The 266,969-nt window shown below is 51.4% G+C and overlaps 101 protein-coding genes across 101 annotated transcripts; 47 read left to right on the forward strand and 54 right to left on the reverse strand.

The window, feature by feature from the left end:
- Positions 1–1,162: 1,162 nt before the first annotated feature.
- COCMIDRAFT_2174 (uncharacterized protein) lies at positions 1,163–5,580 on the reverse strand (the record flags this gene model as incomplete). Its single annotated transcript, XM_007686286.1, has 2 exons — positions 1,163–1,345; positions 1,396–5,580. 2 exons carry the CDS (start codon positions 5,578–5,580, stop codon positions 1,163–1,165), a joined length of 4,368 nt encoding a protein of 1,455 aa, XP_007684476.1.
- Positions 5,581–6,794: 1,214 nt separating this feature from the next.
- COCMIDRAFT_85895 (carbohydrate esterase family 4 protein) lies at positions 6,795–8,589 on the reverse strand (the record flags this gene model as incomplete). The annotated part of the gene is made up of 6 exons (XM_007686341.1): positions 6,795–7,084; positions 7,136–7,525; positions 7,582–7,589; positions 7,641–7,771; positions 7,825–8,249; positions 8,310–8,589. 6 exons carry the CDS (start codon positions 8,587–8,589, stop codon positions 6,795–6,797), a joined length of 1,524 nt encoding a protein of 507 aa, XP_007684531.1.
- A 5,120-nt stretch (positions 8,590–13,709) lies between these two features.
- Positions 13,710–16,789, forward strand: COCMIDRAFT_33589 (uncharacterized protein; the record flags this gene model as incomplete). The annotated part of the gene is made up of 5 exons (XM_007686321.1): positions 13,710–13,774; positions 13,825–13,970; positions 14,045–15,526; positions 15,587–15,838; positions 16,698–16,789. 5 exons carry the CDS (start codon positions 13,710–13,712, stop codon positions 16,787–16,789), a joined length of 2,037 nt encoding a protein of 678 aa, XP_007684511.1.
- Positions 16,790–20,416: 3,627 nt separating this feature from the next.
- COCMIDRAFT_23286 (uncharacterized protein) lies at positions 20,417–21,319 on the forward strand (the record flags this gene model as incomplete). The annotated part of the gene is made up of 2 exons (XM_007686306.1): positions 20,417–20,978; positions 21,018–21,319. 2 exons carry the CDS (start codon positions 20,417–20,419, stop codon positions 21,317–21,319), a joined length of 864 nt encoding a protein of 287 aa, XP_007684496.1.
- Positions 21,320–25,158: 3,839 nt separating this feature from the next.
- Positions 25,159–26,684, reverse strand: COCMIDRAFT_85952 (uncharacterized protein; the record flags this gene model as incomplete). Its single annotated transcript, XM_007686342.1, has 2 exons — positions 25,159–26,023; positions 26,227–26,684. 2 exons carry the CDS (start codon positions 26,682–26,684, stop codon positions 25,159–25,161), a joined length of 1,323 nt encoding a protein of 440 aa, XP_007684532.1.
- Positions 26,685–28,755: 2,071 nt separating this feature from the next.
- COCMIDRAFT_23288 (uncharacterized protein) lies at positions 28,756–29,452 on the reverse strand (the record flags this gene model as incomplete). Its single annotated transcript, XM_007686307.1, has 2 exons — positions 28,756–29,265; positions 29,342–29,452. The coding sequence occupies 2 exons, from the start codon at positions 29,450–29,452 to the stop codon at positions 28,756–28,758; spliced, it is 621 nt and encodes a 206-aa protein (XP_007684497.1).
- Positions 29,453–30,931: 1,479 nt separating this feature from the next.
- Positions 30,932–33,433, forward strand: COCMIDRAFT_85824 (uncharacterized protein; the record flags this gene model as incomplete). The annotated part of the gene is made up of 3 exons (XM_007686343.1): positions 30,932–31,183; positions 31,748–31,958; positions 33,159–33,433. 3 exons carry the CDS (start codon positions 30,932–30,934, stop codon positions 33,431–33,433), a joined length of 738 nt encoding a protein of 245 aa, XP_007684533.1.
- Positions 33,434–33,675: 242 nt separating this feature from the next.
- COCMIDRAFT_85814 (uncharacterized protein) lies at positions 33,676–35,157 on the reverse strand (the record flags this gene model as incomplete). The annotated part of the gene is made up of 1 exon (XM_007686344.1): positions 33,676–35,157. One exon carries the CDS (start codon positions 35,155–35,157, stop codon positions 33,676–33,678), a length of 1,482 nt encoding a protein of 493 aa, XP_007684534.1.
- Positions 35,158–35,535: 378 nt separating this feature from the next.
- Positions 35,536–36,880, forward strand: COCMIDRAFT_23292 (uncharacterized protein; the record flags this gene model as incomplete). Its single annotated transcript, XM_007686308.1, has 2 exons — positions 35,536–35,825; positions 35,884–36,880. 2 exons carry the CDS (start codon positions 35,536–35,538, stop codon positions 36,878–36,880), a joined length of 1,287 nt encoding a protein of 428 aa, XP_007684498.1.
- A 234-nt stretch (positions 36,881–37,114) lies between these two features.
- Positions 37,115–37,910, reverse strand: COCMIDRAFT_85853 (lytic polysaccharide monooxygenase; the record flags this gene model as incomplete). The annotated part of the gene is made up of 2 exons (XM_007686345.1): positions 37,115–37,599; positions 37,706–37,910. The coding sequence occupies 2 exons, from the start codon at positions 37,908–37,910 to the stop codon at positions 37,115–37,117; spliced, it is 690 nt and encodes a 229-aa protein (XP_007684535.1).
- Positions 37,911–38,089: 179 nt separating this feature from the next.
- COCMIDRAFT_85858 (uncharacterized protein) lies at positions 38,090–38,392 on the reverse strand (the record flags this gene model as incomplete). The annotated part of the gene is made up of 1 exon (XM_007686346.1): positions 38,090–38,392. The coding sequence occupies one exon, from the start codon at positions 38,390–38,392 to the stop codon at positions 38,090–38,092; it is 303 nt and encodes a 100-aa protein (XP_007684536.1).
- Positions 38,393–38,921: 529 nt separating this feature from the next.
- On the reverse strand, positions 38,922–42,766 carry COCMIDRAFT_33597 (glycoside hydrolase family 85 protein; the record flags this gene model as incomplete). Its single annotated transcript, XM_007686322.1, has 5 exons — positions 38,922–40,077; positions 40,129–40,415; positions 40,664–41,762; positions 41,813–42,004; positions 42,060–42,766. The coding sequence occupies 5 exons, from the start codon at positions 42,764–42,766 to the stop codon at positions 38,922–38,924; spliced, it is 3,441 nt and encodes a 1,146-aa protein (XP_007684512.1).
- Positions 42,767–43,244: 478 nt separating this feature from the next.
- COCMIDRAFT_23295 (uncharacterized protein) lies at positions 43,245–44,138 on the forward strand (the record flags this gene model as incomplete). Its single annotated transcript, XM_007686309.1, has 5 exons — positions 43,245–43,266; positions 43,347–43,405; positions 43,461–43,739; positions 43,790–44,046; positions 44,102–44,138. 5 exons carry the CDS (start codon positions 43,245–43,247, stop codon positions 44,136–44,138), a joined length of 654 nt encoding a protein of 217 aa, XP_007684499.1.
- Positions 44,139–44,999: 861 nt separating this feature from the next.
- On the forward strand, positions 45,000–45,489 carry COCMIDRAFT_23296 (uncharacterized protein; the record flags this gene model as incomplete). Its single annotated transcript, XM_007686310.1, has 2 exons — positions 45,000–45,040; positions 45,108–45,489. The coding sequence occupies 2 exons, from the start codon at positions 45,000–45,002 to the stop codon at positions 45,487–45,489; spliced, it is 423 nt and encodes a 140-aa protein (XP_007684500.1).
- Positions 45,490–46,339: 850 nt separating this feature from the next.
- On the forward strand, positions 46,340–49,320 carry COCMIDRAFT_33600 (uncharacterized protein; the record flags this gene model as incomplete). Its single annotated transcript, XM_007686323.1, has 6 exons — positions 46,340–46,371; positions 46,437–47,256; positions 47,360–47,400; positions 47,452–47,645; positions 47,695–47,720; positions 47,776–49,320. The coding sequence occupies 6 exons, from the start codon at positions 46,340–46,342 to the stop codon at positions 49,318–49,320; spliced, it is 2,658 nt and encodes an 885-aa protein (XP_007684513.1).
- A 485-nt stretch (positions 49,321–49,805) lies between these two features.
- On the forward strand, positions 49,806–51,650 carry COCMIDRAFT_23298 (uncharacterized protein; the record flags this gene model as incomplete). Its single annotated transcript, XM_007686311.1, has 2 exons — positions 49,806–49,869; positions 49,924–51,650. 2 exons carry the CDS (start codon positions 49,806–49,808, stop codon positions 51,648–51,650), a joined length of 1,791 nt encoding a protein of 596 aa, XP_007684501.1.
- Positions 51,651–52,102: 452 nt separating this feature from the next.
- Positions 52,103–54,262, forward strand: COCMIDRAFT_33602 (uncharacterized protein; the record flags this gene model as incomplete). The annotated part of the gene is made up of 2 exons (XM_007686324.1): positions 52,103–52,686; positions 52,732–54,262. The coding sequence occupies 2 exons, from the start codon at positions 52,103–52,105 to the stop codon at positions 54,260–54,262; spliced, it is 2,115 nt and encodes a 704-aa protein (XP_007684514.1).
- A 649-nt stretch (positions 54,263–54,911) lies between these two features.
- COCMIDRAFT_85802 (uncharacterized protein) lies at positions 54,912–56,816 on the reverse strand (the record flags this gene model as incomplete). The annotated part of the gene is made up of 1 exon (XM_007686347.1): positions 54,912–56,816. One exon carries the CDS (start codon positions 56,814–56,816, stop codon positions 54,912–54,914), a length of 1,905 nt encoding a protein of 634 aa, XP_007684537.1.
- A 1,568-nt stretch (positions 56,817–58,384) lies between these two features.
- Positions 58,385–60,418, reverse strand: COCMIDRAFT_23301 (uncharacterized protein; the record flags this gene model as incomplete). Its single annotated transcript, XM_007686312.1, has 4 exons — positions 58,385–59,228; positions 59,278–59,653; positions 59,712–60,329; positions 60,364–60,418. The coding sequence occupies 4 exons, from the start codon at positions 60,416–60,418 to the stop codon at positions 58,385–58,387; spliced, it is 1,893 nt and encodes a 630-aa protein (XP_007684502.1).
- A 1,299-nt stretch (positions 60,419–61,717) lies between these two features.
- COCMIDRAFT_85884 (uncharacterized protein) lies at positions 61,718–62,533 on the reverse strand (the record flags this gene model as incomplete). The annotated part of the gene is made up of 1 exon (XM_007686348.1): positions 61,718–62,533. The coding sequence occupies one exon, from the start codon at positions 62,531–62,533 to the stop codon at positions 61,718–61,720; it is 816 nt and encodes a 271-aa protein (XP_007684538.1).
- Positions 62,534–63,497: 964 nt separating this feature from the next.
- On the forward strand, positions 63,498–63,884 carry COCMIDRAFT_85912 (uncharacterized protein; the record flags this gene model as incomplete). Its single annotated transcript, XM_007686349.1, has 1 exon — positions 63,498–63,884. One exon carries the CDS (start codon positions 63,498–63,500, stop codon positions 63,882–63,884), a length of 387 nt encoding a protein of 128 aa, XP_007684539.1.
- A 99-nt stretch (positions 63,885–63,983) lies between these two features.
- Positions 63,984–65,359, reverse strand: COCMIDRAFT_85907 (uncharacterized protein; the record flags this gene model as incomplete). Its single annotated transcript, XM_007686350.1, has 2 exons — positions 63,984–64,590; positions 64,644–65,359. 2 exons carry the CDS (start codon positions 65,357–65,359, stop codon positions 63,984–63,986), a joined length of 1,323 nt encoding a protein of 440 aa, XP_007684540.1.
- A 500-nt stretch (positions 65,360–65,859) lies between these two features.
- COCMIDRAFT_85990 (uncharacterized protein) lies at positions 65,860–66,441 on the reverse strand (the record flags this gene model as incomplete). The annotated part of the gene is made up of 1 exon (XM_007686351.1): positions 65,860–66,441. The coding sequence occupies one exon, from the start codon at positions 66,439–66,441 to the stop codon at positions 65,860–65,862; it is 582 nt and encodes a 193-aa protein (XP_007684541.1).
- A 692-nt stretch (positions 66,442–67,133) lies between these two features.
- On the reverse strand, positions 67,134–68,474 carry COCMIDRAFT_85908 (uncharacterized protein; the record flags this gene model as incomplete). Its single annotated transcript, XM_007686352.1, has 1 exon — positions 67,134–68,474. One exon carries the CDS (start codon positions 68,472–68,474, stop codon positions 67,134–67,136), a length of 1,341 nt encoding a protein of 446 aa, XP_007684542.1.
- A 2,572-nt stretch (positions 68,475–71,046) lies between these two features.
- COCMIDRAFT_23305 (uncharacterized protein) lies at positions 71,047–72,372 on the forward strand (the record flags this gene model as incomplete). Its single annotated transcript, XM_007686313.1, has 5 exons — positions 71,047–71,357; positions 71,433–71,582; positions 71,639–71,912; positions 72,016–72,075; positions 72,241–72,372. 5 exons carry the CDS (start codon positions 71,047–71,049, stop codon positions 72,370–72,372), a joined length of 927 nt encoding a protein of 308 aa, XP_007684503.1.
- A 1,387-nt stretch (positions 72,373–73,759) lies between these two features.
- COCMIDRAFT_33609 (glycoside hydrolase family 10 protein) lies at positions 73,760–74,876 on the forward strand (the record flags this gene model as incomplete). The annotated part of the gene is made up of 2 exons (XM_007686325.1): positions 73,760–73,818; positions 73,874–74,876. 2 exons carry the CDS (start codon positions 73,760–73,762, stop codon positions 74,874–74,876), a joined length of 1,062 nt encoding a protein of 353 aa, XP_007684515.1.
- Positions 74,877–75,255: 379 nt separating this feature from the next.
- COCMIDRAFT_85881 (uncharacterized protein) lies at positions 75,256–76,366 on the reverse strand (the record flags this gene model as incomplete). Its single annotated transcript, XM_007686353.1, has 2 exons — positions 75,256–75,878; positions 75,928–76,366. 2 exons carry the CDS (start codon positions 76,364–76,366, stop codon positions 75,256–75,258), a joined length of 1,062 nt encoding a protein of 353 aa, XP_007684543.1.
- Positions 76,367–76,880: 514 nt separating this feature from the next.
- Positions 76,881–77,811, forward strand: COCMIDRAFT_2197 (uncharacterized protein; the record flags this gene model as incomplete). The annotated part of the gene is made up of 2 exons (XM_007686287.1): positions 76,881–77,148; positions 77,210–77,811. The coding sequence occupies 2 exons, from the start codon at positions 76,881–76,883 to the stop codon at positions 77,809–77,811; spliced, it is 870 nt and encodes a 289-aa protein (XP_007684477.1).
- A 771-nt stretch (positions 77,812–78,582) lies between these two features.
- Positions 78,583–79,201, forward strand: COCMIDRAFT_2198 (uncharacterized protein; the record flags this gene model as incomplete). Its single annotated transcript, XM_007686288.1, has 2 exons — positions 78,583–79,050; positions 79,103–79,201. The coding sequence occupies 2 exons, from the start codon at positions 78,583–78,585 to the stop codon at positions 79,199–79,201; spliced, it is 567 nt and encodes a 188-aa protein (XP_007684478.1).
- A 3,177-nt stretch (positions 79,202–82,378) lies between these two features.
- Positions 82,379–84,419, forward strand: COCMIDRAFT_85810 (GMC oxidoreductase; the record flags this gene model as incomplete). The annotated part of the gene is made up of 2 exons (XM_007686354.1): positions 82,379–82,580; positions 82,702–84,419. The coding sequence occupies 2 exons, from the start codon at positions 82,379–82,381 to the stop codon at positions 84,417–84,419; spliced, it is 1,920 nt and encodes a 639-aa protein (XP_007684544.1).
- Positions 84,420–84,614: 195 nt separating this feature from the next.
- COCMIDRAFT_2200 (uncharacterized protein) lies at positions 84,615–86,021 on the reverse strand (the record flags this gene model as incomplete). Its single annotated transcript, XM_007686289.1, has 4 exons — positions 84,615–85,163; positions 85,290–85,536; positions 85,679–85,897; positions 85,945–86,021. The coding sequence occupies 4 exons, from the start codon at positions 86,019–86,021 to the stop codon at positions 84,615–84,617; spliced, it is 1,092 nt and encodes a 363-aa protein (XP_007684479.1).
- A 360-nt stretch (positions 86,022–86,381) lies between these two features.
- Positions 86,382–87,715, reverse strand: COCMIDRAFT_85905 (uncharacterized protein; the record flags this gene model as incomplete). Its single annotated transcript, XM_007686355.1, has 2 exons — positions 86,382–87,602; positions 87,662–87,715. The coding sequence occupies 2 exons, from the start codon at positions 87,713–87,715 to the stop codon at positions 86,382–86,384; spliced, it is 1,275 nt and encodes a 424-aa protein (XP_007684545.1).
- Positions 87,716–88,271: 556 nt separating this feature from the next.
- Positions 88,272–89,246, forward strand: COCMIDRAFT_2202 (uncharacterized protein; the record flags this gene model as incomplete). The annotated part of the gene is made up of 1 exon (XM_007686290.1): positions 88,272–89,246. The coding sequence occupies one exon, from the start codon at positions 88,272–88,274 to the stop codon at positions 89,244–89,246; it is 975 nt and encodes a 324-aa protein (XP_007684480.1).
- Positions 89,247–90,146: 900 nt separating this feature from the next.
- COCMIDRAFT_85931 (uncharacterized protein) lies at positions 90,147–90,371 on the reverse strand (the record flags this gene model as incomplete). The annotated part of the gene is made up of 1 exon (XM_007686356.1): positions 90,147–90,371. One exon carries the CDS (start codon positions 90,369–90,371, stop codon positions 90,147–90,149), a length of 225 nt encoding a protein of 74 aa, XP_007684546.1.
- Positions 90,372–90,780: 409 nt separating this feature from the next.
- On the forward strand, positions 90,781–91,029 carry COCMIDRAFT_85852 (uncharacterized protein; the record flags this gene model as incomplete). The annotated part of the gene is made up of 1 exon (XM_007686357.1): positions 90,781–91,029. The coding sequence occupies one exon, from the start codon at positions 90,781–90,783 to the stop codon at positions 91,027–91,029; it is 249 nt and encodes an 82-aa protein (XP_007684547.1).
- Positions 91,030–94,270: 3,241 nt separating this feature from the next.
- Positions 94,271–95,544, reverse strand: COCMIDRAFT_33615 (uncharacterized protein; the record flags this gene model as incomplete). The annotated part of the gene is made up of 3 exons (XM_007686326.1): positions 94,271–95,200; positions 95,284–95,449; positions 95,504–95,544. 3 exons carry the CDS (start codon positions 95,542–95,544, stop codon positions 94,271–94,273), a joined length of 1,137 nt encoding a protein of 378 aa, XP_007684516.1.
- A 544-nt stretch (positions 95,545–96,088) lies between these two features.
- Positions 96,089–98,767, reverse strand: COCMIDRAFT_33616 (uncharacterized protein; the record flags this gene model as incomplete). The annotated part of the gene is made up of 1 exon (XM_007686327.1): positions 96,089–98,767. One exon carries the CDS (start codon positions 98,765–98,767, stop codon positions 96,089–96,091), a length of 2,679 nt encoding a protein of 892 aa, XP_007684517.1.
- A 929-nt stretch (positions 98,768–99,696) lies between these two features.
- On the forward strand, positions 99,697–101,000 carry COCMIDRAFT_85870 (uncharacterized protein; the record flags this gene model as incomplete). The annotated part of the gene is made up of 4 exons (XM_007686358.1): positions 99,697–99,841; positions 99,896–100,095; positions 100,145–100,451; positions 100,507–101,000. 4 exons carry the CDS (start codon positions 99,697–99,699, stop codon positions 100,998–101,000), a joined length of 1,146 nt encoding a protein of 381 aa, XP_007684548.1.
- Positions 101,001–102,135: 1,135 nt separating this feature from the next.
- On the forward strand, positions 102,136–104,589 carry COCMIDRAFT_86011 (uncharacterized protein; the record flags this gene model as incomplete). Its single annotated transcript, XM_007686359.1, has 3 exons — positions 102,136–102,689; positions 102,736–103,947; positions 104,001–104,589. 3 exons carry the CDS (start codon positions 102,136–102,138, stop codon positions 104,587–104,589), a joined length of 2,355 nt encoding a protein of 784 aa, XP_007684549.1.
- Positions 104,590–106,442: 1,853 nt separating this feature from the next.
- On the reverse strand, positions 106,443–107,158 carry COCMIDRAFT_85945 (uncharacterized protein; the record flags this gene model as incomplete). The annotated part of the gene is made up of 2 exons (XM_007686360.1): positions 106,443–106,718; positions 106,784–107,158. The coding sequence occupies 2 exons, from the start codon at positions 107,156–107,158 to the stop codon at positions 106,443–106,445; spliced, it is 651 nt and encodes a 216-aa protein (XP_007684550.1).
- Positions 107,159–108,465: 1,307 nt separating this feature from the next.
- On the forward strand, positions 108,466–109,897 carry COCMIDRAFT_23319 (uncharacterized protein; the record flags this gene model as incomplete). Its single annotated transcript, XM_007686314.1, has 4 exons — positions 108,466–108,478; positions 108,508–108,611; positions 108,645–109,144; positions 109,222–109,897. The coding sequence occupies 4 exons, from the start codon at positions 108,466–108,468 to the stop codon at positions 109,895–109,897; spliced, it is 1,293 nt and encodes a 430-aa protein (XP_007684504.1).
- A 305-nt stretch (positions 109,898–110,202) lies between these two features.
- Positions 110,203–111,489, reverse strand: COCMIDRAFT_23320 (uncharacterized protein; the record flags this gene model as incomplete). Its single annotated transcript, XM_007686315.1, has 4 exons — positions 110,203–110,336; positions 110,367–110,781; positions 110,860–111,320; positions 111,456–111,489. 4 exons carry the CDS (start codon positions 111,487–111,489, stop codon positions 110,203–110,205), a joined length of 1,044 nt encoding a protein of 347 aa, XP_007684505.1.
- A 384-nt stretch (positions 111,490–111,873) lies between these two features.
- COCMIDRAFT_33622 (uncharacterized protein) lies at positions 111,874–113,094 on the reverse strand (the record flags this gene model as incomplete). The annotated part of the gene is made up of 4 exons (XM_007686328.1): positions 111,874–112,024; positions 112,063–112,215; positions 112,288–112,583; positions 112,912–113,094. The coding sequence occupies 4 exons, from the start codon at positions 113,092–113,094 to the stop codon at positions 111,874–111,876; spliced, it is 783 nt and encodes a 260-aa protein (XP_007684518.1).
- A 502-nt stretch (positions 113,095–113,596) lies between these two features.
- Positions 113,597–115,069, forward strand: COCMIDRAFT_2209 (uncharacterized protein; the record flags this gene model as incomplete). Its single annotated transcript, XM_007686291.1, has 4 exons — positions 113,597–113,761; positions 113,817–113,992; positions 114,128–114,887; positions 114,944–115,069. The coding sequence occupies 4 exons, from the start codon at positions 113,597–113,599 to the stop codon at positions 115,067–115,069; spliced, it is 1,227 nt and encodes a 408-aa protein (XP_007684481.1).
- Positions 115,070–115,420: 351 nt separating this feature from the next.
- Positions 115,421–115,987, reverse strand: COCMIDRAFT_2210 (uncharacterized protein; the record flags this gene model as incomplete). Its single annotated transcript, XM_007686292.1, has 2 exons — positions 115,421–115,861; positions 115,961–115,987. The coding sequence occupies 2 exons, from the start codon at positions 115,985–115,987 to the stop codon at positions 115,421–115,423; spliced, it is 468 nt and encodes a 155-aa protein (XP_007684482.1).
- A 1,089-nt stretch (positions 115,988–117,076) lies between these two features.
- Positions 117,077–122,465, forward strand: COCMIDRAFT_86004 (uncharacterized protein; the record flags this gene model as incomplete). Its single annotated transcript, XM_007686361.1, has 2 exons — positions 117,077–121,594; positions 121,665–122,465. 2 exons carry the CDS (start codon positions 117,077–117,079, stop codon positions 122,463–122,465), a joined length of 5,319 nt encoding a protein of 1,772 aa, XP_007684551.1.
- Positions 122,466–123,798: 1,333 nt separating this feature from the next.
- On the reverse strand, positions 123,799–124,872 carry COCMIDRAFT_2212 (class II peroxidase; the record flags this gene model as incomplete). The annotated part of the gene is made up of 2 exons (XM_007686293.1): positions 123,799–124,199; positions 124,266–124,872. The coding sequence occupies 2 exons, from the start codon at positions 124,870–124,872 to the stop codon at positions 123,799–123,801; spliced, it is 1,008 nt and encodes a 335-aa protein (XP_007684483.1).
- Positions 124,873–128,822: 3,950 nt separating this feature from the next.
- Positions 128,823–129,023, reverse strand: COCMIDRAFT_85925 (uncharacterized protein; the record flags this gene model as incomplete). Its single annotated transcript, XM_007686362.1, has 1 exon — positions 128,823–129,023. A coding segment is annotated over one exon (201 nt), but the record flags the coding sequence as incomplete, so codon positions are not given.
- Positions 129,024–130,263: 1,240 nt separating this feature from the next.
- On the forward strand, positions 130,264–131,229 carry COCMIDRAFT_85980 (uncharacterized protein; the record flags this gene model as incomplete). The annotated part of the gene is made up of 1 exon (XM_007686363.1): positions 130,264–131,229. One exon carries the CDS (start codon positions 130,264–130,266, stop codon positions 131,227–131,229), a length of 966 nt encoding a protein of 321 aa, XP_007684553.1.
- Positions 131,230–131,500: 271 nt separating this feature from the next.
- On the reverse strand, positions 131,501–135,166 carry COCMIDRAFT_2214 (uncharacterized protein; the record flags this gene model as incomplete). Its single annotated transcript, XM_007686294.1, has 3 exons — positions 131,501–132,191; positions 132,242–135,067; positions 135,123–135,166. The coding sequence occupies 3 exons, from the start codon at positions 135,164–135,166 to the stop codon at positions 131,501–131,503; spliced, it is 3,561 nt and encodes a 1,186-aa protein (XP_007684484.1).
- A 436-nt stretch (positions 135,167–135,602) lies between these two features.
- On the forward strand, positions 135,603–136,460 carry COCMIDRAFT_85804 (uncharacterized protein; the record flags this gene model as incomplete). Its single annotated transcript, XM_007686364.1, has 2 exons — positions 135,603–135,628; positions 135,686–136,460. The coding sequence occupies 2 exons, from the start codon at positions 135,603–135,605 to the stop codon at positions 136,458–136,460; spliced, it is 801 nt and encodes a 266-aa protein (XP_007684554.1).
- A 945-nt stretch (positions 136,461–137,405) lies between these two features.
- COCMIDRAFT_33630 (uncharacterized protein) lies at positions 137,406–138,221 on the forward strand (the record flags this gene model as incomplete). The annotated part of the gene is made up of 2 exons (XM_007686329.1): positions 137,406–137,910; positions 138,004–138,221. 2 exons carry the CDS (start codon positions 137,406–137,408, stop codon positions 138,219–138,221), a joined length of 723 nt encoding a protein of 240 aa, XP_007684519.1.
- Positions 138,222–139,051: 830 nt separating this feature from the next.
- Positions 139,052–139,333, forward strand: COCMIDRAFT_86020 (uncharacterized protein; the record flags this gene model as incomplete). Its single annotated transcript, XM_007686365.1, has 1 exon — positions 139,052–139,333. The coding sequence occupies one exon, from the start codon at positions 139,052–139,054 to the stop codon at positions 139,331–139,333; it is 282 nt and encodes a 93-aa protein (XP_007684555.1).
- A 778-nt stretch (positions 139,334–140,111) lies between these two features.
- Positions 140,112–140,990, forward strand: COCMIDRAFT_85984 (uncharacterized protein; the record flags this gene model as incomplete). Its single annotated transcript, XM_007686366.1, has 1 exon — positions 140,112–140,990. One exon carries the CDS (start codon positions 140,112–140,114, stop codon positions 140,988–140,990), a length of 879 nt encoding a protein of 292 aa, XP_007684556.1.
- Positions 140,991–141,470: 480 nt separating this feature from the next.
- Positions 141,471–144,145, forward strand: COCMIDRAFT_85923 (uncharacterized protein; the record flags this gene model as incomplete). Its single annotated transcript, XM_007686367.1, has 5 exons — positions 141,471–141,608; positions 141,664–143,023; positions 143,099–143,361; positions 143,417–143,735; positions 143,799–144,145. The coding sequence occupies 5 exons, from the start codon at positions 141,471–141,473 to the stop codon at positions 144,143–144,145; spliced, it is 2,427 nt and encodes an 808-aa protein (XP_007684557.1).
- A 622-nt stretch (positions 144,146–144,767) lies between these two features.
- On the forward strand, positions 144,768–146,516 carry COCMIDRAFT_2218 (uncharacterized protein; the record flags this gene model as incomplete). Its single annotated transcript, XM_007686295.1, has 1 exon — positions 144,768–146,516. The coding sequence occupies one exon, from the start codon at positions 144,768–144,770 to the stop codon at positions 146,514–146,516; it is 1,749 nt and encodes a 582-aa protein (XP_007684485.1).
- A 618-nt stretch (positions 146,517–147,134) lies between these two features.
- On the reverse strand, positions 147,135–149,511 carry COCMIDRAFT_85847 (uncharacterized protein; the record flags this gene model as incomplete). Its single annotated transcript, XM_007686368.1, has 2 exons — positions 147,135–149,245; positions 149,310–149,511. The coding sequence occupies 2 exons, from the start codon at positions 149,509–149,511 to the stop codon at positions 147,135–147,137; spliced, it is 2,313 nt and encodes a 770-aa protein (XP_007684558.1).
- Positions 149,512–149,801: 290 nt separating this feature from the next.
- On the forward strand, positions 149,802–150,728 carry COCMIDRAFT_2220 (uncharacterized protein; the record flags this gene model as incomplete). The annotated part of the gene is made up of 1 exon (XM_007686296.1): positions 149,802–150,728. One exon carries the CDS (start codon positions 149,802–149,804, stop codon positions 150,726–150,728), a length of 927 nt encoding a protein of 308 aa, XP_007684486.1.
- A 141-nt stretch (positions 150,729–150,869) lies between these two features.
- Positions 150,870–151,538, reverse strand: COCMIDRAFT_23333 (uncharacterized protein; the record flags this gene model as incomplete). The annotated part of the gene is made up of 1 exon (XM_007686316.1): positions 150,870–151,538. The coding sequence occupies one exon, from the start codon at positions 151,536–151,538 to the stop codon at positions 150,870–150,872; it is 669 nt and encodes a 222-aa protein (XP_007684506.1).
- Positions 151,539–152,646: 1,108 nt separating this feature from the next.
- On the forward strand, positions 152,647–153,993 carry COCMIDRAFT_2222 (uncharacterized protein; the record flags this gene model as incomplete). Its single annotated transcript, XM_007686297.1, has 3 exons — positions 152,647–153,371; positions 153,445–153,883; positions 153,940–153,993. The coding sequence occupies 3 exons, from the start codon at positions 152,647–152,649 to the stop codon at positions 153,991–153,993; spliced, it is 1,218 nt and encodes a 405-aa protein (XP_007684487.1).
- Positions 153,994–154,600: 607 nt separating this feature from the next.
- Positions 154,601–154,915, reverse strand: COCMIDRAFT_33634 (uncharacterized protein; the record flags this gene model as incomplete). The annotated part of the gene is made up of 2 exons (XM_007686330.1): positions 154,601–154,754; positions 154,890–154,915. 2 exons carry the CDS (start codon positions 154,913–154,915, stop codon positions 154,601–154,603), a joined length of 180 nt encoding a protein of 59 aa, XP_007684520.1.
- A 1,017-nt stretch (positions 154,916–155,932) lies between these two features.
- Positions 155,933–156,399, reverse strand: COCMIDRAFT_85944 (uncharacterized protein; the record flags this gene model as incomplete). Its single annotated transcript, XM_007686369.1, has 3 exons — positions 155,933–155,969; positions 156,023–156,255; positions 156,310–156,399. 3 exons carry the CDS (start codon positions 156,397–156,399, stop codon positions 155,933–155,935), a joined length of 360 nt encoding a protein of 119 aa, XP_007684559.1.
- A 1,192-nt stretch (positions 156,400–157,591) lies between these two features.
- On the forward strand, positions 157,592–158,935 carry COCMIDRAFT_85995 (uncharacterized protein; the record flags this gene model as incomplete). Its single annotated transcript, XM_007686370.1, has 2 exons — positions 157,592–157,855; positions 157,916–158,935. The coding sequence occupies 2 exons, from the start codon at positions 157,592–157,594 to the stop codon at positions 158,933–158,935; spliced, it is 1,284 nt and encodes a 427-aa protein (XP_007684560.1).
- A 345-nt stretch (positions 158,936–159,280) lies between these two features.
- On the reverse strand, positions 159,281–162,631 carry COCMIDRAFT_85947 (uncharacterized protein; the record flags this gene model as incomplete). The annotated part of the gene is made up of 3 exons (XM_007686371.1): positions 159,281–160,510; positions 160,557–162,247; positions 162,310–162,631. 3 exons carry the CDS (start codon positions 162,629–162,631, stop codon positions 159,281–159,283), a joined length of 3,243 nt encoding a protein of 1,080 aa, XP_007684561.1.
- An 836-nt stretch (positions 162,632–163,467) lies between these two features.
- COCMIDRAFT_33638 (uncharacterized protein) lies at positions 163,468–165,981 on the reverse strand (the record flags this gene model as incomplete). The annotated part of the gene is made up of 3 exons (XM_007686331.1): positions 163,468–163,871; positions 163,924–165,091; positions 165,172–165,981. The coding sequence occupies 3 exons, from the start codon at positions 165,979–165,981 to the stop codon at positions 163,468–163,470; spliced, it is 2,382 nt and encodes a 793-aa protein (XP_007684521.1).
- Positions 165,982–166,889: 908 nt separating this feature from the next.
- Positions 166,890–167,124, reverse strand: COCMIDRAFT_33639 (uncharacterized protein; the record flags this gene model as incomplete). Its single annotated transcript, XM_007686332.1, has 2 exons — positions 166,890–166,979; positions 167,032–167,124. The coding sequence occupies 2 exons, from the start codon at positions 167,122–167,124 to the stop codon at positions 166,890–166,892; spliced, it is 183 nt and encodes a 60-aa protein (XP_007684522.1).
- Positions 167,125–167,367: 243 nt separating this feature from the next.
- On the reverse strand, positions 167,368–168,755 carry COCMIDRAFT_85798 (uncharacterized protein; the record flags this gene model as incomplete). The annotated part of the gene is made up of 2 exons (XM_007686372.1): positions 167,368–167,839; positions 167,908–168,755. The coding sequence occupies 2 exons, from the start codon at positions 168,753–168,755 to the stop codon at positions 167,368–167,370; spliced, it is 1,320 nt and encodes a 439-aa protein (XP_007684562.1).
- A 1,702-nt stretch (positions 168,756–170,457) lies between these two features.
- On the reverse strand, positions 170,458–171,762 carry COCMIDRAFT_33641 (uncharacterized protein; the record flags this gene model as incomplete). The annotated part of the gene is made up of 3 exons (XM_007686333.1): positions 170,458–170,584; positions 170,660–171,303; positions 171,358–171,762. The coding sequence occupies 3 exons, from the start codon at positions 171,760–171,762 to the stop codon at positions 170,458–170,460; spliced, it is 1,176 nt and encodes a 391-aa protein (XP_007684523.1).
- A 1,456-nt stretch (positions 171,763–173,218) lies between these two features.
- On the reverse strand, positions 173,219–176,110 carry COCMIDRAFT_85978 (uncharacterized protein; the record flags this gene model as incomplete). The annotated part of the gene is made up of 8 exons (XM_007686373.1): positions 173,219–173,629; positions 173,683–173,798; positions 173,846–173,925; positions 173,974–174,065; positions 174,115–174,207; positions 174,259–174,370; positions 174,418–175,447; positions 175,501–176,110. The coding sequence occupies 8 exons, from the start codon at positions 176,108–176,110 to the stop codon at positions 173,219–173,221; spliced, it is 2,544 nt and encodes an 847-aa protein (XP_007684563.1).
- Positions 176,111–177,462: 1,352 nt separating this feature from the next.
- COCMIDRAFT_86013 (uncharacterized protein) lies at positions 177,463–177,654 on the reverse strand (the record flags this gene model as incomplete). Its single annotated transcript, XM_007686374.1, has 1 exon — positions 177,463–177,654. One exon carries the CDS (start codon positions 177,652–177,654, stop codon positions 177,463–177,465), a length of 192 nt encoding a protein of 63 aa, XP_007684564.1.
- Positions 177,655–177,988: 334 nt separating this feature from the next.
- COCMIDRAFT_2230 (uncharacterized protein) lies at positions 177,989–179,277 on the reverse strand (the record flags this gene model as incomplete). Its single annotated transcript, XM_007686298.1, has 5 exons — positions 177,989–178,191; positions 178,242–178,926; positions 179,035–179,098; positions 179,157–179,206; positions 179,266–179,277. The coding sequence occupies 5 exons, from the start codon at positions 179,275–179,277 to the stop codon at positions 177,989–177,991; spliced, it is 1,014 nt and encodes a 337-aa protein (XP_007684488.1).
- A 2,068-nt stretch (positions 179,278–181,345) lies between these two features.
- Positions 181,346–182,153, forward strand: COCMIDRAFT_33645 (uncharacterized protein; the record flags this gene model as incomplete). The annotated part of the gene is made up of 3 exons (XM_007686334.1): positions 181,346–181,616; positions 181,796–181,992; positions 182,055–182,153. The coding sequence occupies 3 exons, from the start codon at positions 181,346–181,348 to the stop codon at positions 182,151–182,153; spliced, it is 567 nt and encodes a 188-aa protein (XP_007684524.1).
- Positions 182,154–183,667: 1,514 nt separating this feature from the next.
- COCMIDRAFT_85966 (uncharacterized protein) lies at positions 183,668–184,585 on the reverse strand (the record flags this gene model as incomplete). Its single annotated transcript, XM_007686375.1, has 1 exon — positions 183,668–184,585. The coding sequence occupies one exon, from the start codon at positions 184,583–184,585 to the stop codon at positions 183,668–183,670; it is 918 nt and encodes a 305-aa protein (XP_007684565.1).
- A 508-nt stretch (positions 184,586–185,093) lies between these two features.
- On the forward strand, positions 185,094–186,023 carry COCMIDRAFT_85878 (uncharacterized protein; the record flags this gene model as incomplete). The annotated part of the gene is made up of 2 exons (XM_007686376.1): positions 185,094–185,349; positions 185,404–186,023. 2 exons carry the CDS (start codon positions 185,094–185,096, stop codon positions 186,021–186,023), a joined length of 876 nt encoding a protein of 291 aa, XP_007684566.1.
- Positions 186,024–186,843: 820 nt separating this feature from the next.
- Positions 186,844–191,350, forward strand: COCMIDRAFT_85932 (uncharacterized protein; the record flags this gene model as incomplete). The annotated part of the gene is made up of 5 exons (XM_007686377.1): positions 186,844–186,874; positions 186,939–187,214; positions 187,274–187,477; positions 187,528–191,261; positions 191,318–191,350. 5 exons carry the CDS (start codon positions 186,844–186,846, stop codon positions 191,348–191,350), a joined length of 4,278 nt encoding a protein of 1,425 aa, XP_007684567.1.
- An 812-nt stretch (positions 191,351–192,162) lies between these two features.
- On the reverse strand, positions 192,163–193,977 carry COCMIDRAFT_85983 (uncharacterized protein; the record flags this gene model as incomplete). The annotated part of the gene is made up of 3 exons (XM_007686378.1): positions 192,163–192,418; positions 192,487–193,342; positions 193,398–193,977. The coding sequence occupies 3 exons, from the start codon at positions 193,975–193,977 to the stop codon at positions 192,163–192,165; spliced, it is 1,692 nt and encodes a 563-aa protein (XP_007684568.1).
- Positions 193,978–194,929: 952 nt separating this feature from the next.
- On the reverse strand, positions 194,930–196,480 carry COCMIDRAFT_85807 (uncharacterized protein; the record flags this gene model as incomplete). Its single annotated transcript, XM_007686379.1, has 2 exons — positions 194,930–195,440; positions 195,492–196,480. 2 exons carry the CDS (start codon positions 196,478–196,480, stop codon positions 194,930–194,932), a joined length of 1,500 nt encoding a protein of 499 aa, XP_007684569.1.
- Positions 196,481–197,607: 1,127 nt separating this feature from the next.
- Positions 197,608–198,576, reverse strand: COCMIDRAFT_33651 (uncharacterized protein; the record flags this gene model as incomplete). The annotated part of the gene is made up of 5 exons (XM_007686335.1): positions 197,608–197,802; positions 197,856–198,083; positions 198,142–198,189; positions 198,245–198,368; positions 198,521–198,576. 5 exons carry the CDS (start codon positions 198,574–198,576, stop codon positions 197,608–197,610), a joined length of 651 nt encoding a protein of 216 aa, XP_007684525.1.
- Positions 198,577–199,196: 620 nt separating this feature from the next.
- COCMIDRAFT_33652 (uncharacterized protein) lies at positions 199,197–200,357 on the reverse strand (the record flags this gene model as incomplete). The annotated part of the gene is made up of 5 exons (XM_007686336.1): positions 199,197–199,532; positions 199,584–199,895; positions 199,945–200,058; positions 200,114–200,193; positions 200,243–200,357. The coding sequence occupies 5 exons, from the start codon at positions 200,355–200,357 to the stop codon at positions 199,197–199,199; spliced, it is 957 nt and encodes a 318-aa protein (XP_007684526.1).
- Positions 200,358–201,006: 649 nt separating this feature from the next.
- COCMIDRAFT_23349 (uncharacterized protein) lies at positions 201,007–201,852 on the forward strand (the record flags this gene model as incomplete). Its single annotated transcript, XM_007686317.1, has 1 exon — positions 201,007–201,852. The coding sequence occupies one exon, from the start codon at positions 201,007–201,009 to the stop codon at positions 201,850–201,852; it is 846 nt and encodes a 281-aa protein (XP_007684507.1).
- Positions 201,853–203,614: 1,762 nt separating this feature from the next.
- COCMIDRAFT_86014 (uncharacterized protein) lies at positions 203,615–206,187 on the reverse strand (the record flags this gene model as incomplete). Its single annotated transcript, XM_007686380.1, has 2 exons — positions 203,615–206,080; positions 206,134–206,187. The coding sequence occupies 2 exons, from the start codon at positions 206,185–206,187 to the stop codon at positions 203,615–203,617; spliced, it is 2,520 nt and encodes an 839-aa protein (XP_007684570.1).
- Positions 206,188–206,637: 450 nt separating this feature from the next.
- Positions 206,638–208,098, forward strand: COCMIDRAFT_85840 (uncharacterized protein; the record flags this gene model as incomplete). Its single annotated transcript, XM_007686381.1, has 2 exons — positions 206,638–207,844; positions 208,028–208,098. 2 exons carry the CDS (start codon positions 206,638–206,640, stop codon positions 208,096–208,098), a joined length of 1,278 nt encoding a protein of 425 aa, XP_007684571.1.
- Positions 208,099–208,697: 599 nt separating this feature from the next.
- On the reverse strand, positions 208,698–209,308 carry COCMIDRAFT_23352 (uncharacterized protein; the record flags this gene model as incomplete). The annotated part of the gene is made up of 3 exons (XM_007686318.1): positions 208,698–208,887; positions 209,046–209,149; positions 209,198–209,308. The coding sequence occupies 3 exons, from the start codon at positions 209,306–209,308 to the stop codon at positions 208,698–208,700; spliced, it is 405 nt and encodes a 134-aa protein (XP_007684508.1).
- A 730-nt stretch (positions 209,309–210,038) lies between these two features.
- COCMIDRAFT_33656 (uncharacterized protein) lies at positions 210,039–212,261 on the forward strand (the record flags this gene model as incomplete). Its single annotated transcript, XM_007686337.1, has 4 exons — positions 210,039–210,310; positions 210,359–210,522; positions 210,572–210,948; positions 210,996–212,261. The coding sequence occupies 4 exons, from the start codon at positions 210,039–210,041 to the stop codon at positions 212,259–212,261; spliced, it is 2,079 nt and encodes a 692-aa protein (XP_007684527.1).
- Positions 212,262–213,997: 1,736 nt separating this feature from the next.
- COCMIDRAFT_2242 (uncharacterized protein) lies at positions 213,998–215,924 on the reverse strand (the record flags this gene model as incomplete). The annotated part of the gene is made up of 2 exons (XM_007686299.1): positions 213,998–214,852; positions 214,905–215,924. The coding sequence occupies 2 exons, from the start codon at positions 215,922–215,924 to the stop codon at positions 213,998–214,000; spliced, it is 1,875 nt and encodes a 624-aa protein (XP_007684489.1).
- A 352-nt stretch (positions 215,925–216,276) lies between these two features.
- On the forward strand, positions 216,277–224,784 carry COCMIDRAFT_85869 (uncharacterized protein; the record flags this gene model as incomplete). Its single annotated transcript, XM_007686382.1, has 5 exons — positions 216,277–216,765; positions 216,819–219,346; positions 221,713–221,720; positions 223,669–224,000; positions 224,098–224,784. The coding sequence occupies 5 exons, from the start codon at positions 216,277–216,279 to the stop codon at positions 224,782–224,784; spliced, it is 4,044 nt and encodes a 1,347-aa protein (XP_007684572.1).
- Positions 224,785–224,941: 157 nt separating this feature from the next.
- Positions 224,942–225,217, reverse strand: COCMIDRAFT_85953 (uncharacterized protein; the record flags this gene model as incomplete). Its single annotated transcript, XM_007686383.1, has 1 exon — positions 224,942–225,217. The coding sequence occupies one exon, from the start codon at positions 225,215–225,217 to the stop codon at positions 224,942–224,944; it is 276 nt and encodes a 91-aa protein (XP_007684573.1).
- A 336-nt stretch (positions 225,218–225,553) lies between these two features.
- On the reverse strand, positions 225,554–227,960 carry COCMIDRAFT_33659 (glycoside hydrolase family 13 protein; the record flags this gene model as incomplete). Its single annotated transcript, XM_007686338.1, has 7 exons — positions 225,554–225,580; positions 225,631–226,261; positions 226,309–226,644; positions 226,694–227,382; positions 227,441–227,653; positions 227,705–227,829; positions 227,888–227,960. 7 exons carry the CDS (start codon positions 227,958–227,960, stop codon positions 225,554–225,556), a joined length of 2,094 nt encoding a protein of 697 aa, XP_007684528.1.
- Positions 227,961–228,638: 678 nt separating this feature from the next.
- Positions 228,639–230,591, forward strand: COCMIDRAFT_33660 (uncharacterized protein; the record flags this gene model as incomplete). Its single annotated transcript, XM_007686339.1, has 3 exons — positions 228,639–229,101; positions 229,168–230,322; positions 230,377–230,591. 3 exons carry the CDS (start codon positions 228,639–228,641, stop codon positions 230,589–230,591), a joined length of 1,833 nt encoding a protein of 610 aa, XP_007684529.1.
- Positions 230,592–233,211: 2,620 nt separating this feature from the next.
- COCMIDRAFT_23361 (uncharacterized protein) lies at positions 233,212–234,960 on the reverse strand (the record flags this gene model as incomplete). The annotated part of the gene is made up of 1 exon (XM_007686319.1): positions 233,212–234,960. One exon carries the CDS (start codon positions 234,958–234,960, stop codon positions 233,212–233,214), a length of 1,749 nt encoding a protein of 582 aa, XP_007684509.1.
- A 1,326-nt stretch (positions 234,961–236,286) lies between these two features.
- Positions 236,287–236,908, forward strand: COCMIDRAFT_33662 (uncharacterized protein; the record flags this gene model as incomplete). The annotated part of the gene is made up of 2 exons (XM_007686340.1): positions 236,287–236,673; positions 236,768–236,908. The coding sequence occupies 2 exons, from the start codon at positions 236,287–236,289 to the stop codon at positions 236,906–236,908; spliced, it is 528 nt and encodes a 175-aa protein (XP_007684530.1).
- A 4,275-nt stretch (positions 236,909–241,183) lies between these two features.
- Positions 241,184–241,429, forward strand: COCMIDRAFT_85849 (uncharacterized protein; the record flags this gene model as incomplete). The annotated part of the gene is made up of 1 exon (XM_007686384.1): positions 241,184–241,429. One exon carries the CDS (start codon positions 241,184–241,186, stop codon positions 241,427–241,429), a length of 246 nt encoding a protein of 81 aa, XP_007684574.1.
- A 1,631-nt stretch (positions 241,430–243,060) lies between these two features.
- COCMIDRAFT_23362 (uncharacterized protein) lies at positions 243,061–244,299 on the forward strand (the record flags this gene model as incomplete). The annotated part of the gene is made up of 2 exons (XM_007686320.1): positions 243,061–243,093; positions 243,202–244,299. The coding sequence occupies 2 exons, from the start codon at positions 243,061–243,063 to the stop codon at positions 244,297–244,299; spliced, it is 1,131 nt and encodes a 376-aa protein (XP_007684510.1).
- A 1,134-nt stretch (positions 244,300–245,433) lies between these two features.
- On the reverse strand, positions 245,434–246,057 carry COCMIDRAFT_2251 (uncharacterized protein; the record flags this gene model as incomplete). The annotated part of the gene is made up of 4 exons (XM_007686300.1): positions 245,434–245,517; positions 245,567–245,699; positions 245,754–245,981; positions 246,038–246,057. The coding sequence occupies 4 exons, from the start codon at positions 246,055–246,057 to the stop codon at positions 245,434–245,436; spliced, it is 465 nt and encodes a 154-aa protein (XP_007684490.1).
- Positions 246,058–246,480: 423 nt separating this feature from the next.
- COCMIDRAFT_2252 (uncharacterized protein) lies at positions 246,481–247,791 on the forward strand (the record flags this gene model as incomplete). The annotated part of the gene is made up of 2 exons (XM_007686301.1): positions 246,481–247,623; positions 247,678–247,791. 2 exons carry the CDS (start codon positions 246,481–246,483, stop codon positions 247,789–247,791), a joined length of 1,257 nt encoding a protein of 418 aa, XP_007684491.1.
- Positions 247,792–248,197: 406 nt separating this feature from the next.
- Positions 248,198–248,437, reverse strand: COCMIDRAFT_85827 (uncharacterized protein; the record flags this gene model as incomplete). Its single annotated transcript, XM_007686385.1, has 2 exons — positions 248,198–248,235; positions 248,290–248,437. Coding segments are annotated over 2 exons (186 nt in total), but the record flags the coding sequence as incomplete, so codon positions are not given.
- A 1,271-nt stretch (positions 248,438–249,708) lies between these two features.
- Positions 249,709–252,355, forward strand: COCMIDRAFT_2254 (glycoside hydrolase family 55 protein; the record flags this gene model as incomplete). The annotated part of the gene is made up of 3 exons (XM_007686302.1): positions 249,709–250,143; positions 250,195–251,702; positions 251,770–252,355. 3 exons carry the CDS (start codon positions 249,709–249,711, stop codon positions 252,353–252,355), a joined length of 2,529 nt encoding a protein of 842 aa, XP_007684492.1.
- Positions 252,356–252,782: 427 nt separating this feature from the next.
- Positions 252,783–254,242, reverse strand: COCMIDRAFT_85889 (uncharacterized protein; the record flags this gene model as incomplete). Its single annotated transcript, XM_007686386.1, has 3 exons — positions 252,783–253,020; positions 253,071–253,629; positions 253,684–254,242. The coding sequence occupies 3 exons, from the start codon at positions 254,240–254,242 to the stop codon at positions 252,783–252,785; spliced, it is 1,356 nt and encodes a 451-aa protein (XP_007684576.1).
- Positions 254,243–255,089: 847 nt separating this feature from the next.
- On the forward strand, positions 255,090–257,312 carry COCMIDRAFT_2256 (uncharacterized protein; the record flags this gene model as incomplete). The annotated part of the gene is made up of 3 exons (XM_007686303.1): positions 255,090–255,251; positions 255,343–255,744; positions 255,798–257,312. 3 exons carry the CDS (start codon positions 255,090–255,092, stop codon positions 257,310–257,312), a joined length of 2,079 nt encoding a protein of 692 aa, XP_007684493.1.
- A 4,118-nt stretch (positions 257,313–261,430) lies between these two features.
- Positions 261,431–262,847, reverse strand: COCMIDRAFT_2257 (uncharacterized protein; the record flags this gene model as incomplete). Its single annotated transcript, XM_007686304.1, has 2 exons — positions 261,431–262,277; positions 262,333–262,847. The coding sequence occupies 2 exons, from the start codon at positions 262,845–262,847 to the stop codon at positions 261,431–261,433; spliced, it is 1,362 nt and encodes a 453-aa protein (XP_007684494.1).
- Positions 262,848–263,524: 677 nt separating this feature from the next.
- On the forward strand, positions 263,525–265,700 carry COCMIDRAFT_2258 (uncharacterized protein; the record flags this gene model as incomplete). Its single annotated transcript, XM_007686305.1, has 8 exons — positions 263,525–263,535; positions 263,596–263,756; positions 263,862–263,947; positions 264,000–264,359; positions 264,410–264,602; positions 264,794–264,873; positions 264,993–265,566; positions 265,621–265,700. 8 exons carry the CDS (start codon positions 263,525–263,527, stop codon positions 265,698–265,700), a joined length of 1,545 nt encoding a protein of 514 aa, XP_007684495.1.
- Positions 265,701–266,969: the final 1,269 nt, after the last annotated feature.

Genomic DNA, 266,969 nt, shown 5'->3' on the forward strand with positions numbered 1-266,969 from the left:
CGTCCACGTAAGTAAACTCCCGGCATACCACAAAACCATCTCACACGCACACATAGCCTGCGACCAACGCTGCCTCAACGCTCGTTTTCGCCCCCACCCCCACTCCATCCTCGTCCCTGATCTAATGCGTGACAATGGGAATCCCAGACTAATATCATTTAAACTAGAATTCATGCGGGGGGGAAGGGCATTGCGAGTGAAGTGGCCACACCAGTCGTTGGGGTCGCGGCGGACGGGACTCGGGTTGGTTGGTGTTTCAGCGTGACTGGAAACGACGGGGGGTTGCGTGGGCGGGCAAGGGTTCATGGTGGAATCTGTAACGGTTGTGCGACGAAATGGGTGAGGGGTATGATTGGTAGGATGGGCGCTTGGTTCATCGCAGGTTGCAAAGAGGGCCGCGATTTTTTGTGGTCTGTGGAAGGACGGAGGAGAGAGAGGTACTTGCGCATCGTCCGAATTGCACATCCATGTTGGCTTGGTATTGCGCAATACCGTTGCGCAATACGGTCGCTCTTGTCTACACACATAAAACATCTTGAGTTCACGAGGTCACGGGTGGGACTAAAACGGGACTTGGAAAATATGCTGAGAATCATTGCCTTTAACCCATTTATCGTACACACATACATCCCCCCTCCCAATTACCTGTTCATGGATAACGTCTCGTAAAAGGCATCAGTCCAATGAACATCCCCTAGCTAGACCTAGCAAAAGCAGAGCCATATCCACCTCAGCATCCTTGCACTCAGCGTATCGTCGCCCGCATTATTCGACAATCAAATGAGCATTCCAGCATCATTGAACAGTCAGATTACGCCATTGAGTACACGCTGAAAACGAAAGAAGTGGGTATCCGGGAAAAACTCAAATACACATCGAATGAAAAACCAGATAAAAAAAAGTTGAAACAGAAGTGAAAACGTGTTTTGGAACGACGGTACACGAGTGTTGCACCCATGTTCATCAGGTGACAAGTGATCATGACATTCATGACGGATCGACAAATGTCGAACGTAAGAATTCAATAAACACCAGCACGATAGAATCCAGAGCAATGTCCAGAAACAAGCCCATCCATCTTGAAACATGGGAAGTCAAGGCATTTTCAGCGCAAGATCATCTCATTGTTGGGGTTTAGTGCTGAAGGATAACCTCTCACACTTCATCCGCGTGGGCTGAAGAGTGTAGCCGCGCGAGTCATTTCATGACATTTGTTGACCAGCTGAGAGATGGCGCGAAGAAGCGGGCTACCAGGAGTGCTCTCATTAAGCTGGATGTACGCAGTCGTCAAGCGTTGGACAACGACATCCATGATCTTTGGGATGATATCACGAATCTCTGCATCCTAAAAACTTGTTAGCTTGAGAAAGCTGGTTAGGGAAGTAGTGCACTTACGGCGGGATTAACGCTTCTGATGACAGCACTGAGCCAGACAAGACGTTCGTGCAGGTTGCGACCCAACGATTCAGAGACCACTGCTCCGGTCGAGAGTGCAAGCAGTGGGCTGACCTGGTTGAGATAGGCAGGGTCGTAACGCACAAAGACCTCGTCGAAGAGTGCAGCACTACGTGCAGATTGCAGCCACTGCATGGTACCTTGCTCAAAATTGCCCTCCGACATGAGTTTATGGATGGCGTCAATCTCTAGTTCCTCTGGAGTCTTCTGTTTTTGAGGAGAGCGCGCGGCCTGCATAGTACCCTCTCCACGAGAAGGAGCCTGAGTATGGCGCTCTTCAATGGCCTGTTGCAATTTGGCCACCTGTGACTGAAGTTCAGCTTGAGTCGCAGCCATGGTTCGAATCGTGTCCAGACAGGTGTGCACAGTCTCGGTCAGCGTGGTGATCTTGGCAGTGTCATCGCGACGCTGAGTACGAGCTTGACGAAGCTCGGTTGCGATTTGACGCTCGATGAGGTTACTTAAGTTTGAGATGGCAGGGTTGACAACTGACCCCGCAGCAGCAACCACCATGGCCTCAAGGTTGCCGATCTTCTTGACGATCTGATCAACCAGTGGCTGAACTGTCTGGGGTTGTTTCAAAGCTCGAGACACTGAATCGGCCACTTCCTTCGAGAGCTGGGGTCCCAGGGCGGACTTGAGGTTGTTCTGAAGACCTTGCTCGACAGTAGCCGAAGTCTTCGCCAGAACTTCGGGAAGCAAAACGTTACGGATGTTGTCATCAACCATCTTCCTGATGACACCTTCCACGTTCTCGTTTAGTGTGCTGGAGACCATGCGTAGTATCGCTTCTTGCTTGGCACCATTCGCGGCGTTGAGAACGCGCTTGTCTTCGTCGAATCGCTTGTACATGACATCCAACTCGCGAGAGAAGCCCTTGCTGATCTCAGCTTGAAGAATTTCCTCAAGCTTTGAAGAGTCTATTGGACCAGCAGAAGCGTTGCCAGCAACAGCAGGAGTAGCAGGGGCTTGTTGCTGGATGTGCTTGTTGATAAGCTGCTTAGCCCAATCAGGCGTTTCTGTTGTTGACTCTGTGACCTTGGCATTGGAAGGTTGCGCCTCAGGAGCAGCTTCTATGAGTGCAGGAGACTTGGACACAGGAAGCGCCTGTGCAGCTTGCGCATATGATGTAGGTATGGCCGTGGGTGCGCGGGCAACTGATGGAGCCACCGATACTTGAGAGGCTGCTTCCGCAGCGGCGGCCGTGCGCTTCTTCTTTTTCTTCTCAGCCTTCTCACTGCCACCGTTCATGATGGCTGCACGAGCCGCATCTTGCTTGCTCTCGACCTTGGCTAAGGTAGATGCGCGTACAGCAGCCTCTGGGTTCATTGAGTGCTTAGAGATGTTGCTGCTCTCTCTCTTCAGAGTCTCGCGAACAGATCGGTCCGAAACAGACTTGGGTGCAGGAGTGTCCCCAGTAGTAGACGACTCATCTGTAACAGGCTGTGGCGCTTTGAGTGTCGAGATGGAAATAATACCCTCTTCCTCGGCTTCCTTGGGATGAATTGGTTCACCTTCCTTCTTCCAACCAAGGTCACTTCGACGAATGCGCAAGACGCATACTCCCTTGGAGTGCATAACATACAGCTCAAAGAGGGCAGCATTGTCTGGGTCATCAACGTCTGCAGGACCGGCAGGCTCGTTGAGCATGTGCAAACTTCTGATCTGGCCCTTTGGAGCGAACGAATACTCTGTGATGCTTGTCATGATGGCCGTAGCATTGACTGGAGGCAGAGGATTCTGGCCCTTGTCACCCTTGTTAGCCAAGCGAGAGATGTAGGCTGCTTGACTCAGGACTGGCAGGTTGTAACGCGGGCATGACACATGGACGAAGAAGATTGAGTTCCTCGTGGGGTGGGCAACTGCCATGATGCCAGTTCGGGGGTGGAACGAAACGCTGCAGATAGCATCTGATTCGTTCTCATGAGGCAAATGGATCTCCTGAACGGCCTTGTTGAGACCAAGATCCCACAGCTGGAAGGCGTGATTCTGCTTCATACCGACCATGACATAACGCAGCGCAATACCCTTAGTGTAAGGCTTGTCCTTGTCAAAGAAGAAGACCGAAGTGGGCCATGACTTGGCGTTCGGTGTCGTAGTGTGGAACTCGAGCAAGGTCTCAGAGACTTCTACCTGTCGGGGTGGGCTGCGAGGGTTGCCCAGGTCAGGCTCAGTAAGGCTACGGATGTCCCAGAAGCGCATGCGGCCAGCCTTGTCCAATGAGACGATGATGGTGTCGTCCTCACTGAAAGTAAAGTCCTTTCCGGCCTTGCCGGTAAGAATCTTGAGAGAACGCTCCTTGAGATATTTCTCGGTGTGACAGATACGGCTCTTGGTGCGAGCGTACTCTGCAGCAACTCGAGGGAAAATGATGTGGATCGACTTGCCCCGGCCAACAGCGAAGAACTCGGGGTGTCGTGAGGATGGCTTGGCGCGTGTCTTGAGCTGACCTCCAGATGTGTTATCATCTTGGGATGGCGACGGGGGAAGCATTAGGCCCTGAGAGTCGAGATTCTCGCCAAACTGGTCCTCACGAGCAGGATCGAGGGATGTCCAGAAGACAGTACCGTTGACTCCTATGCCAAGGATGCTCTCAAGTGGCTGTTGTGCATCATCTGCAGAGGTGCAGAGAGCGATGTTGAAGATGCGCTCTTGGTGGTTCTCAAACACCTGGCGATAATGTCCGTTCTCCTGACGAATGATACGGAAACCACCCTTTTTGACGAGGGCATAGACAATAAAGTTCTTGCTTGCAGCAACGAGAGATCGGTCAATCTGGTCAAAGTCCTTCTTCAAACGAGCAATGTCCATAAAGAGCTCGTTGTTGAAGTAGAGATTGCGGGGCGGCATTTGGTTGACCTGGATGGAGGCGAAGGCACGCATAGGGAATCTGTAGACTATTACCGTCTGGTCATCACCCTTAGCAAGGCTTTCTTCGGCTTCGGCAGTTTCCCAGTTCTCAGCAACATTGTCTTCAGCAATCTCGGTAGCAACGTCCTTCAAAGCAGCCGCGAGTGGCTTTGAGAGACTCGCTTCCATCTCCTTGGCCTTGTTGGGGTCTTCGAAATCCTCCTTGATCTCAGTAGCAATCTCTGTCATGACCTCTTGTACTTCTTGAACCTCTAGGTTCTCTACCTTTGCCTCCTCAGGCAACGGTGTAGCTGACTTGCTCTCAGCTTCGGCAAGTGCATCCTCAACTTGCTGCCCTACTTGCTCGGCCAAGTCATTCACGGCTTCAGCCACAGACTCATGTACATGAGCTGGAGCGTCCTCGTCGGCCGGCGGGAGAGGAGCTTCCGGGGCGTTCTTCTTGAGGATCTCGACCTTTGGGGCGGGTGGCTTAGAGCCTTGCTGGACAGGAGTGCGGTTGCGCGGGCTTGCAGCTTCAAGTTGGTCAAACGGATTGACGTATGTGAACTTTGGAGCGAGTGATGAAGCTTCGTTGCTGTTGGAGCCAAAAGCCTTTGTGGATGAGGCAGATGTTCCTGGTGCGGGGGCGACGGGAGAAGCAGATACTTGCTCAAGCTCAGCGTCGGCGAAATCTTGCACAACGTCGTCCACAACCGTTTCAGGCTTGTTAGACGCGACAGGCGGCGAGAACGCGGCTGAGACAGGCCGAGAAGAGCGACCGCTTGACTGGGCTGGCTTAGGATGGTTGAGCAGGCGGAGGAGCAGGTCCTGTGGGTTCTGCTGCTGCGAAGGCACGGGCGCCGGCATAGCCTGAGCTTGAGAGGGAGCGCTCTGGGATGACGTCCTACCGCCACCCATCATGCTTGCCATCAAATCAGACGTCTGAGCCAGCGACTGCTGCGAAACGCGTCTGGAGTGCGCAGAACCAGACTGTGAGTTGAAGCGCAGTAGGTTGAGAAGGTTGGTTGACTGCTGCTGCGGCGTCTGGTGCGGCACATGGCTTTGTTCGGGTACAGGCGTGCTCGCCATGGACGTGTTGGGTGACATGACGGCAGAGTGATGATGGGGCTGTGGGCCACTCGGTGAGGGAGAGAAGATGGGCGACGAGACAGAAGGCGGCTGATAGCCGTGCTGCTGCGATTGCTGTTGCTGTTGCTGCTGATTGCTCGAGCCGCCACCTTGGAGCCGGGCAAACAGCTCTTGCAGGTCGGCCATGGTGAGGGATGGAAGGGCAGATCTAGTCTGTTATTAGTAAAGGCGGCAAACGCACGCATCTCACTGCTGACGATGAGCAGCTGACGCTGTGGGCGACGTACGTTACTCAATACCCAAAATTCGCGTGCGCGGCCGAAGCCTGGGTCCCGTAAAAGCTGAACTAAGAGAAAAGTACCGTGTAAGAAGAAAACGACTTGGGGATAGAGAGAAAATGCAAGTGACGAGCTGCGATGAAGCGCAGTTGTCAATTGAGGGTGCAAGAAGGAAGCTCGACAAGTTTGAGGTGACTTGGTTGGCGCCGACTGCTCGAAGCTACTAGTACGCTAGCGCAATTGGGACGACCGCGGCGGAGCTCCGGGACCGGGTGGCACGTCACCACGTCACGACAACAGACGGCCTAGTCGCGCCTCTGACTTTCACTCTGCAGTGCCAAGCCTGGCCACATCATATCTCTCATGTAGCCGCCTCTCCATCCGGCCTTTCCATCTTGCAATTATAGGCTACCGATTGCCCATTCCTCATGCACCACCATCAGTCGCCTCTCATCACCCCACAAAGCTAAAGTGAAGGCAGTGAAGGTGGCCCTTGTTCAGCTATGTAGTAGGTTTCCTAGGGACTTGGGAAGCCATCTGACTCTTACTTGTATCTTTACTATACAGATTTCCAGCTTTACCCCCACTGCCTGGATTATACACTATTCAAGGATTTACAGAAAGAACTGGCACCCTGTATAAATTATAAACACAAAGAAAAAAACTGCTTCATCTGAGGCAGGTACCAAAAGGCCTCTGGCAGCCCATGATGCTCATGCACGAGATAATGCCGAAGGTGCACTGTCCACTACGGCTGCAGCATCCACCAAAGCGCGAGCCCTTGCACGTATAGCCAGTATTTCCTCCACAGCGTCCGTTCGGCGACGGCTTGAGGGGGGTAGGTGTGGCGACAGGGGCTGGCGATGTGCGAGTGCTGGTTGCTGAGGATGTTCGGGTACTGGTCGCTGGACTGGTCGCTGGGCGAGTAGACGTAGTCATACTGCCTGGTGAGCTAGTTGCAGGGACACTGGGAATCGGGATAGATGCGGAAGACGCGCATCGACCAAGAAGAGGGTTGCAGCCGGTTCCACAGTAGTCAGCGCTCGAGCCGCACCGGCCATATCTACGCAAGCTTCGTCAGCTACATGGTCTCGTGAAGAAAAAAGAAAAAAAGAGATAGACTTACTGCGAGCAACATTCGCCCTCAAAGTAGCCAGCACATGTGTAGCCTTTCGCACCACCACACGAACCATCTTGGGACACCCCGTTGGAGGGGGTGGCAGTTGGAAGAGCGGAGCCAGTGCTGGATGCTGGCGGAGTAGACCCACCGGCGGTTGAAGACGCGGGGCTGGCAGGCGCCGAAGATCCAGCGATTGAGCATTTGCCAAATTTGGGGTCACAGCCTGTTCCACAGTGATCCGCAGTGTTTCCACAGAAGCCATACTGCGAACAGCACTCTCCTTGGGCAAATCCTGTTAGGTTGATTAGCGAGCGTCGGACCCATTCATGTTTACCAATCTTACCGAGACATGTGTAGCCCACCTTGGAGCCGCAGGAACTGTCAGGAGTCACAGCCGTAGGAGTGACGACAGCGCCGCTGGATGTGGCGCTGCCGGCTGCCGAGGCAGTGGAAGAAGCAGGCGGTGTGAACACAGACGACGAGGCTGGTCGATTGGTGGGAGTGCGGTACCAGTTTGCCTCTGGGTCGCCCAAGCATTCACCCAATGTGACCAGCTTGTATCCCTTTTGTGTCATCAAATCAAGCATGTAGCCTGTGAGATTCTGTGCCGTCTGCTGGTGGATATCGTGTGCAATAGCCTGGAAGTTGTCTTCGGCTGGCTTGCTCGGGTTGATCGCAGCACTGACTCTGTTCTTGGAATTCTGAATCAGATCAGGTGTTACGTTGTTATAGTCTGTTGGCTGTTAGCAAGGCTGGTGCTGATAAGAGAAGTTGTGGAATATTTCTAACCATCAGTGCTAATTCACAAGTCAGCGCGTGATTTCAATATTATGTTTGAGAATGCTTACTCAAGATCAAAGTAGGAAACAACGTATCCCAAGTCTGCAAGATCCTTCTGGCACCCTGATGCAGCAGTGCAAGATGAGTACGGCGGACGCATATACGTCGGGAATTTGCCAATGATATTTGTGAGAGCCATCTAGAAGTACAAAGTCAGTTGAGTAATTGATTTCGTCCTGTGTCACCACTTACTTCATTCCTGACCATCTGGTCGTATCGCTGCTCCTTTGTAATGGTACTAAGATCCTGATGAGACCAAGTATGGCTGGCAACTTGATGTCCCTCAGCGATCATACGAGATATGATAGATGGCCACTGCGTGCTCTTGTCGTCAATTGCACCTTTGTTAATGTTGATGCCAGTGACGAAGAACGTCGCTTTGGCACCGTAGGCTGCGAACTGGTCGAGTACACCGCTGGTGTAGATATATGGACCGTCATCGTAAGTAATGGCAATAGTGTTTGGGACGACGCAATCATAGATGCCTTCGCCACCATATGGCTGGTTGCCGAGCTTCGTACGAGGAGTGTCACGGGTGCTACCTCCAGTAGGAACTTGGTTGGCATCACAGGCAGGACCATACTGGAAGCGGCAGTCTGGTGCTTCGCAGTAGTCCGCTGATTAGACATCTAACATTAGCTTGTTGTTCATATCAACCAGACACTCGAATTCCTTACATCCTTTTCCGCAGTAACCTGCTGTGGAGCAGCAGTATCCTTCAGCGCAGCTTGCGTTACCATGGTCAGCTCCACATCGACCATCAGCGCCGCCTTGACGCTTGCTGAGAGCCTTCTCAGGACCAGCGACCCGAGGAGCCCGACTGTCGAGGATGTTCCTGCTCCTTAGTCTGCCAATGTCCTTTGATCCAGATCCAACTATCTTTGGAGTATGACCACTACTGTGAGCAGCCACAAAAGGCGCCAGCAGCAGCGCTGCGGACAACTCTGTGAAACGCATGATCCGAATTGATTTGAAGCGATCGACTGTCTCAAACTGAAGCGCAGCAATGAGAAAACAAGCGAGTGTGGGTGGGTGGGTGAATGATCGACCAATATTATGTATGATGCAAAAAAGGCGATACTTAAACGAGTGACAGACCCCTTTGATGGAACAAAGAGAGGGGAAGGGTAACCAAGAAGCAAAGATTACCGCATGAGTGAGTACTTATGATATATGTCCATTTGCGCACAGCCAAGAATGGACAGGCTTTGCCCCGGGTTCGGGGGATAAAAACCAATATGGATGCCGATTCAGCATGTAGCGTGCTTGGCTGTGGACGGCTCAGCCCCCAGCGTGTGTCAGATGTTGCAATGGCTGACCTGAGGCACGGATAACGTTGATTAAAGTCATGAAATCACTACATGTGGCTGCGTCTAGTTATATGGTGAATTGACGTGTGCCACATGTCTTTTGTTACCATGAAGTTTGCGACTACTTCTTTCTGTAGACCGTTGAATTCAGAGATACAGTAAGCTCTTGATCGCCCAAACCATAGGTATTGCGAGGATACCTCGCTATCAATATTATTTGCCGTGCTATTACAAAGTACGATTGTCCTTGAAAGGTTTAGGGGCACTATGGCTTTCCCTCAGCCAAGAAGATGCCCCTGGCCTATTTCCTGATGGAGGCGCGGATCTTGCTAGCGTCCGCGCTTCGCGTAAACAAGAAACATCAATAACCCCAATTTTGGAGTTCCTGGTTCGGTCCAGACTGTTTGTAGGATACCTGCTCACTCTCTCACGCCGTGCTGCATGGATGCACATGCGGAATCCAGGGCCCTTTTGCTGCCGGATGGTCTTTTTCTTGGTGGTGACGAATCGGCGCTTTATTTTCAAAATGACCGGACTATTTCTCGTGTGTGGAACTTTTCTTGCCATGCTGCCTATTGGTACGTTCGTTCCAATGGCTGGGCAAAATCTTATTCAGAGTTCCAACATTGCCGATAAAAGCGTCGACCGCCGTCGTTTCAAATGGCGATACGGACGCCTAACGGACGTGTCTTGCCTCAATACCGAGGAACCACAGTGAGCGTTGTGACAGATCACTAGAGCGCACAATTGTTGTTACAAAGTATTTTCTACTGGTCGTTCGTGTATTCACTGGGATTTGGCTGATGTGGGCAGTGTTGGTGGAGATAAGGGTACTTTCTTCTACGTACTACGGACCCGATACCGATACAAGCTGCCGGAGGCCCTAGCGCTAACTCTTGTTGCTAAGATCGGCAAGGTGGAAGAAACAAACAAAAATAGGACCACAAGGAACTTTGGCACGCGAGCGAACCTTTGCCCAGATTGTTGGGATATCAGGGACCGTTGTAAGTACATAGGGCCACGGCAGTTGTGTATTCACCATACGGTGCGCAAACGAAGGCATCTGGCCACGCACTCGATACAGATCATTCTGATGTGTTTCCTCTTTCGGAATACCATCCATCTAACCAAGCCTTCGACCACGTCCAACTCGACAGTCGCTTTGCTTTGGGGGATGATGTCGTAAAGCGAACGTGTGTGCGTGTGTGGAAAAAGAGATACTCTATACTGATTCAAGAAAAACCTCTAGGGCTCTTTTCGCGACTCGGGATCGCATTGATGAAGTCCCCTTAACCTTAACGGAATAAGGCGCGGCGCACAGACCAGCTGCTTACCGTGGTGCAAAAAAGGAGCCCCTCCACCAACCCACCACACAGGCGACTAGCAGTACGGGAAGTCCGTCACAGATGCAAAAAAACAAAAAGATGGACTCGCGGGGAATCGAACCCCGGACCACTCCCAGGCCTGTTTTTGCGCTTTTTGAAGGCGGAAGAACTGATGCTAAGGGAGTATTATACCACTAAACCACAAGCCCGATCTCAAGTTGTTGCTTGAATTGATGGAAGGACAAAAGATTTGACGATATATATAATAAGTGTCAGAGCTGGAGCAACGGCGAAGGGCAAAAAGGGGCTCAGGACTGCAGTGGGTCGGTAGCGGTGGGGTTCTTTGGGGGTGGAGAGGGCAGGCTAGACATGCTTCTAGACCCTTGGTGTAGGTATCGGGCCTACAAACTTTTCTGGTATGGCCCTCTGCGTTCTACGAGAACTTCACGCGCAGAACTTCAGGACTGGTGTTCCGTGGTATGCAACTTGGCCGTCGTTTCTTATTGCGGCAATGCGATGTTCTTCACAGATCAACCCGGAAATCCACAACAGCATACAACTCGCGGTATCAAATCGCCGTGTTGTGACTTGCTTGTGCCTACTAGGAGAACACTCTTAGTGCATTCATAGAAATTCAACGCCCTGCCAGTATCACCCGCTATGCAACAAACGCCACTGAACCGCCCGAGTCATTGTCATGGTATTGTAGGCTGTGTGAGAATCGCTTGTGATCCCAATGCCTATACCCACGCATGTACTTGACCCTTTGAGGTTACTGAGTCTACGGTAGTGGCATACTGGGGCAGTCGATGACTCTGGTAGATCAAGACATAGTTTGTGCCACCAGGCCTCGGAATGCGAGCCTTTGGCACAGGCAGATGCAGCCTCTGGCTTGAGCAGCCTCATCAAAGGCACCCACGATTGCGTCTGAGGGACGGGCGCATCGACGCGCTCGGCGCTCGTCGGCGGCAATAATATTATTCGCATATCATAGCACCACGTGTGCGATGGGTTGCACGATCTATCTCTGCCCGGTTAGCTGCATGAACAGCCGGCGATCTGCACGAGGCCTGTCAAGCGATGGCAGCCTCTCCAATGACGTCGAGCTGGAGTTAGAGAGGATGCCCCAATCACGCGGGGACCTAGCCTTCAGCACGCCGGGGCGCGGACCGAAGACAGTCGCTCCGGGCCCTTTCCGCACGCAAACCATAGTAAAAACGGTCCCTCATTCCAACAAGCATCCCGACCCACACACTGGGAAGGAGCAAACGACGAGCTAGACCGCATTTCGCTTAGACTAGCGCAAACACAACCGCGGGCACATATTTTCTCTGCCCTGGTGGTGCCCCTCGGTTCCTCCTACAACGATCCAAACTCATCAATTGGTGCCAGTACGATTCAAACGACCCTTTGAATTTAAATCACTTACCAGAAGACATCGCCTTTCAACGTCACTCCCTCCATTACTCGTACGACACTTCCAGTAAGAGCAATGCCCGCACCATGTGCCATGCGACTACGAAGTAATATCTGACAAGCATAGGTCTCTTCCACAAACTCAATCATGGAATACCAAGCTCCTGCTCCTGCTGCTGGCGCTGGCGGCCGTGGCTGCTACAACTGTAAGTTGAATATTACCAGCGTTACGAAACGGCACCCTCGCCACTGTGACCCCGCAATGGTCGACTTAGCGAGCCCTGGATTTTCTTGTACACTGAATGGGCAAGATGCCAGTCGCTTTCTTGAACAGCAAGCTCAGTCACCATTTCTGTCCTTTGAGCGGTTCTTTGCAGATTCACACGCTGTACGCGCCTTTTGCTAACAATGTGCAGGCGGCGATGCGTCTCACCGCGCTGCCGAGTGCCCTACCAAGGGAACCCCAACCTGCTACAACTGTGGCGAGAAGGGCCACGTTAGCCGTGAGTGCAGCTCTCCTCAAGCTGAGAAGACTTGCTACCGCTGCGGCGGCACTGGACACATCTCTCGTGAGTGCACCAAGGACGGCGGTGCCCCGATGGGAGGCCGTGGTGGCGGCAGCCAGGAGTGCTACAAGTGCGGCCAGGTCGGTCACATTGCCCGCAACTGCTCCCAGGGAGGCGGCTACGGCAACGGTGGCTTTGGAGGAGGTCGTGGTGGCTACGGCGGCGGTGCCGGTGGTTACGGTGGTGCTCGCCAGACCACCTGCTACTCGTGCGGTGGTTTCGGTCACATGAGCCGTGACTGCACCCAGGGCCAGAAGTGCTACAACTGTAAGTGGATACGATAGGGCTGACAAAAGATGACTGTCACTGACTTTGTTTAGGCGGCGAGGTTGGTCACCTGTCTCGTGACTGCCCCCAGGAGACATCTTCTGAGCGTGTGTGCTACCGCTGCAAGCAGCCTGGCCACGTCCAGAGCGCCTGCCCCAACTAGAGTGGTACGAGGTGCCGTCGATGTTTTGATCTAGAATGAGTTTCGATGCACCAGCCTGCCTTCATGCAATTGTGACAGCAGGTCGGGATTAGGGTAGCAGAGATTGCGCCCAGGCTTTGACGAATCATCGACATGATTACGATTTCCTTTCTTGTATATTTTCATTCTGCGGCTCGCTGCCGTTTTTCGACGCTTCACGAAAAGCATATCGTCGCCCGGGCATGATTGGACGGCCTTTTCCTGAGTTGGCAGTTCTGTCAAGAGAGTTGGTTATCGGAAAAGTCTTGATCCAGGAAGAGCGTTTGGTGGGAGATACAAAAGTGGGTGGATAGGAGAGCGGATCCTTACGCGAGCAATGAATGGAGCAGTGCGTGGTCTGCACGTGGACTGTGACTGTAGGAGAGCGACGTCTCTTTTGGCGGATGGCTAGTCTTTGGGTTGTGGCCGAGCAGCCAAAGACTCTGACTGAGGTTGAATAAAGACACGAGAAAAGTCCCCACGATTGGGTGGGCTCCTCAACTTATACCCGCGCCAATTTCTTGCACCGTGATGGACGTGCGCTAAGCCAGGTTAATCTGTGTACAGGATAGTTGACATGCAGTACTCAAGGAATGTGTGTGGGGGGGCACGGAGCTACAACGGGCAAACTGGGTAGCCTATGCGAGGGGGGAGAGTGGTGGGAATGGGAAATGGGAAATGGCGTGATGTGGTGCATGGTTAGGGGATTGACGGTAAGCTGTGTATTGGAGAGGTTGTGATTGAGATGCGGGCAATATGCATTCATGTCATATTTCATCTCTTAGTAGTAATGGCCTAATGGTATTCTTACGCCCGTGCTTGTGGTGGTGGTGCACTTTCTTCTGCGTTGACGTTCGCCAAGCCCAGGTACGCCCGCGTATGTTCGTTTACATCCCACCCAAGCCCAAACAACATATGTTCAACCAACGGTGCCCACAACTCGACATACCAACAACGACGCGTCAATCGCAACAACACGCGTTCTCGGTACCACCACTCGCTCCCCAGCAAAATGGCGCCCCCAAAGAAGCGCGAAAATCGCGAAAATAATTACTACAACGTCGGCGTGCAGGGAAGGCACGTAAATGCACTTTGCGACTTTGCGCGCGCATACTAACATTGCGCAGAAAGACGGGTATCACTTTGGCAGACAAGGGTGTTTACGACGAACATGGCCTCGAGCCAATTTCTGGCATTTTCTCGTCTCCAGAGAAGTCCCCACCCAAGCGCAGCGGAAACGCGACAGGATCAGAGTCGATGGAACTGCAGGAAAGTGCGTTTGTTCCACAGCGCTTGTCCAGCGCAATGTTGCGCGTGCAAAAGAGTGTATTCTAACACTGTAACCAGGCTCCATTCCAGACTTTACCACATCAAACCAACTTCTGCGCAGCAACCGAACAAATCTCCCTCCGCCTCGATCGCGCTCGCCCAAAAAAACTCACCTTGGTTCTTCGCCGCGACGACAATCTTCCATGGTGCCAAGAGGAAGCTCAGCCGCCCCTTCTAGTCCCATTCGCGCTTCATCACACCCGATTGCAAGGCGACTTGATTTCGAGCAAGACGAGTCTAGCCTGCAAGAAACCCCAGCGCTGAGTGGATCAGGTGCGCGGCGCGGAAGACGTTCAGATGTGTACGATATCCCCGAGGATGGTGAAGAATCCCCACTTCCGGAACCGAGTGCGATGATGGAAGAGAGCATGGTCCAGCAAGAACTCATGGCGAATGAGGAATCCGCCATTTTTGCAGAAGAGAGTTTTGTCGCACAGATTGGAGAAGAATCAATGGCTGGTGAGGAGGCTGTCGAGGAATTGGTTGAGGAGGAAGAGGAGGAAGTTGTCACAGAACCTGTTAAGCAGCCAGCCAAGAGGGGCAGAAAGCGCAAAAGCGACGCTGTGGATAATCCAGAGGAGCAATCAGAGGTCACAGAGAAGCCACGGAAGCGCGGACCTGGGGCACAGGCGTCAGAATCCCTCAAGGGCAAGAAGAGTGGACTTGCGCCTACTGTTCAGCGACGGAGATCTCAGCGTGTTTCTGATATCAGTGACCTGGAAGCCAGTGCTAGCGAACTACCTGCCGAAACTACCGTGGACGAATCTGAGCAGATCGACGAAGCACCAGTAGCACCAAAACGTCGAGGACGCCCGCCACGCACACAGCCTGCGGCAGAGAAGGAGAACACAGTGGCATCAAAATCAACAAAGAATGCGGCCACGAAAGAGAAGAACGAGGAAACCTTCAAAAAGCCTGGCAAGCCTCCTGGAAGACCCAAAGCCAACACGGAGCCCAAGAACAAGCCGCCAGCCGCCGAACCCAAGACCAAACCAGCACCCAAGACAAAGGAGAGCTCAAAAGCGAAACCAAAAGAGAAGGCACCTTTGGTTGACGATGCTGCTGCTGGCAAACTTGTAGATGTATACGGAAACCCTCTGAGCAAGCAAGACATTGATCAAATGTCAACTACGTCAGCCGGCTCAAGGTTTGGACGTGGACGTCATCTCTCCGTCTTCCGAGAGATAGATCCAGAAAATGTTGCTCGTGTTGGACGAACAGGCAGGCATCGGGTTGCGCCCATTGATTTCTGGAAGAATGACCACATTTCTTACGACGTTGACGGAAGCATGACATCGATTGTGAAGAGCGCGGCAGTAGAAGAGACACGGAGGCAAAACAGGAAGTACGGACCCAAAGGCAAGAAGAAGAGGCTCACAATGGTTGAAGAGGAAGAGATTGAGCTGGATCCTTGGGAGGAGAAAGAGGGCAGGCTCGTGGGCAACTACAAAGGCTACGACCCGGTCATTAACAGTGCCTCTGATGAGATTATTGAAGACGGCAAGTTCACTTTTATGCAGGCACAATGAGTCTTTTTTTTTGCTAACTTTTTGATCACAGATATTGCATGGGCGGAGAAGGGCATCCAACCGCGAGAAGTCGGCGACGGCGGATTCAAATTCGCAAAGATTGGCTCGAGCGGCTCCTTTTTCAACTGGGGACTCATTGAGCTGGGTCCTGACCAGATGAAGCGCACAAAGAACTCGCGATTTATGCACATGGTCTTCAATGTGCAATCGGGCACTGTCGAGGTCCGTGTTCACGAGAATGAATTCACGATCCACAAACATGGCATCTGGCAAGTGCCTCGAGGTACGTTTAACTTTTATCTCCTTCCTTTCTCAGTCGTTTCCCCACACATTGTTCCTTTGAGTAGTTCTGTTTCGTTCTTTTTTTAATATTTATTTTCCCGCCCTTTGCGCGTTCTGCACAACTCGCCGTCACTTTACGCTCGACGCTAGAGCAACTGTGATGCACATTGGCACACAACGCACGCCCACTTTTTTCCCCTTCACACTTACGCGCTCTCTTTCTTTCCTGCCCTGCAACGTCACACGGTCCCCAGGAACACATAGCAGCAGCAGCGAGCGGGTCCCATCATGTGGGGGCCAAGCGAGAGGGCGCCTATTCTCATCACGTGCGGAGCTACTGCCGTTGTGTGCGTGGTGCATGGGGCCTGCGTGGGTACCTCACTTGCATACTGCGTTTTACCCTCCCTCGAATTTGGAGACGGCGAGTAGCGTTGCTGTGCCCTCGGCTTGGCTGGACCTTTTCCTCCGATTCGACTGCTCGCTGCTGCGCGAAACGCAAGTACCTGTCGTTTGAGGCGGCTACCGCGCGCGTTGTGTGGGACCTCTCTACCTCTTCTTCAACAACGCAACGGAACAGAGGAACGTCTTTGGCTGTTGTTTCTTTGGCTTTGCAGCCACCACCCCAGTTTTTTTCCTCTCGCAGCCCCGTTTTCATTTCAGCCCCCTTCGCCTATGTCACCCCTTTTTTTATCCATCACTTCGCGTTGTTCGTTGTTGTGACTGTTTTTGCGCTCTTGACGCGCTTGCCGGTCACATTATACCGCGTTTCGCGCGCTGATTGGCTCCCGCTGGTTTTCCCACTTTATACATCACATGAGGTATTTTTTTAAGGAAAACTGTTCGCTGATTCGTTGCATTAGGGAATACGTATAGTATCAGGAACATTGGGTCCGGAACAGCCCGAGTGTTCTTTGCACAGGCAAAGGAGAAGTTTGTGGATGTTGAGGAGTAGTAGTAGATTGGGTGGGGGGGTTTTCTTTCTGGTGCTTAAGGTTTGGTTGGCATGGTATGGTATCGTATGGGTATGACATGGGATAGCATAGCATAACATGGTATGGGCTGGAGTTTCAATTCACCTTCACAGTCAGTAGCGTGGCTTGTTTTCTAAACCACTTTGTCTTGCCCATGCGATGCATCAGCAGTATATCGGATAACGAGACTCGCAGCATTCAAACATCATGCATGCATATTCACTTCATAACAACAATAACAACAACACACCTCGTCTCCTTCATGCTCCATTGAAACGCCTACATCTCTTCTTCACCCTCCCTGCCACACAACAACACACAGCGCTCCACGCGAGTCCACGCACCTCCCACAGTAGCTTCCAAAAACAATCATGCATTACATATGCATACACCATTCCCCCCCCCCTTCTCCCCCTTCTCCCATGCTTTTTCCACATGTACATATCGAAGCATACATGCATATCCTCCTCCTTCCCCCCAATGTTCCAGACACTTCCCTTTCCCTCCGCATAACGCAGCCAAGTGGATCGACGAACCACTTTTCAACCCACATCCCTACATCCCTACATCCACTCGGCGAGTATCTCTTACACCTTACTTATATAGCATAACCCACTATCCATCACTCGGACCTCTTGGTATATGTACGCACGTGTGGGGAGAGGGGGGGGTCCTGAATGCGATGTATACATGTGCGGGTTTTGGGCTTCACTTGTATGTGTCTATCTATCTATCTTAGCTCTCCTGCTCTCCTGCAGGGTTTAGTGATTGATGATTGAATAATTCACACGTTAGCTAGAAATGTGCATATGGTGGGAAAGGTTTGCGGTGTGTGGATCTTCTAGTACTTTGTGGTGCAAGGCTACATGCGTGTGTACATGCGTGTGTTTGTATATATGTGTGTGTGTGTGTGTGGTTACCAGTGGTAGAGGTTGCGTAGTAGTAGAGTATAGTGGTAAAAACACTCTGGATTCCTAACGCGTCTAGGAGAGAGAGAGAGAGGGAGATGTACAACTTTAGAACCCTCCTAACCCCCCCTTAAAAAAAGAGGAAAGATAGGAGGTGAAGGGGTTTAGATTATAGAGTAAATCTCATCATACCGGTATCCTTGTTGACATGAGGCGCTTGTTTTTTTTTTGGGGGGGGGGGGGGAAGGGAGTAAAAAAAATGGTAGACTGGTATGATTCAAATGATGATGTTGGGTTGTTTGCTCATTGCGCTCCTCTATGGGCTGTTGATTCAAGATCGTGAGTTTATGGTGCAGACTATGAGTTGTGTGTTTGGCTGGGGTACTGGTTGGATAGCTACTTACTCCACTACCTCGCGATGACTGTATCTTTTGCCGATTCTAGATATAAGGGTTAGAGTAATTGGTGATCGAGGTAGGGATCGAAGCAAGTGTAATCGAGCTAGAGTGGAAGCAAGTGTAACCGAGTTAGAGTAGCAAGCAAGGGTGGTTGAGATGTGGAGAATATGTAGGAGATACGTGGCTGTGGGTGTAAAGGCCAATTTCGACTTTTGGTCGTGTAATGAGAATTTGGCTTGCAGGGGGGCTGAGATGAATGTGGTGAGGTGGCTGTTTGTTGGGAATGTAGATGAGAGTTTAGAGTGAATAGGGGAGTGGTGGATACGGTGGGAGTGACGTGTGGTCTAACGTGTAGTTTGACATTTTCTATATGCTACTTTACTCGTCAAGGATATCAATATGGAGGTCGTTTCTCCATCACCCAAGTTCTCAATGGAGAGAAAACACAACAACGAAGACGGTCAGGAGCCAAGAATCACACCAGATACTCAATCGTTTCACAAAAGACGAAGACTACAAAACATTCCGCATACTACTCTTCTCACTCACCTCAATATCCAAGCGGTGTACACCTCCAAGGCGGTGTAACTCAGCCTCAACGCCTCTCTATCAAAATACCAAGTTTATACTACAGTACATGCAGCCACAACATATGTACGTCCCCAACTTTCCAGCAAAGACCTTGCATGACATGCACAAGCGGCAACTAGCAGCAGAGTGACATCGACGTGACACAAAAACGGGCAATTCCGGTAGCGAGGGTATCGTTTCCAGCTTTAGTGGAGAGAGCATGCAAGAGAAACGCATGGAAAGTGCAAGTAAAGTAAAAAAAAAGGTGAGGTCCTTCTAGCTCCAAGGCGGTGAGAAGCGGTGTAGACAGATGGGCCGGGGGCGGGCGGGGGCCCTGCATCACGCAGACCTACTACTACATGAACGTTCCTGGCGTAGTTTTTGTCTTTCCGGTGAAGATGGAGATTGACAGACGTGACGGCGCCGAGAAAGGGAAGTAGTAGGACGCTTGTTGGGCTTAGCAGAGTAGAGAGATTTTGCAAGTGTGCCCTCCAAAAGATAGATTACGAAGCGAGAGCCAGGTGACCGGGGCGCGTCTTGAGGCGGAACCTTGGGGGGAATTGTCATACTAACTTGACCTTGTTGTGGCTTGAAGGTAGTGCGGGTTTGGTGGCGCTGCGTGACACCGCCTCTATGGAACAACTGGACACTACGACAAACATAGAGGATAAATGGTGGATCGATGAAACTACAATCATGTTAAAAAATGGATAGGTTTTGTGTTATGTTAGTGGAGCTGAAGTCCCGTGGGTTCCCTTGTTCATCAGATTGGAAGATTGTATTTGAATTGTTGTCGCTTGTTAGTTTCAACGAGCGAAATGGCTAGTTTCCGCCTGGATTCTGAGGCCGCACAGCCCTAAAAAAACCCACTCCCCAAACATACGTGCCGGCTGCTGTCTCATCATGTCGTTCGTCACAAGGGTAACCCCCTCTGACGACGGTCAGACAATTATGGCAGTCGTGGATTTCCTAGTCTGGGCCTATCGACGCCGTTGACGACATGTTTTGTTGTGTATAGGGAATGCTAGCTGTGGTATCCGGCATGAATCGCGGTGTTGGTGCGCGAATTTGGGGGCATGAACGAATTCGGCGAGTTAAGCGTTTAACTTCCTGATTAAGTTCCGATGAACTGGCAGCGAACTACTTGATCGGCGATATTTGGGCAAGCGCGGTCCTTTGAGTTATTGATAGTCTAGTGCAGAGGACGTGGGGCCAGTGTAGCATGTAAGGCACAAAGACTGTTTCGGCTGCAATACGCCGGGCAGGGCCTGAAAGAAATTCAGTGCGAACCTCCCCCCCCATTGCATTGTGCCGAACGAGTCGTGGTTTTTGATGCAAGTGGCACGCCGGGGGGCCTCGGGGAGTTGTGAGGCGGGCGCGACTCAATATGCCATTGTTGGATGGGTTTTATCGAGCAAAAAGCATGCACTGCGACGCTTCAGGTCATGTTCCAGGGTAGGCGGCAACGGCGATGCAACGGTGTGCTTTTGGGGGCACCCAGGCAGTGGGTGAACGGGCATGGCGTGGACAACAGGGCTGGGTGCAGGCCAAAATTTGCCCGTTGCAGTGCCGAAATTGAACGGATGACGGGTGCATGTTTCCTGAGACGAGCTTCCGCTTGAGCGCTAGCGTGAGCGCGAAGAAAGGGCTGACGATGGAAGGAGGAGAAGGGAGAGAGAGCAAACGTGTGGGTGGGGAGGGCATCTGGAGCCATGGTTCATGACTGGTGGGCATGGCAGTGGTTGCGACATGGAACGGCTTTGGGATGCCCCTTGGTGGGTTTGGGTCCGAGGCAGCGATCAGCGGTCCCGGGCGATCAGAAAGTCGCGTGCTGGATCCATCCATCCATCCATCCACCGGCGAGCGGGACCATGGCCGCGAAGCCAAAAGCAGGGCAGGGAGGAAAAAAAAGGGAGGATTGCAGGCACAGGGACGAGGATGGGTTGTGTGTGAGTGCAAGGGGCCAGGTGATGGTCATGTGATGGATGCGAGGGAGAAAAAAAAAGGTGCGGTAGGCTGGACGGGAACGCCCTGGCTAGCGAGGCAAGGGAAGCCATGGCGGGGCTGGAGGAGAAGAGGCGGTGGTGAGGCTGGGCGTGCAGTGAAAGGGTATCGTCATGTACAGCGGTGGCATGAGTCGCAGTTGGCGAACAGGTGGGAAATTCAAGGATGCCTAGATAGGAAGGCTTCTCGAAGGCCCAGGGAAGAAAAGCCGTGTCATGGTGGTGTCATGGTGGTGGATGGGTGGATGGGTGGTTGGTGGCCTGGCCAGCTTGCTTACTTAGTTGGAGAGAGTAAGTAGAGTAAGTACGTCTGTCTTGGACCATACGCAGGGTGCACGTCCACGCATAGATATAGCAGTAGCAGGTGTACATGCTCATGCTCATACCCATACCCATACCCAGGCGGCTGCTGCGACGATACGCTACCACTTCACCATGCACCCAAAGTCGGGGCGCCAAGCATCCAGATGGCGGCGGCGGCGGCAGCGGGCGTTTACACACAGGCTGGCAGCTGGTGGTTCGGATCATGCGAACAGTGCTGGGCGCATGCAGGGCTAAGCCGGGGGAAACAGTTTTGTCAGCAAGCAGCGTCGAGGGCGTCCAGAGGCCAGGACGGGCGACAGGAGAGCTGAGAGGAGCGAAGCAAAAGCCGTCGCAAGTTGTAGGTCGGCCGTCTTCTGGCGTCATGTTGCATGCATTGACGGTGGGATTGGTGTGGGTGTGTGCGTTTGGTTATGCCTGAGGTTGTGTGACGACGACGGCTGGGGGAGCGGGTGACGGGTATGCCGTGCAAGGGGGGTTGGGGACACACACACACACACACACTTGGGGACATCCACACTTGTCATGCTAGCGGCCTTCTAGAACAAAAGAACTCCCAAGCCGGCCACAAGAGTCCATGGCCTGACGCCCGGGGCACAAACTCTGCCCTGGGCCTGTCGGCTAGCCTGTTTCAAGCCCGTTCACAGCCGCCGACCGTGGGCGAGGGCGGGAACCGACGGTCCATGGCATCCATCAGCCTTGTGCCTTGTGCCTCGCTGGGCCCCAGCAGCGTTGGCCATGGCATACGAGGGGGTTGGGGGGAAGACGAGGAAGCGAGGAAGCGAGGAAGCGAGCAGGAACAGGGGATACGAGGAAGAAAGGGGGAACGAAGAAGAAACAAGGTGTCGCCGTCATCGCCGTCGCCGTCGTCGTTGTCGTCGTCGCCGAAGAACAAGAACAAGAACCAGAACAAGACTAAAAGGAAACAAAACAAGCGTGGTCTGATGGAACATGGGATGACGAGCGAGCAAGTCGTCGCCCAAGGCCAGTCAGCTAGTCAGTCAGTCAGTCAGTCAGTCAGTCCGTCCGTCAGCCAGTCCGTCCGTCAGCCAGTCCGTCCGTCAGCCAGTCGGGCGTGGGAGGGCGGACTGATTTCTGCTATCGATAAGCCAGCCCTACACGGGTCAAACATGGCAGGGCCGCGCAAGACCAGCCGTGCAATCTTTGCTTTTGCGGGGCTGAACACCCTCTGCAAGAACCATGACACACACATACACACACACATACACCCACTCCCACATCCACACATGCATCCACACATGCACCCACACATGCATCCTCCAACACACCACTTCTCCCATCCACTCCCCCCTCCCAAAATAGCCTAACCCTTAGCCACCATATGCAAGGACAGCGAACCGTTCATGCAACCCGCACTTGTTCTCATTCTGCTCACCACGCCTGCCCAATCACTAGCCCCTCACATGTCTCCAGTGCTAAGAGCCCTGTCTGCAGTCCACTGGCCAACGCACTCGACACCCTCCTCCCAATTTCCTAGCTGCAACACCCCTCCCCGACCTGACCACCCCAAACACGTCGGGAAAGCCTTCGACACATACTCTCACACACACACTTTCTGATGTTGGCGTCGGAAAAAAAATTTCGTCGTCGTCGTCGCCTCTAGAAGTAAACTGCCCTGGCTGCGCGCAAACCCACCACACCCCTGCTTCATTGGAAACGGTGACAGCGCAGCTACCCCCCCCCCCTCTACACTCACACACACACATTCTCACGCACACCAAACCCCTCCAGCGCTGGCCACGTAGACGCTGCTTGACCGACTTCTTGAGACTTGCATCGCGCCGCTGTTACGTCATCGGCACCGCTTAGTTTGGGGCCCAAGACCCAGCAAGGGCCATTCTGGGGTAGACGAGAAACGAACCTTACCGCGTCTTGTTCTCTTCAGTGTGCGTGTGGGTGTGACGGTTATGTGTCCATGTTCACCGCCACATTTCTGTTTGCCCCCCCCCCTCCCCCTCCCTGCTCTGCAAGCAAGGGAAATGCCTGACGACATACAGTTGGCCGGGGTGGACGTGTCAAGAAGGAAAAAAACTTGATCGCTTGAGCATGTCATTGAACTTTGTTGAGTGAACATGGTACTTTGCAATTGTTGTTGTTGGGGGGGGGAGTTGGTCCTGGAAGTGTGTTTCTACGACTGATTCTTTTCCATTCCATATCCTGTGTGCCATGCGAAGCCAACATGATTGTTTCTCAAAACAAGTTGTGTCGTTTTTTTTTCGCAAAGAAACATGATAAGTTATATACCATTTTTTGCAGCATGCGTATATATATCTGTAAGAACGTAAAAACAAAGAAAAAAGTCTAGTTACATAAAAGAAAATGCCCATGAAACAGAAACGCAAATTCCAAAACGTGAGACGTGTAAAACCTACCCGTTGATCCATAAAAAAACCACGCTATGGCAAAATGTTCTAAAACCCCACCCTTGATGCCTATGCCCGCAGAACGAACAACTTTCCCACAGTTGGGGGAAAAAAAGGGGGGGATGGGGAAAGGCGGGAGAACCAGACGCGCATTTTTCTCTCTGCATGAACAAAACCTCTTTCCATATGCATGCAAACAAGACAAAAGGAAAAAAACCCCTCCCCCAAGCAAACGCTAACAGGAGATGTTCCCCCCCGCAATGCCACCGAACGATAACGAAATGCAATCGTGTAAGTAAAGTCGCTTTGTAAGGGAAAAAGGAAAACAAGAAGCAAAACAAAGAACGGAGAAGGGGGGGGGAAACCATGACTAAACAGAGCAAGTAAACCATATAGATGATTGGAAGAGAGAGAGAGAGAGAGAGAGAGAGAAAGAAAGAAAAAGGAGATATGATAGTAAGCAAGAAGAAGAAACCCTCCCAAAAAAAAGAGACTTGCGTAATGTGTATCATCCACACAACTAGAAGTACGAGTTGTAAAAAAGAAAAAAAAGGACCAAAAAAACAGCAACAATCCCACGCTAAATGCCATAGAAGAATGAAAAGAAAGATTGAACATCATGATCTTCGCATAAAACGGGGGAGAGAGGGTTTGGCGTGCTCGGGTATGGGTAGTAGAGAGAAGAGTAAAGAAAGGAAAGCAAGGAAGCAAGCCCCCACACACAACCTACATCCCTCTCTCTCTCCCTTCCCCAGCCAAAACCCAGTTTCCCTCATCCCAATCCATCCCATCCATTCATCCATCTAGTAATTCAAAAAGCTCCCCCCGAAAAAAAGAAAGAAAGAATAACAAACAGACAAACAAGACAAACAAACAAGACAATCGTTCTTTCTCTCTCTCTCTCTCTCTTTCTTCAAAACAGACAGAAAGTGGGTATTCATGACGCCTTTCCCTCCCTCCCACCCCCGCCAAATGCTGCCTATACCTAAACACCTAACTTTGCCCCTCCTCCCCTCCCTCTCTCTGTTCCCTTCCCTTCCCTCCTCCCCCCAAAAAAACAAGAGACTTCCCAGGAAAAGACAAAAAAAAACACAATTCTCTAAACCAAAACTCCCCATGTTCCTATTTTCCACCCCCTTCCTCCCTCTCTCTCACACATACACACACCAGCTTTCCGACCAGCAAAAAAGAAACAAGAGACATGTACGCCTTTCCCTTCATTATTACGGTCCCGGCCCGAAAAAAATTTGGTTTGGTCTTTCGTATATCCCCTTTACCCCCCCCTCCCACCCTTCCTTCCTTTTTTTCCCTTTTCCTTCCCTTCCCCCATTGCGCAAAGAAGAAAGAAAGAAAAAAAAGGGGGGCGTGTGTATACATAATATAAACATCCATAAGTTCAAACCCTCCCTCCCCCCGCAAAGTAAGCAAGCAGAAAAAAAACAAAGTCTATAACAAAAAAATCCCCAAGCCTGAGGGCCATTTTTGGTAAGAGAAAAAAAAAGAGGGAGGGAGAAGTGAGGAGGGGTGAAGGAAAGAAGGGAAAGGGGGAGAGAGAGAGAGTGAATGACAAACAACAACAACAACAATAACAACAACAAAAAGGAGAGTTTCTTAAGATCTATAGGTTGAAAAAAAAGAAGATTCGTTCGAGAGGCGTCAATGTATATGTGTGTGTGAAAAAACAAAAACACCGCAGTGATGCTAGATAGAGAGAGAGAGACAGAGGGAAAAGAACGCTTCAAACTGGAACAAATGTGAGGGAGAGATCATGGCACGGTGGAGGTAGGACGCTCATAGGGCGAGGCGAGGGAGCGGCGATCCGATGCGGTGCTATCTTCCGGGTCGCGTTTGAGGCTGTGGATGCTGCCTGCGTTGCTGTGTTGGGACATTCGATCTGGGCTGCGCATCGAGTGGGGTTGGTGTTGCGATTGCTGCTGCTGCTGCTGCATCATGTCCGAAGGATCTGATCGTGGGGGTGGTGCAGAGGTAGCTGAAGCTGGGGCCGAGGAAGCCGTTTCTTCTTCTTGCTGGCGCCGCCGTTGGTAATGCTCCATGTAGCTGAGGCTCTCGCCCTCTCGTTTCAGTGACCCCGCCATGTCCGGGACGGGTGCGGTTCGCGCGCCGCTCACTAGGTCTTCTTCGGATCGCGGTTGGATCTGTGGGAGAGGTTGGCCGAGTTGAGGGGGTACGCTCGAGCGTGAACGAGCGTCTGCTCGTCGCCGGCTGAAGGAGCTGTTGCGCCTGCGTCCGACGCCGACGACACCGCCGCCACCACCACCACTGCCACCGGCGCTGGAGCCACTGTCTGTGCGATGGTGGTAGCCGTGTATTGGGCCTTGGGCCATGGGCGCCGGCGGTGCTTGGTGAAGCTGCGGTGGCATCGGCGGTGGGTTTGGCATCAACTGAGCTGCGTTTGCAGGAGTAAAGCCATGGGGTGCAGACGCGGGTATGACAGGCACCTGCGATGGCGAGCTCATGCCTGTTCCCGTTGCAGATGGGTGGAGCTGAAACACTGGCGCGTTGGCGCGCGCACTCATCTCCTGCTCCCCCAACTGCCAGTGCATGGATTCGGCTGAACGCCAGGGAATACCCATCTCGGTAGCAACCTTCTGCCACATCTGGTCCTTGAATCTATTTCCCAAAAAAAGTCAGTATTTGTTTTTTCCTCGCCCGAGCAGTGTCGCACGTGTGTGTGAGATGTCTTTTGCATGCAGCCAGCCTGACCGAACAAACCAAAAAAACATTCACCGCCAGCCTCTCGGGGCCGTCCAAAATAAGTCAAAACCTAGTCGTTTTTTTCTCTCTCTCTCTTTCTCTCTTTCTAATGTACGTACCGGGCGTAAAGTCGTGCTAGCTTGTTCTTCTTCTCCTCATCCCAGATGGCTCGCTTCTCCAGGTAGTTTTGGTATCGCAGCCGGCATGAGATGGAACTCCGGCCGGGAAGTCGTTTTGCAATGTCATCCCACTTCATGCCTTGGCCCCGCAGTTCTATTGTTAGATTGTCTTCTTCAGGAGTCCATTTGGATTGTTTCTTAGCGGGGCTCTCGTCAGGGAGTGGGGTTTGGGATGCCTGACGCTTCAGTGTTGATGGAGGAGAAACATTAGTAGCTGCTGGGCCGCTGTGTGCAGGTGTGGGTCCATGGGGTCCTGTGTAGAGTTGGCGGAATTGAGGAAGTGGCGCAGACTCATTCCGTCGGTGAAGCTCTGCAATGGCGGGTAGAACGGGTCCTCCTAGCATTGGTGCGGATCCTTTGGGAGCTGATGTTGGTGCCTGTTGGGGGTAGGCAGCCATGGGAGCATAGTGTTGTGGTGCAGTGGCGTAGCCCGGCGATCCAGTTGCATATGCGGGCGATGCTCTTTGCGCCGGCGACTGTGTGTAGGCTGAGGGTGCGGTTGTGTATCCCCGTGTAGCTCCGGTTGAGTGAGATGCATTAGATACTGAGCTCTTCTTGCTGGCCGGTGACTCGGAGCCCCGGGCGCGGGGCTCGAGAAGGAGATTGATATCCAGGATGAACGAAAAGGACCAGCGTTACGCCAGCCCATAAGCTAATGTTAGGTTTTTACGTTGTACGTCTCCGGGCCTCCACCAAATGATTCTAAAGATTGCCGACGATGACGACAACGAGTAGTAGGTTTTCCTGGTAGTGATTTGCGGTTGTGTGTGTGTGTGCGTGCGTGTGCGTGTGCGTGTGTATGCGTGTATATGTGTGTGTTGGTAGGTAGGAGCAAAGCAAAGTAGATGCAAAGAGCCAACCAAGGTAATGACGGAAGACTATGCACAAGATTGCGTAGTGTTGCTAAGGTGAGGTGACGTTGATGGGTAAACACAACAACAAGGAGGGGATGGGGAGGGGGGGTGTGGGTGGGCGGGAGATGAACAGGAGAGGACAGGCGTGAGGAGAGGAGTGAGGTTCGGATAGACTAAATGTGCCGAAGAGGGAACCAGTTAACCAGTTGTGAGGTACAGTGGATGATTGACGCTCTAAGTGGTCGATCGAGTCGCGAGCTATTTGGGAGATGGGTCGGGGCCGGGGAGCAGGGGGTGAAACAGGCCAACCACTTGGTCTGATGAGTGACGGTCGTGCTGAGCCACTGACTTTTGCAGGTCGAGCAGGTCGGGGAGGATAGCGTTGGAGGGATGGTGGATGCGGTCTGGTAGGAGCGAAGTAGGGTCTGAGGGTCTGAGGTACTTTGTCGAGCATGGATGTGCGAGTAGAGAGAGTTAGCGTGCAACTGTAATACTAATAACAGGCATCCCTGCGAGGCCCTGGCTGGCGCCGCATCATCGTCCGCGGTAGGGATAGGGATTCCGGGGGCTTGGGATCAGGATGTACCCTTTGCGTCTGTGACTTGACTGACTACCTGTGCGCTTGACGCCTTGTCGACTCGTGCTGGCGGCGCGCCACATTAACGACCCACAGACCACGACGAAACCAGAGCTGATCTGATCTAAGGAAGCATGTCTGCCGGAGATTTTAGCGAGCGCCCAAGAAGAAAAAGGACAGTCGCTCCCCCTCAGGCCCAAATTGCGGATTGGGGCTAGCAGCTAGAGCAGCTAGCTTGACACAAGAAGCACGACACCCGTTCTCGCTGGCAGAGGCGCTAGGATGACGTGTCTTGCGTGGTGGGAGGAGTAGTTTACTTAGTTGTCTGTTCTTTTTTGACGTCTTACCTTGTTGTTGTTACTGTTGTTACTACTGCTAGAAGAGCACTATGCCCTTCTCTCTCCTTCTTTTGCCCTGGCGCTGGCTATGGCGCTGGCTCCGGCTCTGACTCCGGCTCTGACTCCGGCCTTTTTGCCCATGTGTGTGTATGTGTGTGTGTGTGTGCTTGCACTTTGCTCGCCCTGTCTTGGGTCTCGGGCGTACGTCTTGGGAGGGGGTCCTTTGCATTCATTTGCATTTGCATCTGCTTGCCTTGCGTTTCCCTGCCTGCGTGGTGGGTGAGGCGCCGTTGACCAACGAACCAGCCCGTCCGTCGTCGTCCACTCTCTCCACCCGGCGGCAGTCATGGCCTTCGTATCTGGCACGCCTCGGACGGCCGGTGCTGGGTCTCATTTGCTGCCCTCTCGTTTCGTCAGGCCTCAATGCGCGTGCCCAAGACAGGGCTGGCGGGCGGGCGGCGAGGGCGGCGAGGGCGGCGTTTGCAGAAGAGGCAGCATGGAGCATAGAGCATGGAGCAGGGAGCATGGAGCAGGGGTGTTTGGTGTGCTGCTCCTCTTTTTTCCTGCTCGTCCTCACTGCTCACACAGTCACGGCCACGATCGTCGACCAAGATGGCAGCATCCGGGGCGTGTTTCCTGCAGCGCTGGCCTCGGAGGGCCAAGGCAGCGAATCAAGGCGACACACAAGCGGTGAACAGCCTCAGGGATTCGCGCAGACGGTTCGGGTTCGGACGAGGTCCAGCGCCATGACATGGAAGATCTGCAGCATGCTCGCCCTGCTCCGGCTATCTCTGACGCCAGACGCGTCGCTACCGAAGCCTTGCGAACGGCTGACTTCATTGTAGCGGTGCATACATGGTGATGTGTTCACGCCCGAGGGCTGCCAACGGCCACTGTGGCTCCACGCCCTGCAATATCTGCCTCGACGGCTCCGGTCAAGCCCCTCCCCACTGTGGGCTGTGAGCGCCCGGCGATGCACTAGAAGCATGCCATGGCCTGCACAGAGGAGCGGTGAACTGCGGTGAACTGCCGGCCATGCCATGGGCGTGACGTCTAGCTTGCACGCTCTCAGAGCCGTCGTTGCTTCGGCCTGACCCGTATTCCACCTGGCCCTGCCCGTTGGCTGGGTGCTGGGTGCTGTGTGCTGTGTGCTGTCGTCCTGCTCGGTCTCGTGCCCAGCAGAGAGAGAGCCACGTTGTGCTGTTCTATACTATACGACGACATCCATCCATCCACCCCATCCCATCTCATCCAGTGCAGTACAGTGCAGTCCAATGCAAACATACGACGACGACGACAACGACAACGACAGCAACAACAACGACGACGACGAGGCGCCGCACTGCCAGGTCATATCTGCGTGCGCCGCCCCCCCTCCAGAACACGTCCGTAGCCATGCTCCATTGCATCACTGCCTCGCTGCCTCGCTGCCAGGCCAAGGGTTCGGATGGTGCGCATTAAGCGGTGAGGCCTGCCTTTTTGAGCCGTGCATGCACAGTAGGCTGTTGGTTTGCTATTCACGGATGGCCACTTGTGAGGTTGGCGGAGACAGATAGAGCACGCCCCCTCTCTTTCTCGGCCACGGTCACGGCCACTTGGGGACGGGCTTAGACGTGCATTAGCCATGAACAGCGTCCCCGTGCGTCCGTGAACGCTCGAGTCAAAGGGGAAAAAAAGGGCTTTTCATCGGCGACATACTTGAAGCACCCGCTTCTGCCCTCTGCCGGATGCTGCATTACCTGCCTGCACCGGTCCGGCATGCCATAATCAGATTCCCACCATAAAGCCCATGACAGTCTGGGCCTGCCATGCTCTCTAATAACCCACCGTGTCCCTGTTGGTAGGCGTCGACGCTTGTACATAGTTGACAAAGTCACCATCTAACCAAGCATGTGTGAACATATACGCCTGGCTCCGCCGTGTCACAGCCGCCATGTCTTGTCTGGCTGGCCGCTTTCTTGGCTCGATGCGGATGCACACGTCAATCTGTCGGCGCAGCACAATCCTAACCTCGTCTGTCTATATATAATGTAAGTACCTACATACTACACCCAACTAAGTATACTTGGACCACTTGGGCATGGGCATACAGGGGAGCGGTGAGCCGAGTGCAAGCGCCGGCTGCTTTTCTTGACCACTCCATTTATCATATAGTATAGGTACCAATGTAAGTTACTACACACCAGACGCCGGCGCCTCTGCCCTCGACGCCCGTCCGTCCGTAAAGAAAGACAGTGCCGGCGTAATATGGCTCTGCCTTGGCTGAACAAGCCATGGTTTCGGCCAGGCAATCGGAGCCGACGAGCATTGGCGCGCGTTCCTCGACTGCACAGCAGAGCGCCTCTTGGACCGAGTGACCCGCGCAGAGACATTGCCAACGCATGGCGCGGGATCGTCGCTGCAGCTCCCACGGTGACGAGAGCAGTGATACGAGCGCGTGGGGTCGGCGTGGGCAACGGGCGTTCGTCATGTGTTCAGAGACATTCACTCAAGTTGGAGTCGCGGCGCTTGGCGCTCGCTTCACATTCCCGATCCGGCCATTCTGCACGCCCACAGCCCTATCCAATGTCTCTTTTCTGCACTACTCCAACTCACGCACCCCCAGCCCGCATTACCAGCGGGTCACCTGTCAGGACCAGACAAGTCATCCATCCCCCCCTCCCCCCACTGGGTTCGCTCGCTGCCAGCACGCCAGCACTGCGGTTGCTGCTTCCTGCTGCTTGCACTTGCTTTCGCATAACCGCTTTTAGCCTCGCCCGCCATACCATTGGCGCTCCCCTCGCTCCTCATCTCGCTCTACTAACTCCTGCACTCTCGCCAGCCTGCCTAGCTCGCCGCCGCTGCTGTTGCTGCTGCTGCTGCTGCTGCTGGCCATCATGTCTCTTCAAAGCGCGGCAGACGTGCCGCTTCTCATTAGCTCCCCCAACTCGTCCTCTGAGCGTCGAATCTCGCCGGCATGGTCAATTGCCCATCTCAAGACCCGCCTCGAGCCCATTACCGGCATTCCCGCAGGCTGTCAGCAGCTGTCTCTACGTGTGGCATCACAGGACCCCGTTGCTCTCGTTGCTGCAGACGAAGACAATACCCAGCTTGCTGCCTTCCCGCTGCAGCCGTATGCCGAGATCACCGTAAGTGCTTCTTCTTCGTCTCCTCCTTATTGCATAGCCACTGCCAGCCCTGTCCTTGACCCGTTTGATATGCTGTCCTCTCGCCGTCTGCCACATCTCCTTGCCCATCCTCCCCCCCCCCGGCTTGGCTCCCTACTCCCCTTGAAACTGCTCTACTTACTCGGTACGTGCATGTACTGTGTCTTCTCTCTTCCTATTCGCTGTTGCGTGTGGCCGCATATCCTGCCCTGCCCCGCAAATGCACAGTCTATCTTTGTCAGCCTGGCAGTCGCGGGAAAATCCATCCTTCGGCTCCTCCGCCGTCGTCTGCCCACTTTGTGAGCACGGAGCCGTTGGGATGTGCTGAGCAGTGCGTCTCCTGACTCCAATTGCGCAGCTCTCATTCTCTTGCCTATTTGCTCTCCTTTTTTCTTTTGGCTCGGCACCTCGGTCCTATTTGACACTTCATCTTGCCTCACGACACAACCCCTGCACCGACCGTTCAGCTCCATAGTTCTTCGGACAGGGCTCTGCGAACAAATCAGTGCGCGTACATGGCCTCTCGTGTTGACATGCAATCTCTAGGTTGTAGATACGCGTCCACCCGCTGCACGTACAGACTTCAATGACCTGTCCGCCGTTGAGAAGTATGAGATGCCGGCGGCAGAGTACGAGCATCGGACCGATAGTGTTCTTGCATGGAAGAAGGCTCAAAAGCTTGGGCGATTTGATCCAAACGCTCCCAGCATAGAACAACAAAAGATCCGCGCCTCTGAGCGAGAAGTAGAAGAGAGAGGTAAGCGTAAACGTCTCCTTGTGCATGTCTTGGGCCACATACTCGTACCGCAGTGGTGGCTGTGTTCTAAGAGAGAGAGAGACAAAAAAAGCAATTCTGGGGCCAATTGACAATTGCGGGTATTACTCTGGTTCAACCTACACCATTCCTTCACGCGTAATGTACATGCCTCAAACGGTTCTCAAAGCCGCGGCTACACATACCCGACCCCAAGGCCTCGCCACCGACATCATGTCAGCAGGTTTCATCCAGTCATGAAGCATCGACAAGGAAGTAAGCATGTCAGACAAGCACTTTCTAGACCTGATGCCGTCTCACCGAACCGGTCGTACAAAACATACTCTTTTCAGCAACCTGCATGACACCCTGGGCCCCCTTTGGCCAGGGGCCCAATACCACCTGCGACGGCGTCTGAACACGTCCAATCGACAATAGTAAACTGGCAATCGAGTATTGCAAGTTTCGGTTGCATCGGGGATCGTTTATATCTCTCGCAATATCACTCTCGCCTCGCCTCGCTTCCCGTCCCGCTGGGAGCTAAGGATCGGAACGAGGCCCCCCGAAACTCAAATGCAATGATAAATACGCCTGTCACCACCCTCACGCTCCAAACTTCCTTGACTTGACACTTGGTCGCCACAAGCCACGCCTGCAACGAGCAATTGAATGCCTGCAGCAACATGGTGATGGTGGTCTCCGGGTGGCGGGGCCTGTATCAATTGTCGTGCGCTATAGCCTCGAGGCTTGTATTGGAACGAGGATATCGCTTGTGCGTCTAGACAATCAACGCCGCAGCGCATCGCGGTTGGAACATGTCGCCAGTCCCGCCTGTGCATTGTCAGTTGGTGACCGTATCCCCCGTTTAGATCTCAGCGCTCCTCACAATGGGCGCTTCACATGCGGCAACTCTGTATATGTGTATGTGTGTGTGTGCATGTATGTCAGAGGCAGGCAGGTTGGCGGCTTGGGACCTGCGCAACACAAAAAATCAATCACTTCGGAACCATGTCGCTCGATTATCGTCACTAGCACTTGCTCTTTGGTAACAAAGGTTGAGGTTCAAACTGAGTTAGGCTTCGCTCCATAGCCAGGGGGTGGTGGCCACTTTCGTTTTCGCTACTTATAAGCAAATCGGGACATACACTTTACTGACTGACCCACACCAATACTCGAAGAGCGATCGCTGACAGGTTTCACTAGGTCTATCTGTATCGAGTCGTGTCCGCCTACTACCCGAGTCGGATGCACGCCGCGGCACCGTGTCGTACATTGGGTTGATCCCAGAGATCCCCGGCATAGGTGTATGGGTGGGGGTCACTCTCGACGAGCCGACGGGGAAGAATGATGGTTCCGTCAAGGGGAAGCGATACTTTGAGTGTAGCCCTAACTATGGAGTGTTTGTGCGGCCCGAGCGATGCGAAGCTGGCGATTTCCCGCCTCTTGACATGGGTGATGAAGATCTTGAGGAGCTGTGAGATCATACATTCTGCTCAATGCCTACCTCATACAATATACGCAAAACCTTCGATGCTTGTAGCAAATCAATATCGCACATGTATTCTCCTCGGACATTGCACATCCAAATCCACCGATCTACATCTACTTGAGATTTTGAAAAGGAAAAATATGACAAAACATCTGAACACAAAGAACCTTGGCATCACCCCCCCCCTTTGTGAACCACCATACTCCCCCAGCTCCATCTCAATACACTCCACTACAACGGCAAAACCCACTCCCCTTCATTCCTCGGTTTAGCAAGACTACTTGCCTCCCTCCTAACAAACCTCCCATACCCCTTCTCCCCCACCAATCCCCCACCCTCCCTATCCCACACCACCCTCCCCCTCAACACCGTCCACCTCGGCCACTGCGTCATCCTCATCCCTTCAAACGGCGTATAATCCACATCATGATGCAGCATCTCATTCTTTAGTTCAAACGGCTCCATTTCCCCCTCCGGATACCACACCACCACATCCGCATCCGAGACGCCCTCCCTCAACGCCCCCTTTGTTGGATACAATCCATAAAGCTTTGCCGGATTCGCCGCCGTCAGCTCGACGAATTTCGTGAGAGCAAGGCGATTCGCGCCGAGCGTAAGCGCGAGCCGCGTTTCTATGCCGGGGCAGCCATTCGGTATGTATTTAAAGTGGCCGTCGGGAAATTCGGGCGAGATGCTACTTTTCTTGCCCGAGACGGCGTCGTTGTAGCGGAAGGGACAGTGGTCGGATGAGAGGATGGTAAAGGTGCCGTTGGCGAGGCCGTCCCAGATGGCGTCGCAGTCCGAGGTGCTGGCGCGGGGGGGAGGCGAGCAGACGCATTTTGCGCCTTCGAAACCCGGGGCCGAGAGCGAGGACGAGGTGAGGAAGAGGTATTGTGGACAGGTTTCTGCGTAGATGGGGAGACCGCGGGTTTGTGCGGTTTGGATGTGCAGCGTGGCCGAGGGGGTGGAGACGTGGACGATTAGGATGGGCGTGTCCATGAATTCGGAGAGGGAGATTGCGCGGTAGGTGGCTTCTGTTTCTGCCATGGGCGGGTGGGAGGAGCCGTGGTATTTTGGGGCGAAGAGTTTGCGTTTCTCGAGCTGTGCGGTCATCCAGTCGATTACTTGGCCGTTTTCGGCGTGGATCATGGTGGTGATGGAGTGGGTGCGGGCGTGGAGGAGGATGTCGAGGATCTGGCCGTCGTGGAGTTGGAGGGCTTCGTAGGTCATGTAGATTTTCAGAGAAGAGATGCCTTCGTTGCGGAGAATGGGGAATTCTGAGAGGGCTTTTGGGGAGGGATTGCCAACGATGATGTGGAAGGAGTAGTCGATGTAGCAGTTGTCTTTTGCGCGTGAGTGAGTTGCAGATAGAGTGTCGAGGAGGGTGTCTTCGGTCTTTTTTTGAGGTGCAAATGTTATCATGGTTGTTGTACCGCCGCATACGGCTGATCGGCTGCCTGTCTCGTAGTTGTCTGCTGTTGATCCCTGGCCGAATAATGGGGGTTCTTGAAGATGGACATGTGCATCTACACCTCCTGGCATCACGTATCCACCTTCAGCATCTATTGTCTTTGTTGCTTTGGCATCTCCCAGACCCCCTCTTGGGACTACCTTTGCAATCTTCTCATCCTTGATGGCAATGTCCAACTCTTGGATATCTGTTTCCGAAACTACTACTCCATTGATGATGAGCAAATCATATTCAGCTGTCATTTTTTCTCCGCCTTTCTCAATCTTTTGAATCAGATAAAAAGAGATGCAGAGCGAACAAAAGCTCCTGAAGATACATGTCGTCGGCTATCATGGTAGTTGGAGGAAGGCTAGTCCAAGATAGTGAGGTGCATATCTCAACCCCCCACTCACATCTGCCCCACCTTTGCTCCTCCACACCTTATCAGCGGCTGAACACGTAGAGTTGGAGTAAGTAAGCATAATGTGTGGAACTCTGTACAGTCATATAATTCTGTCACAATTAGCAAATACACACGTTTCCGCTAGATGTGTGTTAGAGAGGGGTAGACCACCGTTTATATACCTCCTTTGAAACCATAACATCATTGAAGCATCAAAGCTGGCATTATAGTCGTCAAAATGACTTCAAGTTCTCTCAAGATCAATGGAGATAGACTGAACAGTACATTGCAAGATACTTGCACACAGTATGGCGCTCTTGCGGCCCCTTCAACGGGCATGTGTCGTCTCACTCTCACCCCAGAAGATCAAGCCGCGCGAGACTGGCTAGTATCAGAATGCAAGAGCCTGGGATGCGAAATAAAAGTTGATCAAATGGGAAATATCTTTGCAATTCGTGAAGGTACCTCCAAAGACAAAAAGCCAATTGGTATGGGCAGTCATATGGATACACAGCCTGCAGGTGGGAGGTACTGGCCACTACCATATCAACGACCAAGCCTAAGAAACTTACTAACTCAAACCCAGATACGACGGTATCCTAGGCGTCCAAGCCGCCCTCGAAGTTCTCCGCACCCTCCACGAAAACAACATCTCAACCCACTGTCCCCTGGCCCTGATAAACTGGACCAACGAAGAAGGGGCCCGCTTCCCCGGCGCAATGATGTCCTCTGGCGTCTGGAGCCAGCACTCCAGCACCCCCCTCTCCACCTGCTGGTCTACTCTCGATCCCGATGGTATAACCATGAAAGACGCACTCCAGCAAATAAACTATCTCGGCGAAACCCCCTGTTCCCACCTCGACAACCCCCTCCACTGCCACTTCGAACTCCACATCGAGCAAGGCCCCTTACTCGAGCGCGCCGGCAAAACCGTCGGCGTCGTCGAAACCGTCCAGGGAATGCAATGGTACGCCATCCGCGTGCTGGGGAAAGAAGGCCATTCCGGTACCACGCCCATGCCCGACCGGTCAGATGCGCTGGTAACGGCCTCGCGCCTCATCACCGCCGTCCGCGACACAGCACTACACACTGAACTCGGCGTTGCCACCGTCGGCGTCATAAAAAGCGATACCGCATCCCAAGCCACAATCCCTGCGGGCGTCGATTTCATAATCGATATAAGATGTTCCACCGACGCGCTGGTGACGCAACTTTCCACCGCCATCTTCGCCACTTTCGATAAAATCATCGCTGAAGAAACGAATGGCACAACTTACAAAATACAGCGGACATGGGGCCTCCCAGAGTCAAAGTTTCATCCGCATTGCATCGAGGCTGTGCGGGGCGCAGCGGTGGGACTGGTTGGTGAAGACCAGGTTATGAGTATGATGAGTAGAGCGGGCCACGATAGCGCGTGGACGAGTCGCGTGGTACCTACGAGTATGATTTTTGTGCCGAGTAGAGATGGCATTAGTCATAATCCTGAGGAGTATACGAGTCCTGAGCATTGCGCGCTGGGGGCGCAGGTGTTGCTTGAGGCGGTGTTGGCGTATGATGAGAAGGTTGCAAAGGGGGTTTACTAGAGGAGGGAAGAAAAAAAAGAGGGAAGAGAGAGATGTGAGAAGAAGAATGTTATTTCCCATTTCAAATGGTTATATATGTGGTATGTAAAAAAAATGGGTCCAAGCAATATGGAGTTCGGAGAAGGTTTATGTACAAAGAATCTCTCCGACCCGTCGTATAAGAATGTCAAATCACCAAGCCACCGTAATCTCCCCGTTCCTTTCGTTCAGAATCATTTCGGATGTTCAAGTCTCCTAACCAGAGTAGACAGCAGGGCCAGGGCTGACGTACTTGAAGCTCGAATCGTAGATGGCCTTCGTGAAAATCGGGTCGCTGAGCTTGTAGGCACCGGGGAAGCTGACGCCAGAGGGGGTAGCACTGCCTCCTCCAGTAACCTTGACCTGGAAGCAGCTGACGTAGGGCTGAGGGCTTCCAGCGCCAGCGTGTAGGGCAATAGCCTCGGCGCGGACAAGGTAGTCACCAGAAGCAATGTTCTTGGGAACAGTGAAGGAGCGCTTGCCGCAGTTTGCGTTGAGGATCTCAGTTCCCCATGAGGCGGTGGTACCAGTGTATCCATCCTCGGCGACCTTGAAGAAAGAGCCGGAGCTGGCGGTTTTGGCATCGCTGACCTTGGCCATGTAGATAAGGACCGGGCCGTAGTGGTTGCCGCCGATGGCAGGCTGCGAGCAGGCGCGCGCGCCGGGCTGAGCGTGCATCTCAACGGTGAGGGAAGTACCGGCTGGGTTTAATGTTAGCCTGTGTCTATTGTACAGTACCAAGAGTGGAATGGAGACGGAGTTGTTCTCCTGTTTCTGGAGTGGAGGTTTGGGGATATTGAGACTTACCAGCAACTTCGCAGACACCGGATGAGGCAGCAGGACCACGACCACAGAACATGTCGGATGAAGACAAGCTGTCAATAGGGCTGTTATCCTTGACAGTACGCGTGCAGCTGGTCGCCTTGTCTGTGCTTCCAACCCACAGCTGCTGCCATGTCGAGTGGGCAGAGGCGGTGGTCGCAGCAGCGAGGATGATAGTAGAGTACTTCATGATTGCGATGGAGAGTTGATGTGAGAGTGTTTGAAAGTGACTGTCTGTGTCGTGCTGTTCAACTTCAAGGCAGAAGATTGCTCTTATTTATTCTCAGGCTGCTGAACGCCCCATCTTGCTGGCTGACACCGAGCAATCTAACAGCAACGGTTTTGCCCCGGGCCGTCATACCAGTAGCACTACTCCACTGAGTGTCTTGCCAATCCCTGATTCTGCGTGACTTGTGGCTCGAATCCATTGTTTGTCACACATGTAGATTGCGTCGCTCCAACCAAGCTTTCTTGGCACCTGTCACGAAGCGCGTGCTCATCAGCACTCAATTTATACCCATGTTTACTATTCGCCGATGCGGCACTCCAAGCCCCGGAATTTGCCTGATTGGGCCCGGCATTCGTTTTTTGGTCGGGTGTTGCATCAACCGGCGTTGTTTCGGATGCAATGGTGCCCCGCAATATGAGGCTGGATTGATTAGGCATGGTCATTTGGACGATACCGTTGTAGCGATGGGAGACACCGAGTAAGCGATGTAATCTGATTTTTCATTGATGCCAGGACACCCAAGCCTTGGAGGCTCTATGCGCAGTCTTCTTCTGTCAACTCGCCGTAGTCGACAACACGGAGTGTGTCGATTGGGTAAAGTCAACATCCTAGACATGCGGCGCCCAGCAGACCCACCTCATCCATATTCGAAACATAACGAAGCCACTATAGCGCCATTGGTCGCCTCTGTGTTTTCAACGCCTAGACGAGATCTTCCGGCTTCGAGGCCGATACGCCGGTTCGCGAACAAGTCGAAGATGCAAAAGAACGTCACTAGCGGAGGCTTTCATTTCTGGTGCGACCGGATTAGATTGAATGTTGTCGCATTCCTACCTGCTGCTGCAACCCCTTAGTCGTGTCCCGGGTTTCATTGGCGCCTCTTCCGTACAACGGTGGCGAGGGCGGCGACGAGGGCGGAACCAATCTATCGTGCTGCATGATCAAGGCGAAACGTGACCTTGTCTATGCTTTCTATGCCTTTGCGGATTTGCCAAAGTAGTTGGCAAGTGTGTTTTTCTGTGTTGGCTTCTCCTTTCTAGTGGCAGGTTCCGTCTTCTTCGTACGCTCCCCCACGCCCATCAATTTCTTGAACTCTTCCCACTCTTGCTTTCCCACAATACCACCACTAGCCTCCTTGTGTCCTCTTGCAAAGCTCTCTCCCAGTCTTGCTCTCAGGTCGTTGTCACCAGCAACAATGCCCTCAAGCTTCTTGATGATGTCAATCTTCTCCTCCCCTTCCCGCGCCCGCGCACACCTAGCAACTCGACACGAGAAATTGACTTTTTCTGGAAGATAGCCCTCGTTCGCACACATTACAATCTCTAGCTTGTTTGACTTTAAAGTACCTGACCAGCGGGTCGCGATGACGGGATGAATCTGTGCAGCCGAGGATATCGACAGTAGGGCAATGGTAGCGTCCGCGGAGAACATGGGCGGTGTATGCGTGCAGCGCTCGGTTTCGCGTCGCACCTCCAAAGACGCGTTACGAAGTTTCTCGTCTTTGACAATTGAGCCAGGGCTTTTTGCAGAGAGCACCGCAGCCCACGCATCCTCGACATTATAAGCTGCCGACCGTCTCGGCGCGTTGACTAAGGCTACGGCATCGTTGATCGCCTTCTTCGTGTGTTGTTTGAAAGTAGCCGTCATATCTGGAAAGGGTGGCTCCCACTTGATGGTGCCGCCTAGGTCGCCGTGGGTTCCCAGTGCTGCAAGCCAGGAGATCTTGTCATTCAAGTCTACATGCAATGGCAGGCAGATGTTGTATGTCAAGAGGGCACTTGTTGCAACAGGAGGACATTCATGAGCCGTGACATACTCGGCACCTTCTGGGAAACCCCCTTCATCTGCAAAGTGATGATCTATAACAAGACATGTATGTGGAGAGTCAATCAGTGGCGGGCTCTTTCTGCTGCCTTGATCTAGAACAAAGATGTACACTGGCAACATAGCGGCAAGAGCTTCCTTTGTGCTTTCGTCATGGACGTTAGAGCCTTTCGGAGGAAAGTACACCGATATATGGTCAGATGATAAACCGAGAGTAGTGAGTGTATGGTACAGTATAGCACCCGAAGACAGGCCGTCTGCATCTTTGTCTGGTATTATGACAGTCGGTTTCTGAGCAATAGCACTGTTGATCATTAGTAAATAGTAGATGAGCCTTTCACAAATTGAAGCTTACCACTCTTTGATAATCGTCCGCGCACATTCAATTTGTTCGCGCCTGGCGGGCCAAACTATCTCGCCACTCTCATCTTGTCTCGACTGAGCAAGGTGATAAGCAGGTATCTCGACCTTTGGTCTCTTCGACTTAGGGGATAATGTTTCTTTTTCATGTTTACGCTTCGATGGGCTCATTGTGAATGCAGACGCATGAAGCCGTCGGGCTTGTGATGCCGTGAAGACAGATGCAGACGGATGTAGCTGATAACAAACCCTCGGCAATGTATGAGACAACCTCACTAATTGCTGAGCGAGCACTCTCATTGTCCAGTGGTGTAATACATTGCAAGCTGAGATGCGACGCGGGAAAGTACCTAGTAGTCGATGACGTCGATGACGTCGATGACGCACTAGTCCATTCTTAGCCCAACTGTCCAATGTTTGGATAAATACTTGAGCGCATTGTGCAAGATTGTTAAATTTGAAGCTCTGTCAGCTTAAGGTAGAAGCAGCTTGGCGCTGCTCTTCGCGAGTGTTTGTCCATCGAAGCCTACCCCAACAAGCTCGAATTCCAGAGTCGATCCCGCATTCTTCGCAGCGAATTGTTTTTTTAGAATATGCTCCAACGCGTATGCTTTACCGAGCATTCTTCCATCCGTGGAAATGACAAAATGCGAGAAAGGCCCTGTAATGTTGCTACGGGGAATTCCGTTGTCTTTATATTTAGTTCTTCCATGGTCTTTGTAGCCCCAAACCAGCTGCACGCGCTCACAATCTCCTTCACCTCGCTTTTGAAGTTGAATTTGGTTGATGTATAATGAAGAAGACATCTGAAAAGTGGAAATCGGCATAATCCGGACACTCGTGATATTCAGTAACTGCATAGTCTTACCTAGAGCAGTACTGATTGAGCCTTTCAAATGGACCCCAAGCTCCTGAATGCGTGCGTCAGGCACAAAAGACTCTGGTGAGCATACTGTTCGCTGAATTCCTTTCCCGGGTGTGATGGTGGCAAGGTGAACAGAATCTGTGGTTCGAGTGTAAAAGCTGAGAATACTATGGCCAGCTAATAATGACGCATTGTCACTGTATATTTCAGCTTGCAAAGACCCATCTGCGGGCATATCGAGTTTGAATAATGGAAGCCAGACTTCTGTCGTGTCATCAGTATTCGAATGATTTTGTGTGGCCTCAATTACCAAGCAGGAAGTACTTGAGCTATTGTCAAGACGGTGCCAGAGCTCAACAGCTTGATGTCTGTCTCCGAAAATGACTGGACGCGGAAGAATGGATTGACTACCTAGTTGAGCATGGATACTACAGCCGTCGAATAGATCGTTCGATGCGTCGTCATGCATAGCAAAAGCGCGCGTGAAGTCAGTGTAGAAGAAGTTTTCTGAGCCAGCCACACGCTCTTTCGCATTCTTGAGGATTGCAAAAGCATCATTGGGCTGATGACGCGACGAGCAATCTCCACAAGAGCAGTCCATGTCATGCGGAAGTGGGGTTCCTTGCCAGACTGTACGTTCAGCGTCACGCCCCTTTCCGGGAAAATGCTCAAAGGACCACGCTGGGGCAAATATGCCTGCTGACAGCCCTAGGTCGGCAAGTTTAGCCACAGCAACACCAGTGTTGGTGCCCCTCCCCCATATTCTGGATAAGTAATACGTGGGTGAGCGAAACTGGATTTGTTCTGCGCCCACACATCAATGCCAAAGAAGACATTTTCGGGCGAGATCTTGCTCGACAGAGCAAGCTGTAGCGAGTTTTCAGCCTCAGCATCTTTCCAGCAGTAATTTGTGAGTATACTTCCACAGGCCGATGCGAACTTGATGTTGGACGTGTTCAGCGCATTTTGGTACGATATCTTGTTCGAAACGGTGAGAGCATCATACCTAAAGCACCGTTACACTGTCCCAATGGCTAGGAAAAGACGGAGTTTGTGCCTACCATATAAGCCTCATTGTACCGCCCATTTCGGCTCTCAGCTGGCAAAGGAAGGCTTCGAGGACTGCGGGGTCCCAAACATCATTTGGGAATCGTTTTTCAATGTTCACGAGCCAGCCGTCGAAACCGTGATGCGCAGCAATTCTTGCTAGAGTTTTTGCCAACAGAAAATTCAGGGTTTGACCCTCACGCGTATGCTGTAGGAGACGCTCAGAGCCCTCAGTTTGTGGCTCAACTAGGAGTGTACCTAGAACCTCGACGCCGTTGCGATGAAGCGTATTCGTCCACGTTGGCGGAGGCACACAGACAAGCTTGTGTGAGAAGTAGATGAATACATCGACAAATTGAAGATATTCACAGGAATAGAGCTCCGCATCAACACCGGTCCCCTGTACGCTCTCATAATCATGGTAGTTTCCGGAGTAATCATGGATCAAGAGAACATCTGCTTTATCGAGGCTGTCGTTTGTACCCCTATCCTCTGTTCGTATGCGGGGGGTGTTGGCTCTTTGAAAAGAGTCGCAATCACCTTTTGTCCACGCCTCTAATTGATCAAAAGTGTCGAAGTAAGTGAAGCCTTTGAGCCGATCCAGATCGCGTTGTTTGCGTCTCTCCTCAGGCGTTGGCCCTGTGTCCGGTGCGGGGAACAGATGGCGATATCCATCACGAATTGGCCGGAGTATGTCTTTCCATCCCAGCAAGTAGGCCATGGCAACGCAGAGCTGGAAGTGGTTGTGCTATTTCTGGGCTCTTCAGATGTGTGAGAGCTAGCTTGGATCACTGGTGCAGGGATCTATGGACGTTTCGAATCATAGCAGCTGTGTCAGCCTCCAGCTGCGTCCAGGGCAAACAGCGCTGGTACTCTACGTATTGACTGACTTTCTGTGAGCAGAGGTCTCTTGGGCATATATAATTGACAAGACAAGAATGGCCGCAGATGTACCGTGGAAGGGTGCGCGTTGGGTATGCGAACCACTGCGGGAGCGGCGACGATCAGAGGTGACGTTCCTGGCAGGGGTCGGGCTTGGCAAGCAAGGGCTACGTAGCTCCATCCGTCCTTACGTACAGAGAGCTGTCGGAACGTGTCTTTTTATGTGAGAAAGTGCGAATCTCCACGCTCACACCACCTCTTGTCGCCAAACATTTGCTGCTTTCCTAGAAGCGCTCAGCGACACGCCCGCCGCCACGATGAATCTCTTCCGACTTTTGGGTACGCAGAATGGAGAGCGAGGGCCGTCGCGACCAAGACGGCGCCCGCTGGGGGATCATGGCATTGCTGACTTCGCGCAGGGGATTTATCCCACTTACTCTCCATCTTGATTCTTCTGCATAAGATGAAATCGTCGAGCGTACGCTGGAATTGTCTGCTGTCTCGTGCAATGGCTGGAGCTAACGTGTTCATAGAGCGCCTCTGGCATCTCATTCAAGTCGCAATTCCTCTACCTGATCGTCTATCTTACGCGCTACGTCGACCTGCTATGGACCTTTTACGAGCCAAAGTCCCTTTATCTGACCGTGTTCAAAATCATCTTCATCAGCACGTCTGCCTACACCGTCTACCTGATGCTCAATGATTACAAGCCGACCCACGACCCGAATTTAGACACGTTTAAAGTTCAGTATCTTCTGGGAGCTAGCGCTGTACTGGCTGTTTTATTTCCGTACAAGTACACGTTTTCCGAGGTACGGCACGTCCAAGTACCGCCAAGGAGTTGTGTTAACCAAGCACACAGATTCTTTGGGCTTTCTCCATCTGGCTAGAGTCGGTCGCAATCCTGCCACAGCTCTTTATGCTTCAGCGGACTGGCGAGGCAGAGACAATTACAACCCACTATCTTTTTGCGCTCGGCGCGTACAGGGCGCTGTACATTCCCAACTGGATCTACCGCTACTTCTTTGAAGTACCCAAGTTCTACGACCCAATTGCCGTGATTGCGGGTATTATCCAAACCATCCTGTACTCTGATTTCTTCTACATCTACTACACAAAGTAAGTTGTCTAGTTGTGGGAATGAGCGATCAGATGACTAACCAACGGTTACCAGGGTCATCCAAGGCAAGAAGTTCAACTTGCCCGTATAGAAGGACTCATGATGAGGACTGCTCTCTTTCTGCTGCCGGCGGCCGAATACGGCGTCACTTTGGCTTCCTGTACTGGTATATCTACTTAGGGAGGCGTTTTCTGGGCATTTTGGTGAATGGACGAGGATGCAAATGGGCTGGGAAAGGTGCACGGGAGTTGCCTAGATGGGTGTTGTGCACGTTGGGGTGACGTAAGAAAATGGGCTATACGGAGCTCGCATCAAGATACCAATGACTATGTATATTGAGACTTGGCAATGAAACATGTTGATCTACTATGGAGCTGGTCGAGGCACGTGATCTTCGAGACTGCCAAGTCCGACTCGCTGCACACTGCGCACGAACATGTAAGCAGATACATTGTTATGAGCATTCCTATACCGCGACATGCTCACTGTTGTTAGAAGCGGACGAAACGCGCATGTATCAGAGTAATGCCGCGTCACAAAGTATGATTGACAAGGCTGAAGCACGTGAGGCAGTGCATACCTGTATGCATGCAAGCGCCATTCAGCGAAGGCGGTGGGAGGGCTCGTCCATCAACCGACCCTAGCCCGCCGCCAGCAACTCAGCACCATTTCATCTCACTGGCACCCTGCCCGCCCTGTTTTGCCCTCATACCCCGTATTAATATTCTTACTCGCTGTTTCCCTTTACCACACGTCTTGCACCGGCTACATATTCGCCACTATCGTTGCCTAGTGATAAGAAAGCAGGGCGTCTAGTATCTCGACTGCCATCTTTCTGTAGACCGCTGCTCTGCATCTCAACCGACTCGCGAAGGTGACACGACGCCCTCAAATAGCGTAGCGCGCGTGCGCGCCTGGCAATCGACTCTGCCCTCATCTTGAAGACGCAACAATGTTTTGTCTGCGAAGCTGGATCCCAGTGCTTTTCTTCTTGTAAGTAAGGCGTCTTATCACCCCCTCTCGACGGCGGCGCTGTGCACATGCTGACTGTCGTGGCCAGACTGCGGACTCAAGCATCTCCCGTCTACCTTGTCCTCTTCATATCGGCTACATACTTCCTAAACCGACCGTGCGTGTATTGCTCGCTACTCCTTTTCATTCTTGTCGTTGCGCTCTTCGACTTCCACACGCCATGGTTTGATGCGCCGCTGTCGGACAGCGCGGAACTAGCGCTCAATGGCACCGCGTCAGAAACAGCCGGAGTACTGGCGCAGGCTGCGAACCACACAGCACAGGTTGTGGTCAAGGCTGCGGTGGAAGGAGTCAAGGGAAAGATTGGACTGGGCCAGGCGAGTGACGCGCAGAGTTACGAGTGGGTCAAGGGCTTGCTGGGGAAGAAGGAATGGCGGATTCAATGTCTCGATGTGCTCATCCGAGTCTGAGCAAAGAGAAGTACAGCACGTGGCAGCCTACGTGTGGAAATGCAAGTATTTGTGCGGCGTTTTGTGGACAGACAGCTTGGTTGGCGTGGAAAAGACATCACTGCATGACTAGGCGTGGAACTGAAGCATTTGCATGGCGTAACAGGGATTGCCACGATACAAAACTACCATTTACTACTATTTTCCTGGACCGCGCCTGTACATGATGTATGAATTCGTGCAGCATAGGAGAACAGAGGGCGACAATCGTGAGGGTTTGCCTGGCCAGGGGTGGTGGCGGAGGACATTATCTGGAACGCCTCCACCCACCCGTACCATCGCAGTCAATGACGCGCATGTCACATGTCGAAATAATGGCCGCTCTCGCACTCAGCTATATCGATGGATGCGTACTAGCAGACGCTTCCCAAGCACCCCGCGCTAAACACGCCGCCGCAGGGATCGTCTCGAGAGGTGGGGCATCCGACATGCCGCACGCCCACCTTCCCCTCTCAGTCCTCATGCGTCGTCTTATGCCATTGAAACCCGCTCTTGAGTAATCTTGCCCCTCGTTTTGCCCTCCAAGCTGGCTGCCCTCTCTACCTCTGCGAGACTCTGCTCTCGACATCTGGTTCGTGCCCGGCTCGACACCAAACACACTTCGCATCTGCTGCTTACGGGTCAACTTTCATCTCTTACTTTGCCCTATCTTTGCTCAGCCCACCTTGAGCGCTCCAGAAGCTTTTCGTCAGCAACCAGACAGCTTTGCTCTACCCCTCGCACCCAATTGAGGCCGCGTCCCCGGTCTGCAGTAGCACTCAGCATCCAAAAGAGGCTGTGTCAAAGCGAAGCTACCAGCAGCTTCGCAAACATGGCTTCAGATCGCGATGTCCTTCCAGCATGGTCAGTAAATTGCATTGCATTTCGCCCGTTATCAGGATCAGGAGAAGCTGATAATCATTTGATAGGGCTAAGCCCTCGCACTATGACCTCTCCCTCTACGACCTCGAATTCGGCGGCAAGTTTGGATACCACGGCACCGTTAAGATCAATACAAAGATTACCAAGGATGACGGCTTCAGCACGCTCGTTCTCAACGCTCACCAGCTCAAGCTCAAGAGCGCCGAGCTGAAGGCTGGCGATAAGACATACCCAGCCAAAGACTTCAGCTACGATGAGAAGAGGCAGCAGGTTACGCTGAACTTTGGCGACAGCATCACCTACACTGGCGAGACTGTGCTGGAGATCCAGTTCCAGGGCGCTGTCAACAACGTCATGGCTGGTTTCTACCGCTCCAAGTACAAGCCCAAGGGCGAAGTTCCTGCGTCTGTAGCCAAGGACGACGAGTTCCACTACATGTTCAGCACCCAGTTCGAAGCTTGCGACGCCCGTCGCGCCTTCCCTTGCTTCGACGAACCCAACCTCAAGGCTACGTTTGACGTTGAGCTCGAAGTACCCAAGGACCAGGTTGCACTTAGCAACATGCCTGAGAAGGAAATTAAGCCTAGCAAGCGGGACGGCTTCCATACTGTTGCGTTTGAGAGGTCACCCATCATGTCGACATACCTCTTGGCATGGGCTATTGGTGACTTTGAGTACGTCGAGGCTTTCACCGAGCGCAAGTACAACGGCAAGAACATCCCAGTCAGGGTCTATACGACTCGCGGTCTGAAGGAGCAGGGACGCTTTGCCTTGGACAATTGCCATAAGATTGTCGATCACTTTTCTGAAATCTTCCAAATTGATTATCCTCTTCCCAAGGTCGACCTGCTGGCCGTTCATGAATTTGTAAGTAAGACCGCGGAGTGCACCGAACGTTGCGTTGACTCTTCAGCCAATCATACGTGCAGTCCCTCCCCCATAGTTGCGTAACGCTGACCTTGTTTTCTAGTCACACGGAGCCATGGAGAACTGGGGTCTCATCACCTACAGGCATGTCTTAGGAATCCATACGATTTGAATGTAGCACTAATACAGCTTCAGAACGACCGCAGTACTTTTCGACCCTGCGACTTCCGCAGACAGCTACCGAAACCGGGTAGCCTATGTTGTAGCTCACGAGCTTGCCCACCAGTGGTTCGGTAACCTTGTCACCATGGACTGGTGGAGCGAGCTGTGGCTCAACGAGGGTTTTGCTACCTGGGTCGGATGGCTTGCTATTGACCATCTTTATCCAGGTATGACCTCTCTATGAAGTCTCAGAATTTACGCTAACAACAAGTTTAGAGTGGAATGTCTGGGGACAGTTTGTCGTACGTCATAAATCTCGAGGTATCTATTCTATTAGCTTACTGACAATTTTCCCAGACTGATTCCGTGCAACAAGCTTTCGCTCTTGACGCCCTGCGCACCTCTCACCCCATCGAAGTGCCTGTATACGACGGCCTGGAGGTTGACCAGATTTTTGATCACATTTCCTACTTGAAGGGATCTTCCGTCATTCGTATGCTGAGTGCTCATCTTGGCGAGAAGGTCTTCTTGCAAGGTGTTGCAGACTACCTCAAGGCCCACCAGTACTCCAACGCAACCACCAATGATCTATGGTCTGCTCTGAGCAAGGCTTCTGGCCAGGACGTCAACAGCTTCATGGACCACTGGGTCCGCAGGATAGGTTTCCCTGTCGTCACCGTCGCCGAAGAGCCTGGTCAAATCGGGCTTCGCCAGCAACGCTTCCTTCTCGCCGGCAACGTTAAGCCGGAAGAGGACCAAACTACTTGGTGGATCCCGCTGGGTCTTCACACTGGTGACTCACCCTCTACGGCGTCCGTTCACGGAACCACTGCCTTGACACAAAAGGAAGACACAGTCCGGGATGTCAGCCAGGGTTTCTACCAGCTCAACAAGAACCTTACTGGCTTCTACAGAACTAACTACCCTCCGGACCGTCTGAAGAAGCTCGGAGAAGCCCGCGACCAGCTTACTGTACAAGACAAGATCGGTCTTGTTGGCGATGCATATGCCAATGCTGTAGCTGGATACGGATCTACTGCTGGCCTGCTCGCACTAGCAGAACGCTTCCAGGACGAATCCGACTACCTTGTTTGGTCCCAAATTCTTACCAACATTGGTAATGTCCGGAGTGTGTTCTCCGGTAGCGAGGATATCAGTGAAGCTTTGAGAAAGTACCACCTCAAGCTCATTACACCGGCTGTCGAGAAGGTTGGATGGGAGTTCAAGGATGGTGAGAGCTACCTTGTCGGTCAGCTGCGTGCTAGCCTTCTCCTATCTGCAGGTATCGTTGGCCACCAGGCTACTGTTGATGAGGCGCTGAAGAGATTTGACGCGTACGTCTCTGGTGGAGACAAGAAGGCCATCCACCCTTCGCTCCGCCGGGCCGTCTTTTCCACAGCCATCAAGAACCGTGGCGAGCCAGCGCTCAAGGCTGTGCAGAATGAATACCTCAACACAACATCCATTGATGGAAAGGAAATTTGCCTAGGCTCGCTTGGCCGTGTGCAAACACCTGAGCTTGCGAAACAAGTCATGGATTTCGTCTTCTCGGATGCCGTAGCCATGCAAGACAAGCACTCGTCAACGATCGCTCTCGCAAACAACTCAAAGGTGCGAGTAGAAGTATGGCACTACATCCGCGACAACTGGGATTCCAAGGTTCACCCTGCACTCTCTGGAAACCCTGTCGTGCTAGAGCGCTTCCTGAGATTTGGTCTCAACAAGTTTACCGATGCTGCTGTCGCGGACGACATTCAGAAGTTCTTCTCCAACAAGGATACCAGAGGTTACAACAAGGGCCTTGAGGTTGTGGATGACACGATCCGCAGTTACGCTGCCTATGCTGCACGAGACGAGAAGGTCGTGCGGGAGTGGCTGAGTGCAAACGGCTACTTGGGTTGACTAGATGCGAAGTTGTAGATTGGTTGATTGGTGAAGTGATAACCTCGACCTGAAATTTGTACAAGAGATGTAGTATGTAGATGAATCTGAAAAGAAGATTTGATCGAGAACGAATTGAGCCTTGATACACAGCCCATACTACCTGCTTCCTGATTGACGGACTTAGTCGGTCACCGTCACCTCGGCTCATCCAGCCGGCTTATCTTATCAGACACTGATACGGCTTGCGTCGTACCCCGTTCTTGCTTCCTTCGCATGCAGGCACATGTCGTGCGACGTATCATTGCGTGGACGCGATGACTAAAAGAATGCAATCGCTTTTGAGGGTACCTACCTATCAAGTCTCTGATAGCCCGCATATCCTCCGGCCCAACTGTGATTTGTCTACGGCTAATAGAGCTTGTTTCCTTTAAATATGATCATGCTTAAACCCGAGGCAGCTCTTGGTAGTACTTGGAAGCTTAGGACTGCTACAACCAGGTATAATGACAAGCCCCGAGGTACCTGTAGAGCACGTTGACGTCCTGGTGGTGGGCGGGGGACCCGCCGGTATGTAGACAGCCCTTTAGTTTTGATGTCAGAGCCTCTAATATTTTCAACCAGGTCTCATTACCGCGTATCAACTTGCACGCAATCTTGACCGTTCAGAATACAGAATCAAAATCATTGAAAAGCATGTCAAGTCATCGCAAGACCAGTATGGCCGTGCCATTACCCTCTTCCCCCGCAGCTCAGAGATGCTCGATCAGCTCGGCCTTGCAGACTCTCTCGCCCAGCAATGCTTCGCCTGCCGTGAGACGGCCAATTATGACCAATACGGCAATGAAGTTGAGGGTAGAGGTTGGGCATTTATGCAAAACATGAAGGATACAAAGTGGGACTTTGCGTTGGTATTGCGGCAAAAATACCAAGAAGACATATTCCGGACCGCAATGAAGAAAGAAGGTGTCGAGCTACAAGCACCGTACGCACTGGTCGATATCCAGGTACTACAAGACGTCAAGCCCGGCGGATACAGAATCTTGGCCACGATTGAGCACAGCGAAACCAAAAACCAAAGTATAGTAAAATGCCGCTACCTAATCGGCGCCGATGGGGGCAAATCCTTTGTCCGCCGCACCCTCAACATCCCCTTCGACGGCACCTCGACCGAAGACAAATGGATCCGCATCGACGGCGTCCTCGAAACCAACCACCCCAAATCCCGTACCTACTGCGCCATCGAAAGCCCCACGCACGGTAACGTCCTATGGGCACCCCTCGATCGCGGCGCCACACGCATCGGCTTCGCCTTCACGAGCGCGCGCCAAAAAGCTTACGCTGAATTCACCCAGGACGCTGCTGTGCAAGAAGCCATCGAAGCCGTAAAACCGTTCTCCATCCACTTCAAACAGGTGGACTGGTGGACCATCTACGTCGTCGGCCAACGCATCGCCCGCTCCTTCTTCGTACACGACTGTATCTTTCTAGTCGGTGATGCGTGTCACACGCATAGCAGTGGGGCCGCTCAAGGCATGAACACTGGGATCCATGATGCCGTTAATCTAGCTTGGAAGCTATCGCTTGTACTAAAGGGCGTTGCGCATCCCGACCTCCTGCGCTCGTACGAGGCAGAGCGCCTCCCGAATGTACAGCGTTTGATTAATTATGACAAGGATATCTCGCGGCTTATGACGATGCAGTTGCCAGAGGGGTGGAAGGGGGATCCGCGTGCGGATCCAAATGAGGTTCTTGGGGCTGTTATGGCGGAGGCGGCGGGGTTTAGTAGTGGACTGGGGATTTTTTATGAGGAGGATGGGTATTTGAATGTGGGTACTGGGCAAGCGGAGGTTGTGTCGAAGATGGTGCGGGCTGGGCAGAGGGCACCGGATGTTAAGCTCAGTAAGCCGGGGACGGGGGAGGAGACGCGGTTGCTGGTCCAGACGCCGAATTTTGCGGGGTTTTATGTGCTGGTTTTTACGGGGGAGGTGGAAGTGGAAGGGACAAGGGAGCGGCTTGGGAAGTTTGTAGGGGCAGTAAGGAGAGTGAAGTGGCTGAGCGGTGGTGAAGGGCCGGTGGAGTGGATTACGGTTGTTTCTGGGCGGGGTGTATCGTCTGCGTATGAGGCGTTGGGTGGTATGATGCCGTTTGGGCGTGTCTTTTATGATGAGGATGACAGTGCGGTTGAAAGGTATGGGGTTGATAAGGAGAAAGGTGGGGTGTTTGTATTAAGGCCGGATGGATGGGTGGGTATGGTTTTCCCACTGGATGGATCTGCTGGGGAGAGGCTTGAGGAGTATTTTGGGAGGTTTTTGGTGGGAGTGGAGGACAAGAGGGAGGCGAAGTTGTAGGCTCAACAAGGAGGGGTGAAGGGGAAAGGAGATTGAGTCTACTCAAGACAATTTTCTCGCATGCTAGATTTTGATTTCTTTCTCTTATCTACAGATGCAGTGCTTATCAAAAGGCAGTAAGTATATGCTATCCTTGAGTTATGTGCTGGTTGTATATCCATACTGCTGTATAGTGAGCGGATGTAGAACTAGAGCCATATTTTCATGACTCATCAGTCCTACACAAAGAGATCGAATCCCAGTTTATCTCTCTTCGCGGTATTAATAGGTTTAAAGCTAATACGCGGGGTCCAAGATCTACGTAGCAGCGGTTCATGTCGCTAATCTGCCAAGCCTGCAGGCAAGATGACGTACCCCGCGTGTCGTCGGCGCATCCGCGTCCACCCTCGTCTTCGACCAGGCATGGATTTATTCTACGTTCCTGAGCCTGGTGTCATACACCTCCCGCAGCCATGTCGACAACCCAACCCCTCACTCCCGCTCAGACACACGCTCTCTTTGATATCCTGATCCACCACCAGGTCTACGCTGAGATTGAAGCCTTCAAATATCCCTCGACAATCGACCAGTATGGCTACCCATTTCGCAAGGCTGATGGCGTTCAGTCGACGAGCCCGTTGTTGCAGAACATGCTCAACAAGTTTGCGCTGTGCAACCCCGCCATCAGAAACTTTGGAGAGGCGTGGTGGTCCGAGAAGATCCAGACGCTAGTCGCAAAAATGGCCGAAGCCGAACTGAGCGAGAGTTACGACAAGGGCGCTATTGGTAGCAGGAAAGCGCTCGCAACGGCGGCAAGTAGTATTGCTGAGTACGTCGCGAGGGGCATGCTGGGAGGTTACTCGAGGAAGCAGAAGGAAAGCAAAAAAGAGTACGATACCAGCAAACCTGAGGACGTCATTCAGGGTTTCGAAGAGCTGGTACACGAGTCGATTTACGGCAATGCTCTCGATGAACTGTATGAGAAGGTCAAGGCGACCCCAAGACTCGAAGACCATTCGAGTAGTCTACAAGCAGCACATGAGTATATGCTGCTGAAGTGAGTACTCACACGGCATATTCGTACTACTTCTAACAGCACCAGTGCTGCCTCATTCCTCCACCATATCTTTATCATGTCGCCCGACGGCCAGTACCTTGTCCGTCTCCTCGAGAATCTGCACCGCCTCATTCCATACACCGTAGTCAAGCAAACATTGCGCGTTGGCAATGCTGCTACCATGATCAACGGCATGGTCAGGCTGGTCCTGGCAAAGTTGTCTGTGACAGCCATGACTAACTGGATAGGTCTCACTAATAATACAAACGACGGCATGAACCTATTACAACAAATCATTTCTACAGTACTAGCATGGGATACATCGGAATTTCAAAAGCGGGCAACTAAACTCGAAGCATCGCGCAATGCTCCGGACAAGAGGGTCTTCAAAGCAATCAAGACGTTTGTGTACGCACCGAGAGAGAAGCACGAAGCTGCACGAAGCCAGTCAATCTCTGAATCCAAGTCGATTGTGGCAGTCATTCTTGAGACTTCTGACCCACCGTACAAGGTTGATGCCGAATCGCTCAACGAACACCAACACAGTGTGACCATGGAGTACTTCGGCACATATCTCTCTATTCGCGACCGCGAGGAACTTACAAAGGTTCTTTGTAAATCCAACCCTGACGTCTTGACTTCTACAATTCGCGACGCCGTCGCAGGCATGGATCCCGTCATCAGAGCCATTCACAATGCCGTTGATCTGTCCGGCACTGTCACTGATGCGGAGGCATTTATTACGGATCTGATCAAGACTGCCAAACCCAAGAAGAAGGGTGGCTACCGAAGCCGCGAGGCTTCCAAATCGCGTCCAAGCTCACCAGACCCAGCTAGTATCTTGGATCAAGAAGCAAGTGACGCTCCTACAGTTGAGGAGTTTGTACAACTGCTCAAGAGGCACGCGCCTTCGATGCACAAGTTCCTACACCAGGTCACCAAGAACGCACCGGATCTTGGGCAGGACTTCCTAGTCTACGCTAAGCGCATATTCTCCGAGTTCAGGGTCGACCAACGTGCACTAGAAGCCGAAGAAAGAGGCGAGGGTGGCGCAGGAAACATGACGGCACCGCTACACTCTATATTCGAGACTCTAAGCAAAGAAAAGCAAGACGAGCTAAAGCAGCTCCTTGACAAACACGAAGAGCACCTTACAACCCTCAAATCAACATCGCAATCTCGTCTAGAATCAATCATGCGACCAACAACTTCGTCATCACAAAACAGCAGAGGCACAACCCATGGCCCGGGCATGTACCTCTCCCGCTGGAACGCCCTCCTCGATAGCACACTCATCACCCCCGCCACCATTCACGGTCCCGTACGCAGAGGCTGGGAAGTCAAAGGTGAACTTGATGGTAAAGGCTTGAAAACAAATACTACACTACTTAGTGATAGGCCTAGCAAGCGTGACCGTATTACCGCTATGATGGCGGATGGGACGGGAGATCGGATTGAGAGAAGGGAACGTAAGCGGGATGGGCTGGAGGAAGAGAGCATGGAGGTTGTGTGGGACAGTTTGAGAGATCCCTGGGTAGGGGTTTGCAAGGGGCTGGAGGTTATGGGGCCGGAATAGGGTGGCTTTTTTGTTGCACATAGACGGCAAGATGACTAGGGGTATATACAAATATAGACGTCTCGCGTAGTTTTTTCACGCTTCTGGATCGCTAATATATTGCCGTATGTAGCTAACACGTAATATTACTACCTATACGTTACATGAATCACGCATTCATCTCCCGACTTTTCTTTCTTGTCTTACAATCTTTGCCTCGTGTCCTTGTTCCCGAACAAGAGACCCGGAAACCTCAATCATCCCTTTTGACCGAGCCGTGTGATAAGCCCGGTCACCCGGAACTACTACGGGAAGTCTTGTCATCTTTTCTTGTCTTCGTATCAAGATCCCGCGTATGTGTCAGGACTGTGAAGAGACGGACTAATATGCGGACGAAAAGAATTAGAGTTTTGATTTGGATGCAAAGAAAAGGGGAGAGGTAAAGATCTGTAACAATTGATGATAGTGTAATATTTCTAGGTAAAGTAATGATGATGGCCTAGTAAGTCTAGGTTGTAGCGATGATAGTATTCCAGTACTAGTATGTTTGTAGCGATGATATTCCACCCCAAAGCAAGGAAAAATAGGGTATGACTGGTATCTTAGTAGTAGTAACACAAATGGAAAACCAAAGGAAAATAACAACAACAACAACAAAAGAAAGAGTCCTTTACGACATGACGATCCTATCCCAGCCAGTGAAATCAGGAATCTTGTAGCAGCCCTCTGCATCTTCTTCCCCTTCAAATGCAACACCATCGACACTCAAAGTCCATGCCACAATGACTATACGCGCCACAAACGCCACAGTGCGAACATCCAACGGCAACTCCGCCTTCAGCACCCTCTCAAGCTGCTTGCCCAGATCCCCCCCAACACCATCATCAGACCCAAAACTCACACTCGACCCCGTCGAAGCCCGCGAGATAAAACTCAAGCGATTCGACCTCCGTCGCAGCCTGCGGTCCGGACTCTCTGACTTCGCTGCTGGAACAGCAAGCTGCGCAGCAGTCGTGGCCGTAGCAGAAGCAGTGCGAGAAGCCGTAGATCCAGCCCTCGAAGTACCCGTACCTGTAGCCCTAGCATAGGCATCTGCAATCTCACTTCTCAGCCCTTCCTCGACTTTCTTCAGTACCTCGCTGGGCTTCGTGTCGGGTACCAGCGCCATCAGACGCTCCAGCAGCGCGACATAGCGCGACATCCGCGCCGCCTTGTCAGCGCGCGTGTCTGGAGTCGTTGGGTCGACGCCGAGACGGCGGAGTCGCTCGCGCTCGCGATGGAGGGCTTTTGCGTTTCGCTGGTCGTAGAGGGCGCCGAAGAGGGAGAGATGAGGGGAGTGGCGGTGCAGTTTTGCGACGAGGGCTTCGAGGCGGGGGAGGAGTTTGCCTGGGCTGACGCCGCCGGTGGTGATGAAGGAGATGGTTTTTATGAGGTGGGTTGAGGCGAGGGGGGCGAGACCACGCGAGAGGGGTAAGGCGGCGATGGCGTTGAGGAGGGTGGTGGGGGGTTGGAGGGAGGTTGAGGGGGTGAGGATGTGGAATTTGGGGGGGAGAGAGGAGGGGAGGGAGGAGAGGAAGGTGGTTTGCTTTGTCGGGGTTTGGTTGGCGGTGGTGGAGAGCGAAGAGCCTGACTGGATGGCTGAGAGGGTTGAGGGGGTGATGAGGATGCTGTGCGTGTTTTGGGCGTCTTGGGTGTAGGGGAGGGAACCGGCGGCGAGGTGCTTTGCGAAGAGCGGGGAGACGCCGGAGTCTGGGGCGTGCCACTGGCATTTGTTGCGCTTGGTTTGCTGGAGGGTGATGTGGTACTTTGATCCGCCTGTTTGCACGGAGACGATAGAGATATTGTAGGCGCCCGTCTCTGAGACTGGAACTGTTCTGTCGACATTGCGCTTCGGTTCGCTGCCGAGTATTATGGCAAGTGCAGTGAGTTCGGCGGGTGTGATCGTTACGGTTGTCCGGCCTTTTTCAACTTTTGCTTTCTGTCCGTCTTTGGCCCATGTTTTTTTCCCAGTTTGACGGCTTCCATCGTTGGGTAGTCCGTTACGCACCGATACCAGAGGCGACGACCACTTCTTTACAACAAGACTCCTAGCTCGTCCCAGTTCTGTCATTGACAGGTCCATACTTTTCCTATGCATCTTTAAGCTGGCGTCTGCCCGCGAAGTCCCCGATACCGATTTAGATCGGCCAAGGGCTCCTGAAGGTTTCCTCGCCAAGGCATGGCCTTTGGGTACATCCGTGGCGTATGGATATCTCTCGAGAGGATAACGAGCGCGGATTTCCTTTTCAAATGCTTGGTATAGAGCGCTGAGTGGTATCTGTCCGTCTTCTTCTTGAAGACTTGTGAATAGTGCGGAAGAAATCAGACCCTCATCTGCAGCTTTGATAACGGCCGAGATATTTGGAACATATGGAGCCTTTGAATCCAGCTTTGGTAGGAATAGTCGCTTGAGAGAAATCGATATTGGCGTGACTTGGGTTTGCTGTTCAGCCTTGTCGTCTTTACTGAGTTTGTCTTCTTGATTCACATCGTGCTTAGGGTGCTTAGGTAGCCAGAAGCGGGTAACGAGAACCATGGTGATGGAGAAAAGGTTAGTAAGCGAGTGTTTCCTAAGACAACATTCTTCCCTTGGACCCCTTTCACGCGGGCGCTGAAGTTTTATACAAAGGCTTTCCATTGTGAGTCGGTAGTGTACCATGCAGGTAGACCCTGGCCTAGCCGAGCAAAGTGTGTCTACATCGCCAATCGGAACTCAGGGAAGTCGTAAGCGACCCCCCGTGTCATAATCTCGGACGAGTTGGCAGCCGCCAGCGTCATCCAGATGGATCGGGGGTTTGACTATCAATGCACATTGCCCTTGTGTGGTCGCTTGATTTGTCCAGAGGGAAGGGGTTGCGAGGTCACCAGCTCCAAGACAGGGCGCTGGGCGCTTCAAGGCATCCAAAAGCCAGCCATCTGTTTCAAAGTTGCTTTTTGTATTAGAAATCTTACAAAGTCTTACAAAGGATACCTTTTGCACTGCATGCGTGCGTCTTGACCAAAGTACGCATCTGACCGAGTCTTTTTTTCAGAATGCCTCAAGGCTCTGCTCAGAATTAAGCTCTAGACAAGCATTCCAGCCACAGTGCATTCGCGCCACACGCGTTTCTGCAAAGAACTAGCTTTTCTGGGACTCTGCTGACTTGACCGGTTTGCGCGATGACTGTCGTGACGCGGAGCAGCGGACGAAACGGACCAACGAAGATCTGCGCATCGGCTCCCGAAGGAGGCGTTTTCCGACCAAACCCTTGTAAATCCCTGAAGGCGGTCAGTTGGAGCACACATAGTACCATACCATTGTTGAATTTTTCAAGTAGTATGTACACAGTACTATGTGGCGTCAGAGTCGATCATGCGAAAATTCCAGAACAAAATTACTAATATGATTCCCTCAATGCAGTACTCGTAGTATGCTCTGCACAGGGGAGTTTGCCAACACAAGGCAGCATTTGCAAAGCCAAAAATGCTAACTGATTGGTTCGTGGCTGGAAAAAACTCATTTTTTGTCACTATGGAGATCTACAGTGGCCAGCCCTGTTTCCCGTGTATCGGGCATAGAGGGTGTGGTGAGTCGGACGGAGCGGATGGTGTTAAATCCGAATCCCGCACAACTGCACATGGAGATGAAGCAGCGTGACGGTGCCATACATGATCCGAACATGTCCGCATAGTCCGCTGACCTGAAACAGGAAAAGACACGGGGAAGGAAGTAAACGCTCGTGATGAACGTCTCGATTCTACAATACGGGCAACACGGGCTGGCGACATGCTACCCCGTGGAAAATTCGCTCGGTACTATTGGAAGTCACTCTTTTACGAACGTATAAGATAACGTCATACTATTGCTCAACAATTGTAATTTGATGTGGCTTGTCGTACAGCCTTATTTTCTCTATCAGATTATCAATATTCGAGCATATAATTATGGGGACCCCATGCCTTGGCCAAAAAGAAAATAGAAAGTAAGCGCTATAATTGCCCCAGTACTGACGGTCATCCTTGCACTTATGCACGACTTATTCTGCCTCATGTTGAAAGGACATGAACGCCATTGGAAAGTCAAGTTTACCGGCCTCTCCTCAGCCCTGTGACTGGCGGTGAGATCTAAGTGACGTTTTCCACACCACGACCATCGTGTCTGCTGATGAGCTGCTGTATCTTGAGAAGCTTCTTCTGTGACACCACAATGGGTTTCGCATGATCAAAGACCAGCTTGACCATGGTGCGTGTCGAGTAAATCACAAGATATCGTCGGACCCATTTGGCATCTACATCATCTCCAACGGACGAACGAGTTGCTGCAGCGCCAACAGTACTTACCCAGTACAAAACACCAGACATCTTGTCCCATACATCTGCAACAGCAGTACGACGTAGTGCTTTGAACAATGCTTCGCTCAAGTGGGTATTGAGATAGCTCGCGCCGGATCCCGGACAGTTGAACGCTTCCGACTCTGACACTAGGGGGTTTCGGCATGGGTCAGCAGTAGTAGAGAAAGGTAGAAGTAACATAACGGAAGCGGTATAGATAAGCGCGGTAATACGGCAGGCCTCGAAAATCCAGTCATTGGAAGTGGGGAGGTCTGGAACATGTGCTGAGGGGAGCCTAGTCAAGCGCTTGCGTATCGCAATGATTCTGCTACTGTATTCGGCGTCTCGCTGTTCCCAGTAGGCGGCATCTATCTTGCAAGTGTTGTGAACAGTCTCAGGTGCGGCTTCTTGAGAAATGAAGAGATCTGTCAAGTCCCGCATGTCTCGAAGTAAATCACGCGTCGAAGTCGAGCAATGCGAGTCACTAGCGATTGTCGTAAACTGTGTTCTAGGGCAGAATATAGGCGACTCGGGTATTTCAACACCATCAATAGTCGGTGGGTTTACGACTGGTAGATCAGTGGCGAGATCAGGTAGAGGTTCGGCTTCGCAGATCAAGTCACCGTGATAGCAGACCCTAGCATGCAAGATTAGCACAATGTCACTCTGTGAGAAGGTTTGCTCACGCAGTGCATGTCTCTGCCAAGATTTCGTTGCCCAAACATTGTAGCCCACCACGATGCTGAAGTAACTCTGCAATACCCCGCTCGTGTACACGAAGCGCCTTCTCATTGGAGCCCGATATCTCACCCATGAGCAAGTGAAGTACGACCATGATTGTTGAATCTGACGAACGAGTGCTTTTCTTTCGCAGCCGCTTATTAACCATACCGATAATCTCGTCCTTTAGCAAGCGGGTTTGCTTGCTTTCGTCTGGAATCTCCGAGTGCATGTCTAGCCAAACGGAAGCTAAGATTGCAGAACTGAGCATGACTTCGCGATCAGAAAGCATGACGGGGAGCCATTTGACGTGAAACGAATCACTTGCAAATGTCCGGATGCCTGATTAGGTTAGTAAGTATGGATTTTGGGTGAATGAATCGTGAAAATGTATCCTTACAATGACGCTTGAGGAAGAGCGAGTTGACCTCCGGATTTCTGAAGCTTGGTAGCGCACGGAAAGGATCAACGCCATCTCCAATCTGGCACATTGTAGTTACTTGGGCCGTGAAAAGACGTAGTATGCGCTCTTCTTGACTCTCAACATAGTCACAGTCGTTTGAATTGGCCTTGGGGCTAGTCAACGTCAGCAGGGCGCGTGTGGCGGACAGCTGTCGGTTAGATCGTGGCATGTGTTCAAGTGTGATGCTGTCGTGAGCATGCCGACGTGTAATTGGGCTCGTTTCATTTCCGTGCTGCTGTTGCAGGCTATCTTCCAGTTCCACCGATGCATTTCCATGATTGCGGCCATTCTGTAGGACGTGTTCTCCTAAGGCAGCAGGCTCTTTTGTGGCTGGTACCTCGGAGCATTCCTCAGGTAGCCTAGCCTCTTTCCGTGGTTTGTTCCGGTGATATGACATTGCGTGCGAACGCACGCTGCGTCTCGTCTCGTCATTCCTGAAATACGACGGATCGGTCGCGGTGAGGAATCGCAGTTGGAGTCGGAGCGGTCCATCGCGTTGGCCTCGTCGACGCGTTGCCTGCTTCTTTACATGGTTTTCTCGAAATAGTCGTTGATCTAGTCAAATAGGTTAGCATTCAGGGCCTCGTACGAGGCTTGTGACTCATACTTGTAGCGGCGTTAAACTGTTTTGATGTCGGAGCCATGATGGACGATCAGCGGCTCAACGGCCAAGATCTGTGGGGTATATCTTTTCCAATGTTCGTGATTGTGGTGTAGGGGATGTGCCTTGCACCCCTATGGCGGGTGTTTACAAGAGACATCTTTTGGAGGCTGATGCGGCGCAGTACCATCCAAGGCTGACAGGCTGTTTTGGTACGACATCAGCATTTGGGGGCCAAATCGAGATCCAAGCCAACGGCTGCACGTGTATGCAGGAAGTGTCTTTGTGCTTCTCTGTAGTCCAATAACCCTCAAATCTCCAGTCAGAGGGCCAGTCAAATGAATTATCAGCCCTTCAGTCTGCCTCACAGAAGCGCGAAAGCAGCCTCGTGGCTTTCCAATAGCCTTGCCAGTATCCAACAGTAATTGGAAGGCAACGGTCCCTCTCCATTTACCGCTTCTTCCACATGGAGATAATTCTGTGCGGACGCTCCACCTAGCAAATGAATTACACCCAGCAGGTGTTGTGCTAGATATGTACGTATAGTTGTGTTTGGCAGCTGTAGGGTAAGAGTAGGGTCACGTGCGGTGTGTCGCTCGCGGGCGACGCCAACAACACAACTGTCAGCAGTGCTCAACGCCTTCGGGTGGTAATTGCCTGGTCGGGTTAGCGAATAAGAGCCTCAAGACCGGTGAGATCGTTGTTGCTGGTGAGCGACACCAGTCAGTGCTATTTAACAGTCCTATTCTATGGTGTTGAGCGGAGACTGTTCAGATGGGGTAGCAATTGAAGACCCCAATACTAAATATTCATCAGAAGCTTGGTGCCACCCCACCAGATAGGTGTTGGATGCGAGTGGTGCCAATTAGAGAAACGTTGACGTACTAGGTACTTGGGTAGGAGCTAGGCAATGCTCGACACTAATTCCATCGCTGTCTCTGACAGGCCATTATTCTGGGGAGAAGTCTGTACTGCTGAAAGATGTGCACTGCCACATATAGTAGGGTTTCCTATGGGTACTACATAAAAGATCACATTGGAAAATATAGCATAGCAATACATACATTGAAGTCGATTAGTCGAGTGGCTCTTCACCGACTGATTGAGCAACCAAACCTCTTAACGTTGGCTTCCATCTCCATAGAAGCGTTTATCCTCACTTCATTGCACCCCAGTTTTGGTAAAGGAAATTCGATTCAAAGTCATATAAAATGCCTATAGCAACCCCAGCAGCGAATACATGCCAAGGACGTGACATAGAGCCTCCTTGTCCGCACCGCCGTCAATGGATCATCTCGCACACATCATCGCCTCCTCCAGTCTCTCCAAAAGGCTCTTCCCACTATTCCTTCAGCCTTCCCAACGACTTCTTAATCTGTTTGCTATATAGATCCTCCTCAACCCAACATCCACACTCTCTCATAATCTCTCGTACCCTCTTGTATCTCGCCTGTATCTCCACTGGCTCGACACATCCGATATCGACATTCTCTCCTCCTCCTACGAATGCGAGAACCCGAACCACCTTCTTTGGTTCAACTTCAACTCTGATATTCATTTTATACTCGGTACCGACGTTCAGGTAACTGCTTATCAAAAGTCGAACCAAAGAGAAGGGAAAAGGAAGGCGGTGTGTCAGGTACTTAGATACGCAATATATGGAATGCGTAAAAGCCGAAAAGATATTGAGTAGAGAATTGGAAGTCGACTTGATCGCATTTGGTGAACGGGGGATCGATGAGATAGGTGCCAGGCTTGTCTCTGAAGGGTATTCGAAGCGTGCGACTATTCTCTGAATGGAGCAATCATACTTTGCTATGCTTCGCGTATGCTTCTTTCGTGCTCCCCTGCCCTTGACTCGATGCCGTTGATTGCTCAATCTTGCTCCCCCTTCTGGATCCGTATCTGAATCGTATCCCATGAGAACTTCCGTCTCGTTGATGAGAGGATTGCTCTCTTCTCGTGTGGACTGGTCTTTACATACGATATCTGCGAGGGCGTTCGGGATATCTGTTGCGGGTACTTCATGTTTTTGTTCATCCATGGCCACTGAGATACCAGAAAAGTTTGGATTTTGGAAAAGCGCCTCGATCTTCGACAGCACTTCCGGTGCAATGCCTGGAGGCGTAGGAGGTAGTGCGTTTCCGAAAGTGTTCATATCGGATAGTTGAGTTGAGTTCAATTGTGTAGTTGTTTAGTACTTTCGAAGGAGCTGATCTAGGAGCAGGAAGGCAGAAGCGTGAAAATCGAGCTGCAAACTAACCAGATCACATGCCGTATATATGACCTTTCACTCATTTCAAGGACGAGCGGTGGTAGATGAAAAGGGTTGCTAGGGACGTGAGTGGAGACCAGTGAATGTGAATGACGGTGGAGATCTTAACAGTACTGTGTTCGGGGCTGTATGTTCGAGTTTTCATATTTCCAAAGCCATTTTTTCGCTTATAGAAAGAAGATAGTACTACGCTGATGTTATACTGGCATGGTCAACATGAATATCTGATCTCGGTGTGCATATTCCAGCGGCCAACTTACCTTTCCCATTCATAGCGATCTGATTGAGGTTTATATCTGTGTGCTTACATATAATGATATCTGCGAGACCTAACGCAAAATGGATCCAGAGTCTAGCTTGAAAATAATGCAATCATTCTAGAGTTTAATAAGAAGTACAAAACATAAGACGAAACTCAACAACCGCACCGACTTGAAACATTCATTCTTCATATCTCTCAAGATGTAAGCTTTAGTTAAAACATACACAAATGAAATTGTTCATTCACTGCTGCAGCGGATATGCTACCGAGAAGACAGTAGAGCAAACCAGACCAAACGTCTCATTACGCCACCACAATTTTAATCATCCATTCATGACTCTCACACATTTGTTTGCTTCCCAAAACCAGCCCTGTTCATGACCCAACCATCTAATCCGAGACAGTTAACAACCCATATTCCTCGGAGCATACTACCCCCAACCGAGCCCAAAAAATCAACTAGTCCACAAGAAGAAAAGCGCAAAATCAATAACATAAACAACACCTGTGTATCTCAAACTTTAAGCTCACATCCCTTCCATACCCATTTTCTTCCAGCAACTTATTGATTCCCACACTCTAACAATGGAAATCCACCAGATACGCAACCGCAGGCCGTTCCTAGATCAAGAAGGACCACCCGTACCACCAAAACCATATGCTTCGAATGCACCTTCAACAACGCATGACCGTCTCACGCATGACCGTCTCGCAACTGTAACCTCCTCTCGGGATGCAACATCCAAGCCACTCCCACCAGTCCCCGGGTCAAGACTAAGTCGTGGGGCTAGAAGCAAAGTAGAATCAAAGCCGTTACCAAAACCTCCTAAAAGCTCGATTTTACAGTCGACGTTTCTATGGATCTTAGGATTTGCAGTCTGGTTCCTCCTAATCGTGATCTTGCTACCTGTGGTCACGGAGAAAGATGCGATGCCAGGGTTCAACCGATGGCTTCGGAACCGGTTCACATGAACAATGAAGAGACTGAGGGCATACGCTTTATTGAACAAGCATCAATCAACTTGGCTTGCATCCGATTAGACGGGAATTTCAATTGCATGATCAGCCAAACTACAATTTCGAATCGGGCTTCGTCGCATCCACCAGACTCTTCCTGCCACCAAACCCGAATAGATATGCCGCCACCTTGCGCATCTGGATCTCCTCGCTCCCTTCAGTAATCCTGTACCGTCGATGATGTCGCCAGATGTGTTCAAAGGGAAAGTGCCTCGAATACCCATTCCCGCCATGGACCTGGATCGCGCGGTCGGCTGCTTCGGTACACAGCCTGTTCGCATAGTAATTACACATCGACACTTTATCCCCAATCTTCTTTTCGATCTCGTGGTGTGGCATTGAGTCCATTTCCAACGCAGTTTTCCGTATAAGTTGACGCAGCATTTCACATTGGGTCGCGAGTTCAACGAGTGGAAACTGGATGCCCTGGTTGTGCGAGAGGGGCGTTCCAAAAGGCGCGCGTTCGTTGGCATATTCGACAGATTGCTGGACGCAGTATACAGCTGCACCTAGGGATGAAGCAGCTTGTCGGATGCGGTTTTCATGCACAAAGGCTTGAGCGACTCCTAATCCATTGTGTATAGGTCCCAAGGCGGCGGTTTCAGGGACCCATACATCCTTGATCGAGACGGTGGCATGATCGGTAGGCATATTCAACGTCCTGTAGTTGGTGGTTAGTCTGCTTTCTTAGCAAGGCGTAAATCATATACACACCACTCGTACGACTCTGCTTTGAGTCCAGGCGTATCAACAGGGACAATAAAGCAAGAAATACCCTTAACCTCCCCATTCTTCCCCGACGTCCTTGCAAATATCGAACAGTGGGTGGCATTATGCATACCGGTCTGCCACCTCTTGTACCCATTTAGCAACCATCCCTTGACCCCATCCCTCGTCTCCGGCCTCCCCTTCGTAGCCATATGTGTAGCATCCGACCCATGACCCGGTTCCGTCAACCCAAACGTCATCCGAAACTTGCCCTCAAGTCGCAACGGTATAAACTCATTCTTCTGCTGCTCGCTCCCGAAATTAATAAGCATAACTACATCCGGAAAATTCCCAACCACAGAATGCTCATTTTGGAGGTCATTGAAGAGTCCCAGCCCTTTTGCTGCAAGATGCTCTCGAATGACAGCCATCCAAAGATTGCTTCCTCGCCCGTCCGCGTTACTTCGCCCGCCATACTGCTTTGGCAGCGAAAGTCGGTAAAATCCAGCTTCATCCGCGAGTCTTCTGGATTCAGCTAACAGGTCTTCCCATTCTTTGCGCGGTAGACCACCGTTATCCCAATCGGTTCGAGCGTGTTCACGGCGGTGATCGAAGAAGCGGCTGTTATCGTCCTTATGTTGTAGTGGGATTATCTTTTCTTCGATAAATGTGTCGAGGTTGGCGAGGTACTGCTTTAGGTCGTCAGGGATGGAGAAGTTCATCGTGTGCGATTGCGATATGGTGGTTCTGGGCGGGAAGAGGAACGAATTCGAGCGGTGTTGGGATGGGGTTTCTTCAGCGATTGGGGTAGTCCCTGGCAAAGGGGAGTGACCTGGCGGTCTGTATCATACGGAAGGGCTTGAGAGTGCGCATCTTGATAATTGGTCTGGCCTTAGTTGTGGATGTGCTTTGCCAGGAAGACGCGTTGCGGGGAAGCACGCGCACGGACCGTGTGGGGATGTGGAGTTGAACCTCGGCCATTTCACAATGGACTACTATGATCTTTGCTAGACTCCGCAAAGCATCACTTAGGGTGTTGTGCTGTTCATTTTTCAAGTACTGACACACTCGTCAGCATATATGATTCATGGAGACTTTTGGTAACTAGAAATCCTCATTTATCTTCAATAGCTGTAGACTACACCAGACAGTGATGAAGCCTTTATTTGTACCATTACCCAGTTCCAGCATCCTGCTTGTACTTCAATAAACCGATGTATTGTTATTTGTTGGATGATGTTCTTTCAATAGATTCCCTGGTGTAAACCCCATCTTTCTTCAAACCTACAAGACATCCTTTGTTCTGCGTCTCTTCTGCATCGACATATGGCGCGAGACCCAAGGACTTCTCATTCTCACCATCCGGCATGTTTTCCTGTGAAGTACCCAAGTGACTTAGTACTGTATGGCTAGCTTTGTTCTCCCCATGTGGTCCGTCGCCTGCAATTTCAGCACAGGAGTTTTGCGGCTCAGTGTTTCGACGTCCACCTGCCTGCTGCGAATGTGCCTTCGACGGGGAGAGAAGCTTCCCATAAGGAATCTCGTAAATTATACCGTTGAAATCGTCCCAATATGGTATGCTTTGCCTGTAGGAGAGATGACTGCTATACAGCTGGCTATTCGTGGTCGGAGCAATACATGTAGCGTCAGTAGACTCTGTATGTGTATGCTGGAGCTGGTTTTGAGATTTGGAAACATCTAGTACGGGCTCAGTATCACTCGATAGTTGACACTGTGCTGAGCATTGTTGGTGGGAGTGCCTTTGTCCGCGCGGACACATGTCGTTTGGATTTCTTTGTGACATGCGAGAAAGCTTACTGGCTATAGAAAAGACTCATAAGAGGACTGGAGCCTCTGTTTGGGTAGTTGCAGTGCAATATCAAAAGAGAGTGACTTTCTCAGCGGGACTTTTGGTACTGATATAAGTCAGTGATATTTCGCCGTGAAGGGTACGAAAGTCCCCTGGTGACTCTTAGACTGAATCGCGCTTAAGATATTCAATATAGGTCGAGCTTATTATTGATGTATTGATGCTGTATGCTTCTTTTTCACAATGAGGTGGGTCTTCGCGAATTTATTGATAATATGTACGTCACCGACACATCGCATACTCAAAAAGTCGTATTTGAATGTAAGCTATTCATGCTTGAAACCATGCCTATACACCTCATTTGGAAATCATTCCTTCAATATCTATTTCGCATCTGCCAACACGTAGCCATCTCTACAAAATAAGAAATTCGGTTCATATACAGCTTGTACTTCATGTTCCCAAACTATCGCAAATTGATACAAAGAGACATTTGGATACAAGAAACCCCCCAGCGCCGTGCTATGCTCAACTCGCCAGTCCGGTGGATATCTGCCGTGAATAAAAACTCCCATGATGATGCATTGAGATAAACAAAACGCCTTCATATAACCACACCCAAAGGAAACACGTACAATCTTGATGAAGAGGAAAAAGACATGGCTAAAACCGTACTAGCCGCTGTTTTACCATTGGGTTGGGTTACTGCCGTCATGTGGCATGATATCACTCTCCACATTGGCTACCGAGAGCTTTGAGTCATCCGAGACGATACTCAAGTTCCTGAGATTGTGTGTCGCATTTTCAATATCCATTGTGTGGCTCTTTTCGACATCCTCCTGTGACCAGTGGTTGTGAACAGTATCACGCCCATCCTGAGTACTATTCATCATCTTGTTTCGCTCACTACCTCCCAGCCTCTTCGTCCAATCGGTGCTAAAGTGTGGATGGTACCGCTCATTCAGCTCGGGATCACGCACACGAGCTTCCAGTTGTGGATACTTTTTCAGCGTAGCGTACATGTCAGCGTCAATACCAGGAATGGCCTTTGAATCGTTGCTTTCACGCATCTGCAGTCTTTTACCGACAACCCGGATAGCGGCGTAGACGTATCGATTTTCTTCGCCAAGGCAGTTCCACAAGGCCTCTAACTCAACTGCGAAGATTGGGCGGACAAAATGCGTCTGTGCGATGAAATTGTCAACCCGAAAAGCATCCTTATGAAGGCCAAGAAGCTCCATAGTTTGAGCCAATGAGCACGCGACAAAGGTCTTCTTGGGAATGCGAATCTGTTCCATCGTGGCCATGGTGTGATATTGGCAGGCCCTTGCCATCCAGGCAATCAACACCCTCATTGCGGCCTTGCTACTTTTGCCACGAGGCAGGCTCATTTCTTGAGAGGTTGGTGGCTCGCTCGAGCTCTTGCCATCTTGGCGCTGTACGGTTCGTATATACTTGTTGACAACCCTCCGGCCAAGAAACAAAACCAGCAGCTTCTTGGGGACTTGGTAGGCAAGCACGACTCCAGTATCCTGCTCAACGATATCGACTGCCGGTCCGTGTAGTGCGTTCAACTTTCTCTCCGGTTGCAGATATGGCAATAGGCTGTGTAATGTGTGCATATGACGAATGTCTTCCGGATTTGGATAAGGATGAGCTATACCTGAGTGGGAAGCCCATCCAGCATAACCCAGAGTACTCATAGACTCAGCCTGTGAACTATTTGGATAGCTAGATGACTCATATTCGTCGCTGGACCAGTGGCTTGGCTCTATGGGCTCTGATATAGCGCTGTTATCGAGTGGCTGGCCCCATGGCTGATATGGGGTGCTCCCATACTGATGTATTTCTTCTGGATTTGGTGCGGGGTAAGTCGTTGCACGGTGTGCGAGATAGGCTCCAACAATGTCTCCATGTTGCTGGTCTGAGGTGGCTCCTTGGAGGCCACGTGTGAATGCTGGGGCATTTGGATTCAGATGGGTAGCAGTGACTGTGCCGTCTTTTCCATAACAGTAATACGTAGCCATATCTCTATTCAGGTCCGGATGATGTTGTCGTATGTGCTGATGGTGCTTGACGTGACTAAAGGTGCGTGTTGGGTCGAAAGAGCTTTTCCGGCTTGAATTTTCTCCGGGAGTAGAGGTCGCAGCTGATCCCGTGGGCTTGTCTTGATTACAATCGTAGTAAAGGCGAGGAGCCGGTATAAATCCAGGGCGTTGCGCTATCTGAATGGGTACAGAAGAGCTCATTGTGGCTTGACGATGTGAGCGCTGACATAGGTCGTTGTCGGTTGCGACTTGTCATTCATTCCAGGATTGCGCATTGTAGATTGACATTGTGGTTGAAGATGTTGGCAGTCCAGATGAAACGGTACGGACTGATCGTCTGGCGGGTGGCCGTGCGCACGACCTTGGCGCGCCCAATCCGGTTACATCTCTGGGATGCAGGTGAACGCCGTGCCAAGACAATGTCACGTGCATAAACATCGTCTCTCACCACTTGGAGAGATTAGGTGACGTTCATGACCAAAATCCTACTAACATAAACCACCCAACTTATCGTTGGATGTTTTCGAATATTTTGATATGTGATTCGATATGTATTGTCATTGATGTAACAAGTGTGATTACAAAGGCTATAGCGTTTGGGCAGAATATAATGTCATAAAGGGTAACGTCGCCCCATAGGTCACGCAAACACCCCCGTGCCACAAAGAATCTGCTATCTTGGTATCTTTGAACTCATTCCATCGTTAGTATTGCACCGCAAATACGGAATACTTGTTCTAAATGTTAGTCTCTACAACCTCAGAAGGGGAGTTAGTGACAATACTCACAACACTACGATCGTGGACATAGTCTGATGAAGCTATAAGTTGAAAAAAGCTATTCTAATTAATGGTCTACCAACTTAGACTTCCCTATTGCAGGATGATGCTATTTCGTATCATACTCGGTACTACGGCCGACGTGGACGACCCTCTATGCAAGAGGAGACCCAAGGCCAGTAACATCTCGCCCCAGATGAAGAGAAAACCCTTATCGCGTATCTTTTGCTGCTATATGTTTAGGACGCCCTAGATGCAGATCATAAATGCGGGCCGTCGTGTGGGTCCAAATAGGCAAGGAGAGGTGCGCATCTGAGCGCAACTTGAACGATGTATCAGCTGTTAGTAGCATGCACCGAGCATTTTGCATAGAAAACCGCACTCTGAATCCTCCGTATTTCTCATTTCGCTCCGCATCCGGCATGCCGACGTTGCCCGCACTGGCAACGCCCTTATGTGAGAGCCGTTGGACCTTCTAGAGAGTGGTAATGGAGTATACCTGTTGCGCAGTTGCCACCGAGAACTTCCAGGCGGTATCACACTTACCATGAGTTTCCCACCCTGCCATGCTATTCCGTGATAAGTTAGACCTTTGAAGTGATGGCGCCTGGGGCGGACCCTACCCCGGGAATTAAGTTCGGTTACCCTGTCCTACTGGAGCCCAAATCTAGCACCCGCTCTCTTCTAAGAGATTCTAGAGCTACAAGAGGGCTATAAGTGCGACTGTTGTTTGTGGGCACCCGGAGCAGAGACGATGGAAGCTTGAGCTAGCTAATTATGATTGATTTGATGCGTTTCGATAGACGCTGCTCTAGGTACCCACAAACCATAGTCGCACTTACAACTCTCCTGTAATCAAAATTTGCCTTCTTAAGTGAGGCTGTAGGGTTGAGTACTAGAAATTCGCTGGTCTGGAGGGGTTGGCACGTCTGCCATTCCGCGTCTGATGTTTTGATTCGTTTGGCTTATGTTATTGGCTAACTGCGTGATATTGATAGTGGCTGTAAAAGCGTAGATCCATTAGAATATATCAGATTATCCTAAAAGTGAGATGCTGTGTAAGATAGTAGTCTTGGTCATCTTTTGTGGGATGATGCGGGGCGGGTAGCCCCACCAAGGCGTATAGTAACTCGAGTTGGGCGCACCTCCTCAGGCGGGCAGTGGCGTTGCCTCATCACAGGAGCCTGGAACAACTTCATTGCTTTGACCCTCTAATACTAAAGCAGCCTTTTGAATCTACCTATTAGCTCACAAAGCTGGAAGTTATGTTGCAGCATGACGTATTAGCTGAACGGATCATGCCATCCAATCCTCTAATAGCGGACGTGCCGACCCCTCCATACCAGCGAATGTCTGCTCAGTCCTGCAGCTCGTTTGAGAAGATCAGCGTCAGGCGTCTCTCAGCGCATCGTATTAGCGTGAGAATGCCATATCCATTTTATGGTAGACTCAGCAACCACGTCATCAATATATGCATAGGTAGCCCTTGGTTGAGAGCGCCACCAATGAGTTCATCCGCCCACCCGACTTCTTCCTAAGAGATAAGGATAATTGTTCAGCCTGCCTAGTTACATGCATATCCCTCCGGTGAACGGCTACTGAGTGTGTTACGACCTAACCCTGATTCCGTGTTCTTGGACCACCCGACCATCTCGGCTATTTATACTTCGAAGAACTGAGCCAGAGATTAGGGAATAGTTAGTACGGCGGCGGACTAGATTTGTAGCCTGCTGAAGTTCTGAACAAGAAGACTGATAACCTCCATTGACGAGATGGTAAACCACAATCAATCGACAGCTGACAAAAACGTAGGGCCATCTGCCTCATCAGATCTATTACTTACACTAAATTTCGAATTCACAGACCTCAAAAACTTGAAATGCGAGGTTGAAAAAGTCAGTTCCGCTTTTGTAAACAGGGGATTTAAACGCCAGCCAATCCCTATTCGTATGAACGACACGTCAGAGGCCCTAGCAGAGGAAGTGGGCAAATATCTGCCTTCTGAGCATAGCGATAAATTGATCGTAGTTTACTACAACGGACATGGAGGTTTGGAGGAGGGAGATGGCCTAGTACTAGCAAGGTAAGACATCTATTCCATCCGCCTGTCATGCTTGCCTTCGCCTCGAAATTTCTTGCAAATAACGTTGCATTATAGCCATAATCATCCTATGGGATCGCACAAATTGCAGCGGGACGCCAAAGTCTTCTGGAAGGTCCTGGACTTCGTGGAAAAGAATCCGAGAAGAATATCCCAACGAATAATCCCGGATGTGGCTACAACGCTCTCCGACTTCGTGGAAAAGCAGTAAGCCGAACCCCACGTTTTTAATGCTAAGAATGAACACAGCTTATATGAACTAGTAAAGCCTATCAGCCAATTGCCGAAGTGAGCTGGAGCAACACCCACAAACGCATCATGGCCGCCAAGTGCGATGTAGCTATCATCCTCGACTGCTGTTCCTCCGGCGCGGCAGCCATTGGCCGGAGCGAAACAGAGGAGACCCGGAATAGAAAATTCAGAGCGGGCGTGGCTCAATTGGCTACCAACGAAGAGGAGCGGTACGCGAAAGAAATTCTTGCGGCGTGCAGCTGGTCGTCCACCTCTAGAGGGCATATCAATGAGGCGTTAGCCGAGGTATTAGGGGCAGAACAGCACAGGGAAGGAATATCGTTGGAAACGCTTCACGACGACATTCAAAATATATTAGGAAAGATGCGGCTGAAAGACCCTCATGTAGCACAACCTATCCGACATAGGCTTCATACATCAAACGCTGACAGGAAGGTGCGCTTTGGGGGTAAGTCGGGGCCAAAGCCCTAAAGCAAGTATGAGACGGCCGAAGAGAGGGACCAGGGAGCGCTGGAGGGGAGTGAGAAGGTCTGTGTGTACGGTTTTTGGTCAAGCAACACTCTGTGAAGATGCTCTTTGGAAGAAGCATGTTCCATAAACATACTCCCAGTAGTCCAATGACCACGAGGAAATGCTCATTACCCGAGAGAGTTTGCTTCGTATCGTCCAAAGCGGTAATAGGCCAAGACTGGCGTTGGAATGGCAGGTAGTCGTACCTCTACAAACTACTCGTGTGAACGCATAGTTCCCATGGATCAAATTGACTTCAAGACAACCGGTAGCAGCATGTAACATGTTTCGCTACATAAAGAGCAAAGCGAGATATATGGGTTGAGGATTGAACAAACAATACATGCGTTGCCAACCGTTGGCACTGAGGAAAAAGTATTTGACCAAGCTGTCGAGGACAGAACCGTGAAGAGTCTGGGAAGTTCCGCTAGAATTTGATATCAATTTCTTGTATAGGGGGATGAGACGGCCAAGCGTTGATCACTAGGTCCTATGAGGAAAGTCGTGCGGTTAGCCCTAGTAGTAGAGGGCATTGTGTAGAACAACAAAGACCCGGATGATGTCGAAGTCGATGGCAAAAAGCCTCAACGCTATCGACACTGGCTAAGTATGGTCTTCTCGCCACTGAAACCTCACAGTGTATTCCTTTTTGAGTGCGGTGATTGTAGCGACGTTGGATTTATTAAGGACGCCCAGCTTCGCGCGGCGTGGTCCTTTCGGTTAAATGGGTAATTGCGGGTGGCTGTGATTGGCGGTTAGATCTAGAAGTGTTGCTATGCACGCTAAATTACTAGTGGGGATCCAGTGGCGGCTTCACGACCACAACCGCGTCCAATACACACAGCTGTTCCTGTCGTCATGGACGTTGTGTGAAGTCAACCGATAACCACTATGATGGCGAGGGGTGTGTAAAAGAGACATGGTATGATATCCAATTTGGTAAGTCTGCGGAATCGGACGTGTCAATCTGATGCATGCCAACGGCATGATAGATTATTATGCATGGTGATCATGCTTGGAACGGTTGGCGATCAAACCCCAGCGGAAAAAAAAGGTTCTCTACTTACTCGTTTGCCACCACGACTACAATCAATATCACAAGACACATGAGTGCTAACGGATGAACGGATGGGCAATGGAGGCAGGAAACATCCTATTAACCGGCCAGCTTCTACGTTCACTACAGCCCATTCTGCATGCACTCCTCTCAAGCGAGTGGGACCTGCATTTCACGTGTTCCGTCTATACCCCAGGAACATCCACCTCATTCAGGCGTTCAAACAGTCTACCCCGGAAGCGGGAGCTTGGCCCAGTGCTCCCGAGGTCCAAGCCGGCTGATTTGTGGACTAGTCTGGAGAACCTCCACAAACCGCTAGCAGTTGGCGCCACGGGGTAGATTCCAAGAACGTTCCTAGAAGATATGCAGACGCAGGAGCCAAGGACCCGGTTAATCTACCAAGCTGGCGTCAAGACGCACCACCGGGGCGGATGGATTGATTAAACAAGGAGACGCTAGAATTTTAGAATAACCGTCGAATGCTATATATGTAGGATCATCGTCTGTACTTTGGACGTACTGTGGCAGACAGCTCTAGTCAAGAAGAGTCTCAGCATCAGACATCATGCATTTCTCCAGCATCCTCGCTAGCTTGGCTGTTATCAGCTCTGCTGTAGCCAGCCCGTAAGTAACATCCTACATCTAGTCACGAACGCATTTACTTACATCGTACCTTCAGTGTTCGTCCTGGCAATAGCACCAATGACAGCCTTTACAAGTCTATGAAGAAGGCCGGAAGGGAGTTCATTGGCACTGCCCTGACCCTCAGGAACTCTACTCGGGAAGATGAGATCATGAAGGCCGACTTCAACTCCTTCACGCCCGAGAACAGCATGAAGTGGGAGTCTATCGAGCCATCTCGCAACAACTTCACCTTTGCGGATGCCGACCGCTACGCCGCATACGCGAGGAAGAACAACCTCGAGGTGCACTGCCACACCCTTGTCTGGCACTCTCAGCTTCCCGCCTGGGTCTCCGGCGGCGGTTTCGACAACAAGACCCTGATTGACATCATGGAGAACCACATCAAGACCGTGATGACCCGCTACAAGAGCGTCTGCACGCGCTGGGACGTTGTCAACGAGGCCCTCAATGAAGACGGCACCTACCGCGAATCCGTATGGTACAACACCATCGGCGAGGCCTTCCTGCCCATTGCCTTCCGCTTCGCCAACAAGTACCGCGGCAAAGCCCAACTCTACTACAACGACTACAACCTCGAGTACAACGCCGCCAAGACCCAGGGTGCCGCCCGCATCGTCAAGCTCATCAAGTCCTACGGCATCCGCATCGACGGCGTCGGCTACCAGGCCCATCTCGCCAGCGAGCCCACCGCCACCGCCCCCGGCGCTGCCCCCGACCAGGCTACTCTTGAGGCTGCCCTCCGCGCTACTGCTAACCTCGGCGTCAAGGTCGTCTACACCGAGATCGATCTCCGCATGAACACCCCTGCTACCCCCGAGAAGCTTCAGGTCCAAGCCGATGCTTTCGAGCGCGTTGCCAAGTCCTGCCTTGCTGTTAAGCAGTGTGTTGGTATGACTGTTTGGGGTATTTCGGACCAGTACTCGTGGATCCCGGGTGTTTTTGCCGGTGAGGGTGCGGCGCTGCTCTTCGATGAGACTTACAACAAGAAGCCTGCTTACGCTGGTTTCTTGAAGGGAATTAAGGCCAAGAAGCACTAGATTGTAGAAGATTTTGAGGATTTTTTTGTAGATACATATTAAATGTTTTTATGATGGCCACATGCATAACGTGGTATGGACATTGCATTTCGGTTTGTTGATCATGTGATGCTTTGTGATCTGGTTATGATATGTTTAGGCTACCATTTGTGAATACGTGAGTGCTATTGAAGCTGTGCCAGTGGATTGAAATTTCCTCAATCAACTCCATGTGACCTAGCCTACCGCGTGCATTCTGACCTTACCATCAATGTCCAGCCCTTCCCCTTTCCATTCGTCTCTCCTCAGTAACCAGATTGAAAAGCTGAAACGAGTGCCGGCAGTTTGTAGCGGGAGTGGTGATCGAGATAAGATATCTCTGTACCGCAAACGGCTGTGATTATTGGCTGTTCCGACCACGCATCTTCACGAAAAGACTCATGGTGAATAGATTGGCGACAGCATCAGCCATCTTCTCACTCGTGCCTGGGTTTCTCAGCTCGTATTCCACCGCCATTCGGATCTCAGTCTCAAACCTGTTTGTCGCAACAAAAGAGCGAATTACGGCATCTATACAGTTCAGAAGGCTGAGTTTAGTTTCTTCGTATTCATTCTCATCATTGAGAAGCATGGCTGCAATGGATTGGTGACCATCAGTCCATTCCTTGATTGCTGCGTTGAGAGTGTCAGCTGCCATCTGTTTTACCCTATGACGCATGCCATTAAGACCCTGAATCCGGCTCAATGCCTTGATCAATGTTGCGTTTGTACCAAGCGCATATACTATGCCAATTTTCGCATCATGTTCGTCCTTGTAATTGTCCCAGGTCCACAGTGTTTTACGAACCCCAAATTGTGCACCAGTGATATCGATGATCCACCGCTTTCCAGGCACGGTGATGCGGATGATTCCATGAGCATACATCGAGCAATCTTGAAATTCTTTGGCGATCCTCTGAAAGATGACTTTTCGTGTAATCTTGCCGATGACGACTTTGCACTCTTCGACTTTGACACCCATTCCTTTGAGTTTCGTGTTAGTATGGGACTTCATGAATGGTAGTCAACTTACCTTCAAAAGAAGCGCTTATCATCTCCTTTATGTATACCATTGGCTCGTTGCAACTAAAGGCAGAAAGGATTGCATTCCTCGTCTGCTCGCTCATGGGAAGATGATCAGGAAATTTGGAGAAAAAACTCAACGCTCCGGAATAGCTCGGATAAATTTCCACAAGATCATCGCGAACCATGATCGCCGCCACAGGCATGTCCCAAGTGTTTTCGCGGAAGATGTAGTAAGCTTGCTGCAAAATGTCGGCGATCCGCGCAAGTTTCTTCTCCAGGCGTCGATTACGGGAGTCCCTGCATCCTTCCTTGTGCGTTGGCCAATCCTTCTCCTGACAAGTCTTTCCGCAGTAGTAGCGTGAGTATGTATCTGACTTGCAGTCAGGGCACTTCGAGGTAGCTGAATCGCCACAAACAATGCAGATTTTCTGAGGTTCGGGAGACATTCTAGCGTCAGTAGAATATGAAATGAATCAGTGACGATATTGAGGGTCCACGATAAGATGTGGATAGTGGGAGAGACTTTATAGCAGAACAGCATGTGTACTTCTGTTTCACCTCATGTAAGCAAACATAAAGGTGAAGGTGAATGAGCAGGCAACACCATGTTTGCGCAACGTACAGTCAATCCATCTTCACCCAAAGTTTCCCCCATATCGCATTCAAGCTTGCTTACATGGAACAGAATGGAAACGCACTCCGCTCTGCTTTAAAGCTTCCCCCTCTACCGAGATATCCTAGTGAAATCAAAACGTTGTCTCTGATTATTTCCCTTCCCATTCCACTCATTCCAGAATGCCTCCCGAACCGCAAGGGATCTGCGCTGCATGCCAAAAACCAGCTTCTGATGTGTGTGGCGGTTGTAAATCAGATACCTACTCACGTTACTACTGTGACAAAGTGTGCCAGAAGAATGACCGGCCGTATCACAAGAGAGCTTGTCAGGACGCCCAAGTCGAGATGACCCTCGCCCGAATCACAGAAGTGGTTCAGCAAGCTTACTTCAACTTCTGTGAAAAGACTTGGGACATCTCTGTGGTGAGAATTGACCAGGTACCTGACGGTCTAGAAATCCACTGGGCAGATAAGACAAAGAGCAGCAATCACTTCAGTAAATTCCCTGAACATCTGACAACGAGCCAGAATGTTCGCGAAGCAACGCTCGTCGCCATGTGTTGCAACGAGCCACTGGCACATCTGCATGGTCTTATCAAAGCCCTTGTTGAAGGTATTTATTTACTTGTCTTTCACGCAGTTTTTGCCATGTATCGCTAATAAAATACCCATAGGAATGCCTATCGAAATCCAGGAACTTCAAGTCTTTCTTCGGTCGGTCAGTCAAAAGGTGACCATCTTCAGCGAGGTCAACACTGGACATGGGACTGCGAACTGGCCAAATAACCTGCATGAAATTCTTCGCATCAAGTCGAAGAAGACAAATACACAGTGGGTCATTGACATCACCGGTGCACAATACGGAATCAGAAAAGCGCTATGGGATTGGAGAGATTACGAGAGAATTTACATGGTAGATGTATGGAAAGAATGTCCATTCGGCGACAACAAGTCTTTCATCGATAGATTGAGCAAAGTTCCTGGTGTCGATGGTCTTGGTCACAAGATTAGCATACTTGCGGCTGGCAACCTCAATCAGGCGATCAAGAAATGGGAGGCTAATCACAAGAGTCTCGCCAAGATGCTCATTCTGGACGAGGAAGCATACCAGGTCGATAAGGCTAGCTTGCTGGAGAGCATGGACGCCGCGGTTCGCTCCTTTGTCACGGCGAATAACTTCAACGCTCAATTTAGAGAGGCAAAGACCCACGACCGGAAGTACCCGGATAAAAGTAGGCACGAAATCATCATCATGACTAAGACGTATCGCATGTGAGTTATCAGCCGAGGGGTGGCGCAGTGGGTTTTCTTCCGGATACTAAATTTTCTTTTTTCTAAACCTTGAATCTGTAGGAAGGAGTTTGAGGTTTAGTGCTGACGAAGCTTTCTTGTGTCCTTTAACTACTGCACAGGATTCTGAGCCCAGAAGTGCTGTATCTAACCACCACTGAGAGAACAATATGTTTAATGTAACCACTATTATAGGTAAACTATTAGGAAGTCGTCTAGAAGGTTCTAAAGCTATCGTCTCTTTGCTAAATGGATTCTGCTGTTTATCTACTCCTTTCCCTCATATTGTTCAGAGTTAGTTAGAAGCAGAAAGAACATAGTGGTATACACAGATAGGGGTAGGTTACATATGATCTTATAAACGTGGTTACTATGACATAGTGCTACACCTAAATAGGCGAATGATATAAACCTCATCTGTAGATTCGAGCATAAAGTTGCAAAGCCAGGATAAAAGTGAACAAGTACGACGAGATGTTAAATTAATGATATCACGTGCTAATGCATGCGCATTCCAGAGACACGGAACTTTGGTGGTGAGTCCCCGCGACAATCAGGGACGCGACAAGGATATGCGCACTAGTTCGCTAGTTCCTACGTCATCGTTCCGCAACTGAAGCTCCCCATACTACATAACACGACTTTTTTCTTCTCCAATTCTTTCTCATTACTTTGCAATCACAATTTCAGCTCTGAATTGACAAATACCACCTCCTCAAACTTTGATTCATCCCACTTCATCTCAATCTACTTCACAATGGGTTGGTTCAGCTCCGACGAGAAGTCTGTCTTGGCTACGCATCCTGTCAACCTCGACGTCACGACAAAGTCAGGTTCTGGTGCCGAGCAAGACCGATACGCCCAGCACTTTTCCTCGGATGCCATCAAACGCGGTGTCGACCGGGGCCTCGATAAACTCCAGAACGCGGCCAATGCTGCCGGCTCTGGTGCGGAACAAGATCGGTATGCCTCGCATCTCAGCATTGGCGACCGGGGCCACAGGGCCATCAAAGAGGCTGCCAAGTACCAGGGTGATGGTGCTGAGCAAGACAGATACAACGCGCACTTCAGCCCCGCGCTCCACAGCTATGATGCTGTAAAGGCCGTCCAGGCAGCAGGCAGCGTGGTCGCCAACGGAGAGAAGAATGCTAGCTGGTATGGCCTGGGCTACGATGGCCGCCAGAGGGCCAAGTTGATGGCTGGTAGCGGTATGGGGGCTGAGCAGGTAAACTTTACATCATAACTTGGACGGCGCCAGATTACTAATATGATTGCAGGAACGTCTCGGTTCGCATTTTGGCCTCAGCAAGGACAGCGTTGCCAATGCTGCCCAGAGGGTGAAGGATGGTGCGCAGGATGTTCTCCCTCGGAGATGAGCAGTTATCATACGACGCGATCACGATCGCCACAGCTGACCACTGACAAATATGTCGAGTGTGGAGTTGTACGGCTTTATAATTGTAATTAACATGCCATGTACCAATACAAAATGAACTCTTAGAGCATCTACAAAGCAATGGATATGCCTCACTGTGTGCCAATTAACATCGTCCTTATGCAACCTGTCTATTCAGAAACAGTAGTATATTATATGTGTTCATAGCAATATTACGAGACTCTCGGTAATACGCTAGTATAGGAATAAGTAAATGCTATAGAGCGAATTGATCTCTTCTTAGAATGAAGCTCCTGTTCTAGAGTACAGCAGTGATGTTTTAGAACAACGCATTCCTCGCACATTCTACTTACTCAGCCTCATGCTAAATCATCGTGAACGATACCCACTAAATAATCCCCAACCTGGGGATCGTTTGTAAGCCTCTCGAAAGCAGCAGAGGAATCAACCGGTACTCAAGCATGACATGAAAAACCCATTGATCGTTCGGACCACAAGCTTCATACGAACGTTGAGCAAAAAATGTGCAGTCAGTAGTGAAAACAGATCCAGGATCCAATCAAACCCGAAAATACCAAACCTAATGGAACAATTCAGTTTATGCTATCTCGAAGAAATTGACCATGTCCTGGGCTGATAGCGGGATTTTTGAAGCGATTCGCTAGAGATACGGAGTATCGGCTAGAACGAGCGAGATGCTGACTTGTGCGAAGGATCTGGGATTGAGCTTACGACAGCAATAAAGAGGGTGGAGTCTCACCAAATGCGGGTAGATCAGTGTGAGTTTTACGTTGTATGTCATGATAGAACTATGGTACGGACGTTGACCAGTTCAAAATTCATAAAGCGAAGAACCCGGTGCGAAAAAGATCAGTCACTGTCGTAACTTTGTTGTCTAAATCCTGAGGTAGGTAGTGGGTTGGAACTTCTAGTCCCGAAGGTCGTCTTGCTCTTATTCCGAGACCAGATTGACTTTTGAATCTAGCGTTGTTGAAGTCACCGAACCTGGCGCTTAGGCTTACGTCCTACAACCACTGTAGCCCTTCCTTTTCTCATTTCAGCCCCAATACCTTCAGCTGCATATCTAAGGGTCTGTTTGGTTGCTCGATCTGTTACTGGTCTTCGTTTACCCGCCATTTTAGATTAGTGGACATTTGTTAGCGTTGCAGCTGTGAATATCCAGATTGGGATAGAAAACGAAGAGGACCGGCTACATGGTGCAACAAAGCTCTGTAATCTTACTGGAAGTCTTGAGCCCTACTGCTAGCCAGACAGCCCAGCTCCTCTTTGCTGAAAAATGGAAAGCTGTGCGTTAAGACTGCACGGCATAGGGATTCTTCTACTAGCGCTGGGCTAACGAAGTGGAGCTCCGTCTACATAATGGCGCCCAGACACCCGTTGTACCGAACACGATGCCATGTCCATGTCCATCTCCGAATTTTCTGACGAAGCTTGGATAAGGTATGACCAAACGGAAAACGAGCCGAGACTGAACAGGCCTTACTAAGTTCGCGAGCTCGTCAGCTCGTCACGTGGCGTACCACCAACTCTTTGTATACCGTTACACCTTGGCCGTATGTGGTATGGAAGGCTGAAGATTTTGAAGTTGGCGTTAAGACAGCTGCAAGATGTTGATGTATTGGACAATGAATCATCTCTTCCCAATGTATTAGTGAGTATGGTCTCCACGGAAGACATGCATCACTTCTACGTTGCCTAGGGGCTTACTCGTACCGCAATCTTTTGCTGCGTCACTGACTGCATCCCTCCCCAGGTTCTGGGAAATTGCTTATTCTGTCGAACAGGCATTGAAATACAATTTATGTATACTCATCTCCTTTTAACAAGGTAAGTAGGCTTACCTCTTTTTACAGGGTATACGCATCTCATTTTGCATGGTAGACTCAATTCATCTCCTTTCACAAGGTAGACCCAATACCTAGCCTCACTATAATACACACCGGCTAAGGCAAGACAATTCTTGGATCCCGTTCATTCAGCCAATGAACTAAAGGGTTCCTGCAAGCTGATCGAGAGAAAACCCCTCTCATCGCCGCTCCGGTCTCCCGACAACTACCGCAAGTCCCGCTCAGCACCAATATGGTTGAGGCGTGACGCCATTGCGCCATTGCCGTGGCATTCCAACGCTGTGTGCACCTTGCAAAACCCATGCCGCCTCTTCGGTGATACAGGTGTCGATCCCAATTCCATCCGATAATGCCGGACCTGCATGTGTAGCTTTGCTAGGAGTACGCCTCGTAGTAACTATGCATTTCCAGTTGCTCCGGGCTCTATATTCACAGGTTGCGCGTAGCTCCGTGGGTAGGTACCACGGGAATGCCCTTGCTTGGCTTCCCCGCACGCCAGGTCAGCATTGGCACTTGCCATCGCCGTCTAGTACCAACAATCAAGTATTTTTTAACCTTCGAGAACTCCGCGCAGTTCCGCTGGGTGTGATTATTACATGGACATTTGGCGATCGACGCTGAGCTTCGATCTTGCGTGACGGTACCAGACTGGGCAATGGCCAATAGCGGCTTGGCCCCACCATCGTCTACCCAACGTGTAGTCGTTGCATTCCGGTGGTACACACATGTACCTCCTGTCGGTACCTTTGGTGACTCTGTTGAGATGTCAGCTTACAGATTTTCTATAGGTTCATAGCACAAATCTGGTCGCCAGAGGTGGACGTCTGGTCCTGATTGCTGTACAAAATACCTTTCAAGATGGGATATATAACTCCTCCACTCGGCTGAATCTTGACGAAAGAAGATGGCCCCACCTGCGAGGGTACTAACGTGGACCGAAACTTTACGATATATCAGCCCTGACAAGGGTATGCGGGATGGCGGACTAGCCGACTACGAAGCTTCAGCCGTAAGCCTGTGTCTTACGGAGGCACTGCTTTTTTGCCTACCCAGGTCCAAGAAAGCCTGAGCATCCGATCTTGGCCACCGGAACGGCAAATGTTGCTCAAATCAAGTCATGAACTGAGGAGTATAAAGACTTGTGTCTTTTCCGACCTTTGCCTGATGTCCGCGTTCGTGCCTTTATTTTACTCCAAGGCCCGGGCTATACGTCCAGAGTGTCCGCCTTAATCAATACCAATACCCTATAACCCAGATAGTACTCTAGTATACCTTAAACATATTTCAAGATGCGTCGTTTGACTGTCGGTCAAGCATCGACATGCGTCTTGCTGACGCTATCTTCACTGCTACATGTCACTTCTGCATGGCCGTCATTCGATTTCTATAACTCGCAGTTCGCAAAGCGGGCAGATGCTACTACTCCACGCGGAAGCGCTCCGGATGAAGATGCATCATACAACGAAGTGTACGACTTCGTCATTGCCGGAGGTATGTTTCGCTACTTGTTTTTCCATCCATTCTACAGTCCTTACCTGAACTTGTACGGAGCCATCTCAGTGTTCATTCCTACCAGGTACTATCTGGAAAAACATGTACTAATAACACAAAGGAGGAACGGCTGGCTTGGTACTAGCAAATCGCCTCTCGGAATCGGGACGCTTTTCTGTGCTTGTCCTTGAAGCTGGACCAAGTCCAGAACAAGTATTGGCCTATGAGTCTCCGGGAGGTAATCAGTTCATCAAAGGTAGCTTGCTCGACTGGGGGTTCGTAACTCAGCCACAGGTGCACTTGAACAACCGTACCATTCAGTACCTTCGCGGAAGGTGCCTTGGAGGTTCCAGCACCACCAACGGGCTTTTTTACGGTCGTGGCTCAGCCAGTGTCTATGATCATTGGAAGGAACTTGGAAACGACGGATGGGGCTGGAGCGATGTGTGGCCTCTTTTTGTGAAGAGTACCAAAATCGTCTCACCAACTTCGTCGGCTGCGTTGTCAGCGTTCAACCAAGACTACAAGACCTTCGAGGCTAGTGCTTATGGGGACGGACCGCTTGAACTTGGGTTTCAAGGATATGTTCCTCCCGCCACTGACGGCTTCATTGTAGCTGCTAGCGAGGCGCTCAATATTCCCATTGTCCAGGATCAGAACCTTGGAGATAGTGTTGGTGTCAAGCACGGAACTACAACACTCAACGGCCATCTTCGAAGGACGTCAAGCTACACTACATTCTATCAACAAGCTCGCCAGCGTCCCAACCTTAAGGTCCTACACGATTCCCCTGTTACTGGACTTAAGTTTGACACAACCGGTGCCCGACCTCGTGCTATCGGTCTTAGCTATGTCCACCACGCCACCGGCTTCGTCAACATCGTTAAAGCCCGCAATGAAGTTATCCTGAGCCTTGGTGCCTTCCACTCGCCTCAACTCCTCATGGTCTCAGGCATCGGTCCCCAGGCCGTGCTCGACAAAGTCGGCATCACCCCCCTTGTAGTCAACGAGAACGTCGGTCAGCACCTCAACGACCACTCCGTCTTCTCCATCATGGCCCGCGCCCAAGACAGCGCCTCAACCACTGACATGTCCCGCACACCCGAGAACCTGCGGGCCGCCCAAACAAAGTTCTACCAGAACCTCACCGGCCCCTACACCGCTCCCTCAGGTGTCACAAACGGGTTCCAGAAGCTCAGCGAAGACGAACTCCGCAGCATCGGTGCCGAAGCCGTCATCAACGCCGGCCTCGCAAACCAATCCCACATCGAGTACCTCTTCGAAAGCGTCTGGTACCCCTGGATCCCCACCCCATACTGGTCCCCCCGCTCAAACGACTCCTACATCTCCGTCACAGCATCCAGCCTCGTCCAGCTATCCCGCGGCACCGTAACACTGCGCACGGGATCCATGTCGGATTCGCCTCTCATCGACAGCAACTACTATGCCGACTCCACCGATGCTGCCGTGGGTATTGCGTCGTTCAAGTACCTGCGCAAGATCCTGAGACACCCTGCTCTCTCGCAGTTCACCGTTGGTCCGAACTCTGGGGAGGTGAGCCCTGGATCTGCTGTTGCGGATGATGACGATGATGCTATTTTGGCGTATATCAAGGCGAATACTATTCCTAATTGGCATGCCACTGGTACGAATCGCATGCTGCCCAAGGATAAGGGGGGTGTTGTGGATAACACGTTAAAGGTGTATGATGTTGATGGGTTGAGGGTTGTTGATTGCAGTATTGTGCCTGTACTGCCTGATGTGAACATTGTGGCTAGTATTTACATGGTTGCCGAGAAGGGGGCCGAATTAATTAGAGAGGAGTGGGGTGATGCCTGAAGGAGGTGGTAATGGATTGTGAGGAGGGTGATTTGTTAAGAGGATCTTAACGGCTTGAACGTAGTCATTAATTGCTAGGAAATAATCTTTTATGAAGGGTTCATCAATGCCCTACCGTATCCGATATCACCATCAATGTCATTTGACTTGGATCCGTGATTTCAGCTTTCTATATGGTTTTATTACTACCACCACCTACTCTCCTAAGAACCATTTCATCAGATTTTCCTTCTCTTGAAGCATCACGGGGTCGTCGGGTACCAGCTCCAACGCCTTTCCGAGAAACATGTGAGCATCCTCAGCCTCATCAATCGTTCCCCACATCCTAACACACATGGTTCTGCGATATAGCAGCTTCGCTCGGAGGACGTCGGAATACTTCCATGTGTATCCATCCCGCCAATATCCGGGAGCCGCCGCATCCGCCGACATTTTCAATCCGCACTCTGCCATATCTCGTTGTAGCTCCGGATTACTTCTGCTCTTACCCAACATGCTGTAAGTCATATATCTTACTTTGATGGTTGCCTGGGCTACGTTGAGGGCCATCTTGAATTGCAGATCAGCAATTCTCTCGATGAAACTATCACCGCTAATTCTTTGTATCTTGTCCCAAGACTTTCCCCTGCGAAGGCTCGCAACCTCCATGGAAACTTCCGCCCACAGCATACTAGCCTGCATGAAGTCCCCTTTACGATAGAAGCCAAGCCCTTCGTCTTTCTTTGATTCCAGCGACTCCAGAACCTGGTCTGGATGAGTCCGGTCTGTCGCGAGTTCCTCTTTGATAGAGGCCGCTACTTAAGGAGACACTCGGCCATGTATTTCAACGTCCCTATAGTCTTGAATGGCGAGGAAGGGACTCAGAAATACTTTCTGTATGGTCTCGGAGAAGTACCCAGTCATGTCGTTCTTGTAATGGACGTGGTTCTCAAAACATATTGGTCCCACTTCAATATCAAGGCTTGTGGCGCATTCTTGGGTATTTCGCAATAAGAACGCCAAGCTGCGACAAAACCGCTCGAGGCCACTGCCCATCATCATGATACTGATTTCCTGGCATTCTTCGTCAAGAGCGTGTGTGTCGGTCTCGATGAAAACAGTGACGGCGAGTACATGTCTAGAAGCGATGATCATCAGCAGAGAGCTTAAGTCAGTTGGATTACTACAGTGATCGAATACAACTGGAAATACTCTTGCTAGATACTAATGGTATCTGTTCATGTCTCTTTTGCCAAGAGAGGAAGGTAAAATATACTAACCCTTTGAACTGCTCTACAACGGGCCCACATGCCATAGTTGGCATGCCGTGACCTGCAAAGCCCTCGAGAAAAGGCATGTACATTACGCAATTGAGTCGAATGAATTGGTTAGATTTCACCATGACATCATAGGCCTCACGGTGAATCTGGCTGTTAGTGCGCAAGATAGCCGTGTCAATGGAGTGCTCAACAAAGGTGAGAGTAGGCTCGTCTCTTAGGCTAGCATATCTCAACTTATCATAGGTAAGGGGGTTTCGTACGCGCACAGCAGATGACTGTATACTTCACCCCTGATCTCGCGGGGCATGTCCATGAAGCGGAATGGCGGGGTGTCTTCAGCCATGGTGCAAGCTTTTGTGCGTTAAAGAGTAAAAAATTGAGCACAATTGAATGAGAATGTAGGAGAAGATTGTAAGGCGGTTGGTCCCAAACCGTGTAGCATGTTGACTGCTGGGAAGGGAAAGCGCAGACTACTAGTGGTCTTAGTACTAGCGCTTACTGAATGGCACGGCCCCAACAAACTAGTTCAACCAGCGATGAACGCGCTTTCCTCTCTACATGTCTTCACCAGAACAAACATCACTAGCTGTGTAACAATATGACTTCATCAATTTCAATGCTCCAAAGTACACTGCTGCTATCGGGAACGCGAGCTAAGTTGACACTGCTAGACCCATATCATCGCTGATCAACTCAAATCACGTCACAACTGCCTCATCCACTCAAGGATCTTTTCCTTCTCTCTCAATATACCCAGGTCTCCAGGTTGCTTCCGCAGAGCCAGGTCGATGAATCCTAGGGCTCTTTCTTTGTTCCCAGGGTCTGCTTGTAACCTCAGAAAGGTTGCATACCGAAAGTAGTATTTCGCCTTGTGCGCGACAGACACGGCGTGCTTATATCCCTTCATCCAATAGTCTTGCTTAAGCGAATTGAAGGCACAGTTCAGTGAATCATCGGCCAGTACCTCAGCGACGAAGGAACTCTTCGACCAATTGGAAAGCTGGACGTGGATGATGTTGAGACGCATAATAAAATAGACCTGAGCAAGCTGCGCAACGAACTCCTCCTTTCCTTGACGAACAAGACCAGGCCAAGAGCTTGAGACGATCAACATGTCGAGCTCGACTGCGGCGTCTTGCCATTTCAAACATCCAAGTTCGACTTGACCATCATGGAATAGACGGGTTCCTTCCTCTTTTGCAGCCATGTACTGGGTTAGGACCGCTGCAGGATCAGAGGATGGATCTTTTGCAATATCTTGACGCAGAGCTGTTGCGACGGCGCTATCTACATGGCCCTTGACCTCAACCCCTTTGTAACCATGGAGATTGGCTCTCAGGGGTGCGAACAAGGACTTCTGCATCTTCTCCGAGAAGAAACCATCAAAGGTGGGCATCATGTTGTTGCTTCGTATATTGTCCAAAACGGGTGCCATTCTTATTGAGATCTTCAGAGACTCACTGAAGCCTGGTGAGTGTGCATCTCCATCTTTGATACCTTGACAAAGTTTGTCCAGATGTCGATGCAATACCATGGCAGTCAAAGGCTCATACCAAGCCGAATTTCTCGACGGCCCGTTGTCTCGCTTTTTCTTCAGGCCAAAGTGTACACTGAGTACATACCCTTTGAACTGGTCGACAAGAAACTTTTCCTGAGTGACCACTGGAGTCTGCTGTCCACTAAGAGCACCTACAACAGGCATACCCTCCGCCGATGTTACTTTGACAAAACGGTTGGTCTTCACCATGACATCGTAAGCCTCGCGGTATATTTCTTTCGATGTCCGAAGTATGGACGTCTCGATACGATGTTCGACGCGGGGCAATTGTAGTACGTCTTCCATGAAGTCATCATCTACAATACCGAATTCGCCGGGCGAGTGATCGAACTCGCACAAGATGATGCGGTAGATCTTGTTGCGTATCTAGAAAACGTTGGAGCTACATCAGCATATGCTGTAAGCACACCAACACATAGTCTTACTTCGCTAGGGAGATCGCGGAAGCGGAATGGCTTGGATGGAGTGCTGGCAGTCATTGTGATTTTCAAATTCTCTGATTCCAAAATGAGGATTGTACGAGTCAATGGCAAGGAGAACAAAGATATCGAGATGAATCTGTCCCAATTGAACTATGATCAGTTTGTGTAAGACCTCTATGAAGGGAAAGTGGAGACAAGATGTGGGGGCAGATAAGCAGCCTATTTTAGCGGTACGCGCTAAACGCGAAAACACGTGATCTACGACGTGTCTTCAGCAGCCACATACTGGTATGATGCAAGGAGAGTCTTTATGCTGACGAGTATGAGTTCTGTTGCCATGATCATTTCACGTCAGAGAATGAAGTAGAGTCGATGCTCTCGCAATCAGTTAGCTCACATCGTGCAATTGCACACTCTGGTACATCACAGGGGTGCACCCAGCAACTTCTGGCTTCTGCCTGGTATCTGCCTCATGCTATCCCACACTACACACAGCCCCATTGTATAAACTTTGCCCTTACCCCACGACTCATCACCTAGTCTGTGCCAATGAAGTATTTGTTGAAAGCATTTCTCTTTCTAATCCTCAATTGAAACACGGCAAATTCTCACAATGGCGTACACCTTCCCCCTCGAAGTCTGGGCTGAAATCCTACAACACATCGACGACCCCTTCACCCTCTGGGTCCCCTGTCGTCAAGTCGCTCGTGGAATACGGTATGAAGCAGAGCGCGTGTTTTATACTACATTCATCCCTCTTCTCCACATCGAATGGACAGGTGCAGAATCCGTGTTCGAGTACACGGAGCCCAACATCATCGCGACCCCGTACCTGCAGGCCGCAGACAGCACATGGAAGTCCTCACCACTGACCTTGACGTTGAGCTCGACCGACGGATACGAGGAAGTAAACCGAGATATGTCGTACTCAGAATGGCGAGAAAGAGCACACCGCGCAATCAACTACGCTGACATGGACTTGTGGCGAGCCGACATAGAGCACGAGAACTATCACAACCAAGTTATATATTTCAATACTCCAGATGTACGGTACACGTTTATCAACAGTGCTGAAACGCGATTCGACGATGCCAATTTCCATGCTGTGGATGGCGAATGCAAGCCGTACAAAGCGCGCGCTGCGCTCGACTGGAGACAACTCATGACTAGGCTGTTTGCTGAAGAGAACATTGTACGAAAAAGGCTAGGGGGCTGTGCATCGTCGTTCTGGGAGTACGCTGAGCGGCTTATCAGGACCATCTTTAGGAGTTCGGAGCGCCGCATCTGTATCGGGAAAGGGAAGCGAAGATACGAATACGAAGCTTTCAGGCGCAGAGTCGGTGTACTTATTGAGATGATTTGTTGGAACGATTTCGAATTTCATCCTCTGTATACTAAAGCATTAGAGCAGCGTCTTCGTTGCGCGTTCGATCGTGATGGTGGGAATGCAGGCAGACTTGAGGACGTTTTTGGTGACGTCTGCGAATACAGTAGACAGCGAGGGAGTGCTATGATGCAGATACGGGCTAATAGATTGATGGATTTTGCCCAAGGGCTATGGCTGCAGCGGTGGAAGGATGAGGAATGAGGAATGAGTGGGACTGTCAATCTCGCTCCTGTAGGTGAATGGAACGTCCCACCACATAGAACCACAGAAGTTCTGAAGAAAACGAAACCGAGTAGCGCATTAGTTTCTTATACCTATGCTTGCTAATTGCCATACTTCTCAAATATTAGGACCTGTCTGAAATATCAGAACACAAGTTCACTGCTATCGTGGTCAACGCTACACGTAACCTGTAGGTGTCCCTGATCCACATGTGCTCGATTAAAACATTGCAATACCCCACTCTCTACGCCTGCTCCTCGTCGCTATTCACTGAAGGGAGCTATCAATTTCCGTGGCATCTCTTCCCTCGCCATTCACTCTGGGTATCTAGACACCTCTAGCAACCCAACCTACGCGGCGTACAAAAGCATGACTCTCTCCAGAATAAGCGTTCGCTCTCGCAGCATATCATCACGAAGAGTGCTGGCGTTTGAATCATCATAAAGAGCACCCACACCTCAATCAAACTCATCGACTTCGGTCAACCCTTCCTATCCACCACTCCTCCCAACACCCTCCACACCCTCCTCTACTACCGCGCCTCTGAGATCCTCTTCTTCGACCCCCTAGATCACCGCATCGACCTCTGGAGTATGGGCTGCGTTGTACGTCTCCCTCCACCCTCCATATCCCACTCTTCCCCCATGCCAAAAACAAACGATAAGGAGAATTGACAATAAACATCTAGTTATTCGAGCTCATAACCGCCCAACCATTCTTCGACACCTTCCTAATTACCCCTCCGATTCTCGTATCCCAAATACTCAAACTGAACGGTGATACGATGCCGCACCGTTGGCAGGAGCAGTGGCCTAGGCGTGCGACGCCACGGGGGGACGATGAGGATCGGTCGCTTCAGGGGTGGTTAGAGGAAGCGTATTATGATGGGTAGAAGAGACGGGATTTGAGTAAGGAGGATATTAAGAGGGTTGGGAGTATGGCAGGGAGTATGCTATGCTGGAAGCCGGAGGATAGGGCTTCGGCGAAGAGTATGGTGGGAGAAGCTTGGTTCCAGAACGATTGATGCAAGTGGTATGGTATTTGATTATGCTTTCTTTTTAGTTCGGGACTTGCAATGGTGTAGTAGTCACAATAGATCTCCATCAATCATATCTACGCTGATTTCCAACCATTCTCACGCGATGGCGTTGGACTTATCCGCCAGCCTTCATAGCCCCATATTCCCATCCGTTCCCCCAAGTAATATTCAGTTGCAAAGAAGAAATACGATCGAATAGGGTTCAAGAATCACTGCTACATCAGGCCATCCCAGCCAGCTGGAAGAGCTAAATCAGTGGCTAGCCAGATCACACTACACTCATCATCCATACCCCCTCAATTCCAACCCACCCAAGCCTTCCCAGAAATCCAGCACTTCACTATTACTTATGCGCTCCACCCTCTTCAAGTCTACACCCCATGCACTCCACTCGATCAAACCGCCCTTCTCTTCACGATTACCCCGCTTAAGAGGGCTGGAAATTTCGTGATCGAAAAGAGGTGAACGGTTACTATGTTTATAAATCATTTCGATCGAAGTTGGGAGTTTTGGTATGTAGACAAATTAAGACTACGCTTTATTGCGTACGTTACATGTAGGACGATGAAAAATGCGAGAAAATGTTTCCAACACAAAGCTGAAAAAGAAAAAAGAGGAAGAGTAGGTGTGAGTGCTCTGCATGTTCTTAGCGCCAGTGGGAAATGTTTCTCACGAACATCGAGGGAGGTCTTGCAAAGTTTATTTTTGCAAGCAAATGTATGAGTTGAGGGAGAGATTGGATCATATTTGCGTTTACTACAATGGTCGAGCCAAAAGTATAAAAAAGACATTGTCCGCATCACAGGTATTCTCTGCTTCTTCCCACATCCCAACTTGATCTTTCCACTAACCCCCCGGAGTCACATTTAAGTCTTCGAGCCCATGTTGCAACCGTCTCGTCTCCCAGCATCAACGTGAGGATGCTGAAAGACCATCTCAATAAATCACAATCAAAAGAACTTACGCTGCGTCCCAAGCATCTAGTTCATCTCCCACTCTCTCGCATGTAAGAGAGTGGTCGACTATCCAGGCGGCACCACGAGGAGGCGCAAGGGTCCGACTTCTACCGCCCGTCCACCTCTTGCAGTCACGCCAATGTTCAAAAGAACGCCGCGACTCATTTCTTCTCCAGGCAAGCATTTAAGCCAGCAGCTGCCCCGCATACCTTACCAATGGCCATGACAGCCATTGTCGACGAATCGACTCAAAGGGTATAAATACCCAAAATCGGACAGGTCTCAGAAAGCTCCGAAGAGCAAAAGTTTTTTCTCAGAATACCCAAAAGGGCGGTAGTACCCAAAAGGGCGGTAAAAAGTGTTTTCTCGGAAAAAAGGTTTCTCAGAAAAGCCCAAGGGCCAACTCAAAAATACCGGTTGAGGTGTTGACACTTTTACAAGTGTGAACACCGCAATCACGGTGTGTCTCCAAATAGCTCACGAAGCCTCGGCCGTGCTAATTTTAGCACGGCCGAGGCTTCGTGATTTGGGGGTTTGTCTGCATTTCAACCAAGGACCATGCGGTCTATCAGAGACCCAGCAGCCACTCGAAAGCAGTCGCTGAGCTCCACATCTGTAGGCCTCTTCCGCGCACAGATCCCTAAAAAGCGATCCACTGGCGGCGGGGATACGCGAACGTTCCCTGCAGAACAAGACGCCGACGTAGTTACGTACATCGACTCGATGGCACACACGGACGAACCTATGTGGCGTAGGTGGACCTGAACAAGCGGACTTATCCGGAACATAGGCGGACCTGAATGAGCGGGCGTACCCGTAGGAAGCAGGCGTACCTGAAGAAGCGGGCGTACCCGAAAGTGTGGCACCTGGACACGAAAGTAGGGTGGGGGAGGAGGGGTCTGCACAATAGCCAAGACATCGGGGGATGTGCGTCCGAGGGTGCCTGTAAGCAAAGTGCCGTGGACCCTAAGGTCTACCAGAGACTTCCGGAGAAGCTCAATATCGCAGGCATCTTCCATACTCATCTTCCTTAGAAGGATGATACTGATGGCGGGGATAAGGCAAGCCTTTCCCTGACAGACAGGTTCCTCACGCGAACCATCGTGGGGTGAGAAAAGCATACTCTACCTGGTACCAGTGAGGGCGAGCGAGTGCGAGGGGCCAAAGCTCGTGCCGGAATGGAAAACAAGGAGCAAACCAGTCTCAACCCCTGAATAGGGGACTGTATCTTTGTCGTGCTGGAGGTGGGCCGGGTCTTCAAAGCGCCAGCACGAAAAGTGAGGCTCGATTGAGCCGGAATGGACCAAAGGTTCCGAATATCTCTGTAGTTCCGCAAAAGTGCTCTCACGTCATCTGGCCTGGGTTTCCCACAGGTCAAGTTAGTGGGCTGCCTCAGGTTGGGCATTTCTCGTTGGACCTGGTCGATGTTGAAGAGGTGAGTCATGACAGCCAAAGAAAGCCATGGACCATGTGGTCTGTCAGAGTCTTCCGAAAAAGACCCAATATCGCAGGCATCTTCCACACTCGATGTCTGAAAAAACAACACTGGTGGCGGGGGAAATTCACCTTGACTGACGAGCTGCACCCTGTTGCTTCGCGCCTCTACGGCGCAACATGGTCAGACCTTGTTGCGCAGTAGATAGTGGGTGTCTCGATGCGGGCGCGGTATGACAAAGACCCTCTGAGTGTTTGCCGACCAAAAACTGGACACTCCGAGAAAGATCGCCCGCTTGTATTCGACGTCTTATGCCGTTCTCGAAAAACCAGACTTGACCGTGCCAGCCGATTCTTGTTGTACGCTGAACGAAACGCCAAGGACCGAAGGCCTGTCATAGTCAACACGTTGAGAATGAATATGAAACTCATATCCTTTGTCTTCCACCATCGCGCGCTTAGAAAGAATACTAAGCGACGGAAAAGAACAAAGCTCAAGAACAGTGCTTTCACCTTCATGGCGAAAGCCATGAGTTCCTACATGTGGTTTCACCGGCACAAGGGAGAAGCATCCTCGCACGACACTAAACCATGGACCAAATGGTCTGTCAGAGCATGATGCTCCATATCTGCTGGTATCTTCTACACGCGACTACCTGAAAAGGCGACACTGGTAGCGGGGCTGCGACAAACGCTCCCTGGCGTGAAGTAGCTTCTCCCTTGTCTACGGTCCGCACGCATCACCCTTGGTGACGACATGGCTCGAGAAAAAAAAGGCTGAGACTGGCTCATCGCGGGGTATCGATCGGAACGTCCGTTCGTGTAGGTAGTCGGAGGAAAGACTCGAAGGGTTTTGTTGCACGCCTGGAAAAATCCAAACTCGGTTCAACGAAAGCCGAAAGGCCAGCTCGGCAGACGATGGCAGCGTGTTCAGGAAATGGTAAGGAAGGATAGTTGTGAGAACAAAGAAAGATGGTATGCACGGCTGAGTGAGGTGAGTTGGGGGGGATGAGGGGTGAACTGGCCAGGAATATTTTGCTGTGAAAATGAACGCGCCGCTTGTTGGTTGATCACATGTCGATGAAAGGTGAGCTGTAGGCCCGTGCTGGCGAACTCCATGGCACGAGTGCTAGACGCCAGTAAACAGCACCACTAGTCAAATCAAAATAGGAAAATGGGGAATACCAAGCTTCTCTTCATAGAGACGGGGAAGTCAACCATGATTCCGCTCCACATCCGGCATTAGACGGCCAGCGTGAGGACAGATAAACTGTCTCCAGACCCAGGACGAACATTGGCGCTAAGATTGAGCTGTGAGCAGGGCGACCTTGATGCTTCTCGTAGACCGAGAATCCCTCGTAAAGATGGAAGGTGTGTAGCCTAAGCTACAGTTGCAAAGCTAGACAAGTTCATCCTTGAGCTAGTCACCGCCGGAGTGTGGGAGGGAACATGACTGTCTCAGCCAGTCGTCTCGCTTCGAAATTTACCTAGAGGGGCCGACCGGACAAACGGGATCGAAATTTCCCAGCAAACCTTGGTAACGTATGTCCGGTCGTCGGCTCGCTAGTCGATGTCTAATCGCTATCTTCTAAGAGCTCAGCGAGCTCTGCTTCTTCTTCCAAGGTCATTAGACTCTCTTTTCGCTCTGGTTCCTTTGCGGTCTCTTCTCCGAGTCGTTCCTTCTCAGCTTCCTCAATAGCCTTGGCAAGCTCTTGTGGCTTCAGGCTCCACTGTCTCACTGTGGCGTCGATACTGACGCTGATTAGACGCTGCCCCATCAAGAGAAGTCCTGTGACCTCTTCGAAGTGCCCACTAAAAGTGTGGTGCAATCTGCCGCTAGCTCTCTCCCATACACGGACTTCTTCGTCTCTGCATGCGGTCACGATCCACCCGCCAGCTTCGTCAATCACGACGTCGCGAACAAAGTCAGGGTGCTCAAACTTGGAATCTTCTTCCCAATCTCGGCCTCTGGATAGACATTTTGCCGTCTTGTCTGCTGATGCGGTCCATAGATCACCATCAGTATCGAAATGCAGAGCATCGATACTAGTCTCGTGGGAAATGATTGGTGACGGCTGGATTTCGCAAGCTGAGGAAGATGCAATCTGCCAGCGTCTGATTTCTCGATCGCTTCCGGCACTGAAGACAGTGATGGCGTCTTTCCCAGGTTCATAATCAACCGGATCTAGTGCAAGAGCAAGGATACCACGCGTGTGTCCTTTGAGTGTGTGAAGCTTCTTTCCAGCAGCTACATCCCACACTATGATGCTCGCATCCTGAGAGGCTGAGACGAGAACCTCCTTGCCATTCAAGGTAAAGGATATGATGGCCTTGACGAAATCACTGTGGCCTTGAAAGCGGGTGGACACTTTCCGAGATGAGAGTGACCAGGACCATATCGACTTGTCCCAGCAGCCCGCAAACAGCGTACCGGATTTTGGTGACACGGCGATGGAGGTCAGGGGAGCAGTGGGGCCGGAAAAAGTAGCAACGACTTTGCTAGTCTGTCAGAAGAGCAGTTAGCGACTGATCGCTGTCATCACGTCCAGCGGTGAAGCTGGAGCGTGGAAGCAGATGTCTGACCGACTTCAATATTGATATGCTTCACGCTGCCTGCAGCTTCAGCTACGTAGACATGGTGCTCATCCTGAGGATCCGCGATGACGGCGAGGATCTTGGATGGGAGCTTGGTGGGGTTGCCCTTTGTGTTCTTCGACTTGGCAGCCTTGCGGGCTGTCTCCTCAAGAGCCGAGCTACATGATATCAGCCGGGATCAAGAGGCACAAGCACAAGGGCAAAATCGGTACGTCGTTTGGAAGTAATGGCCTGGGTCGTTGGAGAGCGACATGTTATAAGATATAGGGAGGAGCGGTGACGCCTGACAGGTCGGCGGGTCGAGTTGGGCATGTGAGCTGTCGGCCCCGCAAATATGACTCCGAGGGCGCCAATAGCATGACGCATCGACTTGGCGACAATGGCGCCACGAAGCTGCACACAATAGGGGCGAAACTGGCTAGCTCCCCCAACACCACCAGCCAGTCTTCATGCTCGACGTGTAGCAGCAATGTAGTATTAATATGTTTTCTTATATACTGAATGAAGATGACCCAGACGCCGCAGATCATTATACAAAGGAAATTTCGTGAGTCATGTGTCCGAGCAGTGAAGCCCCATCTGTAATACGGTCATGCCGTCATTAAGTCGTAAAATGCGTCGTAAGAGTGAGGCGGCATTGAAACACGCCCTTCATAACACTCCGGGGGGATATCTCAAATAGACATTCCAAGCAAGTCATTACTTTTTGTGAAACAAAGTTCCACAACATGCGCCCAAAGAGGGAATCTTGGATGCAATCATAAAATCGTAAATGCGGATGCACATATACAAGGTCGTTAAAACGCGGGATTACCAGCAGGCGCGCTGGCAGCGAAGTCGCGGATGGCCCATCGCCATCCGCCAGGATGCTCACCGTTGTCGCGGAGGCCGCCGACCCAGCCTTCGACTCGACGGCGCCAGATGGCTTCTTCGTCACGTTGGCGGCGGATGAAACTGGGACCGACGTCGAACTCTTCGCCTACAAAGGCGGGATCTTCGGGGTTTGGTGTGCCGGTACCACTCATACCGTTGCCGCCAGCAACGCTCTCGTTGTCTTTCAAGTCTTCAAGGCCAGCAAAGGGGTCCTCGTCCTCGTCGACTTCGGAAGGTGAGCGAGCATCGTTCATCGGGCGAGGGGCTTTGAGCCAGGTCATCTTGACAGGATCAAACACCATGCGGCCTTCATATTGCACACTTCGAGGCACTGATATTTGTGATATCAATGCAGGTCGAGGCGGGGATGGCGCTGGTGCTGGCGCTGGCGGCTGGGCAAGTTTTGCTGCCCGTGCCGAGAAGCTCCTGTGTGCTTGAGAAGCATGAATAGACGAGAGCGCTATGTGCGAGATGGACTGCGAACGATCGTGTGGGCGACCCGTCTGGTTAGAGGGGGGTGCAAAAGTTGGTGTACTGGCAGTGGTCAAGGCAAGAGTAGTAGTGGAGGTATTAGGGTGGGAGAAGGAAACGAGCTCCTCCTCGTTACCTTCCCATCGCTGTAGGGTAGGGTTATAAGTCATGCCTTTTTCGTCTACATAGTGGTCAGTGGGAGCTGGGCAGTAGTGGTGGAGTGCCATACTATAGGACTGAGGCTGGGTCATCTGGCGGATCAACTGAGGTTTCTGCCCTAAGCCTTTCTTCTTGTGATTTGGGCTAGAATGAGGGCTGCGAGAGGCGACTTGAGCAGCCCAGCTCACTGGCCTTTGGGAAACAGAGCCATCCGCCCTTGACCTCGTACCTGCCAATCGCTGCTCTCGTGCATTCCTACTCGCAGCAGTATCTCGAGCAAATCGTGGAGTGTTGTCTGTCTTAGGCGGACTTCGTGGAGTTTGAGGCTGGGGTGTTGCCATGCGGTCAGGCATGGGCAGGCGGGAATTACTAGGTTGAGTGCGTAAGGATTTGTTACTGCCAACATTACGTGGGACCTTTTCGAATTGCTTCTCTTTTGTAGCCGAGGTGGGTAGGTCATCAAACATGTCAAGTTCGTGCCCATCCCCAAAGTTCCGCTTGCGCTGGGGCTGAGTTAGCTTCCTTGGGGGTGGGTTGCGCGCAAGTGCAGAGGGTGCCAAATCGCGTCGGACCCCTGCACGGCTCGGAGTCTCATTCTGATGTCCAGATGAACGAGAGTAAGACCGCATAGAAGGAGAGAGGGGACGACGAGAGTCAGAGTCACGACGAAGATGTGTTTGTGAAGTACTCTTGGCCATGACGTGGTGTGACTGAGCGGAAGGACCACCAGCAGGAATGAAGGGCATGCGAGGTGGCTGAGTAGAGTTTATGTTACGAAGAACAGGAGCAGAGCGCTTCGCGCGGAGGAGCTGTGCGCTAGTAGTTGTAGGCATGGTCCTTGACGATTGGTTCGAGGCTGAGGCGCCAGTCTCGTAGACGGGAGTTAGCCGGGTGCGGCTGGCGATGGAAGGTAGTGGCCTTGGAATTCTCGACATGGTAGGTCGGTCGGTAAAGGTGAGCGTGGTCGCGGGACGGGCGGCGTGTGGCGCATTGGCCTTGTTGGTGGTCTTCTTTACGACAATGTTCTTGTTCAAGGTGAGCTTCTTGCTGTCCAGAATTTCACCAGTGCCAAACTCGAAACCCTCTTCAAAATCCTCCTCCGGCTCAGCAGCTGGCTTTGACTTTGGCGATGGAGCCTTGGGGCTCCCCAAGGGTGAAAAGAACCCGGGACCGGTGGTGGGTGATAGGGGTGGTTCTTGTGTAGGGAACGACGTAGGTGCTGGGGCAGATGTCGGACCGAGTTGAAGAGGTGGGAGGAGAGATAGTTCGGGTGCACGCTGTGTTGAGTCCTGTTGGTGTAGGTGGTCGGCCTTCTTGAGCTTCTCCAGACGGGCGCTAAAGTCCATGGGCTCGGTGGGCAAGACGAGGCCGCCCAGGTCGTCCTCTTCGCTCTCCATGGTCATACAGCTGCCCAGACTGGGGCTCATGGCGGAGACAGAGGAACTGCGGCCGCCGCGAGTGGCCTGTCGCGTGCCTGCAAAGCGGATGCCCAATGATCCCTCGCCCCAGTCGAGGTCATCATCGGCATCGTCAGCAGGCGGGCGAGCGGCGAGCGTCTTGAGCTTGAGTCCTTCGGAGGCGTTTGCGGGCAGCTCGAGGTCGTTGCCCCAGTCGTCGTCGACTTCCATTTTCTTGGTCGACTTCTTTTTCCCCAGCCTCTTGATGGACCCCCCTAGCAGGGCGGACGAGGGCACGTTTGCGGGTATGGGGATGCCGGCCTGCTTTGCGGCCGAGGTGATGGCAGAGGCGTTTGTGGCCTGGTCGTCGGGCGAGATGAGAAACTGCCAGTCGTCCTGGGACTCTGATTCGGATCGCACGCTCATGCGTGACGAGAGCGAGTGGACCGTCGAGTTCTTGAAGAGCAGGCCGTCGGAGCGGTCGTCGAAGTCGCCGTCGTCCCACGACTCCATCCTGGAGCTGTTGGACGAGATGGAGGCGATGCGCGCCGCGAAGGAGCGGTTGTTGGCCGCCATGCTCGGGGGGCAGCGCGAATGACCGCAATTGCGTGTTGTCGTGTTTGGATGCAGGATCTTCGCGAGCAATGCAGGAGGTTGGGGGTGGGCCACGAAGGTGGTCACTGGGCTGTCAGGTTCCTGCAGCACAAGCGAGGCAGGCGGTGGGCAGCTCAAGGAAGGCGCGCCCCGTGGTCCGCCCGCTAGCCACGCCTGTGTGGGTGTGTCGACGCCAGCGACGACGGCCTACTAGTAAGAGAAGGGTATTGGTAATTGGCTGCGATGGGCAAAAACAACGGACGGGCATGCGGATTGCTGGCGAACCAATGTTGTTGCTGGTGCAGTGGTAGGCTTGCTTGCTTCATGTCCTTGTTGTTGTTATTGTTTGTGTACAGAGTTGTTTGCGCGTGTGTGTGTGCATGAATGAATAAAATCAAAGCAACGAGGGAAAGGCATCCGTACATATACTTTTACTTGGACACATATACTACACGCCCTGCCCACACACCCACACACCCTCACACCCTCACACCCTCTGGCCTTAGCCCTCGTCAGACCCTGACTCCTCCCTCCTGGTGGCGTGCCTCGTGTGCAGGACGGATGCCTGGACATCAACAAACACTAAACCCTAACCACGCACGCCCAGAGCAATGCTGCCTGCCTCTGCCTCTTCAAAGCCTGCAATATAAACCCCCATGGCCCTGCCGTCTCACATGGTCAATTAATTGCCGTTTCAACACCCCGGAAGCCGTATTGCTAAACAATCGGTGCCAGTCCCTGGTGCTGTTCAGGAGCACTTCATCGACCCGCTCCGCTTGCGACAACTCCCGCCCTGGACCCGCTCAGATCCTCGACCGGGCCCTGCAAGCGTCCTAACCTGCCCTACCGGCTAACTTCCCGCAGCACCGCCTAGCTTCTGCACATCACGCCTCACGCATCGCGCCCCAGCAATGCCCACTCGTTGCTGCATCGTCCCCGTCGAGCCTGCCGATGGCCGCGGCGAGGCGGTTGTTGTTGAGGTCCTGCACGAGGGCACCCATCCGCTCGACGTTAGGCTGGTTGGCTGCGAGGGCGAAAGCCCATATGTTGCTTCCAGTAAGCCCTTGTTGCAAAGCAGGTACAAAGTTCATTGACTAACCCCGGTCCCAGTTCGGCACCGCAATCTTGCAGAATTGCAGCACAAGTTCAAAGGGACCGATGACGAGTGGGCGACAATTTTGTCTCATTTCCTCTTGATGAAACAGCCTGCAAGCCAACATGCCCATCTCTTGCACGGCGTCCGCATGGTGTATACTTTGAAGAGTGGAACACTAGTCATCTCCTTCCGCCAGGACGTTCAAACCATAAAGGTGGGCTAGCTGAACGACCGAACAAGAAAGCCTGGCCTAACCCGTGTAGGTCACCTTGGGCGAGATCGTCTTACCCCAGGACGATGAGTTTGAGTTTAATCCGTTCGACTGGGCCCGCGCTTCCGCCATGGCACACGCACAAACATTGCAACACATGGCCAAACTCGAGGCCCGCGTAAGTAGCGAGCAAGACACCGTTGCCAAGCTGACCGCGCAACTCGATGACTTTATCAAAACCAAGAATGAGGCGGAATCTGTCATGCTGCAGCAGTTTATGGAGCTGCTGAATGACAAAAAGAGGAAGATCCGAGACCAAAACCGCCTATTGGCTGGTGCAAAGGTTGCCCAGACGACAGGTAATGCCAGTCTGGTGTCCAAGGTACATTCGTAAGACTGACTTTTGCTTTGCAGCAACCGCTGTTCAAGCGACGAGAGGAGAAACCAGAGGGCGCAAGGCAGGCGCATCACGAACAAGTAAGCGCAAAGCCTCGTCGCAATCAGCGCAGCCAGCTTCTGAACTAGTAGAGCCCGAGTCGGACAGCGATCAGATGGAGATAGACCAAGCAAAAGACGAGGAACGTGACGAAGAAGAAAAAGAAGAAAAAGAAGAAGAAGTAGAAGTAGAAGATGCTGTAACACCAGAGCAGTCTGATGATGAAACAGACGAAGAAACTGGTTCCGCCCCACGTCAAAGAGCGAGATCATCCGAAACAGTCGGGGGTGGTTCTGAGGTTGCACATGGTGGTGGCACAGCGGAAGGCGCAGAGACTACGGGCGTTCCCCCGCCCCGAGTCCTGCCATTCAGCAAAAGGGCAGTAGCAACGCGAAGCAAGGATGCAACGGCAAAGTCCTCGCGCGCAACAGCCCACGCCGAGGATGATGAGACAGACGATGAGGAATTGTGAGTAGGTAGTCACCCTTGAATGCTTGTGTGAAGAAACAGTGCATTGCCAGGTATGTAGCGGCCATATAACGAAGAGACGATACTTGGCCAGACCAAGGCTTGCACAAGCCTTTGCCACGAGGCAGCCTTGGTCTTGTTGGTTCCACGATGAGTAGTGTTGCGGAATGCAGTTTGAAGAATGCAGTTTACACGGCGTGTCGGAGTGTACACTACTTGTGCTCAACAAGGCCCTGCCCTGTCGGTCACGTGCGCTGTCAAGGCGCGGACCCTTGCCCTCTGCCGACGGAAAAATAAGTAGTAGCAGCAACAATGCGGCTGGGCATTCCTGTTACGTAGATGTGGCTGGTGAAGAGGATTGTATCTGTGGGTCGTCAGCCTATTTTGTAAATATGTAGTGTAGTGTAGTGCAGGTAGAGTAGCAGCTGGTTGATGGCATGCGCACCTATGGTCTAGGACGACAGGGCACGTCGCAAACACAGACAACGAGCCAGCACGACGGGCGCAGATGATGGAAAAGACGGCAATGCTAGGGTTGCAGCCCCAGGCGTGGCTGCATGCCGTGTATCGTGGACACGCCGTGTACTCATGTGAATGCAATGCAATGGCGCACGACTAAAGGGATCTGCGGGTGATGTGGTGTGGAGCAGAGCGTGTCGGTGCCAGGCAGGCGACCAATGGCCGGCGCAGAGGCTCCGACGAGCTGGAAGCGTTGCGCGCGCACGTCAAGCCTCTATGCCAAGACATGTCCACCTTGACATGTCGCTCCTCTCCCCCCAGTGCCGTCGCAAACGCCAAATCGCCCTCTATACCCCGTCACGTCCATAGCCGCCGTCGTCACTATCGCGCTGTGCCCCAGCAATCCTCCATCCGAGCCTGGCGGGTCCCGAGGCACCACCGCCAGCACCAACGGCGACGTGACCGCGGGTGAGGCCTTCACCACAACATCACCAACAACCGCACGCCTTGGATCCTATTGTGCTGGTGCGCGCTGAATACGAAGCCCTCGTCCCGGCTGAGCGCTTCCTCTAATGCTCCCCCGCTCCCGCACCTCGTCCCACTGCACATACCGCCGCCCGCCTGCGACATACCCACTACGCGCGACATCCCCCACCCTCAATCCCACGAGCTAGTACGCCATGACGGGCCCAGATGCAGCTGAGCACCCCGGCGATCCCTCCCGCCCTCTCAAGCGCTCCCGCTACTCGGCCAACGACCAGGAAGAGCTAGACCTGCTCGATACCATCGTCAAGCGCATCAAGGTCGCGGTGCCGCCTACGCCCTACATACTCTCTACTCCCTCGCTGGACCCGTATCGCTATCATTCACAGCAACAAGCCAATGCCTGGATGATAGGAAGGCTGTGGCGCCCGGACGAAGAGCACCTTCAGTACAGAACCTACCTCTACCGCGAGCCATGCCAGGACTGCTTCGAGCTACAAGCCGGCCAAGACGAGGAGCCGGAGCCGGAGCCGCCACGGTCACAAACTGTAAACGGCCAGCCGACAAAGAAGAAGCCCAATCTGTCAGCCTTCAAAGTCAAGCAGGTCAACGGCGCGGCTGCTTCTGGTGCAAAGTCCAGCTTGTCCAATCGCGCGCCCACCAAAAATACGTCAGATCAGGTCAACTGCACTACCAAGTCCGAAAAGCTCGCTGCACCCACGCAAAAGGCCGAGCCCAGATCGCCGAGATCGTGGGTACACCGCTCTAGACGCAATTGCTCTGCTAACATACAACAGCTCCTCCAACGCTATGCGCAACGATCGCAAAGCGACGCGCGAGGCCCCTCAAGTCAGCTCGCGCCCCCGGGCTCCTTCCACTTCGCAGAAGAGCGACACTGCCAGCTACAAAAGCCACGTGGAAAAGTCCGACCCTTCAGACTCCACACCGCACGGCTTGCCTCCACTCCTATCACCTGTTCGAGAACCCCTTGGCAATCCATACGGCCTCCCTACCATTCTTTCGCCCACGCTACCCTCCAATGTGCAAGCCGAATTGGACAGGCTAGAGGTCCAACGGAAGCGCGCAGACTCGGACGTATCTATATCGTCGTCGGATATCAAGAGTGCGCCCGTTGCTGTGCTGCCCGACTCATCACAAAAGTCCAGCGCATCTCTCAAGACTGAGAATCGCGGACGATCATTATCTGTAAACGGCAAATCGCCAAACCCCGAACCAGTCAGTCCCTCACAACAAACACATGCCAATATGATTGTGAAACTGAAATTCTCAAAGCCAAAGGCACAGGTTGTAAGCCAAATTCTACGCCTGCCCCCGAAGCGCTCAAGTGCCGAGAAGAAAGAACGTACCGACACGCCAAAATCTACAGTGACAGATAGCCAGCCCAAGGTTACTGATCCGCCTGTCATCAAGAAGAAGCCAGCACCCAAGATCACTGCTCGGCGGGCAGAGCCAACCACACCAGCATCCACCTCTACTCCGACCACCAGTGCAAAGCCAACCCCGGCAAGTGCCAAGGTCGTGGAGAAACGACTGCGAACTGAGGAGGATGGCTCCTTGGCGGTACCTCCCGCTAAGCGCCCACGGGCAAGCTCAACGAATGAGCTTCCTGTCACTTCTGCACCGACCACGGCATCTCCAGCGGCTTCAGCAAAACCCTCCATACAGAAGAGCAATCCACTCCACCCGACACCCAAGAAGGACATCAGATCCATAAACATGCTTCGCACTCAATCTTCCGAAAGCAACGAAGCAACTCCAGGTCGTTCCGGTGCGACTCCCGCCGGCTCCAAAGCGGAGCTCAAGGCCGGACCCACATCCGCACCCCTGAACAACAAGAAGCAAATCGACATTTCCTTGCTTGGACAGACGTCGGCGAAGCTGAACCAAACAGGTCGCGCTCTGAAGCACGAGGCAACCAAGATATTAAACACCGCCAGCAGCAAAAAGGACGAAAAGCGAGCTGCCGTTACCAACCTGGAGTGTATCTTGTAAGTTCATCTCTCTTACCAATTTTGGCTAGACTGGCTGACTGACCAATTAGGGCATACATGGCCGCATATTTTGCTCAAGACCTATCGCTAAACCTCCGCGGTCGTGCCGGTGAAGTTGAGCAGACATGGAAGACCCTGCTACCGCTCTGTCTGTCGTATTCCAGATGCACAAGAGACTTTCAACATCTCGACGGTCTCCGCTCCTACCTTAGCTCTGTCATTGCCTCTGCAATCTGCACTCACGTGTCACAACGATTCAGCAGTTCTAAATCTCACGACTCGCCACAGGATATCAACCACCCAGAATCCGCTCGACAGCACATTGAAAATTTTGCCCTTCTCTCCGATCACACATTGAAGATGAATCGCCACTACCAAGAAGCAAGAATCGCTCTGCCTTTTGAGGACTTGCAAAACATCTACAAGAAGACATATGCAGGTCGAGAAGTTAACGCCAAATTAGCACGTGAGCCGGAGAAAGTGAGCGGCGCCAAGATGTCTGGTCCATATTTCCTCCCGCTCGGAATAGATACAACGCCCATTCAAGCTGTCCGGTTTGGTCTGAAGTTCCTGCACGAGTATTGCGAGAAGGAGAAGCTCGAGTACAGTCTCAGGGTCAATCTTGATAGACCAGAGTGAGATGGTGGCCGCTGTATTGATTAAGAAGTATTACGAACGATTTGTTGCCGGAGCAATCTCCAAAGCCGCCCACCTTACAAGGACGAGCAACGAAAATCCAAAATCCATGCGGGAACTTGTCAACACATCATTTCTTACACTTTGCATCTGCGTCCTCCCATCATTCCAGCGTCTATTTCCTAGCTACGATGTCTAACGACCGGTTCACTTACTGTGTTCTTCTTCGGGCACCACCCGACATCCATCCCACCACCAACTTTTCCTTAATCCTGATCGGGCATTCTGCTTCCAATCGCCCAACCATTACTTCCAGCAGGATCTGGCCTCTTCTCTGGGCTTTTCGGACAAAAAGACGAGTTTACTCGTCCTTTTTTTCTTTTTCCTGTCGTTTTACGCGAACTTGACAGCACATGCGTACCAACCTCAATCATTCTGATACCCCCTTGTTACAAGGCGCGCGCGTTCGGATTAGACATGCTCTTCTTCCCTTTTTTTCTACTCGCTCGACAATACACTGCATGGTTTGAAGGTGTCATCTCCGTTTTTTCTATAACTCTTTGCTGGTTTCGGATCTGGATCTTTTTTTTCTTTGTTCGGCGCAATTGTCAGCATCGAGGTGATTTCATATATATAATGAGCGCGGTGGGAACCTTCTTTTTAATCGTTTGCTGGTTTCGAAGGAGTTTTTGGACTCTTACTACGAGAGAGTGCAGTCGGTCATGATTTAGCGCGGCGTGTGGAAAGAACCGGGGGTTTTTTTTTTGGAGTCTTTTCTTTTATCTTGATAGGAGTCTTTGAAGATGCGATAAGGGACGTGTATGGGACTAACGATATCCCGATACGTGCAAAAAAAGTCAAATTGAAGATTGAAGTTTATTTCATGGGGTTATGGTGATGCAGTGACAAAAAGAAAATCTGATGTGGTGTTTGCTATCTTCATGGTGAAAAAGAAGGAGGAGTTACAATGTTACATCACCGTCTAATACTAAACCCATCCCTTCAACAGCCCACAAATCCACCCTCAAACAACACACCACCACCGTTCACCCCCCTTGAATACCAACACCACACTACCAATCCCCAGCCATCTCGCCCCCCCCCCCCAAACACCCTTAATCCAATATATCCGCACACACCATCCCCCTCTCTCATACCCGTCCCATACACAACACACTACATCTCTTCCTCCAATCCTGACCTCCTTCTTCCTACCTCTTATTCATCTTCCACATCAAAATTCCAAACAGACGCCCCTTCTTCCCCCTTCTTCCCCCTCCTCCTCGTCTTCCCTGTTCTTTTCCACCTTCTTCTGCATCATTCTCTACGTGATGGAGACTACATGCAACACTCCACTCACCAACGGAACGTCGTACAAGTATGCATGGAAAAAAGCGGGTAGAAAAGGGTGATATCAGGTTTGGGGTGAAGGGAAAGGATTAATGGTACGATGGAGAAAAGGCCCAAGTCTCCATCATTAGATTTTTTTTTCTTTCAAGAGAAGAAGAAGAAGAAGAAGAAGAAGAAGAAATTGGCTTGGAATATGTGATTGAAAATGGGATAGCGAATACAGAGAGTGCAGTATATATATATGTACACATGCTCAATTCTTAATCTTTTTTTTTAAAATTTCTGGACCTTGACTCGACATTCATGCGCCTCTCTACTCGCTTGTTCCGATCATTCCAAGAGAGAGAGAAAAAAACCCCCCTTACCATATACACAAAAACCTAACCTTGAACAATCAAAATCCCCCATATCATATACTTTGGAAAAGAAAAAGAAAACCTCACACAGCAAGCTATATATATACCCTCAGTTCCTCCAACCTGCACACACACACACACACACAGCATTCAAACCCTAGCCTTCTTTCCCAACAACGGGATCTGCGACCCCTCCTCAACCCTTACCCTAGGCCCTAGAAACTCGCTTGCCTCGGAGCGTCCCGGTAAGTCATCAATCTTCTTCCACATGAGCTGCAACTGCACGTGGCCGGGCGTGATACCCATCTGTTGGGAGCCCCAGCGGTACTGCCAGAATGGGAGTACCTCATTGGAGCTAGGTGTGTGTTTGGCGTCGTAGAAACATGCTACGTCGCCGAAGCAAAGGAAGACGTATGGGAAGCCGTTCTGATTTTGGTTAGCGAGTGGAACAGGGTAATCGGATGTTTAAGAGGAAGGAGAAGGAGACGTACGATGGTATATAGTTGGTCATAAATGTCTGCGACACGCTCACCACAACTCCACGCCGAATCCGTCTTCCCGTAGTAACTATCCGTATTCTTGTCCTGCTTGTCGTCTTCGAAGGTGCAGTTTCCCTTTGAGGTACTGAGCGTGTAGGGGAAATCGTCTAGACGGGAGAAGACGCCGCATTTGTTGGAGGGGCTCTTTTCTGAGATGAATTTGCCGTTGTTGTCGAGGCAGCCAACTGTGGCTTTGGGGGTGGCCGTCTGCCAGTTATCTGATTTGAGCACGTAGATGTTGCCGATGCCGCTGAAGTCGGATTGCTGGATGCCTGCGATTGCGGGTGTCGCTATGGTGGCGGCGAGAAGGAAGAGCGTGGCCAACATCTTGAATGAAATGCTGTCGGTTGTAGTGTATATCGAAGTCAGGTGACGAGGTTGTAAAAGAGGTAGTCCAATGTCAAGACTACGTATGTTAGTCTAGACCCGGACCCAAAGCTTCTTATACCCTGATCGCCCGTCACACAGGTATATATCCCACTCACCCAAAGCCCCCGTTATACCAACGCACGCGGCAAACAAACAAGGATCCAAAAAATTCCGCCGCTTGGGCCTTCCTTCCAAGGGCAACACCCCTTCACTTAACACAAGCTGCAACAAGAAAGGGATCCCTAGTGAAAGCGAAAACGTTCCCCACCTTGGTTTCCACGCTTTGATACTACCGAAAGAAGAAGGACGGTTGCCTGCACGATAGATTAGGGTACCTCAGAAGACGCAATTTCGGGTCCCCTCCTCGTGACGGACGGGACACCCGCTTTCCGCTTCTAGCGTATCACCTTCCCTCCCCCGCCTTTTCGCTATTACCACACCTTCGCCTATGTCTGCCCAAACCAACAGAAAGGCAGAGTGCGTGACTTCGCCTTTTTAATATCGACCCGTTTTTGGGGGGGAGGGGCGCAGATTGTTCCGCGAACGGGAGCAGGAGCAAAAAGGGAAAAACAAGTCGATCAAGATGGACTACCGGACGCAAAAGCCGAGGAGCGCGTGATTATGCAAGTTGGCAAGTTTTGTACTTTACGAGGTAGCGCCACGAGTGGGTAGATGGGAAACATGGCGAATCAGTAGTAGCGAGCAGGGGTGTCGAAATATTAACAAGGGAGAGAGATAAGTAGAGAGAGGTGGGGAAAGGAGCCGAGTGGCTTAGGAAGGAAAGAGCTTTCGGTTTTTTTATTTTATCCTGTTTGATATTGCCGAGTTGGGGGGGCAGATGTGTAAGTGATCTGTCAGCGCGGATGTGGACGATGCAGAAGGGGATGGGGCGGGAAAGCTGAGTGGGAGGTGAGGTTCGGACATCGGGGGGGCCAAGGACTAGTTGGGAAATTGTGGGGATGGTGGCTTGAGGGGTTACGTCATGTCAGCCGCATGGGAACGAGGAACGTTTTTGTGTGCTTGCACATGTTGTGTTTTGAAACTTGATGTGTCGAGGTGAAGTTGTATAGGAAATGTTGGGTTCGCTTCTCGGTAAGTGGAGTTTGCATTGTTACTACACAGTGATGAAGTACTAGATAAACCGAAGAAAGTTGTGGACACGAGGGTTGTACAGCAAGACTGCTAGGCAACCAGTCAGCTTGCGACGTCTACAAAGGACCCCTACGTACTCATATCCTGCTACTATCTATCTATCTATCCCAGCCATGTCCGTCTCACGTACGTATCACGATATGCAACTTTCAAAGCCACTCTCCACAAACCGAGCTACTACTACCCGTTGATCTCCCGTCGTGTACCCGCCAGCCCGCCAGCCCGACCTACCGAAACCAGGCAAGCGTTTCCGAACAACGTATGTAGTACACATCTCGTCTACGGAGTCTAGATCACCATGGGCCGTTTGGCTAGGTACGGCAGAAAGCTTGCGGACTTCCTCAATAGCATCATCCCCGCTGCCATCTTTAGCTTCATCTATCAATTCTACACCCAGAGCCTATTACCTCAGTACGTCCACTCCATCCTCCACAATTTCATCCTTCAACGGGGCACCTCAGCCCTACTCTGGAGAATCCTCGAGGCGATAACTACATTCCTACTCGCACCACACCACTTCCCACGTAAACTGTGGCTCCGTCTCCATCCGCCGCCGTGTACCCATCACAGGTGTCAGTTACAACGATATGTGTCGCCGCCACCGCCGCCACCACGCCCATGCTACATGTACATGAAACGCTTTTGCCAGCCAATAAGGCGTCTCTGTAACGTTTTTCAGTCTGAAGGCCGCTCTCAACAAGACAGCGACACGTCAGCTTTTTTGCGGCTTCCGACGGAGCTGAGGTGCATGATATACGACTATGCAAGTGGTGGCGGAAGATACGGAATAACGTACGTTGTGCATTCGTATCTGCCTAGAAGGATTGCCTTTTTTTTTCTACGCGAAATGATGTACTGACGAAGGTAAGAAGTTCCAGGGATATTGCTGCGTATGATCCGCAGGAGAAGCAGAGAGAAGATGCAGTTTCCTACGTACTCGGAGACGATGCTATCATTGCTATACACGGAAGTTGTCCGTCGATAAATTTGCTCTTAGTTTGTAGAAGGGTATGCCAAGAAGCGCGCGAGCACTTCTTCTCGACGACGGTATTCGAACTGCATCCATTGACGCCGAGTGACGGCTCCTGGGTGTATGAGTACTATGCTACTATGCTGGAGCATCCCGCATATGAATATCTACCGAAATCATTATATGTGCGTATGATGAGGAAGGCGCGGTTGCGTGTCGATATAGCGAGGTTTAGTTGCTATCGGCAGAGGCAGCCGCGTGGGCCACGTGGACGCATGGAGCCCGTGGCTGCGTATGATGAGATTGATTTGAAGAATTGTACAGAGATGCTTTTGAGAAGTTCGAGGAGATTGTGCGAGATTTTAAAGACGGCTGCGCCGAATTTGAGGGTCGTGGATGTGCATTGGGTGGATGACTTTCCGCATGCGGTTAGCGAGTGCGATATGGATATGAGGGCGAGTGTCTTGCGGCCATTTTGTGGACTTGATGGTGTAACTTTGCGTGTGAAGCAGGTAGTAATGGCAGGAAATGGAAAAGAGGAAGTTTTTCAGATGATTAAAAGTACATTTGTGTAGTTTACATAGTAAAAAAAGCCAATTCTGGAAATCATCTTAGTAAAGTAAAGGTAGAAAATATTTGTATTTTTAAATTATACACTATTTGAAGCAGATGCAGAGACCTAGTCCGGTAATTGAGTGATACCTGATATCTAAGCAAATGAAGCCATGTACTACCAGACTCCATGGATATAATCTTGATACTCCCACTTTCCTACAAACTTACGAAAGTAGCCCGCAGTTTCTAACAACATCATGTAAGAGCAGCAACCGCAACGGCCCAATAACCCGGCCATACGTGACGCTATTCGATAACGTTTGACTCAGGTATCCGGGCAATTCTCAAGGCGACACATGAAGAAAATGTCAGATTCGTGTGTTCCCAAGCCATTGCGGTGCGCACAGTCGAGGCACATGCCCTTGATATCGGCATACATCTGTTTGAGCTGACGAACGACTTGGTCATTTAGAGAGTTAGCCGACTTACAGGGACAGTTGGGGTTTTCGCAAAGCTTGGCCACAGTCCTGGTAGTAGGACCACCAACCTGCTTCAGTCGGTCCCTGACCTTCTTGATGGATTGTTTCCCGAGGGGCCACATTCCTCCGGACACGAGCGCATGAACCACAGTGCCAACACGCAACTTGAATCCTTCGCATGCGTCCTTTTCGTTCATAAGAGCACCAAGAGCTTCCTCCACTTGCTTCTGAGAGAGTATCTGGGCAGCTTTCACTTTCTCAAAGAGAGCTACTGGCAGTGTTTCATGCCCTCCCATAGCAGTGGCGATGTCCGTGATGGTTGACCGGTCTTGAATTATACTTCTTGTGACTATGTTGAACGCCCGGAACAGATCGAGGAAGTGCGTAGCAAGGATCAGCTTCTCGAAATCTGCGTCCTCTGGATTCTGCAATAGGAAGTTACATCAAAGCAAAGACTGCGTCTGGACAGCTTCTTCGCACGAGTACTTGTGGCAAGTATAAACAAAATTGGTGAATTCGGTCATATTCAGCCTCTCTGGCAGCTGGAAGATTTTGAGATGACTGATTAGGCATATCAGACAAATCGAATTCGGATCATCATCAGGGAGTGGTACAGTGCGCGGTGAACTTGTTGACAAAGCGTCACCCTTATCGGAGCCATGGCTAAACATCATGGAAAATAACCGCGAAGCATGGCTAAGGACTACAGACGAGACCAAAAGCTTGCGCAGTTCCTTTCCAGATGTTTTGTCGGTAAGTTCAAGGATAACGTCTCCTAGTTGACTTATGACTTCTGGGCGTTTTCCTCCTGTAGACGTGCCAGTGAACCTTACTGGAGTGTTAGGAACTGTAGGTCCTGCCGGGTCATCAGTAGCCATGGATTCTGCTGGGTCATCAACAGCTGTAGATCCTGCTGAACCATCAGCAGTTGTGGGCTCTGTTGAATTATCAGCAGCTATAGGTTCTGTTGGATTATCAGCAGCTATAGTTTCTGTTGCGTTATCAACAGCTGTAGTCTCTGCTGGATTATCAGCAGCCGTAGATTCTGTTGACCCATCAGAAATCGTCAGTTCAACCCGTTTCCGAGCCGAACACTCACCGTCCGTCCTACGTTTTCGCAGGTCGTAAGGCATATTGTTGCTGTGGTGCTCGTAACTGATAGGTTTTGGTTGCCCAGGCTGGAGTGAAGTTCCAGGAGAAGCTATATGAGCAACTTTTATATCTGTGGGGACTTGTGGACATTGTGGATGATCATAAGCCACTGTAACCTTGACTATCCCTTCAACCATCATTCCACTTGACCTCAAAGTCCCATTTTTGGACCATCAAGGTGTTCATATATGTGGTGTTTGTTCCGTTGATTATACTGAGCTCTTTCATAATTGTGCAAGAATCCGTTAGAAATTCTCTTCAGCGTGTTGCATTATATAGAGATGATAGTATTTCGATGTTGGAGTTGGCAGAAAACAGGTGGCCTAGAGTGGAGAGTAGAGGCCATGTGGTCGATTTTGCGCAGTTTAAGCGCACGCAAGGAAGCAGTCATTCTTGAAAGATTTACAAACATGGAGCTTGCTAAAGACGCCCAGCGATGAGTTGTTCATGGAGATTGGTGCAGGTCGTGGATGGCCGGCAGGAGATAGTGCTCGAACCATGTGTCCACAGTGGACACTGTGTAGCAGTTTGCCATTTTGCAATTGCCGTTTGACTTTAGGAAGGCACAAAACGCCACACAAACGAAGACACGACCGAAGGATGAGGTGTGGGAGAGGCAAGAGTTTCCATTCCAGCTCAAGAACGGGACATGTGCACCTTGTAATGCTCCTGTAAGCTGAGGACTAGCAGACCGCGGGATCAGTCTACTAGATCGGGAGAAGCAATGCATCGTGTCAGCTGGCGATGTGGGTTTACCATGAATTGCCGCTCGCTAGAACAATGGAGGGGCAGGCGAAGTAGTGTCGGCGCCGTGTTTCGGCCGAAAGATAAGAAGCATCTCCGGGCCGTGACCACCGAAACTCGGAGGGAACGAGGTAAACACCGACCGTCGTCCTACTTTGCTGCGAGCTTGGTTCGGCTTTTGGCGGCGACAACTCGCAGCCGCAGAAAGGCGAGACTCGACCGCGGGGGGCAGCCCCATTTGCGTCTGCCGCGGGACGGCATTTTGGGTTTCGGTCGTCTGGATCGGCTTGGCCGCGACATCATGCTCGATATGGAGTTGGGTGTGCCAGCACTGCGTCTATTACATACTCACACCCAACTAGATGTCGTGTCCACGGAGCTAAGGATGATCATTCGTGGCGCCAGTCATAGTAGCCATGGCATACTGGACACGGGTTTTTCTCTTGTATACACGCAGACACCAATACCAGCTCAATGATCAAGGGACAAGACTGCCGTGTATGCAGCAAGACACACAGCTTACTTGCATTGGAGGGGTAACTGCATACATGGATAGCCCCGCAGCCCCTCGATCAAGGTCTTGGAGGCTGATGAGATGGAGCACTCGCGTACGCGCGTGTAAGATCCCTCAAGCCCAAAACGAGGCTCGATGTACGCACCTGCACATGTGTGCCATCACGGTCGGGCAGCTGGTCCGGCAACGGAGCAATTGTATTGGCCCACTCCGTCCCATTGACTACTACGTACGCTATCCATCTCTCGCGCGAGACTTCGCGATTCCAGAATAGGAAATCAACTGCTAGTGCCCGGCTCTGGCGCATATTCGACCTGGTTCGCGCCATTGGATGCGACCCCGCACCAGGAGCAATGCGAAGTAATTCCCAAACACGACCGTCGTACCCGCAGGGGCCGCTGCTGGCCCAGCCTGTCTTTGCGCGCACCGTGTCGCATTGAATCAAGTGGGGGAAAGGGCCAACTAACTTCACACTCGGGGCCCACGACCCAAAGAGTGAAGGCGACAACACGCGTGGTGGGGGCGAGCGGAGGATATATAATGAACCCCCTCACGACCCCTCAATTACTTCCTCACAACATCAACCTCCTTTTGTACATAGATCTCGCGATCAATCGTCTTCCATATTGCCAGAGACGTCACCTCGGCCCGCAAGAGGTATTGTGACCCACGCACCCCCTCTTTTGTCCTGCTCCTTGTAGCAGAACCGCATGTGGCTTACTGATGTTGCGTCAGGAACACGTACCTTGACCTATCCTGCGTAGGATTTTATTATATATCTTCACTTGGGAACCTCGAGTCTTTGCATCTCACAAGCCCAACAACTCAAAATGGTATTTGCCCGTGCTGCCTCGCGTCTTGCCCGCCCTGCCTCGTCCCTCCTCAGCGCTCGCGCCGGACCCCGATTGACTTCGTCGCTGCGACAACCCAATGCTTTCAGAACGCTGACCGCGACTGCTTCACAACAGGGAAAAGTTCTTCTCGTCCTTTACGATGTAAGTTTTGGCAATTGGAACCCCTTTGGGTGCTGTAGTCTAACGGTGACGGTAGGGTGGCATCCACGCCGAGCAGGAGCCCCAGCTTCTCGGTACCACTGAGAACGAGCTTGGTATCAGGAAATGGATCGAGGAGCAAGGCCACGAGCTGGTAACCACCTCCAACAAGGAGGGCGAGGACTCCGAGTTCGACAAGCACCTTGTTGATGCTGAGGTTATCATCACCACTCCGTACGTCAGAGCTACCCCGCAGTGCCCACTAGGGCGGCCCCACCAGCACGCGTCAAGCTCGCTGTCGGCATGCACTAGTAATGCAAACACCATGATGTGAGGGAACGTTTCGGCTAATTGCTCGGGGATCAACAGTTTCCACCCCGGTTACCTTACCGCAGAGCGTCTCGCCAAGGCCAAGAACTTGAAGCTTGCCGTTACTGCTGGTATCGGATCTGACCACGTCGACCTCAACGCCGCGAACAAGACAAATGGCGGTATCACCGTCGCCGAGGTTACTGGCTCCAATGTCGTCTCTGTCGCCGAGCACGTTGTCATGACCATTCTGGCCCTTGTCCGCAACTTTGTCCCCGCCCACGAGCAGATTGCCAAGGGTGAATGGAACGTTGCTGAGGTCGCTAAGAACGAGTACGACCTCGAGGGCAAGGTTGTCGGAACCGTTGCTGTCGGACGTATCGGAGAGCGTGTGCTCCGCCGTCTCAAGCCTTTCGACTGCAAGGAGCTGCTGTACTTTGACTACCAGCCTCTGTCCGCGGAGAAGGAGAAGGAGATTGGCTGCCGCCGTGTTGAGAACCTCGAGGAGATGCTTGCTCAGTGCGACGTTGTCACCATCAACTGCCCGCTGCACGAGAAGACACGGGGTCTGTTCAACAAGGAGCTCATTTCCAAGATGAAGAAGGGCTCGTGGCTGGTCAACACTGCCCGTGGTGCCATTGTTGTCAAGGAGGATGTCGCACAGGCTCTCAAGGACGGCCACCTTCGTGGATACGGTGGTGATGTCTGGTTCCCTCAGCCCGCTCCCAAGGACCACCCACTCCGCTATGCGACCAACCCATGGGGTGGCGGCAACGCCATGGTTCCCCACATGTCGGGTACCTCCATCGACGCACAAAAGGTAAGATTGAGCCAAAAAGAGAGTTGCGGCAAGGATGATACTGATTATGACTGCAGCGTTACGCCGACGGCACCAAGGCCATCCTGGACGAGTACTTCTCTGGCCGCCACAACTACCGGCCCGAGGACCTTATCGTACACAAGGGCGATTATGCGACCAAGGCGTACGGTCAGCGCAAGTAAACGGGCCACACTGGCATGTGTGGCAGGCTAGCGACCATTTTGAGCGATTTGGGACGAATTTCCTTTTAGTTAACAGGGCGCTGGATGTAATCACCCGCCCAACCCCCATGTATATGAATATATTCACTGAAAGTCTATGCATGTTTCGCCGATGAGTGATGTCTAAGACTGTATGCGTGGTTTATGCAAAACTTTGGCTTTGTTTTAAGCCTAGAACATGGCATGGGTGTTTGTGTTTGTGTTTGCTAGGAAACGGTATCAGACCAAGGAAAGGAATCAGATTATAGGTAAATGCAAGGTGAGGAAGAAGGTGTGTCTTTTTTTAGGGGATTGGCAGTGGAGGCGGTGGTGTCATGGGTGCCGTGAGCGCGAAGGGCGGGTGTCGTCATCGCTCTCATCCTCGCTGTCGTCCTTGAAGCCTTCCTCAAGGTCCCTGCCAAGACGAATCTCGTCGTCCATCATGCTTCTGCGCTGCTCAAGGGCCTCTCTCCTCCTTTCGTCAATCGGGTCAAAGCCGACCATGCCCTCGCCCTCTTCATCGTCAAAGAGCTCGTCGTCGTTCTGGCTGTTTCCGTGGACGACGCCGCGCTGTCTCACCCAGGCCGAAGGGGCAAACAGGCCGTATAGCGCGTCGGAGAGTTTTGTGCGCCAAGAGGTTGGGAAGTCGGTGACGCCTGGGGTCACAGGCAGGTACTGGCTGTAGCGGCTGCGGTGGCGGCGCACAAAGGGCAGGATGATAAGGGCGAGCAGGACATAGAGGATGGCGGCGAGGAAGAGCGGCACGAGAATGGTCTTTGGGGCGCGTGGTTTTGTCAGCCATGTCACGTCTCTCTCTATGTATGTATTTATGTACGGTGTTTGTATGTGGAGTATACAGTAGTCCAAACTCACCTTTAAGAAATGCGTCGAGCCCGCCATGACTGCGGATGCATGTATGTGGAGAGAGAGAGAGGTCTAGTGGGCGAAGAGGCGGGCGACGCGGGACTGCGACTGTCTAGGCCGGGCCACGGATCTGGATCGCTGAGACACGAGGGGCCAGAGACGTCAGAGAGGTGTGACAGGCGACAGGCGGTTATGCAGGCGGCGGTGGGAGGGTGCCTGCTGCGCCACAGCTCACTTTGGTCCCGCGCAAAACGGACAGACGCGTTCTGGGCTTTTTTTGGGGGGGGGGACAGGATGGGAGAATGAAGGTTTGCGGATGGGGTTGGGTTGGCCGGGAATGGCTTGGAGCGGCCAGGCGTAGGAGCTAGGGGGCTCCCTACTCTTACTTACTGTGTACTCTACTCGTACTCGTACGGTGCCTGCAAACTACGGGCTATGGCGCCACGCCCACACGGACATTGCAGATTGCGCACGTCTCAGGAGAACGTCGGGGCCAGGGCGGGCGGGCCTCAGGCCACGGCTCTCACGCACATACACGGACGAGACAGTTGCGGAGCGGCCCTCTGCGCGCTGTAACGAGGAGTGCGTTTTGGCCGTGGGTGGAGTGTGTGAATCTTGCTCTAGTATGTCTGTGTACCTACCGGTATCCATACTACATGGACACATACATGTAGCACCGCAGACCAAAAAAGCGCCCGTCCTGGGAGGGCTACCATCCACACAGACTACGCACCGTGGTCGCAATACTACCACATCCACCCATCTCATTCGTCTACCCACCCCAGCCCAGTTGGGCGTTGTGGCGCGCTTCTCTTCTCTCTTCAGGAGGAGGCGCTAGTACTCGGCAACTTCCCGCGACTGACCTGCAGCCGCATTGCCCACCACAGAGCCCCCCTCCCCCCCCTCCCTTCAAAGGGATTCTCTATTACTCCAACGCCCCAAAAGCAAAAGCCCCGCACCTTCGCTGCACCTGTACACTGAACCGCAGTCACGGCCTGCCATCGCTTGCCCCGTGCCGCCAGAGTTCGCGAGTGGCGGTAGTGCATCTGCACCGAGGGGAACGGAGCACTCGTCGGGCGGCGCGCTCCAGGTCGGCTGCATTGGGCACAGAATCTCGCTATAGGGATGGATGGCAAGGGTCGGCAATCTTCCGCCGGCAAGTTCTTCGGACGCCGTCTGCACAAGGACAAGGAGAAGGGCGGCACCGATTCAAAGCATACTGCCTCGTCTTCGATTGACAGCCCCCCGGGCAGTTCATACGGCTCCCAGTCGTCCCGCCACTCGCAAAGACATTCCATCGGCGGCGCGTCCATAGACCAGAGGCCCGTGTCCATGACCGCCGAGGGCATCTTTGCGCGAGCAGGCCCCGTGTCATCGATTGACTCGCCCCGAGACGACAACTTCAAGTCGGGCGAACCGCTGCCACACCACCTGAACAAGGGCGGCGGCGACTTCCACCAGTACCCCGTCTTCACTGGCACCAACATGCCTCCCAACGGCTACGCAAACCAGGGCCCGCCCAGGCCCCCGCCGCACTCGTCGCACACGACCATTGCCTCGAGCAACCCGGGCGACCGTGGTGTCTCGATGCAGCAATGGGGCACTCGCGGCAGCAGCAGAGACGGCTCCTATCCCCAGTACCCCCAAAACGACGCCAGCTTTTCGCGCACCTCGTCCGACCAGGCCAGCGTCTACAGCAACGACTCCAGATCGCGTGCGAGCAACACCTTCTACCCCCAAAACTCGTCGCAGTCGACATTTTCGTCCGTAGGCCTCGACCCCGGCAGCCTCCTGCCCACCGCCGCATCAGCCCCCCGCGACTCGCACCGTCACTTGCTACACTACAATGTATCGTCCCCGACGGCCTCGACGGCCTCCTTTCCCCAAAATACCCTCAGCATACAACGGCCCCCCGACCACATCGTCGAGAAAGAGTTTATGAACCTCATGGTCAAGCGAGGATGGAAGAGTTTACCAGAACAGGCGCGGCGGCAGATGGAGGCATACAAGATTGACAAAAAGTGGACGCTTGTGTACCAGGACAAGCTTGCCGAATTCAAGCATGAAGAGAAGAAGCGCCAGACGCAACGGATAACATATGGAGGCGGCGGCGGAGGAGGAGGTATGGTTGGAAACCAAGACATTTTGATACGAGCAGAAGAAGAAGGATCCCCCGAGTGGTATGTCAAAAAGGTCATGGACAACTCGATAACGATCAAGCAAATGTCAAGTTTGGAGATTAGCTTGAGAACTCAGCCGATTGCCTGGGTTAGGGGCTTCATCGAAGCCCAGGGTCAAATCGCCCTTACGAATGTCCTGGCCAAGATCAACCGCAGAAAAGGCACAGGGCCTCAACCCCCACCCAGCGTCATTGCACAAAAAGCAGAAAATGATGTGGAACGCGAATACGAAATTATCAAGTGCCTGAAGGCGCTGATGAACAACAAATATGGCGCCGACAACGCCTTGAACCACCCGTCAATCATACAGGCGCTATGTGGTTCTTTAATATCATCACGACTGAATACACGGAAACTCGTCTCGGATGTCTTGACTTTCTTGTGCCACTGGGGCAACGGAAGCGGACACGAAAAAGTGCTACAAGCACTCGACAACCTCAAATCACAATATGGCGAAAACAGCCGATTCGACGCATGGATGCGTATCGTCGAGGTCACGGTCGATGGCCGCGGCAAGATGGGATCCATGGTCGGCGCATCAGACGAAGTCCGCAGTGGAGGAATTGGTGTAGAGAACCTCCTCATGGAATACGCCATTGCAACCCTCTTCCTCATCAACATGATTGTCGATGCGCCAGAGCGTGATCTCCAGCTTAGGATGCACGTGCGAGCTCAGTTCACAGCATGTGGCATCAAGCGCATCTTCAACAAGATGGAGGGCTTCCAGTACGACGTCATTGACAAACAAATCGAGCACTACCTCGAAAATGAAGCTGTCGACTACGAAGACTTCCTCCAAAAGGAGAACAGCTCCATGATGGACAATGTCGAGGGCGAGACCAAGGATCTCAATGATCCTCTGCAAATCACAGACGCCATCATGAGCAAGATTAGCGGAACCAGGGCACAGGATTACTTCACGTCAGCCATGCAACACCTGCTGCTGATGCGGGATACAGAGAGCGAAGACCGGTTACGCATGTTCCAATTGGTAGATCAAATGCTCAGTTATGTGGCTATGGACCGCAGACTGCCAGACATGGATCTGAAGCAAAGCTTGAACTTTACTGTTCAGTCTTTGCTCGACAAGCTCTATACCGACTCTGAAGCCCGCCAAGTACGCGACGAGGCTGTCGAAGCACGCCAGATTGCAGACTCAGCCATTGCCGAGCGTGATGAGATGAAAGCGCAGCTCGAACTGGGAGCTGATGGCTTGGTGTCGAAGCTCCAGAAACAACTGTCAGAGCAAGAACGCATCATTGAGCTCCGTGGCAGACAGGTCGAATCGATGAAGGCAGAACTTGCCGAGATGCAGAGGATACGAGCACAAGAGCTGCAACGAAACGAGCTGGAGACGCGTGAACTGTACCTGATGCTTAGAGACGCCCAGGATGTTGCAGCGTCAGCAGCGAAGAAATCTGGCAAAGATGGCCTTGGTGCTACGGACCCTGCTCAAATGCAAGGTATCATGGATCGTGAACGTCTGATGAACAGATTAGAGATTCAGCTTCAGAGAGCCAGGACCCAAGCCACCTTGGAAGGCAGGACTCTGAACCTGCAGCCAAGTGAGAAGCTTAGGGAATTGCGAGAAAAGATGGAGGGCGACGTGCCAGTCATATCCGAACAAGGCTATGGAGGTCTTGGACCGACCTCATTCGGGTCGGTACGTGCTAAGAGCGGAGTACCACGCAGGAAGCCCCTCCCTGGTATCCCCGGCCAGAATGGCGACGATGCTGAGTTCTCTGAGATGGATGATGACGATGATGTTGTTATTGAGAAGCCCCGTCTTATCCAAATGCACAAGCCCAAGCTCAGCGCATCCACAGCCAATGCTCTTATGGCCGACATCACCTCCAACGTCAAACGATACGACGACTCAGATGCTGAAGATAATGGTGATGGCATTACTACCGGACCATCACACCCAAGCCTTAACTCCGATTCACCAAGGACACCAGCTGATGGTGATGCATCGAAAGCTGCTGGAGCGCCGCCTCCACCTCCACCGCCGCCACCTGGTGCTCTCGGATTCCCTACCAACATACCTGTACCGCCCCCTATGCCCGGCACTGCGGGAGCTCCTCCGCCTCCGCCTCCTCCACCACCGCCACCACCACCTCCGGGCAAACTTGGTTTCAAAGCAGGCATTCCTCCACCACCCCCTATGCCGGGTGGCAGCATGCCCCCACCACCGCCACCACCACCAATGCCGGGTGCCAAGATGCCTGGTTTCCTTCCCAAAGCGCCTGGCTTTGGTGCCGCCCAACAATTTGCCCTTTCTGGACCCCGGCCTAAGAAGAAGCTCAAGGCTCTTCATTGGGACAAGGTCGACCAACCCACCACAACGGTGTGGGCCACGCGCGGTCTTACTTCAGAAGAGAAGGAAGAGAAATATCAAGAGCTTGCGAGAAAGGGTGTCTTGGAGGAGGTCGAGAAACTGTTCTTGGCCAAGGAGATCAAGGCGATTGGTAAGAAGGGTGGCAAGAAGGACGAGAAGAAGCAGATTATTTCCCGCGACCTTATGCAAAACTTCCAGATCAGCATGGCCAAGTTCTCGTCATATGGTGTTGAGGAAATTGTACGCATGATTATCCACTGCGACAGCAAGATTTTGGATGACCCCGTTACCATGGATTTCTTGCAGAAGAACGACTTGTGCGATATTCCTGACAACACTGCCAAGCTCATGGCTCCTTACTCCAAAGACTGGACCGGACCCAATGCCCATGACAGTAAACGCGAGCAAGATCCAAACGAATTGACCAGAGAAGATCAAATCTATCTTTACACAGCTTACGAGCTCCATCACTACTGGAAGAGCAGGATGAGGGCGCTTACACTCACTCGTACATTCGAGGTCGAATACGAAGAGATATCTAACAAGCTTCTTGAGATCTCGCGCGTGTCGGAGAGCTTGAGAGATTCGTCTAGTTTGATCAGCGTCTTGGGTCTTATTCTCGATATTGGTAACTTCATGAACGACGCCAACAAGCAAGCCAGCGGTTTCAAGCTGTCCACTCTCGGTCGATTGGGTATGCTCAAGGACGACAAGAACGAGTCTACGTTTGCCGATGTCGTGGAGAGAATTGTGCGCAACCAATACTCTGGATGGGAAGGTTTCACCGACGAGATCAGCGGTGTCGTGACGGCGCAAAAGATTAACGTTGAGCAACTGCAAAACGACGCCAAGAAGTACATTGACAATATCAAGAACGTCCAAATGTCGCTCGACTCTGGTAACCTTTCGGATCCCACCAAGTTCCACCCTGAGGACAAGGTATCGATTGTCGTGCAGAGACACATGAAGGAGGCAAGAAGGAAGGCAGAGCAATTGCAGGTCTTCCTTGAGGATATGCAAAAGAGCTACGACGATATCATGGCGTTCTATGGAGAAGACCCCAGTGACGAGAGTGCGAGAAGAGATTTCTTTGCGAAGCTGGCCAACTTTGTTCAAGAGTGGAAGGTAAGTCAACTTATTCTACATTTTCCCATCAGGGGTGTATTGCGTTTGTTTGGTTGCTAACTCGCTTCAGAAATCCAAAGACAAGAACATCCAACTCGAAGAACAGCACCGCCGCAATGAAATTTCTATGCGTCGCAAGCAAGCTCAAAACTCCAACCCTCTCTCCCCCAACGCACTGTCCGACTCAGATGCGCCCAAATCTCCCGCCTCTACAGGCGCCATGGACGATTTGCTCCAGAAGTTGCGTGCCGCGAAACCAGAAGCAAGAGATCAACGCGATCGCCGTCGTCGTGCCCGCTTAAAGGATAGGCACCAAGTGCGCGTGGCTAGTGGCCAAAAGATGCCTGAAATCGGCGTCAACGTTGACGACAACGACAAGGAAAAAACACAAGAAAGCGATGAAAAGAGCAAGCTCCTCAGCCCCACAAGTGACACAGCCGAAAGCGAAGCCAGCTCCAGCGGCGGCATCGCAGCCATTGCCTCTGACGCTGCCGAAGCAGACATTGCGGACCGCGCCGCCGCCATGCTCGAAGGCCTCCAATCCGGCGCCTCCATCAACAAAGACGGCTCGCTATCTGTGCGGCGCCGTCGCGAAAGCGCAGACACTGAGCGTCAACGGCGGCGCAACCGCCGCCAACAAGCTGCCTCTGCAAAGACTGAGGATGGCCTACTAAGTCCCTCTGCTATACCTGAAGAAGGCGATAACGGCGGTGCTGGTGGTAGCGTTGCTAGTATAGACGGTGTTACTTCTACAGAAGATTCAGTAGCAGACATTGATGCAGAGAATCCGCCCACCACACCCGTTACCGTTGTTCACCCCCCTAGTCCCGAGTTGAAGGGCAGGGAATTGCCTACGCCGCCGCCTGAGTAACGTTTTTTGGAATTTTATGTATATTCCGTAATTTTTTTTCCTGAAAAGGGGCTTGGGCTTGGGCTTGGGCTTGGCTAGGGTTCTGTTCTTTCTTCTTCTGGATAGGCCAGAGTATTAAAGGATTGCGAGGTAGAACATGGCGGTAGTGGTGTGTATAGGAAAGCAGAGAGATGGGGGGCGGTGCGTGTGTCGCAGCGTTAATGTCCGTCTTTTTTTTTCCCCACTTGCTGTGAGTTTTGCAAGCAGTGTGATCAGAGGGGGGGGGGGATTGTTACCGTATCGATCTACCCTTAGCAAAGACGAACTCACCTTTGTTTTGAGCCGTTGATGTGAATGGGGTACATTTTCCTTTCTCTTTCTTTCCTTCTTTTTCTTTTTCTTTTATGTCTTTTTACCTCTTTCGATGTATTCGTTCTTTTTTTTTCTTCTCTTTTTGTACGGCCGGCCTCTTTGGGTCTCTCTCTCTCTCTTTCTCTCTCTTTTGTGTCATCTTGGAAATCTTTGGATACCCGATTTTCACCCCGTATTCCCCCCTTCCTTTCCCCCTTGTCCGTCCGTCCCCTACATGTCTTTTTCTTTTATAATTTAGGTAATTCAAGATGTTTTAGTTTGCATAAGTCTGGTACTGGGTTGGTTTGGTCCGGGTTGCATATGTGGGGGTTGTGTTGGGTTGGGTTGGGTTTGGTATGGGATGGCATGGTGGGAAAGGGATAGGAAAGGAAAGGGATTAATTTGGGGGGGTGGGGAGGACTAGGTAGGCATGTATGTATGTATGTGTATGGAATTTTATAGGGTAATTTTTTTGAACTTTTATAGTATATAATTCTTTTTGGTCTCTGGGTTGTTTTTTCTTGGTGTGCTTTCAGATGCTTGTGTGGGTTGAGTGTCAAGGTGGCAGTGCCTTTGCGTTCCTCGTGAAATTTGGAGTGTGTGGGTGTGGGTGAGAAGGGACATGGGGTAATAGGTTGCCGAGGGAGTAGTTGCATTTTCGTGGCGCCATTTTTATTGTCTTTTTCCCCCTGAATTTGTAGAATGTGGAGGAGTGATCAAGTGTCATATTAGTGACTGAACTATTACCAATCTCACTCTAAGACTTTTCCGTAGATAAGGCACTGATTTCTTATATAATCCCGTATTACTTTACAAAATACAAATCCCCTTCGTATCTCCCAAAACTCAATGGTATCATAAAATACAAAATCGTGAAAATAAAAACATAAAACGACATAAAAAAATGACAAAAGAGAAAGAACAAAAGCCGGAATATACACAGAAAATCATGATGAAGGTTCAAGATCAGCCTTCCACTCAACCCCCCCTTTTTTTACACCACCTACCACATAAACCTCCCCGAAACCCTCTTCTCCTTAATCTCGCTCTTCGCCGCACTCGTCTTCGGCAACGCACTTGTACAATCAATCATATTCCTCCCCGTCACCCCCATCATCCCCATCTTAACCATGGCCACCACAAACGCATCATCCCACGCCTTCTTGCTAACCCCAAAGCTTGCAAAAGCCAGCGCCGTCGCCGGATTCCTCGCAACATTCCTATCCGCCGGCAAGGTAAACGGCGCGTTTCCCCGCAGCGTCTCGGTGTAGTACTTGATGTCCCAGACGCCAGGAGTGGAGTCGAGAGCAGCGCCGGCTTGCGAGGGGTCGACGAATTGCTGTTTGGCGGTTGAATGGGCGCCGAGGAGGGCGGCGAGGTCGGTTGGGGTGAAACCTTTGGATGCTTTTGTACATCTTATTAAAAACATGATTCGTCGAGAAATCTTGCACTAGTAAGGGGGAAACTTACAGAATAATCTAACAACATCATTTCCTCTAGCATCGCCTCGCGGTAGTATTCTCCAGTCGTTTTCGCGGCTCGAGTCTTGGCGCCCGATTCGCACGGGAACGGTAGGCCCTTGAGGACATGTCTTGACGGCGTGTGCGGCGGCGAATTGGATGAGGTCGCCAACACCGACGTTGGTTTGAGAGGCTACGCCTGCGAGGTTGCTGCAGAAGCGCTGAAGGCCGCGGCTGGGGGCTTGGGCGCATTCGTTGGCTAGGATGAGAGAGCCGTCACAGGCGCCTGGGAAGCAGTCGTGGAAAGCAGCGCGGATGGCGGCTCGGGCAGCATCTGTGCATTCGCCGTTTGCGGAGAATTGTTGGGTGAGAGTGGCGGATATTTGGGTCCAGATGGCAGGGCATTCGCTTGGATCATCTTTGTTGTTGTTGTTGTTGCCGCCGCCGTTGCCGAAGATGTTGTTGAGTAGGCCGAGGACATTGATGAATTGTCGCTTTTGTACTGGAGGTGGATCTGCTACTATCCACTTCTCGTCTTCACCAAATGTGTCATTGTTGTAAGCCTGGACTGTGCTGACAGCCGCTAGGCCAGAGACCAGAATGTTGCGAATATACATTAGGTATGTAAGGTGAAAACCAAGATTCTGACCAAAGGATTGTTTGGGGATGAGAAGTTGGAATGATTGGGACAAGCTGTAGAGCAAAGTAATGAAAGAGCGTGATAGTGTTGATACTAAATACAAAGATGTCCGAGGCTCATCTACTTATACCTAGCGATATCTTTCGGACGACCGCAGGGGTCGTACTCACGATTGATGTTCATCCATGACATGGCACGAGTAGATCTGCATCCGAACCCTGAAGCTTGAGGGTAAGTTTTAGAGAGAATTCTGAAATAGAAACAGATCTGACGGGCCGCTAGTCAGGCAACGACAACCCGCTGTTGTTTTGAAGAACCGTTACCCGCTAACATGTTTCCAATATGGTAATGCATGCTTTAGTCCGGCAAAGGATAGCCGATGTGTAGATCGTATCCGGACATGCAGCGTGATTGCAACAACTTAGCTCACAGGACGAGCTGGGCACGTTTGGGAGTTTGAGTTAGCAACGTCTTACTCGCCAGCGTCTAATGGCGGTCGTGTTGTGCATCTCTGCCGTCAGCTTAGAGCATACGTCACACGCTTCCGGAAATCACTATTCTAGAATTACTTAAAAACATGTTCCAGAAGAAAAGAAGGGCCAATGGTATCATTTTTTGGGAATCCAGGAGACGATGTACTGCTTGATTGGAGGTGAACCCTTTCCGTGTCGAAACAATAAATTGCTAAAGAAAGACGTGGGGATAATGTCTATTGTTTCAGGATAGATTTAGACTAGCGAGCGCTATGGAGCAGATCATCATCGGCAATAAACGAGGATCGCCACGACCCTAGGTTTTGTGCTATAGACGCCATAAGTTTGAGGCATTGGGATTAAGATTGACCTTTACCAGATAGGGATTAGCATACTGAGGTTGTTTATCGTAGGCTAGTCAGCGACGGATTCCAACTTCTATAGCAATCTTCTTCACTGGTGCTTTCTCCATGAGATATAACCTAATGTGCTATTAGGTACAAAGAATATTGGAGTTGGCTGCAGGGAAAGTGGTACAGGGACTCAAGTGGGTGTTGTGGTGGAAACGCGAAGTGGAAGCCTTGAGGAAGATAGTCAAAACGGTAGTCCCCTAGCGAGAACCTTATTGCCGAATTGCGCCCTTGCAATTAGTTCTCGCCCCACTAGTATCGCTAACTCAACGATGGTCTCCTGTACAAGCATTTGGGCCGTGCCGGGAGCCGCAAGGCTTGGTAAGTTGGCAGTATCAGTGTTCGCTACTGAGGAGATGTGGCAGACACACCAATCATCAACCTCAAGCGCATGTTCACACCGGTGGCGAAATGTGATATCTCTAGAAACCAAGAGTGCGAGAGAGGACCCTACTGACATAAACTGAATTAGATGTATTTGTATACTCGCCACGTGAGACCCTCGCTTCCAGCTCATGCAGCGCGGAACCGACATGCACGCCCTAAAGAACGCCACCGCCTCTCAGTGGCTGAACTGTAGCCCTTCGAGGTCTTTTGTGCCACTTTGCGAAAACGCGCCGCCAGTCATTGAAATGTGGTGAGGCCTACGTAGTCACAAATCCATTCGAGTCAAATTTAACTCCAGTTGCTACGTGCATGGAGTACCACGACAACGAATGCGATAACGCTAGTGCTTACGCTTGGTGCAGTTGACAGGACGTGTCAAGATTTGTGATGTTTATAGCAGATGTGACAGAATGGAGTAGATGATTGGGGATAAAGAGAACACCCAGTACGTGGTTGGGAAACGATTTGGGGCGATACTAGGGGAATGTGACCTCTGAATGGAGGTCTTGGTGTGCAACGATACCGTGATAATATTCAACCCAGTTCTTTAGTGATGACAATAGCATGTGTGTTAGTGGGGTAGGTCAATGTTGAGAGCTTACTCAGACAGAGATTGATTGTGTGCGGCCGAACTCAACTAACTATATTTCACGTGGCGACTAATTCGTGACAAATTTCCGTACTCCATGCTAAGTGGCACGTGAACGACCATGATTGTAGACTATGAGATAACTAAATATATGACAAAGGAGTTAGTGTTTCACGAAAACAGCTTCGTACTACTTAGGCGTGTACGCACCGCTGAGGTATCTCAAAAACTGAATGAACGGAGTTTTCGCTTAGACATTTTGCTAAGAAGCAGTTCAAGTTGTTGGCCATGTTCATTTTCTTCCAGTGTAACGTCCACTCCTACGTGTTGTGAGACTTTAAGAGGGATTAGAGCTCAGGTAAAGGGCAAAAAGAGTTAAGAGAGATTAACAGTCTCTATTCAACTTAGACAAATAGCTATTACGCTAAGATAGTGTTCTACGAGCTCATATACGTGTTGATAAGTTAAGTCTAACTAAGAAAGATAAGAGTGGGCTATAGTGGTCCAAAGTAGGTCCAAGGGGTCAAAGTAGGCTGGGTTTTGACAAAGAGTATCTATAGCGTATACCTGCAATTTTCTAGAAGCTTCTATGGCCAGATGCTTAGCCTAAGTATGGCAACGTGATATTAGCCGTCACCGCCGTTTGCGCTGCCTAAACATGCTGATGCAATACAACGGCTCTAATCTCCGTGTCAGCACTTCTTCGGAATATAATTAATTAGACTTTTCTTTCTAATCCATGTTACTCCATCACTAACGTCTGTCCCCCCACGATAGATATTGCAACGGCTCAGGCAAGACTAGTTGGATCAGTATCGGCAGTAGTGTCACTTAGAGGCATACAGGAGTGCGTGGGACAACAAATAAGCCTTGTACGAAAGGATATTAAAAGCCTACAGAGCTAGTTATAAGAAGTGTCTTAATATATATCTGTTCTAGTCGGATCCGACCTGGATCCGACCACAAGAACGAAGGACTGCTCAAGAGGGTGGCAGATATTTCGTCCGATCTAGCCCTGGGACAGGCGCCTGGAGTATGGGTCCTCGGTTGTACATCGGTAGTGGCCTTGTTATAGATTGCAACGGTAACTTTAAGTATGAACCACATAAGCAACGATAACCTTAAGTATCAACCACATAGGCAATAAAGTAAGCTTTGTTGTCTTATTCGGGCCCTTTTAGCAAGGCAGTTAGCCCGTCATGGTTATGTGCTAGGACCCGCCCCTCACACTTAGTTGCCAATAACCTCTCTTAATGTAATGGGCTGCTAATAACCATTCTTAATGTAATGGGCTGAACGCTCTTTGGATAACTCCTCGATGAGATCTTAGTCTATTCCGCGCGTGCGCCATGCGAACGACGTTTAGATGAAGAGCGTAGTATCTGGGTATCGCCCAGAGCACCCGGGTTCTTCTTACTGCCTGAGCAGTGCTCGTGTCATTTTAATTTAAAGATAAACTTAATACAAAGGCTTCAATAATATAAAAGGAAGGCTACCTCTACCATGTTCTTAACTGCTATTCTATAGCTTACTTTCGTTGGCAACTACTCTAGTTACTCAAAGAACTCTTTGTCAAAATTAGTCATTATGAAATTACTCGCTATCTTCACTATGCTCTGCACGACATCAATTGCGATAAGACTTGAGCACCCAGACGGGTCCCACACGGAGCACGAAGACAATGACTTCGTCGCTAGAGCCTACCCTGACTGCTGTATAGTCGGCACTAGTCAAGGTCCTTGCAACTGCCCAGTCAACTGTTATTATGATGGACCAGGCCCATGTGGAGTCAGTCTAACTAACACTCGATAAATCATATATTATCTAAACAAGCTAATACCCCATCATAGGGCTGTTGCTACGGAAATCGCCTGTGAAAGTTATCGCTAGATCAGCTGTAGCGCTTATCGAACATGTACAGAGAGGGTATCGGCCACAAGCTCTACTATGGTATACGAGGGCTTGGTCGTCCATTAAGTCAGCACTTCGCTAGACGGTAGAGACGGCGTGCCATAAGTAAGAAGTGGAAAAGTTAATCTGTTATTTTTAAACTTCTTAAATTGAATACCTATACTACTTCGATGCTACTCTTCCTTATATCTATAATTAAGTCGGCCCGTACCATAGGCACAAGAGCTGCTCGCAACCCTGTGCACTGGCATAGTAGCAATGTCTTTTTACTAATATAGTAGATATAATTACGTACTAAGCCTGAAATAGCGTCGCTATACTTACGCTTTACTAGCGAGAAGTAGCTAATATTAAGAGGCTATGATAGATATGACAAGTGCGTAAGTATATAAAGAAAAAAATATTCTTCTTCTTATAAAGATCTTCAAAATTAACGGAGTAGTGGTTCCCGTAGCTATTAATAATAAGTAGTTGATACCTGTAATAGGCGGGCGACAGCCTGGCGCACGACTATACAGTGCGCCCATTTCGCCAAAAAGGCTGGCACAGGACAACAAAGCTTGGTGTTGTCTTGGTGTAGTCAGTACTTATCGCCGTCGTTGTTATCTTCCTTAGATCTTAGGGGGTAGCCCATTACAATACTCATCTACAGTATAGCTCTTTGTATAGGTATTAAAGTACTCCAACTAGGCAAGCGTAAGCTAATTGTTCGTCTAGCTATTAAGACCGACTCTAAGAACCTAGTAGGCTGGCAGATGGGTATGGGGTTACTTGGCCGGGTTGGGGTAGGGTATAGAGGGTCACAAACCTAAAAGAGAAGACAGCACAAAGATATGGAAAGAGTGAAAGAAGGAGCCTATGTCAAGGGCCTCATGAAAGACAAAGACACATAGGGACCAATGACGACTACGCACCCCGCATCCCACGGTCTTGGTGGAACGCCACCATGAGACAAATCATGTGTATCCCACGGAATCCCACGGTGTCCCATAAAGTCCCATGTGTAGGACAACACGAACCATATAGAACAATGTAGGACATACCAAGTATATAGTAATAGACACCGACCCCTTATGGCTCGATGTGTTCAACTTAAGTTACGAGTACAAGTACTGCAATACACTATCTACTGGAGAATCCTTTGTTCATATCACTCTGCTGCTTATATTACTTCCACTCAAGATCCATACTCTTAACAGTTGTCTGAAGATTAGTGTGAAGAAGAGTTATAGGGGCTAATTGTTGGTAAGACAAACTAATTCTGTTGTAAGATAGAATGAGTAAATGTCAATCTATATGAGGGAAGAACTTATGAGAAGTTGACCACAACAAGTGTAATAATGAAATCTAACCCATTCTTATACCCACTGCTCCAAGTCCTGGTATCTGGCTAAGCCATTAGCATCTCCAATGTTGCTGGCATTACGAGATGTCCTGGCACACAACATCCGAAGTAATCCCCACCCCAAGCTTCGCCCCGCATAACGACCCGCTCTCTATTCGGCCCGTACTACACTCAGTTTAAAGCTCAAGATATAAAAAAAGAGACTATCCTGTACAACTACCCTCACCTCCACACACCGTCCCTCGCATCCACCATGCTATCTCACCTGCGCAAAGCCCTCCCACCCCTCCTCCTCCTCCTCTTCCACCCAAGCACCCAACAGCAACCCCCAATCCCCCAACCCACTTACCACCCTTGCCAATCCAATACCTCACACCTCCCCCCTCAAACCTGGGACTCCCACATGCACATCCTTGACCCAATCCGCTTTCCCTACGACGCCTCTGCCCCCTACAACACAAGCGTGCACTCCCTCTGGTCCGCCCTAACCTTCTCATCCCACCTCGGAATCTCCAACATCGTCATCGTTCAGCCCTCTCTCTACGCAAACAACAACACCTTCCTGCTCACCCAGCTACGGGCTATCGGCCCGGAAAACGCGCGGGGCGTGGTGCAATTTGCACCGGATATAGCGAGGGGGGTACTGGAGGAGTGGCATGGGCTGGGTGTAAGGGGTGTGCGGTTGAATTTGCTGGATAGGGCGAAGGGGATGAATGATAGCGTGCTTGCGGGGTTAGTGCAGCAGTATGCGGATGTGGTGAGGCCGTTGGGGTGGGTGTTGCAGATTTACATTTCTATGGATAGGATTGCGGATGTCGAGGAGACGTTGAGGGGGTTGAATGTTACGTTGTGTTTTGATCATTTTGGGCATCCTGAGTTGCCGTCGTTGGAGGAGGGGGAGGAGAAGGGGTTTGATGTTTATTCGGTGAAGGGGTTTGCGGCGCTGATAAAGTTGATTGGGGAGGGGAGGACGTGGGTTAAGTTTTCGGGGGCATATCGGGTTGATGGGAGGATGGTGGCGTTGAATAGTGTGGCGAAGGAGATACTCAAGGTTAGGACGGATAGGATGGTGTTTGGGACGGATTGGCCGCATACGAGATTTGAAGACTATGATATTCGGCCGTTTGTGGACAGGTGTCTGGAATGGGCGCGGGAATTCAACTGTGTGGAGCAGATGTTTAGTTGGAATGCGAAGACGCTGTGGGGTGTCAAGGGTTGATTGTGCAAGAGATGGATCTGTAGGCCGAGTACGATTGGGTGTCACCCTGAGTTCGTGAGATATCATAGCCAGCTGGCTGTAAGTCTTGTTCTACCAATAGACACCTGAAAACTCTTAAACTAGACTCATTGAAGGCAACAGTCATCCACCAGAATATATGCTAACAACATCCAAACGCCGTCGCCATGCATATCTGCATATCATGCCAGGTATCCAAATTAATGCCTAATGAACAACGCCGATTACAAACTCCAATCGAACCTCGTATTCCTCATTTCCCTCCAAAGATCCTCTTGATATCTGCAAACTTGACTGGTTTAACAAGATACATATCTACACCTGCCTCTTGAGCATCCATCTGATCCTGTGCACTCGCTAATCCTGTAAGTGCTACAATATGGCTCTTGGGTAGTCCCATCTTTGCCTCATATTGACGAATTTGCCTCGTACTCGTCAGACCATCCATGACCGGCATGCTCAGGTCCATGAGCACAAATTCAAAGGGTCTACTTGGTGAACCCGTAGACCTAGATTCGGATTTGAATGTCTCAAGAGCTTCAAGACCATTGGTAGCTTCAACATAGCGCAGATTCTGTCGCTTAGCGAACACAACCAGGAGTTTGAGGTTGATAGCGTTGTCGTCTACCAGAAGAACGCGTGGATTGAAGTACTCGCCATTTTCACTATGGCTGGGACTTAAAGGAGTGATGGTCGAGGGGAAAGGCCTTGGTGGGGGTGGCGAGGGAAATCCGACAGAATCATCATCTTGCTTCGTGGATGACGACTCGGGAGGTCTGTCGCTGTTACTTCGGCGGGGCAGGTTTCGCTCTGGGGCGAGAGACTGAAACTCTGGCTGTACGACGGAGGAGCTCATCGAACGGCTAATGGCTCGCTCGGTACTGAGCTGTGAAGCGCGACTTTGACACGATAAGAGGGTTCGAGCAAGTTTTCGAGGACCGCAGCTATTAAATGTTAGCATAATTAGTGGTGCTAAGGAAGTCATGTTACTTACGGCTGAGTAACAATTTCAGCTATCCATCCTAGCGTGTCAATCTGTCTTGCGAGCTGCGTCTCAACTGCTGCCTTCTCGGAAGTATCTGTGCAAACGCAGACCACACCAAGCGGAGACTTCTTAGACCGATTGGCTGTTGCCTTGTGTATCAGTTGGAAGAGCGATGGAGAGTCGGTAAGTAGGAAGTCGACGTCGACCAGCGAGGTATTGCTATCGGAGTTTTTCGACTCAACAATGTCCATACCAAAGTTCTTACAAGCGTTCTCCATTGACTGTTTGGTCCTCAGACCACGTTGGACACCGTCCGTTTCGGTCATGTCGCAAACGATACTAGCCGATAAGCCCTTCAACTCTTCTGGAGCGCGCAGAAGCGCATGGTCCTGGTGTGCATTCTCCTTGGAACCGATTGGCAGGCGTATGTTAATCTTGATGGTGGTACCGGAATTTTGAGTGCTTTTGACTTCGATCTCACCCTTGAGGGATTCAACAATTTGCTTTACAATTGAAAGACCCAACCCGGTACCGGAACTGAAAGGATCTTCCTGGCTAAACGGCGAGAATAGCTTCGTCCGTTGGTACTCTTGTGACATTCCTCTTCCAGAGTCTTCGACGCTGAGACTCAGGTTCATGAAATTAGTAGTCGAACCGTTTTGTAGCATCTTTATGGCAATGAAACCAGAATCAGTGTACTTCAAAGCGTTGCCCACCAGGTTCATCACGATTCGACGGAGGGCACCGGGCTGAGAGCGCACAATCCAGCTGACATAAGGGGCCACGATGAGCGATACAGCAACAGAACCATGTGTATCTCTGCCTTCTACATCGGTATCGACATTTGAATTTTGTTTAGAGCCTTTTGCAACTGCATTTTCAGCTTGGTCGTAGATGGCAGATCCACGAATGTGGTGTGTTTTTCTGAACGTGTGGCCGGCGCAGACTGTGTCGCAAACTTCTTCCACCAGTTGAGCCAGGTCGACGTCAGAAGTAACACCAAGAATGGAATTGTCGGCCGGGAGTCTCTTGTTTCGACCCTGACTTCGATGTCTTTGGACAGCGTTCCCTTTCTGTAATTTGTTGATCTTCGCGTAATCAAGCACATGGTCAATGGTATCCAGTAGCGTCTTTCCGCATGTTTCAATCGAAGATACGAGAGATTCTTGGTATGCAGATGCCACTGTCTCACGTAGAAACTCGACCGAGCCGAGGATACCATGGAGCGGCGATCGTAGCTCGTGTGAGATGGATGCAATGAATGTTGTCTTGGCACGATCAGCCTTTTGCGCATTGAGGCGCGCTACTTCACTGGTGACTGAATTCCCAAAGGCCTGTAGGTACGGCAGTTCGTGATCCGGACTCATCAGCCTTCCAGCTTGAGCTGTCCAGATGAAGCTTCCTGCAATCCATCTTTCCGTACTGGGATCCCACAAAGGCAAGAAAATCAAACTGCGAACCTTCGGCAAGACCTTCAAAAACTCTGTGGGAACGAATCGTTCTCGCTTCTTTCGCGGCTTCTTTGTACCTGCTGTAGATGCGTTCACAGTGCGGTCCGATTGCTCGGTTTCGGAGCGCTCGGATCTCTCATCGGATGAATTGACGCCGATGCCGTCTTCATTGAAATTGAAAAACTTTCCGTAAGGGTAACGGTGTATGTATCGCTCCATAGCAGCCTCGGTGAAGCTGAACTCAGAGTGCACCAAACTCGCGTTACCTTCCCGCAAAGAAAGGCCGGCTACAGGGCACGGTTTGCTATCGACGATGTTAGGATCCGCTGAACCATGTGTATTGACAAGGTTCTGTTTTTTCATTCTTCGCGACGTGGTCGAGTCGCCAGTATCGGTGTTGTGTGTCGCACTCTCGTCGCTGCTCCCAGCGTTTCGGTTGTAATCGTAGAGGTGAGTCCTTATGCCGGCTGCAGACGTATCGAAGAAGACGACACCATCAGCATCCGTACTCTGCCGTATAATGCGAGCTGCGCGGTGAAAGATGCGGGATGCGTCCGACTCGGAATCGCGCTTGCGCTGCGCTTGCCTGGCGGCTGTGGCATGTGTGGACGTAGAGTTGCTTTCAGGCTCTTCCTCGTCTAACGTCACCAAGCGCGCGTTTTCAGTCTGCCTCTCCATAGTGCTGGATCGATTGCTGTCCTCGCGCATGTCCTGGGCAGACGAGCGCTCGATGAACTGGGTCAAGCCTCGTACCATGCGCTCCCCCTTATTCCGGTCCATGCTGTCTTTGGCCAATTCCAGGTGCTCCATGATGGCGGCTGCAACATCTTGCATGAAGCGCACCTCAGCAGCAGTAATGCCTGCACGAGGTCTTTCATCAGATACAGCATATACACCAATGCGGTTTCCAGCCTTGGTGACAATGGGAACACCTGCGTAAAACCTCACACCAGGCTCGGACGTAACATAATCTCTCTCAGCGAAACGAGGATCCAATCTGCAGTCAGGAATGACCATGCATTCCGCCTCGAAGGTATCGCCATTATCTTCCTTTGCGATATATGTCGATGTGAAGGTGTGGTAACAGACAGCGTCTACCTTGTTCAGTATAGCGTTGCCTAGCCACACCTCGTCCTCGGGCGCTTCGGCGACAGGTTTGAATAGCGAAAGGGTGCGAGTGGCTTCAGCGAGGATGTACTGTCGGCTCGAATCGATCAGGGAGACCATAGCCCGGCGCGTGTCAAGACGGAGCGTAGCCAGCTGCGCAAAGGCAGTCAAAGAGCGATCGCGCGACGACTGCGGCTGATAGCCAGAGTAAGTCAGAGGCTTACCAGAGCCGTCGGCATCTAGCAGGCTCTGGCCGTCGAGCCATGGGCGGTAATACCTAGGGGACAAAGTCAACGGCAGCTAGCCTAGAGTACATATGCATAACGACTAACCTGTGGAGATCACGCTCTCGGATTGCTTCATAAGAATAGCCCATGGTACTTTGTGTTAGCGGGGGGGTATCTCAACATGGCATTCCACACGCGCAATAATTCACGTATCCCAGGGCAAAGGCACAGTGGCGGGGGACATGCGACGAGTTGTGTTAACCTACGCCATCGACGATTAGCTGGAGATTGATGCCGCGGGCGACTCTTTTGAGTGAGTGATTAACTCGATGCGTATTAGAGGCCCCGACCCTGGCCAGTCGAGGTTCCAAGATTCCACGGTCATTTTGCCATGGGTACAGAGAATCCGATGAAAAGACATCTGCGGTTATCGAAGCATGACGTGCCATCGGAAGGCGCGCTTAGTGGCTCTGCACCCGCAAATCCGAGCATACGCCGATCTCCCGCAATGCCGCCGATTTACACTGAACAGAACCTGCACACCGAAACACACCGCGCGACAAGGCCCGCGACACAGGAGACGCAATGTTCGAACTGCCGGATGCGAAGCGGTAAATCTTGACCAGGAAGCCACCCAGCACCGGCTACATCATACTGACCTTGCCAAGGGTGCGCCGCGATGAGCTCCAGTCGCCCACATCATCACCACGCTCTTCGCCGGATCGAGACCTCGAAGAGCTTTTGCGGTCCAAGGCTCACAGCCAATTTACGTATACAACGGCCGAAGAAGTTGTTGAAGATGCTGCGCACAGCGATGACGACGAGGCGGAACTGCGACTCTTTGCTGCACCTTCAAATGCGCCCGCGCAAACACACAAGATCCGTTTGTCGTCCCCCACTGCCGACAGTGGAGAGCCGGGCCTCATCTTGAAGAAGCCCAGAAGCTACTATTTTGCCGATGAGCCCACAAGTGACGAGGAGGCTACCTTCCGGGCGGCAGCTATCGATGGAAAGGGCGTCTTGGAGCTGTCACAGCTGCCTTGGCCGGGTTGCGCCTTGCCGTGGAAAGTGCGCAAAATCTCGCCAACAGGGATGAGAAAAGAAGTCCTCGTCGGCCATCCTCCAATGCTCGCCACGGTAGAGGAAAGGATACACAAGCGCACAAGAAAGAGCAAGAAGACGCGAATTGCGATTAGAAAGAAGGTGCAGGCGAACAAGCAGAAAGAGAGTGAGCAGGCACGGCTTGCGCAGGAGAAGCTAGAGGCGGAGCGCGAAAAGAAGACGCGTAGGAACAGAGAAAAGAAGCTGAAGAAGAAGGCAAAAGAGCAGGCCAAGAAGGCGGCAGACGGAGAGAATGAAGAGACCAAGGAGGTTGCGGGAGATGCAGAAGAAGCATCTGTGACTAACCCTACTTCCGCTCCCGCGGATGACGCCATGACCTAAACTCAACTATGTGACATTTTTAGGTTACAACAATCACGTGGATGCTGACTGAGCTAAGAATACGCCTTGGACGGCTTTCTCTATGATACATGGTTCTCAGTCATGATATTGCCTTTACCCGCTTCCCCTTGAAGCGCGCCGTATGCAAACGATGCCTAGCATCAATATCTTTCCCAGTCTACTTGACAATGGGAAACCTCTGTAAATACTAGAGAGTACAGAGGCGGATACAACTCCGGTACAAAGCCCCACTCCTTCCAACGCCGTGTCCACACTGCTCCTTCCCGATTGAAGGCCGTGCATGTTGATTCACATGTGCACACAGATGCCATCAATTTCTGGCTAGATGTGTATCTTGCGCTCCTCCCTTCTTGTATGTAACAGGAGACGAGTTAGTAACGTAGAAACACAAGAATACCAAACTATGCTTTCGAACACTCCACTTGTCGTATCTCTTTCTCAATTCTATCCGTCACACTCACCGCTTCCTATCTATCCCCGCAACCAACTCAATCCCCTTCTTCCGCAACCCTATGACCTCTGCATTAAGCCTTGCCGCGCCATACTATAGGCTGTGCACTCAGCCTTACCCCGCCCCACCCTCCATAGAAATAAAGATGTTGCAAGTTGAAGGGGAACTCGCTCATAGACTCTTGCGCTATCTTTCTATTATACGCGATTTTGAGTATAGCTTAGCGTCCTGTATCCCTAGCTACGCGTTGTGTCAGCTTCGGCCTTGTCAACGTTGACGTGCGAATGGTATTATACTTGTAGAGTCTTATTACCATACAGGTTTATCTCTGTTACTTTGCAAAGGTAAGTTTAGGAATTGTCAAGAAGACTTAACACTCTACAACAATGTCATTATCGCTAAGTGTAAGCAGAAGCTGATAGGCAAGCGGATCGTATTACTTTAGTATTCCGAACTGATACGCCTGAGCCAACATGGAACCTTGGGAGCTTCTGTGCGACGAGCCGCAACCTGTGAATGATTCGGAGCATCTAACAGAGTTTGCATACGAGCCGTTAATATCACCCCAAGGGTGTATTCGCCTCATTGACATCCTCGAGCTTTCCACAGATGGCACCATCATATGCTCTATGAAAGAAAAGCAATTCTACCTCAATGAGAGCAGCTACAATGCTCTTTCGTATTGCTGGGGCCCGTCCAAACCTCTTTATCCAATCATCATCAATAACAAAGTCCTGCATATCCGAGGGAACCTTAGGGATTTTATGTATTATGCGCGCACAGCCCACGAGGATGCTTGTCATGATATATGGATCGATGCTATATGCATCAATCAATTAGGCCTTGCCGAGAGAAATATCCAAGTCAGCCAGATGCACCATATCTTTTCCAATGCAAGCGCCGTCTACGCTTGGATAGGAAATTGGGACACTACATTTAGCCCAGCCTTCCAAAGACTTGAATACCCCGATGTAGAGAGTAAGCTAGCTATTACATTTCCCCCTTCTAGCGTCCATTTATGAAAGCTGAGTATATTATAGTATATCGTCCCATTTCCTAACATTGATATAGTTCCCGAAACCCGCAATAACAACTCAATTGTAAACATATCTATGGAGCTTTTGTTCGCACGGGACTACTGGAGCCAGATGTGGATAGTCCAAGAAAATATCCTGGCTTCTAACATTCGCCTCCTCTGTGGTAGCAAGTCAATACCTTGGAACACTCTATCGGTAGTTATCGCACGTTCTCAAGACAGCCATCATCGAGCATTGGGCGGTTTATCCTAGAAATCAAGCAAACTGCAGAAACATGAGCGTTGCACACAATTTGGTTCGCTTGTTTCTGAGTCGTGCTCGAGGTGATAGCATCGCCGATCCTCCAACCTTGTATGAGATCTTTAGTTAGTTGGGCCAAGGGGAATGTGCGGACGTTCGTGATAGGGTCTACTCACTACTCGGGCTGTTCCCCGAAGGGCCAAGCCTACAGGTCGACTATCTGATTAGTACTCCGGCCCTTTTCTTCAACGTGCTACTAGCACTTGAACGCGAGAGAGGATTCAGTGACTGCTTGGTCTTAAGACGTGCTCTGGGTCTCGCTCATCAGGATCTAGAGGACTACTGCAGCAGCCACAAGCGGCAGCACAGTAACTCTGAGGATATAGTGATCCACTTGGTGGAACTCAAGTCGATCAAGGAATGGAGCAACCCAATAGCTCCAGAAATCAACTTTACTCCCTTACATGACGAATTAAGATCCAGCGATTATATCTGGGAGTTTGCACGCATGCCGAAACTCAGCCACGCACTTATTCTGAGAGATGATTCTAGTTCCGTCAGGCATGCGACAGGAACAATGAAATGCGTTGCGTTGGAACTAATTCATGAGTCCCCAGAGTCTTGTAATAGGCCTTGTCGCGTAGACCAGTGGTCACATCTTCGACTCAGCGTATTTCCTTGAGAGTCATTCCAACCCGCTACAGTAAGGAAGCAAAGCCTGGGGCCATCATCGTCTTCACTAGCCATCCATATCAGCCCATCCATGCTATTATTTCTTATCAGGTGGTTTGATATCACTGTCAATTGGTATACGCTTCGTGCCGGCTTGGATAGCAACAGGAATGAATCACCGTTCTCAGAACGATCGCACTGGAAGGCCACCGGGCATACAGAGATGCGTCGCCCGCTCCGACCCCAATGCCTGTAGTTTTCTACCATCCGTCTCAATTCGATCAAGGCTACAATTCTTGAGACTCCGATATTGGAAGCCAGTAGAATTATTCCGTGCGACTGTGAGCCATCAAAAAATTATTTTGAAAAGTTTTCGAGGAGTGACAGTGAACAATGGAATTCTTTCCATATCCACTATTGGTAGAGAGGCTGAGTGTGATGTTTCTTCATGATCCCAGACGATGGGGACCCGCCGGATCCTCCCAGCAGTGTGCAGCGAGGTTTGCATTATGACCAAAGGTTATCATCATCATCATCTTTTTATTCGTCAAGGCTACTCTGGAAACTAGAACTCGGAACTGGTTGCACTCTCTGTAGATACAAATATGTATCTAGGTGACATGCCGGTGGTTGCGCGTCACGACTTCTTGAAGATTTGAGTAAGACATTTCGAATAGCATGACGGATACAACGTATACTAGAAAGCGCCCTTCAGCCCTTTAGACAGCTGATAGCGTAGAAAAAGTGAGAGAATTTTTGTACATGCTCACCTTTGTAGAACAATGTCGCACTCGGTAGAAGTTGTAGTCGTCAAAAAGCTTGTTTCGTGGAGTTTCAACATTTGTAAACGTGATCTGTGATCTGCAGTGCATGACGGCCCAGGCACATGCAAGGCATCGACGGAATCTGTTGGAAAATCGATCGCATAATAGAGAGCTTTTCAGCGTTAGCCAAGAATTCGCAACATGTTAGCGTAGAAGTCGGGTTTCACATAGAAAGAATCTCCGGCTCGTATGTGGCAGAAGGTGATGCAACAGTGGCGGTGGTGCCCATTGCCTTGAGCGTGCTCGCTCGCTTCTGCGACCCAAACGCCGAGTCAGTTGGAAACAGGGACCCAACGTGACCCTTGACACCACCACCTACTCACCTACACCAACTGGCCCGCATAAAGGTGCTCAAGAGCAGTACCGAACGCGCAAACCTTGGATCGGCACAGCTCGTCAGCCCACCATGTCGTCCTACCTCAATAATCTCCTCACCAACACGACATCGCGCTACAACAACCTGCGACGACAGATCCTATCCGACGAGGCAGATGGCGATACAGAGGACGACTCGCACCTCTCGCGAGTACTTCGCGCATATTATACAGAAAAGGGCAGGCCCTTCCCCCAATGGCTTCCACCAGACCCAAAGGGCCCCCAGCCCACGACTCCGACGCAGTTCGCATCTTCTTCGTCGCTACGGCAACAGGGACAAGCACCAGCGATGGGCAGAGGAGGCGGAGGACTCAGCGATCTGTGGGATACTCCTGCGCCGCAACAGCAGGCACAAGAACCACTGTCGCTCCGCCGAGGTGCAGGGGGACGGGGCGGTGGAGGGCGCCCGATGCAAGGCCGACCCATGGGCAACTCGATGACGCCCGAGCCTCAAGTACAGGGACGACCATTGCCAAGTCAAAGGGCTGGTAGCTACCAGAGCTCGGTAGGAGGGCGTTCTCAGGCCGAGTCTTCATCACCACCACCAAGCGCAGGAGGGGGCACATCGGCGCAGGAAAGGCTCAAGGCTAGGCTATGGGGGAGGTCCCAGAGCCCAGCGCAGCGCGGACCAGCTTCGGATTCTGGCAGCGCCAACCCATCTAGCCCGCGCAGCCCATACGACCAAGGAGGGCGACCACCATACCCGGAAGAGCGAAGCAACAGCTATGGAAGTAATGGCAGCGCTGGTGGACGGCAGCAGGGCTATTCTGGCATGTCGGCAAACTCGCCTTGGACTGGCAATGCTGATCCATATGCGCCACAGAGTGGTGGAGGATACGGGGGAAATGCACCGCCACGCGGACCACAGGGCGGACGTATGGGCTTGCCGAGTGGACCGCGCATGCGCTGAAGGCCTTTTGAGTTCTTGGTGGGTTGAGCATGGCGTAACGGAGTGGTTGGTTGGTACTCACTGGGAAGGCAAGCATGGGTCTGTAGACATTTGGCAGCATAGTTCAGGTTTACTGTACAGGCAGGTCCTTAATAATATCCACCTATTCAACGCAGGGCCATAGCAAAGCACCGATTCCAGTTTTCGACTGTTTGCGCGCGTCATGTCGTTGTCCAGGTCGTGCTACCACTACCACCACCTGATTCGATGAGGGGCGACGGTAGCGGCGACGCGTTCCCCGCGCACAGCCACACTCGTCATCCGGCGAGCTGAGCCTAGCCTGCAAGCATCACCTGCGACTATACGCCGCCGTCCAAGCATGTGCACCGGTTTGCCTAATACCTAGATTATCTTCTACATACTCACCAGCATCTTGGACCTACACCCAAGTCTCTCTCCATCTAGTGCCACTGTATAACCCTGGCGGTCTTATAGCCCCGCATGGCTTCCCAAGCAGAGGCGCCACCCTCTCCAACCGCGAGCTTCTATGATATGAGTGATGATGAAGAGGGCGAGTACAACACAATTCGACATACCAGCAGTGGCAAAGGCGTAAAGCTGCTGTATACAAAGAGCAAAGTTCGCACAACGACATGTACATTTGGCCATCTGCACATTGTACTAACATGCATAGGTATACGTACATCCCTCACCCTCGTCTAAAGACAACATCCCTGGCTTCATTGCCCTCATACAACAAAAGTCAACCCGCTCCTCTAACGATGCACGTCCTACTCCATCCTCGTCTGCTCGAAGCGTCAGCGCGTCCTCACTACTCCTTTGCTGGATCCCAGAGTCGAGCCTCGGCGATGCATACGATACCTACGTCAAGGTCGATCTATCAGACTCCTCATCACCACCTAAACAGTCGTATTTGGTGCCACCACCTCCTACACCTTCCACGCACTCTGTAACTCCCGGTTATGCATTTGCACTGCCCGTCAGCGAGATATATTCGGTCTTGATACGACCACCAAGTATAGGATGGTGGTTTGGGAGCGTGGTTGTCAATACTCGTGCTGGTGACAGTTTTCCTGCGCTGTTCTTCCATGACAGCGAGTGCCAGTCCACTATCATGCAAAGGAAGAAGCTAGCAAAGGAGAGTTTTGATCCGTTTGGTGACGGAGGTGGCATGTTCTGGGGCGGCGACGAGGTACTCAGATGGCTCAAACGATACGTCACAGTTGAGCGGTCGGGAGCCGACCCGAGTATATATCTCATCGATCCCTCTGAAGAAGACAAGAAGTCCTTTGGTAAAGATGTGGCGCCGAGAAAGAGCACCGAAGGTCAAACAGGCGCATCATCTTCGCAACAAGGCGGACAAAGAGACGCAGCTATGGATCCAGTAACAAAGGCACTCAAAGAGGCGAGATGGAATTTCCTCGAGAAGCTCAGCCAAGTCACTACATTTACAAGAAGGACTGCACAAGCCGTTGCAGACAACCCTAAAATCCCTCCTCAGGTTAGGCGCTTGATTCAGAATCCAGAGGTGCAGACTTTACAGGAAGAGTTTGACAGTGCACGGTTATATCTGGCGAGGTGGGCTATGGGCATCGCCGAGCAAAGTGAACGAGAGCGAAACCAGCGGATATGGACAGCCAAAGATGTCTTGGCCATGGAGGAAAGCGACGTCGGCGACTTTGAGATTCTAGACATGGACAAGATGACCATGGCCGATCGAAGAAAACCAGTCACCTTGGAGGAGTGGAAGGGCTTTTTCGATTCCAGGGGACGGTTGCAGCTGATGCCAGACGAAGTCAAGGACCGTATCTTTCACGGCGGCCTGGATCCCGACGATGGCGTGCGCAAAGAGGCATGGCTATTCCTCTTAGGTGTTTACCAATGGGAAAGCTCAGAGGAAGAGCGACGCGCCCACATCAATAGCCTTCGCGACGAGTACATTCGACTCAAAGGCGCTTGGTGGGAGCGGATGGCCGAGGGTCAGCACACCCTAGAGCAAGAAGAATGGTGGAGGGAGCAGAAGAACAGGATTGGTTAGTTCCCGTGTTTGCTTTCGATCGCTTGAATGTCCACTGACTTTCCCCCATTCTATGGGGTCCGTTGTGTAGAGAAAGATGTACATCGCACAGATCGCAATATCCCCATCTTTGCTGGCGAGGATATTCCGCATCCTGATCCCGACTCTCCATTTGCAGATGTTGGCACAAATGTCCATTTGGAGCAGATGAAGGATATGCTGCTTACCTACAACGAATACAACAAGGGTCTTGGCTATGTACAAGGCATGAGTGATCTGCTCGCGCCCATTTATGCAGTCATGCAAGACGATGCAGTTGCCTTCTGGAGCTTTGTGGGGTTTATGGACCGTATGGTGAGTTTTTCAATGAATAAGAAACATTGGAATGCAGGGGCTGATTATGAAATAGGAGCGAAACTTCCTACGGGATCAGTCTGGAATGCGCAAGCAGCTCATGACTCTTGACCATCTTGTACAGCTCATGGACCCTAAGCTGTACCTACACCTGCAGTCCGCAGACTCGACTAACTTCTTTTTCTTCTTCCGCATGCTACTTGTTTGGTATAAGCGAGAGTTTGAATGGGCAGATGTACTGCGGTTATGGGAGTCCCTATGGACCGACTACTTGAGCAGCAACTTCCATATCTTTATTGCATTGGCTATACTGGAAAAGCATCGCGAGATTATCATGGCGCATCTGAAGCACTTTGACGAGGTGCTCAAATATGGTAAGTGGATTGGCCCCTGAAAGTGCCCGTCATTGCACACAGCAAACACTGACATTGTTGTAGTCAATGAGCTTTCTGGTACAATGGACCTGGAGTCAACACTCGTCCGCGCCGAGTCTCTGTTCAAGAGATTCCAGCGAACAGTAGAAACTATTGACAAAAAGGGCAACTTTCCCTCGGCACCACAAGCGAGGCAGCGGAAGCCAGCCGCTGGGGTGGCTGGTAGTTCAGGCTCCTCATCGTCGGCCAACCAAGCGACGACCTCTGGTACCGATAAAGGCAAGCAGGTTGCTGGAGATGAACAAGAGACGAGAGTGATCAGTCCAGAACTCCGCGCATTGTTAAGTCGAAAAGTAGAGAAACTCGATAAAGATAAGGCGGCAGAGCAGGGTAGTGGCGTTGGCAAGTAGAGGTGGTGAAGGGTTGTTATCGTTAATTCACGAGTGGCGTTATGGGATGGCTGGATAGTTTTGGGAATACATCGGGGCATTCACTGCGGCTGGCGCGTTTGATAGGCTAATTCAGAAACGCCATTGATGATATCGTATCTCCACGCTCATTGCGCACCCCGCACTTCATCTTTCGTCATCACGTGGTGCCACGTCTGCCCTCATGCATCATGTTTTTATGTTTCATTTTCAAGAATATACCTGCTGCGTCCTGACCGCGTTTTCACCTTCAGTCAAAATCGGTTGCGCGGCTGTCGCTCATGGGCCTGACTCGCGCGTTCTGTTTTCTCCAAACAGTAGCCTAGCACTTCACAACTCTATTAATCACCAACGCTACACTTGTATGATATGAACAAACCACGTGCGGCTGCACCCTTCTCACTTCATGAAGAGAAAGAGCTTGCCAGTGAAACCTTCAATGAACTATATCAATCGCTTTATCGACCGGCACTTGTCGCCGCGTCCGCGTACACAACGACCCTCTCAGCCGCCGAAACCCCTAGCGAGCTCCCATCACCAACAAAGGATACGCTTGCGCCCTCATTCTCACCACAAGCACAAGCGACGCAAACGCCGCCGGGAGATGACGGCTTTCAAGGGACCTTGGTCTAGCGACCTTGACTCATTCAAGAAGTTGGTACACTCGATACCAGAGCAGTACAAGCACTCTTTCGCTACTTCCTCAAAGGCAACGCTCGACAAGATTTGCGATCCAGGCGTGCTACATGTCTGGGAGTCGAACTCTGACGTCGACAGCTTACTGCAGCTCGCCTCAATCATTGCTAAGCTCTGCAATCTTGGAGTGCGCAAGAGCGCCGGCGCGAATCCCAAGGATGGCTGCATGGTAATTATCGCTGAAGAGAACAGCAGTGGGAGCAACTATGATCGCATCTGCGAGTATGTTGGTTACCTGACTGGAGCTAAACTACGGAGCCACCTCGAAGACACTGTTGCCGCGTATGGCAAGATTGTTGTGGTCAGGGGCTGGGACAACAGTGTACTGAGTGGGCAGCGCGAGGCGCTTGAGAAGACTGTCCGACGAATCAACATTGCGATTGAGCGTGTGTTGAAGATGGGGAAGTTTGAAGGCAAGAAGAGGAGGATTGTGTGGCATCACAATGCAGTCATACCATTCTTGTTGCATTGGATCAACACCACGACACCAGCCTTGCGCTCCACCATATCTGCGATTACCATCACTGGCTCACTGGACTTCTCCATTGGCATTGGGCCCTCTATCGCCGGTCGCGCCAACAAGGTACCTGATCTCGAGCGTCTAGAACAGTATGCGAAGAAACTTGGTGTTCCTGTCGTCTTTCTCGACTCATCGTCACAGCTCATCAACTTTGACTACTTGGGTACATACATGTACTACTACGCCTACTACATCAACACCTTCCTACCTTCCTCCTTATCTCGACCACATCTCGAAAAAGCCCAAGACGAACTCGTAACCTTTGCGTTCCGACTACGCGCAGTCAGCGAAGCCAAGTACGGCATAGAAGCAGTCAAGATGGTCCAAAAGTACCTCGACCCACGCACCGCCAAACAATGGGCGCACAACTGCATCAACAAAGACAGCTACGAGAAATCCAAATGCCGCGCCGCCGGCAAAGACGAATCCATCCACCACGCCGTCCAACTCGCCGACTGCCCCTTCGCCCGCTTTTCCCCCAACCCCGGCGTCCCGTCCTTCGCGCGCCTCGCCGTCGGTCCCGCCTCCACCTCAACCCCAGACCATTACACCGCCGCCCCCGTCAGCATCGCATTCCGCAAATCGCAATTCCGCCCCGCCAGCCCCTCGACCTTCTACATCCTCGTCCCACAAGCCACACAGGACCTCGAAAAAGTCACAAACCGCATACAGGGCCTCATGATGGCGGTCCTCGAGCGCGTCCGCCGCGAAAAGGGAAACCCAGTGCTCGGCGACGCGGAAAAAAGCATGTGGCGCGATGTTGTCAAAGCGTGCACTTGGGCGCTTGATGGCAGTGAGGAGAAGATGCCAAAGGAGATGGTGCGCAAGGTACGGTTTGTCAAGCAGAAACTTAAGGCGGGCACGTGGGGATATGCGGTCAATGCTCCGGCTGCGAATGCTGAGGCGGCGGGTGGAGGGGCGGCGGGGAATGGCGCGGTGCAGACGGGTGTGGAGATGAATCGTCCGTATGCGTTTGATCAGGGGAAAGGGCAGAGTGCTACCCCCGGGTATTATCAGGGTGGGGTGCAGCATGTGCTTCAGGCGCCGGTGGATGGGGCTGCTCAGGTTGCGGCTACGCAGGTTTATCCTAGTGTTGGGCTTGGAGGGCTGAGGGGGAGTGGGCGTGGGTTTACTTGAGGTGTTGCTTCCTTTTGCACTGAAGGTATGCTGGCATTGTAGTTGTTTGCTTTTTTCTTCTTCTCTTGTTTTTCTTTCTTCTTGTTTACACTTTTAGCGTTGTTGGACATGCATGAGCATTGAGCATGTGGAGTTTAGGTCATGACCTTATGATTAGATGATGCATGGATGGGTATATATCTTACGAGTAATGACACTTATGATTGAGTATGTTCTGGATTCTATGCGGCTTTCTACGTGCTGGTTATAGAAATGGCAAATTGAAGAAGTGTAGTTGAGTACAGTTGTCTGATTTGGGGGGGGGGGGGGTTGAATTGGTCTGCCTTCTATATTTTGCCAATGCTAGTTTTGAGGACTTTTACCTGTTATAGGCATACAGCTGAATAGTGCTGGGTTTTAGATGTTATAGCCCAATGCACCTAACTGCATCATTCTCTATCAGGTGCTTAGTATCTTCGTCGTGACATTGTACATGGACTGTACAGCAATTCTTCACTGCTATGGTAAAGTAACACCACAGGCGTTCCCACCCATTCAGGAATTTTGCAAAGGACAACCATGAGACAGTGAATTATGCTAAACTTACAGGATCGTTGTGTATTTACAAGAAGCAAGATACTAAAATACATGATATCTTAGAACATGAATCTCCAATGCAACCTCGCGAATCTGGAGGAAGTCCTCTGTTGATGGGTCATAGGCTTCTCTGAGTAACCTAGCTCGCTTCTTCTTCAGGTACACTATTTCCATCTTCAGCAGCCCTTTGTTCATATCATTTAGCATTTTTTTCCTCATCGTCTGCATTATTTCGAACCGCCTGTGACATAGAGTCGTATATAGATGCTGAGATCCATATTTCTCGGCCAGTTCATTGTATGCTCGTTGGTATAGCTTTGTTGCTTCCGCACATCGATAAAGTCCGTGCAAGGAACAGGCGAGATGGCAGGTACGCATCAATGTATCGGGATGGTGCTCCCCAAGCTCCTTGGTAGATATGTCTACTGCTTGTCGGTATAACTTCTCTGATTCCCTATACCTACCTTGATAATATAACATCTTCGACATATCATCCATAATACACAGCATTAAGTCATCGCTCTCTCCTAGCTCCTTCTTGCCCCTTTCTAGGACTTCTTGAAATAACTTTTCTGCCTCGCTATACCTGTTCCGAAGACACATGAATGAAGCTAGATCCCTTGTAATCGAAAGCGTTGAATGATGCTTCTCTCCTAGCTCTTTCTTGCATCCCTCTAGAGTTTTTTGATAAAGATTTTCTGCCTCATCGTACTTGCGTTGACAACACAGCCCTGATGCCAGATATTTCATACTCTTCAGCGTCATGGGGTGGTACTCCCCCCACGCCTTCGTGTTCGCTTCTAGTACTTGCTTTTTGAGTTTTACTTCCTCTTCGTGCCTATTTTGATGCTGAAATACTAGCGCCAACTGACTCATAGTGCACAAAGTTGCCGTATCACTAGGGCCCAAAATCTTTTCCTGAGTGGCCAGTATCTTTGTTGCAATCTGTGCTGCAGCAGTAAAGCTCCCTTTGTCACACAGGTAAGATACTAAACTTTTCAGCACTAGGGCCCATAATAGTGACGTCTCTCGAGTAGCTGGCTTGCTGTCAATAAGTGGTTCCACGTGCGGAGCCAACTGCTGCCACTCTTCCCAGTTTCCATACTTATGATCTGGTAATACGTTCACCGTCAGCTCTATAAATTCTCTCTCCCATCGCCCTGTATCACCATATGATGACAGCCATGATTGCGTGCAGAGTTTCACTAGAGCGTGCATCTCGCATGTGTTGTCTGCGGTCGTTGATACTAAGGAGTATGTCTGTAGAGTAGCCAGGTCCTCGCCAAACCCGCCATTATCATGATCATGTTCATCATCATCATCATCTACTTCTGCGCTAGTCGTCTTTACTCTGTAATTTCTGAATCGCCGCAATATTCGCTCCGGTATGCCTCGTGGGCTGAAGAAGCTCATGAGCGACAACAGGTCAGCTGCCGATGGTCGTTCGCAGCGGATCTGGTCGAAGGACATTTGCCAGGTAGTCAATATGGAGCTGGAGGCACTCTCGTCTCGACGCAGCTCGATTGTATCCCACTTTAGCAAACTCTCTCGCTTCTTGTCGTTTGTCTGAAAATCATCTAGATAGCGTGTTACTGTCATGTTTGCACGTCGATTCATGTACGCGGACGCTTTTATGATGGCAAGAGGTATACATCCTAGTGCCTGTAGTAGCTTTATAGCGCTCTCTTCAAGGGGCAGGTTGCATAGTTTGTTGCGCAACAGCTGGAGACCCTCGCCTATGCTCAGGGCAAGCACCTCGTGAATTCTGTTGTGGCCGCCTACTAGGCTAGAAGCGGCGTCTTTGTTCCGCGACGTGACTAATATCGCTCCGTTACGGCTCTGGGGGAGATAGGTGGTTAGGGAAGCATGGCTATCAGTGTCTGTCTCATACCGCTTGCGCTTCCTTGATGGGAAAAAGGTCTCTACATCATCAACATTGTCCAAGACCATGAACCACTGTCCGTTTGCCTCTTCCCGGAGCCAGTTTCTAACCAACTGTAAAACATTCTCCTTGGGGTCATTCCTGCCTGGCAGCTGGAGCTGGTCTGCGATATCTTTATAGGCTTCCTCGAACCGGGCGCGGGTGCTAGCATGCACCCAAAAGACGAATGTCTGCGGGCTCGCATCGCGGATAAGATGGGCGTATTGCATCGCTATTTGTGATTTGCTAGGATATGTCAATGTATTGGTACTTCAATATGCCTACAATACGTCAACATACCCTACGTACTCCGCCAAGACCCACCAGCGCTGCTCGCGCTCCGTTTCCCACACACTTGTCGCGTAGCCATGAGAAAATATCGGGACGGTCAACATAGTCTGGATCTGGTGCAAACGGCACCATAGAGAAAGGTCTGGGCTGGCAATGAGATGCTAGCAGACCGTTATCCGCTCGACCAGGCCCAAAGTTGAAGTTCATCGTCCCACCAGGTCCACAGTGTGGAGCTGGGATGGCGATGTGAGCATCCAGGGGTCCGTGGAACGTGCTGGCCATGGTGTAGTGGAGAAGCGACTTTGTAAAACCTTCTGATCAGAGAGAGGTAGGGAGACAAGTCAGACGACCTGTAGCTACGTAGACTGCCTGGATAGGAATGTGCCAAGCGAGAATCAGCCTCAGCCTTGCGCTCTCACAATCTCTGCAGTGTCTAGTACCTCCAGCTTCTTTTCTATGGTATCTTTATATTTAGTATCGAGATTGATATATTAAACATGCACCTTCTACGACGCAACGACCATGGCAGATACGTCCTGCAAGAATTCATGGGCGAAACCATTCCCCGTTACGCCATCTTGTCTCACACCTGGGGACCAGACAACGACGAAGTCACATTCGCAGATCTTGACAAAGAAACAAGCACATATACTTCCAAGCCAGGCTACAAGAAGCTACAGTTCTGTGCAGATCAGGCTGCTCGAAATGGTCTATGCTATTTCTGGGTAGACACCTGCTGCATCGACAAATCGAGCAGTGCAGAGCTCACCGAAGCGATCAACTCCATGTTTGCCTGGTATCGCGACGCTGCTCGATGCTACGTCTATCTTGCTGACGTTTCAGCCGGCACCCCAATTAGTAGATCATCAGACCAACAAGAATGGTGCCCTGCTTTCCAGCAAAGCAGATGGATGACAAGAGGGTGGACGCTCCAAGAGTTATTGGCTCCCACATCGGTTGAATTCTTCTCAGTCGAGGGCCAGCGACTTGGTAGCAAATACTCGCTTTTGCAAGAACTTCGCAGCATCACTGGAATAAGCATCGAAGCTCTTCAAGGGAGTCCGTTGGACGGATTCAGTGTTGAAGAGCGCCTGTCGTGGGTGGGGCAACGGCAGACGAAGCGCGCAGAAGACATGGCATACTCACTGCTGGGTATATTCAATGTGCATATGTCACTTATATACGGGGAAGGTCGGAGGAACGCCTTTGCCCGACTGCGCAGGGAGATTAACTTATCCACAAGTGGAGGTCCTTTGGACAAACCTCCAAGCGACATGCCGAACTACCAAAACCAAGCTTCGATGACGTACAATGCGCCTGTATTCAATGGGCCCATATCAGGGCATTATGTGGTACCAGGGACTCATGTCACGGGCGGTACTGTGAACATTAACTTTGGAGAAGAACGCAGTGTTCGCCACTGAAAGAGAAATTCAAGTTTAAGGTCTAGAAACGATACGATCACACACAATGTAGAACCTGATACTCATGTTTGTAGAAGGAAGAATACTTGCGGGCCATTAGGCCTGATGCGTCGCTCGCTGAGCAAAGACACAATAGAGAAGCTATTTGAGCCAGATAGGCTTCCAATCCAGGTTCACACTGCCTCTTGCAATTTCACAATTCATGATGCCATGGAAATAGACCTCGCCAAATATTGTATACTCCCCCCTCATAGGAAGTGGCCTTAGGAAGAAAGACGTTGTCGCATCTTCCAAGATCCACACTTCATCGGCCGGCCGTGACACACATATGGCGATTCCAAAATAGTAGTTTGTGGTTCTGAAGAAAGTTCGTTTACCTAGCCCGATCATACGTTTGTATCGTCCGACCAGGGTATTGTTGATCTGGGAAACATTGGCTTGGTCTAAGTCGCCGGCTGATGTTAGTGTTTGGAACGCCGCCTTATTGACAGGAGCTCGCCGCAACGCATCCAAGTTCCCCAACATCTCCTCGTAGGCATCTACGGCACTAGGGTCGGAGTTATGATCTCCTGTTATATTGAGGCACCACGTCAACCAGGCGCGGAACTCATCCCCAGTACTAAACGGGCTCCTCCAGGTGCAACATAGGGCTTGGAATTTTGGAGCATCTTTGATACTGAAGACTTCAAGATTAACGGTCAGGTCATCTAAACCTGGCATCTGGCGGGGTAGGTAGAGTAGCCGAATCTGGGACGTCACATCGTCAAGGGTCGGTCTCCAAGCATGAGCTGTTGCTGTTATCTTGATCATCGCACCGCCAAAAATTGATTTCAGTTAATCTATCTGAGATTTCAACAATGTGAACGTTGAGGATAGGACATATACCAAGTCGAGCCGTTGGTGACATATGACCCCAATCTTTTTTTGAATATGACTGCCAACCCCATGACTTAGCACCTGGAAACCATCCATTTCTCCACGTGCCTTGTCGAAGAATGTATGTGTATCCGATCACTCGAAGGCATATAAGAAGAAACCTGTGATACGCCCTTACGAGAGCGCTTCCTCATCATCGTCAAATTATCCGCGGTAGTGTAATATTACGGTTTGTTTAGGCAGTGCCTTTCGCCCTGACCTAGCAGGTACCGAAAAGAAACTATAGAAAAGGAGCTCATAATGGGGACTGGGCAGGGAAAGAACTATTTTGAGAAAATGAGGTGGACTCAAAAGGATACAAAGCGTGACGTTCAACTAAAGATTTTCATGGTAGTGATAGCACTGATGCTAGTATTGATCCAATTTCCAGCATAATGACTAGAAGACAGTTTTTTCACCGAGTATACATAGCAGAGAGAGCAGCATTGACGCTCACTTCGAGTAGATTGGAAAGTATCACATGTCATATACGACCGCTTGTAGTGACGTGAGATCCGAACTACGCATCTTAAAAACACACCAATTCATGGCTGGAGTAGTTCCACAGGAGATGCTTACATCTACATACCTGGCGCGCGTGTTATCTCGTAGGAACACCATTATGGATTCCGGACTTGTGCGAATGCGCAGTCGAGGCGCGAGTCTGTGTTTTGCTCGTATGAACGGATTTGCTGCACACAATGCATTGCGGAGCTATTCTTTTCACGTCTTTTGAATTCCCTCCAGCACTCTAATGGGACACGAACAATGCCCAGTTTCTTTGACTTCTTATTGTTTGATCAACAGTAACAATGGCATTCAGCACAAAAGATTTCACATTAAGCAAAGAAGCCAGTTTTCTAAATTTGACTAGACAATATTTCTGCAAAAAGACGCCATGCTCTCGTCATACAGGTGTCGACATTTCCACAATCCCTTTCGACGATATTTGCGCACGTCACTTTTGGCATCAGTACACAGAACTGACAACAAAGATTGAGACATGGCAAGAGAAGGTCCAGAACAACGTAAACAACGCCTGATAGCCAACGGCATCAGCAAGAAATGGGACATCAAGCGGCGAAATAGAGGGCCTCGGGGTATCACAAACACTGGTAACGACTGCTATCGCAATGCAACACTGCAGCCATTATTCCACTTTCCCCGCTTCATCAATTGGATCAAACAACACAATGGTGGCGGCGGAAGATGGCCTTGCAATTCTACTGATCGAAATCGAAGCCTTGACTGCCTCGATGCTATGACGCAGGGCATTCTTCGAGACGAAAGCTACAAGAACATAACTTTGACACAGAGAGCTGCTTGTGATAAAAATCCCAACGGCGGCACAATTAGATCTTCAGACATGGAAAAACATGATCCAAAACATTACAGCGGATGCCTTCCTTGCCTGCTGAAGGCGATTGTTAAGGACTATTGGAGTAATGACCTGGTCGACGACACTGCGCCATACCATCCACAATCTTTTCCATACAGCCGCAATTCAGTGTTTAAATTGTACCAACTTTTCCAGCACCAATTCTGCGAAAACCCAGATAGATTTTCTGATGAGCTTGATGAGCTACGAAGACGTAACCCGTCTATGAGCCAAGCGGAAATCGACCGATATACCCGCGCAGAAAGGCGCAGAAACATGACTGCACAGCAAGATGCCGACGAACTAGCCGTCCGGATCTGGGACGGCATTGAATCAAGCTTCAACCTCGAGTACGTATTTCCTCCATCCCCCCCCCCCCCCCCCCTTCCCAATTCCCATCCCAAACTAACAAACCCGAAAAAGAACAGCAGACGGCCGTCACCGCTCCTCCCAATTCACCTCCCTCTTCAAACTAACCTCCACAACCTCCAACACCTGCACCGCCTGCCACACCAAAAGCACACTCAACCCGGAAGACAGCATCGGCCTGACCCTGGACCCCCTCCAACGCGGCCCAGACACCATCTCGGCCGCCATCTCGCGCACTCTACACTACGACTTCGCCCCGGGCATCCCCTGCAACGCCTGCCGCGCACCCCTCACCTACGCCAAACGCACAACCCTCACCGCAACACCCGAGTACCTGCGCATCGGCCTGAAACTAACCCGCATGGACCCCGCTACGCGCTCGAAAGGGAAAATTGTGAATCCCATCGGTATAGACGAGACACTTGATCTCACACCTTACATGGCAAATCAAGACACAGATACCGCCGCGCCGGTGATCTACAAATTACACTCGGTAGCGTACCACTCTGGACGGGACATCTCGGCAGGACACTACGTAGCCGGTGTCAGTGGAGTGCGGATGCCAGGGCAGAAGCCGCCGGCGCCGCTGTTTTTGGTGGATGATGGGGTGGTGAGGGGGCGGCATGCGAGGGAGGGAGTGACGAGGAATGTCATGGCGAAGAATCCTATTTATCCTGGATCGGGGCGGTTCGATGCGGTGGCGGTTTGGTATGAGATTGTGGCTGGTGCGAGGGATAGGTTGCCGAGCGGGGTTTCGGCGGCGGATAGGTTGTGTGTGGAGGAGGGGAAGCGGATTGTGAGGGCTTTGGGGGACAGGAGGAAGGGAAGGTCACTGTAGGGCTAAAGTTGGGTTTGGTCTGGGTATGTTGAGGTAGATAGAAAGAGGGGTTTGGAGACATCAAACTCTGGATGAATAATGTAAAAATTTTGTATTCTGAAGAGTTGGGGGAAAGACAGTATAATGTATTTGCCCCAATTTGCCCAGCCATTCCACCAATGTTAATATACGGTTTTGTGCCAACTTCCCCTCAAGATAATGAACTTGAATACACAGTGAAAAGAGCAACCACGAGCGGAGTAGCCTTAGCACTTCCACCCACCCATATAACCCACAAAACTTCTTCATCCACCCCAGGTCCCGCCTCCATCCCTCCCACTCTGCAAAACAAGGTATAAACTAATCGTGCAATCTCCCCTCTTCTTCCCCCCATCATTTCCCCTCCCCCTTCAAAAAGATCCCCCACCTCCTCCTCAGAACCTCCCAACTCTCCCTTACATCCCGTCCCTTTTCCCTCTCTTCACGCTGAATCCTTGTTGCTGCGGCCGCGAGACCGATTGAGATTGCAAAGAGGGGGTCGAGACGTCTGTGGTAGTTAAAGTAAGTAAGTGAGAGTATGCCACGACAGCAACACAAACAAGTCAAAATTATTTCTGTTTCTGAAGAGAGGTATGATTTTGTTTTTGAGAGGATGAGAAGGGAAGGGGGGGGAAAAGCGTACTTTGATATTATATACTGCGCCGGCATAGCTCCTGGGTGCTTTTTGCAAGTTTTGTTCAAATGTCCAAAGTTCGGGATAGTACACAGTGCGCAGGAAGGGAAAAAAACAAGCGTTGGAAAACCCGCGCTTAAAGTCGTACAAGCGTTTAGCTTAGAAGAATTTAAACTTTGGACAGCTTCGCTGGTTGATGCAAGTGAGTTATTTTAAACTTCTCTCTCTCTCTCTCTTCTTTTGCCAGGTCGGGGTAAGTAAGGAAATCTTTCCAAGATCCCCACCCACGGGCCCTGCATTTGTGCAGTGGGGTCCGTGCGCGGGGACCGGCTTCTGGAGCCCTTTTGCTTTTCCCCACGATCCCCCGGTTCCGGGCGATACGTTATGCAAGGCACTAGAAGAGCTAATGTTGCATGGAAACTCCCCTTTCCTTGTATGGCAGGTGTTCCATGTTGCATTTGCATGCTTCTCGCCTTGGTACGTACAGAGTGTGGCCATGTTTGGTGGGGGGCTGTGGTGGCACGCGGTTGCCTATCAGGTGAGCGATGTCGTCATGTGGGTTTCAGACAACGGCCGGATGAGCCGCAAGTCAGGCTGCTTTGTCAGGTACGCATACTCAGGCACCTTCACGCGATTATACAAGACAATGTCGCAGAGCATAAACAGGTGCATCAAGGCGTGACAGATCAGGTCTGGTGCATTTGGACTAAAGCTGAATCATCGAATTACACAGGCATCTCGTGAAAAGAAGCCAAATCTGCCCAAACACCTCTCTCCGAAACGGCGAATCTTGCTTGTACAGATACGACTTGTCGTCGTGCCTTTCCGCCTCGGCTTTGCTGTAGCGGTCCTCGCAGGCTCTGGTGAAGGTTGACTGGCCCAGGGTGCTGCGAGGCTTGCCGTTGCACCAGCCGTCTGCCATCAAATCAATCAATCATCCTAACGGTATACTGTTGCGTGAATATCAAGAAATCCATGATCCGAAAACGCCCGAGTTCGCCGCAGCCTCGACAGCCGATAGATAAGGGGAATGTGAGGATGGAGCGAGCCCCTTACAGAGCCTCGCCAAACGTGTTCTCTCCTGAGTACCTGTCATCTTGTTAGCACTGAGTTCTGGCCCGAGACGCTGGGAGGCAACATACGTAATGTACAGGAAACCGTCCTCGTCCTTGTGCTCCTCATATATCGAGCTCATCAGAGCGGCAGTGGGTGGCAGAACCTCATCGACGAAGATGAAGATGGCCTTTTCAGGCGAAAGCTTGATGCGCTTGCGGATCACGTAGACGAACTGGCCTACGGTCAAGTCGGCGGGTACCAGGTACTTCTTCTTGTCGATGGTTGCAATGTCAGACTTCTCGACCTTCTCGCAGATGACCTAGGCGCTGTTAGCTGACTTGCCATGACTGACGATGGAGCGATGTCTACGTACAGGAATGCGGTCGTTGTACTTCTGGCGAATGCGCTCGGCCTCGGCCTTGCGCTTCTCGAACGGGTGCTCGTCCTTGAACTTGGAACGCATGGTGGGGGGTTGTGAGTGGTGTATGGATGTGGGTGTGGGTGTGTTTGTGTGTGGGGGGATGAGGGGGCTATATGTGTAGTTTCGCAAAGGGCGTAGAGTCGTGGAAGTGGTGAGGTTGAGCGTGGCGGAGGAGGAAGTAGGACGGAGGGCGTAGGTGCGGTGTGGGAACCTTAAGCACAGGCAGCAGAGCGGGGCTAATACCTGCGCATCACTCCCGCCTTACCTAACCAACGCCAGCAGCCGCCGAGGTCACTGGTCACTGGCCACCATGCACCCGACCAGCATCTCCCCTACCAGTCAAGTGAACATCCACACAGACATACGTATATACCTGCACACTTACAACACAAATTCACTGCCCCTGAGCCATGACAACATTGCCCTTTTGCTGCTGCTGCTGCACCCCGGGCGTGACTCGTCTGGATGGCAGTGCTGACCGCCTCGTCCCAGCCCAGTCACTTGCTCGGCTCCCATGACCTGGCTACCTGGGTACTTTGACTCATCCCCTCTCTCTCCTTCACTCTCTCCATCTCTCTCGCAAGGCGGCCATCACCATGCACGGTACGGTAATGAAGTACCTCGTCGCCACATCAGAGTCAATTGCTATGTGAAGTAGCCAGCAGCCAGGTGGACGCGTTTGCCGGCGCGTTGGCGGCCATGCCGGCCTAGCATGCCCACCTGTTGCCACTCATAGCGACGTGTCCACCCCAGCACTGGACACCACGAAGCACTAAAAAGTGCTTCTTTCCCATGTGTCCCCAGACGTCATGCAAGCCAACGTCCATCTGCTCCTCCACATCGACAGGCTGGTTGCCAGCTGCCAGCAACGTAGCAGACGCAGACGTTATCTATGATGCAGGACGCCACTCGCCCTTCACTCCCCAAGACCCCCGAGACATGAGCAGTACGCAGGGACTGAGCGCAAGCGTCCGAGCATCGCCGGCCTTATAGTGCTTACACTTGTACTTGTGCCTGCTAGAGACGTGTTTGTCGTGTTTGCATCATGCAGGTACCGATACCGCTAGTACCAAGGAAACTCCACCGAAGGTGCGCCCACCATGGTGTGATTCCCGAGAGGTCAGCACCGAGGTAGACTGCGCTCACAGTTTTTTTTAATATAGCCTAATTCATCCTCTCTTGTGCTGCTTCATGGTCCAACTGTAACTGACCTGCTACCATCCCGCCCCCCGCTATGCGTCCGTTCCGACCCTCGTTCCGCATTTCTCGCGCGCTCGAGCTTCCCCACAACTACACATCACAGCGCACCCTACGCGCAAGTCAGATATGTAGTAGGCAGCTACACTCCTCCCAGAGTCTCCGTATCGATCTCCCTCGAAGCAGCAAACCAGAGAAGCCGGATCCTCTGGAAGAATGGCGCAATCCCGAACCCAGCAAATGGCCAAACCGGATAAGACTACTCTTTGTGCCATTCATCGGGACTCTGGTCTACACTATGGTAGGCCCATGATTCCATACATATCCAATTGAAAAGACTCCTGCTTAACACATTCCACAGTGGACAGATGACACAATCAAGACCGAAGCACCCACCATTGCCGAGAAGGACGCTCTCCTCAAGCGCGAAAATGGCGTATCCGAACAATCCCCCATGCGCCTTCGAATGGAGCAATTCATAAAGCAGCAGCAAAAGCAAATCGTCGCCGAGCTCGAAAAGGTCGACGGCACAAAATTCAAAATTGACACATGGCAGCGCCCCGAAGGCGGCGGCGGCATAACCTGCGTCCTGCAAGACGGCAACGTCTTCGAAAAAGGCGGCGTCAACACCTCCGTCGTCTACGGCCGCCTCCCTCGCGCCGCCATCCAAAAGATGCGCGTAAACCACAAGGCCCTCGACCCCGACGTCGACTCGCTCGCCTTCTTCGCCGCCGGCCTCTCCATGGTCCTGCACCCGCACAACCCCAACGCACCCACCGTACACCTCAACTACCGCTACTTCGAAACCGCCGACGACAACGGCAACACCACTGCATGGTGGTACGGCGGCGGCTGCGACCTCACGCCCTCCTACCTCTACGACGAAGACGCCATCCTCTTCCACAACACCATCAAACACGCCTGCGACAAGCACGACAAAGCCTACTACCCGCGCTTCAAAAAATGGTGCGACGACTACTTCAACAACAAACACCGCGGCGAAACCCGCGGCGTAGGCGGCATCTTCTTCGACGACCTCGACGAAACCGAAAAAGACCAGGAACAGCTCTTCTCATTCGTCCAGGATTGCCTCACTGCCTTCTTGCCCTCCTACATCCCCATCATCAACAGAAGAAAGGATATGCCTTTTACCCCCGACATGAAGCAGTGGCAGCAGATTCGTCGCGGCAGATATGTAGAGTTTAACCTGGTGCATGATAGAGGGACGGCCTTTGGTCTCAATACGCCTGGCTCGAGGGTAGAGAGTATCCTCATGAGCTTGCCGCTTACCGCCCGCTGGCAGTATATGCATGCGCCTGACAAGGGGAGTAGGGAGGAGAGATTGCTGGACGTGTTGAGGAAGCCCAAGGAGTGGGTGTGAGGATTTGTATATTCAAAAAAAGGCTTATATGTGTGTGTGTTGGGGGAGGAAGGAAATGCAAATATACGGACAAGTCCAATGATAATAAATATGACTTTTCTTAAATTTGTTCATTGTTCAGAGCCTGAGCCTATACTTTTTTACACGCTTAATCCAAGTGTACTGTATAGTTTGTTTTTTTGAGGAAAGAAAAAAAGGATAAAAGGATAAAGAGAGATGAACAACAATACACGAGAGGCACAAGTACAAACAACGACTGATTGCACACACACACACACATGACTGTGGAGAAATAAACCACTCATCCATGGACGACGACAACAACAACAAAAACAACAATATCCCCTAACCCCTAGGATCATGTCTCCACCCATGCAGCCCACTCAATCTACTCCCCATACCTCCCAACCCGGCACTCCCTTCTCCACCTCCACCACTTACACCACCACCACCGGTACCTCCAAACCCACCTGTACTCGACGCAAACCCGCTCCTCCCCCCACTCCCATTATTCAGCAACTTATCAAACTGCTCCACACTCACCACCGCCCGTTGCTTAACATCAAGATCCATATCACGACTCAACTGTTTAGCCCCTTCCTCAAAGCCCAACTGGCGCAGACTCAGCGCGCGTTCCCGTGTTGCCGCTTCGTCCGTGTGGTCCTCGACCCAGACAAGGTTATGCAGCATCCACGCGCACGCGACGCGGATGTCACGGCGGGGATGCGTGAAAAGCGGGAGCACGTGTTGCATCAGGTTAGTCTGCGATATGAGTAAAGAGCGGTGCTGGGGACGGCCGTTGGCGAGGTGGATAAGAATGAAGATTGTGGCGAGCATGAGTTCCGAGGCTGGGTAGCTTGTCCAGTTTGGCTGGCCCATGGGAGTTGTCGAGGATAAAAAGGGCGGGCGGTGGGTGCCGCTGGGCCAATAGCTTGGGGTGCTGGGGCTGGCTTGGGTTTGGGAAGATGAGGTTGAGGCCGAGGAGTTTTTGGGGCGGATTTTGGAATCGAGAATCTCGAAGAAGCGGCTGTGGCCAAAGGTTTTGAGGAGGTGGTCGATCATTTCGCCAGAGGCCTTATCCTCGGACACAAAGTTGCGGATAAAGTCGAGTGCTTGTTCTTGGATGCGGATATCGTCGCGCTCACCGTTCAGGCGATGATCTTGTTCATCGTTCTTGATCTGCTGTAGTCGATCTCGAATGTTTGTTGCGCTCGTGTACCGAGGGCCATGGCGTTGATGTCGGCGCATCGATGGTATGCTTTCCGTCATCGCATCATCGTCGTCTTCAGAACCTGATTCATCGTCTACATCCATGTGAGGCTCTTCGACAGCGTTAAGGATATCGACTTGCTCTCCCGCTGCATTCGGTGTACCCATGGCAGGTTTAGATGGCTCTCCGTTGAGCACTTGGACCAGCCAGCCTACTCCGAGTTCCTCTAGACACTGTATCTTCATAGCATGAGGCAATCCAAGACATAGGTGCTTGAGCGCCCAGAGACTACCAAAGCGGAGGTCAAAGTTGGCAGACCTACACTGTTCGCAGAGTGTGCCTAGGACTCCGGATTCAAGAATCTCCTACTCATCGTTAGCTTGGAAGCGAAGGGTGTCGGATTTCGCTTACAGTCCGCATAGGTGACACATCCAACACCAGGTTCGTGATGACTTCTGTAGCTGCAATCTGCACCTTTACATTCGGATGTGTCAAGAGTTCAAAGATCGGCTGTGCAACACCGTGGTCAATGAGACTTGTTCGGAGGACGCTGACCGATCTTGACAATGACCGTGTGAGCTTGCATGCAGCAATCAAAACAGCGTCAGGATTGCCGTCCTTTGGCGACGACGACGCCCCTGGCTCACTGTTCTCGTTGTACGGGACTAGAGCTTCAATGATATGCGTTGCCGCACCCATCTCAATCACCATCTTTCTTAACGAGTCTTGGTCACCTGCCATCGCCGCCAATGCCAACAAAACGCTTTCTCGGTACTTGAACGCATGCAGGATATCGGGGTTAAGCCCAGCTCGACCCAAGGTCGACGAAGCATGATCGATATTTGGATCCATGACTTCGTGAGATATTGGTTTCGGCTGCCAAAGGGGCTTTGACGACGTCGCCGGTATGTCGAATGACTTTTTCAAAATCTGTATCAGAGTTGGCAGAATGCGAGAATGAACCGCGGCCGTCTGAAGTGCCTTGTTTCCAGTAACCAGCTCTGCTAGAACAATTGGTGAGCGTTCTAGCACAAGGCGCAGCTCATCTCTGGCTGCCTGGCTCATGGCACTGGCCTTTTTGGCATGCTCGGATGTAGGGCTCGAGTCCTCAATCATCTTTTCAACAAGCGGAATAATCAGATATGAAAAGTGCTTCTCGCGTGTCGTCTTTGACGGATCATTCAGCGGCCATCGCTCGCCAAACCTTTTGAGCAATGCCAATAGCCAGCAAGCAGACAGGCGCTCTCTGGCTTCACCTCTCCGTGCCACATACATGAGCCATATGAATAGCGGAGATTCGAACTCATCCAAGATGGTGTTCCGGCTCGAAATGTGTTGTAGCGACTCCATGCTTGGTAGCCGAGAATAGTTGTCCGCTGGACCAGAAGAATAGGCACCAAGAGCCGGCCATTGCTTAATGTACGGATCTGATTTGCTTGCCATGGTCTGCACTCGCGGTATCAATCTATCCCATGATGCCGACTGTGACGTGTTGTTTCCATCAAAAGTTCCTGCGGAGCGTTCCTTTGGCCAGCCAAAAAGCTGTTGTATCGGCTGTGAATAGAGGAACTGTGCAGTGTAGAAATGAGAATCCTTGATAATAGCTGAGATTGCTTCCAGGATGTCTGACAGGTAGGCACGAGGAAGCTGCTCGCGATTCGATCGCTTCCTGTCCGATGCAGGGATGCGATCGTCCATGGCTGCGACACTAGCAAGTAGTTCAGCGAGCAAATCTAGTACATCCGCATCTACCAAGATTCTTTTATGGTTGTCTTCTCGACACGTCTTTGTAATCAGCCGTATAGCCGATTCTATCTGCTGGTTGGCCTTCATGGTACCTGCCGTCTGCGCCAAAATCTCAGACAGACTCTCAACAGCCGACTTTGTGTATATGATATCATTCACGGCAGATGCGAGAGATGGCCTCGGCGAGCCTGACATGTCGAGCCATGGCTTTTCTTGCGCAACAGCATCGACAATCTGATTGAGCGTCTTTAGGGTCGCGGTGACGAGTTTGGAGGGTGTTTCGCTTGGTCGTAGTGCTTCGAGTAACGGAGGTAGTACATCGCCAGCCAAGAGTGGCGCAACAAATGCCGGTCCACCTGTACGTATTGTATATCAGCCAAGGTGCTCTTTCGTCTCATGTTCTGCATTGCGCGCTCACCATTCGCCAGGCTGCCGACGACGAGTGTGGCTTGGAACCTCAACTCATCTTCGGTGGTCCACTCTTCCAGCCCAGCTGTGTCACCAAACAGACCCGAGCTGTTCCCGTTCCTGGCATTCCTTCGCCTCTTGCCGCCCTTCCTAGCCTCGGCTCGCAGCAAACTGGCAAGTGGTTTCACAATACCATGCGTAACAGCCAACTCTTTTCTTTGTTCATGCCCCACAAGTTCGTTTTTTAGGCTTTGCAGCGCTGCGACTTGTGCCTCGGGCGTGGTAGGGTTGGAGAGCTCGCTGAGTGCGGAAGGGATCGTTGAACGGCCCATGGCGTCGAGGGCCAGCGAATAGGTAATTGGTAAAGGGGAGGACGCAGATTAACAGTTGTCGTGCAGTCCTACACGAAGAGGCCTAGTCGTGGTCGTACAAGTGTACGTCAAGGATGAGAGAGGCAATGATGAACGCTTCACTGAGAAAGCACAACCTTAGTCGGAGTGTTGCAGAGGGAAGGCGCAACGGACAAGTGGTTATCATTGCCTGCACAGCATTTTATGCAGCAGGGCTCCGATTGCTTTCTAAATGGCGCGAGAAGCTTGCCAAGTCGCATGGGCTTCTTTTGCGCGGCGTAGCAGTACGTGGCTGTGAGCGAAGTTTGATTGACATGAGATAGCCGCGTCCCAGTCCCGCAAACGTCAGCGCGAGGGCGATAACACACCTTATCAGCACGTGACCGTCACATCCCACGAGCATACCTTTCTTGACTATTATTGCACATGCATTCGGCTTGGACAGATGCATACCATGTGTATAGACTATTTCTTTCTGCGAGATAAATCGATCGCTAAAATCAATCTGAATGTCTGAAAAACAGCTGCCTACGTTCACTGGACATGACTATACAATCATAACCATTTACTCCATAATTCCATGAGTTATCATTACAGTCGTTAATGCCACGTCGCAGCGGTCATGCTCATAATACCCGCCTAAGCATTGCACGGTTCTTGCCCGGGCCCTAGACAAAGGAAACATGCATGTGGGTTGCAGGTGTTGTACCAAAGCAAACCCCTCGAATGAGTCCTCGAATATATGCCAAAACACCAGTCCGTAAAGATCCCAATGCCCTCCCTCCAGAATCCTTCCGTTTGCCAACCAGACCCTGCTGTTAGAAATCTTCAAGCACGCTGAGATCAGTATCGTTTTCCTTGACAACACCGCCTTCGGTAAGGATGACGACTGATACACAAGCTGCATATGCCTCTCTGATAGCACAAGCCATGCACGTCTCTTTGATATTCGCAACAATAGCACTGTGTCCATGGTGGGCGCACCAAGCTCTCGCAAATACCTCGTTGTCACTGACACCAAGTGCCTCAATGGCCAGCACGTTCGTAACCTGCTCATGAGCGCTCTTCTTCTGCTCATTCATGAGTGCCAGTGCTTTCTTGCCGGGTGATGACTTGGACGAGGTAGGTCGAGGTGTGCGACCGGATTGCAGACCCCAATCCGTGATGTCTACGAGGCCTTCATCAATTTTGATTGCTTTGTACGAAAAGTCATAGAATAGCACTGACTCAAGTCAGTCATGTTCAATAAATCTGGAAATGCAATTTCTTCTTACCATGAGGCCCTTGGTGGCAAGGGAAGGCATTGATAAAACTGACGTCGTACCGTAGCTTCATCGGCCAGCTCTCGCCACCACAAGCGAATAAGATCGCAGCATCAAAGACCATTGGTGGGCCAGAAGCACCCCGGCCCCCTTCTGGTCGTTCTTTGATAGGTACAAAACGGAGCTTCTCCATTCGTATCAGGTCTGTGACGTCTTCCGTATCCGGCATGGGTATGTCGTAGTCATCGATCGGATAACTGTCCTCTATCGTTCCCAAAGGGTTCGTACGATCATCCATACTTTCAACATCAACCGGTATGAGTACTGGATCTGGAGACTCAAGCTGCCTAATCTTGACACACTCAGTCCGTTTGAGCTCAGGGGTGTAGATGCATGGCCCAATCCAGCCTGCAATTTGCTTCACCCCACGCGCAGCTCCTAGGACTTTACCAACAATGCATTGGGCTGACCAGTAAGTGTTGGCACGGTACTGAAATCCAGATGCCGGGTGCATGTGCGTAAGGTACTTGAGGGCGTCGCCAGTATCCTGGTCGCAGTCGATCAAACTATTCATGATGAGCCACGGCAGTGTGCGACCTGGCAAAATAATGCCCGAAAACCACGACATGGCATCCGCAGACCTGTCTTCGACGGCCTTTTCATTCGGGTCCCGCTCGTCTAGAATGTACTCGATCTCATCCATGTTGGGCCATTTAAGGGTCGCAGCAAAGATCCGCAGAGCTTCTATCTGTCTACTCTTACTCTTGAGATCAAAGCTGAACGTGCTTTGCGTGGACGATGTCCGCGTTTTAGTGATTTCCATATTCTCAAGCCACCGCTGTGCCACAGCCAAATCCCATGTAATCATGGGAGGAAGTTGCGAAATCAGCTTGCGCTTGGACTTTTCGGAATGCCCCTTGGAATGGATGCGGAGGTACAGTTCTACAGAGAGCAACAGTTGATGGAAGAACTCTTGCTTCTTGCGCTGATCGGGCGCGTCAAAGAACTTTGCTACAACCTGGTTTCTAGGCTGTGAAAAGTCTATCCACTGCGGATTGCTCAATACAGTAATGAGGTCTGTAATCTGCTGATCAATCCGGATATGGCGGCGCTCCTCATCGTATCGTTCCGAATCTTCGATGAGCGTGGTATACAGGTAGTGGTACAAGTCCTCCGGGTCCTATTAAGAGCAAAGTTAGGGAGACGAACCAAAACAGAGAAAAGAAAAAAAAAGAACCCGGCGCGTGGCTGTTGACTAACATCTTCATTGAGTCCACTTTCCAGCTTCTGTAGTCTGTCGAGGATTTGCAAGAGCTTAATTTTTCGCGGTTGGGCGTCACCAGCAAACTTGATGGGGGCATGACTTGTTCCAGACTTGCTCACCCAATAGTTGAGCGTTGTAGTACCCGCACTCTTTCCGAACGCATAAGCCATGCACGGGTACTCATGAGACGACCACGGGAATTGATCATCGCGCGTGCCCGTCATGTTGAGCGAAATATCCCGATATGCCTGCTGCTGAAAGTGTGCGCGATCGGTTCGGCTCTGATGCTCAGCTTCCAGAACCGCGTAAAAGCGATTGTATCCATCTGGTGCATTTGCTATGGCATCTCGGTATCCCTTGAAAGTTGATGCGCCTGCACAGATGAGGTCATCTGCTTCAGCTGGGTCCAATGCATCCTCCGATCTGTATCCCTTTGGGGGCCATCGTCTCGACTTGCGAAAGTCTTCCAGGGGCGTCGGGTGGGAATACGACCCAGCGCGACGAGAGGGTGAGAACTTCTGGTAGGGCACCATATGCACCTCGCCCCCACTAGATGAGGGCCGAGTGGGATTTGGCTGGGAGCCATGTCTAGCGATGCGCGTGCGGGTGACGACGGGCGATGTGCGTGTTCTTGAGCTCTTTGTGAGCTGCAGCTGGTTGAAGTCGTCGTTGAGCTGGGGAAACGGCTCAGTAGGGAAGGCATAGGGCAGGGCACAGGGTGCCGAGGGCGGTTCGGGACGGCGCGCCCCCCATTGACTATCATACTGGCGTTTGCTAACCTCGCGGCGAGCGTATTCAGATGTCATCTCTTATGCATAGCACTCTGTGTGAGCAGACTACATCCAACTCTGTTTGCAAGTAAGTGCGTGGTCAAGGACTGGGTGGTGGGTCTAGGAGCATGTCGCGACGCTGTTGGCAGGCCGCCAGGGCACGCGGGGTGGTGTTTCTGGCGATACCGGGGAGGTGAGACTTGACTTGGTAGCAAGCGAGGAACATGGCGAGGGTGGAGATGTGGCGCGCCCGCTGGAACAATCACCAACTGACCTTCATAGTACTAGAGTCGCAATGCTACCGCAGCCGTGTCTCGATCAGGAACAGGACGCGTTTACCACGAGGCGTGATGGAGACGTCTCGGTCGCGAGGCTCTGGAGGTATACGTCGGCACACGACCTCCTTAGGTGTGGTTTCGTGACAGGACACGCGTAGAGGATGTAGTGGGGGTGGGGGGGTGGGTGGGTGGAGGGCGAGAGAGGGTTTCACTTTCAAGACCAGAGGTCAAGTCATGGTCGCTAAGCCGATGAAGTCGCCGGAAGCCGCACATTTCGTCCTGCGAACCCTTCCCTGGCGCCCTTACATCTGTGTGTACTTGTCCGCTGTCAAGAGCGGGCATGTTCGATGGCATGTTCTGACGGCCTTGGAAGATGTGACGGCTAGCCTCACATTGCCGAACCAGGGCGGTCGACTGACTGACTAGGGTGCTGCTTACTCCATCCTCTTATTCGTCCACGTTACTCACGGGATGCTCTTAGCGGCTCGACCACGATGCGCTCACTCAGTGCTCCAACAACACGCCATCGGCGTTCAGCTCGAAAGGAGGGGTTGATTCCACGACTGATGCTATCTACCCAATAGAACCGCTGCTCAATTCCACCACACATGACATGCAGCGTGTACAATCATACATGTCATAGGCCAGGAGCTGATATCACACTGCCTATGTATCCTGCACATGCCACGCTCCATCACTGCCCAGACTCCCAAACTCGTTCCGTGCAGCTTCGGGGACTGCTACCGGCGTCCGCAGCTATGCATGCTGTGACGAACGGTCGGGAAATGGAAGCCATGGGGCCATACACGGCCTGTCCATTGTCTGCCTCGGAGGCATGAGCCTGCGTCCGATGCGGCAATGCGCCCTCCAAAGTCTCATAGGGCTCCACGTGGGTGGGCATTTTACTGTCAGATGCTCTGCTGTCGAGTCATGTCGCCAGCTCATCGTTCGACCCGTCTGTCTTTGAGCCTCCCATACAGACGTGACCACGAGGGCAGTTTCGAGTCCAAAAGGACAGGACAACCCACGAATGTGAGGAACGCCAACTCGCGGGACAGACGGGAGTCTGAACAGCACACACATTGGTAGCGCTGTAGGACCACACAGTGTCAAGAGTGTTGCGCGGCAGTTATACGCACAATCATTATACGCCTGATTCGTTGGTGTGAATACCTGTGGCTGACGATCCGTTAGGAGGAGGGACTTGGGTGGAGCTGGCAGTAGACGCCGACTCGGGCAACTTCTCCATGACGTATCCAGTCCCACGGTCGACCAGGCCTTTGTAGTAGTCTACAAGAACCTCCGGCTTGGGAACTATCCGCCAGTCTAGCTTCCTCAGAAACTCGAGCTCCAGTAGCGCCAATTCGCGAACGCTGACTCCACCGACTCTTGCGTACAGGCTATTTGTCCAAAAACTGTCACTGAGGCCCTTGGCCGCAACCGTCGCAGCTGTTATGAGAAACCGATGTACAGTCAGGCTGCTGATTGTGAAGGCGGGGTACATGGCGCATAGCTTGTCGACGTAGAAGACCATGGAGAGGAGGATTGGTGGAGATAGGGTCGCGTGCACAATGAGGCGGGAGAGATAGTCGCGGACGGATATGCCAGGGGGTGCTCTGTAGGAAGAAGAAGAAAAAGAAAGGGTAAGCAAGAGTTGCCTCAATCAATCGTGGGTAAAACGCACCTTGAATGGAATCTTGTCAAAGTACCGTCCCGCAACGGATAGCCATCGTTCAGGCGCACCAGCTCCATGAGCATGTCGGAAATGAGTACACCAAGATCCTTGACGTCACAAGTCTCATACTGGAGGGGCATTACTTTGAGATTGGGTTCCTCAGGACGGGCTCTTTTGGCTGGCGATGCAGGCACGCGCAAGACGGTGCTTGCATCTGGTGCAATGGACCCAGGCTCTACCACAGGGAGGACACCATCGCGCGATGCGGGACGAGCGGAGGCCAAGGCATTGCGTGCGGGCGCAGCAGACTGCGGAGATTCCCGCAGCTGAGGCTCTGGAGGCTCCGTGACTGCAGGCGCGGCGGGGGCGGTGCCCCGCTGTGTGGGCGGGATTGCAGGTACACTCTGCGAGTCTATAGCAGGAGCAGTAGCGTTGGTTATGGTGTGGTGGTCCTCGGTGGAGGCGATGGTGGCGGTGGTGGTGGTAGTGTTGTTGGTGGTACTGGTGGCCGGCTCGGTGAGAGTTTGGGCGTGGGTGTCAATGGTGGGCGGAGGGCGGTAGGTGGGGGGAAACCCTGGCGGGGTGTACTGGGTGCCGTGGTCCGCGTAGCTTCTCTTGCGGCTCTGGGGTGAGTGCGCAAAGGCTGGTACGGGCGAGGGTTGGCAGCAGGTGGGCTTTGGTGTTTGCGGCGCGTCGAATCGCCGCTGTGCTGAATTGGTCACGGCGAAGCGGGGGGAGTGTGTGTTGGAGGAGATGGAGGTGCGTCGCGAGGCATGCTGGTAGGGGCGGTGGGCGGGGGTGTGAAAGGTGGTGTTGGGCGAGGGAGGTTGCGAGATGGTGGGCGAGGATGTGATCATGTCTGAGTTATGGCGGAAAGCGGGTAGCGGGATGCTAGGGTGGAGGAAGACGACAAGAACGGGCAACTGGTGTGCGCATCATAGCCGGGCCCTGTTGAGACAGGAGAGTATTTTTGGCGGAAAACGTGGAGAAGAAAAAGGGGACCGCAAGGCCAGCACAAGGCAGAGGCAAAGGCAAAGGCTTGATCCGGCATGGCAGACGAGAGGGTAGCGATGCCGCTCCTGTGAGGCCTGGCTTGGCTGGCGTTCAGGCGATAGCTGGGGCGCACGTGTGACGTCTGGGGACTTTAGTAGGCTGCCTGTCTGAGGCCTGGCAACCATGGCTTGCCAGGCCGAATGCGGCGCCCCCGTTTGGTTTGGGTGCAGTCGAGCGAGGTGGCCTAGCAGGCTGGCCAACAAGAAAGTAATTCTCACCGCATGTCTTGGGATCTTCTTGTCCGTCAATTGGCCACGGAGCAGCGTGTTGCCCAATGATACGAGCCTGGGCCGTACCTGCGACATGGAGGGAACATGTCCAGGCCAAAATTTCCGGAAGATGACGACTGTTTGTTAGCTGCCGCTGCCCCTAGCTCCGACTGTGGGCTAGAGAATTTGCTCCCAGCTAGTCATGCTCGCCTGAATGCCACCGACGACCATCTGCTCCTCTCTGCCTGCATGGCGTTTTTCTTTCCTCACTGCCGTTCCGCGGGCCCGTCGACGGCACGCGCCATCACTCGTCGTTGCAGCGGGTGTGGGCGTGAACATGCATCTCCACAGGAGCTTAGTTAGCAAGTAGTGTACATGTGTGTGTGCATGGCAGAGTGCGCGGTGTGCGATTAGATAATCGCTCGTACTACGGTCGTTCCTGCCCTGCGATAAGATGCCGCTAGCCCCGCCCAGCCCACGCTAGCCCGTAGGTAGCCGGAGCACGTTGCCCATTCTCCCCTCCTCACTCGACGACGCTTCGCACGCCCATCCGAACGGGCTACCTCGCTCCCAGAAGGCCCGATCGCCCTTCCGACACTCCAACACGGTTGTGGCAACGGCGACATACTTACTTACATGCGTCCTTACATGTTATTAACATAGTGTTTACGCCCTGCTGCTAGTCCCCTCTTACATAACTACTTACTATCAATCCCAGGCCGACTACTCTACACCGCACGCTTCTTTGCCGCACTATCCGAGGGAGCACACACACATACACATACACCCAACGCGGGCTGCGGGCGGGGAGCATGACAGCCTGCCCACCCAGCCAATCGCCTCGCGTGGCTGCTGTCGTGATCTACCCATGCTCTTCGCTAACATGCAGTACCTTCCCCGTAGTACACAGTAACCTCTTTGTTCCCCCCCCCCCCCATCCCCGTTTCCCATTGCAAATGCCATGCTTACGTACATGCCACTACGCGCAGGAGTCATGTCTCGGCACTAGCTATGCCTGAATGCCCGAATGCCCAGGCAGATGGCCTTGCTATTACCTACTACACACACTACCTCCGTGGTACATCACCGACCCACCCCGGTCTCCACCCACATCAATTACAAACACATCACTCGCAACTCTACCTCTTATTTCCTGTAAAAAAAATCTCAATTGTCACATGGTTGCACTAACGCCCCTTATCCGCCCTTTACCCTTACATGGTGGTATCGCAATAGTCCGCCTGCAAAATAACAATACAAATGACCGCCCCCTTTTCATAGCCCTCCTTTTTTCCCTTCATGTCCTCTTGACTTCCACCGGTGCCTCGAGTTCGGCTGAAAAGCCCTGCTGCCCGATTGGCGGACTATGTAGCTCTGCTGGCGCCGCTTGTGTGCTCGTGTGTGCATACTTCAATTGGTCGAGTCTAAGTGGGAAAGAAAAAAAAAGAGGGACGTCAGCATACATCTGCAATCATAGACTTGGGGGTCTTATAACTTACTGCGCCTGGCTCATGCCGCTCGTACTGCTCATCATGCTCAAGTGTCCTTGGTGCGGTACCGGGCTAGTCCATCCACCCGGGTGCGCTTCTCCCACACCGTGTTGGCCATATTGCGGCGGCGAGCCATATCCATGATCGCCGAGATGACCTGGCGGCGGCGTCGCATATCCAGGTCGGGCCGGTGCGAAGCCGGGCGACGCAAGTCCTCCATCGCCATACCGAGCCCCAGCACTGCCGTATTGGCTCATGTGTGGATCCACACTGTTCGTCGCCTCATGCTGTTTGATGATGTTCTTCTGCGAGTTGGAACGACCAATGAAGAAGAATAGGGCTGCGCACAAGGCCAGGAAAGCAACACCACCTACCGCTATGCCGGCAATGGCTCCAGTCGAGAGTTTATGGCTGCCGTTGTTTCCATTGCTAGCTGGCGGAGGTGTTGCCGACGATGTGGCCTCGGCGGGAATTGGCTCACCAGGCGCTATCTGGAAGTCTGCCGCCGCCGCAGCCTGTACCTGTGACGCCAATGTCTGTGTTGAGTTGGGATTAATGACACCGACCATATGCTCACCAATGCAGCTGTTCGGTGCCGCACAGTAATAGAATATCGGTTCTGTTGAGTTGATGGTGATGTTGAAGTATGTAATCTAGCAAAATGTTAGCCCTTCTCAAGCATCTTCGCATATCTCCAAGAGACAAACCTGGCTTGTGTCGTTGACCCATTGCGTTCCAGACCAGAAGCCTACTTTGTCCTTGCCCGTCTCCTCGTAGGGTACACATGCTGAACCAAACTCTGCTCTTGCAACCGAGTGATCAGGCGGATAGAATTCCCAGCTCACGATATCTCCGACTGATACATTGGAAATTTCTTGCGGCGTGAACTTGAAGCCCCCCGCACCGGCTTTGATCAGGTGAACTGTTGGTTCTCTTGACGGCGTTGATTGTGATGGTGCTGATGATGTAGCTGATGATGGAGGTGCTGATACAGTTGCTGAAGCCACGTCCCCTACTACAGACGAGAGTAAACTCTCGACCTGTGCTACAGCTGGGGAAACGAGCAGTTGGCTAGCAACAATCGCCAGCCTTGCCGTGGATGTGAGCCTCATTTTGAGGGATTATATATTCGCCTAACGAATACAAATATCAGAGTACCCCAGGGTCCCGTTTCTAGTTGTAGGCCTGATTTCAATGGCCAACCGCATTCGACTCGTACTCCTGGCCGTTAGTAGTAAAGCAATATATTTTCAGAAGAGTAAGAGCGTAAAATGAGGCACGNGGGGGGGGGGGGGGAACAATGGGAAAGGAGCCTATACGGCTGACCTCAACCTTAAGGCACGATCCTACCCATCTAGCCCTAGATCCATCACGCCAACCACAGCCCCGCCAGCCACATTATGGCTACTAGTCAAGGCAATAGGTCAGAGCCTTAGGGCCACCACCCTAAGCACTCTTTGTTGTCCACACGTCACCAATCACCAACTCCTTTGGTGATAATCTTGCAGGATTGCCCTTGCCCAGAGCTGTTCGAGGCGCCTTTGAGGCGTGCAGTAACGGCAAGACATGCTGGCCGGCAAGAGCGGGGCTCTCCGTCAGCTGTCAGCAACATACAGGAAGGATGCTTGAAGTGGAGGGTGAACATGTGTAGATGTGGGGAGTGCTGAGGCTAGGTTGAGAGCTATTTCCGGATCCCCTCCCCACCCCCTGCGCGCCGCGCTGGTATTTTGAGAACCTCATTCTTTATTCCTTATTCTGCTTCGAGGGTCTCCCAGCATGTGGCACGGCAATGCCCCCCGACAGGGTTCGCCCATAGCCCGCACCTGTCTCTCCAAGCACAGGCTAGAATAAGGAGAAGGCCTGGGCTGGTTGTGGCTGTCCTGCCGTCCGAGTAGGCTGTCCCTACTTTTGCGTGAGTCGGGTTAGTGGAACGAGCTGAGTTGTCGTCAAGGAATGAGCGTTAAGGATTTTGAGCCGCCAGCACTGAGTAAGCCTAGTCTAACTTTAATCTGCGCCAAGGAAGGTGGACCAATCGCCTTGGCGCATAGGGCGGGCTGAGCTCAGCATCGTGCTCTAGGATGGCGCTGCGAGGCGTATGTATTTATGTATGTATGCGCTGAGAGCACCGAGGCAGTGGTTGAAAGAGAACGCGAAAGCGGGGAGAGCAGATGTAGGGCTGTGGCCGTTCGTGCTGATCATCAGCAAGCGAAGTCCACGCGTCGCAGCGTCGAAACAGGAGTTTACACCACAACTGTCCATCTTATCAACCAACATGAGTGAACGAGAGAGACCCGGTAGTTGGGCGAGGCGGTGAAGTGCATGCCGGTGCCTTCCTCATTAGGTTTAACTATCAGCTGGACGCTTGCTTTCTACCGACTAGTATAGCGCAGTACGTTTACTCAAGAATAGAAGATCGAGCTCAGTTCCATGATACAGATGATACAAATGAATTGGGGTTGGGTATGTCAGAGGTACGACAGCATCCTATGAGAGAAATCAAACGCCATGCCATGCAGAGAACAAAGACAAATCCCGAGCAGCACCATCCGCCAATCAAGTACCGTCTGCTTATGAAGACGGTCTTTTCATGGGACTTCTGGTCCCTGACGTCTTGGGGCTTACAGCGAACAGACCAACCGCTGGCATCTTAGGGCTTTTCAGTGCATTGGTCGAGTTTTCTTGTCTGCCGCCGGGCTCGAATCTCTTCGAATCGTAAGGACCTCTTGGGAGGGGTGAACTCTGCAGTCCTATGGATGTGCTCTGCGGCCCCTCGTCAGTACGGCTTGATATATCATTCATCTCTTCGAACTCGCTCTTCTTCTCCAAAAGCAGTTCCTGAACTTCCTCCAAATGCTGCTCCAGCATGTCATCTAGGGTATCCTGAGACGACTTTATCAGATTTCCGAGCTTCTTGCGCATCTTACGTTGACGGCTCGGGTCCCAAACGAAGTGGCTATTCTTTACAAAGATCATCGAATGCTGCAATTGTCAGACACGATACAGTCTCAAGGCTGTGTGTGTGTGTTGCTCACCGAGTGGTACCAACTAGAGATGGTATCGTCCGTCGCTCGCTTTATCGACTGAATCGTTGTTTCAGCCACAAAACCGATGAGACATTCGACCGGGCTATCGGGATCGGTACAGTTTTCTACAGAATCAGCGGCTGAAGCCTCAATACCATGGAGTAAAGTTTACCGTTGTGGCTAAGCAAATCTACAAGTCCTAGATAGGCATCACCGACGCCCATTAAGAAGACTTGTGTTGCTTCATTAGGCCTAGACTTACGTCAGCAGATATTCGAAACGGTCATAGGGCTGATTTACTCGATATAGTTCTCCCATAGATAGCTCGCGAGCTCACGCGTTTGTTGTGCACGAACCACCGAGTTGTCTGATTTGGTGAAACCAATGTTCGGCTAGCTCACGTTAGCAGGCTTTGATGCTTGAAGACTGTTGAGTACTCACATCCTCGACCGCTACTACTCTGGGAATATTCACGTCAATGACCTGGAAGTCATTTTTGATGGCCCAGTCAATGTACCTCTTGGTAACATCAGTCTTCAGTCCAAAGTCAGCCATTACACAGTACAAGACTGTCGTTGTACTTACGAGCCATGTATTGTGTAGCTCTCTCTTGCCAGACATGGGATCGGAGTGATCTTGGAGACTCGGCGGGTCATGGAATATCACGAGTAGGGGATATTGCTCCATAAACTTCGGTCTGTCATAGGTAAGTACAGATGTTTACGAAAACTGTACAGTACTTACGTAGCGATGATGTTGTGCTCAAAAGTCTGCGCCAAGCCGGCCTTGTTGATTTGAAGGGGAGGAAGGGGAACCATCGAGTGCTCTGCAGCTAGACGTTGACTCTGCCATTCTCGGATAATTTCGTGAAACCGGTATGCATCCTGGTATCCAGGGTCTGTTTTATCTAGGTGTTTTGGATAAAGCGACTTCCAATACTTTGAATGCTGACGTTTGACGTTCTCTACAATGTATATAGCACTGTCCTTTGGTGCTGGAAGATCATCACGCAAGCGATCCGGAGGCTCTAGCATGAGCACTTTGGTTACCGCTAGCGCAGAGCGTGCAATCGAACGCAGATTATATCCACCTTCGAGACACACAACGAGCTTTCCCTTGGCCAAGCTCATGAGCATATGCGTCATGTGACCATAGCATGCAGGCGTAACAAAACACCCACCCAATAAGTCTCCCTCGGCTGCATCAAACCCAGCTGAGATAATGACAAGATCGGGGTTGAATTCTGTAGCGATCGGCATAACAACTTGTTGGAAAGCATAAAGGTATTCCGAATCGCCCATCCCATGCTCTGCCCATGGAATATTCACGTTCTTTCCTTCACCACGGCCTTCACCGCAATAGTCAAGATTGCCGTCAGGTAGATTAGGATAGAAGGTTCCATCCTTGAAGACATGCAGCGATATGTAAAGAACATTAGGGTCATCGTAGAATGCATGCTGAATGCCGTTGCCGTGGTGTACATCCCAGTCCAAAATCAAGACTTTGCGACAAGTTTCTGGATAAGCATTCTGACACACGCGTGCAGCAATCGGGACGTTGTTAAAGATGCAGAACCCTGACGGTTGATCGCTTTCCGCATGGTGTCCGGGAGGGCGGATGATAGCAATGGCGTTGCGTACAGCTCCCTGTACTACCGCTTTACAAGCTTCGATAGCACCGCCAGCCGCGAGCTTAGCGCATTCGTAAGTCGAGTTGTTGAGATAGATTGAATCAAGGCGCTCAGCTTCGTATTTTAACTCGTCCGAGGTCATATCTTGCCAAACGGTTAATTATTGTTCAATCAGACCGAGGATAGTCAAGACTTACTTTGGAATGACTCTACGAGGTCATAATGTTCCTCAGTATGAATGAGCAGTATCTCAGGTCTTGTGGCGAATCGGGCCGCAATTCTCCAACAGTGATCTTCTTGGTCATCTTCTGAGGTGCTAGAAGCCACTAGACCAGCTTGCTTGAGCTCCTCAAAAATCGAATGGATGCGCCGAGGGTCTTCAGGATGAATATCGTCTGGGTTGATGTTCATATCTGGGAGTTCGGCATGAAATCGCATACGAGGGTCGTAAACGAGTCCCGTTTTTGATGTTGGGTAAACAAGTGAGGAACGTGGCTTAGGAGGTATGCGAACTTGTGGACTAGAATGTTGAGCTGGAGTCGGTCTCGACGCATTCATCTTGTCTGACCAGCTACTAGGTGATTTGGTCGTTCGGTGGGACCCGGGGTTACTTCGATGTACATTCGGCTGCAACAATGGACCTTTGGATGGGCTGTGGAAAGGTAGTTGTTCTTGTTTGGACAGCAGTGGGCCTTTACTATTGCCAAAGATTTTAGAAGGAACGACTGTTTCTGGTGCATGGTCACCGTTTGGCTCTGTGGAGATGATTATTGAGTCTTCCCCCATCGGGAAGTCTTCGTCATCCATGACTTGATTTGATGGACGGCGGAGCGGGCTAGTAAGCCTCGCTTCACACTCGCGGGCCGGCAGCTAGGTAGATGCGTTAGTATGAAAACTATACTAAACAAAGGACCGTACGAGCGGAGAGAGTTTGTCGGATGATTTGAACAGGAATTTTCGGAGCAATAATGAGATTCTTGGTCCTTTTTAAGGTCATGTTTAGACAGGGAAACTGAGACATTTTCCGGGAGACTTAAGATAGTAGCTCGAGAAGTGAGTCAAGATGTGTAGCGCTAGTCTTGTCTCTCTAGAACCAGTATTTGGAAGAAGTAGGATGAAGTAAAAGAGATGCTCTGATGCTCAAGAAACATAGACTCACTAGAAGATCTTGCTACCTCATCGAGCTAGAGGCCGCAGCCCACTGTATGGCAAAGTTGCTAACAGTGTTTGTTTCGTAGCAGTTACAGCTTTTGATGGGTGGCGTCTGCAAAATTGTTAGTAAAGTTGATTCGCCGCTGCAGCTCTTGATGGCTGATAATCGTATCGCGTTCAAAGTCGAGCGAGACTCGGGAGCTTCGTATACCAATTTCTGTCTCCGAATAAAGCGGTAATATAGCTGCAACTATCGCAAGTAATACATCGGTTGATTGCAGCTTTCTAGAGCCAGGATTAGGTGATGTCGTTTTTGATAGTAGGGGATAAAGTGGAGCGCTGCATGGCAGGTTCCATAGATGGCCAAGGTTTAATGCGTGACTAAGCGACGCCAAGTTATTTAGCGCCATACGCGAAATGCCCTTTCATTCTGAATAATGGTACTACTACATTATGCTATAGACTTGAGCTTCTGCAAGTTTTGAGTTGGTACTTCAAGCACTACCCATTCATAAAATCATGTGTTTTATACCTATGCTATCAACGCAGGGCTACTATATTTGACTTTCATGAAGGAACGTTTTAGGTATGCAATGTTGCTTTTTAAGGCAAGGATTCTGCAATTAGTCCTTATTCGTCACAGTTTTGAGTTGTGGCTCTGTTGCTCTAGTTTCTCCTTGAAAGTAGCGACGACACTTGATATGCACGTGCTATTAGGATAGTCAACGGACACGGGTCGTGTTTGTTTCCTGGAGACCATACAAGCTGGAGCTAATTGTATCGTGCTGTCTTTCTAACCCATTCAATCCAGATTGAAATCACTTAAAATCACTTGAAATACAAAAGTGTTTTTTCTCAGGCTTCAGACATGACCATATTCGGCAGTAGTATCTAGGTTTGTGGGACTTTGGATAACAATAGCGTACCTTTGCAGGACAAAAAGAAGCCCATTGCGCCAGCTGAGATTGAAGGAGGAATATAGATACACACATATATATATGAACTATTTAGCAGCTGTCGAGTGTTGATTTCAGAGTAGAGCCGGCAGTATCCAGGCTTTCGCCATAGCCGTGTTGGCCACCCGACTTCCCCCGCTTCTTTCTCGCCAAATTTCGGAACCCGGTCCAGAACACATTCCCGAGGCTGAGGATATGAAAATGGAAGGCGGGAAAGAGGATCCGCAAATACATCGTTCGCATGGGGCGAGACGAACTTCTCCGCGTGGTAGCTATACCTCGGGAACTAGCTTGTGAGGGAACGCTAGAAAACGCAGCGCCAGGGGCAGCTCCACTATCTTGCAGCTGGCCGAGGGGAAGATTCAACGTCACCTTGTGTGCATGTGTGTTTGTAGACAGTTGTTGCGGTAATTATTATTCATTGATTTCATGTTTAGCATAACACATTCTCCGCTAAGCCCTTATTTTCATCCCCGCGTAATCCGCGCCTAGCCAGAAGTTCCGAGAATTTGTCGGATCCTTGATGTAATGAAGATTTGTTTCAAAGTTTGGGCGTCGCCCTGCTCTGTCCTGACTCCTAAGCGTTGCCATCAATCTTGGCAATGTAGACCAGGAGGTCGAGGACACGGCGGGAGTAACCCCACTCATTGTCGTACCAGGAGACGAGCTTAACGAAGTTCTTGTTAAGGGAGATACCGGCCTTGGCGTCGAAGATGGAGGAGCGGTTGTCGCCATTCAAGTCAGTGGAAACAATGTCGTCCTCAGTGTAGCCAAGGATACCTGTATTGCATTAGCTTATATACGCGAGGTGCTCATGGGAAAAGACTTACCGTTGAGAGAGCCCTCAGAGGCCTCCTTGACGGCCTGCTTGATCTCATCGTAGGAAGCACCCTTCTCGATACGAACAGTCAAGTCGACAACCGAGACGTTGGCGGTAGGGACACGCATGGCCATACCAGTGAGCTTACCGTTGAGCTCGGGGATGACCTTGCCAACAGCCTTGGCGGCACCAGTGCTGCTGGGAATGATGTTCTGGGCAGCAGTGCGTCCACCACGCCAGTCCTTTGCGGAGGGGCCGTCAACGACCTTCTGGGTGGCAGTGTAGGAGTGGATGGTGGTCATGAGACCCTCAATGATGGTGTACTTGTCGTGGATGACCTTGGCGAGAGGAGCCAAGCAGTTGGTTGTGCAGGAGGCGTTGGAGAGAACCTCAATGTCGGGCTTGTAGGTCTCGTGGTTGACACCCATGACGAACATGGGAGCGTCAGCGGAGGGAGCAGAGATGACAACCTTCTTGGCTCCGCCCTTCAAGTGGGCCTTGGCCTTCTCGGTGGTGGTGAAGACACCGGTAGACTCGACGACGTAGTAAGCGCCAGTCTCGCTCCATGGAATGTTGGCGGGGTCCTTCTCCATGTGGAAACGGATGGTCTTGCCGTTGACGGTCAGGTTGTTGCCGTCAACCTTGATGTCACCCTTGAATTGGCCGTGTGTGCTGTCATACTTGAGCATGTATGCCTATTTATACGTCAGTCTGCATAGTTCCATCAAAGAAATAACATCAGTGCGTCATGCCGAAGCAAACGCTTGCTCTAGTGGAGGATTCTGGGTTGAGGGAGTGCTTACAGCGTAGTGGGGCTCGATGAAAGGGTCGTTTACGGCGACAATGTCGACGTCGTTGTGCTCGATGCTAAGATATGGGGTCAGCTTTGGTATGCGTGAATTGGATTGATCTCAAGGGTACTTACGCATTGCGGAAGACGATGCGGCCAATGCGACCGAAGCCGTTGATACCAACCTGTGAAGATGTGTCAATGGCTTGCGTCTGGGTCCGGCGGGGTACACAACGGAGCATACCTTGACGACCATGTTGAACTGAGAGTGATGCTGTGAGAGAGTTAATAGACTTGAATTGAGGAATGGAAATCGGGCTGGGCTCACTGCTTTATATATGAGATGAGGTGATGAGCAGGTGGTAAGAGGCAGATTTTTGTGGTCGGTGCTGTGTTTTGTTGGGTTTGAGCTAGGTGGGGTGAGGGAGGGGCAAGCTAAATAGCTACCAGCCCACCAGCCCTGAGGACGTCACAGAGTTTTAGTAGTTCTTTTTCTGCAATCGGACATGCAGCGCACGCCTAGACCCAATTACACGCTTTGCGCCCTCCCACACACACCCGGCCGGGTTGGATCATTGTCAGATACGGCAGAGGAATCGCAACCTCGGCCAAGGGTAGTCACGATTCGAGGCCGCGGAGTACACCGGAGGGCGTGAAGGTCAGCCTGAGTACCTTTTGGTCAAGTGGTACACTAGTCAATGCTACATGAACCACCTCGCAACATGCTCGTGGCTCGACGCCAAGTACCTTGATGCCGTCGTGAAACTCACAGCCTCATGCATATGCCGCGTAGCAATATACCGGCCTGTGGCTAGACGCCGGTGAAGGCACGCCACGCCGCGCTGCGCAATCATTGAAGCGAAACGCTTACGAAAGAAGTGTACGTGGGTCTGGTAATCAGAGCGAGTGGTCAAAAGCGCGTCTACGCGGCATAGCTGGCCGCCGCCGCCGTCATGGGCAAAAGCTTTTGTTGGTCATTCGATAAGGCAAAACCAAGAGTGCACCACGGCCACAGCGGATCACTGGTTCGTGGGGAGGCGAGACGAGGCGAACATTATGTGTGACCACCGACACTCTCCCCACCAGCCAAAGCCGACCTTGGGTTAGGATGAGGCGTGGCGTATCCGCGGCCGGGACGGGGTTCGACACGCATATTGCATTATGTTTTAGGGGTCTTGAAGCCCGCCACGCTGCCGCAGTCCGGTGTGATGGTGATTCGCTGCAAATTCGAGTTACTGCATTCAAGAGCTGGGGTGCGAAAGCATATTGGCGCTCGAGTTGGAGCTTTGTTTGAAGCTGGAGCTTTAAGCTTGAGCTCGGAGCTTTTGTGGTATGCCATACTACTAGTAGCGCTTGTCCCGCCTCTGCTCCGATCACGGGATTGCTATCTGGTCATGCTCCTCTATACGACGTTGCCGTCGTTGGGATTTTTCAAATACAAAGGCTAGATGGCTTGAGTACAGTTTTCAGTAGTAACCATGAACGCTCAATAACACTTTGAAGGCGGTGGACCAATTCAATGCGCCTCGACTACTTACTCCTATCATTGGTACCATATAGGATCTGCGACGCTTGCATACAGGCAGAAACGTTGACTGCAATGCTTTCCGGTAAAAGGTAAAAGCTTATCGAAAGACTCTAGCTTGTACCCACAATGCTCCGTGCTGTTATTTTGAAGGAAGTACAGGGCTGCTCAGTCTTTTATCTCGTCTTACTACTACCCCGCCATTGAGCGAATTTGCGAGCGTTTCGTACACATGTTATATGCTCATTGAGGTACCCAGCAACGAGGTAAAGGTGAAGGGAATATATGAGTCCCATGCAAGTTACAATACATAAATCGCTTTGCCCCTACATATCTTGGACGAGTGAATGGTTGTCTCATGCCTTATCGCCTTGTAAAGCGAAGCTGCGGCATGTCTCGCTTGGTCCATTGTCAAATCGAAAACTGCTCGGCAATCACGGTAAGGGCTCGCAACGCAAGCCCTTGAGAGCCCATGGTCTCTCTCACCTCGTGTTCATGTACATTTGAGCATCATTACGATGCGCAAAAGCCGTTGCAATGATATATGGTGAAGCTGGGGCAAGTCGCTCGGAAAGCTAACACTGAAACCCTCATTGGTCCATGGGGGCGCTCGGGCCACAGCGAAATGATCGTTCCACCACCTTGGCGTTCCTCTCGCAAACCGCATTTTGCAAGACAGCTCTCCTGGCCCACCTTCGACTCCATCACCACCACGATCCATTGGCACCTCTAGGTCCCTCGACGGGAATCTCCCTCCCTTCTTTTGCATCTTCCGACACTCTCCACTCCACCCGCCGCCATGTTTCGCTCGTCCATCGCCCGCGCTTCGAGGAGCTCCACCATCGTCATTCCGTCCGCCGCGACACGCACAGCTCTCCCCAGAGCTGCCCCGGTAGCTTGCCAGCTTCAGCAATCCCGCCAGGCACATGCCATCTCCAACCCGACGCTCGCCAACATTGAGAAGCGATGGGAAGATATGCCCCCTCAGGAGCAGGCCGATCTGTGGATGACGCTTAGGGACCGCATGAAGACTGACTGGAAGGAGTTGACCATGCAAGAAAAGAAGGCTGGTATGTACCTCGCCATTTCGCGTAACTGGATGCTGCATGGCCTTGTATGACGTATCTCGTGTTTTTGGTCGAGATAGCCGAACTTGGCCCGCGGCATTTGGTGTGCCCAACCTGAAGTCATCCCAAAACATTGGAAAGCATCATGGAGGCATTGTGCTAACTGCGCTTTTTTTTTACAGCCTACTACATTGCTTTTGGCCCCCACGGTCCCCGCCGACCCCCGCCTCCGGATGAGGGCCGCAACGTCTTCCTCCTCTCTTCCGCAGTCATTGCCGGTGCCATCTCCATCTTTGCCGTGACCCGCATGTTTGCCAACCCTGTCCGACCCCGTACCATGACCAAGGAGTGGCAAGAGGCCTCTGAGGAGTACCTGAAGGTACGTAACTCTGCTACTTTGAGAGCCTCAATTCGTCTGCGACAGTACTGACACGTTTACAGGCTCAAGGAAGTGAGCCCATTACTGGTTACAAGGGAATGCTGATCCAGAGCAAGTCTGAGAAGGACGTGCCAACTAACCAGAAGATCAATGATGAGTAAATAACCTGATTAGGTGCTTCACAGCAATCATACCAATACCGATACTACATTTTCCTTTGGTCAAATTCCCGCTTGGTACTGTCTGTGTCACACATCACAAGATTGAAAGCCATCCGAGCGGCAGTCGCTATCATAATAGTCCTCCCTGTATCCAATCTAGAGGCTTTCAAAGTTTATATGATGATTTCCACTTTGTTCCCACATGCAGAATTGGTGTTGTGAGCAGCAGATTGGCCGAATGAACAGTGACATCATTTGATTGAAGTTGGAGAAATCGCTACTACACGTTTGAATGAGATTGTTCAGGCAAGTTAAGATGGCTGTTGGAGGCGTCCCGACTAGAGTCTAGCAGTGTTGCTCAAAATCAACCTTGTCGAGTGCACTTTAGATAGGGCTTCAATGCAACCAAGAATTACCGACAACGTGTGCTAGTCAGCTCTTCGAAGACTAGATGGTGTCTACAATCTCACTGACATGATGCTTAATTTTGATGGAATTCCCAGAAGAGGCGCATTGTGAAAGGCGTGAAGTCAAGCAAAAGGAATATTACAACTTATAGATAGGAAGCCCGAGGGTACGCTGAGTAGCTGGAAGTGGTTAGAGAGACGATAAGTATACCGGTCTGAGAGAACACTAGTGAGGGTTTTCCGAATACAAGAAATTACATGGCGTATTCCTCTTGATTGGAGACTTGCGATATCCTATATCTGTACCAGCAAGTAAAACGTCTGAATCTCTCTCTTTCACTTGTGATACACAGCCTCCAATCCTCACACACCACATCCCAACCCACTCAAGAAATTTTTTCTTTTACCAAATCGTTTCTTTAATAAGAGAAAAAAGAGTACCAGCTACATCTTGTGTAACACGACACGAAATAATCTCATCTCACCCACTTTTCCGCGGCCGAGCTGAGTATCATCGCCACCACTGACTAAGAGTAACATCAGTCATCTTCGTTTTTTTGAGTGATATACGGCTGATTTATTTCTCGTGTTGTTTGGATACAAACCGCGGCCGTTTGGATTTATCTCCACGGGCGGGAAAGAAGTGAGGGTTGTGGCTTGGATGAGAAAGAGGAAGGGAAGGGAGGTGGGTGAGACAATTCTTCTTCTTCTTCTTCTTGTTCTTCTTCTTGAGAAAATGTTTGTATACACACGATTGTGTGTGATGATTTCTGCCTAGCTATGAAATGGACTACCAAAGAGAAGGCCGTGCTAGTGCACTCAGTAGATAGAAGAGTGGCATAAGCCTTTCGCTGAGTATCTTGTTCTTCTAGTCAAAACATGTTCGATTGTACTGTAACGGAATTTATAATAAACACGCGAGGCCTTGTTACAAAGGCATTTCGTATGATGTTATTTCTCTCGGTATATCACGCTGAGATGTTGTGATGTAGAAAAATAGTACAGTATAGGATTACATATTCAATTCGAGATCTGATAATATTGCTAAGTTCGTATCTCTAATCTTCCATCCATCCATTTCCTCCATCTCCCTCATACAAAGTCTCTCTAATGATCAGGATTATAATACTTGCGCCAGTCATGTTCTTCCTTGAACCCCAACACCTCCTTAATCTTGCGATTACTCAACGGAGCTTCCCACTCACCCATCTCCCGCGTGATAGGCGTATTGGGCGCATACTGCTCGAGAAATTGTTTTGTGGGGAAGGTAGCAGTAATGGTATCATTCGTCGCATTGAAAATCTGGAATCCCAGCCCATCTTTCTGAACGCACAAATGGCAAATCTGGCCGAGGTCTCGAGCGTCAATGTAGGCCCAGGCGTTTCGCTTGCGTGTCTCCGGGTGCTGGATGTATTTTGGAAAGTCGCGGGCGTACTCGTGGGGCTCAATGACGTTGCCGATGCGTAGGGCGTAGATGTCAGCGTCGAAGCGGCGGGCGAAACCGCGGGCTACGCGTTCGCCGCAGAGCTTGGAGATGGCGTAGGTATCCATTGGGTTTACGTCTGCATCTTCGACCAAGGGGAAGGCGGTGTAGTCGAGGTTGCCTTGGCCGAAACAGACTTCGTAGGTTGTTTCGCTGCTGGCGATGATGATCTTGCGGACGCCGAGTTTGCAGGCTGCTTCGATGACATTGTAGGTTGAACGCACGTTGCCGGCGTAGCACTCGTTGTCTGGAACGAGCATGTTGCGGGCGTAGGCAGCGAAGTGGATGACAGCGTCGGGCGGGCCTGGGACATGTGGTGCTTCGTAGCCGGCGAAGTTGAAGTGCGTGGTTAGGGCGTTGAAGACTTGACCGCTGTCTGTGAGGTCGGTTTTGAGGGTGAAGACGCCGGCGTCCGGGTCGGGAAAGTCAATTAGGTCGAGGTTGAGGACTGAATAGCCTTGCTGAAGGAGATAAGGGATTACATGGCGTCCGGCCTTTCCTGAGCCGCCTGTGAAGACGATGCGTTTGCCCAAGGAGGACATAATGAGGATATTGGGAATTGGGTGGCTCGGATTTTGTCTTGAAAGAGACCTCTAGCCTACGATATGATTCGTTAGTGGAGGCAGTTGGTCAATTGCGGGGTTGCATATCTACCTTTATGGTTCATGGGATTGAGGGGTGGTTTAGTTGGCTGTGTAAAAGTATCTTGAGAGTCTCGAATCGAGAAAACCACAAGAGACTAGCCCTCATCTTTATAAACGTCATGTGCGGGTGCATGTAGAATAGCCTATCCCACCGGGACACGGGCGTGCGAAGTTGCATGTGGCGAGCACGGTAAGCCATAACGGGAAATACGTTTTGGGGCATGGGGAGAGTCGCGCTAGCGCTACGTCACGACCGAATACCCCGGCCTTTGGTGGTGCAACTGCAGTCAACTAGCGTCATGCCAGCGACCGATTCCTCCGCAATCCGTATTTGGCCGAACGACAGAGATATTTCTAGACGCCTACGCTTGTCCCTACACATGGTTGCATATTTCCATTCACACACATGACCAGCGGTCTGATGCGGCGCTTCTTCTCGACGTTTGCCCGCACGCAACTTGAAGCCACGACGACTGCGACTTCACTTACGGCGCCCCGAATACTAGGGCTCAGGCAATACAAGAGGACTCTTAGCGATGTCGGTTCGAGACGAGCGTCGGTGTCGAGGCATTGGTTCACGAGCTCGTCGCCATACTCGAATGCAGAGCCCGATGAGTGCGAGAAGAAGCGCATGAGCGAGCGCGACCTGAAGTTGGGAAACAGTATGTTTGCTACACTAGTAGAGGAATAGGATGCATTGCTAATAGAGGCGACAGCCATTAGGGTCCTACATGATCGCCTACCGACGCTCTTGATATCACCACTTCCCCAGGACATTCTTTCCCCGCATATCAGCCTCCACCTATTTCCCTCGACGCACCCACACCTGCCTACTGTAAGCGGGAGGTTCTCGTATGCCGCAGCACTATGGACAGCGCCGGTCGCATGGGGCCAGGTTCCGGTACTAGGCAACGTTAAGCTCAAGATATTGTCTGAGCGCATGGTGAAGAATGGAGGGTGCTCGACAGCAAGCAATGTGCGCAACGAGAAACTCATTGTCAAATGGCAGACATGCGGCAAGTCGGACAAGAAAGAGAGCGGGCAGGTTAGCGATGTTGTGGAGAAAATCACCAGCATTGTTGCTGGATCCAAGCGGCCACAACAGGAATTCACAGGCTTGTTCAAATTTGAGTTTGACGAGGAGGGACGGATTCTGAACCACATCATTGAGCATACAGATGAGGGCCAACATTGGGATCGGACTGCCAAGATGATTAGCGTCACGGATTGGCTTCTGGGACGGGCGTGGGGGATGCGAGATGAAGGCAGTCCTAGCCTGGCGTTTGCCAAATGCAGCAGGGGAAAGGATGGCCGTGGTCAGAGCGAGCGGCGATGAAATGCTGCTGTTCTGCTTCCACGTCAATGTTGGGCTGTTATTTCTGTCCTTGTCATCGTCGTCGTCATCATCATCATCATCGTTGTCGTCGCACTTTTATTTCTTCACCACTCCACCTGTACAAAACCTGTAACCACGAAGTCATGAGATGGCGTCTGTCGTATAGAGTAGCGAAGACCAATTGATACCCTAGTAGCACAAGGACCAGGATGTTGCATGCACACCCGCTTGTTCCGATACGGATGGCAGCATGTGCGTGTAAGTGGGTTCGCAGACTGGGTAGACGAGATGCAAGTGGCTGGTTGGCGGTGCAGCGAGCTTTTCACATCGCAGCTGCAAATGTGACTGTATGTGGCCCCTCCCGTTGCTGTGCGGAGGGCGGTCATGTGCGGCGACGTGATAGGATGAAGGGGAGCTGACAGCTGCTGTGGCCGCCCAATGGGTGAGTTGGCGGGCGAGGGCGCGCATCAACCACGGCACTAGGCCAGGTAGCTTCCGCCTAGCACTTCACCCTGCCAGCATACTATAGTCGCAACATTGCTGCCCTCGCATCCCACGCCTACCACGCCGTTCCGGCTTTTCCCCCTCCACCTCCATCCTACGCCATCCCTCATTGTTTCTCGGCAGCTCCCCGTGCATAGCTGCCATTGCTACACCCGCCGCCCCCGCCGCTTGCCAGCCCCCCGACTTTCCCACGCCCGGCCGCCTGTTGCCTGTTTCCCCGCGCCTATTCCACCACAGCGCTGGGAACTTGCAGCCTCGTCAGCCATAGGCTTCCGCCTCCCTCCCCACCAGAGCCATTGCCTGACCGCGCACAATCATGGCGGACATGTCACAGAGCGGAGAATTGAGTATGTCGACTGTTCTCCTTGGCACATGTTCATGTATCGCGAAGCTCCTGCTAATGCGGCGCAGATCAACCCATCCTCAACCTGACGCCAGAGGAAAAGCGCGTCTTCCAGTATCTCTTCCAGCAAGCCGACACAGAGAAGCTCGGCGTCATAACAGGCGAGATTGCCGTCAAGTTCTTCGAGCGCACCAAATTAGCACCAGCCGTCCTTGGTGAAATATGGCAGATTGCAGACACGGAAAACCGCGGTCTCTTGACCATGGCTGGCTTCTGCCAGGTCCTGCGCCTCATTGGACACTACCAGGCAGGACGAGACCCTACTCCCGAGCTTGCCTTTAGACGTACGACTCCTGCGACTCCTCTTGTGTCTAGTTGATCACATGCGCTGACGTTCAAGTAGCTGCCCCCCTGCCAAAGTTCGAGGGTCTAACACCACCATCGGCTCCTCCCGCCGCCCCTGGCTTCTCCCCACAACCAACCGGCTCCATCCAGCCTCAAGTCAGTGGCAACGGCCCAATCCGCGTCCCTCCGCTTGTCCCTGCCAAAGCCGCCGAGTACGCAGGCTTGTTTGAGAAGTCTGGCGCAGTCAATGGCATCCTTTCAGGTACAACCCTGCTTCATACCCCGACCTGACTCTTGGCTAACAACTCCCAGGCGAGAACGCAAAAGAAATCTTTGAAAAGGCGCGGTTACCAAATGAAGTTCTTGGTCGGATATGGAACCTTTCAGACACGGAGCAGCGCGGAGCCCTCAATGTTACAGAATTCATCATCGCCATGCATCTACTCGCATCGTATCGCACAGGAAACATGAAGGCTCTCCCGAACACGCTGCCTCCGGGCCTGTACGAGGCCGCTTCTCGACGTGGAGGACTTCCGCCGCCACCGGGACGTCCAGACCAGAGCATGGCTATCCCACGCCAATTCAGCGGCCAGCAATCTGCACCACGGCAGCCAAGCCCACTCGGCCGGCAACCCTTTGGAGCGGCTCCCCCACCTGCACCGCCTGCTGGAAGTGACTGGCTGATCAGCCCGCAGGAGAAGGCATCGTATGACAACTTGTTCAAGGGTGTAGATACCATGGGCCGCGGCTTCATCACCGGAGACCAGGCAGTGCGCTTCTTTAGTGACTCAGGTCTGCCCGAGGATGTTCTTGCAGGTATATGGGATCTTGCAGACATCAACTCTGAAGGACAGCTATCAAAGGACGAGTTCGCAGTAGCCATGTACCTCATCCGGCAACAACGGAAAGGAGATCAACTCCCTACAACTTTGCCGCCCAACTTGATTCCACCAAGTCTGCGCACCCCCGCGAACCAAGCTGCACAAATCCCCCTACCTCAAGTGGCACCCCCACCTCCACCACCCCCTGCTCCCAAATCTGCTGCTGATGATCTCTTCGGCCTGGATGCCTTCACAGCACCGGTTCCTGCTCCTCCTCAGCAGCCACAATCAACCGGCGGATCAGCCACATTCAGCAAGCCTTTCGAGAGCGATCCTTTTGGTAGCAAAGCTGCTTCACCCACTTCCCCACATCATTTCCAGCCTCAGCCGCGAAACCCAGCCTCCACCTTCAAGCCGTTCATGCCAAGCTCTTCTTTTGGTCAAACTCTAACGGCACACTCCACAGGCCAATCTGGAATCTCTGGCGCGCCACAACACTCGACCCCATCTGTTATGGACGATCTGTTAGGCGGAGAGGCCGATCCTGAGATCAACAAGAAGTTGACGCAAGATTCCACTGACTTGGCCAACATGTCCAACCAAATGACCACCCTGCGCAACCAGATGCAAGAGGTTCAGAACAAGAAGACTGCAACTGAAAGCGATCTCAACAGTGTCAACACTCAGAAACGTGACCTTGAACTTCGTCTCTCACAGTTTAAGACGCAATACGACCAAGAAGTCAAGGCAGTCAAAGCTCTGGAGGATCGCCTGGCTAGCTCCCGCAACGAGACGCGAAAGCTGCAGCAGGATCTTGCGATGATTGAGGCATCCTACCAGGATCTTCAAAACCAGCACCGTCAAGTTGGAGGCCAACTTGAGGCTGATCAGCGCGAGAACAACAGCTTGAAAGAGCGCATCCGTCAGCTCAATGCTGAGATTGCGCAGCTTCGCCCCCAGCTTGACAAGATGAGGAACGATGCCCGGCAACAAAAGGGCATGGTGGCAATCAACAAGAAGCAGTTGGCGACTAACGAGAGCGAACGCGACAAGATCAAGAACGAAATGAGTGATTTGAGCAGGTCCCAGGAGGAGACCTCCCGCGGCTCGCCAATACAGCAACCCGCTGTTGTCAGCCCTGCAGCTTCCACAACAAGCCAGAGTACCAACCCCTTCTTCCGAAAGTCACCTCAGCCCGCTGAGAACACCATGTCGCCCTCTGGCTTTGCTCGTGATGGACCTCACAAGGATTTTGATAGTGTCTTCGGCTCATTCGGTACTCCTCAGAGCAGTGCGCCTCCAGTATCGTTCCGTCCTGACAACCAGAGTCTTGGACCTAGTTTCTCTGCTCCATCTGGTCAGTCAGTACGCTCTTCGGAGGGTCCAGATGTTCCCACACCCTCCACGTCGCCTCCTCTGTCTTCTTACCAGGAATCTCCCCGTGTTGCCGATCCACCAGCCCCTCCTGAGTCACGTCAGTTTGGCTCTGCATTCTTGCCATTGAGAGAAGGCGCGCCGCGGTCAGACTCTTTCAGCTCTTCTGTGCGTGCGCCTGCCTCTGCCAGCAGATATGGTCACCATGCCCCTGGAAATGAGACACCTACTATCTCGCAGGCTTCACCTGCTGGTACCCCGATTGCTGAGAAGCCCACTGTTGAGCGTACCGATACCAACAGGACAGAAACCGACAACTTCAACCCAGCTCTGTTCAATCGCACTTTCTCGGCTTCTCCAGTAACCAGCGTTACCAGCGATACTCAGCGCTCAATAGCCAAGCCTGAAGATCGTAAGGATACTTTCAACTTTGGGACACAAGATCTTCCCGGGGCGTTCCCACGGGACTCTGGCACACCACTGCAGCAGAACAAGACTGGTGAGAGCAGCATGAGTGCTCCGCAGAGAACCAACAACACCGACCCCTTTGGCAGCACCTCTGGCGAACAGCCCCGCGGAGGCAAGGACGACTTTGACGCGGCTTTTGCAGGCTTCGGTCCTAGCCGCCAGACCGCCGCTACCGCGTCAAACGCAAGTGCGCCAACAGGCGATTCTAACAGATTCAACAAGGAGTTCCCGCCAATTGAGGATCTTGCGCATGACGACGACAGCGACAGCAACGATGGAAGAGGATTTGACGACAATTTCACATCCGCATCACCAAACCAGAAGCGTACCAGCTTTGGACCGGAGCAGCGCTCTCAGCAACAGCAACGTCCTGGTACTGCCTCAAGCGACGAGCTCTACCGAGCTCCGCCACCAACCACTCGTCTGGACTCCAATCTTAGCGGCCTGCCCTCTCCCAGTGCGCAAAAGTCTCCACCTACCTATGATTCCGCTGTGAATACGACGAGAAGTGGCTCGAACCAGTTCCCTCCGGAATTTGGTGGCCTTCTTCCTGCTCGTGAGAATCCAACATCTGCTGGTTCTCCTGACAACGCGCAGGGTCCCGAGAGGTCATTCAACCCACCGGGTGGCCATGGAGCTGCTCTCTTTGGCGGACCTTCCAAGTCTGCCACAACTTCACCAGCTCCTCTCGATACTCCTGTTTCCACTGTTCCCTCTGACCAGTACCACTCTGCTTTGACATATGGTGCCAACGAGAATAACAAGGGCCCATCACCATCCAGCAATGTTCCTCAGCTCGGAAAATCTGCCTTCAACGACGACTTTGACGCTGGCTTTGACGATCTTGCCGATGCTAAAGAAGACGACAAGGCTGATGATGACTTCATGTTCTCTTCGCAACATCGTGAGGGACTTGATGAGTTCAACCCTGTCTTTGATTCGCCAGCTGCCTCCAAGTCGAACACTATGGCTTCGCAGCAAACGCCTACTGGAAAGCCTCGTGGAGATGACAGCTTCAGCGACTTCGAGCACCTGTCCCAGACTTTTGGTGGACAATCCCAGCAGCCTCAGCCGGGCTCCTCATCCCAGGATTGGGACGCCATTTTCTCCAACCTCGAATCTTCGCAGACTGACAAGGGCGCGCACTCGCAACAAGCCTCAACCGACTTTGGCAAGTCAGTATTTGACACGCTTGACAAGGAGGAGGCTGCCGCATCGACGTCCAAGTCGCAGCAATTGTCACCTCAGATGCCTCCACTTGGCCGTGCCATCAGTACTGGAACCGAACACGACGACCCTATTCTCAAGAAGCTGACCGGTATGGGCTACGCACGCAACGACGCTCTTTCTGCGCTCGAGAAATTCGACTATGACATCAACAAGGTAAGCACTACAGCATCTCACTATACATACAAGAAACTCGACTAACGCCATGGTAGGCTGCTGACCACTTGGCCTCTGGTGGAAACTAAGAAGTGGGAAATTGCAAGTCCGTAAACGCATCATGATCATTGCAACAAAAGATCTTGAATCGCTCTTTCTTGCCTTGTATGAGTACATGTTTAGCATGGCGCCGCCCCTAGTCTTTGTACCTTTGAGCGTTTGATTCTCATTCTCTCTCTGTCTCTGTCTCTGTCTGTCTGTCTGTCTGTCTGTCTGTCTGTCTGTCTGTCTGTCTGTCTGTCTGTCTGTCTCTCAGTGTTTAACCAACATTTTCTCCGCAGCGCATGCATGCCTCTTTTTTCTTTCCTTTGTTCAAACATTCTCTCTTCTTGTAGTGAAGCATTCGCTTGGTGTGGTGGGAAGCTACGGTATGTTAGTCCTTTGGGTTCCCGTCGCTTTGTGGGTGCGCACGCTTTTGGAGGGGAACGGCAAAGGAAATATTTGCTTTGAGACGCATGTATTTTGCAACTTAATCTAATTTGTTTGCTTGTGATATTTGGTCCGTTTGGATAACCCCTTTTGTTACCTCGTTGTCTAAACGTATATGCGGCAGTTTGCTATAAGAAAGAAAGTCCGTTCGTGTGTTGATAGAGAACAGATGTGATAGATGAAATTGATGCACAAGGATTTAAGTGTGGTATTAAGATAGAGCTAGGAATATACAGATGTCCCGATTTCATCTCATCATACATTCATATAGAACCTGGGGAAAAAAAACAAACATCAACGCAGCAGTTACATCATTGGTATCCCAGAAAAAAAATGTTTTCCCTCCCAACCTTTCCGTATCAATCAAGCAGTCCCCTAAAACAAATCAAACGTCATTAAACTTTGATCAACATTAAGCAGTAACAGACTCGGTTCTCACAGCAGCATCGACTTTCTCCTCGTACTTGTCAAAGACGGCAGTGCCCTCGATATGGCTATCTTCAAAGACGTCGACATGGGTGGATGCGAACTTGCGGGCGCTGACTTTCTTCTCGAAGAGGAGGTCGAGTTCGGCGAAGGAGCGGCCGCGGGGCTCGGGGAGGCGGAAGTAGGTGTACACTATGCTGAGGAAGCAGGAGCCGCCCCAGAAGAAGCCGGCGTAGTTGCCCCTGGTTTGAGAGGTTAGTCGTATACTTGGTAAGAACGGTTCAGGGGGAGAAAGAAGAAAAGAACTTACCAGTTCCATGCTCCGGGGTTGAGCATGTAAGGGGTGAGGACGGATGTTATGATGCCGATTACATTGTACAAGTTACGTCCGAGGACGACGGTCTTGATGGCCAGACGGCGGGTAGACAGTTCGGCGACGAGCGAGTAGCAGACGGTGCCGACGGTGAGTTGGTAGAACATGGCCCAGACAATCATCATGGCGCCTGTTGCCATGGCGCCGGTTTGGCGCTCGGAGCTAGGTACGAGGCCGAGGAAGCCCATGACGAAGAGCATAATGCAGAGGCCGCAGAGACCGCCGAGGTAGAGCGTGCGACGACCGATGCCGACTTTCATCAAGTACCAGGCGCCGAAGACACCGGCCATGTTGATGCCGTATTGGCCCATGGCGAAGTCGTAGGAGGTGGAGGGTGAGAGACCGGCTTGCTGGAGGAAGTAGGACGAATATCCGGAAAAGGCGTTACCACTGAGGTTTTGCATTGCCCATGCCATGCAGACGATTTCAGTGCGGCGTAGATCAGTTCCCTTGAAGCAGTCCCAGTAGCTTGCACCTTGGGTGATTTTCTCTTCGAGCGCGGTTGTGTGGACCATCATGGCAATCGTTTCTTCAGCGTCAAAGTCGGTCTCGCGGTTGAGGCTGGTAAGACGGAGAAGCGATTTCTTTGCATCTTCAAGTCGGCCTTTGCGGACGAGCCACCATGGGGATTCGGGGGCGAGGAAGACACCGATTAAGAGGGGAACTGGCCACATCCATTGCAGAGCATAGGGAATACGGTAGGACCATTCATCTGGGCGGTCGACGAGAGATCGGATGACTCCGATACCAATGAGCTGACCTAGACCCCAGCAGAAGTTGACATATGTTGTTACTACCAGCTCGTAAGTATATTGTCTGGATATAAATCTTGAGGGAGTTGAACTTACAGTATCCACGCAGAGCAACGGGACAGACCTCGCAAGCATACGTAATAGTAAGAGTCTGGAAGACACCCCATGGAATACCACAGAGAATCTCAGCAACCAACAGATGCACGACCGTCTGGGCAGTGAAGAAGATAGCCGTGAAGCCGATAATCAAAGTCAAACATCCCATAACCGTATAGCGGTAACCAATCCACTCGCTGATCCATCCGTTCAAGAAAAGTCCAATGATCTCGCCCACAATGACTCCATTGGACAATCCAGCTTGCCATGGTGCTGGGATCTCCCACGTACCATCTGCAAGTTGCTCACCGTACTTTTGCTTGAACTGCGGGAAACCGAAAAAGTTGTTAAGCAGACAGACGTCGTAGCCTTCCATGACAATACACGTGCTGATAAGGACCGACCAGCCAATGGCTTTGGGATAGAGCTTGATGCCCTGCATGAGGGTCATCTTGCGCTCCTTGTCTGAAGCCAGGCGTGCGTCATTGATGACCTTGTTGGCAGCGAGCTTGTGATGGTCGTCGATATCATGTTCCAGCTTGGGAGCCGCAGTGGGCTCGATATCCTTCTCGACAGACATATCTGTAAGGGCTTGTAGTATCAACCAGGCAGTCGGACCGAGGAGAAGGTGCTATTGACCTGGTTCAGGATAGCAACGAGGGTGGGGAAAAGAGAGGGGGGGGGGAGGATCCTGCAACACCGCTCCACGCTCTCTCACGATACTAAACGAAGGAGAGAGAACCTGGGGAAGCTGCTGCTGCTACCGTGACATTGGGATGGTAAGGATATGCGGCGACCTTTAAGCATAAAAATTCTGCGGGGTCTACTAGTGCATGGTTTGGGCCAAGCGCAAGTACACGCGGTGGTCGCCCTGGGTCTCGGTCGCGTGCAGAGAAGTGGATCTTTCTCTTGTGCCGGTTGACATGTTGTGTGATTGGACAGACTGACATGTGACCAATCTAGGAGTAGTTAGACTGAGATAGGACATTATCGGCATGTCTTTTGCGCATCTGTCTTTGCTTGGCTCCAAAGCAAAAGCCGATGGAAGCGGAGAAGCACCCGCAGAAGGTCAACCGTTCAATTGGTGTCTAGCGAACGGCAAGTATATCTGGGGTATCCGCTAAGTCTGGGGGATGTGGAGGATGGGGTAGACAAAAGATGGAAAATGCGGCGAACAAGTACGCATTCGAGTCGGAGAGAATTGCCGCCAAGAAACACGATAGCGTGTTCAGGCGTCCAACCGCCATGCCAAGGCGTTGACCGAGGTAGAGCCTCACCAGCCTTCACGCCAACCTCCTGTGGAATCTTCTAGCCAGCCCGAGAGCGGAGGGTTCTTCGGGGCACATAACCTGGTTGCAAGCGGAGAAGAGTGGAGTAAGACGACTTGGCTGACTTGTTTTCAATTGTCTTTTCACTAGCTAAGAGGCGCATTCGTAAACACTTCACTATCAATGGTCCATATTCACCTTGGGCACTGTGGCTGTCAGTCAGCAGACACCTGCTCTCCACATCCAAGATTGTGTCATGAACAATCAAGCCGACCTCTGCACATCGGTCCGTTCCCCAGACGGATTGACCTCCACGTCTCCGACTTCGTCTGCCCTGTTCCCAGCTTGCTCGCTCTCATGTCTCCGTGATTCTACTCTGCCTCCAAAAAACGCCAGCAACAGTAGATCGTATACTGCCTTCAAGCAACCTGCCGTCACAAAAGCCACCCAGAAATGACCATTGCCAGCAAGAAGGCCCGTAAAGGTTGGACCAGCGCTCTGACTCAGTATCTTTAAAATGTTGACCACGCCCATGACGGCTGTGCGCTCTCCTGGTAGCACAACAATGGAGAGAAAGGCTGTCCTCGGTGCTTGATCCATCGAGTTGAGCACAGAGCGAGAAACAAGCAAGAAGATAGTCGGAGCGAGACCAGATGGGACCGGGAGAAGAGCTAGGAAGATGGATGACGGGAGGTGAGTGGCTACCATGGCTTGAATCAAGCCGAGGCGCTTGGCTAGACTAGAGGCAAAGACATTGCCAATAGTTGAAACGAACCTGAACATTAATTAATCAGACGAAGAGAATATGTATGGGACTGATACTTACCAAGTCGCTGACATGATGCCCCCAAGTTTCCCTTTTGGCAAGTTGAACTTCTGGTCCATGTAGTAGTTGATCAGACTGAACGGAGCCATTCCCGAGCCCAGAGAATCAAGGAAGAACAAGCTACAAAGCTTGACTAGTACCACACGGCTAGGCTTTGATATTGTGCTAATGGAGTGCCAAAACCTTCTCTTCTTCTCAGGTTCCGCAGGGCGTTCCTCTTGTGCCGGCACATTCACACTTCCAGTATCTTGACCTTCACCCAGCAATGGCTCCGTCTCCGCAGATACAGAGTCGACATTCTGCTTGTCAACTGCGTCATTCTGCTCACACCGCTGGCTCATACACAGCGCCATAAGCGCCTTGACGCACCCAACGCCCGTATAAATCCAGAACATGGCACGATACGCGTCCAAAGCCGTCCACCCTTCCAACCCTTGCAACCGTTCAACCGCAACACCCCCAACCGCCAACCCTGTCGATGTCCCTAGCACAGCAAGAACAACATACCAGGTATACACATCCGCCCTCTTCCCCTCCTCCACCAAATGCGCAAGCGTCGACTCTTCCACCGCCCGAAACGGCCCAATCTCATTGCCCGTCGGACTAATCACCCCGACAATCGCCGCGAGAAGCAACGCAAGATAATGACTCGTACTCGCGAATACAGCACCAGATACCGCCATCGACACCGCACCCAGCAAAAGCGTCCTTCGGCGTCCCAAGGAATCCGCAACAAGCGTCAACAGCAAACTAATCACCACATCCCCGAGTAGAGTGAGTGTCATAAACAGCCCAATCTGCTCGTCTGAAAACCCTTGCTCTTGAAAGAACAGCGCGAGGATAAGCGCAATGGCACCGTAGGCAAAGAGGCGTAGGTACCGCGCTAGAATGATAATGTAGACATCTTTTCCTGTCTTCCGCATCGTTGCAAGTCCGAATTCGTGGGCCAGCCATTGTATTACAGTAACAAGGGCATGTCGGGCTGACATTATTTTTGGAGTGGAAATTGTAGATGGTTTGACGCGGCAAAAAAAGGCCGTAAAATCAACTACGTAGTTCCACCGAAAAGCGGCGAGAAGCAAAAGGAAGAAAAGAACGACCGCTGTGATTGTTAGAGATAAATCTGTGTGTGTGTGTGTGGCGGAAAAGTGCCGTGGACGACACTGCGAGGTTGTCAATACAGTGTCAAACCCGACAGAGAGAGAGGATGAAGGGAAAGGAAAGGATGAGATTGAGTGCAAAAAAGTCATTGTTTAGGCGCGATGCTCAGATGTGGATGCCTGAAGGAATACGCAATAGGGCGGGCGCCAACTTTGACTATTTTACCCGAAGCGGCATAGGGGGCGAGCGAATACACCGCATAGTTCATAGCACATCACCAAAGCATCTCCGAGGCTGTGTTGATGGTGCTGGAAAAAAGTAGTGGCATAGGGGCAATTACAGGGGTTAGAAATCACAATCACTAAGTACTTCTCCGTGTATTCATCCTAGGTTATGTTGAGCGGTAAGAGAGCGTCCAAAAGGCGTCAGCACCTAATTGGACACTCAATAAGAAAAGGAAAAACGACTAAGCACAACTACCACACATCTGCTTTTGACAGGTCAAATATAGAAGGTGGAGGGTCTTTGTGGTACCAAGGGAAGGAAAAAGAAATATATACCGTGAATTGCTTTTTGGGGGGCCCATGGCAGGGATGCTCAACATCATGTCAGTACGTCATTCCACATCTACATTGCCAAGCAAAATCACTTTCTGGGATAAAGTATGATTGTCCATATTAAGAACACCTAGAACGCACCGAAGGAAACAGAGGACCTAGCGGCCATCACAAATTGCAATGCAGAAACCAGCATATCCCGGAAATCCAAACGAGAGCCCCCATTCTATGCGATCCGCGTCGCCATGCTAGCACAAAGCTCGAGACGGAGAGGGAGAGACGGTGACGAAGGGGAGATCATGGCCGTCTTTGTATCAGTGCTCACTAGTGTAGTGGTACCACTTTGCTTCTCGCAATCGCCATGTAGAGACCGGAAATCAGGCATCCACGTCGTATCTCGCTCCTCATTGAACGCTTATACGTTTCTCCGACATATTTGAACTCTTCTCTTTCCTTCTCTAGCAGCAGCCGCCTCCGGATCCGCTTTGCACACCCTGGCCTTGCCCGATGGGGACTGTGGGCTTGGTGTTGGCGGTTGTGGTACCCATGCGCTCCTTGATCTGGCGGGCCATGGTCAAGAAAGCTTGCTCAACGTTGGTGGCGCTCTTTGCGGAGGTCTCGAGGAATGGAATGCCAAGGCTGTCTGCGAATTCCTAGTAATGCTGTTAGATACCAGAGCTACATGGAAACGACGAAACAAACATACCTTTGCTACGGTGTACTCAACAACCTTCTTGTCCGCCATATCGGACTTGTTACCGACCAACAGCTTGTTGACGCCCTCGGTAGCATATCGGTCAATCTCCTGCAGCCACTGCTTGACGTTGTTGAATGAGTCCATGTCGGTGACATCGTAGACGACGCAGATGCCGTGAGCGCCACGGTAGTAGGAGGAAGTAATGGTTCGGAAACGCTCTTGACCAGCGGTATCCCACTAAAGCACCATCAGTACTCGCAGCCAAAAAGACACTGGATCCAACAAGAGTACGCACAATCTGTAGCTTCACAGTCTTGCCATCGAGCTCGATCGTTCGGATTTTCTAGCACATGTTAGTCTGTCGTAGGCACCAGCACCAGGTACCGAGGCAGACGCACGAAGTCGACACCGATGGTCGAAATGTAGCTCTCAGTGTATGTGTCGTCGGCAAAACGGAGCAGCAAGCAGGACTTTCCGACACCAGAGTCACCGATGAGGAGGAGCTTGAAGAGGTAGTCGTATCTATTGTGCAGAGAGAAGCGTCAGTGGCCAGTCTGCAGAAGGCGGGGGAACGGCAGCTCCGAAGCTGTGCTATGCTGCAGGTGCAAGGCATGGAGGTCACTCTGTAGGCATTCAGGTCAGCATGGCTTTGTTCGCAAATACATCGTCATTACTCGTCGGCCTGTGGCGGTGGGCTTCGCGCGGAGGTTACGTACCACTCAGGATTCATGTTTGCGGCGTTACAGGGGTATGGGAAAAGTAAGGACTAGAAGGTGTTGGTTGAGAAAGAAAAAAAAGGCTGGCTGGAGGCTGAATCGTGGGGTATCGCGCGTCGTCGGGGGTGGACGAGGTGGAAGCGGAGGACGATGAGGTGCCCTGCGTGGATACTAGGTGTGAAGGAGCTTGGCACTCAGCCCCAAATCCGTGGTCACAGGTTGCCGGATCCCGTCCGCACCAGCGAACATCACATTCACAGCAGTCTGACCACCGCCTAACCTACCCTAGCGAAACTACCGGCCTCACTGGCAGCGCTGTCTAACATGTGACTTGAAAGCTGCAACCTTGTTATCGCTCAACCAGCGTTTGGCACTGCCGTTCCCATGATGAGCCACGGCAGTGCGCCGTGTGGGCGCGTGCACGTGACAAGGCATGCATCACCGGCGCTGTTTCACAAGTGTACCAATCTGCAACCGAGTCTCTGAATGAATGGAGAATGTATAGTTCGCTTGCAAAAGTGCGCAGTCTATCGTACGTCGTTACATTCGACGCAGCCCGGTCTGTCAGCCCCAGGCAACCAAAGCCCCGCGCTTCCCATATAGTACAGACATCAGATCACGGCCAGCTTACAAATTACATTATCTTGCCAAACGCGGGGATCAGCGTTTGCGCCAACCAGAAGGAGAATACGAGCTTAGGCCCCGTCATGAGCAGCTTGGGTGTCAGTCCCTTGAAGAAGGAAGTGAAACCTTCGTGCTTAATCATGTTGGACACGATTCTGAAGCCACTCTCTGGGTTCTCAAAGTTCCTGTTCTGAATGCGCGTCTTGATAACGTCAAGAGGAGCAGACACTACTAGCGAAGCGCTAGCACCTGCAATGGATGCGACAAAGTTTTGCATCCACGACGCAGAGTTGTAGTCTGAAAGCTTGTAGAGGTACTCCTTGGCAACCGCCGAACCACCAAACAACTATGCCGGCGTTAGTCTTTGCACTCGTCTTTCCACGGAACACAAACATACCGCAAACGAGCCAGGTGCGTTACGTGCTGCCGTCCATCCCCAACCACGGTAAAGTCCAAAGCCCTCGTCAGAGACAATCTTGACTAGTCCTCGGCCCCGGAAAGCCTCTGGGTTTGTTTGTCGCTTGATCTTGAGCACGTCCAACGGAAGGAGAACAATTTCACCAATACCGATGATCGAACCTGCCGTCGCGTGCATGATTGCCTTGCCGTTGCCCTTGCCAAATGTACGGTCAAAGCTGCCACCGTGGTTCTGCGCGAGGTAGTCCCTGACGAAAGGCTGGCCACCGAACTTGTACACTCGTTGAAGTACCTGACATTGTCAATTAAGGCTCCTACATATTTCTGAGTATCCCATCTACCTTGTATGCTGCGGCGTATCCGAGACCGGGGAACAAAGACAGGAATCGACTGGAGGCGGAGGCGGAGGCCATGTCCCTGAAGACGACCTTGTTGAGGTGCGATGCGGATTCAATCTGTATGCGCAGGGTCAGACATGGTCGTCGTGCACATGGTGACATTCTAGCGCACCTTGCCAATGTTGCTCATCAATCGCTTCGCCGTTGTGTCGACTGGGTGGAACACCATGAGCTCTGCAATTCCCGCACATCCTGCAACTGTTAGACCTAGTTTCTCAATTGCGGAGAGATTCTTGTGTACCTGCACCCAGAACTCTGGCTGTGTTAGACTCCCTCTTGTATACCTTGGCCGACGAGTCGGTGCCCGACGCCGCTTGCGCAACTTTCGCTACGGCTTCTGAAGGTGATGGCGTCATTGTGAAGAGAAAATGTGTGAAAAAGGAACACGCAAAGACTGCCTAAGGGAGAAGAGGGAATTTGCAGCGCAGAGCAATTGGGTGGGCGAGCAGTGAGAAACTGGAGCTACCGATAAGATTCTCAAAAAAAGTCGAGTCGTCGGGGAAGCAAGCGAAGTTCCAAAGTCCGGTGTCGCCCCGCTAAGCCCTGCTAGCAAGGAAGGACCCCGGGGGTTCTTACACACTGACACGAACACATGCGATATGCATTGATTAATTCTAGTAGCATTTCTACCGTGTCATTGCTGTTTAGTCTTTCTCTCAATGAGGAAATAATAGGGCGCGGCTGACAAGATCGCCAATTCCTTGCAGTGCGTTAACAGCTACAACCAGGAAGGTGGGGTCAAATGGGCCGAAAACACCAAAATACAAACATTCCTGAAGGATTATTACCCAATACAGCATGGTGCAAATCCAACTAAAGAGCACAGCCCTGTGGAACATGTGATGGCGATGATCGTCACTACTGAATAACAAGACATCAGGCGTTCAGTTCTTGTCCATTGAAATATAAACCCCCGCATCAGCACAACCCCTTGCCCTCAAACTTACTACTCTACTCCAGCAGAACTTAATTCCCAGGTTATCAACCACCAATCGATCAACCACAATGTTTGACAAAATCCGCGAGAAATCGCCATCAGGTCATTCAAAACACGACTCCAGCGATATCCACCAAGGCAGTCCTCTTTCCATCCCCGGGCCACCCTCCTATGCAGCCTCCTCCTCCACCCCAGTACCTCCCTTCCAAACCCGTTTCGCATCTCTCTCCCTCCATATGGAAGACCGTATCCGCTTCCTACGCTTCCCCGAGCCCGTCATCTCCGCCTGCCGAAGTGCCATACTCTCAAACTGGCCCCAGGGCATCTCCTCCGAGCGGCCCTATGCAAACTCGCATGAAATAAAGCTCGACGGCTACCCCTGGCGCGGCTTTGGCAAAGACGCAGCGCAAGCACGGCGGCTCGTTAAAGGCGTACTATCAACGCTGCACGCGAACGGCTGGATACTAACGCTTACCACGGACGTCAGTAAGACGGCAGCGGACAAAGATACATTGCTATTCCGGTACCAGGCCCCGCCACCAGCACGCCACGAGTGGTGCAGTATAGCGTTTTCGCGGCAGAGTCGGCTAAGGTTCATTGATTGTCCGCCTGAGTTGTATGCGAGTTTGCCGCAGAGGATAGGGAGTGAGTGGCTCAAAGGACAGAGCGAGTATGCGCCTGGCATTTGGGAGTTTGAACTGCATGGTTATCCGTGGTCGCCGACAGGCAAGACGACTATGCAGGTTAGGGAATTGCTCATGGCGCTGGTGGAGATGCTGGAGGAGGAGGGGTGGAGCGTGTATGCGAGCATTGATCAGAAGAGTAGTGGGGGGCAGGGGACGAGCGAGACAGATACCTGGTATTGTTGTAGAGTCAAGGGGTGGGAGAGGGGAATGCCGGTCTACTGGAGGTGAAAAGATTTTTTGAAACATTTTACAGATTTGCGAGCAAGTCTAATACTTTTAAACATAGTAATTAACGTACATCCCATTTGGAACGGAACAACCGATATGACGAACAGAATTTACAAATACCTCGGTTCTATAGCAGTACAATAGCCTCTAGCCATTGTAACAATTATGTTTGTCTCCTCAGATACATATTTGGGTCGATTATGAGTTGGTGTAAATACCTTTCCCTTTAGGTACCTGAAGACATTTGTTTTATATCAATAAGGAATCTGGCAATTTATAACTTAAATTAGCGTATCTGTCCAGCATAAGGTTTATCAGATTATTTCTCTCAGAAAAGAACAGCATGTCACACCGAAACCTGCCGGAGGCGGATATCAAAAAAAAGACTTCGTAGTTAGAGCCATAGTTTAAATAAAAGGCCTGTACAGAAACCTAAGAGCTTCAGCCTAGATTTACGTATGCAAGCGAGACCTTGCTTTGAAACCTAAAAAGGGTCATCGAGCAATACATAGTAATATTAGTAACTTTTCAGTAGACATACGACTACTGGGCGCGAAAACTAGGTCAAGTGTGGTTGCAACGAAGGCAACAGAACAGCGAACTACGGTTGCGACGAAAGCAGCAGCACAACGAACCATTGTTGTAATAAAGACGGCAACGCAGCGCAGCGCACTGATGCCTATAAATTCACCATATTTCGCCTCTTGTTCGTCTCTCTTATCTCATCGCCGCCGCGCATTTATGTGAACTTGACCTCTCATCACCACCACGAATTCATTTGGACTCGACCTCTCATCAATGTAATATTGAGCTTTATTTTATAGCTCTTGTCTTAATTATTCCAACCCAATACAGTAAAACAGAGATGAGAGCTATAAAACGAAACTTGATATTGCGTTGATGAGAGTTCGAGTTCAAATGAATGCGAGACGGTCATGAGATGGGAGAGTTGAATAGTATTATACATGTACGTAACAGTCGCCAGACTATAGATTTCTCACAATAACTAGCGATATAGGAAATGGAATTGAAGTGTCCAAGAAGACTGGACTCAGGTATCACTGTGTGAAGCCAAAACAGTACGAAGTCACAACAACTTCGCTCGTGTGCGGCGGCGAGGAGAGAAAAGGGGGGAAGGAAGGTGCAAAGCAAATGGCCATGCCTCTATGAATAGGTATTTTCGCTCCGAACAGGATAAATAGTCACTCGGTAATAAATACCAATCGCGTTCTTGACAAAGAAACTGTCTAATGATCACCACAAATCGCTACCTAGCATTCTACAAAAAGGGGATGGGACTGCAGTACCCAGAGAGTTTCTCGATATATCTGACAAGCAAAATTTTAGAGTAGATTACCTACGCATGCCGGGGTACTAGCTGGGGTTGTGAACTGTCACTGTTGGCGTATAAACGACTCATAGTCAGATTATTGCATAATTTCCCATCCAAGCATCACTTACACACACACAATACCCTGTATGCGGATGGAAACAATAAAAGCATGTGAAATATCTGCGAGTACATTTTCCATACCTCCCAACTACATGCATCAAGAAATGCTGTTCCGCTACACCCGCCGCCCCGGTACAAAAAAGCTTAACGCACATGACTTGATTTCAAACCATAATCTTTCAATTGTTTCAATAACTGTTTGAAACGCCGCCCATGCAATCTTTTTTATCAATCAAATGGGTATACACAAGGATTTTTTTTACACTGCCCCTCCAACTAAATCGCGCATTCTCATGCTGCTTCACTTACTTACGAGGGAGGGCTGCCGATTTCCTTCTTGACCCAGTTCTCTAGGCCACCGAGAGCAATGATTTCTTGGACGTTGGGTGGGAGTTCGCCGACCTTGACGTTCCATTTGGCGCCATTGGGGCCTTCCTGGACAGAAACAGTGCTCCTTCGGACGTCCCACTCCAGGGTCCATCCGGTTCGGCGCGTTAGCTGTTTAGCTTGGCTGGGCTGGGTTGCAGCCGCTGGCGGTGGCGAGTCGAGCGATTCGCTGTTGTTTGAAGGTTCCTTGACTGCTTGTTGCGACGACGAAGCGTCCTTTGATGAAAAGACTTCACGGAGGCGGTTGGCTAGCTTGGGCACCTCAACACCCATCAAAGCGTTGTTGATACTGTTCCTGCTGAAAATGTTGCCAAAGCTACCAGCAACAACCAGTGGAATGCCCTTGGCCAGGATGGCAGTTGCGGCTTGTTCCCGACTGCTGCCGCAGCCAAAGTTGAAGCCTGAAACCAAGACATCACCAGCCTTAGCCACCTGGCCAAAACTGGGGTCATAATTCTCCATGCAGACCTCTGCCATTTTTTCGCGCGTCACATCATCCTGGTATGTGTACTTACCAGGGTAGATACCGTCTGTGTTAATGTTGTCGGCGTCGCAGAAGACAATCTCGCCGCTAATCTTTTCGGGGAACCCTGGTAGGATTTCGGTCAAAGTTTCAGCCTCCGAGCCTGCCGCTGCAGGTGGGTTGACAGACTGCGTGTCAGACTCGGTAGTGCTGAAGGTGTCGATAGCGGCCTCAGCGTCTTTGATGGCCTTCTCAAGCATGTCTTCAATGGTCATCATTCGCTCTTCGGCGGGAATGCCATCGCCTTCTCCTCGTCGAACACCCTCGTAGCCTTCAGGAGCTTGGTACCACCCGGGGCCAGAAATCTTGCCAGACAGAGCGCTTGCTGCAACGACTTCGGGGCTTGCCAAGTATGCCTTTGCATCGGGAGAGCCCATGCGACCCTTAAAGTTGCGGTTGCTTGCACTGATGCCAACCTCGCCAGGTTCAAGAAGACCAGTACCCAGACCGATGCAGGGACCACAACCTGAAGGCAAGGGCTGAGCACCTGCTTCTAGAAGAGCCTGCCAATCACCTGCCTCTTCTGCAGCTTTTTGTTCTGGGATAGAAGCAGCAGCTATGTAGAACTTGACGTTATCTGGAATCTTGGGAATCTTGCCACCGTTCAGAACAGCTGCATCCTTGAAGACGTTTGCTGCTGCAGCAAGATCAGAGGCACGGGAGTTCGTGCAGGAAACGAGATAAGCCTTGTTAATGGGAATGTTCTGGCTCTGCAGTTCAGGTAAAGGAGTAGCAACCTTGACGGAGTTAGGGCCTGAGACGTATGGTGACAAGGTGGAGAGATCCAAGAAGAGCTCTTTGGCGTATACAGCGCCCTTGTCCGCGGCCAACGCAGGCTTGAAGATGTGGCCTAGCTGCTGGCCGACAATACCCGTGGCAGTAAATAGTTTGTCGATGCGCTCATGAAGGAATTGCTGACGGTGATGGTCCTTGGCCTGGCCTTCTCCCATAGCTGCTAATGTGGCCCTGGCCCTTAGCCAGCCATGAAGCGTAGCATCGATAGGAAACAGCCCAGTGAGAGCGCCCCACTCTGTAGTCATATTGGCAATGGTAAGGCGGTCGTCGATAGGAATGCTGCCCAGGGTCTCATCGGTTCCAGTAAACTCGATAGCGTGATTGAGAACCTCGTCCTTGTTGAACAATCCAGCCAGCGCGACAATTACGTCCTTGCCAGTCACGCCCGCAGGCATTTTGCCATTGAGCGTGACCTTTGCGACAGGTGGAATCTGCCACCAGGTTTTTCCGGTAGCCCAAATGCTTGCAGCGTCAGTTCGCACTACTGGAGTGCCCAGGCATCCAATGCCTCCGTACATGTTGGAGTGACTGTCGGAGGCCACGGCCAGGGTGCCTGGCCAGGCGTAGCCCTCCTCGACCATAATCTGGTGACCAATGCCACGCCCAGCAGGGTAGAAAACGACATTGTGGGTCTTGGCAAACTCCTCAATCTGGCTATACTTTTTGAGGTTCTTCTCCGACTTGTTCTGGACATCGTGATCGAGCGTCATGACAATCTGGCCGGGGTCGCTAATCTTAGTGGCCCCGATGCCCATGAACTTGAGCGCCACCGGCCACGAGTTGTCGTGGGTCATACACTTGTGTGGCTGCAGCGTCACGTAGTCACCAGAGCGAAGGACCTTGCCCGGGGCCACGCCGACGGCATGCCGTTGAACAATCTTTTCCGTAAGGGTCTGGGGCGTCTTGGGTGTTTCGCTGAGCGAAGAGAGGAAGCTAGCGGCAGGGCTCTCCTTCATTGAGGGAAACACATCCTGAGCATCACGTCGGCTGGCCAGTGCAGAGAAGGCTCGCGGGGCGGCATGGAATCGAGGCAATTGCGAAGAGGCGCGGAAAGCAACGCTGACCCGTGGCTGTATGTGCGGTTAGATGGTGAAGCCAAAGGCGCCGTTTGGGAAAAACGTACTGTTGCTATCTGCCTGCGGCCCAGCAGGCGCGCTGCCCGTAATGACATTGCCATTGCTTGTGCTGGAGAGGGACGGAAACAGCGGCGGCGATTTGCAGGCGATACACGAGTTTCTATGTAGTATGCCGCCTCTTCCCCAGAGTTTGGGCCAAAAATTGCGACCCACCCGCTCACCACCGAAACCGGCCGCAGTCATCGGATCCCCTGCACCTATCATTGGACGGCTGCAGGCTTTCGACGCCGACACAGTAATACATGCTCCCACGCCGGATGTGTGATGCGGCATCCAGGGCCGACTAACGACTACATAGACGGTCTGCGAGATCGGCTGTCTCCATGGTGAGTCTGGCTGGCTAGAATGGGAGTCATCCGTATGACGCGACGCACGATGCAAGATAAAACTTTACTATATACCAACCCCTCTTTGCCCAGCATTCTATAAACTTGCTCATTTCCAGTCATTCACACAACACCACAAACTCTGTCGTACCTTTGCTTGCCGACATGGTCAACCGTTCAGATGTCACCTACTTTGGGGCTGGCCCCGCTCCTCTCCCCACCGAGGTGCTCGAGAGAGCCTCACAGGCGCTGCTGAATTACAGAGACAAGGGCATTGGTCTCTGCGAAATCTCCCATCGCTCGCCCGAGGCCAACGAGATTCTCGCAGAGGCGAAGCAGGCCCTCACGCAACTGCTCGAGATACCCGACGATTACGAAATCCTCTTCCTTCAGAGCGGCGGTACCGGCGAGTTCAGTGCGGCTGTCTACAATCTTGTCTCGATATGGGTAGAGAAGAAGCGAGCAAAGATTGCCCAAGAGGTGGGCGATAACAAGGACGAGGTGCTCAAAAGACTTCGCAAGGTAGTGGATGAAGAGCTCAAGCTTGACTATCTCGTCACGGGCTCGTGGTCGCTCAAGGCATCGCAAGAAGCCGCCCGCCTTGTAGGAGCCAAGCACGTCAATGTAGCCGTCGATGCGCGTACAGCCAACAATGGCAAATTCGGGAAGATCCCCTCCGAGGACCAGTGGGCCCTTACGTCGCGCTCAACGGGCGGGCCGGCCTTTGTATATTACTGCGACAACGAGACTGTCGACGGAGTCGAGTTCCCCTCGTTCCCACAGAGCCTAGAGGGCGATGACGCGCCCCTGGTCTGTGCCGACATGTCCTCCAACTTCATTTCCCGCAAGGTCGACGTGAGTAAGTATGCAGTCATCTTTGGTGGCGCGCAAAAGAACATTGGCAATACCGGTATCGCTATCGTCATCATGCGGAAGTCACTTCTTCCGCCTCACTCGACGCCGGCCTCGCCCGACCTGCTAAGAGAACTTAACTTGGCTGTGGGCCCAATTGTACTCGACTACCCTACGATTGCAAAAAACAACTCTCTGTACAACACTTTACCCATCTTTGATGTTTGGGTGGCTGGTCAGGTCATGTCTGGACTTGTCAACTCGTACGGAGCTAAGCGTATTGGCGGCCAGGAGGAAATCTCAAACGAAAAGGCCAGCCTTATCTATGGGACGCTCGATAAGTATCCAGACATCTATCAAGTTGTCCCAGACAAGTCTGCGCGCAGTAGGATGAACATTTGCTTTAGGGTTCATGGCGGAGCTGAAGACAAAGAAAAGGCTTTCCTCTCAGGCGCAGAGAAGAAAGGTCTACTTGGTCTGAAGGGACACAGGAGCGTCGGTGGTATTCGTGCTAGTAATTGTAAGTGCCCCCGTGTTTTTTTCTCCGGCATTGATCACACTGCCAGTCATGCATTGGGCAGTAGTCTTGTGGAGATGTGCTCCCCTGTCTGGTTCGCATCCGAATGCGGTCGAATGTGCGGATATCCCTCAGCCGGGATTTGCCTACCCCAAAAAACTCGAGCTAACCCGACTTGTCCACCAGATAATGCGGTCTCGCTAGACGGTGCGAAGCTACTTGTCTCATATCTCGAAGAATACGCAAAGTCGACCTAAGCCAGGCTTTGCGCAAGACCGAGTGAAAAGAAAAGTTTGCATATCATTCCACATAAGCAGAGTCCTGACATATGAACAAATACCTTTTTATTACATCCGAAGCACTCAACAAAACACTGACCTACTACGAAAAGAAAATATACTTAATTTGTCTAATCGCGATGTCTACATGACCACGACTACGAAACCCCTCTGTAGAGCTGTGGACTATGGAGTGCATCAGCGGAGAATAACCTGAGGCAAGCCTGTACGCCACAGCCCACTTTGCTGTGTAGTGGCTGAATTAAGTTTGGTAGGCGTGTAGTGGTGTTGAAGTGGCGCTGTCAGGTATGCCATGTCCACAACGCGCTCCTGTGTACTTCATGCACTAGTTTGTGTCTCGAGACCAACGAACCAATCTCGATGTCTGCTTCCTTTAGGATGATTCCCTGCCCAAATTGTAGGTACACGGCGGCTGCGGGACAATGGTCTCTTGCGGTAAGAAGAAGGTAGTGATGAAACCGTGTAGACACCTTCTATGAGCCAGCCGACCAGCGAATGAGTCGCAAGGAGGCTGTTTACAACGCTCATAGCGATGGATCTGTGACGATAACTGACAGTCAATCAGTCTTGAGGTTCTCGTTTCCCAGACCCGCAATCCGAATTTGAGTATTGTTCACCACGCCCTTCTGGAACCGTCTAGTGTAGAGGTCATTCATACCGCATATCGCAATGGTGGGTGTCGACGCACCAGCTGATTCGCCCACACAGCCTCTTCCACTCTTGATGCGGGGCGACTTCTCCGCAATCCTGTAATCTAAGGTTTTTGAATGTTTGGTAGAGGCTGTGCGGTTAATCACGTCGACGACTAGATTCAATGCAGCATGGACGCTGACGGCCTAGTCTATCCCACGAGGTTCTGGTCAAGTATTGCTTGTCCGTTTTGGCCAACCTCACTCGCTGCGCACCGTGTCATGTTCTGGCAGGCCTGCCCTGGTAGCCGTTGAGCCGACCAGGGTTCTGGAGGTCTTGTTGTCTCGGACAGGGCACAAGCGAGGATCTGCGGCACAACCTAAACCCAGCAAGCATCAGAACTCTAGTCTGACCTCAACCACCTTACCACCACGACTGCCCATGGGCGGTTTGTCCACCCCCAGCGCTTCCACACGTTGAAAATAGCTCTGTACAGAGACCAATTATAGAAATATGCGCCAGAAGACAGTGTGGTCATTACAGTAACCGCTGGAGTTGACAGACGACAGTTGCACCAGCATCCACAATGTGCAGCACCCGTGTACTATGATACTACATACTTGTACTTGCACGGATCCTGCGGGACCGGCCACCACGGCAACGTCAAGCCATGACGTCTGACTAAGAGCCATCAGCTTGGTGGACTTGACAGAAAAGACCAGGGTCTAGTCAACTCCACAGCATCTTTTTCCCATGTTGGCCAACGAGGGCCAGGGGGTACAACTTCTGCACGGGTCTCGCTACTTCCGCTGCCATGGCTACCTAGCACACGTGGCTCGCATGAGGGTGAAACCCCCCCTCAATCAGCGAGCGCGCGGGAATGGGCGGCCTGTGATATGGCAAGACTCAGCCACTGCCAATGTGGGCCCTTCCAAGTAAGTGACCGAACAGACGCCTTAGGGCCGCCACCCCGAAACCGTGCGTTGCTGGTACCACCCAGTGGTTTTGTCATATACCGTTTGGAGTCTCATGCCCGTCTCTCGTCTCTTACGTCTAATGCTCACGCTCTTTCCCCTTCTTTTGTTGCTCTGCTGGCAGGCTTAGGCAGTTCCTTTCTTTTTTTTCCCCGAGCTGGTTTCTCTTTCGTTAACGACGTTAGTCACGCAGTCTCCATGAATACCTAGTCTATTTCCTTTCTTTAGCCGCTGCTGGTTACCAGCGAGACCACCTATTTCCTACTAACACCTGTTGTAACTGGAGTTGGCAAGATGGGATCATGGGCGGATTACTTTCCCCAGCTCGAGGCCCGGTCGCACTTCAACTTGACTCTGAATACTTCTGCTGCTCGACAAGTTCCCTGGACCCAAAACAACTCGACTAGGACCTTGATCGCGTCGCTACAGCTGCAGCAAGTCCAGACGCTCCGCACAACCCATCTGACCCTCGGAGCCTTCAGTCTTGCATTGGCATTGTTGACGGTCCATCGAATCATCTCAGATGCACGACGAGCAGCAGCTCTCCAGGTCCTACCAAGGAAGAAGTCAGTACGGCGCTCGAGGAACGTGGACCATTACTGACCAAGTTGCAGGAGATTCAACGCCCTCCACAATGTTCACCCCGCCGAAACCTTTCCACTCGCGTTGGCCTCTGGTGCCGTCATACAACAAATTATCTTCGTCTCAGTGCAGGGCACGACCCTTCAAAGTGTATTCTCTAGGAGTTGTCGAAGCCTAGCAATGATCACATTTCCTAGTAGGTTTCATCTTCTTTAGCCCACCAAAGTACTATCTGACCATCACAGCCATCTTCCTAGTCGGATTCATCACACTCGTCTTCGGTATTGAGACGCTTATCCGAGGATTTCGACAAGAACGTTTTGCTCCGCGCGGCAACTGGAACACAACGATATGTATCGCTGTTGTATCGCTCTTGCTTATGCTCACATGGATACCGACTGTTGTGTGGCCAATGTCTAACGTTTGCTTTGGCAGCCTCATCTGGTTCCCTATGAGATACGACCGCCTGATGCTATCCATTCTTTCTGTCCTTGTCTTCTCCTTGTTGTCTGTGGCAGCACTCGTCAGTATCCAATTAATGAGAACGCCGGGTCTGGATCACAATGAGCGTATCTCAGCCTCACGTATGACCTACTTCTTGATAGTGACTGCGTTAATCTATGTGAGTGTTTACCGCTATTTCACACCTGTCTCATCTAACGTGCATAGGCGCTTGTAATTCCAGTCGAAGTTCAATCTCTTCGAAGAGAGTTTATGCAGGCACTCGCAGCTTCTCGCATCGCCGAAATATCACTCTTCTCCTCAGGCATGGTCATCACCTTCTTCCATCTCTTCCTCCGTACAAACGCAACCCGCATGGTCATCCGTCCCATGGATGAGCTGAAAGGCCCCGCAAGGCACCAACGTCCCAAGATACGATTCTTTGGCCCGAGCGATTTGGAGATGCAGATCAGTGGGCCAATGGGACTCCACACAACTCAGCGTCTGGATAGCCGACAGGGTTTGATCGATGTTGGGCCTGAGAAGAACCGCTCGGATATCGACCCTGAGTACTTTGAACGACCGGAACGCGCTTTGACACCATCGTCGGCCAGATCAGGAAGCAGAATCGACCCTACCGAGTGGCCTCTCCCCCCGATGCTTGAGAAGGATACCATGAATTCGCATGAACGCAAACTGAGCTACTCCTTGTTTCCTACACGAGCTGAAGAAGTACCGCGCCTTCCAGCGACAGTCTACGACCCCAATGCAACACAAGACCCAGCTTCGGTCTCCAAACTCGCCATGAGGCGCTTCACCCGACGAGGCTCAGTCACCAACGTCAGCGATGCGTTTGACTTCCCTGGCATGCCGAAGCTACCTTTCGCTGAGCGACACAAGCGCATGGCTAGTACTGATAGCAGTGCAACTGTGCAGATTGGCCTCCGTTTCTCCGTTGCACCTGCCACACTTGCAGCGGGCAAATGCACCCGAGTAGAACGCGATGTTCCTCCACTACAGCGATCTGCCACCCAGGGCAGTGGAGAGCCTCTGAGCCTCATAATCCCGGTCAACTCAACCACTGTATCACCGGCAGAGGAGTCATTCAGACCTAGGGCAAACAGCCCCAACCGAGCACCAGCATTTCCTCTGGCGCCCGTAGCCAACTCAAGTGAATACCTCAGGGCCCAACGCGAAAAGGTACTACAATCCCCGCCACCTCAGTCAGCGGATCCCCTCCTCCACTCTGCACCCCCTACCCAGCCTGCCGTTCCCCCACCAGTTTGTGTAAGCGGGCTCCGGATGAACCCCATCACGCCTACCTCATCTGTCGGCTCACCTACAACGGCATCACTACCAAGCACACCTGGATCCGCCACCCTGCTCACAAGGACAATGAGCGGCAACAGCGCGGCGCCATCACCTACGGCACGCATCCCACTTGGCGCAGGCACAATGCAACGAGGAGCCTCACCCACCAAGGGCTGGATCTGACCGCTTCGGCCTGAGCGCTGAATGAAACATGAGGAGGAGCATTCTTTTTCCTTTCTATCTCTAGACCGGAATTTCGGCGACTGCGCCGCTGTATGATTACTAGGATGTATGCAAAGTCTTGGGTCGGATATTTCTTTCTATTTCTTCTTCTTTTCGATTTTTTTCATCTCTCTATCTCTCGCACAAACTTTTCAGGAAGAGAAGGTTGGGTCCAGAGGGGGGTTCGCCACGCCTCTTGGTATTGTCTTGGGCCTGACTCCACAGGCGTTACGGGTTCGGTTTCATGTGGAAACCCATGTTCATGCCTCCGCGACACACGGGCGTCTCGCACAGGCCACTTTGCGTCACTGCACTGCCTGGGGCATTGTATCACAGCTCTGGATTCTTACACTTGGGCGCTTTCTCCCTCTGGCGGGTATAGAAGCTTGGGCTCCCTTACTACTCCTCATTACGTCGGCTCACGATACGGACATTCCTTTACGATATCGACATCTTGTTTTTTTCCTACACACACACACACCTGGTGCTGCGCACTATGATCCTACCTCCCCCCTATTTCATCTCCTACGGATTGGCACAGTACATCCACTCGTTTTGTTTGTTGTTTTCCGCGCAATCACCGACTGAATCTTGAGCGAGTCCTCCCTTCCTCCTATCCCCCCTAAACCCTATCTTACTTTTCTACATGTCTCATTTTTTCTTCTCATCTATCTTGCCCCTTTCCTCCTTGTCTCCTTTTGAAGCTCTTCATTGAGTTCCCTTAATCCATCCCCTATCGCTGAGAAGAGAGATAGAAGAAAAAAAGACTCCAAGGGTCCCGCCCTTGTTTGGTACATACCAAGTCTTTTTTGTGTAGCTATATACTAGTCAAGTGTTATTCTTTCTATTTGCAAAACAAAACTTAGAAGCAAGAATAAACTTGCCCACTTCAGCCTTGTCATATAGCTCAAAATCCACACAGAATATAGAATGGAAAAGAAAGAAACTCATATCTTCGTACTCTCTTACAATACGAATACGCAGTGTACCATACGCGCTTTTTTTTACTTCTCGAAAACCGACGAGTCAGCCTTGAACTGATTCAGGGTGACTTCTTATCGCATCTAACACGGTCAAAAAAGAAACAAGTCTACTTATGCAGCACGACTCGAGTCCCCCCCCCCCTCCACCTTCCGTTCCCTCCAACTGACTCCAACTAGCCACCCCATCAACATTGCCAATGCAAGTTTGAAGCAAAGCAAAGTAAAGCGAGCAAAAAAAACGGACCGACTTGCCTCGACTCGATATCATCTGCCCTGAAACAAGGAGGATGCTGCAGCGTGAAGAAAAGAGGAAGGTAGAACGGAAGGGTCGGGTGTTTGGGTAGCTACCATGCGATTTCATGCATAGGAGAATATGCATAGTGCTTTGAAGATGGAAGGAAGGTAGTAGTAGTAGATACGTCCGTAACTTTGGGTGGAGCAAAAAGGGAAAGAAAGAAAAAATACACGAGTTCTAGAAAAAAGAAAAAAAGAAAAAAGTGAGGAGAAAAGGAGATTTGTCATTTCTTCATTTCAAACAAAAGTAGTGTGTATCGAAACATGCACCCAATATGTCTCAAGAAATGGTGAAAGGGCAAAGAAAAAAGTGTACCCCAAAAAAATGGGGATAAAAACCATCGTATACATCGTTACTATAGCCCCTTTATAACGCTATAAAAACAATAGTCATAAACATATGATAAACGTACATTTTTTTCATCTTCTCCATCGCTGCCAAAACTTCCACCCGATCTTCTCACTCCCCTCATCCGGCATACGAAATTTGGTGTTTTCCTTGCCCCTCCGGCGCCCCACCCATGCAAACCAAATGATGAGCCCGACAACCATGAATGCGACGACGAGGAGGGTTTGAAGGGGCTCGGCGAAGACGGCTCTGCTGAGGAGGAAGAGGCTGACGCAGCAGAAGATGATGGGCGTGGTGATCCATGTTTTGTACGGTCTTTCTAGATCTGGTTCGCGGACGCGCAGGACGATGAGGCCGAGGACGGTTTGGAAGTAGAAGGCATAGCCTGCAACACCGTAGAAAGTGACTAGTGTATCGAAGGAGCCGACGATGATGTAGATGGTTGTGAGAAAGGCGTTGAGTAGCATTGCGGAAATGGGGGTGAAGAAGAAACCTGCATCTTCGTCTGCGAACCAGTTTACGAATTTCTGGGATATTTTGCTCTTGTTTTGGTTTGCGTTGAGGGAGTGTAAGCGGATGGCGCGGTGGTTCTTGCCGAGGCCTATGTTGCCGAACATGGAGGGGAGATAGCCCTCCTTGCCTGCCGCGTAAACGAGGCGACCGGATGTAAATGTTGTGGCGTTGAGCGCGCCGAAACATGAGCCGGAGACGAATAAGGCGAGGATCAGGGCGCCGACGGGACCGAAGACTTGCGAACCAAAGGCTACAGCGACAGTATTGGAGGACTCGATGACGGAGGCGGGGAGGACGAGGAAGTAGGAGATGTTGGCGAGGATATAGCAGAGTATGACGAGCGGAAGGGACGTATGGATGACGCGGGGAAGGTCGCGGGTGGGATTCTTGAATTCTCCTGTGACATAGTTGACCTGGGAGTGTTAGTGTACATGAGCAGATGCGCGGAGGTGGTGGTGAATCTACATTGTCCCAGCCATCAAATGCCCACAGCCCGGCGTATAGCGCGACGGCCCAATTACTGACATTCTCGCTCGTGTCTTCAAACCAGCCATGGTGTTTCCAGTCGTCATTGGCCTTGCCTTTGTACGACAGACCTGTTGCTGCCACCACGATGCCAATTACTGTGACTCCTAATAGGGCGAAGAACTTCAAGAACATGAAGACGTCAGCGCTCCGTGTACCTAGTTTTGTGGAGATACAATTGAGCAGTGTGACAGTCACAAGTCCCACCAGAGCCACAGCCTTGTTTAACCATGTGCCTGCATCTACAGCCTCGGCTCCAATGACGGCGCGCACAACGTATTCACCAAAGATGATCGCGATGATGGCTGCCGAGCCCGGCTTCAGCACCATGACTGCGCACCATGTGAACAAGAAACCCGCCCACTCGCCAAAGATTTTTGACAGGTAGACTTGAGCGCCACCATTGAGGGGTATAGCGCCTCCTAGCTCAGCGTAGCTCGCCGCGCCCGTCCATGCCAATATTCCAGCAACGAGCCAGACCAGCAGCGATGCGCCAGGCGATCCTGCATTCTTGTTGACCTGAGAAGGAGAGGAGAAAATCCCACTCCCTATTATAAGACCGATGACCAGCGACAGTCCATTAAGGTATGTCAAGCTCTTGTTCTTCTCTAATGAGCCGCCATTAAGAGCATTTGAGGGATCCAAGGCCGGATTCGCAGGCGCGCCTAAAGCCGTGTATCCCTGTGCCGTGCTGGACAGAGGAAACAGATTCGGGGCAAAGTCAAAGGCAGAGGACACGCTGTAGGTGCGAGTGCGCCGAGGTCGGCTCGGGTCATGGCCGGCAGGGTTCAGTTCGGACAAGGGATCCTCGTCGTCAAAGGACAGTCTGCGCGAAGAGGGCGCGCCCGAGGAAGAAGATTCGTGAGAGGAACGGGGAGAGGCATGCGAGGACGAGGCGAGCGAGGCCAGTTCGAGTGAATCGCGAGTCGGGGGTGGCAGGTTGGAATAGCGGCCGGCCATGTTGCGGAAGGAAGGTAGAGGGATTGGGAGGGGAAAATGCGCACGTCTACGTGCTCGCCATGGAGAGTTCGGGATAATCAGCAAGGGGCAGTGACCAGCAGCCGGTTGTCCAATACTGTAGCTCGCTGGCGAAGCTGCGGTGTATGAATGGCGAGGCGTGCATGCGCAGTCGAAACGACGGAGCTCCTTATGCCGTCATGGGACTAGTTTCCGTGCAGGGCTAGTGGCCCAGGTCCCGAAAAATGCGGGAACTCTTTGCAACTCGGGTGCTGCCGCGCATCTTTTGTATATGGACGGGCAGACCATGTATTCCACGCCCGTATCAAATGCCCAGGTGCCGAGCCGGTAGGAGATGCAAGGCCGACTTTTGCAATCTGTGGGCTGGCAGCGTGCCCTCCGTCGCCCCGCCCTTCACCATCACACGCGTATAACGTCGTCGCGATGGGTGGGCACGCGCAACACCAAGAACAGGGCCGACGATGTACGGTTGGAGTCGTTGACGGCAAAGTGGCAACCGCGTTGGGATGAGCTGTCTTCCAAGTGGCACAAGCTACGCACTTCTGACCGCGGCAATGCTTATGTGCTGCCAATGTTTCCGTATCCTTCGGGCACCCTTCACCTCGGCCATCTACGAGTATACACCATTTCCGATGTCCTGGCCCGCTTCAAGCACATGCAGGGCTACAAGGTCCTGCATCCCATCGGGTGGGACGCCTTTGGTCTGCCTGCAGAAAATGCAGCAATCGAGCGGGGAGTCCATCCCGAGAAATGGACGCTGCTCAACATTGAAGCCATGAAGACTCAGATGAAGCAAATGGGCGGTCGATGGGACTGGGACGCAGTATGCAACATCCCTTGGGTAGACAGTACAGGAGCTGATCCAGTTGTACATAGGAAATACGAACATGCGATCCTGCCTTTTACAAGCACACTCAGCGCATCTTCCTCATGCTCCACGACCGCGGCCTCGCATATCAAGCAGAGTCTCTTGTCAACTACGATCCTGTTGACAAGACTGTCCTCGCCAATGAACAGGTAGATGCCAATGGCTGTTCCTGGCGGTCTGGTGCAAAAGTAGAAAAAGTCATGCTGAAGCAATGGTTCTTGAAGATCAAGGAGTTTCAAGAATCTCTACTAAAAGACTTGGATGCTCTTGCAACACATGACAGATGGCCAGAAAAGGTGCTGGCCATGCAAAGAAACTGGATCGGCAAGTCAGAAGGTGCAAAACTATGGTTCGACATCATCTCAACGGGAGGCGATGTGTCTTTCGAGCCCATCGATGTATTCACAACCAGGGCCGATACCTTGTTTGGGGTACAGTACATTGCTTTGTCTTTGAGTCATCCCGTCGTTCAAAAACTAGCTGCCCAAGATGAGTCCCTTCACGCATTCATCGAACGAGCAAAAGACCTACCTCCAGACACAAAAGAAGGCTTCCTACTTCAGAGCATCGTAGCCAGGAATCCATTGGCTCACGTTCGCGGCTGTACCGGTCCTACCGTTCCCGTCTATGTGGCTCCGTATGTTCTAGATGACTATGGTTCTGGCGCTGTCATGGGCGTACCTGGCCATGATACGCGAGATCACGCATTCTGGCGAACCAATGCTGGCGATGATCCCATAAAGCTAGTTGTGTCTACAAAGAAGGATGATTTGCTTCTTCCAATTGTACCACGAAGCGGGCAAGATGTACCTGTGACTGAAAGAGGATTCGTTGTTGCTGACATTGAGAACTTCGGTGGCATGCCTTCCAAGCAAGCTGCCCGCGAAGTCATCCAGGCCATCGTGAACGCTGGCAAACAAGCTGAAACAACAGCAAACTGGCGTCTCCGAGACTGGCTCATAAGTCGCCAACGGTACTGGGGCGCTCCTATTCCCATTATCCATTGTGACTCCTGCGGTGCGGTGCCAGTCCCCGAAAAGGACCTTCCTGTCCAACTACCGGATTTGCCTGATAGCTTCTTTCAAGGTCGTAAGGGAAACCCACTAGCGGAAGATGAGACTTGGAAAAAGACCACGTGCCCGAAATGTGGCTCCGCTGCTGAACGCGAAACCGATACCATGGACACTTTTATGGATTCATCCTGGTACTTTTTCAGATTCTTAGACCCTGAGAATGAAGACGCTCTGGTTGATCCGGTGAAAGCCAACAGCAGTATGCCAGTGGACCTATATATTGGTGGAGTGGAACATGCCATCCTGCATCTTCTGTACGCCCGCTTCATTTCGAAGTTTCTTGCTACGACTCCAACGTGGCCGAAAGGCTATTTGACGAATGGTGAACCATTCACTCATCTCATCACTCAAGGCATGGTACATGGGGAGACCTTTACTGACCCTGAAAATGGGCGCTTCCTTCGACCAGATGAAGTAGACTTGACGAATTCTTCTAAACCTCTTATCAAAGCCACCGGCCAAACGCCAAACGTCAGCTACGAGAAGATGTCTAAGAGCAAGTACAATGGCGTAGATCCCGGCGCTACAATTGCCAAGTACGGCGCAGATGCAACGCGCGCCCACATGCTCTTCCAAGCACCGGTCGGCGATGTGCTGGAATATGACGAAGAGAAGATTGCCGGTGTGCAACGCTGGTTGCATCGAGTCGTGAAGCTTGCGGCCGCTTCATGGCTACCCGATGACCAAGTCGAAAGTTTTGTCATCCCAAGCAACATTGATGAGAACCTCCTAGTTATCCTGCAAAACCTCTCAGGACTAGAGAATCCAAAAACCGCCTCGAGAGAGACTTTGATCTCCACACTCAAACCAGACGAAGCCCAACTCTGGATCAAAACCCAGCAAACTATAGCCAGCGTCACAGAGTCCTATTCGCAAACCTACTCCCTCAACACCATCGTCAGCGACCTAATGACGCTCACGAACACCATTTGGGACACCCCTCACGCCTCTCCAACTACATCCTATCTCAAATGGTACTCCATCGCACACCTCATCCGCATGCTCGCCCCCATCGCACCAGGCGTAGCAGAAGAATCCTGGCACCTCCTCACCACCTGCACAGCCTCTCAAGAGTCCAGCGTCGACACCCTCACAGTCTTCGCAACAGGGTTCCCGCAAGCAAATCTTGCTATCATACCACTCCTAACCACAACCCGCAAATGCGTAGTACAAGTCGACGGCAAGCGCAAATTCGAAGTTGATATTGCAAAGCTCCCATCTTCCGTCAATTCCAAGGATGGCAAGGCTGTAGCACAGTTTGTACTAGGCGAGCTATTGAAAACGGAACAAGGGAAAGAGTGGTTCGATAGAGAAACTGGTAAGATTTGGAAGACTAGTCCTTCGCATGAAGCCAGTGATGAGTTTGATGGTGCAGTACCACAGGGCTGGAAGGTTATTACTGTAAAAGGCGGTGATCTTTGCAATTTTGTGGCGCCGAGGAAGCCAAAGATGGAGAAGACGGGGTAGGCGTGTATGATAAGTGAATGTTCGAGTGTAGGTTAGGTGTATAGTATGTTTGTGTTTGAGTGGTGTTTTCAAGAAGGAGAAAAGTGATTAACTGAGTCTATCAGTAGAAGCTCTTGTGCGTACGTGCTATGCTGACATATTCGAGTTTCCCTTGCTTGGGAAGTGACTGGTAATATGCAGATCCCCGTATCGTAGGGAAAACTATTCGCTTATTAAAGAAACTGGGTTTCAATACATTTAGTGGACATGCCCGCCTCCTTTGCGTCTGCTCTCTCGCACCGCTACGATACGGCATCTTGCATGAACCATGTCGTCCCTCGCTCGCCTTGCTCCTGGACATACCCTTGTAGGAGCCCGTTGGGACTACCAAATCGTCCATGCTCTCAAAGGAGACAACACCCACCGATTTGCCGTCTACATGGCTAAGATCGAGATGCCACTGCAACTGAGGGAACTCCTTAGTTTAATGTTCGTCACCCACCCTGATAAAAGATCATCTACTTCAGCTGTGCTAGCATCGAAAGAGTTTCAGGCGCTCGATAAGTTTGAAGGCATGCAACAGGTGAACATTGTATCTAGCTATGGCTAAGTAAACATCCATGGTTACAGTATACTTGGCTAGCGAGAAATCACCATCGTGAGAAGGCTTGATATTTCCTCCTATTGGGTTTCCATGAACTAAATTCAGCTGAGGCCAACAAGGTAGATGTGCTACGGCACACGAGGCTAGCAGCCAGAACAAAGACCAAAGACCCGATACGCTGAACTTCACACTACTTAACCAGTGCACTGGTAGTCATAGTTCATACGAGATGCCTCCGTATCCTTTGGAACCCAAATCGTAACCTTTTGTCCACTCGACTCAAGCGTGCCTTCATACTCGTCAAAGAACGGGCGCCAGTACACTTGACCCGTGCCACCCTCACAATCGATATTGATCGTGACAGCTACAGTGTTGGTCATAGTAGTCTCATAGCTAGCCGAAACGCCAATCTCTGCACTGATAGCGTCCCACGCGCTTGCACCCAAACTCAAGGATGCAGTGATGGAGAAGGTCTCTGACTTGGAAGTTGTGACTTCGTAAGCACCAGCGTTGGGGACTTGGGCAACGAAGACGGCTGAGCCGGGCTTGTAGACATTGATTCGCGTGACTACGTCGGAGAAGCGGTCGGCTTGCTGCGTTTTATGTGGTTAGCTCTGTGGACAGAAAAGATATGTTATAGGGAAATACGTACTCGAGTTTCCAAGCCATTCGCCTCTCCATCTAAAGTTTGTATTTGAACTTTGTTCTCTTCAGTAGACATCTCTTCATAAATGAGGCTTTCAGGCAGGCGGCGCCAATCCGTGTTGAGCCTGATAGCAACCTCGGACCAGGGTTCAGGAGGTGGAGTAGATTGGTAGCCGCCGGTGTTGGAGCTCTTGCACTCAGATTCAATATTTCTGGCTCGACCGCCCCAAGTCGAGGCAGGACTGCAAATCTCGAAATTCTCGTTGTTGCAGAAGGAAATGCGGCAGTTGCCCTCAGTCCACACACGACAGGCTCTTGGGTTAACGCAGACGCTCCGGTTTGGATCAACTTCGCCAAAGTATGAGTTGCCATCCATGATGATGCTGCCTGTGAAACAAAACAAGATTGATTAGGCTCCGTTCGAGCGGTAATAGGGTTTGGGAATTAGAAAGGGGGGCAGGGGCTTACAGTCACCCCAGTTGGGCTGCAGCCTTGACTCGCAAAAGATGCCGCCAGTTTGTTCTCCATCCCAGTCCTCCTGGCGAGCCATGAGGCGGGAGGGCGCTGCCATAGCTGGACGAGAGGTCATGGCCGCAAGCAGCGGCAAGAGAGTAAGGTACTGCATCTTCTGATATTCGAAGAGAAGTTTGGCTTGGTGGCGAGGGAGTTGACTGAATAACTGGATTACTTGCTGTGATGATGGTGACTGAACAAACCCATTCGACTCTTTATACCTTCGGACCTACACTCTGTTTTCTCACAGGCGTCGTATCAAGACCACTTGTTAACCCTACTATCCGTGCTTTCCGATCAATTGTGTGGCTTATTGACTGTCTCAAACAGCATCGTCGTTCTGAATGGCTAGCAGAGCTAGGAATCATGTTCGACGTCACTGTTGAGTTTGGTCGATGGCTGAGATTAATCCTTCGTTTCCTGTCAGGCCAGCACCCAAGCTTTCTGGTGCTACCGAACAACTGAACGGGGAATGGTAAAGGGGCCAATTGAGCATCTAATGTGTACTGTCTGACAACTGGGCTCAGTCACGCAGACAGTGCTTAAGCATCTATTCCTGCCTCTCTTGTTAGAGAGCCAAATGTATTTTCCAAACGGATTTCAAGAAGAGATGGAGAACAGATCAAGCGGTACTAACTACAGGCAGATCACAGAAGTTCCCTGCTGTATTTGCGCCTGTGAAGGAGGAACACTGAATGAACCAGACAGCGTTACTCTCACCTTCACAGATCCATAACCATAACAACACACAGTATCAAGGCACTGCATCAGCTAACACGGTAGCATGCTGCAGATCCGACAACAATTCTCACGATCTCGATGATACAATACGTAAAAGGTCAACAAAGGACTTTTCCTACGTCATGGGGGCCTAATTCAGAGTGAAATCTGCCAAGGGCCAAGGGCCAAGTGTCTCAATCTGTACATAACGAGCCACATTGCCAAGTTAGGCTGCCTACTGTATCCCATTCACATCCTTCATTATGGTAGATCTGTGGAGTAGTACGCCAAAGTGTACTCTTTTAGTAACATGCAAGCTCATTGTGACCATTCACATTTGTTCGCTAGTTCGGGTAACGGCACCTCCCGTGCACCTTGATGGACAGCTAGGGCGTAAGCGAGGCGCCTCATGATGGAGCCTAACTAAACAGCACCATTCACTGGTTCTCGCAGACTGTAGTATGCTTCGCCTCTTCGCCAACCCCGATGGAGCACTTCCACGTCATATGGCATCTGCTATGTGGCTAAGATATACAACAGCATGAACGCCCCGTAAGCAGGGAGGAATCCCACTGCGGTGTTCTAGTGCTTCATACTTTACTACTCCTTGTCTCCATCATGTTTTTTAGTATGTCCAACGTCGTTTTGCTATTCGTAGCACACCTGCTATTTCCCACATCGGCTCATGCCCAAGTCTTCAACGACTCATCAGTACGAAGCTGCAGTGGCCCTATCCAAGTCATAGCCCGTAATGAATTTCCTATCAACTCAACTGGTACAGCTCGTCTGGCTCATGGGTTGGCACGTGAGCCCTGGTATGTCAGTCTTACCATAACCGATAGGCGCGAGCCTGGCGTCGTTTATGGCGACAGTATAACCTGGCAACAGCTGGAAGGCTTCCTCAGCGTTCCAAATTCGTTGGCGGGAAGTCAGCAAGACAATCAGACGGAATACTGTATGTTCATGCTTCCACCGCGGGACCCTTCCTCGCAGGAGGAAGCTGGAGATTGTACCAGCGTGTTGAGCGACGAGTGCATGAGATCTTTGATACATACCACCCCGTTAATGTGGGATGGTCGTTGCCACAAGCCGAACGATGTGGAAAAGGCATGTGGAACACATGTTCCGTTGGTATCACGTACGTCTTTTCTCTCTATTTTCTTTCTTCCAAGGCATCCTGTTCCAAACTATCGGGGTTTTGTATACAAACTCTTTCTAACAATGCAAAAGGCTCCCCATCAAATTTCTCCAACACGAACTGCACCTTGACCGGGATTCCCCATATTGATTTGCCAGAAGATTACCGAACTTACGGTGACTTACCCGTGGCTGTATACGGCGGTGGAAATGATCGCGAGAATTTCGACTTGTATGATAAGAACGTTCGTCAAGTGGTACCCATGCTCTTCACAATCAAGTCTTCAGACGGTACTGTTGAGAACAAGGCCGTTTGCCTGGCTCCAGACAACGTGCTTGAGGGTAGCCGTGTTCCAGAATCTAGTGCAGCCCGCTCGAGCTCTGCGCATGCACTTGAGGCAGCACTTATGGTCATGGCTATTGTGTTTCTTTTGTCCATAGTTTAGCAGCCGAATAGTATAACGTTGCCCCATGATATACGATGTACATTCTATCTACCACAATAATAATGAACTTTGTTACTTTTTGAGCAAAATCGATGTTGTTTATCAATGATACGTAGAAGTGTCTTCGCAGAACTCAATCAAAGCCGACCCAAGCTCCGCTATCTCCAAGCCCTCTATCGTCATCGCTGCGGAACCGATTCCGAGCCCTGCATCATAATCTCCCGAAGCCCATTTCTCCAAGCACAAAAACACTCAACATCCCAGAATCCTTCAGCCCCAAAAATGCCGCTCGCACGGCTCCCCCGGGCGCTGACCCCACGCATCATCAGCACCTTTTCAACCACACGCCTGCGCTTCCAATCCTCGTCCATACCATATACACCAACATGTCCTTCGCCAACCTGCGAATGCGCCTCTGCGCCAAAAGACCTGGACATCGATCGCAAGACACCACTGCTGAACACAATGGCTCCGTATTCGGAGCAAGTCGTTTTCTGCACAGGAAAAGACGATTGGGCCAGCAATATTGAGCAAGAAGGAGGCGATACGGGCGATTTTGTCAAAGGGTTAAAAAATGTAATAGGAAAAGGTGCACCAGGATTCGATGTAGGTCCGTTTTGGCCATCCCAAACCTTCCCTTTCAAACCACCTCTCTCTCCAAAAAAAAAGATTTCGAATAAGACGGCTAATAACATACCCACAGCCCTTCACAAACATCCTCATAACCGCCTCCTCCCTCCCCAAATCCTCCACACCAAACACAACATCCCTACTCCTCTTCCCTAGCTTCAAACGCATCCAAAACCTCCCACACACGCCATCTTCCCTCTCCGACTTCGCAACCACATACCTAAAAGCAAAAACCCTCCACCCCATGCACGCCAACCTCTCCGCAGCCCAAAAAGCCAATCTAACCCGCGACGAATCAAAAGCAGCTTTCCTCCCAGAGGCACACGATATAACAACCCCTACAATACTCATCTGCGGCCACGGCGGCCGCGACCAACGCTGCGGCATCCTCGGCCCACTCTTACAATCCGCATTTCGCACAGAATTCCACCGGAGAGGCTTGGATGCGCATGTAGGGCTGATAAGTCACATCGGCGGTCACAAGTATGCGGGCAACGTCATCATGTATGTTCCGCCGAGTATAAAAGGGAATAATGAGCTTGGTGGCGCGGGGGTGTGGTATGGACGGGTGGGACCGGAGCATGTGGAGGGGTTGGTGGAGGAGACGTTTGTCAAGGGGAGGGTTGTCACGGAGTTGCTGAGGGGTGGTGTTATGCAGGATGGACGGAATATTGGGAGGGTGGTTGAGGCGCAGATGAAGAGGGATAGTGGGGGGGAAGATAGTGGTGTGTTGAAGTTGAAGGCTAGAGCAAGGGGATAGATGTGTGTATATGAATGATGTAGACGATTGTCAGATTATTATATAGAGACGACACGCTCTAAAGAGCATCAAAATAGAGACTTATACATGTATCGAGAGTTTCTTGAACATCCATGCCTTAGTCAAATGTTCCAAAAAAATTAATTTTCTCCTCTCTTCAATCACTCTGAAAGCAGTTTTCGATCTGTAGATACAACCAACAAAAAAACCATTTCGCTGCAAACACGCAAGAGAGGGGATGAATGCACCAGAGCAAGAAAAAAAAGAAAACGGACAAGCCCGACGTGGGGGTCGAACCCACAACCTTGAGATGTACTGAGTAATCGTGTCTGTTAGACCGTGAAAGACTAAGAGTCTCACGCTCTACCGATTGAGCTAGCCGGGCTATTGCTGTTTCGATGCAAGAATTTGGAATTATAATGGTGATGACCATATAGATTTTTACTGCATGGTTCATGCGATGCTCTGGTTCGCCCACTATCCAATGTCAAATGACACCGGTATTTGTGGGAGAGAATTTTTTCGTTCCGCGGTTCAACTAAGTGTTAGCCCCGCCGACTCACGTCACCCGACATCCACGTAAAACATAGCGTGAACCAGCACAATGGTACGCTTTCTATGCCGACATTATGCGCATTGCTTTCCACTGCATCACACCCAAGAATGCGTTCCTGAAAAGAGCTGGTATCATTTCGACGCATATCTATTCGCTCTAAAGTAAATGCCGCTAATCATTCTGGCTGGTATCGCTTATCTATCATCAAGCAGTCTACAAAGTGCTCTCAAGCGCAAGGACCTGGTTATTCGTTAGCATGATGTATTTGCAGCGAGATAAGTGTAACTTACAATGGCGGTCCTGCTGGGAATGTAAACTTGCAAAAAGTTCTTTCTGTTGTTCCAGGCGAAAGGAGTGGTGAAGAACCTGGTTGATTCATCCACATTTCCGTGGCCACCATAGATCTTGCTGTCAGTGCTCAGTACAATCCTGTAGGTGCCCTCCTGCTCAACACCAACACGGTAGTCGGTGAAGCTGTTCTGAGGGTGGAAGTTGAAGATCCACAGCAGGCCAGCGCGCTCAAACACGATGACCTTGTCGCCTTCGTGCTTCAGACTGACGTAGGCTTGCGGCGAGTGGAGCCAGCCGTACTTCTCCTCAGTCCACTGCATCTTGCTGTCAAAGTCGTTCAGGAACTTGTAGCGGAGTAGCTCGTCATCAGGGAGGTTAAATTGACGACGAGCGTAGTGGAAGCTGTTGTTGTTGCCCTCACGGGGGAAGTCTAGCCATTCTGGATGACCGAACTCATTACCCTCAAAGTTGAGATAACCTTCACCTCCGAGACCATGAGTGATCAATCGGATCATCTTGTGCAGCGACAGACCCCTGTCAATCACAGGTGTCAGCTCTGTGAGCGTTGACATGTTGGTATACATCTGCGCATCACAGAGCCAGAAGAGAAGAGTCTTGTCTCCTACAAGTCTATGTTGTGTTAGCATACATTTGTGAATATGTTGAAGTTGACTTACGCTTGGTCGTGACTCTCGGCATAGGCAATTGTCTTCTCGCCATGGCGTCGGTTTGTCAGAGTGAAGACAAGGGCGCCCATATCCCAGTCGATGTCCTGCTTCTCCTTCAGCCACTTGATGTAAAGGTCTGGTACCGCCATGGCTAATCTGTAGTCGAACCCTATGCCACCCAGAGAGAGTGACACACAGAGACCAGGCATACCAGAGACATCTTCAGCAATCGTGATGGAGTCAGGGTAAAGGGTATGCAATAGCTCGTTGGCAAGCATCAGATACACGACTGCTTCTTCGTCTACTGAGTCACCAAAGTACTCGTGGTAGCCGCCAGAGAAGCCCCTGTAAGAGTGTTAGTATACGCAGGCATAGGAGCATTGTCAATACTCACGTTCCAATACCGTGGTGGGTGTACAGCATACTGGTGACTCCGTCGAATCGGAAGCCATCAAAACGGTACTCCTCCATCCAGAAGCGCAAGTTGCTGAGAAGGAAGCGCAGCACCTCATGGTGGCCATAGTTGAACAGCCTGCTGTCCCATAGGTCATGTCGTCCCTTTGGACCGGAATGGAAATAAAGATGGTCGCTGCCATCAAACATGTTCAGGCCATCAAGTACGTTCTTGGATGCGTGGCTGTGCACCATATCTAGCAACACTGTAATGCCCATGCCGTGCGCAGTGTCAATGAGCTCCTTGAGGTCGTCTGGGAGGCCATATCGACTGCTTGCAGCAAAGAAGCTGTTGATCTGGTATCCGAAACTGGCATAGTAGGCATGCTCCATGACTGCCATCAACTGTATAGTGTTGTATCCCAGGCGCTGGATGCGTGGGAGGATATTTTGTGTGAACTCCTTGTATGTAGCAACCTTTGGCTCAGGCGAGGATATACCAACGTGAGCCTCGTAGATTCGCGCGCTCTTGGGCTTTGGCGGGCGCTGGTTCTTCCACACATACTTCTGGGGAGGATTCCAGAAGCGCGCATCGTATACGGGGGAGACGCTCAGGTCTTGGGTTACTCGGGTGATCCAGGCAGGGAGGCGCTCCTGGCGGGCGTGGTCGTTGGGGGTTACAAAGGAGACCTAGTAGTTTTTTTTTCTGTCAGTTGTGCGTTGGGCTGAGGATGCATAACCAATGTACCTTGATCTTGGAATCGTGGGGGATGGCAGGCTGGCCGTCCTTGTTAGGGACCGTCACCTCGAAGACACCAAAGTCATTCTTGGTCATGGGCGTCGCATCGCGGTCCCAGTTGTTGAAGTCACCGATAAGGTAGGCACGGAGGGCATTGGGAGCCCATTCTCGGTATACGACATCGCCATTGGGCTGGACATTGAAGCCGAATCGTTCGAAACCCTGCAAGCGCTGTCAGTGACTGCGTGGCAGCGAGATGAACAAGCTACGTGCCCGCGAGAACTTTTCGAGGCCGCCCTCTGTCTCGTCAATTGTCTTGATCCATTTCTGGGCCTTTGAAAAGCGGCTCTTGAGGGAGTCTTTGAAGGGCTCTAGATAGCCGTCGAGTTGGATGATGCCTGTGGACAGCAGCGAGATCAGTCAATTGCGCGGGGCAATGGTACGGGGAGCGCGTACCGGTTCCGTCATTGGGTATCTTGCCCGGTGCATCGCTCGTCGTCGAGTTTGCTGCAGCTTGGTTGAGCTCCATCGTGTGTGAGGTGGGATGGGGCGTTGTCAGGCGCGCAAAGGATACAGAGAGGGGTTTGCTGTGAAGGGCAAGACAGCGACAACAGATTGTGCAATTGCGCAGCTATTTAAAAGAGCAATGGCAAAAAAACGAGGCTCATAGGCTATCTGCAGGAGAAATCATTTCCTTTTTGCGGGGTCATTAACCCGCTTCCAGCGCAGGGCAGGACTCAACGAAAGGGCGTTGACCCAACGACACAACGTCATAGCTCGCTGGCGGCTGGATGGGGCATCGCGCCCCCGCCACCTGTCCCAACAGTGGGCATAATAGCAATAGCACAATGCCCAGGGAGATTTGCGCACAATTCTCCGCTACTCCTACTGAGGCTACGGAGGCTACGGAGGCTGCGAAGGCTACGGAGGCGGGCGAGGGGCGAGGAGGGCTAACTGCAACAGGCGTCGCGGAGGGCTTTGGCGGCTATGCTTCCACTGCGCGGCAACGAGTCCCTTATCGGCATCGGCTGCCGTGGGGAGTGGGAGCTTCCCCCGCATCTCAGCTCGACGTGGGGACACAAGCTCGCGGCTCAACCACGGTAACTGTCGCAGCCCGCCTTGAGGCTATTGAATAGCGCTCGTGACTTCTGCCCTCTGTTCCAGCTATATATATATATATAGGCTCTTGTCATGTGAAGCCCTCGGCATGCCCTTCTCAGTCACCATGCTACTTTCCAGGCCGCTCCAGCGCGCCCTCCCCGCTGCTGTCTCGCCACAGGCACGCGCCTCCTACCTTGCCCTCTACAGCATCTCGCGCGCCACCCGCCTGCCACTGGCCCTGCCGCTGTCACACACGCGCAAGTCGTCGAGGTTCCATCGATCCGACTTTAGCGGCCAGGGCTTCTCTTCCTTCTATGAGCCAGACCAGCCAACCCGGGGCCCGCTGGGCGGCGCAAGCAGTGTGGGTGCTGGGGTCATCACGCCCAAGGTCCTCCGCCAGCATCTCGACCAATTCGTTGTCGACCAAGATCGCGCAAAGATAGTCCTGAGCGTGGCAGTCCATGAGCACCATCTGCGCATACAGGAGCTCAAGCGACAGCAGCAGGAGCAGGCGAGATTGGAGGCACAGGCCCAGAGGAGGGCATCCGTCTTCCGCCATCCTGTAGAAGGTACACCACCCAGCTCTCACCTTGGCTCAGCCCCCAACCTCATCACGCGACTAACAAATACAGTAGACGAGTTTCCAGGCCAGCAGTCTACCGTAGAATTGCACAACCACAATGACCCCCAATCGTTCAGCGAAGCCCCAGCATATCGGCCGGCATCAGACTCCCCGGCAGACCCTGACTCGTTACTTGACACCAGCGACCACCAGCTGCTGATAGAAAAATCCAATGTGCTCATACTCGGCCCAACAGGTGTAGGCAAAACACTCATGTGCAAGACACTGGCAAAGACACTGGGCCTGCCCATCTCCATGTCTGACTGCACAACCTTTACCCAAGCTGGATACATTGGTGATGATGTGGAATCATGTGTAGCTCGTTTGTTCTCTGCTGCAAACTATGACATTGAAGCGACCGAGCATGGCATCATAGTGCTGGATGAGATTGACAAGATTGCCGGCACAAAGATATCATACGGCAAGGACGTTGGTGGAGAGGGTGTCCAACAGGCCCTCCTCAAGATCATCGAGGGTACTACTGTGCAGGTGCAAGCCAAGCCAGAGAAGAGCGCCAACAGACCCGGCGGCACTGGTAGAATGGACACGCCTCAACCTCCCGGCCCAGGAGCAAGCAAAGGCGAGGTCTTCAACATTCGAACTGACAACATCCTCTTCATATGTACCGGCGCATTCTCGAATCTCCACAAGATCATCCTCGACCGGAAATCTAAAAGTGGCATGGGATTCGGAGCGTCAATACGGTCATCTAGCGCACACGCAGCCGCTGACGGTACCATGTTGAGAGGTCCAGAGGCCGAGTTGTTCAAAAAGGACGCTCCCTTCTTTGTCCCACCAAAGTCAGACGTGCCAAACCCCTTTGGCATTAGACAGGTCGTAAAGGAAGACAAGGTCAATGTTCTCGACCATGTGCAGCCAGAAGACTTACAGAAATTCGGCATGATTCCTGAGCTCATTGGCAGGATACCCACTGTTTGTGCAGTGGCAGCTCTAGACGAAGACGCCCTGGTTCGCGTACTCACTGAGCCCAAGGACAGCCTCATTCGACAGGAGGAGCACAAGTCGTATCTTAGGAACATTGAGCTGCGCTTCACAACTGGAGCTCTGCGGGAAATTGCACGCAAAGCCAGCAAGATGGGTACTGGTGCTCGTGGGCTACGACACATTGTCGACCAGCTTCTCCTACAAGCCAAGTACGAGACACCTGGTATGTATTGCTGCTAAACTGAGGATTAAAAGCATATGGTTAACGAGACAATAGGATCAAGCGTCAAGCACATCCTCGTAACGCAAGACGTCGCCCTCCTCAAGCGCGCACCACTCTACTTCCACCGAGGCCAATCCGCCGCCTTCGAAGCCACACACGCACAAGAAGAAGAGAAATGGGAGGAAGAGCTTCGTCGCCACGAAGACCCATCCATCCTCATGGTCAACAACTTCCAGGAGTACAGGAAAGCTGGTGCTGCAGGCTTTTAGCCTATGCGAATCCACATGGGCTTTGTGTCGCCTACCCACCCGTTTGCATCTGCCGTGCATGGCGCATACTTGGAACCATGCATGCTGTTATAGTCGATCTGTCCTTCCCTCGGACACGACCCAAGCGGCTTCGGCCCGTTGCCAGCGCTCCGGGTAAGGAAAGGCTAAGCGTTTCGGCTTTGCGAGTGGTGTGAGGTGTGGTGAGTCGTTGTAGTTAGTCGCCAGACCTTCTCCATTACGGTTCTTAGGTTCTTTAGCATGGGTTCACACTGTTTTTTTGTCTTTTTGTTCATGTTTATTTTCTTGTCGATTTTTTCTCATTGGCTGGGTGTTTTTCTTGCAAAGCTTGTTTTTTCACGCCGTTATGTATCAACGAGTCCCCTTGTTTTGCATTTGGTGGATACCGAAATCGTTTTGGAATTCAGCTACTAGGAGTTACTGTATTCTCTGCCCGGTCAGATATGAGTTATGGGAAAGTTCATCACATGAATATATGGAGATATATATATATATATATCACCCATACCAGTCCCCTCCTCTGTGCCACCCAAATCTTGAACCTCCTCCCCCCCTTCCCCCCGTTCTACATACTCTTCATTTAACTCCTCCACCGCTCCTCCCTCCCTTCCTTCCGCCTCACCCTCTTCCACCCTTATCTATACTCGCCGTCCCTCCCGTCTTACCCTCTCAGCCAACCCTCCCCCCTTCCTACACCCGCTCGTCTCGATCCCACCCAGTCAAAGTTCCAAACTCAATCAAATCCGGCAACCATATCCTTATATCTCACTTCCCCCCCCCCCCCCTAAAAACTTACGTCACTCACGCATATATGTGCCATACTTACCGTAATCGCAAACCCTAGCCTTTTCTTTCTCTCTCCCCCCCTCCCCCGCAAAGAAAAAACCCCCCATCCCCATCAGGTACAAATCTCCGGTCATACATACCTACATGCATACATGCATATACAAGGCTACGGTCATTCATGCATACGCACATACATGTACACCAGCTGCAGCAGTCTATGTAAGTAACTTACAACCGCGACCGAACCGGTACTTTTCCCCCCTTGTTCACCTTTTCAAACCCTAATTCGCATTTCGTATTTCCCATTTCCCTTTAGGCCCCCGCCCCCCTCCTTACCCCGGGTTTGCGTCTCCACCCAATCAACTGATTTTCCAAACGTCTAAGATTGGGGGAAGGCAAGGGGGGGGGGGGGGGGGGAGTGGGAGGGGCCTTAACGTGCACGAACAGCATACGCGCCAAAAGTGCGCGCGTATAGGTGATGAGAAAGCAATAATGCCCTCCTCCCCAGGTTTAGTCAGATCATGTGATAAGAATATACATGAAAGGGGCGGGGAAAAGGTCACAGAGAGGGGTAAAGGGGGGAGGGGAGGGGAAAGCGAAGTAAACGACGCTTATGTAGCTAGGGGTAGCTAGGAAGACTAGAGTTTGCACGTGTATTCTATGTGGTCTTCGGTGGATAAAGGAAGGAAGAGGCCGGGGGGAGAGAAGGGGGATATCAAGTGGTAGAGTTAGTTTTCGGGTGTTCAATAAGTTGATGTGCTTACTTCGCTCTTTTCCTTGTTCTTCTTCTTCTTCTCTCATCAGGGTGGAGAGGCGTGCGGAGAGCAAGAGAGATAAGAAGTGAGGCAAACATCCTTACCTACAGAGAACGATTAGTAAAGATCGACCTTGTTTGCTGATAGTAGGTAACGAACAGAAGAGTCCGGGAAGGGGAAAAGAAAAAGAATGGGGCACGTCGTCTTACTGAATCGACTGACTAAACGCCCGCTTCATGGGGAGGGGGGAGGGGGGGTGGAAGGGAAGGAAGGGAGCGGACGCAGACGGACTGAGCTGATGCAGACAGATTGGATTGCGCAGGCGCGAGAAGAGAGTGCGCGGATGATGTGACTGACCTACTATGGACAGACAATGCACAGACAAGGGTGTGTGTGTTGTGTTGGGCCCCACGAAACGAAGCCGCTCGCTCTTCGGCGAAACATGTATGCGCACCGCCTGCATGTGGGACGGAGGTGCAGTCGTGGGGGACTGGGAAGGGAAGGTGCGACGGACGGTGGACAAGCTGAAGGGGGCAAGCGCTCTCACACTCACTCACTCACACCCTACATGACAATATATATCAAATCTTGTCATTGTCCCTGCGAAGGGAAACCAATAACCAATGTATAGAATTTGGTACATAAAAAAAAAGGGTGTTAGTCTAAAAATTAAAGTCGTAGTATCCACCAGGTTGAAAAAAAAGACCGCGACAATTCTATGGCTTCTCAATCCGTAAAAGCCTCTCCCAAATCCAAAGAGAAAAAAACGAGCATTCTGGGCTTTCATGTTGAAAACGTAAGTGTGACGGACCTCATTGGTCAAAAACACATCTTCCCAGGGCCAATTTGGCCGAAGCCCATGGTGCCACAAGTGCCGATGAATAGAAGCGTGCCAAAGAATACACGCGGAGCCGTTCCGTAATGACCCAATGCTCCTCCCAAATTCGTCACCCACTATTACAATACATGCCTTGAACGCCGCTCATAATGCCCGCTATGCATGTTGCTAGGTTTTTTTTTTTAGGTGTGTTCATAATTCGTACTTTCGTGTCATGGAGATTTCACTCTTCGAAATCCTCATACAACATGAATCCCGGCTGGGCACGCATCTTTTTGGCGCCCCTTCCTTGATCCCATGTCGGCGATGCTGGTCGCGACGTGGCCCGAGATGGTGGCTGGGACGAGTACATTTGTGGGTATGATGGTTGTGCCGGGAACTGAAAGTTGAACGTCTGGGGGAAGCTATCCAACGAGTGAGGACGCTGAAGCGCGTAGCCGTTCTGGCTAGGTACCTGTTCTCCTGTCGGACTCAGCATGGTCGGTGGGAAGTAGCTTTGTCCCCGTTGGTGGTTGGCGTATTGCTGCGTCGGTGGGGGTGCAGGCATGCCAGTGCCGTAGAAACCCATACCAGTCTGGTTGGATGCCTGGGCGGCCATAGTAGAGCCCATCATTCGAGAGTATTGTGCTTCTCGTGGAAAGAAAACACTCTGCGAGTGGGGCAAGCCTGGTGTCTGAGGAACAATGGGGGTAGTGGGTAGCGAATACTGGCTACTGCAGACGGTAGGAGAGTATTCTGAAATGGGAACCGCATACTGCATAGGCATAGCCTCATGGGGGCCCGCGGGGATGGTCAGAGCACTCAGAGTCTCTGATGGGTTCTCTTTGTTCTTGTGGTCGTCTGTGATTTGAACAATCTCGGAAATCTCTTGGGCGAGCAAGTGATCATTGGCGTCCTTGAAGGTAAAAATAACGCGGTAGCCAACCGGCGACTTGTCTTCTTGATGCCTGCAGTAGCATGTAATTCGCATAACGAACTCAACCTTTTTCGCAGCAGAAGAGAAGTCTGGGCTATCGTTATCCTGCCACCTCTTGAACTCCTTCTCGTTGATCATGATGATGCGGTCATCTTCGTAGCTCGACCACTCCTTCTCGTCGTCTGCTTCCCGCTTCTTCTTGCGGTTGAACCTCTTGGCCTCACGCTCTTTGCAGCCCTCGCAGATGATGACTGCGCCGCCATTCTGAGGGTGGCATCGGTCTTCTTTGGCAATGTCGGTAATGGCGACTCCACGCGGGCGACGCGGGGTTGGCTCATCGCCCCGTGCACGACGGAAAGCACGCTCCAAGCCCTCTGGCTTGTCAACGGCAGTTGCCAAGACCAGAGTGAGCTGCAAGCGGGTGGTGCTGTTGTTCTTTTCGTTTGCCTCGACTTCTTCTGTGCTGGCCATTTGCTTTGGCTTTGCGAGGTTCTGGCGAGGGAAGCGTATCCATTGGTAGTGAGGGGAGAGGGGATCCATGGTGACGGTAGTCTTGATTTGTGTTTCAGCACGGTTCTTGTTCTTATCGAGAGCAATAGAGACTGCCGACTGCTTGATTGGCTGAGGAATGTGGATAGCAGACCAGGTGTCAGTGGGCAGGGAGTCAGCACACGTTTCGGGTGAGCTCGTCTGACTCTGTTCCCGATTGAAGTCACCGGGCGAATTGGCATTGCTGAAGATGAAGGTCTCGTGGGGCGAGGGCGTGTTGGAGGTTGGTGTTGATTGGGCCGTGTTGACAAAGGTGGTGAAGTCGTCTTCTGGGCGGATGCATGGGTAGGTCTGGTTGGAGAAGGAGGTGAGGTCAAGGGCCGAGTCCTGTTTCCTGCTGGTGCGGTCGGCGGTCGAGGTCATGACGGCGGCATCGTAGGGCTGGGCGAAGCCATTGTCAGGGTGGTCGAGGCGCATCTGCCAGAACGAGTCCTGGAAGTCGCCGGCGCCGTGGTTCTCCAGGTCCTGGGGGTTGACGAAGGAGGTGAAGGAGTTCATTGTGTCCATTGCCGGTAGGGCAGGGCAGAGCAGGACAGGGCAGGACAGAGCAGAGAGGCGTGGTGGGAAATAGTGGGCCGGATGAGGGTCCCGCGGGGATCGACGGAGATAAACGAAGGTGGACAGGTGCAGTTGAGCAAGATGCAAAGTCAGAGACACCCGTGGGTCAAGAGAAGCGACAGTGAGGGACTATAAGGTGCGGGTGGGCGAATCCTGGTCGCCAATGGGCGGTGGCCTCTGCTGGTGAGGGGTCTGGGAGCAGAACCAAGGGAGAGCAGGCCAGCAGGCAGAGAGTAGGAGGGTGATGGGGCCCGTCCGGCTATCGGCCAATCAGGCGAGGGCGCGAGCCAAGCTGCGCACCGCTGTTGTCGGCAGGCGGGGGATGCGTCAGGGGCAGGACTGAGCGTCGTCGAGGGACAGAGGGTGGTGATGCACGTTCGAGACGGCGGCACGAGAGATGGGGTGTGGTGGATGGGGGAGGGGGGAAGAGGGTGAGCAGTGTCGGGGTTGGTAGGTGGTAGGTGGTAGGTGGTAGGTGTTGGCGGGGTGTGGAGGAGGGCGAGGGCGAGAGCGACGGGCGAGGGAAAAGAGTGGATTATGATGGAGTGAAGGCTACTAATTATTTCTCTTAGCAGCGCAGCACCCCAACCCCACTGATGTTCGCCGCAGTAGAGCCAACGTCAGCAATCCCTGCGCTGCGAACGACACCACCAAGAGCTGGCCACGGCCGTATGTGTGTAGTATAGCGACATGGAATCACCGTCTGCAGCGTGGCCGCCCGGTTTGCCTGTGCCGGTCCACCGCGCGCCGGCGCGCCAGAGGATTGGGCCCCGCGCCGTGTCCAGTCCATTGACCCATCCGGCCATCCACCCCATCCAGCCAGACAGACAGACACACACTCACACACACATACTTACATACATTCATATCCATACAATCCATACATGCTACCTACATACAGGCGTACGTACATGCACCCATTCGTACATGGTACATACAATCAAACGCCATATTATTATGCCTCGACTACTTTTTTTCTCTCACCTCGACCCGCACGCCAGCGCCAACGCCAGCAACGCCCACCACCACCACCTAAACACCTACACGCCATCACACACACGCCATCACATCACCAACACCAGCGGCCGCAGCCTCCCCCAAAGGGGCCCAGCGCCATGCTCCTCTGTCGACTCGCACTTGTTTGATTGCGAAACTCATGCGCTCCACCGCGGGAGACGTACCTGAACCTCTGTGCCCACGGCCCCCCGACCACCCCCGCCCATGGGCTGCTAGCTGCAGATTCTTCCTTGTTCCCTGCCCTGCCCGCCCACCTCCATGCTAGGGAACGGGCGCGCGACAACGAGGCAGAGGCAAGGCAAGCCTAGGGCGGCTGCTGTCGGCTGCCCGTGTCACTGTGCCTCTCGGCGCCCGCAATCAAGACACTGCGTCGCCTCTGCAGGCCCTGCACACCCACCCCGGCATGCGAATCATGGCATGCCATTGCGTCGAGGCCGGCCGGCCATGCACGCCTCCGATCCACGCCAGCCTACGACTTGGCTGAGCGCGGAGGCCCATCCGGCAAACCGAGCCAAGCCAAGGCCTCTCTGCCACCTGCCCGCCTGTCCACACGGCTCCAGTCGCCCTCGCCCTCGTATTGCCTGCCATGGTGGCAGTCGCAGTCGCAGTCGCAGACACTCTCCACGCCTGCCCATGCCATGCCATGTGACGCGACAGGACAGCAGAATAGACATGGACACATCCGCCCACACCCATTGTCCCGTCCGTTCCCTCCTTCCCCCCCTCCCCTTCCTAGTAGCATAAGCCTCGCCTGTCCCGTCCTGTGCCGCCAGCGTCCCTCCTGCACGCTTCCCGTCCTATGCCTGCTTGTCGGCCTGATAAACTTTGCATCGCGACCCTCTGGTTTCAATGTGTCTTGCGCCCTCAATCCCATTCGTAACAGCAACTTACTCTCTGTCCGTCCATCGGCGCCTATGCCCAATCCTCCAGATCCAATCCCCGCTTCCGCTCGCCTGTCGACGCTCACCGCTGGGATTTTCGGAATCCCAGCAGTCGACTCGATTCCATCTCTTGGGTCATGCTTTTTTGATCGACCGTGCCTTGTGCGGCCAAATGCTCATTGGGCCCTTGTCGGCGTCTACCACCGACCGACTGCTACTTCAAGACATGGATTCCCTTTGCGGCATGCTGCTCAGGCGCCGCAAACTATGACTTGCTCCAGCACTTTGGCCAGCGTAGAGGCCCGATTAAAAAAGTCAAGCTATAGCAAGAGGCAATTATACGTCGAGCAATTGCACTATGCCGCCTATGGGCATAATCAACCGCCCTCGTACGTGTTTTGCAAAGCGGGCCACACGACTACCACCATGCTCGCTTCTGCGTGAACATGTCCCAAAGTCTGATTCGCCTGCCTCCACATGGTGAGATATCCCGTGCGTGTGCAGACCAAGATTGGAGGCCTCGTTGACCTCTAGATAGTGGGTCAACGTCGGTAGCTAGTATCCTACTATCGCTGCCAAGCTTTGCCGTCGCGTAGATAGTTCATTGATAACATGGCGCTTCGAGTATTCCTGCCTTGACCGGCCAACCATGGCTCATTGCAAAATTGCAATCTACGAAACTGCAAACCACACAATGTCGACGACGACAACGACGACGACGACGGCGACCGTGGTCGCATGAACCATCCATGGATACAAAATATGCACATATGCACAGTCAGCCACACACGATGCCGCGCGACAATTGACCTGTCTATGCGGCTGTGGAAGGATGACACGCAGTACAGCAGCGATTGTCTCGCACTCCGACCTGGTAGCTTTCCATCACACATGGTCTTTGTTTGATTCGACATGATACCACTTCATCATCCTGCCACTCCGGAAGCCTTCAACCGGCTGCTGCAAGTCATTCACAAGGACAGCGCCAACCCGACAAATGACAGCTGTCTCGGAGAATTTCCTATGGGCACGCAGCGGTATGCCGTATACGAAACTATAACTCACCTATCTACTTATATACCTATGCCCATGTTGCGTACATATGTACATACATACATACATTTAGAGCCGTCGAGGATTTTGCATGCCTAGCGTACTTGGGTATACCGATCAGTCTTGGGGTGGCAACGTGATGGGGAGGGGGGGGGGGGGGAGACACTGGCACAAACAGCCAAAACAGTTTCACCAAAGCTGGTGGCCTGCGTACCAACTGGGCAGGAACATACTGTGCCATGGACTGTGACATGTTGTGAAGCATGCCAGTAGTCGACAAAATATCCATTGGGCAACTCCATCCAGGCCATGCTCAAGACCGTTGACAGGGCGTTGTAACGTGCCGCACATGTCCTCAGATGCGTGACACGCTCCATTGCAGAACGCCCCCTTCTGACCCCTACCATGTGGATAGACATCAGATCAGAGACTCGGCAAATGGAATGCTAAAGCACCAGCCCGCTTACGTGTTGCTGCAGAGTAGTGCATGCTTCATGACAGCGCGCTCTACCCCCCTAGATTGACAGCACAGAGTAAACAATCTTAGGCAGGCAAGTATGTTTTGGGTTTTGCTATTATTCTACGTATACATGACAATGAATGCAAGAGTACTAACAAAAAAACAACACCCAGACGCAACAGAAACCGTTGTGTGCACGGTACTCCCAGTGGCTCGCTATTGTAGGCCCGCGAATAGGCTTGCGTCCCGCGGCACCACTTGTCGACCCGTACAAACCCCCCTCAGCTGTAACACGCAGCCTGCGCCTACGGCTCGTTAGCAAGTGGCGTACCCGATCTGGCCCTTTGGCCCCCCTGCACGCCATCGTCACGAAGCGGGACCGTCGTGGCCTACCAGTCTGTTTTGAGACGGACACTTTTACTCAATCCAGCACGCCGATGGTGTGATTGTAGACTCAACGGCATGAGAACCAGTGTAACGGGCCTAAGAGACGGGCACATGAGTGGTTCTGGTATAAAGTGGTCGCTGAATGTACTTGGTACATAGGATTCGACCCCTCTCTCTCTCGCTCTCGCTCTCGCCCGCGAACTGCATCCTCCCTGTTGCTGACCGTCTGCAGCATTTTTTTTCGAGGACTTGCTACCGCTCGTAAACAGCAAGCCACTCATGTGATCTGGGCCCTAGGCCTGCGCCTCTTACGTTTCGCCGCAAAGTTTGGACGCACAAAGCCATCTAGTGCTTTTGCGGAAAAGATTTCTGCAGTACGCATACGTTTGTGCGTGGAGCTGGCCTGGCAATGTCTCGAGCACTTGCACAGCAGCGACGGCACATGAATAGCCACTTCTCCACTTGCGACTTTCTCTCGCCTCACACTTCTCGTTTTGTGGCGTTATGGAGCCGCGGACATGAGCGCCCTGCCAAGTTTGGTTGCAGCCGTCTTCCAGTGCATGCATTATGTGATTGCGGCATACCCGTTGTGGGAAGAGAAACCATGACGCTTAATCCGACCATCCGCTATCCGGCTTCTCGCAATGCCTCATTCCGGCGCGCCGACTCAATCGTCAGCCTGCTAAGTATCCTGACCGATTCACTATCGTTCCATCATGCCACATTTCCTCTCAAGCAATAGGTGCACGTCAGAAATCTCGACGCAGGCGTGAGCGAAGCCACTAGCATCGCGTATGCGAGAGCAGCGCCATGGACGTGGCGCTAAGCCGATCCCGCCAAGTTAGCCGCCACGGCCGCGACTCCGGCACCAGCGAATGGCAAACTATGCGTCACCGACAACGGATGCCGCATCTTTACTGTACATACATACTATGCCCGCATCCGACATTTTTTTTGCCATTTTGCCCAGACTTGAAACCCAATAGTATTCTATCTGTGGCTCAAGATGCATCAACCCCACGTCCGTCTTTGCAGAAATTTGCACCCGGCCCTTCGCCTCGAACCTGAGTCGGCTTTTGAAGGCTTCGGGAACTGAGATCGGCGTGGGGTGGTTTAGCAACCAGACCGTCCCGAGTGGGATACTATCTTAAGCCGATGTACACTATCTAGATTCAAGGGCTTCCACACTGCGGGAATAGCAGGATCGAGCCTCGCTTGGCGATGCAGCGGTAATCCTACGGGAGGATGTATGTACATGTGTATATATGTGCATACGGGTAGTCGAAGGCAGTACAGTTAGCGGCCGCGGACGCCCAATGGCGCCCCGTGCAGGGCCTCATGCTGACTGTTTTCGACCGTCGTTCAGTACATACACAGGAACAGGTTTTGGAGGTTGGAGTACGATGTCACCAGCAAATGGCCATTGCGATTGTCTGGTGTTGGCTTGCACATGGTATGAAGTAGTTCTACCAAGGTGTGTTGCTGGCAGAGTAGGTCTTGTCTACTTGGATGTTGCAATGATAGTGGGACTTGCATTTCCAGGGAAGCCTGGTATACAAGTGACTGTTTCTCGACTCGATTAATGGCGCATGGATAGTTCCGTGGCCCGATACCACATGATCGCTTGTCATTGTTTAATTGCAAGGAAGCCTAGTATGCCATGTCTGAACTAAGTTTTTGGACTAAAAATCTTGGTCATCACGGATACAACCTGTGATCAGGGTGACATGGACAGCATCTCCGCCGATTTTCGGAATAGACCAAGGTCTGTGTAAACAAGTACAGTCAGCTATCAGAAAATACGCATACCTGTTCGTTCACTAGATGCACCAAGGGGCTCAGCTAGATGTCCAATCAGCACAGCGGTACATGACTCTGGTGTTTCTTTGCCTCATCCGGTGGTCCCGTCACTTAGTAACTACTGAAATCTACGTACTTGATTACATTACAACAATGTCCCTGTGGAGCCATGATAGTGTAGCATTTCCAAGGCCTTGCGATAAAAGAAGTAAAACTAATCTATTTGGATAGTCGCGTTCCATCCTCCCATCCCAATTCCCCATCCCAATTCCCCGACCCATGGTCCTCGGAGCCCATATGCTTGGGCTAAGAAAAGAAGCATGATGACAAGCTGATCTGCCGCCATGATAGAGATCGGATATTACCGCAGAGAAGAATAGAAGAAGCATGTAGAACACTCATGGACACAGACGACAGGCGTACGACATATCGGATCTCTCCCTTTGCCAAAAAGGACCAATAGATACTTTGCTGTTTAAGCTTATACAGTATGGACCATCATACGCGTCACGCGCCAATGCATATTGCCATAGCTTCGTCCCTCTTCCTGCTCTCTTAGACCCCAATTTCCGGAATGTATTCCCGCAGCCAGACATACGCTGTAGTTACGACGTCCAAACACTCTGCACAGATCTCACATCTGCCTCTGCAACTCGGCGACCTGGTCCCCCTTCCTTTTTCGTCCTTTCTCTCTGCCCAAACCCCCTATACCGCTCATCCGCATAATCTCGTCTCAGCATCTGACACCCGCGTCAGCACTGGCACACACACAAACTTGCCCTTTTCCATGCATCCGCAGTCCGGGCCCGTGATTCAATGAGGCACTCAGAGACACCGGATGTCGTGATAGAATTCAAAAAAACAATGGTAAATATGATGTAAAACAAACCGCAAACCAAACCCAAACCCAGAAAAGTAACAACCTGCCTGCCCATTCCCCCCCGTTAAAACAAAGAAAAGAAGAGGGAAAAACAAGACAAAAAAACCGGTACAACGAAGAATACCCTCCCAGACCGACTTCTAGAAGAACCAAATCAGTTCAGCAACATCTTCACAAAACAAATACCTGAACCCAGAACATCAGAAACAAGAAAGGGCGCATAGATGTGGCGGTGTGATACAACCTCCGACTTTTCTTTTCTTCTTTTCCCCTTCCCGCCTTTACTGAAAGAACAAAAAACATTTGCTTTTTTTTCCCATGCTAGTCAAATCGACAAACCCAAACTATTCCCCCCTCCCTCCCTACCCCCATTTAGCCCACGGAACGAAAATAAATCGCCTACCCTTCCTCACGTGAAGACATCGTAGAACAAGAGAAGGAAAAAAAAAGAGAGCAAAAGAATCATATTCAAGCAAGTCCCCGGTATCGAGTTTTTGGGGGAAAAAGCAAACATATCCTTCCCAACTCCCTAAACAGGGAAACTTCCGGGTTAGGAGTTGGATTCTTTGGAGAGAGAGAGAGAGAGAAAAAGAAACTTGCTTTTGGAGATCATGCCGTGTTGCCTTACTTTTTCCTTTTTTTTTCTCTTTACTTTTTGGAATACGGATTTTCGCCAAAGGGATAGGGTTATGCAAGTTACATTTACTTATTTCGTGGGGGGCTGGGGGGGGGGGGAGGATCAGATGCAGAGAAAAAAAAAAAAGAGGGGATAATTAGGGCTAGCAAGTGCATATTGCTTGCTTAATTTGCTTTTTTCTTCTCTCTATTGCTTAGTGGGATAATTGTCCGGTGAGGATGGGAGCGGAGAGAGAGAGTGGGATGCGGGTTTTAGCATGATGGTGGTGGGAGATTGGGTCGTAACTATTCCGGAGGCGGGTATTGCGGCGGTGAGGGAAATTTGGGGGAGGTGACTTTTTTTGGTCTTTGGGGAGGGAGAGGTGGTTGGTCTTGTGATGGGGGAGCACGTGGGTGGTGAGGGATGGCGTCAAGTGTGCTCTAGTTGATGTGTTCACATGATGGCGTGCATGGTAGTGTCGAAAGGATCTCGATCTCTTTCTGTAGTTGCGAGAGATGGGTTTAGTGTTGTAAGAGAGTTTAGGGAGTTGTTGTGTGGAAGCTTATGGCACGTTATCAGATATCTAAGACATGTGTATGGAGGAAGTTGTTGAACGCGAGACATCAAGCTAGAATAGAATATTGAACTATCAGACAATCATTATAGTCTCTGAGTTTGTCATGTACCTATAGAACCTACAAAATACACGTGGCCAAGTTATCTGACGAGCAAATTGAGAAGTAAAGAAGTGTAGTGGGGTGAACGTGAACGATGAACGTAGGTAGCGGATGCCTTCCTGCTTTAGGATGAACTGAGGTGGGGCCATGCGCTCACCTTGAGTACGAGCAACACCAAACAACGCGTTGTAACGCGACCAACCGCCACAATTGACGCTCCTTGACTTGATCGCCTGCTTCGCCTGAAGCGCGTTCTTGAGGTGTACATAGTACTCAAAATGTTTTCCCTACCCATGATTGCGCCGCGTCCAGTAAGTATTTCCTACTTTTTGGGCCCAGGTGCTCGATGCTGCAACCAGCTGCAACATCTTTGAGAACCATGTCAGATATAGAGAATAAAAGGCTTACGCAATAAATAGGACGCCAGTCTGTGGCCCTCCCTGAATAACACACATACAGCATTTGAAGACACACAGTCACAGTCCCCGCCCAATACATCGCACAACCAACGACGCCCAAACTCGCACCACACCCCCCGCCACAACCAGAACCTGCTGCTCTCCAGCCTCGCAGCCGATGAAAACACCATTGCCCAGCGAAAACTCAACGTCCGTCGTTTCGGCGCAGGATGGCTGCGTCCCCCGGGCGTATCCAAAACCCTCCAAGCCCTCAAAGACGAGGAGCTCGAGAAAGAGGAACAAGAAATGATGCAGCGCCGCGAGCAAGTAATGATGGACCTCGCCGCCGCGCAACAAGAAGCCGCCAACGAAGAGCAGCGTGAGCGCGGCGAAAGAGAAGAAGAAGCTGGTATGGGCGAAGAAGAACGAGACCTCGACGACGAAGTCCCCGAAGCCGAAGAAAGCATGAGCGAATCCTCGTCTGCTGCCGTTAGCAGTAGCAACAGCGGTAGCGGCAGCGAGTCAGAAGACGAACAAGAAGAACAAGGCAGCGAAATCAGCGGTGACGCACAGGAAGAAAGCACCGTCCCCTTCAACGAAGACAGCTTCATCGAAGGCAGCATGATGGAAGCTGAGGTCTCGCACATGCTCGAAATGGAAGAGGCGGAAATGGCAGGTGTACTTCAAGACGAACGCGATCTTGACGACGATGTTCCCGAGGCTGGAAGTTATGAGCATACCGACTCGGAACTCGAGGATTCAAGCGATTTGGATAATTCGGCGTTGCCCACGGGACTTGCATCGGCGAGGTCGCGGCGCTCGACCAGGAGGCGCCGATCCAGTGGGAGACACAGTTCGGGGCGCCGTAGCTCGGGGTTGCCGGGGGGCATGACGTTGGGTGCGGCTGGACGAGTTAGTCTGGGTGTTGATTTGGGAAATGGGAGGAGTAGCTTTGGTATGGATGGCAGTAGCTCATTTCTTGATGGCAGCTCGTTTTTGAGGAGTTCGCCAGCGGGGAACGCGGCGGCTAATCGGGGATCGTTGCGAGATCGCTTCTTGGGCGCTGCGAGGGGCGGGGGGAGTGGTGGAGGTGGAGGTGGTGCTGGATGGAGGGCTTGATATGGTGGTGTGATGATTGATGAGTTTGTATTGTATAGATACCCAATAGCGGTGCGAGACTGTACCGTGGTGTTAATGAGTCGGAAACATGTGTAAAGTAGCCTGAGTAGCTCATAGATATAGAATGGCAAGATATATGTGGCACCTGCCACAGACAACATTGCTATCTGCTTAAACTTAGATGTCTTGTCCAACGCATCCATAATCATGAAGAACTATACAACATAGTATGTCTCATATCGCCTTAGAATATTCTGCCAGAGTATATTTTCTACCTACGGGAACCTAACAATACGAGCCTCTGCTATATCCTTCACGATAATATTCTACAATCTGTTCGGTAATTTTTACCTCCTTCTTATCCTGGAAATTCTCAAGTTTCCACTCAAACCCTCAACCTACATACCGCCTGACTGGGCTTCAGGGCCCAAATACCACCCGCTCCATGAAATTTTGGATGAGGCAAATGCCTCAGTGCATGGGGTTCCGGATAGAGAACGGACTAGAACACAATGTATATAGCGTATAGTATCTATCCATCTCACCGTTGACCGTGTGTACACTGAAAAATAGAGGGTCATGTATGTTGCAGAAGTTGATAACCCGGGGACTCAGTTTGCTTCCTAGTCTGTTGGAAGCTAGGGATTGATTTTGGATAATGGACTATTGAAAGTTGGGGTTACGAAAAGTCACATGGCCTTGATTGGGACCTACGTGACGTCGGTGTTGGCCACCTGGAAGGAGTTACGACTTTTGCAGATATGCAAAGTCTGGTATTTGAAACAGGTGCAGTGATAAATTCCCGAAACGGGTGTGAGGCTTTTGTCAAAGACATGTATGGTAGGTTCGAGTAGGAGAAATGAGCTAGCGACGAAAGTAGATATTAGAAATGATGGAGATTGAGATGATGGCCGATGGTGTTCGCATTCAGCTTGTCAAATATGGCAGTAATGGTCAAAGAACGGAACGTTGGCGATCTCATCATCGAGTCTGGGACGTAGTATTTGGTCATGGTAAATTAATCGTTTCTTCACAATGCAAAAGAATCTTGGTGTATATCGTCACAACCATATGTTTGAATTGGTATTCTTAATTTTTCCCTTTTGCTTGCTCCCAGCGGTACATATACAGCAGTTAGTGGGTTGCAAAGATGTTGCGTGTGCGCAGGTGGACTGGTGTTTCTCCCTTGGGCGTATCTGGTATCGTCTTCTCCAATTTCTGCGGGGAATGAGTACGCAGAGTGACAGGGGAACTTGTTCAGACGTACCAGCTTGTCAAACACACACTTGTTTAGCTTGCGCTCTTCCGACCGGCAGTTCCAGAGTTGCTGGTTGTGGTTCTCGAGGCACTGCCAGTGGGTGCGGAACTGACTCAGGCAGTTCTCGTTGATGTCCTTGATACTGGCGCATATGTCAGCGCCCGCTTCGTCCTGCAATTACAGCTCCAGTACGCACACGCTCGCAGCACATCTGGTGACCTTGCGGCCTTCCTTCATGCACTCGAATTCACCCCGGCCGTTGGCCTCGGTCTTGCACATCATGTAGTCATCGTTGAAAGGCTTGCAGCGCGCGCCAATAAAGTACGAGGCACTGAGGAGGGGCGCAGAACTGGCTCCGAGCTCTTGGACCTTGGGGATGTCGTCGGGCAGAGGGGTTGTGTCGATGAGGGCTTGCTGGTTGAACCTGGGTGTGATAATTAGACCACGGAGCTTATAGTCTGTTACAGAGAGCGCATTTACCTGGGCTGGCGCGACGACATGGTGGCGGGTGGGTGCCAATGGCGGACTATCGACCTGGGAATTGAAGATGATGGTAGCCAGGTCGTCGCGGAAGTCGGCTTGGCACTTCACTAAAACTGGCAGGGATGTGATGGAGCCGCCGCCTGTGCCTGAACCTTTGTCAAGCAGAGACAACAATCTCTCTTCACTCTCGCGCCTGCATCTCAACTGCACTTTTGCGTCGCCTCGTACACAGCTCATCGGCCGGAATGCACGCCCATTGAGCTACACTGTCCTTGTATCTAGCGCCAGCATCTTTACGAGGCCCCGTTCGCGTTTCCTACCGCGACCGAAAACAAACAACCCGGCGTTCGACAGTCCGCGACTTGAAGACATCGTCACTCGTTTCTTCAATCCACGACTTAGCTTGCATATACATCCATACAGCGCGCATTCTCTTCAACATGTCTTTTAGCTTTGGAAATATTGGCGGTGGAGAAAAGAAGACGGGCACGTTGTTTGGAAGCACTACAGCACCAGCTGGCGGTCTCTTTGGCCAATCGCAACAACAGCAACAGCAACCTCAGCAGTCGAGCAACACGGGCGGTGGTCTGTTTGGTTCTGCGGCACCGGCCCAGAACAATACCACGAGCCTATTTAGCTCGACACAACCGCAGCAACAGCAGACCACAGGCTCAAGTCTGTTCGGTCAACCACAGCAACAACAAAATGCCGGTGCGAGCTTGTTCAGTCAGCCTCAGCAACCTCAGCAGCAAGCGCAACCTCAGCAGCCCAACATGAGCAACAGTCTATTTGGCGCCTCGCTCCAGCCTGCCCCTATCCTAAACAGCGTGCAGGCGCAAAGCATCCAGCAGCAACGCGAGGGACTCCCCCAGCTGCGCCAGTCTTCAGCACAGCCCTTCGCCGGCTCTACCATGAACGGTCACAGAGAAAAGTCGGTCGTTGAGCAGATACGAATCCTCAATAACAAGTGGGACCCAGAAAACCCGGAATGCGTATTCCAGTTTTACTTCTACAACTCTGTCAAGCCAGAAGAGGCACCTTTTTACGGGCCCTCGCAAGGCGAAGATGAGCGGAAATGGGAGGAAGCCCTCTCAAAGAAGCCGAGCCCAGGTGCCATCCCTGTACTGGCGCGTGGTTTCGAGCAAGTCGGAGAACGCATACGGCAGCAAGCTGCGGCCGTGACCGCGCTGCGCACACGCCTTCACGAAATCAACAACAGTCTCTCATTGCTCAAGGATGCACATGAGCTGACGGTAGCGTCGCGCATCACCGAAGCCAAGCGCAAGCACATTGTCTTTACCCAGCGAACACTGGCTCTCGCGACCAAGGTGCAAATCTTGCGAAACCGAGGATACGTCATGGACCCACAGGAGGAGGACCTGAAGAAGAAGTTGATTGAGTTAGAGAAACAGACCTTTGACCCTGTGCTTGGAGGTCGACAAGAGGAGATTTGGGCGCGCATGTCCAGCGTGCGCGAGCGTGCGCGGATACTGCAAGAGGAAACAGAGAAGCTGGGCAGGACCATGGACAAGCAACAGAACGGCGAGCTTCTTTCAGAGGAAGACCAGAAGGCACTGGAGAAGGTAAGATACAAACTACTAGCAGACATTAGACAACAAGCTAACGTTATCCTCCAGCTCCTCAAAGACTACGACCGTCAACTTGAGCACCTCAAGAAATGGGTCGATGATACCAAGGAAGAGTATGACGAGTGGGAAGCATCAAAGCAAGCAAGGCCAGCGAAGCGATAATTTTTCATGTACTTTGGCGCTTTGAGCATGTATGATTCACTAGAGATGTGGGGGTTTATATCGTCAAAAGTTGGGCGTTGTGAGATACCAAGCGGCGGATGCATAGAAACCGATAATAGTCTTAGCATCCCGAGAGCGTTGCTACCATTCTGTACACTTTGTCTTGTAATGTCCATCTCGGAAAGGACCACGAAACAATGGAAACTCTTGCATTCGGGATATCATTACATTCGGTGGCCAGCGTTTCCCGACAGGCACCTCATGTGCCCTGGTATTGTTACAAGCGCATTCTTGACTGCATGCGCATATATGATACAGTTGCCTTTCGTTTCGACATTACGCTCCTCTCACCCATAAACGATGGGTGTGTAGACAGCTGCGGTATGCGACAGTAGGTTCGTTTCGTTTAGAAGAATTTGGAGACGTATTCGACAAGGTGCGGCGCTGCTGCTGATTAGTCTGAGACACACTTGCGCAGCTCTGGACAGATCTGCTTACAAAAGTACAAGACAACAGCGCTGGCCGCCGTCCACTTGATATCGGACATGGTCTGCGCCTCAGCCGCGGCAAGCTCCTGCTTAGAAGGCTGTGGTGGTGCTACATCCGTTGTCAGCCATAATCCGCCCCGAGAGTCCGTCCTCCTCTCTCCCTCTTACACCACATATAGGGTTTGACTAACCTCCGAACATGGTTGCTATGTGGGTGGATCCGAGAGAGTTGCGTGTTTAGAGTTTGACTTGAGAAGGCGGAGCTCGCAGATGACGTTCACAACGGGCACTTTGACATGCAAAAGTTTGGAGTAGTCGGCGTTTGGGCGCCGGATGCTGCCGACGCAGTCAGAGGGTCACGTGCACATATACATCCGTACACGATGCTTCGCATTAACCGCCTTGTTTGCTTCTCTTAAGGATCTGCTCGCCCTGGCTTGCATGATCGACAGGAACTTATTTACAGTTGAATCCTTTGATCTTCAATATGCAGGTTGAATTGCTGTCTGCCGCTGCCCTGCAGAAAGGAGATATGCTTGCGAAGCCCAATCGTACAACAGCAACAGAAAACGCCCAAGTAAGTCCGTCTTCCATGAACAGTATGCACTTTTCCTCTCTAGGTCTTTGAAGCGGTTCGTCTGTCAGAAGTCATCTCGGGTGCGGCATGAAATCCGTGAAAAGGAATGTAATCTGTCAGATCGGACCGCCTCTCTGGCGCTCTACTGCCCCTGTCTGCTGATGGTTTCGCGTCCGCTATTTTTGTTAGCACGCTTCCCAATGGAATCCAAATCGGGTGACACGAGTGATCAACGGGACAACAGGAATCCGTACTAGCCGTCTGTATCTTGTTGGTTCCCCACTGGCGATGGAGGCATCTTGCTTTGGTATGCGCGTCGCGTAATAGGCACTACTTTGCTATAGGCAAGACAACGGACTAAAGTTAACCACAACTCATGAGGCGATCATCATTACATTACATACTATCAGAGATAGCCACTCTCCTATGTTCAGTGGCTCTCAAACAACCCTTGGTATATTTCTAAAGGGTCGATTTAAGGCCTGAACCTAATTGGCCTCGATGATCATCCCGCCCCCAACAGGGATCAGCTGTGGCAAGCCGCAAAGACATGTCGTCGTTGACATACCCGCACCCATCCTGCACAGCACCAAGCCCGAACGGACCATGCTGCGCCCACAAGTTTCTCTTAGATTATTGGCTAATTGCACAGATGGGCATGATCGTCACACACCGGCTTATATCCTGCTCGGGTCCATGACGCTAAGCGGTATGCCCTGGGGTATGCTTTAACGTGGAGTCCCCTTGCACCCAAATGCACGGCTCGTATAGATAGAGTAAGCCTTGTCATCGTACGAGTCTATACAATTATTCTTCTTGTCACTCTTTTACTTCTTGTTTCAGTGTTTGAAAATGTTTAATCCAACAGCCGTCGTACTCGGCTTGTTGTCGACAAGCGCACTCGCGCTCAATGCTCGCTATGCTCACCAGCCTGCCGACATCTCCGCTCCCGCGGAGCCCTTCGCCCATCCACATGTAAAACCTCGCCAGCATCTTACCTCTGGGTCTAATTGTGCTCCATATTGGATGGAAAACATTAAACATCAGGGTATTGCTAGCTTCAATCCAAACCCAAACAACTATACAGTCTTCAGGAATGTCAAGTCTTACGGTGCAGTTGGCGATGGCGTCACGGATGACACCGCAGCTATCAACCGAGCCATTACAGACGGCAATCGATGTGTACCTGGCAATTGCTCGAGTTCCACCAACACACCAGCTATTCTGTATTTCCCAGGTGGAACATATTTGGTGTCTGATGCCATTAAAGACTACTACAACACTCAAGTATGGTACCCGTGATCATTCGCTAAGATAAAGATTGACTAAATTATCCAGATTGTTGGAAATCCCAACTGTCTCCCTACTATCCTTGCTGCTGCCAACTTTTCTTCTCCTGGCGGAACAACAATCCTGGATGGTTCTGGTTACGGGTCTACAGTCTCTTTCTACCGCCAGATCCGCAATATCATCATCGACACTACAAGACTACCCACCAACTTCTCTGCTGTCTCAATCTACTGGCCAACCGCACAGGCAACTAGCATCCAAAATGTCGTGTTTAACATGAATCCCAACAATGGAACAACGCACATTGGTCTTCTTATCGACTCAGGTTCTGGAGGCTTCATGACTGATCTGGTATTTAACGGCGGACGCCGGGGCTTCCTAGTTGGAAACCAGCAGTTCACTACCCGAAACCTAACATTCAACAATATCGACACTGCCATTGAGATGTTCTGGGACTGGGGCTGGACATACAAGTCTGTGTCTATTAACAACTGTCGGGTCGGATTGAATGTCTCTTCCGGAGGTTCTTCATCACAGAGTATAGGATCCATTACATTGTTCGACAGCGAAATCAAGAATACAGAGGTTGGTATTGCTACTGCCAGGACCGACAATTCTCAGCCCGCTGCTGCTGGAGCCTTGTATCTGGAAAACGTCAAGTTTGACAATGTACAGGCTGCTGTACTTGGCTCCAATGGAACCTACCTCGCAGGATCCTCTGGTTCCGTGGTTGTTGATGCTTGGGCTGATGGGCACCGTTATACTTCTTATGGCGGCCCCGATATTGCACGTGGTCGTATCGAGCCCACGCAACGACCAGCTGACTTGGTGGATGCCCAGGGAAGGTTTTACGAGCGCTCGAAACCTTCTTATGGAGATGTACCCTTGTCTCAGTTCCTCAGTGCTCGCGATCTAGGTGCTACCGGAAACGGTCGTACGGATGATACTGCCGCTCTCAACGCTGCTATCTTGAGAGCCAAGGAAGAAGGCAAGATTCTATTCCTTGATGCAGGATACTACAAGGTCACGTCTACGATTTATGTACCTCCTGGCTCTATCATTGTAGGCGAACCGATCACGGCTGTCATTCTTTCTTCTGGTCCTTTTTTCAACTCCATGGCAGATCCCCAACCTGTTGTGAGAATCGCTCTGCCAGGTGAAACGGGCCGAGTCGAGATCTCAGACCTGATCGTTAGTACCCAGGGCCAACAAGCAGGTGCCATACTTTACGAGTACAATCTTGGTACATACAACCAGGAGCCAGCCGGTCTCTGGGATGTGCACGCCCGTATTGGCGGCTTTGCGGGATCAGAACTGCAAACTGCACAGTGCGAGAGGACACCTAGTAATGTGACGATTACCGAAGGCAATCTGGACCAAGACTGTATCGCTTCATACATGACAATGCACGTAACAAAATTTGGTGCTGGATTGTACATGGAAAACAATTGGCTTTGGACCGCCGACCACGAGCTCGATACCCGCGGTGAAGCTCAACTCACTCTCTACGCTGGCCGAGGACTCCTCGTTGAAAGCATCAACGGACGACTATGGCTGTAAGTTTCACCTTCCTATTCCTCACCCATGACCATGAAGAGAGAAACTAATACTGATGAAAAATAGCTATGGCACCTCAGTCGAACACCATACCCTCTACCAGTACCAATTCGTCGACACCCGCAACATATTCATGGGCCAAATCCAAACAGAAACAGCATACTACCAACCCAACCCCAACGCCACCATCCCCTTCCCCGTAAACCCCTCCCTCTTCGATCCCGTCTTCTCCTCCTCAGAAGATCCCTCCGCCCCTCCTTCCACTCTAATCCCCTTATTCGACACCCCCTCCAACGCCACATCCCGCTCATCCAACTCCACCACCGTCCCCAGCCCTAACACAGTCTCCGGCTGGGGCCTCCGCATCATCCGCAGCAACAACATCCTGGGCTACGGCATCGGCCTGTATTCTTTCTTCAACAACTACAGCACCAACTGCTCGCGCGTCGATGCTCTGACGGCGTGTCAGCAACGGATCTTGAGTATAGAGGGCGCGACGTCAACGTATGATGTTAGTTTTTATAATCTGAATACGGTGGGGAGTACGCAGATGATTACACGGGATGGGGTGCAGGTTGCAGGTGCGGCGGAGAATAATAGTACGTTTGTTGATACGGTGAATGTGTTTAGGATTGATGGGTTTGGGGCGTAAGATGGTAGGTTGGAGGGGGGTGGTTTGATATAGCTCTTGTGTATAGATTTTGAGTACGAACGAAGTTTATGTATATTTGATATATATATCTCTTGTTTCCAGGGGTTCGTGAATTTAAGTGTCAACAGAGATGCCCAAAAGAGGTTACAGACTCAGTAATCAGCAATTAAAACATGAATACATTGGATATATAGTGTACAGTATAAGCTTTTCAAGGAAAAACTGACCCAATCTCATAAGCAATCCCAAATGCGTAGAGTAACGCCCGCTATGCATTCTCCCGTGTGACCCCAAGTCGCGCATGTGAAACTACTGGTAAATGTTCCTTCCACGTCAAGGCTATAGCTGTAATGCAAAATCAAGACCGGCAAGAAGAGAAAAGAAAAAAGGTGTCCGAGAGACAATGTCTACCTGGCACGATACCAGCTCAGCGCCTGCCACCACCGCGACCTCCCTTGATCTGCTTCATGATATCCACATTGGTCGAACGGCTTCGGGCATTCTCGTTGAACACAACATTGCTCTTGGGTGCAATGGTGTAGGTGGTTGGGCCAGACTCCATGCGAGCACGCTGGAAAGCACGAGGGGCCTCGAGGGCCTTCTTCCGGCTGGCGGCAATGGCGGCTTGTTGGCTGTTGACGGTCCTGTCGCCATTGTTGATTTGACTGCAGAGATATTAGTACACTTATGACCAACTTGACAGACAGGGACATACCTTGGGTCGTAGTCGGCCTGGGCAAATTCCTTCTTGCGGTAGTCGTCCGTTCGCCTAAGGATGGGGCGGGTCCAGTCGGTGAAGAGCCGCTCAGCCTGTCGCTTAATGGACAACTCGGGCCTCTTGCTTTTGATGTAGAACATGATAACCTTGCCGATACCAGATGCGACAAGTGTGTCCTTGTTGACGGGTAGTTTCGCCAATGAAGCGAAGAGCTCTTTTTGGATATCGTATGCGGGAAGACTGCCATCGCTCAGGGGCTCCAGAAAAAAGCGCACCGACTCAAGTAAGTTTACTTCAGGGTCCACGATGGTGTCTCTCAGGTTGTTCTTATTCAGCAAAGCTGTGACTTCTGGCAAAAGTTTGAGCTTGTGTCGCGCTGGCTCGTTGCGCTTTCTGCCCTCGTTGTCGGCCTCGGCGGCTTGTGCCATGCGACGTCGCATCTCCTCAATTTCTTGGTCGGCCATTTGTTCAAGGTCGATTCCATCCTTCTTGCGACGGCGGTTCGAGCTACCCTTGACGATGCTGTCAATCTGGGCGTTCAGCGCTTTTTTCCTGCCTAGAAAAACCATCAGTACACGCGAAAAGTCGATCCATGCGCCTAAATACTTACGTTCTTCTGGGGTGAGATGCTCGTCTGGGTCTCCTTCTGGGCTTGCGTCCCGTACTCTGCCTGCTTTCTTGGATCGCTTGCTCCGCCTCTCACCCTCTGCAATATCACCATCTTCTTCACCGTCCTTGTTCTTCTTCCTACGTGGCTTGTCTGCCCTCTTTTTCTTCTTCTTGGGCTCCTCGCCTTCACCTGCGGTGCGCTTGCGCTTGTGCACACCAATCTGCTTGACGTTGTCCTCATCAATGATCTGAGCCGGGCGCTCATCGATGGCAACATTGTCGATGTCAAAGTCGCCAAATTGCTCGTCCATCTGGTCATCGTTAAGCGCCTCTGAAAGAACCGACTCGTTGTCCGACAGGCCAGCTTCGACATCGTCCTGGTCAGGCATCTCTCCGGGTCGGTCTTCCGTCACCTCCATATCTTGGTCTGGGTCTCCGATTGGAGGGTTTGGGGTGGAATTCTCCTCGTCGATCTCAGGGCGTAAGGGGTCGGCTGGGTCGTTGCCAGCTTCAGGTAGCGGCGATCGCGAATGCGACTTGGTAAACTCGACGTCCTCCATCGTGGCTATTGGAGTTGTTTATCCAAGTTTGGTATCTGTCCAATAGCGCCGGTTCTTGGTAGACGTTCGATAGGTTTGATCGCGGTAAAGGTGGTGGAGGGCGCGAACGGTGGTGAGAATGGCCTTCAAAGGAAAGTTGGAGAGGGAGCGCGACTGCCCATGACGCGCGGCGATACTTTGAGCCGACGCCGGTCTTGGCACGAACCCGACAGGTGGCGTCCGTGCGCGGGTTGGTTCGCGGCTTGCTGCTGCCAATGCCTTGAGCCGTTGTCTTCCGTCCTTGTCCTTCTCTCTCTTGCCTGACCACCGCTCTCAGGCCCACGACGCCATCCACCATTCTCAGCACAACGAGTAACTCACAGAAAAGACGCTTGAATCGCATCACTGCTTCGTGGACAAGCAGTAGCTCACGATACCGGCAGCACCTTTTACAAACCTTGGCGTTGTCATCGCAGCATCGCTGGTGAACCGCTCCAGGGTCTTGTTGACGACCGCACAGCAGTCGCGCACTGTTTCCAGACACTTGGATTGAAGGAGGGAGGATACAGACATAAGGAGGATTGCAGTAGCTGGAGGAGAGCGAGTTTGTTACTGCCTAGCTGTACCGGCGCAGTCTACACTGCGTCATTTGGCGCGGCCATAGCTAGTATCAACAAGCACTGTCATTACGTGTGTTCGTGGAGAGCGAGGAAGCATATTGTCTATCTTGTTCATCTGGCATCGACATTGGCAGTGTTGGTACTTTCTGATCGAAACGCGAGCCGCTTACCCTGTCCCCTGCGCGCGACATTACACCCTGACACAGCACATATTCTTCTTGCTCTAACCCAAAGCATCCTTGCCCATTATGTCTCTCCCAGCAGCTGAAGTAGCAGCCGATTTTCGGGACGCACTGCAAGATTTGAGGATGAATAGCAGGCCCGAGATAAGCAATCTAACCCTCATCGCCAAAGAAAATACAGAGTACGCCGAAGCTATATCCAATGAGCTCCAGAAACATATCCAATCGGTGAGTCTTGGATACATTACTTGATGGAGTGATTTCATATTCTCCTCTCGTTTCCCGTCATGCTTTTGATACTGGTGACTGATTGCAATAGACTCGTCCTGAATGGAAACTCCCCGCTCTTTATGTGCTTGATTCCATTGTCAAGAATGTCGGAACCCCATATACTGTCTACATCGGTCGCAACCTGTACCGAACATTCATGGATGCTTATCTGGTCATGGACCAGGCCACCCGCAAGAACATGGAAGGCTTGCTCAAGACGTGGAAGATGCCTGTGCCCGAGTCTATGGATCCACGCCCAGTGTTCTCAGCCGACGTGACGCAAGATATCGAGAACGCGCTGGCTAAGTTTCATGCAGCTCAACAGCAGGTCCGACCGCAACATGCGCTCCCGCCTCGGCCTCCATCGCTCAACGTGGCTTGGAGAGGTACATCTACGCCGCCGCAGAATGGTCCCCGTTATGCTGCCCCCAATGACCCGCGTGCTCGACCAGTAAGTTTTTGTCCCTGGGATGATACTACCAAATACTAATAGCTCAAACCCAGTCATACCCATCGACTCCTCAATATGGATCTACAGCACATGCCCCTACACCTCCGGTGTCCTACGCGCAACCTCAGCAGCCTCCTTCGCCCATGTCGTCCATTGATTTGGCTGGATTAAAGGCGGAAGTCACTCAGCTAATCAGCACTACACAGAACACCTTCGCCCAAAACCCAGCCGATGCTGCCCTGCGTACGAAACTTTCGGCACTCTTATCTCTCAAGCAAATCTTGGACACACAGACTCTACCACCACAACAACTGGAGGCTGTACGTCAACAGATTCGAGCCCTAGCACCTCCGCCCACTCCGACACCCTCGTTTGCACCGTCTACACCAGTATATCCTCCGCAGCAGACAGTGGCACCCGGTTACCCTGCTCAGTTTCCCGCTGTGACTGCTTCGCCAGTCAATGTTCCACCGAATGTGGCACAACTTCTTGCGGGCTTTAGACCACAACAGTCAACACCACAACCTGCTCCGACCCCAACCCCACCTGTTTTGAACCTGGCGGAATTGCTGAAACGTGTATCATCGCCTGCACAATCAAGTTCTGTACCCGCTCCAGCTCCATTCCAGCCACCGTTTCAAGCATTCCCGCCGCCTATTTCTACACCAATACCCGCACCCCAATCCGCTCCTCCAGCACAGTCTAGCACACCAACCACCAACTTGGCTGCTTTGCTTGCCCAATTCAGCAAACCTGCTGCTGCGCAACCCTCAGTTCAGCCTACATCTGTTCAAAGCACTCCTGTACCTCAACTTCCATTGCAGCCTGCGGCTCCCCCGCCAGCCCTTGGCAGTGCTGAGTGGCTTCTCAAAGCCCTGAGCAGTGTATCTGGTCCCACGCCTGTGAATGGAGTCCCCAATTCACTCCAGCAAGGAACTGAACAATCAGTGGCGCCAGTTGGCTTGTTGGACCAAATTGAACTCACTACCGCATCGATGAAGAAACCCCGTCTTCACCTCATCTCCCATCTATATGAAGCCAAACCCAACATCTGCGCCACTTGTGGTCGCCGGTTCGAAAACACGGCTGAGGGAAAAGAGAAGAAGGCTCGCCACATGGACTGGCACTTCAAGGTCAAGGACCCAGACGCTGCCAAACGAGGCGTACATCGCAGCTGGTACATTCCAGAGAAGGAATGGATCGAATATCGCGAACTTGACGAAACCGCCCCTAACCAGTCTAACCATTCCTCTTCAGGCAACAATGCAGCCAAGCCGAAGAAGCAGACCAAGGACCGCTATGTCAGCGTTCCGCAGGACGTGACACTTCAGCAAGCACCCTGCCCGATCTGCCAAGAGAAGTTTGAGACACAATGGAACGTGGAAGCGAATGATTTCGTATGGATGGACGCCCTAAGTGTGGGCGGCAAGGTGTACCATGCTACATGTTTCGAAGAGTATAGCAAGGGAATCGGTATTGAGATGCCTGGCACGCCAGACTCTGTTCTTGGGAAAAGGAAGGCCGATATTGGAACGAACGGAGAGGGCAAGAAAGTCAAGGCTTACTAGATGCAGCTTTTACTGTCTCAAAAGATGGTTGATACCAGTAATCATTCGTGATGCATAGCGCGGTGTTGGGTGGTTTATCTTGGCTCTTGTTACCGTTTAGTATTATCATGGTTGCGGCTCGTAGTCACGGATGCTGAATTAGATTTTTGAATGAATTTTGCAAAATTCGGTTCGATTCTTAGAAAAGTATCTTTATTAATTAAGTGTGGGGCTAGAGGGTTATGTAGGGCTATGTATATTGGAAAGTTGTTTTCATTACTTACGCGTGATATTGGGGTTACGTGGTGCCACGGAGGGGTCACGCAGTGCTTTTTTTCTTCTTCAGAAATATTGTTTTCCTACCAAGCTAAGGAATCTGTAACATCGAGAGTTTGCTTTTTTCTCTCTTGAATGAGAAAGAATATCGGATTTTATAGGAGCCTTTTAGTAGTAAGAATGAAACCTTTCTCAACGTCTGAGATTGAGAGAAATCTTAATGCCGAACACGTCTTCTTTATTTCCCTTTTAATTAAATACTGTGACTAATTTTATAAGCTAATTGTCAAGTGAAAGAATGGATTTTTAGACATGTCTTACTATCTGTATTATGAAGTATCTTCTAGGTCATCTAGAATTACTAATTTATAATCGATTACGTTCTATGAACTCGTGAAGCTCACCTAGTTTACCTTGGATAATTTTTAGTTTCCTCTTCCTCTCCCTCCTCCTGTTTCTGGTTTGGACGAGTTGTGGTGCCGGTTTTTGTGTCTGTGTACGGTCCTCGCTGGTGTCGTGGTGTTGCCTTCTGAGGTCAGGGTGCTCTGTATTTCCCGGCTGGCCTTTGGACTCGGCCTTGCCGCGTCGTCCTTTGTTGTCGAAGGGGCCTCTTTCTTAGATTCCTCTTTTTGGAGTCAAAATGATTCTTGATCTTGTCTTCCGTTGCTCCTTGAAGGTCATTTCCAGGTCCTTTGAATATATCTCAAATCTGTAGTAGAGATACGTATTAAAACTAGCACTACCTTTAAGTGGGTGGTTGGAATGGCATTTTCATGCCTTTTGGCTGTCTGATACTTGCGTGCCATTTCCCGGAATGGCCCTAGAAACAAGGAAGCGGTTCACATCCGGGAACATTGCCGAGTTCATTCTTTTCCTAGGAAAGCCGTTGAATCTTTGCTCTTTTTTCTACTAGATTTAGGCTTGTCCAGAATATACTCAGAACTCTATACCATGACAATATGCACGTAAATATGTATTGCGCTTACATAGTGAAACTCAGTAGAACAAGCGCAGTCTTACCGTAATAGTGTAAGACGATAGCTCAACTCCACTGCTCCACGCGGCCTGAAAAGGTACAGTATACTGCATAGTATACACGTACAACAAGTACAACAAATGACTTGGAAAGTTAAAAGAAAACTAGGTTTGGCACTGAAACTTTCTTGGGGAGTTGGGCATTTCTTTTACTTCTTGAGACGAGGAGATTCAAATCAATATAATATATTATTGAATCATGCAGGTTTCAGAATCGTCTCTGTATAGGCACGGTTACACATTATAGATTTCTTAACAACGTAGGTAAAGAAGAAGTGCAAAGGCGTACACTATAATGATAGAGCAATACCACGGGTACAGAGATGAGAATTTGGGTGAATATCAAAATCCGCCTAGACTGAGAAGGTGCGATGTGGTGTCTGAGGTAGGAGGCCAGGCAGGATATCGACGTCACCGCGGTAACGTGACCGCGCCAAGGTGACTGCCAACTGCGAAATATAAAAAGACCGTCCTCGAGTCTTCCTTCTCTTTTCCTTTCTCCCTCAAGTTCAACTGGCACGATGAGCGGCAACACACACCAAGTCACAATTTACCACCCCCGACGATGAGTGGTAAGTCGCAACACGCTCCCAGTTACAATTGCCCCATCCCTTCACTTCCCTTCCCCTTTGCTCTGTTTGCTGTCGCTCACATCGCTGATGTCACTTTCCCTTTTGAGCACTTGCTAACAAATAACAGGACAATTTGGTGGATAGAGTGAGTTCCTTCCCTGCTCCACTTTACTACTCTATACTGCCCTTTCGATGTCATGCTAACGTGGTCATAGGTTTCGTCTTCAGTTTTGGTGAAGTAGGTTCATCTTCTTTTTCGCGTCCAAGTATGGTGCATTTGTGTGGTTGGCTAACATTGTTCTAGAATGCAAATCATGGCCGCGGCCACTGTCGTCTCAAGCTGTCTTCACAAGGCCAATGTCATTTGTAAGTCAAATAGTTATTGTGATTGCAGTTATACTGATCGATATTAGCTATCGAAGTCTCATTCACAGTGCCCTTCGGGGTAGCCCGTCTAAGACGGGCTAGGAGTTGATATACCCCTCCTGGGGGTATCCTCCCGCTGTCCAACGATTGCATTGACACGCTGAACTTTCTTGATCATGTCATACGTCTGGAATTCGTAGCAATACACCATGATTAAAAAATCATTCTTCCATTGAATCTGCGTTCGCCCTTATTGTGGTCCATTTGGGTAGTTGGCTGACACTGTTCTAGAATGCAGGTGGCAATCGCGGCGGAGGACGCGATGGACGTGGCGGCCGTCGCCGTCCTAAAAAGGCCGTCAAAAGGTGAGTGTCGGCTGTAAGTCAAATACTCAAATCTCCTGTTGTAGTTATACTAATAAATGTTAGCTGTCTAAGGGTCGGCCATATGGTGTCTGAGTGTCCGTGGCGGCAGCTCATCTCTGGCGGGCTGGGAGTCGATGCCCCCCGTCCTGGGGGTGTCTTCCCACTGTCATCACCGCTGTTACACCTGGTCCCTTGCCAATTTGTGCAGTTTCCTTCGGGGCATGTGGGCTTCAAATAGTCAAGCAAAAACTTTCTTCGATGCCGCTATTGCTGCCGCTGCAGACGCTGCCACTACCACAGATTCCGAATCCACCGACGCCACGCCATGCGCCTGCATACGTCCCTCTCTACTTCAGAACGTTACAAAACGGCGTGAATTTGTGGAAAAATGTAAATTCATCCCAATAGGGGTTTTCAGACGATGGCGTTTGGAGTATATAGTTTGGAGCATATAGATATCTCCATCAATCAATTCTTTGGTAACGGTTAAATTTCAGCTTTGTTCCACCAGCTCGAATTGTGGTTCGCCTTTGGATCTTTTGAGCTTGGTCACGTATGAAGGCTTCTCATGATCACTGTCACGTGGATGACACGTCATGTCACATGACATACTCGTAACCCGCTCACATGCAGACTTGGGAACAATCAATCTATTAATTCGATTGATTGAAAACTAATTGATTCGTTTAATTCAACCAATTCAAAAATGTAGGAGCTTGAGGATGTATCAATCAAGCTACGGAGGCCTGGATTGATTGATTTAATTGATAGATTGAATCACGTGCAGTCTATATTGGTGGTGAGAACACTAGTGATCTGATCTACCAGATCACCAGCCTGCCCACTACCAACTTTCTCACCACCAGCTTTCTTACCACTAGCTTATCTACTACTAGCTTTCTTAGCACCAGCCTACCCACCAACAGCCTACTCACCACCAGCCTACCCACCACCAACTTTCTCACCACCAACCTGCCCACCATTCTATTAGCAATGTTTAGTTCTAATCGTTAGATGAGGAAATTTCAAATCAAAATGAATCAAATCAATCAAAACCGAATTCAAAGTTACCAAAATGTGTATCAATCAAAATGTGTATCAATCAAAATGTGTATCAATCAAAATGTGTATCAATCAAAATGTGTATCAATCAAAATGTGTATCAATCAAATCAAAAATGACCCCTCAAATGTATTGAATTGATCGATCTCAAGTCTGCTCATATGCTACTACACCACAACGAATACACCATCACAATCACATACAATACATTTTGACGAGATAAACACTTGAATCATCATACACCATGAAATATATTTCAATCTACAACAGGTATCTACCAATTCTGGCGTCCCACCAGAAGAATAATGGCATCCCGCCAAAGGAATGTTGGCGTCCCACCACAAGAACAATGGCATCCCGCCATGCTGGCATCCCGCCAAAAGAATACTGGCATCCCGCCATGTTGGCATCCCGCCAAAAGAATAATGGCATTCCGCCATAAACCTACATTATTTACCGACCACTACTCTTCGCTCTTCTTCTTCTTTCCACGCGGCGGGAGAACTCTGGGGGGACCCATCGGCGCATCCATGTCATAGCCTTTTTGGGCACGGCCCTCGTGGGTTTTACACAGATACTTACGTGTCTTACCATTGAAGGGGCCTTGTATTGGCCGGGTGCAGCCATCCCACTGGCAAGTAGTGGGCTTTGGCCCGGGTGGTGCCATGACCTTGGTTTTTGGACCCCGGTCTGCGGCGTCCATCGGATGTCCACGCGTTGAACGACCCTCATGAAGCTTGCAAAGCCAATCACCTTGCTTGTTGCTCCAATGTTCAGCTTTGTGTGGGCAGGGGGCGCCCTTGATCGTGGACGTGCATTTCGCGGGTTTCGGCTTGGTCGGGCGCGCGATGGTCTTGTACACTGCATTCATGTCATCACCGTCATTGGCACGAGCCCTATGCCTCGTGCAGTACCACTTCATATGCTTACCAGTCCAGTCACGGGCTGGCTCATTGCAGCCATCAAACTCACAGGTCTCTGGCTTCTCGTGCGTCGGCTTGGTCTTGGGGGTAAGACTAGGCCTCTTCGTCTCAAACTCCGCAGGCCGCTCCTTGCCATACTTCTGTTCGTACATGACGCAATTCTTGCATTTGACATTGCTGCTCGATGGTCGACTCGGGTCAGCGAAGTACCAGTTATCCCGATTGAATGTCGGGTCCTTGCGAGACGGAACAACGCTGTAAAGAACCAAATTGGCCCGAAGCCGAACCGACATATGTTCTCCAGTCCTCTTGCTCCTGGGGACCGTACTCGAGGCAGTCGACATATACCGACTGCTCGGATAGTTGCTCGTTTGGCAACCGAGGAAGCTGTAGAAGACTGTTAATACTAAACTTGGGATCAGTAAATGCTATAAAAGTTAACTCTGGAATGCCGCTCATCACAGAGTCGACGAGCCAATTGGGATCAGCTCGAGCAAAAAGAGTACCAAACCCAAGAGTAAAAAGTTTAAACTCATCTGGATTCGAATTCGAAAACCATTGTATGCGGGTATCGCAAGCGAGTTTTACTAAAGCGTTAATAATGGTAAGAATGTTGCCACGGAATTGCTCTTTCCGCGTGGCCTTGGTACGCGAAGCAAGTTTGGATACAGTGGCAGGTTTCCCTGCCCACTCATCTAAAGCATTAATAAAAGGCTTAGGGATAACTCGAGTATAAAATGGGGATACTTCTTCATCCAATGATTCGAGGCCAATTGGGCTCTCATTTTCTTCCGCAAACGGGAAGAAATCGGGTTCGAGGACGTGATCGACCTCGACCTCCATCTCTGGTGCCTCCGAAGGGCGAGGACGCTTCACCGAAGCGGTGTTCTGGTCATCTGAAGCAAACGCTTCAGAAACGGCACGCTTGGTGGTGCGGGTGGTGCGGGTGGAAGGCATGGTGAGCGGATTTGTATGGTATCCGAAAGAGAAGCGAGGTATAGGGAGGCAGGAGATTGAAAAGAGGTCTACAATCGGTATACGGTGAAGAAGAAATCGAGCCAGACAGACGCAGAATGTATCAACAGCACCAGGTAAGAAGCAGAAGGCACCATGCCTGGCTCTCTCCTAACACATCAACACACTTTCCGCTTCTGTGTGCCATGTCCTTGCCCGCTGCCATCAGTGAGGAAGCAGCTCCCACATCTACCAGCAGTGGCAATCACTACGGCACAAAACGGCCGCGGAAGACCCAAGGTATGCCTCATGATCATTAGAGTGGCCCAATTCTTTTCTTGGAGTAGTGAACGGGTGTATCAAGTTGTCTTTGTATCGTCTCGTCTGCACCAAAGTCTAGACAACAAAAACAATCAACCAGCTTCTACACTTCCTCCCCGCGGTTAAAAAGAATAACTTGCACAATCCTCCCTAACTCCATGAGCTGACACAATAAAAATCAAACTTGAAATATCGTGCCTTGCCGAGGAGTGTCGTGACGTATATCACGTGACGTGATCTACCGGGCGCTCGGTCCACGCATTGCTCGGTAGCTTCCCAAACTCCCGCCCTCGTTTCTTTCGCCAACCTCTGCAACACCCACCTCTCATCGCCCACACCATTCCACCCCATCTCCCGCAATGCTCAAGAGGTATGACTCCACCCCCATTGACCCAATTGGCAATGAATCATGTTCTAATCTTCAAAATAGCGGTCTCCAGCGCTCGCTTCGCGCGGCGTCCCTCCGCCGCCCAGTGCGCGCATTCCAGCCCTTCAACCAGCGCCTCATCCCCGCTCTATCAACCCGCTTCGCCTCTACTGATGCAGTAAGAGAAGGAAAGATTTCGAGCGTCGTGGGCGCAGTCGTGGACGGTTCGTTCCTTCCCTTCCTGTTTGTAGGAAAAGTTTTTTCTGCAGAGATAGAAGAGCTTTGTTGCGATTTGCATTCTGAATGAATTCGCTGACAAGGAGTTTTAGTCAAGTTCGATACGGAGCAGCTTCCGGCCATTCTCAATGCGATTACTACGCAGAATGGAGACCAGAAACTCGTCCTAGAAGTTGCTGTAAGGCGCCAAGCACCCGACGCTTGAGCTAGGAAAGACTGACACAACGTAGCAACATTTGGGTGAGAACACTGTCCGATGCATTGCCATGGACGGTACCGAGGGTCTCGTTCGAGGCGCCAAGGCCATTGACACTGGTAACCCCATCATGGTGCCGGTCGGAAATGGAACCCTCGGCCGTATTATGAATGTCACTGGCGACCCCATTGACGAGCGTGGTCCCATCAAGACTGATACCTATGCGTCCATCCACGCCGATCCCCCAGAGTTTACGGAGCAGTCTACCTCTGCCGAGGTCCTTGTCACTGGCATCAAGGTTGTCGACCTGCTCGCCCCCTATGCCCGTGGTGGAAAGATTGGTCTCTTTGGAGGTGCCGGTGTCGGCAAGACTGTGTTCATTCAGGAGCTGATTGTACGACTATGCATTCGCTACAGAATTGGCATTTGCTAACGAGGAGACAGAACAACATTGCCAAGGCCCACGGTGGTTTCTCCGTCTTCACTGGTGTCGGCGAGCGTACCCGTGAGGGCAACGATCTTTACCACGAAATGCAAGAGACCTCTGTCATTCAACTCGACGGTGAATCCAAGGTCGCCCTGGTTTTCGGTCAGATGAACGAGCCCCCAGGTGCCCGTGCCCGTGTCGCTCTGACTGGTAAGTGGCTTTTTCTATCAACATGTCAATACACTAGAATGCGCCATGGCGGACACGACGTCATGTACTTTCATGTTTCCTTTTTGTTCTTACATGTCCCACTGACAGCTCCACCTACTTTTTTCTTTCCTTTCCTCACTACTGTGCACTATGATGATAACCCGAGAAACATATTTGCTAACACATACAAGGTCTCGCCGTTGCTGAGAAGTTCCGTGAGGATGGCCAGGATGTGTTGCTCTTTATCGACAACATTTTCCGTTTCACACAGGTAAGTTTCTGCTTTCTTTACAAGTTGGTGGTGTTTTTTTGGAGGGTTTGGGGGGTGATGGAGTTGAGATCGCGGAGTTTTGGTGGTTGGGCGAAGAAAACGAATTCTAACAACAACAGGCCGGTTCCGAAGTGTCTGCTCTGCTTGGCCGTATTCCCTCTGCCGTCGGCTACCAGCCTACTCTCGCCATTGACATGGGTGTCATGCAGGAACGTATTACCACTACTTCCAAGGGATCCATTACCTCCGTCCAGGCTGTCTACGTCCCCGCTGACGATTTGACTGATCCTGCTCCCGCCACCACCTTCGCCCATTTGGACGCCACCACTGTCTTGTCCCGTGGTATTTCCGAGTTGGGTATCTACCCCGCTGTCGACCCTCTTGACTCCAAGTCCCGTATGTTGGACCCCCGTGTCATTGGCGATGAGCACTACCAGACCGCCACCCGCGTCCAGCAGATTCTCCAGGAGTACAAGTCGCTCCAGGATATCATTGCCATTCTCGGTATGGACGAGTTGTCGGAAGCTGACAAGCTTACCGTCGAGCGTGCCCGTAAGATTCAGCGTTTCCTGAGCCAGCCTTTCGCTGTCGCCCAGGTCTTCACTGGTATTGAGGGCAAGCTTGTCGACCTCAAGGAGACCATCAACTCATTCAAGGCTATCCTGTCCGGCGAGGGTGATGACCTCCCCGAAGGTACGTTATTCAATCATCTACAAGCATAAATTCAAGTCGAGCTAACAATCACAGGTGCTTTTTACATGGTTGGTGACTTCGCTTCCGCTCGCGCCAAGGGAGAGAAGATTCTCGCTGATCTCGAGAAGTCATAGACGGACTTTCGTGGTGGGTGAAGAGTCGGCCATTGTGTCTGGGGCAGTTCGCTGATAGTCTCACTTTGTACAAAAGATATACATCCGAAAATTCGGGATTATGAGCGAATGTTTTGACATACGGCTTCCTGTAGTCTATCTTAGATGAAGAATCAGCTTTTCCTGTTCAACCAATGACGTTTCCAGCCCACACATCAATGTTGCTTATGCCTTTCCCGTTCTTCATTACCATTAACCTCTATGACGAAAGGGACTGTCGCCAGGGACAAGTAACATATTATCCACATTCGCTGGACGCGCCACTCGATTTTTATCGGTCTCGAGTCCTTCCTGAATTGTCGAGCATCCTGGCCGAACGACTGCATTGATACGCTCAACTTTCTCGATTACGATAGCATCACGTGAGCCCACGCAAACACCGAGATTTGGTCCACACCCTTGGCATATACAAATTCCCGATATCTTGTCTCCTGCCGATCTCTTCAAACACATCTCTGGTTTAAGCTGCAGAACCATAATTGGTAATTCTAGGCTGACTTTCAAATCCAGCCGTCAACATCCCCTGGACTAAGTTGCTACTCCACACTATTGTTCGTCGTTGTTGTTGCTATACTCATATATACTACTAGTTATTTTCAATTTGGACACTATGTATCAGACTCTACATTGAGGTGGTCCTCCATAGCTAGGCTACCTCCTTTCCATCTCGCCGTCGCCGCTCCTCTTGTCGTCGTCGTAGGTGTCGCCCCCGGCGAGATACCGGTTTGGATACCCTCAATCGAAGTGCCCACCGGGACAGCCTGTCCAAGGCGGGCCAGGAGCCCAGTTCCTCTTGCAGCTCCTCGTACTACCGCCCGCCATGTGCTGTCTTGATCGTCTCCCCCCACAACTCTCCATTTCAATAATACACATTCCCATGTGCATGACGATGATGCAAGATGTTTTGCCTCGCTGTTTCGGAGCTACATATATGAATGGACATCATAAGGCTTCATGACGCCGTGATACACGTCAGTGTCTCGGCCACCGACAAGCGAAGGATGTAAAGTTGAGTGGCGCTTTCCAAGCTGAGACTGGCGAGTCCAGAGAACGTTGACGATATGCTTGTTGCCCTTGCTGCTGGGTCTGGTGGGATGGCCTTGTTCTTCGTCAAGATCAACGGTAATGCGGGTGTCATTACGATCTACTAGATGCTTGTTAGAATACACAGTCAGTTAAAAAAAAAGGGGGGGGGTTGAGACTGACATTGTCGGGGCAATGAGTCCAGTG

Source organism: Bipolaris oryzae (genome assembly GCF_000523455.1).
Source record: "Bipolaris oryzae ATCC 44560 unplaced genomic scaffold scaffold_18, whole genome shotgun sequence".
Taxonomy (NCBI): domain Eukaryota; kingdom Fungi; phylum Ascomycota; class Dothideomycetes; order Pleosporales; family Pleosporaceae; genus Bipolaris; species Bipolaris oryzae.